The sequence below is a fragment of the Gorilla gorilla genome, chromosome 2, assembly GCF_029281585.2.
Source record: "Gorilla gorilla gorilla isolate KB3781 chromosome 2, NHGRI_mGorGor1-v2.1_pri, whole genome shotgun sequence".
NCBI lineage: Eukaryota > Metazoa > Chordata > Mammalia > Primates > Hominidae > Gorilla > Gorilla gorilla.
The window spans coordinates 124158348-124401336 of NC_086017.1; the positions used below are offsets into that span (position 1 = coordinate 124158348).

At 38.4% G+C, this 242989-nt stretch overlaps 2 protein-coding genes and 2 pseudogenes across 18 annotated transcripts; 1 reads left to right on the forward strand and 3 right to left on the reverse strand.

Annotated features, from left to right (window-relative positions):
- Positions 1–3438: 3438 nt before the first annotated feature.
- CFAP44 (cilia and flagella associated protein 44) lies at positions 3439–157053 on the reverse strand. Of its 5 annotated transcripts, none has more exons than XM_031009240.3 (36): positions 156975–157053; positions 153702–153903; positions 145809–145913; positions 139436–139588; positions 138373–138526; positions 132283–132445; positions 128802–128904; positions 121377–121593; positions 119197–119311; positions 116116–116280; positions 113850–114005; positions 113506–113553; positions 112813–112912; positions 112175–112269; positions 108794–109003; positions 108026–108136; positions 93194–93355; positions 91611–91847; positions 85754–85899; positions 78387–78657; positions 75824–75879; positions 75492–75654; positions 71080–71210; positions 56931–57127; positions 54181–54355; positions 45842–46019; positions 42605–43105; positions 40011–40214; positions 38841–39036; positions 20397–20507; positions 18440–18570; positions 17275–17391; positions 16155–16356; positions 8984–9144; positions 6946–7080; positions 3439–4004 (listed from the first exon to the last, which is right to left on the reverse strand). In XM_031009240.3, the coding sequence occupies exons 2-36, from the start codon at positions 153826–153828 to the stop codon at positions 3813–3815; spliced, it is 5688 nt and encodes a 1895-aa protein (XP_030865100.3). In that variant the 5' UTR covers positions 153829–153903; positions 156975–157053; the 3' UTR covers positions 3439–3812. The 5 variants fall into 5 exon arrangements, with proteins under 5 accessions (XP_030865100.3, XP_055237599.2, XP_055237595.2 ...); XM_055381624.2 differs by lacking the exon at positions 156975–157053 and adding an exon at positions 152033–152167 and having other exon boundaries at positions 153702–153786; XM_055381620.2 differs by lacking the exon at positions 156975–157053 and adding an exon at positions 152019–152167 and having other exon boundaries at positions 153702–153786.
- LOC134758120 (geranylgeranyl transferase type-2 subunit beta-like) lies at positions 72140–73655 on the forward strand (annotated as a pseudogene).
- Positions 74329–75464, reverse strand: LOC101123819 (PHD finger-like domain-containing protein 5A; annotated as a pseudogene).
- Positions 156870–227505, reverse strand: SPICE1 (spindle and centriole associated protein 1). 13 transcript variants are annotated; one of them, XM_055381638.2, is made up of 19 exons: positions 227136–227251; positions 218609–218707; positions 215276–215323; positions 211237–211380; positions 206146–206239; positions 205304–205410; positions 201050–201168; positions 181503–181642; positions 181166–181303; positions 180543–180808; positions 178039–178170; positions 173009–173156; positions 169353–169574; positions 165687–166171; positions 162575–162755; positions 161730–161771; positions 160304–160406; positions 158855–158942; positions 156870–157627 (listed from the first exon to the last, which is right to left on the reverse strand). In XM_055381638.2, the coding sequence occupies exons 2-19, from the start codon at positions 218705–218707 to the stop codon at positions 157574–157576; spliced, it is 2610 nt and encodes an 869-aa protein (XP_055237613.1). In that variant the 5' UTR covers positions 227136–227251; the 3' UTR covers positions 156870–157573. The 13 variants fall into 13 exon arrangements, with proteins under 13 accessions (XP_055237613.1, XP_055237611.1, XP_055237609.1 ...); XM_055381636.2 differs by having other exon boundaries at positions 226953–227242; XM_055381634.2 differs by having other exon boundaries at positions 215276–215344; positions 227136–227234.
- Between the last annotated feature and the right edge of the window lie 15484 nt (positions 227506–242989).

Here is a 242989-nt window from a genome sequence, read left to right on the forward strand (position 1 = left end):
AAATAGAACTAATCTTTTTTATATAGGTGTGTGTTGAAGACCAAATATTTTCTCCAAAATACTATTTAGCTAAGTGCTGTGCCACACATGGACATATGGTGCGTGATAAATTCACTTCCCTTCTTTCCAAAGATACACCAACATTGCCAGAGTAGTTGACTCACTAGTTTAAAATCAACATTTACTTACTGTTGTCCAACCAAAGGATCAACCATAGATTCTTTTTTAATTGAAATTTTAAAATCTTTGTATGTGGAAGTGGAATTAGATGGAGACTGATGCTTGCAATGAAAGCCTTACTACGCTTTGTGTTTTGGGGCTGGAGCGGGTAGGGGGAGCCTGTATTTTCTAGATTTCCGTAAAATTGAGTTACAGATGAAATGCCACTTGAGACAATCTCGTTAAGTGGGGGCCAGACCCTGGCTTTTAAACATGAAGAATTTGATAAACAGGGTCCTAGGGAAGAGTCACTCTGACTGTTTAGGGCAAGTGCATCCTCTGCTGGCCAAAAGAAGTATAGCACCTGCTATTCCTGACTTAGGCATCCTTTTTCCATCAAGCTCAACGTCAGAGAGAACTTCATGTGGAAATGCAGCATGGTTTTCAGGAAAGCGGTATTTAAAAAATATTGTTTAAAAAGAAGGACTGTAAGGAACAGGTAAATGATAGGAAATGAGAAGCAGAGCAGGGAAGAGAAGAGAAAAAATAAGATACTGTGATTTCAGACAACCTGGCATCACGGCCCAGAGCTCACTTCTGGGGTGGGTAGGGCTCACACTCTCAGTCATTGCTTTGCTATCCAGAGGCCCCCCAATCTGAGCTGTAACTCACCTTCTAGCCCCACTGGTTTTTACATTTTTTCCTTTGTTTTTTCTCCTTGATGATCTAAGGTAGCTGTCAAAATGAATTTTGGTGAACTTTTCTGAAGTGATAGGTGAAACATCTGCTTTCTGCACAGCACTGGAATCATAGCACTCAATGGATTTAGCTCTAAAGAGAAATTTAGCGCATGGCTCACAGACCTCCCTAAGCGGGGGAGCCCGCTGTGGTGGGACGGGCTGGCTGGCAGGCATGAGCAACTCCTTTACTCTGAAGTTGTGACAGAGGGGCTAGACTCTGTGGTTTCTTTTTCTTCCAATGCTGAGATTGATCATCGGTGATACTATGGATGACAGTTCAGAATAGCCAAGTTATATGAACAATTGACCCACAAGTAACTCAGTGTAGGCTGATTTTTGGCCTCACCCTCAGAGGTGAGGCTGCTCCTCTGGGAGCACAGCTGGAGGCAGGGAAGTGTGCCAGGAGCAGGACAGCTTCCCAGCCACCCTGCCCATGCCACACCCTGCTGGTCTACTTGTGTTTGAAGCTTAACTTCCCAAAGACTCAGATGCTCTAACTTAACTACAGATTAAAGACTAAGCCTGGAATCAAGTTGAAATGAACCTAAAGCTATCAACATATTTTGTCCAATTCAAAATAAAGTAATTGAGTGTTAACTGTCTTGTCAATTCCCAAACATGCGGAATGAAGCCCTGAATATTGTAGAATTAACTAGTGATTTAGTCCAGCTCAGTTTGGGAATAATTATCCCGATTAGCTTTCCTCTCAGTTGAAATACACGGGGAGTCCTGATGTGGCTCTTCTGTAGACTCTAGGTCCATTCTTGCTGCAATCAGAATCAGAATCTCAAAATGGGAAGGAACCCATTCTACCAATCCTTCATTTGTCAGATAATAATAAATGAGGCCCAGGAAGATAACGTAACTTCTCCTGATTCTCTACAATTACCAAGGGGATGGTATCGCCTCAAGACCTTTCTCAGAGACCAGCCACTCTCTCCAGACAGCTGCTTCTTGTGGCTGCCAGCTCCCATGAAGGCCCCGGTAACCCCCACCTGGCATTCACACCCTGTTCAGTCCCCTCCCACATCACACAGGGTCAGCCTGTGACCCATATGACAATAGTGACGCTATGTCACTTCTGAGCTTGGGCTGTAAAAGACTGTGGCTCTTGTGTACATCATTTTCTCTTGCTCTCTCCCTCACTCTTGGATCACTTGCTCTGGGAGAAGTCATATCCCAAGCGGCCCTATGGAGAGGCCCACATGGCAAGGAACTGAAGCCCTGCCTAATGGCCAAGGGAGTGAATTTGCTAATAGCCCCTCCAGCTCCAGCCAAGCTTCAGATGGCTGCAGCCCCAGCTCCTAGTGTGACTGCAACTCCACGAAAGACCCTGAGCCAGAACACCCGGCCAAGCTGTCCCCAGATTCCTGGACCTCAGAAACCCTCTCACTCCTGGGTGAGATCATAAGTTTGTTGTTTCAAGCTAAGTTTGGGGGTAATTTTTTACCGCAATAAACAAGACACTCAGGGCTATGACTAGCATATTTTTAAAAATACTTGAAAGGCACACATGGCTTAGGATATACAACACAGAAAGTGATTTTTTAAAAAAAAGCGGGTGCTCTCAGTAGAGAAGTGACTACATCAGAAATTAATGGTGACAAGTGCAAACAATAAGGTATTCTGACCTCTTAAATAGGAATATGAAGGAATCTTAGGAAGACAATAGGCCAAGTGGCCACCTCTAAGAATATTCTGATGTACAAAGAAAGCAAGACCTGTCTATAATTTTGGGGGGCACATTAGCAGGCTAATCACAGGTGAGGAAGACTTGGCATTGCTGAGTTCCCTTCTATATTTATGCAATGTTCCTTTCTTCACCCGCCCTTCTCAGTGACCAACTTATCCTGGAACAGCCTCAATGAGTAGCTCATTAATACAGAGCTCTTAATCTAAAGAGCTATGCTCCGTTACTAACAGGATTCCAAATGTCAGTGAGATTATCCTGCAATGGTTATAGCCATGAACTTCAATGAGGACTTACCCCCAAACCAAAAGGATACTCTTAAATTAGTTTAAAATGTTATGCGTAATCAAAGGTGATTGTTAAAGATGATCTCTAGTAAATCTATTTCATTATCTCCTCATCTATATCAAAACCAGCAAATGGCCCAAGTAAAACCTGAAAGAAAATGGCAGGGGACATGAGAAACTATGGGGAAAACTTAGAATTCTGATGGAGTTGCAGAAATCTTTAAAGAAAAGCCTCTTTATTGACTGTTCTATTAAGCATGCCCCTCTGCTCCACTCAGAACTGAGGAGTCTACAAAAACTGTGGGCAATCCAAGAAGGCTGGTTATTTTCCTGCTTTCTGCCAACCCAAAGCAAACTGCTCTGCCATGTCTGTTTGTATTTCCTGAATCCTGAGCCCTCAAAACACTGCTTTATGAAGTCAACAATGCCAAAACTGAAATTTGCATTTCTATTCTAAGATATAGTTGGCAAAATGTCCTTTTCTCCTGCATCCTCTCAGAGAACACTTAATAACATCTAAGTTTATTTTCTAAGGATCAAGAAAACAAAGTTTTCTCATGAATTGCTGAATGATAGTTTTTCTTGCCAAGGGCTAAAAATTCAGGATACCCCCAAATCAAATTTTCCTAAAACAAAATATATTACAGATGATTTGCTGCAATCATGAAACACAGCCTTCCGAGACTTCATATTCAATCTAGTAGGTTCGAAACATCTAAAATGATTCCGTTTCATAACAGAGGTTGGGTGCTGCAGTCAGTTCTAAGATAACCAAATTGTAGAGAGATTCTTAAAGTGACTTAACGTGACTGGATCTGGTTTTAGACTTTCAGGCGAGTTCAGTTTACAGTAATAAGATTGTTGGAGGTGATGAGGAGACAGAACTTCCAGTGAGTTATGTCAGAAAGCTTGTATGGGTTTGAGAAAATAGTAGACTCAAAGGTCTGCGGGCTGTATCTCTTTCTCTCGTGGAGACTGAATGGGTGGGAGGATAAGACCGCCTTTCCTACGCAAAAGAGCAATCTCCTCCTTTAAGGCCGAAATCCTTTCCGCCTGGAGTTGGATCAATTCAGTGACCTCCTCTCTTGCCACAACATCTGCTTCCCGAGGGCCCTGGAAGGCATTGCCCTGTTGAAAGAAAACAGCTCCCTGTTGAAGCATCATTTGGCATGTGAAAAACTCCATGCCCTTATACTGTGTATCTGTGATGAGTGCTGGCCTGACAGTCACCCTAAACAGCCACAGCTCCTTAATCTCGGGAGCCTTCAATTCCTCTGCTAAAATCCCACCATTAGAAATGTGTGCCTTTGGGCTAATAAACAACTCTTTAAGTGCAAATCCTCTTTGGATGAGTACACTTTAAGCTAGCTATCAGTCATTCATTACCTAAAGAGCTCATCACTGGAATAATAAAAGACAGAGTATGTCTTTCTTTTTCTGGACAGCCCATATTTTGGTTCCCAGAATGAAATCTTCTGTTTCCTCATCTGAGTTATGTCCCTGTCCAGCTGACTCCTACTCATGTTTCACACATCACTTTCAGGGAGGCCTTCTTTGCCCCATGGACTAGGTTAGGATTTCCTGCTTTCTGTTTTATTGAAACATCCATTATACATATACATCACTATAATTTACAGAATATTACATGGTTCATTCTGAACCATGTAATATTTATGATATTTGACCATTTTTTAAATCTAAAACAATGGCAATTTAATATAGCATGACCAAAGTGCTTGTTTGATACCTATCTTTCCTGCGAGATCCTGTCTTTTAGAAACAGGGCTCCATATGACTAAGTCTCATCACTCTGCCAATACCTGCCCTAGTGCTTTCTACATAAGTAGATGCTCAATAACATTTGAATGCATGAATACATCTGTGAAAGGAAAGACATAATACTTGCGTGGTGCCCACTTTATGCAAGGTGCTTTGCATATGCTCTCTCATCTAATCCCCAAAATGACTCTGAACTGGGTGGTATCATTCCAGTTTTACAGATAAGGACATTGAGACTCAGGGAGTCATTAACTAGCCAAGTCAAGCTGGAAGCAGAGTTAGAAACAGGTTGCCTGATGCTAAAAGTCCATACTTTTTCCATTACTCCTATGTACTATAGCAGACCTTCATAGTAAGTAAGGGTTACCCAACACCCTCTGCCTCTTCTCCCTTGCTCACTTTTATTTTAGAGGCCATGAAAGCTAAACACTTAACCTTACCCATTTTCTCTTCCAGCTAGAGAGAGCTAAGTGGATATAATCTGAAACTTTTGCTCCTTAATAAAAGGGACAGAAGAGGCTGGTGCATGGATGTGAAACATGGGAGCTGAAGCAGCTGTCATGTGACTTTGAAGGAAACTTTAGGAAAATCACAGAGATATGGGCTCTGGCATCATGGTCCTACAAAACCAAAGCGTGTAGTCATCTCCCTCTAGACTTCTTGTCAAGTGAGAAAAATGGCTCCTGTTTGTTTAAGGTACTCTCAATAGGGCTTTTGGTTGCTTGTAGCTAAAAGCATGCCTCATACACCAACTCATGCCCAGTCATTCCGGTGGGTTACTTTGAAGTCACCTCACTTTCCCCTTCTCCTCACCAGACTCAATCAAATTTTGGTTATTCTTACTTTGAGATGGCTTTTGATATTTGACACATTTTTGTTGTCACCAACTATATCCCAATTCCTGCCTACATCATTGTAAGAAGCAATGGAGTCAGCGTTGGAGGCAGACAGACCTGAATTTCCAAACTAACTTCACCATGCATTAGCTCTAAGAGCTTCAGCAAGTTACTCAGCTCCTCTGAGCTTTAGAAAGTACTGTTTTGAGGATTAAATGAGATATCCTATGTGAAGAGGCCATACATGGAAAGATATACTGTGTAAAGAGACAGATACTAGTAACTTCCTCTCCCATTCAGCTGATCTCCTGCCTCTAAGCTGTTTCCTCTCCAATGTATCTGGACTGATCAAAGCACATCGACTCAACAAATGTTGACTGACTACTCAGTCTGTGAAGATTTGGGTTAGGTATTAACCTTCTCAAACACTGCCTTGATCCTTCACTCAAAAGTTCTTCAGTGGAAAAAGACCCCTCAATATTCAAATTCTAGTCTTCCTTTCACATCTAATCTTCAATTATAAGCCTTCCCAATCCTCCTAATTCACTTTTCATGGAATAAACAGCATTGTTTCTTACTTTGGGACTTTTGTTTAGACCAGTGATTCTTAAACTCTAGCGTGCTTCAGAATCCCCGGGAAGGCTGGTTAATGCAGACTGCTGGGCCGCTCCCCTCAGGCTTCTGAAGCAGTACAATGGGTTGGGGCCTTAGCACCTGCATTTTAAACAAGTTCCCAGGTGATGCTGATGCTCTTCTTCAGAGGACCAAACTGTTAGAACACTTAGCTTAGACCATTTCCAGGGTACTGAAAGAAAATATAAAGCAAAGAAGACCAAGAGAAACAACTGGCCTTTTTGCAGGTAATATTGTTAAGTATATAACATAGAGTTTAGAATGTGCTATACATGTGTTGGCTTTGTAGAGGGCAAGACTTGGATTGGGTAAATATTAATTAGGTATTATCCACCACATACAATGTATTAAGTACAATGTTAGGCTGGCTAAATATTATGTAATAGCAAGTTGAAACCCACACAAAGTGACAAGCATTTTAATAAGAAAACAGGGTAGATTTCACCACTCAAGATGCCCACTTCAAGTCAAATGAAATATGCAGATATTGGAAATACATGTTTGACACCAAACCCAGGGCGTATAATGGTGTCGTTATTCATACCTAAGTAACCTTACACCTCTCCAGGACCAAGGCAATTCTACTGATTAGTACTTACATGAGTTCATGGCACCCAAGAGGTGTTCAATAAAGCTAGTCCCTCAGGCCCACTGTAATGTGGCTAACACCAACTCGGTGTCCTCAGGGACGCAGATGGTCTGGAAGTGGTCCAAGATCAAGCAAGGTTTGTTTAAATGCGAGTACTTAACATTCTTGTGAATAGCTACCTTTGACAGAGCTTCCTCAATTCTGAAAAAGGGTCTGAAGATAAAGAACATACCTGCTGATTCTGTAGCGTATTCAACCGAGAATCAAGTTTCTTCTTTTCAATACACAAATCATTCATCTGATAAAGCTTTCTGGTGTGTTCTTTTGTCTTCATCATCAGTTCCCATCGCATTTGAGCAATCTTCTCCTACCAGGGTGGGAAGATGCAAAATAGATGTAGTGAATACGAGAAGAAATAAAGAAAAATGAGTGTCCAGATTTGGTCAAAATCATCAGGCAAATGGAGCAATGTGCCCATATGAAAATATAATCAGAGGCCAATATGAAAATGCAACACAAAGTGCATTGGGTCTGGTTTGATTAAAGATAAGAATATAAGTATGCTCAAGAATAGGAGTAGGTAGAAATAAGATAGATGTGGACATCATTGTATTATTGAGGAATGAAATTACTATGCATACTGATTGCTGGTACTCATTACTTAAAAGGAAGGGTGATAATTTAAGCAGCTAACTTTTCTATATTGCTTTTTCCCCATCTTTCCCCAGTCTTGGCCCAGGATCCTTAAGGTAGCTGGCTTGAATGGCCACACATCTGTATAATGGCTTTCTTTTGTTTTCTTATTGCTCCATCGGTTGCTCACTGCAACCTCTAACTTCTGGGCTCAAGTGATCCTCTGCCTAAGCCTCTCAAGTAGCTGGGACTACTGGTGTGCAACACCACACCCAGCTAATTTTTTATTTTTTGTAGAGACAGGGTCTCACTACATTGCCCAGGCTTCCAACAAATTATTTTAGATTGCATATATTATCGCCAACATTCCCTTAATAGGGACCAGTCCCACTGACATGAACACTATTTGCTTCTTTAAAGTACAGTGGTACATCTTGGATTAGAAAAGTTGAGATGGAGCCATTGGACAACACAGCACTAGGAAGCTCTCCTCCTACCCCATCTGCTAATGAGATAAGACAGGAAACTGGAGAAGTCATCATGATTTTGTGGACTTATAAAATCTTTGTGAAAGCTCCTATCTCTGAATCAGGCTGGAACCAGGCCAAGGCTCATCTCATGGCTCAGGGAACAATATGTAGGCATTAACATCCTCTAAGACTGTATCAGCCAAACAGTCTATGCCTTGTTACAAAATTTATTACTTAGAGGTGTTTCATAATTTCCAAATTGGCACAGCATGCAAAAACCATACAGTAATACAATTCAAGCCTGAGAGGATAGCCACTCCATTTCTAAAACTGTCAGAGCATTTATACTTTTTTTAAAAAATGTAGGTTCAGGTGTACATGTACAAGTTTGTCACTTGGATATACTGTGTAATAGTGAGGTTTGGGTTTCTAGCGGACCCATCACCAGATAGCAAACGTTGTACCTAGTAGGTAATTTTTCAACCCTCACCCCCACCATCCTCCCCGCTGCTGGAGTCCCCAGTGTTTATTATTTTCATCTTTATGTCCACATGTACCCATTGTTTAGCTCCCACTTATAAGTGAGAACATGCAGTATTTGATTTTCTGAGTTATTTCATATAGGATAATGGCCTCCAGCTCCATTCGTGTTGCTGCAAAGGACATGATATCATTTTTTATGGCTGCGTAGTAATCCATGGTATTCTATATACATATATATACATACACACATACACAGCACATTTTCTTTGCCCGACTGGTGTGAGATGATATTTCATTTTCTCATTGTGGTTTTAATTTGCATTTCTCCAATGATTAGTGATGCTGAGCATTTTTAAATATAATTTTTGGCTGCAGAGCATTTATACATTAATGTAGGCCTCAAAATGAGATCTCTCCATAATCTTTCATCCATTTTACATAATATTTATATGCACCCTGGACCCCAAAACCTAGTGCTGGTGCTCTCACTCCAAGATAAACAAGTCCCTCTAACTAAGTGAACAGTAAGGAAGCCGAGACAGGCCTAAGATCCTGGGGCAGCCAAAGGGGGCTCGCAGACCAGCTCCAGCTACACAGATGCTTCATGGGTACCACTTCCTGCTCCCTGGGATTTCTTGCCTCCAGCCAGATTCAACCAAAGATCACCCACTTTCTCTTCCTTACCTCCCACATCTTCATCTCTCTCGCATTTGCTAGCTCCTTTCGAAGTTTTCTGATCTTCAGTTCTTCAAGTGTTGTATTAACAGAAAGCGTTTGAAGGGCTTCTAGATTTACCACACGGCCAAACTTGCTGATCATGAGCTGCCGGACTGTTTCCTCCATTTCTAAAAGAAGACAGTCACTGGCTCAGGTTGTTCAATGGCTCCCATTGTTATAAATGAACACCAGGAACAATAACATTCTAAGGAACTGCTTTTGCAAGATGATGAAAGATTTTATGCCATCAGTGATTTTTTCTTCTGTGATTTTTTCTGCTGCTTTCCTCATTTAAAAATGCCCATTCGGTATCGTCTTTTCACCTTCTGAATCCTGTGTAAAACTGACTCAATGTTCCCAACTGGATTACGGATGATCTGCCCCTCCTCAGACTGTTAACAGGCACCAACTAGATTATGAGCTTGTCAATTTTTTCAAATATGGCACTTTACAGCATCTAGTATTAAGAATAGAGCAGGCACTTCAGAGAAGTCTCCATCTTACTCCAGGTAAATAATGACAATGGAGGCCCTGCATGGTCAGCCTGCCTACCCTGCTTTCTCTTCCCCCTGCTTTCTCATGCCTCTCCTCCTTACCACCCTACTCTAGACACACTGGCCACCTCTGTGCTTCTCAAACATGCCAGGCTCACCCCAGCCTCATTTCCTCCGATCTGAACTGCTCTTCCCCAGAGATCCACATGGCTTGCTCCTCCCAGCCCATTTTCTAAAAGCAAGCTGATACTGGAGCTGTGACTAAGAGCAGGCTCTTATCCTCTAGCCAGGGATAACTACATATTATCAGATGTGTTGCCTTTCCATGGAGGCTTTCCCTGCCTCCCACGGACCTCAGCACTCTTTTTCTCAATCCATTTTTAATTTTTCTTCTTAGCAACTAACATGTAAGATCTAGCATGCAATATATTTTACTTTTGTTTTTGTCTTTCCCCAGTGTGAGAACACTAGAACACCTCTCCAAGAAAACATAATCTTGTAACAGGACTTTCTCAATGACCAGACTGTCCCCTAAGAGAAGTTTGAAGGCCTTAATATGCAGCAAGATGATTCAATTCTTTTATAGTGCAGAAATTTGTATTTGGGCATAATTGTTACAATTTACATTTGAATTAGAATAGTACAATTGGCATGGCTGCCATTATGCACAATCCAGGAGGGGCTATTCACTTTCTATTCTATGTAAGTAATGCCCCACGGACATGTATAATGTGGTGGCCATCTAATCAGTGACGCAAATGAAACGATGAATAGATGATGTGCACATGTGTGCTGGCCTGTGGCTGCCTGCCTGGCCTCTCTCAGTAAGAGCTTTGATTTCCCCTCAGCTAGCCCCACCCCCATACAAGGGGTTGCCCTCTTGCATGGCAGCCTCATATACCAGAACATGTACTCTGATCCTTGCCAGCTCCATTGTGGAGCCAGCCCAGTGTCCTTCTCCTATGCTGAAGAGGCCAGCAGCTAATGCTCACGAGGGACATAAAGTCTTCTGGAACACTCACTACCCACCTTCCCCATGGCTGTGAGCTGTGCTCTCCCTAGAATGGAGAGAACTTATTCCTTCTCACCCTCATGTTCTAGGCTCTCCTCTTCTTCCCCATTGGATCTAGAGATGGAGAAAGGCAACAAGCTAACTGCAGTGTTATTCACCACTTCTAAGCCATACGGTCCAGCCATATATCCCAATTCTGGGCACATATCCAAAAGAAATGGAAGCAGAGACATAAAGAGATATTTGTACACTCATGTTCATCACAGTACTATTCACAATAACCAAAAAATGGGAAGCAATCCAGCTGCCCATTGACAAATAAATGTGTAAACAGAATGTGGCATGTACATATAATGGAATATTATTTGCCTTAAAAAGGAAGAAAATTCTGACACATGCTACAACACGAATAAACCTGAAAGACATTATCCTAAATAGAATAAGCCAGTCACAAAAAGACAAATACTGTATTATTCTCCTCATTATGAAGTACTTCAAGTAGTCAAGTTCACAGAGACAGAAAGTAGAGTGGCAGTTTCCTGGAGCGGAGGGAAAGGAAAATGGGAGTTACTGTTTAGTGGATATGGAGTTTGGGAAGATGAAAAGTGTTCTGGAGATGGATGGTGGTGACGGTTGCACAATCATCTGAATGTACTTAGTGCCATTGAACTGTCCACTTACAAATGGTTAAAATCATAAATGTTATGCTATGTACATTTTACTGCAATTAAAAAAATAAACTTAGAAATTATTAACCCTAAAATAAAAGATTAATAAATTAAAATCACACAGTTATTGTTCATCAAAAGCCACCATAAAACAGTCAACAAAGTAAAAAGATAACTCACAGAATGAGAGAAAATATTTGCAAATTATTCATCTGACAAGGGGTTAATAACCAGAATATATAAGGAGCCTGAACAACTCTATAGAAAAATATCTACTAATCCAATTTTTAAATGGGCAAAAGATCTGAAGAGACAGTTCTTAAAAGAAGACATACAAATGGCAAACAGGTACATGAAAAGGTGCTCAACATTGCTGATCATCAGAAAAGTGCAAATAAAAGCTACAATGAGATATCATCTCACCCCTGTTAAAATGGCTTTTATCCAAAAGACAGACAGTAACAAATGCTGATGAGGATGTAGAGAAAACGAAACCCTCATTCACTGTTGGTGGGAATGTAAATTAGTGCAACCACTTGGAGAGCAGTTTGGAGATTCCCCAAAACCTAAAAACAGAGCTATCATATGATCCAGCAATCCCACTGCTAGATAAATACCCAAAAGAAAGGAAATCAGTATATTGAAGAGATACCTACACTCCCATATTTATTGCAGCACTATTCATAATAGCCAAGATTTGGAAGCAACTTACTGTGCCTCAACAGACAATGGATAAAGAAAATGTGGTACATGTAGACAATGGAGTACTATTCAACCATTAAAAAATAAGATCCAGCTAGGCACAGTGACTCACACCTGTAATCCTAGGGCTTTCTGAGGCTGAGACAGGCGATTGCTTGAGCCCAGGAGTTTGAGACCATCCTGGGCAACATAGCAAGATCCCACCTCTACAAAAACATGCAAAAAAATTACCCAGGCATGGTGGTGTATGCCTGTAGTCCCAGTTACCCAGGAGGCTAAGGCAGAAGGATCACCTGAGCCTGAGAGGTCAAGGCTGCAGTAAGCCATGATTGCGCTACTGCACTCCAGCCTGGAAGACAGAGTGAGACCCTGTCTCAAAGAGAGAGAGATCTTGTCATTTGCAAGAACATGTATGGAACTGAAGTCATTACATTAAGTGAAATAAGCCAGGCACATAAAGACAAACTTTGCATGCTCTCCCTTATTCATGAGAGCTAAAAATTAAAACAACTGAACTCATGGAGATAGAGAGTAGAATGACAGTTACTAGAGTCTGGGAAGGATAGTGGAGGTGGGGGATGTGGGAATGGTTAATGGGTACAAAAACAGTTAGATAGAATAAATAAAATCTGGTATTTGATAGCCCAGCAGGGATACTATGGTGAATAATAACTTAATTGTACATTTTAAAATAACTAAAAGAGTATCATCGGATTGTTTGTAACATAAAAGATAAATGCTTGAGGTGAGGATATCCCATTTACCCTGATATGATTATTAGACATTGTATCTCTGTATAAGAATATCCCATATATCTTATAAATATATATATATATACCTACTATGTACCCACAAAAGATAAAAATTGAAAACACATTTTTAATTATCTTTAAAAAGCCTCCATAAACGTGAAAACAAAAAACCAAAGGAAGATATTTGGAAAACCCATAACCAACAAAGGATTAGTATCAAAAAAAAAATTCATACATATCAATTTTTTTAAAGGCAAACAAATCAAGAGAAAAATGAACAAAATACATGAACAGACATTTTATAGAATAGGAAACATTAAAGGCCCAAAGACATATAAAATGTGCTTAACCTTATTAGTGGTTAGGAAAATGAAATTAAGACCATGAATTACCACTTTATACTTCCCAGTTTGGCAAAAATTCAAAGTCTAATAAGATTATGTATTTTCAATGATGTATGTAGCTCAAAGGGGACTCTTAAGTACCGCTGATTGGAGTGTAAATTGATATAATCATTTTGGAAGATAACATTTTTTAAAAAGTTAAACACTTATATGCCCTACGACCCAGCTGTTCTACTTTTAGGTATGAAACCCTTATATTTTTAGAAACTCTTGTAAACATATACCATGTACAAGAATTTTCATAGCAGAATTATCAAAGCAAAAGAACATAAAGCAATTTAAATGTCCACTGTCAACAGAAGAATGAATCATTTTAGTAGAATCATATGATATATTTTACAATAAAGACAAACAACAGCTATATGCTATATTACATCTACTCTTATGAATATAAATGAGAGTATGTTTCAAAAGGCTACATATGATGTAATATTTCTACAAAGTTCTAAAGCAATATATTATTTAGAAATACATGTAAATATGTTATAACTTTTTTTTAATGAAAGGGAATGCTAAACATAAAATTGGGAATGGTGGTTATCTCTGAATATGGGGAGACAGAGAATGGGATGGAAAGAATGCACACAGATAGATGTTACAGTGTTGGTAATAATATTGTTAATAAGTTGGGTGGGTGGGTTCATTCTGTTGTAATACTCCACTGCTTATATGTATGTTCCACATATCAAATATTACTAAAGTATTTTAAAAGATAATTATCTTTATACCATACATCTTATACTATATACCTCAATTTTAAGTGGGTTAAAAACCCAAATGTGAAGGGCACCACTAATTAGGAAACTACTGAAAATGATCTTTTTAAATGGACAAAAATTGTATATATTATCATATACAACATGCTGTTTTGAAATACACACACATTATGGAATGGCTAGATTGATAGATTGAGCTAATTAACTTAAGCATTGCCTCACATACTTTCTTTTTCATGTTGTGAGAACACTTAAAATTTACTCTTAGCAATTTTCAAGAATATAACACATTGTTATTAACTATAGTCATCATAGTATACAATAGATCTCTTAAAATTGTTCTTTGGATCTCACTGAAATTTTTTATCCTATGACCAACATCTCCCCAAACTGTACCCCAGCCCACAACCACAGACCCTGGTAACCATCACTCTATTCTGTTTCTATGAGTTTAACATTTTTATACTCTGCACATAAGTGATGTCATGTGGTATTTTCTTTCTGTGCCTCTTATTTCACTTAACATATTGTCCTCCAAGTTTATCCATGTTGTTGCACATAATAGGGTTTCCTTCTTTTTTAAGGCTGAATAGTATTTCATTGTGTACATATACCACATTTTCTTTAGCCACTCATCTGTTTATGGACACTTAGGTTGATTCCGTGTCTTGGCAATTGTGAATAATACTGCAGTGAACATAGGACTGCAGATGTCTCTTCTGCATACTGATTACTAATTTCATTTCCTTCGGATATATGCCCAGTAGTGGAATGGTTGGACCAAAAAATATCTTTATGACCTCAAAATAGGAAAGGATTTCTTAAGCAAGACACACACACATACACATAGTGCACAAACCATAAATAAGTAGATTGATTAAAAAAATTACTATATTAAGATTTAAAACATCTGTATCCAAAAGATACACTAGACAAAGTAAAAAAAAAAAAAAAAAAAAAAAAAAGATAGCCAGGCACTGTGGCTCTCGCCTGTAATCCCAGCACTTTGGGAGGCCAAGGCAGGCAGATCACCTGGGAGTTTGAGACCAGCCTGGCCACCATGGAGAAACCCCATCTCTACTAAAAAATACAAAAATGAGCCGGGCGTGGTGGCAGGCACCTGTAATCCTAGCTACTCGGGAGGCTGAGGCAGGAGAATTGCTTGAGCCCAGGAGGCAGAGGTTGCAGTGAGCCAAGATCACGCCACCACGATAGAGGTGAGACTCCAGCCTGGGCGATAGGGTGAGACTCCATCTCAAAAAAAAAAAAAAAAGAAAAAGAAAAGAAAAAAGACAAGTTACAAACTAGAAAAGATTTGCAGTGCATTCAATGGACAAAAAGGATATATTAAGAACTCCCTAAAATCAATTTAAAAGCAAAAAATAGAAATCAAAAATGGACAAAGGATAGGACAGGCAAGTTACAGAAAAGAAAATAAATAAATGGCAAATATATGTATGTAAAGATATTTAACTTCACCAGCAATCAAAAAATGTGAATAAAAACCACAATGAAATGTAATTTAACATCTCACAGGCTGGCAAAAATATTAAAATCTGATAATATCAAGTGTTGATGACAATACGGAGCCTGGGCAATTCTCACACATTGCCAGGGGAGGAGAAATTTGTTCAACCACTTTGGGGGCAACCCGGCAATATCCAGGAAAGCTGAAAATGTACATATCCCTCTGTAACCCGGAGACCCAGTACTAGGATTCACCTTCTCACACGTGTGCACAGGGAGATGTGTACAAGAAGGTTTCCTGTAACATTGTCTATAATAATGAAAAATAAGAAATATCCTAAATATCCATCAATAGGAGGCTAAATAAAATATTTAATATTCATAAATGGAATATTGTAGCAGTAAAGTGAATAAACTATCTGTAGTTTATGGATAACTTAAAAATTGGTTTAATAAAGTGAACCACAAAATGATATAAATATCGTCACAGTTAAAAATATGCAAGGTAGGTCTCCATATTGTGTGTGGACACATCCATATGTATGTGTGCATACCTGGTGGTGAACCCCGAGGAAGGAGCCACAGAATTGCATTAGAAAGAGATGGGGCTTCGATTGTATCTCAACGTTTTCTTTCTTAACCTGGGTAGTCTTGCACTTGGGTTATTATTGTATTATTCTATATTTTAATCATACACAAAGAGAAGATGATTCCATGACAAAATATTTCTCCCTTTAAAACAGGAAAGTGAACTTTTCATGGCATCAGGAGAAACGGTGAGTAGGAAGACGTTGTGTTCTTGTTTCCCTTCTCAGTGGTTCTGAGTCTGCAATTACTGTTTTCACAGTTGGAGACAGTCACCTGGATAATTCCCTTTCTTACCAATAAACCTTACTAGCAAGGCTGTGGGCTTAGATACTCACTGTGTATGGTTTTTGTCATTTCTCTCTTTTCTCGGATGAGCTGTTTACGTCTCTCTCTCCATTCTTTGTTAAGTTTTTGCTGCTTGGAATTTTCCTCCTGGAGCTCACGGATTCGTTCTTGCAGCCGTCTCAAGGCATGGTTAGAGAAGACCAAAGTACCAGAAAGATCGCTAGGTATTTCTCCAAATACCACATACTCTATCTACAAGCATAAAACAAATCAAAAGAAAATAGACAAAAACACAGATTTTGTATGGCAACAGAAAGCATAAGAGGTGCACTTCCTTCTCTGCCCCTTGTTTAGCTCCTTGCCTTTGGGCTTCTACATCTTCCTTACTGAGTAACAGTAGCCAGGCAAACACAGAAAGATGCTGTCAGACAGAAAGCCACATCACATCTCTGTGGGGATAGCAAATCCTCCCACACATATCATGCCTATTATCTACTGCATAATGATGTGACAAACATTTCAGGGCTGGCATACTAGGCAAACCACTCCATTTAGCTCATCCAGTTTGGGTCAGGTTACACAAAACATATATAAGGCTGATCTTGTTGTTGTTGTTTTCCTAAAATACAGCTTTTTCTCTTAACCTGACAAAGGAGAATACAATAAGGCTTTTCTCTTAATGATATGTATTCCTGCAATTTAATATAAGTTGCAATTCAAATAGAAATGAACAAGAAAAGTAAAAAAGAGAAAATATTTTCCTTTTGTCTTGACCTCCCTCACCAATGAGTAGAGACTAAGCAAAGGTCATTTTAGCATGATTAGTCCATGTATAGATAAAGATGGTGTGAAAAGTGGCATGGGTATAAGAGCCAAGATTTCACCCTCTGAGCCACTGCATTCTTAAATCATAGGCTCCTCAGTTCTCTAGACTTGAAATGACTGATTTCCAAAGTGCTAATGGGCCATAGGGAAATATCCATGTTTTGATGTTACTCTTTTATAACAATCTGACAGTGGATAAGACAAGTGTAGGTGTCATTCTACAGGTGGAATTCTCAACAAAGAACCACGATTCTCCCCATTAGTGAACTATGAATCTTTCTCTGAAAAGCTTGGGTGTGATGACTCTTCTCGGACAGGATGGAGCAGCCTCCCCAGATGCATCACCTGGTGGAGCTTGAGCGGAATCACAACTAGCAGTTCATTCAGCCGCTGCTGCTTCTCTCGCTGATAAGCCTCCAGGGCCTCCTCTGCTGCATTCAGATTAGTTGCCACAATTTTCACCTGTAGAAAGCCCCGTGTCGTGAAATGGTGACAAGACTCAATAAACATACATCTAAAGATGGTGAATGAAGGCATCTTGGGAGGAAGTAAAGCATGAGCAGAATCTGCTTTGTTGGGCTGTGATTAAGTGCAGGATCCCAGTTTGCAACTCAGGAATGCATATTATTTTCTTTCTGCCAAGTTATGATCCACGTTACTCTTCAATCATTTCTATGACTCCAGAGTTATAAAGTTTTGTGAATAAGAGCCCAGAAGACATGTACTCATCTCCCTTTTATTTTCTGCATGAAAAGCAGCCCGTCAGCATGGAATGTCTTTGACAGAATGGTGGGAGTCTTTTTTGGTTATGACTTCAACAAATTAAAGAAAGTTTCAGTGCTTTAAAGCAATGAAACTGCTAACTATAGTATTTCTAAAGCACATTCTCCATGTCCTAGAAAACCTGAAAGTTTTCCAAATCATTTCCTATTTGCAAGAGGAGAAATAATACATCAAAAATATTTCTCAACATGAATGAAGTTAAGTGATGTTGCTCTAGACAAGAGTACCTAAGAGGGAAAGTGAGCAGATTAAGGCAGAAATTGGTGGTCTCCAACATGGGATGCATGCACCCCAGATGATCAACAAAATCATCTATTGGGGTATAAATTGAAAATGTCAGAGTTTCTATTTCTATTCATTTTTATCTCATTCTATTTAATTTCTGTTTTTGTGGATGTTTCCTATTGTACAAAATATATAATAGTTCATAAATACAATTTATAAATACATATACATTTATTGTATGGGGAGGGGCTCCATTTTCATTTTTTTTACTTATAAAGTCATCAGAAAAGTCTAGAGACCAATGACTGACATAAAGTAAGTCCAATGATCAAAAAAGCAATGTCCCCCACCACAATTTAGGGAGAAAAAAACCTGCCCTTAAAATTTGAAATGTTTCTTTTCTGAGAAGTCCTAATATTGTCATTGCTATAAAAAGGCAATATTATAGCTAGGAGGATGTGTAGCATTTTGAGAGGATAAATAAGTAGACAGATCACCATACCTTTTTTGACAATGTATCATATTCCTTTTTGAGGTTATCAACAATTTTCTTTTCTTCAACTAAAGCCTCCTCAATGTCCAGCCTTTTCTCTCGAAGTTGAAGGGCCAGCTCAAAAAGAGCCACATCACAATCTGCCAAGAGAATTAAAATAAAAACCAGCCTCATTTGTTATGGAATGTGGTAGTACTAAAATTGTGAACTTTGGAGATTCAGAATCAATAATGTCTATTTATGGATCCACTCTAGCCAGCTTTTAAGACACTTATGGCTTAATTGTTCCAGGTTGAAATTATTAGTATTACTAATAACCATAAAATAATAATAGTATTGATGTTGTGAGCAGTACTCTGAAGCAGGCTTTGTGCTAAGCCCTTTATGTATGTTATCTCACTCAAGGCTCATAGACCCTGCAAGGCAGAAACTATTATTCCCATATATAGGTGAATACCTTAAGTCTCAGAGAGGTGACATAACCGGTACATAACAGAATGGGATTCAAGTGCATTATCTCTCTATTATTTCCACAATATCACACTAAGAGCCACCTTTATCCACCAAGTAATAGAGAATGTAGAAATGGAATACTAAAATAGAATTCAGGAAGCTTAGATCTAGCCCTAGTGCTATCACCATACTAACTGTGAGTCATTCTTCAAGCCATTTAATTATCCTGCTAAAAAATAATGAGTTGGCATTAGGTTTGTGTGCTCTATTTCACTCATAAATATTATGATTTTTAAAGACCATTGTATTCAAAAGTAAAACAAGATAAAAACTTTATCTGAAATTAAACTTTTAAAATTTAATTAAAACTTTATTTGAAATGTCTAGAAAAACAAATTACAGATCCCAAAACTTGTTTTTTCTCTACTGAACCGTTCATCTATTGAGACTGTAAGAAATTGGTCTGGCTGCTCCAGACTGGTTTCACCAGTGAAAACAGTGAATGTAAATTGTCAAGCATTTCCAGGAAACTAGTCAAAATGCCCTTACAAAACAGATTTGCAACACAAAAATTTGAATAGGTTTGTCAAAAAGGGAGATTCCTGTAAAATATATATGTAAATTACAGTCTGGCATTTCTCTATAAAATTAAACTTGCTACATAACTTATAACTCTGAATCAACTCTCAATTGTCTGCATATTATTTGTCACTCATAAATGGCTGCCTAAGAGAACAGATAATAAAGCACCCAGAGAGCCCCCAAAAGTATTCATTAACGTTTTCCCTGACCATACTATTGGAAATAGCAATGTTCCTCTCCATCCCCACTCCTGCACTCCCTTCATTTCTTTTCCCATAGTATGTACCACCTTCTAAGATTCTGTTTAATTGACTTCTTATATTTATTGTCTTTCTCCACTAGACTATAAGCTCCATGAGGATGGAGGAGTTTGTTTTATACTTTGATGTATCCTTAGCATCAGATAAGTGCCTGGCACAGAGTAGAAGTTGAATATTATTGAATAAAGAAATAAATATCCTAGCTAGGCGCGATGGCTCACGCCTGTAATCCCAGCACTTTGGGAGGCTGAGGCAGGTGGATCACGAGGTCAGGAAATCGAGACCATCCTGGCTAACACGGTGAAACCCTGAAACCCCGTCTCTACTACAAAAAATACAAAAAATTAGGCAGGCGTGATGGCCTGCGCCTGTAGTCCCAACTACTCGGGAGGCTGATGTAGGAGAATAGCTTGAACCCGGGAGGTGGAGATTGCAGTGAGCCGAGATCGCACCACTGTACTCCACCCTGGGTGACAGAGCTAAACTCTGTCTCAAAAAAATAAATAAATATCCTTATACTTAAAAAAAGGTATTCATTAGACTCTATAACATACATTTTGAACTATCCTTTTTTTGAATTATCAGAGAACAGAGAAACCAAAAAGGGTCTTCCCAGTATTGCCAATCAATATTCACACTTCACAGAGAACACGTGGTTTTATCTAACTTACTTGTTGGGCAAATAGAATCATCAAAAACCTCATCTTCTGATTCAGACTCATCTTCATCACTCTCCAAGCTAGATTCTTCTTCACTTGATTCCTCACTCTCCTCATCTTCATCTATGGAAAGAGGAGGGCATTGTTAACAAAGAAGCTTCTATATTAAACTAAATACTAGATTTTTAAAGTAAACTATTTTTCAATGAGTCAGTCACTAGCAAAATAACTCAACATAAGAGTTTAAAATGGTTAAGGACACAAAGAACACAAACCCAAATGCCTGCAGAGGGTTGTGCAGTTACTATCAATGCAAGTCAGAGGCTGAGACCAAGTTTCCAAGCTGCAGATGTTGTAGTCCACCTAAAACACAGTTAGTGAAACAGACCCACAATTCCTAACTCATAAGATGCTCTAAAATCAGACAAAAAATTTTTTTTTCTTTTTTTTTTTCTTTTTTCTTTTGAGACAGGATCTGGCTTTGTTGCCCAGGCTGTAGTGCAGTGATGCAATCTTGGCTCACTGCAACCTTCACCTCCTGGGCTCAAACAATCCTCCCACCTCAGCCTTCTGAGTAGCTGGAATTACAGGCACACACCATTATGCCCAGCTAATTTTTGGTTTTTGTTTGTTTGTTTGTTTTGTAGAGACAGGGTTTCGCCATGTTGCCCAGGCCGATCTTGAACTCCTGGGCTCAAGGGATCTGCACAACTGGGCCCCACAAAGTGCTGGGATTACAGGCTTGAGCCACTGTGCCTGGCCCTGAAAAGATTTTCATAAGTTATCTGAAATAAAGTAATGACATTTATAGTCTTTATTTAACTTGGTATGAATATTCATGTTTTGCTGCAGAAGTACTAAGATGTTTGATTTTGGGATTCTGTACCAGAACTTGCTAGTGGTATCATGTTGACAAAGACTCTCTCCTTCGACCCCACTTGAGTCAGGCTTCTCTGAGTCCTTTTTCTGACTAGTTCCTGACCTTGAGCTGTGTCCTTAACCTATTTAGTCCAATTCTAGCAAGAATCCTGCAAGTTAATTTAGAAAAAATTTCCCACTTCTCCCAATGGAGAGAACTTGATATCTGATCAAATTCCTCATCACTCCACCTGTATTATCTTATTACCTGGCTTGCCCTCAGCAAAAGTCCTGTTAAAACAGTCTAGTGAAGAATTACCCTACTTCTTAGTAATTTTCTGTCCACTGACGCCCACTCTGTTCCTTGGCTATAAATCTCCACTTGTCCTTGTTGTATTCAGAGTTCAGCCCCATCTCTCTTCCCTGCTACAAAACCCCATTATAGTAGCCCCCCTGAATAAAGTCTGCCTTATTGTTTTTAATAAACATCAGGAATGATTTATTTATAATATCATATATAATATCTTCAGAAATATTTCTGAACACAAAAATACATCTGTCCCTAAGGGTTTTGGATAAGGGGTTGTAGACCTTTCCACTCCAACCTGCCCCACTTTCTTTCAAAACACCCTGAGGTCATCTATGAACTACAGATCACCAATTTACAATTTATAAATACAACTAAACATTATATGCAAAACAAACATAAGAAGACTCTGAAAAAATGGAGAGAAGAAAGTAGAGCAACTATGCACCTTAGAACCTGAGGAACAACACTGTGGTGAGTTCCTTGGATATTCTTTTAGCCTCATCTACCTCAGACTTGGAGAAGAATAAGTTGGCAGCCTAGAAACACCAACAGATCTATAGACACAGAAAGCCTCAACAAAAGCTTGCTCTCTCTAGCCAAAGGACCAGGGAAGGGGCAGCCTAGCAGGAGAGAAAACTTTTAGACAGTAACTATTCTATTCCAACCAAACACCACAGAAAAACTCTGGTACAATCCCCAACTAAATCAGCAAAGGTTAAGTGGAGAGGCTAGACATCCACCCTCACAGGGCTGTAATGAGGTGTCCCAACACTCCCACTGGATGGTGTTAGAGAAGGGCAAGCAGGGAGCCAGTACATTTATTCATGCTGGCTGGTAACCAGCCTCGCCCCCACCCTCACCACCAAGATGCCTGTGGAGGCCATGTGATAGCCTGGACTTCCACTCCCAAGGTCAGTAATAAGGTACTCTCCCCTCTCCCCTCAGGGGTGGTATCAGAAGAACATTAATAGAGAATCAGGACTTTCATCATTATCCATAAGTACTCGCCATCCCCACGATGTTGATCACAGAAACTACATGTGGAGCTGGAACTCACACCCATACATAGCAGTATCAAAGAGGCCCCCTATCCCTTGGGTGACAATGAAGTCTGAATGGGGAATATAGACTTCTACCTCCACCAACAGTAAGGAGACTCCCATCCCTTTCCTTGTCAGATTAGTGTTTGAGAAATTCGAGTAAAACAGAAAATTTAAATAAGATACAAAGTCTCATAATATAACATGAAAGTTTTTAGGATTCAATTAAAAGTCACTCATACCACAAACCAGGAAGATATCTGATATGGTTTGGATCTGTGTTCCCACCAAATCTCATGTTGAACTGTAATCCCCAGTGTTGGAGGAGAGGCCTGTTGGGAGGTGATTGGATCATCAGGGAGGAATCCCCCGAATAGTTTAGCACCATCCCCTCAGTGCTGTTCTCATGATAGTGAGTGAGGGAGTCATCATGAGAGCTGGTTGTTTTAAAAGTGTGGTGTGTAGTGCCTTCTCTCTCACTCTCTTGGTCCTGCACCTGCATTATAAGATGCCTGCTCCTGTTTTGGCTTCTGCTGTGAGTTAAAGCTCCCTAAGGCCTCCCCAGAAGCAGGTGCTGCCATGCCTCCTTTATAGCCTGTGGAACCATGAGCCAATTAAACCTCTTTTCTTATAACTTACCCAAAATCAGGTATTTCTTTATAGCAATGCAAGAATGGACTAATGCAATCTCCAACTGAGTGAAAAAAGAAAACCAATAGCTGTCAACACTAAGATGACAGAGATATTAGAATTATCTGATAAAGTATTTAAAACAGCCTTGATAAAAATGCTTCCATTAGCAAAATTTGAACATATTTGAAGGAAATGAAAAAATGCAAAGCCTCAGCAAATAAATAGAAATTATAAAGAACTAAGTGAAAATTTAAGAACTGAAAAATACAATAACCAAGTGATATGGTTTGGCTCTGTGTCCCTACTGAAATCTCATCTTGAATTGTACTCCAATAATGCCCACATGTTGTGGGAGGGACCTGGTGGGAAATAATTTGAATCATGGGGGCAGTTTCCCCCATACTGTTCTCATGGTAGTGAATAAGTCTCATGAGCTCTAATGGTTTTATCAGGGGTTTCTGCTTTTGCATCTTTCTCATTTTATCTTGCCGCCACCATGTAAGAAGTGCCTTTCACCTCCTGCCATGATTCTGAGGCATCCCCAGCCATGTGGAAGTGTAAGTCCAATTAAACCTCTTTTTCTTCCCAGTCTTGGTTATGTCTTTATCAGCAGTGTGAAAATGGACTAATACAGTAAATTGGAACCAGTAGAGTGGGGCGCTGTTGAACAGATATCCAAAAATATGGAAGCGACTTTGGAACTGGGTAACAGGCAGAGGTTGGAACAGTTTGGAGGGCTCAGAAGAAGACAGGAAAATGTAAGAGAGTTTGGGACTTCCTAAAGACTTGTTGAATGACTTTGACCAAAAGTCTGATAGTGATATGGACAATAAGGTCCAGGCTGAGGTGGTCTCAGATGGAGATGAGAAGCTTGTTGGGAACTGGAGCAAAGGAGACTTTTGTTAGTTTTAGCAAAGAGACTGGGGGCATTTTGCCCCTGCCCTAGAGATTTGTGGAGCTTTGAACTTGAGAGAGATGATTTAAGGTGTCTGGCGGGAGAAATTTCTAAGCAACAAAACATTCAAGAAGTGGCTTGGATACTGTTAAAGGCATTCAGTTTTGTGTGTGTCTGTGTGTGTGTGTGTGTGTTTTTTTTTTTGAGACCAAGTCATGCTCTGTCGCCCAGGCTGCAGTGCAGTGGCACCATCCCCACTCACTGCAAGCTCCGCCTCCCGGGTTCACACCATTCTCCTGCCTCAGCCTCCCGAGTAGCTGGGACTACAGGTGCCCACCACCATGCCTGGCTAATTTTTTTTTTTTGTATTTTTAGGAGAGATGGGGTTTCACCGTGTTAGCCAGGATGGTCTCCATCACCTGACCTCATGATCCGCCCACCTCAGCCTCCCAAAGTGCTGGGATTACAGGCATGAGCCATCCCGCCCAGCCTAAAGGAATTCAGTTTTAAAAGGGAAACAGAGCATAAAAGTTTGGAAAATTTGCAGCATGACAATGTGATAGAAAAGAAAAACGCATTTTCTGAGGAGAAATTCAAGCTGGCTGCAGAAATTTGCATAAGTAAATTGAGGAATGTTAATTCCCCATTGTCGTAGGGAATGTTAATCCCCATGACAATGGGGAATATATCTCCAGGGCATGTCGGAGGCCTTCACACAGCCCCTCCCATCACAGGCCTGGAGGCCTAGAAGAAAATGGTTTCTTGGGGAGGGCCCAGGGTCCCGGTGCTGTGCGCAGCCTAGGGACTTGGTGCCCTGAATCCCAGTCACTCCAGCCATGGCTGAAAGGGAACAACATAGAGGTGGGGCCATGGCTTCAGAGGGTGCAAGCCTCATGCCTTGGCAGTTTCCACACAGTGTTGAACCTGTGAGTGCACAGAAGTCAAGAATTCAGGTTTGGGAACCTCCGCCTAGATTTCAGAGGATGTATGGAAATGCCTGGATACCCAGGCAGAAGTTTGCTGCAGGGGTGGGGCACTCATGGAGAACCTCTGGGGCAGTGTGGATGGGAAATGTGGGGTCAGAGCCCCCACACAGAGTCCCTACTGGGGAACTGCCTAGTGGAACTGTGAGAAGAGGACCACTGTCCTCCAGACCCCAGAATGGTAGATCCACCAACAGCTTGCACCGTGCACCTGGAAAAGCCACAGATGCTCAATGCCAGCCCGTGAAAGCAGCTGGGAGGGAGACTGTATCCTGCAAAGCCACAGGGGTAGAGCTGCCCAAGACCATGGGAACCCACCTCTTGGATGTGAGACCTGGAGTCAAAGGAGATCATTTTGGAGCTTTAAAATGTGACTGCCCTGCTGGATTTCAGACTTGCATGGGCCCTGTAATCTCTTTGTTTTGGTCAATTTATCCCATTTGCAATGGCTTTACTTACCCAATACCTGTAGCCCCATATTATGTAGGAAGTAACTAGCTTGCTTTTGATTTTACAGGCTCATAGACAGAAGAGACTTGCCTTGCCTCAGATGAGACTTAGGACTGTGGACTTTTGGGTTAATGCTGAAATGAGTTAAGACTTTGAGGGACTGTTGGGAAGGCACGACTGGTTTTGAAATGTAAGGACATGAGATTTGGAGGGGCAAGGGGGCGGAATGATATGGTTTGGCTCTGTGTCCCCACTGAAATCTCATCTTGAATTGTACTCCCGTAATTCCCACATGTTGTGGGAGGGACCTGGTGGGAAATAATTTGAATCATGGGGGCGGTTTCCCCCATACTGTTCTCATGGCAGTGAATATGTCTCACAAAATCTAATGGTTTCATCAGGGGTTTCCACTTTTGCATCTTTCTCATTTTCTCTTGCCACCACCATGTAAGAAGTGCCTTTTGCCTCCCACCATGATTCTGAGGCATCCCCAGCCATGTGGAAGTGTAAGTCCAATTAAACCTCTTTTTCTTCCCAGTCTTGAGTATGTCTTTATCAGCAGTGTGAGAACAGACTAATACACCAAGATAAAAACTCAATGAATGAACTCAACAGCAGAATAGAAAGGAGACAGAAGAGAATCAATAAATGTAAAGACTGAACAATAGACATCATCCAATTTGAAAAACAGAAAGAAAAGAGCAAAAACAAAACAAAATAAAACCCCAGAGCCTCAGGGACCTTTTGGATTATAATGAAAGATCTAATATTTATGCCATCAGAGTACCAGAAGGAGTGAAGAAAGAGAATGAGGATGAAAACTTCCCTAATTTGCCAAAAGACAGGCTAAGGAATTTGAATTCCAGACAGGAGACACCCACATAAATTTACGCCAAAACTCATCACAATCAAACTTCTGAAAACTAAAGACAAAGAAAAAGTCTTGAAAGCATCAACAGAAAAGTGACACATTAACTATAGGGGATACACAACTTGTATAGCAATGGATTTCTCATTAGAAACCATGGAAGCCAAAAGGAAATGACACGGTGATTTTTCAAGTGCTGAAAGAAAAGTAGTGTCAACCTAGGATTCTATACCAAGTGAAAATGTCTTTCAAAAAGGGAAAAATTAAGACATTATCTGATTTTTTTAAAAAATAAGAACATTTGTCACCAGCATGCCTATCCTAAAATAATGGATAAAGAAAATTCTCTAAACAGAAAGCAAACAATAAAAGAAGGAAAACTTGGAACATCAGAAAAGAAGAACATGATAAGCAAAAATATGGGTAAATACAACAGGCTTTTCTCCTCTCTTCGAGTGTTTAAATTATGTTTGATGACTGAAGCAAAAATATAACATTACTTAATGTGGTTCTAGATGTATGGAGAGGAAATATTTATACAAGTATATTATAAATGGGGAGGGTAAAGGGATGTAATGGTAAGTAAGGTTTTTGTACTTCACTTAAACTGGTAAAATGATGTAAAATGATGGCAAAATGATGACATTGCTAGACTGGGATAAATGATGACATTGGTAGACTGGGATAAATTATGTATATATAATGAAATATAAAGAGCAACAACTTAAACAGTTATATGAAGAGATGCATTCAAAAACACCATAAAAAATTAAAATAGAATCCCCAAAAACATTCAAGTAACCCACAGGAAAGCAGGAAAAATTTTATAAAAGAAAACAGAGAACATAAACAGAAAATAAAAATTAAATAACAGACAAGCTCTAAAATACCAACAATTGTATTAAATGTAAATGGTTTAAATACACCAAAGAAAAGACAGAGATTGCCAGGGTGAATGAAAAACATTATCCAATCATATGCTGACTACCAGAAATTTACTCCAAATCTAATGACAAGCAAATTCAAAGTAAATAGATGGAAAAAGAAATATTATACAAATTTTAATCAAAGCAAAGCAGGAGCAGCTATATTAATGTCAGACAAATAGACTTTAGAGCAAAGAAAATTACCAGAAACAGAAAGAAACCTTACATAATGACAAAAATGTCAATTTACCAAGACGACATGACACTCCTAAATTTGTATGCATAAAACAACAGAGCTGTAAAATATTTGAAGCAAAAACTGATAGAAATAAAAGAAGAAATGAAACAATCCACAATTGTATTTAGATACCTTAACACCCCTCTCTCAACATTTGATAGAACAACTACATAGAAAAGCAGCAAGAATGTAAGAGACCTCAACAGCATCAACAACCAACAGGATTTAAATGACAGTAATTAAAACACTCCACCCAAAACAGCAGAATATACAGACAGTTTCTGACTTAAAACATTTTGACTTATAATTTTTCAGCTTTATGATGGTGTGAAAGCAATATGCATTTGGTAGAAACCAGACTTCAAGTACTCATACAGCCATTCTGTTTCATTTTCAGTACTATGTTCAATAAATTATATGAGATATTCAATAGCTGATTATAAAATAGGTTTTGTTTTAGATGATCTTGCCCAACTCCAGGCTAACACAGGTGTTCTGAGCATTCTGAAGCCAAGCTAAGCTAAGCTACTATGTTTGGTAGGTTAGGTGTATTAAATGCATGTTTGACTTGTGATATTTTCAATTTAAGATAGGTTTATCAGGACATACCCCATGGTAAATCAAGGAGCATCTATATATTCTTTGCAAGTGCCCAGAGAACAAATACCAAGATAGATCATATGCCAGACCATAAAACAAACCTCAACAATTACAAAAGAATTGAAATAATACAGAATATGTTCTCCGACCATATGTGCTTTGCTTCCGACCACAATGAAATCAAAGTAGAAATCAATAACAGAAAGATAACAGAAAAATTCCAAAACACTTTAAACTAAACAACACGTTTCTATACAATTCATGGGATACAGACCAGGTCTCAATAAAAATTTTAAAAACTACATTGACCAGAGTGAAAATAAAAAATCCAACTTAAAATTTGTGAGATGCAGCCAAAGCAGAGTTAAGAGGGAATTTATAGCACTAAATTAGAAAAGAAGAAAAATATCATCAATAATCTAAGCTCCCACAACAAAACCTAAACATGGAAGTATAAAATAAACCAAAAGCAAGCAGGAAAAAATGTAATCATAAAGATAAGAGCAGAAATCAATGAAATTAAAAGGAGAAAAACAATAAAGAAAATCCCTTATAACACAAGCTGGTTTGTTCTTGAAAAGATCAGTTGAATCGACAAACCTCTAGCCAGACTGAAAAAAAAAGACACAAGTTACCAATATGAAGAATACAGCTGGCTGTAGTGGCTCACGCCTGTAATCCTAGCACTTTGAGAGACCGAGGTGGGTGGATCACTTGAGGTCAGGACTTTGAGACCATCCTGGCCAACATTGTGAAACCCCATCTCTACTAAAAATACAAAAATTAGCTGGGTGTGGTGGTGGGTGTCTGTAATCCTGGCTACTCAGGAGGCTGAGGCAAAAGAATTGCTTGAATCTGGGAGGCGGAGGTTGCAGTGAGCCAAGATCACGCCACTGCACTCCAGCCTGGGCAACAGAGTGAGACTCCATCTCAAAAAAAAAAAAAAAAAAAAAGCAACAGGATGACAAACAGAAAAGATGGCCAACTAGAAACAGCCAGGAAGTGCCACTCCCACTGAGAGAGCCTAAATTATGGAGTAAACCACCATAATTTAAAAATGTCTCCAGAGAGAAAATGCCAAGAGTGAATTGAGAGGCAACAGCGAAGGTGAGGCTGAAGAGGAAAGAAGCTGGGAACCCTGAACGGGGTAACCAAACACCAAGGCTCTCCCCAAACAGCTACTGGGAAAGGGATGAGTAAGGGAACTGAGGGATGGCTCACTCTTACCACAGACCTCTGGAATCCTGGCTATAGGGGACCCCATGACTCCCATGGATGTGTGACCTGGCAGGGGGATCTCCCCAGGGAGCAAGCAGAGACTGGCCTTCAGATGACATGGATCCCGAGTGCCTTTGTGCATTGGGCAGCTCTGACAGACAGCGGCCATAGACACTCATCCCCCAGAGTTCCTCATCCCTCTCTGGGAGGCATGGGCTCCAGCTGACCTCCAAGCCAGGAGAGAGCAGGGCCGGCTTCCCTGTGGGACTGGGGCACATCTTCTCTGCAAGCCCTCCTGCCTGCCAGTCACTGCCGGGGCCCATGCCTCACCGCCCTGCAGGAGCAGGTACACAACATAGCCTTTGCAGCCCAGCCTGAGTGCATTGCTGCACCTGAGTAGTTTCCTGGCAACCGTGGAGCAAATCGGATCCCCCAGTGCAGCTGGAACCTGACCCTGACCCTGAATCTCAAGATATCCCAGTGTCTCCAGGGCCGTGGTGCACAGCTCAAGAGCATGGAGCCAAGATCTATGGCCAGCACTTGAGCTGGGGAGGAGCCCTCACTCTCAGAGAGTATTGAGAGGGGTGAGATGCATGAGTTCCTGGGCTGGGGTGAGAATGGGGCTTTCTTCCTTTGCAGGGCCAGTCCAGAAAGGATGTTGCATATCTCCCTGCTGCAGTCTTTGTGCAAGGGGGCCCCATGGCCTGGAACACCCAACAACAACAAAAACACAGGCACAGTGCCAGTGATTGGAGGGGGCTCCCCCAAGGCCCAGGAGTGGACCTGGTGAGTGGCCATCTCTCCCACTCCCTCACCCCTACTTCAGAGCATACCTGCAAACACAAGGAAATACTAAAGAGCTGTGCAGCTGGGTATTAATGCAGCTACTGGCCACTACTGGTTTTTTTTTTAACAGTCTAAAATGACTGAAATGACAAACATAAAATTCAGAATCTGGATGGCAAGGAAGCTCATCAAGATTCAGGAGATAGTTGAAACCCAATCCAAGAAATTCAGTAAAATGATCCAAGAGCCGAAAGATGAAATAAGAAAGAAGAAAACCAAATTTTTAAAGTTTTTAAACATTTTCAGAAAAAAGAAAACCGAACTTCTAGAGCTAAAAAACTCACTACAAGAATTTCATAATATGATTGGAATATTAACAGCAGAATAGACTAAGATGAGGAAAGAATCTCAGTTCAAGGAATGCTTCTTTGATTCAACTCAGACAAAAGTAAAGAAAAAAATTAAATGAACCAAATCTCTGAAACATATGAGATTCTACAAAGAGAACAAATCTATGACTCATTGGTACTCCTGAGAAAGAAGGAGAATAAGCAACTTGGAAAATATATTTGAGAATGTAGTCCACAAAAATTTCCCTAATCTTATTAGAGAGTTTGAAATACAAACTCAAGAAATACAAAGAGCCCCAGCTAGATACGATACAAGATGACCACCCCAAGGCACACAGTCATCAGATTCACCAAGGACAATGCAAAAGAAAAAAATCTTAAAGGCAGCTAAAGAGAAGGGTCAAGTCACATACAGAGAGAACTCCATCAGGCTAGCAGCAGACCTCTGAGCAGAAATCTTACAAGCAAGAAGAGACTGGGGGCCTATTTTCAGTGTCCTTATAAAGAAAATAAATTCGAACCAAGAATTTCACATCCTGCCATACTGTTTCATAAGTGAAGGAGAAATAAAATCCTTCTCAGGCAAGCAAATGCTGAGGGAATAAGTTTCAACTAGACCAGTCTTACAAGAGGTCCTTAAGGGAGTGTTAAACATGGACTCAAAAAAAAAAAACAAAAAAAAAACAAAAAAAAAATACCCTTTAGCACACAGCTGACAGGCACTATAAAGCAACTACAAAATCAAGTCTACATAACAACCAGCTAACATCATGATGACAGGATCAAAAATCACATGTATCAATACTAACCTTGAATGTAAATGGGCTAAACACCCCACTTCAGAGTTAGAGTGCCAAACTGGATAAAAAGACAAGAACCAACCATCTGTTGTCTTCAAGAGGCCCATCTCAGATATAATTATACCCATTGGCTCAAAGTGAAAGGATGGAGAAAGATCTACCATGTAAATGGAAAACAAAAAAAGAGCAGGAGTTGCTATTCTTATATCAGATAAAACAGACTTTAAACCAATAAAAATTAAGAAGGATAATGAAGAGCATCACATAATGATAAAGAGTGCAATCCAACAGGAAGACTTAACTATCCGAAATATATATGCACCCAACATTGGAGCATCCAGATTCATAAAACAAGTCCTTCCTGGCCTACAAAAAGACTTAGACAACCACACAATAATAGTGTGAGACCTCAACATCCCACTGACAGCATTAGACAGCTCATCAAGGCAGAAAACTAACAAAAAAACTCTGGACTTAAACTCAACACTTGACCAATTGGACCTAATACGCATCTACAGAACACTCAATCCAACAACTTAGAATATACATTCTTCTCATCTGCACACAGAATGTAGTCTAAGATTGACCACATGCTTGGTCATAAAGCAAGAAGAAAAGAAATAACTATAATTAGAAAAGAACTTAATGAAGTTGAGATATAAAAATCCATACAAAAGATTCATGAAACCAAGAGGTTTTTTTTCAAAAAAATAAACAAGATTGCTATATCACTAGTTAGATTAACAAAGAAAAGAAAATGAGAAGATCCAAATAAGTACAATTAGAAATGACAAAGATGGCATTACAACTCATCCCACAGAAATACAAAAGATAATCAGAGACTAATTATGAACACTTCTGAGACTATTATGAACACTTCTATGCACACAAACCAGAAAATCTAGAGGAAATGGATAAATTCCTGGAAATACATAATCTCCCAAGATTGAATAAGGAAGAGATTAAAACAGTGAATAGAACAATATTGAATTCTGAAATTGAATCAGTCATAAAAAATAGATAACAATGAAAAAAAGCCCTGCATCAGATGAATTCACAGCTGAATTCTACCAGACATACAAAGAAGAATTGGTACCAATTCTACTGAAACTATTCCAGAAAATTGAGGAGGTATATTAGTCTCTCTCTCTCTCTCTCTCTCAATATATATAGATCTATATTTGTTCTGGCAACTGCAAAGCAAATCAGATCCCCCAGTGCAGCTGGAACCTGACCCTGACCCTGAATCTCAAGATATCCCAGTGTCTCCAGGACCGTGGTGCACAGCTCAAGAACATGGAGCAGATATATATATGATATATATATGATATATATCTCATATATCATATGATATATATGATATATATCTCATATATCATATGATATATATGATATATATCTCATATATCATATGATATATATGATATATATCTCATATATCATATGATATATATGATATATATCTCATATATCATATGATATATATGATATATATCTCATATATCATATGATATATATGATATATATATGATATATATGATATATATATGATATATATCTAGATATAGAGTACTTAATGAAGTTATATATGTATATATAATGAAGTTATATATACATATATATAATGAAGTTATATATATCTAGATGTATATTATTAAGTATTAAGGAGTTTATTAAGTATTAAGTCACATGATCACAAGGTCCTAAAATAGACTGTCTGCAAGCTGAGGAGCAAGAAAAGCCAGTCCAAGTCCCAAAACTGAAGAACTTGAAGTTCAATGTTCGAGGGCAGGAAGGGTCTAGCATGGGAGAAAGATGTAGGCTGGGAGGCTAGGCCAGTCTAGTTTTTTCACATTTTTCTGCCAGCTTTATATTCTAGCCACACTGTCAGATAATTAGAGGTGCCCACCCAGATTAAGGATGGGTCTACCTTTCCCAGCCCACTGACTCAAAAGTTAATCTCCTTTGGCAGCACCCTCACAGACACACCCAGGATCAATACTTTGCATCCTTCAATCCAATCCTGTTGACACTCACCATCACAGGAGGGATTCCTCCCTAAAACATTCTATGAAACCAGCATCAGCCTAATATCAAAATTTTTTGGCAGAGATATGATGAAGAAAGAAAACTTCAGGCTAATATCTCTGATGAGCATAGACGCAAAAATATTCAAAACATACTAGCAAACCAAATCCAGCAGCACATCAAAAAGTTAATTCACCATGATCAAACAGGCTTTATTCCTGGGATGCAAGATTGGTTCAACATACGTAAATCAGTAAATGTGATTCACCACATAAACAGAATTAAAAGCAAAAACCATGTGATCATCGTAATAGACGCAGAAAAAGTTTTCAAGAAAATCCAACATATCTTCATAATAAAAATCCTTGACAGACTAGGCATCGAGGAAACATACCTCAAAATAATAAGAGCGCTATGTCAAATCCATATAGCCAACATCATACTGAATGGGCAAAAGCTGGAACCATTCTTCTTGAGAAGTGGAACAAGGCAAGAATGCCCACTCTCACCATTCTATTCAACAAAGTACTGTAAGTCTTAGCCAGAGCAATCTGGCAACAAACAGAAATAAAAGGCATCTAAATAGGAAAAGAAGTCAAAATAACTATCTTTGCTGGTGATATGATTCTATACTTAGAAGACCCCAAAGATTGCCAAGAGGCTACTACAACTGGTAAATATTTTTAGCAAGGTTTTGGAATACAAAATCAATATACAAAAATCAGTAGCATTTCTATACATCAATAATGTACAGTCTGAAAATCAAATCAAGAATATAATCCCACTTACAATGGTGACAATAAAAATGAAATACCTAGGAACATAGCTAATCAAAGAGGTGAAAGATCTCTACAAGGAGAATTACAAAACACCGCTGAGAGAAATCAGAGATGACAAAAATAAATGGAAAAACATCCCATGCTCATAGATTAGAAGAATCAATATCATTAAAACGGCATATCCTCCAAAGCAATATACAGATTCAATGCTACTCCTATCAAATTACCAGCATCAGTTTTCACACAACTAGAAAAAACTAAAAACTATTCTAAAATTCATATGGAACCAAAAAGGAGCCCAAATAGCCAATGCAATCCTAAAGATAATCCACAAAGCTGGAGGCATCACACTACCTAACTTCAGCTATAAAGCTGTAGTAACCAAAACAGCACAGTACTGGTACAAAAACAGACAGACACATAGACCAAAAGATCAGAACAGAAAACTCAGAAATAAGGTTGTGCACCTACAACCATCTTATCTTCAACAAGGTTGACAAAAACATGCAATGGGGAAAGAAGTTCCTATTTGATAAATGGTGTTGGGATAACTGGCCAGCCATAGACAACCTACAGAATGGAAGAAAATATTCACAAGCTATGCATCCAACAAAAAACTAATATCCAGAATCTATAGCAAAAAACAAATAACTCTATTAAACAATGGGCAAAGGACATGAACATACACTTCTCAAAAGATGACCTACAAGCAGGCAACAAACATGAAAAAAATACTCATCATCACTAATCATCAGAGAAGTGCAAATCAAAACCACAATGAGATACCATCTCACACCAGTCAGAATAACTATTATTAAAAAGTCAAAAAAGAGGCTGGTGAGGCTATGGAGAAATGAGAGCACTTATACACCATTAGTGGGAATGTAAATTAGTTCAGCCACTGTGGAAAGCAGTTTGGAGATTTCTCAAAGAACTTAAAAATGAGCCACCATTTGACCCAGCAATCCTATTACTGGGTATATACACAAAGGAAAATAGATCATTATACCAAAAAGACATAAGCACTCATGTTCATTGCCATGTGTATTAGTCCATTCTCACACTGCTAATAAAAACATATGCAAGACTGGGTAATTTATAAATGAAAGAGGTTTAATTGACTCACAGCTCAGCATGGCTGGGGACGCCTCAGGAAACTTAAAATCACAGTAGAAAGGGAAGCAAACATGTCCTCCTCCACATGGCAGCAGGAAGGAGAAGTGCAGAGTGAAGTTGGCGGCGGGGAAGCCCCTTATAAAGCCATCAGATCTCATGAGAACTCACTCATCATGAGAATAGCAGCATGAGGGTAACCACTCCCATGATTCAATTACCTCCAACCAGATCCCTCCCATACATGTGGGGATTATGGGGACCAAAATTCAAGATGAGATTTCGGTAGGGACACAGCCAAACCATAACACTGTGCTATACACAACAGCAAAGACATGGAATCAACCTAGGTGCCTATCAGTGGTGGGTTGGACAAAGAAAATCAACATATACACCATTGAATATTACACAGCCATAAAAAAAGAATGAAATCATGACCTTTGCAGCAACATGGATGGAGCTGGAGGTGATAATCCTAAGCGAATTCACACAGGAACAGAAAACCAAATACTACATATTTTCATTTATAAATGAGAGCTAAAAACATTGAGCACACATGGACATAAACACGGGAACAACAGACACTGCAGACTATTAGAGTGGTGAGGGAAGGAGGGGGGCATTGGCTGAAAAACTACCTATTTGGTACTATGCTCACTACCTGGGTGCAATATACCAATGTAACAATCCTGCACATATACCGCCTGTATCTAAAATAAAAGCTGAATTTTTTTTTAGAAAAAAAGAATGCAACAGGTGATATTACTACAGACCCTGTAGACACTAAAAAGATAAGGATATTCATGTATTAATTTGGCATCTTAGATGAAATATACCAATTCCTCAAAAAACCACAAACTACCATGACTCACCCAATATGAAACAGATAATTTGGGCTGGGTGCAGTGGCTCATGCCTGTAATCCCAGCACTTTGGGAGGCCGAGGCCGGTGGAACACAAGGTCAGGAGATCAAGACCATCCTGGCCCACATGGTGAAATCCCGTCTCTACTAAAAACACAAAAAAATTAGCTGGGCATGGTGGCACGTGCCTGTAGTCCCAGCTACTTGGGAGGCTGAGGCAGGAGAATCGCTTGAACCTAGGAGGTGGAGGTTGCAGTGAGCACAGATCGCGCCACTGCACTCCAGCCTGGTGACAGAGCAAGACTCCATCTCAAAAAAAAAAAAATAAAAGAGAGAGAGAAATAGATCATTTGAACAACCCTATAACTATTAAGAAAGTTGAATTTGTAATTTAAAAACTCCCCCAAAAGAAATGTTCAAATCCAAAAGCTTTCACTGGTGAATTCTACTAAGTGTTTAAAGAATAATTACCACCAATTCCAAGCAAGATCTTCCAGAAAATCAAATGGAAAAGAAAATTTTCTGATTCATATTAAGAAAAGCTAGTTTTTATTACCCTGATACTAAAACCAGACAAAGACAGTATAAAAAATGAAAACTACAGAAAAATGATCTTCATGAATATAGACAAAAAATTTCTTAATGAAATATTAGCAAATAGAATTAATCAATATATAAAAAGAATTTTGCACTATGCCAAGGAAGGTTTATTTCAGAAATGCAATTCTGATTTAACAATCCATAATTAGCCAATGTAATCTACCATATTAATAGGCTAAAAAGAAAATTACATGATCATGAATCAACGTAGACAGGCATCTGACAAATTTTCACCCCCATTCATGAAAAAAATTCATGAAAAAGAGGAACAGAGGTGAACTTCCTTAACTTAATAGAGTATCTATAAAACACCTACAGGTAATATTATACTTAATATTGAAAATAAAGCAAGAATGTCAGCTTTCAGCACTCACATAGTACTGGATGTTCTAGCCATGCAATAAGGCGAGAAAATGAAATAGGCATCCTGATCAGAAATAAATAAATAAAACTGCCTATATTTGCAGACGAAATTATTAGGTGAAATTATTTTCCCATTATTAATAGCAAAACCCACAATTACTTTTGCACCAACCTAATCATCTACATAGAAATTCCCAAGGAATCTATCAAAACCTCTTAGAACTAATAAGTAAGGTTACGGGATATCAGCTAAACATGTAAAAATCTATTAGTAGCAATGAACATGAGGACACTGAGATTAAAAAATACAGTATCATTTAAAATCACTAAAAAAGGGGCCGGGCACAGTGGCTCATGCCTGTAATCCCAGCACTTTGGGAGGCTGAAGTGGGCAGATCACAAGGTCAAGAGATTGAGATCATCCTGGCTAACACAGTGAAACCCTGTCTCTACTAAAAATAGAAAAATTAGCCAGGCGTGGTGGTGGGAGCCTGTAATCCCAGCTACTTGGGAGGCTGAGTCAGGAGAGTGGTGTGAACCCAAGGGCGGAGCTTGCAGTGAGCCGAGATCACGCCACTGCACTCCAGCCTGGGTGACAGAGCCAGACTCCATCTCAAAAAAAAAAAAATCACTAAAAAAGGAAATAGGTGTAAATCTAACAAAACATGAACATGAATTATATACTGAATACTAGTATACAATTTTGATCAAAGAAACCGAGGTTCTAAATAAACAGAGATATATTGTGCCTTTTTTATTTTTTATTTTTTTTGGAGACAGGGTCTCGCTCTGTCGCCCAGACTGGAGTGCAGTGGCATGATCTCAGCTCACTGCCAGCTCTGCCTCCTGGGTTCACGCCATTCTCCTGTCTCAGCCTCCCGAGTAGCTCGGACTAGGGCATATTGTGCTTTCCAATGGAAAACTCAATGTAGTAAAGATACCAGTTGTTTCCAAGTTAATATACAGTTTTAACACAATTACTATCAAATTTCCAACAAGATTTTTTGTAGATATAAAGAAGATTTTTCTAAAATACGGAAATATCAAGGAACTAGAATAGCTACAACAATTTTACAAAAGAAGAATAAAGTAGGAGGAGTTAGTCTACCTGATTTAAGGGCTCAATATGTAGCTACAATAATCAAGACTGTAGCATTGGTGAAAAGATTGACACATAGATCAATGTAACAGAACCTAGAAATACATCCACACAAAGATGCCCAAATGATCTTGACAAAGATCAAAGCAATTCAGTCGAAGAGAGACAACCTTTTCAACAAATGATACTACAGTAAATGAAAAGGCAAGCTACACACTAGGAAAAAATATTTGCAAACCACATATCTGACACAGGACTAGTATACAGAATATATAAAGAACTCTCCAAACTCAACAGTAAAAAAAGCAAATGATCCTATTCAAACATGGGCAAAAGGAGACATTTCACCAAATGAGATATACATATGGCAAATAAACACATAAAAAGATGTGCTTATTAACTTAAACTACACTATGCTCACTCATACCAGATACACATAAACATGTGCACACATGTGCAAACAAACATGCACACAGATTAACTCGAGGTGTTGGAAGACCCTAAGGTTTATGTCTTCTCCTCTTTAGCCCCCACAGTGTCTCTACATTGTCTATGTTATAGTGAAAAAAATAAGGTATCTAATAGGTCCCTTAGTTACCTCTCTATTTCATGTTAATGAGAGAAAATAAGATCATATGCAAGAAAGAAATACAAACCAGCATCTCCTTCAACTTCTTTTTTCTTTACCCGTTTAATCTTCTTCTTTAGGACCTTCATGAGGAAGTTTGCAAATTTATTGTTTTCTCCAATGGCTGCTTGAAAACCAGCATAGAGTGCCTTTTCTTGCTCCTGGAGTTTGGTGATTTCATTCTTTTTCTCTTCCATCTCTTTAAGAGTTTCATTTATTTTCCACTAAATGAATAAAAACAAGGAAAATGATAAATATTTCTGATAAACCAAGTTCAGAGAGCAATGTACTTTACAATACAAGGTCACAGTTTACAAATGTATTTTTTAAAACTTCTTAAAAGAAGTTTACATTTCTGATGTTTGCAGAGCCATCCATTTATTGGTTAAAATTTTATAATTCCTTTGTAAAAATCAGTCATGTTTAGAATTAGAAAATCAGCTTTTTAGTGCTAAGCATCCCCCCAAAATCTAAATTAAACTGAAACTTTTCCTTGAAATTCCTTAAATTGAATATGTGGATGTCAGCTAATATTTTTGCATGTGTAGTCTCAAAAACCAATGAATTTTTTGTATTGATATATAACTAAAACAAAGAGACATATAATTTCTAGTGAAGCTAATATACCTAAAAATGAATGTTACTATTTAGCATATACTATCTGTTTAATAGAATCTTTCTTATTTTAAAACAAAGCTAGTATAATTTATTTTCTGAAATTTAGTATACAAATATAACAAATAAAGGAACCTCATTTCTTATGATATTCAATCATATATTACACTGAAGCTGTCATACTTAAGAAACTCACCAGCTTCTTTTTCAGTTGTTTTCATAAGGATAACATATAATCAAAACTCAATTTTATATCATAGCTTACTTTTTTGTTTTTTAGGGAACCCAACTCACCAGGCTGGTGTAGAGTGGCACAATCAAAGGCTAACTTGTGAAAATTTTATTCTCCTACCTTACAGAATATCAGACCAAATTTACTAAAAAATCTGAATCATTTCTCTTTGACCATGAATACTAAAGATGGAGACTAGGTAGGAATAACAGGAAAAAGGAGGAGGGGGAAAGAAGACAAGAAAGAGATAAGGGCTAGAACAAGTGGGAGATTTGAGTTAAGAAGAAAAAGAAATCAAGTTTCTCCATAACTAAGGGACCAGCCAGCTAGGATTCTTCAGCCCACTCATACTTGCATGTACTGTTCCTCTTTGTCTAAGGAATTAACACGTTCTTGAAGTATGTTCTCCTGTTTTTCAAAATTCTTCAGGAGAAGTATTTCTTGAAATAAGGTGACATGGTGCAGGTCAGATAATTTCATCTGAGTATCTAGTTTCAGTTTCTGATGTCTAAGGAGACGGAGTTCTGCATCGAAAGTGACAACCAGTTCTTTGATCTGAGATGGAAAAAATATTTGAGGATACGTTAGAAGACTAGATAAACGCATTTTTAAACTATCTAACAGTACTAATTTGTATGAAGTCATTTTTTATTATGCCCTTATGGATGGAGAATTGTGTGTGTGTGTATAGTAACAAAAATAAATTCATTAATGGCATTAAGTTTACATAAATTAATTTATTAAGTGGTAGGAATTGTGTAACTAGAAGTCCTTCCACCTATTTCTTCACCATTAACTAAGCCATCAATCAAGAATGCCCTTCTTGCTTTACTGTGTAGCTTATGAGCTCTCTGAGTGGGTAGTGTTTCTATCTGTTTCCTCTTTATTCTCCATAGTATCTCTACAATCCCTTTTATATAGTAAGCACAAATAAATACGTTTCCCAACTTCTTATGTTGAAAATTTTCAAAACCACAGAATGGTAAATATTTTTAAATAGATAAAATTATCATGGAGCCACAAAAAACCTGTTCAATCTCTTCCTAAGATTGAAGAAATTAAGGTCAAAGGTACTTTTCCTGATAAGAGCCGAAGTATCCCAAGTCCTGGTCCAGACTTTAATCCATTATGGTCCTACTAATTTTAAGTCCTCAGTTTTGTTCTGATTTTGGTACAGCTTTCCCTCCCCCCCACCCCCCCCCCAGTATCACAAAGGAGACGAAGAGGTCAAGAGAGAGCCCCAAGGGCTGATTCTCCTGAGGAAACTGGAACAATAGGAAGAGACAAACCATTCTATGTTTTTAATTAGTTTGTACATGATAGGTGGCCTCAACTGTCAAAAGCCTATAGTAAGTGAGGACCCAGACTGGGGCTGAGGAGAGAAAGAGATCTGTGGGTTTGGAGCAGTGAAGCTACCAGAGAAATTTAGAGAGCTAAAAAAAAAAAAAAAAAAAAAAAAAGAGAGAGAAGAAAAAATTAAACTTTTAAGTAACCATCGCTATAGACTATATGTTTGGGCTCCCCTTTAAAGCTTGTTTAACAAACTTGAATTATTCCTGCATTTATTTGGAGGTAGGTCTATATTTTCTTCAACGCAATACTATTCTTAAACTGGACCACATAGGTCTCCAAGTCTGTAAGGATTACACTTGTTTTATTCTCTCCAATCCCAATAGCCTATAAGCTTTGTGAAGATAGAGAACACGTCTTTCTTAAGAATTGCTGTATCCCTAATCCTATCTATCAGTGTCCCTGCATATAGAACATCCAATAAATATTTGTTAAATTAATAAATTAGTTACAATTAAATCAATCCAAACCTTTGACTGAATATCTATTATATGTTTGACATTGTCCTAGACTATGTGGAGGAATCAGAAGAAGTATATGTGGCCCTTTGCTCAAGAATTGTGTAATTTAATTTTCAAGACAATACTAATACCCATGAAACAGCAAGGAAAATTAGTGTAAAACATGAGATGCTTATTACAGGTGCAACTGGAGTTTAGAAACAAGGACAGCATAAGTAATGTGGGTGGAAAATGCTGGAGAGGGTTTGGAACTGAGCCATGCTTTGAATGATGACTTAACTCTGGAAGGAAGTCATTACTGGTGGAAGGAAGTCATTACTGGTAGAAGGAAACAGCAAAGGAAAAAGCACAGATGCAAAACTCAGAATGGTGTGGGAGGAAAAGGTGGAGTGGAGAGAGGCAAGAACAGTGAGAAAACAGGGCTGGACAAAGAAGAGATAATGGTGAAGAATAAGGCTGGGAAGCTATTGAGGGCATCACCACAGGGTGAAGCTGGAAAGACACACTGAGGAAAGGGAATCTACATGGCTGACAGCAGAGAGTTATCTATCCAAGAAAGGTTCTTCTTTCATATTCAAAGAACATCCTGCCCAACAGGCCCTAGTCTGGTCCTGAATTTCCTAGAAATAAAAATAGTCGCCATTCCAGCTCCAGAACAATCTCAAACCCAGTAATCACCATAAACACTTCTACTAATGGAACAAACCACATATTAGAGAAAAAGGATGGTGTGAAAAGCAGAGGGTGCCCTGTTTCTCTGGAAAATTCTTAACTATGTTCCATCCATTATCTATGTTCCATCCATCATCTAAAAGCTGCTCCTCCACTTCCCCTTTACAATGACTTCAGTTAGATGCCAAGTAACTGAAACATGGGCTTCCCCTTCATTCTTTGTCAGCTTTCCAAAACAAAACAAAAAAAAGTTTAAAAGCTCTGTAGTTCTGGGAAGAGCACAATGATTTCCAGAAGGCCAAGGATGGGGAGGAAGCCAAGCCATCACTGAGTGGTGAGCTGGTCAGGGTTTGGGAAAGGTTCATGCAGAGAAATTTTAAATAAATAAACAAAAAACCCGACCCAATTTTTTCCCTTCTCTTCTCTCTTTCAGCTTTAACTAGGAACAGGTTCACCCCTTACCCTGTTGACCAAATACTGTTGCATGTACACGTGTTTAATCTCGTCTCTCTTCATAATTTCCAGCTCCACATCCGTTGGCTCTGCTTTTTCAAATTCCAAACACTTTGGTATATCTAGGCTGAATGTTGATGCCTTTGATGATCTAGATATTGAATCACCGGTTGTCAAATCCCCATCCTTTCCAGAAGAGAGCTTGAGGAATCCTCCAACTGGGCCTCCAGACCCTGTCTGTTCCACTCTGGGGGACTTTTCATCGTTACTTTTCATTTGCTGTTGCTTAAAATTTAGGAGAGTTTCTTCATCATACTGAAATCTCTTTTCTGGAACTTCTTCTGGGTGTATCTGAGGAATTTTGGGAATGGGTATGTGCTTGGATATGTGAAGAGTCGACTGAATGTTCTTCAGTTCTTGTACCAGGCACTGTATTTCCTCAACAACAGCCACTTTAAGGTCTCTAAGAGAGAGAATGCACTTGTTCATGTGCCTTTTATTTCCATGGACCTGAAAAAAAGAAGAGGAAGGAAACAACAGTACAACCCTCTGACAAATAACTGTATGGAATATGATCTGCTCTTTTCCGTTGCTGAAAGGCCTAGCAAATATTCAAGATAAAAATTCATCTGATCATACCTTTTTACCACCAAGTTTCCCTTTTCTTTAATATTTAGGATTTTTTCCATTTAGGCCCTCCAAGATGGAAGGACAGTCTACATATGACCTCTGGTATCTCTTGGCTTCCCACGATTTGTTCCCTCCAGCTGGCTTGTGTGGCTGAGTTCCCCTGTCCTCCTTTATCACTCCATGGAAGTCCTTCCAGGAGCCTTGTTCAAGCTGGATACTCTCTCCAGGGAGAAAGGGGAAGGCAATTAATTCATTTTCCTCCTGGAACTTTGAATCCCTTTGACTTAGACTCACTTAGGGCTTCCCACCTAGGCCCAAACTACAGGTTAGCCTATTTTCATTCTGTATTTTGGCCACATGATTATTGTTAGTCCTTGTGTAGGCAAGGCCATGATTCTGAATTTCAGTAGCATGTCACACCAAGAGACTGCAGGATCCTTCCTTCATTCCTTCTCCATTTATCAAAGCCAAGCTGTGCCTCTGCTTCCAGGCACAGGGGCTATACAATCTCATTGCTCTTTCATTACCAGCTGTCTCCCTGGTCTGTGTTTTCTAAATGCCATTCCGAGAGCCTGAGAGCACATGCAACCCTACTGTACTTCCTGTGTGCAGTTAGGCTACTAGATTGTCCAAAGGCCATTAAGAATTACTTTGCATAAACATACAGTTTTTTAAAGATCAAAAGTCACTCCCTCAAGCAGTCTTACAAAAGCTACATATATATTTACTATCTGCAACACAGAAAACTGTATCAAGATAGAGGAAATGTTCTGCAACTTGAAAATAAACCTTTAAATCACTAAGGTTTAAGCTCAAAAGCCAGCAGTTGGGTGAATGGACAACCACCTGTGAAGTGTCTGAAGGACTGCAGATTAGGCCACCAAGAACAAACCCATATCACCGATGGCTGTAAGGCCTACCTCTTTAAGGAGACTCCACACATCAACTCTTTCTTTCTAGTTTTTCAAATACCACACAAACCTAAATACTGGCTGAGAAAAAAGATGAATAATACACTATTTTAAAAATATTTAATACTTTTCAATGATTTTCAATTTGACCATGACAATAAAGACCATTTATGGATTTTGACCATTAAATTAACCCTATGAGGTATACCAGACATGTCTTATTGTTAATTGGTATTAATACTCTTTTTACAGATGAAATAAAAGGCTTAGGGAGATTTATATGACTTAGCAAAGTTCACATGGCTATTAAGTGGCAGAGATGGAAACAGAACTCCAGTCTTCTGACTTGTAGAAAAAGGTGTTCTATGTGATTTTATTTTAATAAAGCAAATTTCAGTGTAATGCAATTAAGTTGAAGATATCATACATGCCCATCTCCTCTAGCTGGAGTATGAAATTTCAGATTGGATAAATTGTGGTCATAAGAACATTTCTCTACAATGATGTATGTAACATGATGAATAAATAAAAATTACCTTAGAAGAACAACTAGGAAAACAATCCAAATGGTCATTACTAAAATGTCCAAATTGTCCATTTTGATGAGAAACACACAGTTATGAGTTATGAAAATGGATTTGTGAATATGAATTGCCAAGCCAGGACCCTTGTGCTGCTGGGATGCATCTCTTTGGTGAAACAGAAAAAGACACCCCTTCTTCAGGACATTTCATTTTCATTTGTCAGAAAATTATAAAATATTCAAAAATACTATTAATATAACTGTGATGTGATTGGCACCCTCTCCAAAGTGATGCCTTGAAATGTGCAACCTCCACAACCACATTAGGTTACGATGTATCGAGTTCTCCTAAAAGTAGTAGCTCAGATGACCTTTAAGCCTTTAAGTATAAAAAGTCACTTGTCAGTTCAAATGGTGATTAAGGAATTAATATAGCAGGAAGAGGAACTTTCATAAGAAAAGTGGGAATCAGAATGATCAGGATGATTGAAAGTGGTTTGGAGGAATGCGGAGAAAATAACAAAGAAATATATTAGTTTGTGAGCATTGAGTTGCCTAGAAAAGTTTGGAAGTCCTACAAAAAAAGGTTAAACAATGGCCTTTTAAATCTAAGTCTTTGGTGGTTCACGGCAACGACAAACTACATCCAATGAGGATTTGTTTGAATTTCAGAGGTTCAAAGTCCACAAAATATAAGCTTACCCATGAAACTGGTACTAAAACATGGTATTTTAAGGAAAGCTCAAAGACAGAAGGAGTCTTCTGAGAAATGCTAACTCAACAAAGATGTATTAATACTTCTAATAAGGCCACAGCAAAAAAAGAGATAGAGACATTCATCAGAGAGTCAAACTCCGACCTAGATTACCAGATATCCTTGATGACCCTGCCATACCTGTCAGGCAATACCCATCTATAACCCCCAGATACACTGTAACTATTTGCAGCTGGTTCTTCCATATTAGCTGACTAACCATGGACAAATCTCTTGTCCTCTCTGGGCCTCAGTTTCCTTACTTGTAAAAAGAGGACATTCTAGATAATCATGGAAGTCTTTTCCAGTTCTAAATTTCTATGGTTATATATTCTTATTGACCAGATAGGGAAATGAGTGGTTTTAGCAGAATTTAATTAAGAACCCAGGGTGCCTTCTCCATTGTCATAAAATCTGTAGATAAGTACCAAAGAATCTAGGTGTCCTAGTTCCTCTTCCTTCTTGGCAGCATTTATTCTCATGTGCTCAGGTATCTTGTAGTCTGGGGCTGTCTTCAGATTGAAATCTCCCATATACACCTGGGCTTCTTTGATGGCTTGAAGATCTTTGGGATCTTCATAGTCATCACCAGGTTTACTCTTGTATCTATTAGAAAAACAGACAACCCACACACACACAAATATGACAATAAACTCTAATTTGCCTACTTTAATATAGGCATATATTCAAATTTAATCATGAAACAAAACTATAATTTCAAATCTGTGATGCCACTTTTGTCACAGAGCCCAAGCATTTTTTAAAAGTCAATTACTATTTTTAAAGTATCCCAAGCAAAATAATATACAATTATATAAATAGGAACCAATCACTAGATTGTACTGAAATAATCTGAATTACTGGTAGGCTTTGGTTCACTTCTAAGTAATTCATATTAACATTGTTATTTATTCTCTTGATATAAATTAAGCCTTGGAAATTAGGTGGGTTTTTTAATGACTAAAAAGTCAATTAAACTTTTTTTTTTTTTTTTTTGAAATGGAGTCTCACTGTGTTGCCTGGCTGGAGTGAATTGTGTGATCTTGGCTCACTGCAACCTCCATCTCCCAGGTTCAAGCGATTCTCCTGCCTCAGCCTCCCAAGCAGCTGGGACTACAGGCATTCGCCACCACACCCAGCTAATTTTTGTACTTTTAGTAGAGACGGGGTTTCATCATGTTGGCCAGGGTGGTCTCCATCTCCTGACCTCATGATCCGCCCACCTCAGCCTCCCAATGTGCTGGGATTATAGGTGTGAGCCATCATGCCCAGAAAATTAAACTTTGTAATTGCATAAGTGCTTGCTGTAAAATTTTCAGAAAAGGTATCTAGTTTAAGATGATAGCATGAGCATACATATTTGCCTCTCCCTCTGTCCCCAGATTCCCTGAAAATGACAGTATAGAAGTACAAAACATTGTAAATTATCAGAAAAGCTAAGAATGGAATAGAAAGCCATGAGCAAACCAGTGACACTGATCCATTTCTGGAAGACAAAAAGAAGATGAAATTACATTAATGAATAAACCAGACCAAACTATAGCCCAGAATACCCACAAGATAAGGCCACAAAAAGGATTGAATATTATCTTCTTGGTGAAGTCCCTAGAATGCTCCAAGCACAAAGAGGACAGGTATAGAGAGTGGAATGGAATGCTAGATATATTTAGCAAAATTAATTAAAGGATTGAAAAAAAATGCTTAAACCAGTTGGGCCCTCCCAAACTTTCCCACCTACACACATACGAAACAGTGGCAATCTTTATATCCAGACTAAAATTGAAGAATTACTCTCTACAGAAACTGAAGTCTTGCTTTGGAAGCACTCGGGTATCTAAAGGTATGGGCTATCATAGTACCTTGGTACTAATAAAAGGCCCTTCACTGGGAGATCACAACATTCCTGTCTAATTTTTTAAAGTAAAGTCTACTAGCCAACATGAGCGTGTACACATAGCTCTCACAGGAAACCCATACCATCTATTGTATTAACTGATAATCATTTATTTGTGTAAAACTGCACTAAAATGAAGGATTACTATTTTTAAAGAAAAGGAAAGGAGAAAGGGAGAAAGGAAAGGAAAGAAAGAAAAAAGAAGGAAAGAAAAAGGAAGGGAAGGGAAGAGAAGAGCTACTTCTGCCTCTGGCCATGTGAGAGTAACAGGGCCCATTATTATCCTCATAATATAAACAACCAGAAAACTGAACAAAAAATATGTGAAACAACTATGTTCAGACACTGAAAATAAGCAGCATAAAACTGTAATTCTTGAGAAAAGTAAAAAGACATGATCCTTATTATCTCCTGGCTGCCGCAGAGAGGAAATTACCAGCCTGTGGAGTAGGATCAGGATCCCAAATACAGCCCAGTGAACTCACTGACTGAAGAGACAGAGATTAGAGTACAGGGAGGCCAAATTTGGTGCTAAGAATTTGTGGAAAAGAATATCAGAGGTACACAAAGAAATGCTTCTGGAAATCTACATAGCGCCTTAACATTTTGGCTGAGTATTAATCTGTACATGTGTAATGTGAACCACCATGAAGCTGGGCAAAGAACAATTCCTAGGAAAAGTACAATTACTGGGAAACTGTAGAACAAATAATTCTCATAGTTTACACATAGCTGGGAATCACTCATGTTCCTACCAACTGGAGAGACCTTGTTGAGTACAGAGGACATTCAAGAATAATCATAAAAAATCATGCTTCAAAGAGAGAAAGGCATAGAAGATATGAAAAACATTATCAATCATCTTGTCCTAATTGACATTTATAGAACACTACACCAAGCAATGCAAGAAAGCATACTCTTTTCAAGCACATATTGAACTTTTACATACATAGACTGTATATGCGTGGCCATAACACAGTTCTCCATAAATCTTTAATAACTTAAATTATACAGACTATTTTCTATTACCACAAACAACTAAATTAGAAATTTAATAGGAAGATATATTTTAAACCCCAAATCTTTGGAAACTAAACTACAGGTCAAGGAAGAAATCACAAGGGATATTAGAAATACTTCGGACTAAGTGATAATAAATGTCTACCATATGAAAATGTGTAATGCAGCTAACTCAATGCTTAGGAGGAAATTTATAGTTTAAATGTTTATATTACAAAAGAAGAAGGGCATAGAATCAAAGCTTATACACAAATTTACACATTAAGAAGCAAGAAACTAAAAGCTAATTAAACCTAAGTTAACTAGAAGGGAAGAAATTATAAAAATAATAGTAAATCAATGACAGAGAAAGCAGACCAAACAATATTTTAAAATCTATGACCAAAAGCTAGTTCTTTGAAAAGATCTATAACATGGGTAAATCACTAGCTGGAATGATCAAGAAAAAGAGAGAATATGAAAATTAACAATATAAATAAAACAGAGGGCATCAAAACAGATACTACAGAAATTAAAATAAATATAAGGGAGTAATATAAACTACCTTATGCCAATAAAATTGACAACTTAGATGAAATGCACAAATTTCTTCAAAGACACAAATTAGAAAAACTAACTCAAGAAGAAATAGAACATCTGGATAGCACTATACAACAAAAATTTTAAATTTGTATTTAACACTATCCCTCAAAGAATACTTACAGATGAATTCGACAAATTCCTTAGTAAAGCAGAAGAAAGAAAACAGAAATCCAAAAAATAGAACAAACAGAAAACAAAATATAGAATAGCAGATGTAAGCCCTAAATATAAATAAGTACATTAAACATAAATGGTCTAAATATACCATTGAATGACAGAAATGGGCAGCATGGGTTTAAAAACATGACCCAATTTTATGTTGCCTAGTGAAGTTAGTAAAGACACTAACTTCAAATATAAAAGTATAGGTAGATTGAGGTAAAGGATGGAAACAATTATATTATTTAACCACTGAATGCTTCCTAAGATAAGGAACAAAGTGTGGATGCTAGTTCTTCCCACTGTATTTCAATATAGTACTGGAAGTTCTAGCCAGTGCAATAAGAAAAGGAAATAAGATGCAAACAGATTAGAAATAAAACTGTTCCTGTTTACAAATGACATGGTTGTCTACACATAAAATACCAAGAAACCTACCAAAAAAACTCTTACAACTGAGACAGTTCAGAAAGGTCACAGGATACTAGATAAACAAACAAAAATCAATTATATTTCTATGCTAGCAGTGAATGTGAACACATAGACACCAATATTAAAAACACAATACTGTTTAAAATTGCTCAAAAAAGAAATGCATATGTGCAAATCTAACAAAACAAGTATAGAACTTTTTATGCTGAAAACAGCAAAACACTGATGAAAGAAATCAAAGATCTAAATAAATGGAAAGTCATACCATGTCCACGGATTAGAATACTCAACACAATAAAGATACAAATTCTCCCCAAAGTAATACACTGCTTTAACATAATTCTTATTGAAATTATGGCAAGATTTTGTATACATATAGACAAGATTTTTCTGAAATTTATATGGAAAGACAAAGTAATTATAATGTCTAAAATAATTTTGAAAAATAAAATGAGAGGAATCACTCTACTGGATTTCAAGATCTATTATATAAATATATGAATCAAGACAATGTAGTGTTGGTAAGAGGATAGATATGTAGATCAACAGACTTGAAAGTAAACCCAGAAATAGACCCACACAAATATGTCCAAATGATTTCTGACAAAGGTGCAAAAGGAATTCAAAGGAGGAAATGTCTTTTCAACAAAAATGCTAGAGTAATTGGACATCCGTAAGAAAAAAACAAACAAATCTCAACCTAAGTCTGATAACTTATTTAAAAATTAGCTTAAATATAAAATGAAAAACTATAAAATGTTTAAACAAAAATAGGATAAAATATTTAGGACCTAGGGCAAGGCAGAGTTCTTAGACTTGACACCAAAATCAAGATTTATATAAGGAAAATTGATAAGTTGGACATCAACTAAATTAAAAACTGTTGCTCTGTGACAAAACTCTCTAATAAGGGAGGCCAAGTGCAGTGGTTCACACCTGTATTCCCAGCACTTTGGGAGGCCAGGGCAGGTAGATCACTTGAAGTCAGGGGTTCCAAACCAGCCTGGCCAACATGATGAAACCCTGTCTCTACTAAAAAAAAATGCGAAAGTGGTGGCACATGTTTGTAATCCCAGCTACTTGGGAGGCTGAGGTGGGAGGATCATTTGAACCCAGGAGGCGGAGTTTGCAGTGAGCTGAGATTGCACCACTGCATGCCAGCCTGGACAACACACGAGACAATGTCTCAAAAAAAAAAAGAACAAACTCTGTTAAGGGAATGAAAAGACAAGCTACAGACTAACAGAAAATATTTGTAAACTATATATCCAACTAGCATATAGTATATATCCAGGACTAGTACCTAGAATATATAAAGAAGTCTAAAATCTCAACAGTAAAAGAGCAAACAATCCTATTCAAATGTGAGAAAAAGACACGAAGAGTCATGTCACTAAAAATATATAGATGGCAAATAAACCAATGAAAATATGTGCTTGTCACGTGAAACTACCTCATACCAGATTTTTTTTTTTTAATCCCCAAATCTCTCTGCTGCTTGCAGAGCAGACTGCTTCTCAGTGTCTGTCAGGGTCTGATTGAAAAGTAACATAACATCTCTCCAGGAACGTTCAAACATTTGGGTGAAATTCTGGAAAGTCTCACAGGGTCATCTGAAAAGTTGCCAAGATTTCTCTTCATTTGCTTTAAGTCCTGTAGGGAGAAGGGGACCTTGGCCTTACTGGGCCCAAATTCACTGGGCATCTGTTGGAGGGGCAAGAGTGAGACTGGGGCTTGTTTAGGGTGAGGATTTCTAAGAGGGGCAAGTGAGGGGCTGAAGCTGGATAAGGAGGTCAAGGTGGATCCGGAGGAGCAAGGCTGGAGGGAGCTGACTCCTCTGCTGGGGATGCCTCTGAGACTCATATCTTTAATTCCCTGGGTTTACCCCTTGCAACCTGAGATGGCCAACAGGAGGGCTGAATCAATCAATCCTACACTGTTGGCAAAAGTCTGGATTGCCTTGCAAGCTATACGAAGCCTGCACATATGGGGCTTCAGACCATCTGTCCTCACATCCACAGAAAAATTCCAACTGCTGAATGGTATCAAAATGAATGGTTCCTTCCTGAGGCCAAGCCATCCTTCCTGTAAATCATAATTTGGCCAAACCCTTGTGCAGAGGGCTATGAGAGGTTTTTCCTCCAGATTCTGAGGGTCAAACAGTCCCAGTGGTTCAGGATACACTCCAGAGCAGTATAAGCTGGGGGTGGTGAAGAGAACTGGTTGCCCATTCTGAAAGACAGGGAATAGAGGCAGCCCTCATTCCTTTCCTTCTTTCAGTGAAAACTCAGAGTGTGATGGAGACAGAAAGCTAGCATCCTCCTTTCACTTTCCACCCCTTATCCCTGAGCTGGCCATAGGTACCACTGCAGTATGTACCCATGAAGTAGGGGAAACCTGGAGAATAGGAATTAACCACCCTCACCTATGCCTCCGTTTCTCCCTGCTGTCGGAAAACTGAGTACTCTGGGCCTGTTTATGCCATGAAGCATGGTCTCCTTCCATGGGGTGAGAGGTTTACTCGGCAGGAATTGGTCCTGCTTTACATTGTGCCTGTTGTCTGGCTTTGGATCCCTCAGACTGGGATTTTCTTTCTAGGGCCTCAACCTGAAGCTTGGAATCGAGGTTGGGACTGAAAAAGTATTTTAGAGGCTGTTTGTATCTATTTAGAGTGTCTCAAATGTGCCCTGCCAAATTTGCAGTTCTCAGCCAGCAGGGGCCATTCCTGTTAACTTTCTTATCAGAAACAGAGCTAGGGGGAGCCCTCTCACTTAGAAAAGGAAAAAAAGAAAAACAGTTTAGGGGGCAAAAAGAGGAGAGAGTCTGGGGGAAGAACCCCTTGCTTAGTGCAACTGAGCCTTTCTAATCCTTGTATCTGTCCCTCAGTTCAGACTAGATTGAATTCCTTGGCCAGGGGAGGAGAGGGTCAATTGGCATGGTGGGCGAGAAGCACATGTCCATTGGCCCTGTGGGGTTGCGGCTACCATCATGGCTTTCTCCCGCCCTGCTCGTGACTGTTGGGCTCGACCCTTGCCTGCTGCGGGCATGCCCAGGTGCCCAAGCTGGGAGGAAAAAGGGTAAGGAGAGGTGCCCTGAGCCATGCATGCCTGCAGCTGTCAAAGTGGAGGCATACATGGCATCTCTAGGAACAGTTGGTCTGATTTTCACCTTCGGAGGCTGAGCCTAATGCTCATTTTGCTTAGTAACATTTCCACAGCCTGTAACAAAACTCAGAACATTATAAAAAAAAGAGATAAGAACCATTTCAAAGACAGAAAAGAGACAAAGTCTGGGGGTTTCGACCTCCCAGTTAGGGTGGAGTTTTTAAAACTCAGTGAAGAGAAACAGAGCCTCTTACCCACAGGAAAGAGAAAGGTGGCAGGGTTTTGAAAGAGAGGCAGACCCAAAAGTTTGGCATTCACTCACACTCACCTTCCGCAATCCCAGACGAGTCCCCAGTTTAAATGGGAAAGGTTCCCTTGTCCCCCTCGCAGGGTGTGCGATGGGGGTGTGGCTCGCTTCTTCAGTACCCCATTGCTCAAACCCCCAGGGGAGCATACAGACGGGCAGGCTGTGGGGCTCCGACCCCATGGCAGTGTCTAGGGGTGAATGTTTACAGCTGAAGCCCCCAATGGGCGTGTCTTACAGGATGCTCTCTTAGCTTGCTGTCTATAGGCAGCCTGTGTTAACCAGCTCAATTAGACCCCCTTCCTTATCACAAGGACAGAGGGATTTCTGTATCCCGGGGTTTCTTGCCTTGGTGTACTGGAAGAATCGGATCACATGTGGGCTTGGAGAATGAGTACAAATTTTTATAGAGTGGAAGTAGCTCTCCACCAATGGGAGAACCAGAAGGGAGATGGTTTTTCCCTGGAGTTGGGCCACTCAGCAGCCCCAGCCCGACTGTCCCGCCAAACTCTGCCTCGTCCCACTGGTCAATGGCCTGCCGGCATGCTGGCATCTGTTGATGCCTGTCAGCGTGCTCTTGATGACCAGTTACTTGTGTCTTCTTCTGCCAATGTGTCCCTCATGATGTCCAGCCACTTCTGTGTCTGCCTGCTATGGTCTCAGGTTTTAATAGGCCCAGGATAAGGGCATGGCAAGCCAGGGTGGTCTTGGGAAATGCAACACTTGGGCAGGAAATGCCTGTCCTCACCTAGGTCCGTGGGGATGGAGCCCTAGCCCGGGACCACGCCTTTCGCTACCCAGCACTTCCCTTCCTCCCTTCCATATCATTTAAAGGGACCACTCCTTTCCCTTCCCAGCACTCCCATATCAATACTGGATTTTTTTTTTAAAAGAAAGCAATTAACTTCAGATGGTTAAAGATAAAGGTACGAGCCAAAACTATAAGATGTTAGAAGAACATACAGGAGAATACGTTTATAATTTTGAGATAGAAAAGCATTTCTTAATTCTTAAAAATCATTCTGACTATACAGTATTATTAGCAAAATGGAATTCCTGGACCGGAAACTCTAAGGATTACAGAAGTTCTACCAAAGTATCACCACCCTAAAAGATCCAGCTGACCTGTTTATAATATCTCCTTCTTTGTTTTTATTGTTTTCACTTTTGATTTTAAATGATAACAATGTCAATAAATATAAAGATTTTTAAGATATATTATTTTGGGGCTCACATATTAAAAAGATAAGAGTTTAGGTAAAAAAAACTCACAGTTCCTCCCATTCTTTTTTTCGCTGTTGAATCTTTAGTTGTGCCCTTTCAGCTTTTATTATAAGTTTTCTCGTTTTCTCAATTTGATTTTCCACGATGATTTCACTTAGGGTTTTAGGCCGAAATTTCTTCCCTTTTTCTATTATTGATTCTTCTTGTATGGTAACACTCCCACCTACATAGAGAATCAACATTTTTCAGCCTTTTTGAGACATAAAAACAAAACTCTCAGATATTGTTTTTAACCTGCTGCATTAGAAAAAACACAGAGAATATATTGAATTTGTAAATCAAAGTATTTATTGAGCACTAGTTGTGGTGGCTCTTGCCTGTAATCCCAGCACTTTGGGAGGCTGAAGCGGGTGGATCACTTGAGGTCAAGAGTTTGAGACCAGCCTGGGCAACGTGGTGAAACCCCATCTCTACTAAAAATACAAAAATTAGCCAGCCGTGGTGGTGCATTCCTGTAATCTCAGCTACTTGGGAGGCTGAGGCAGGAGAATTGCTTGAAACCAGGAGGCAGACGTTGCAGTAAGCTGAAATCTTGCCACTGCACTCCAGCCTGGGGAACAAAGTGAGACTCTGTCTCAAACAAAACAAAACAAAACAAAAACAAAAATGTATTTATTGACCAACTACTATGAATTCAACCCCATAATAAGTACTGTGGAATGTCAAAATAAAAAGATCTAAGCCACATTTTTTGCTTTTAAAAACCTTATTAAAAAGTTGGCAAGATAAGATATATATTAAACAATTAGAGAACATGATAAATGATGGTGGACCACTAACATGTTGGGAAAGAGTGTTTGTGAGATGATGGTGGGGAAAAGGAGAAAAATCGAGTAAGTCCAATTCGATACATACAATTTGAGGTGGCACATACCAACTGAAGTGCTCTGAAGCCAACTAAAAAACTCATCAGAAACACAATCAAATAAATAATTGAAAAATTATTGGCTTTATGGCCAGGCTTGGTGGCTCACTCCTATAAACTTATCACTTTGTAAGGCCAAGGTAGGCAGATTGCCTGAGCTCAGGAGTTCAAGACCAGCCTGGGCATGGTGAAACCCCCATCTCTACTAAAAATACATAAAAAAAAAAAAAATTAGCCGGGTGTAATCCCAGTTACTCAGGAGGCTGAAGTACCAGAATTGCTTGAACCTGAGAGGTGGAGGTTGCAGTGAGCCTAGATTGGACCACTTCACTCCAACCTGGGGAACAGAGAGAGACTCTGTATCAAAAATAAATAAATAAATAAAAAATAAAATAAAATGGCTGTATCAACTAACAAGTTTCTTTTCTTTCTTTTTTTTTTTTTTGAGACAGAGTCTCACTTTGTCACCTAGGCAATGATGCAATGTTGGCTCACTGCAACCTCCACCTCTGGGGTTCAAGTGATTCTCCCGCCACAGCCTCCTGGGTAGCTGGGACTACAGGAATGTGCCACCGTGCTTAGCTAATTATTGTATTTTTTAGTAGAGATGGGGTTTCACCATGTTGGCCAGGCTGGCCTCGGACTCCTGACCTCAAGTGATCCACCTGCCTTGGCCTCCCAAAGTACTGGGATTACAAGTGTGAGCCACCACACCTGGTCTACTAACAAGTTCCTGTTGGGGAATTACTCTATTCGTGTTCAAGCTTTAGAGACATGAAAAATTAAATAATATGAGATATTTATATAGTTATAAATAACCATTTCATCATATTTCATATTTCAAATTTCAAATATATAGCGGTATAGAGAAAGAAGAGTTTATGTGGCCTGGGTGGTCATGGGAAGGCCTTATAAACAAAAGTGTAATTTAAGCTACATCCCCAAGAATTGGTAGAATTCAGACAGGAGAGAAGTGAAGAGGTCACTCTGGCAGGAGCCTGGGTGTGGAAGTGTTAGACATAATCAGGGAGCAGCAGGCAGGACAAAAGACTAAACAGGCAAGCTGGACAGTATGAGAAAGTACTACTGGAAACGTAGAACAGGGATAGATTGTGGAAGGATTAAGTATCAGGACAGTGGTTTCAGAATTTATCCTAGAAGCAAAAAGGAGACATTAAAGAGTTCCCAATGAAGAAGATAAACCAATATTAATGTTCGTATTATATCACTGTCAGTAGCCTAGATCTAGCTAGGCTGCAGCAGCACCTTTTATTTATTATTGAATGGCTCTCCAAGCCATTTCCAGAATTCTTGTTCTTTTACTAATCTGCAGTCACCTTGTGGGCAGCCAGAAGAAACAGGTTGCAGGGATTAGAGGTACTATTTTCATACCTCTATTCTCTGATCATTCTATTTAAAGCATATGTTCTTGGAAAATAGTCTGAAATGCAGTGTTTTAGCCCTACACTTTGGAATAGGGCCCAGGAATCTAAAATGAACCACTGCCTAGAACCTAGCATCTGGGGAAATCCTAGATTTAAGAATAGCTAGATGTGGCAAGTAAGAAAACAGCAGCATCCAGTCCTCTCACCCACTCTCAGTCACATGACCAGGGTAGGTTTTCTTACAAACTACATTAAAGAGGAAAGTGGACATGGAGCATTTCTTGGGAAAATGTGGCCTCTCATTCTCAGCTATACCATACACTTTTGTCTCTCTTGATTATTTACTCCAAAGAAAACCATCATGAAAGGAAGAGGGACAAGAGATTGAGCTCAAGCCACTAAAGAAGGTTCAATGGTTCTGTCCACAGACAATTCACTTTTGAAGTCTTAGTAAATAAGAATTTAAAAGCCTTCTTGTCATAGGCTACCTGCATCTCTCTGGCTGTCCTTTCTTCCAGGTCCCTCTTTTTCAAACCTGTCCAATTTGCTTGGTTTTCTCTCTGATTGACTAGCTCGTTTGAATTTGGAGTACTTAGAGGGCTGCACCAGCCTGTAAGAGGATATCTTGTGGTCACTCAGTATGGCATGAACCACAATAGTATCACTTTCCAGTGGATCTCGAAATCTGAAAAAATAAAACAAGTATTTGCAGTAGTCACCATTTTGATCATTCTGCATAATTACTAAGTAATAAAATAAAACTACAATACACTATTCTTATTATATCATTATATTGTGCTAGACTCAAATTTTAACATATATATACCAACCAGGATGTCATGAAAGTTGGATTGGACTTGATTAAAGAGCAAATATAGTCTTTCTAATGAAAATACTAAACAACTCATTATTAATCACTATAATACCAGTGTTTACATAATATGTGGAAAAATGAAAATTTTGCAGGTAAACTGCAGTTTAATGGTAAATAGATCATATCAAATTCTGAGGAAATAGAATCCATCTCCCTACATATTATATATAATAGACTATATATTATATATTATGTATATATATCTATACATATACATATATAATAGATTATTATATAAAATGTATAATAGATATTATAATAGATATATAGTTTGTGTATGTGTTTTGATGCATAGATATATAAATAAATATAAACATGTAAATTATATAAACAAATATGTTAATATCTGTGTGTGAGTGAAGGTCTCTAAATCAAAAAGTGGAAAAATAATTTTTAACTCTCATTCCCCAGAGACTAAAGAATGTTCATTCTTCACCTCACAAAATGTTTTAAAAATACATTTTGTTTTCTTAAATTACATGGTATGTGTGGTGTGTATATATGTGTGTGTTTCCATACATGTGGCAATGCGATTTATTTCCACATAGTAACTATAAAAAGAGCAGACCTTGAGCAGTTGAATAAAAGTGCAAACCTCTTCATTTCTACTCTTTGCCCCTCAATTTTCCATGTTTAATGACATTTCATGAAAGTCCCAATCTATCAGATTCCCCTATTTGCCTCTGTAAAAAACATTAAGCTCAGGAAATCATACTAATCTCTAGTTCATCTTTCTCTCATAGCCCACAGAGTCTTATTTTTAAAAGCTCTTCATCTATCAACTAGAAAAATTAATTAACAATTTTTTTTCATCAATTACCTTGTTATTTGGGGGCATTGGTTCATAATTATCACACACACACAAACAAGCACTTCTTAGAATTTAATTTATTTTTGTATAGATTGATTATTCCTAGCTTGTTTGCCTTTCTTACTATTTTTCTAACTTAATTTTTTAAACTCTATGTCTGCTTTTAAAATGATTTACTATTTCTTTTTAATTTTCCCTTTTCTTTCATACATACTATCTTTCTCATCTCTTTAAGACTTATTTCCTTTATGTATTTGCCCACTGAAACTTTTAAATTTTAGCCTTTCCATGAGACCCAGATTAACATTGAGAAGTGAACCCAGCTGGACTTCCTGGGTTGAGTGGGGACTTGGAGAACTTTTCTGTCTAGCTAGAGGATTGTAAACACACCAATCAGTGCTCCGTGTCTAGCTAAAGGATTGTAAATGCACCAATCAACACTCTGTAAAAACGCACCAATCAGCGCTCTGTGTCTAGCTAAAGGATTGTAAGTGCACCAATCAGCACTCTGTAAAAAAGCACCAATCAGCGCTCTGTATCTAGCTAAAGGATTGTAAGCGCACCAATCAGCACTCTGTAAAAATGCACCAATCAGCGCTCTGTATCTAGCTAAAGGATTGTAAGTGTACCAATCAGCACTCTGTAAAAACGCACCAATCAGCACTCTGGGTCTAGCTACAGGATTGTAAATGCACCAATCAACACTCTGTAAAAACACACCAATCAGCACTCTGTGTCTAGCTAAAGGATTGTAAATGCACCAATCCACACTCTGTAAAATGGACCAATCAGCACTCTGTAAAATGGACCAATCAGCAGGAAATGGGCAGTGACAAATAAGGGAATAAAAGCTGGCCACCCCAGCCAGCAGCGGCAAACCACTCGGGTCCCCTTCCATGCTGTGGAAGCTTTGTTTTTTTGCTCTTCACAATAAATCTTGCTGCTGCTCACTCTTTGGGTCCACACCACCTTTAAGAGCTGTAACACTCACCACGAAGGCCCGTGGCTTCATTCTTGAAGTCAGCGAGACCAAGAACCCACTGGAAGGAACCAACTCTGGACACATCTTGGCGACCCAGATGCGACATCGCCATGCAGTGAGTACCATCAGACCCCTTTAGCTTTCTCTTCTGTCCTATTTTTCCTTAGGATTTGGGGGCTAAATACTGGACACCTGTCAGCCAGTTAAAAGTGACTAGCATGGCCGCCGGACTAAAGACATGGGTGTCAGGCTTTCTGGGAAAGGGCTCTCTAACAACCCCCGACTCTTTGGAGTTGGGAGCGTTGGTTTGCCTGGAAACAGCTTCCGCTTTTCCTGTACTTTTGGGCTGAGCCGACAGTCAACAGAGAGGAAAGTCATTCAGTTCTGGGGTTCTGACAAAAAGTTGGTTGACCCTGTAGCCATGAGTGGAACTCTCAAAGTCACGTCGCCCAAGCAAGGCTCACCTGTCTATCCTATCTATCCTGACACTTGCCTCCTGGGTCCTAATGCCTGTCAGACAAACTTCCTCCCGCCTCTCTTCTCTGAGGCTAGTCCCGCTTCTAAAAACCACCCCGTCTCTGGTGCTTTTCTAGTTTCTCCTATAAGAATGATTTCTAGTATAAACTTCAGGACTCTGTTCCCTTCTTTAGGCACCTGGGCTCACCAATCAGAAAGATATAATTTTTGCCCAAAGCCCCATTGGGTGGGGAGACCAACTATCCTTTTAGGATCCTTCCTCAGACAAGCGGGCCTAACAAAAGCTATTCCTGAAGCTAGGATGTGGGGAGCTTCAGAAATGATATCCTTCCTATTCAAGTGAGGACAAAAGGCGTCACTCTTCCAACCCCAGAGATCCCTTCCCTCCCTCAGGGTATGGTCCTCTACTTCATTTTGGGGGCATAACATCTTTATAGGACAGGGGTAAAGTCCCAATACTAACAGGAGAATGCCTAGGACTCTAACAGGTTTTTGAGAATGCGTCAGTAAGGGCCACTAAATCCGATTTTTCTTGGTCCTCATTGTGGTCTAAGAGGACAGGCAAGAGTGCAGGTTTTCAAGAATGCATTGGTAAGGGCCACTAAATCCAACCTTCCTCTGTCCTCCTTGTGGTCTAAGAGGAAAACTAGTGTTTTTGCTGCTGCATTGGTGAGCACAACTATTCCAATCAGCAGGGTCCAGGGACCATTGCAGGTTCTTGGGCAAGAGGGGTTTCTGCTGCTGCATTGGTGAGTGCAACTATTCTGATCAGCAGGGTCCAGGGACCATTGCAGGTTCTTGGGTGGGGGGGAAGTAAACAAATCAAAACCACGGGCGGTTTTTCCTTTCACATGGGAAACACTCAGGCATCAACAGGCTCACCCTTGAAATGCATCCTAAGCAACTGGGACCAATTTGACCCACAAACCCTGAAAAAGAGGTGGCTCATTTTTTTCTGCACTACAGCCTGGCCCCAATATTCTCTCTCTGATGGGGATAAATGGCCACCTGAGGGAAGTATAAATTACAATACTATCCTGCAGCTTGACCTTTTCTGTAAGAGGGAAGGCAAATAGAGTGAAATACCTTATCTCCAAGCTTTCTTTTCATTGAAGGAGAATACACAACTATGCAAAGCTTGCAATTTACATCCCACAGGAGGATCTCTCAGCTTACCTCCATAGCCTAGCCTCCCTATAGCCCCCCTTCCTATTAATGATAAGCCTCCTCTAATCTCCCCCACCCAGAAGGAAATAAGCAAAGAAATCTCCAAGGGACCACAAAAACTCCCAGGCTATTGGTTATGTCCCCTTCAAGCTGTAGGGGGAGGGGAATTTGGCCCAACCCAGGTACATGTCCCCTTCTTCCTCTCTGATTTAAAGCAGATCAAGGCAGACCTGGGGAAGTTTTCAGATGATCCCGATAGGTACACAGATGTCCTACAGGGTCTAGGACAAACCTTTGACCTCACTTGGGGAGATGTCATGCTATTGTTAGATCAAACCCTGGCCTTTAATGAAAATAATGCAGCTTTAGCTACAACCTGAGAGTTTGGAGATACCTGGTATCTTAGTCAAGTAAATGATAGAATGACAGCCGAAGAAAGGGACAAATTCCCTGCCAGTCAGCAAGCCGTCCCCAGTATGGATCGCCACTGGGACCTCGACTCAGATCATGGGGACTGGAGTTGCAAATATCTGTTGATCTGTGTTCTAGAAGGACTAAGGACAATTAAGAAAAAGCCCATGAATTATTCAATGATGTCCACCATAACTCAGGGAAAGGAAGAAAATCCTTCTGCCTTCCTCAAGCTGCTATGGGAGGCCTTAAGAAAATATACTCCCCTGTCAGCTGACTCCCTCGAGGGTCAATTTATCCTAAAAGATAAGTTTATTCCCAGTCAGCCACAGGTATCAGGAGAAAGCTCCAAAAGCTAGCCCTGGGCCCTGAACAAAATCTGGAGGCATTATTAAACCTGGCAACCTCGGTGTTCTATAATAGGTACCAAGAGGAACATGCCGAAAAGGAAAAGCGAGATCAGAGAAAGGCCACAGGCTTAGTCATGGCCCTCAGACAAACCTCGGCAGTTAGAGAGGACAGAAAATGGAGCAGGCCAATCATCTGGTAGGGCTTGTTATCTGTGTGGTTTGCAAGGACACTTTTAAAAAGATTGTCCAATGAGAAACAAGCTGCTCCCTTGCCCATGTCCACTATCCCGAGGCAATTACTGGAAGGTGCACTGCCGCAGAGGACAAAGGTTCTCTGGGCCAGAAGCCCCTAAAGAGATGATCCAACAACAGTACTGAGGGTTCCCGGGGCAAGTGCCAGCTCATGTCATCACCCTCACTGAGCCCCAGGTATGTTTAACCATTGAGGACCAGGAAATTGACTTCCTCCTGGACACTGGCCAGCTTTCTCAGTGTTAATCTCCTGTCTCAGACAGCTATCCTCAAGGTCTGTTACCATCCGAGGAATCCTGGGACAGCCTGTAGCCAGGTATTTCTCCCACCTCCTCAGTTGTAATTGGGAGACTTTGCTACAGATAGTAAGTATGCTTATCTAATCCTACATGCCCATTCTGCAATATGGGAAGAAAGGGAGTTCCTAACCTCTGGAGGCACCCCCATTAAATATCACAAGGAAACCATGGAGTAATTGCACACAGTGCAAAAACCCAACGAGGTGGCAGTCTTACACTGCCGAAGCCATGAAAAGGGGAAGGAGAGGGGAGAACAGCAGCATAAGCGGCTGGCAGAGGCAGAGAAAGACCAGCAGAGAGGAAAGAGAGAGAGAGAGAGGAAGAGACAGAGAGACAAAGACAGAGAGAAAGAGAAAGACAGGAAGTCAAAAAGAAAGAGAAGGAAAGAGCGAGAGGAAGAGACAGACAAAGAAGGAGTCAGAGAGGAAGAAAGAAAGAGACAGAAAGTCAGAGAGAGAGAAAGAGACAGAGAGACAAAGAGAGAGTCAGAGAGAGAGAGAGACAGAAAGTCAAAGAGAGAGAGGAAGAGACAGACAAAGAGGGAGTCAGAAAGAGAAAGAGACAAAGAAGCCGAAGAGAAAGAAAGAGAGATGGAAGTAGTAAAGAAAAGAGTGTACCCTATTCCTTTAAAAGCCAGCGTAAATTTAAAACCTATAATTGATAATTGACAGTCTTCTCCATGACCCTATAACACTCCAATACCACCTTGTTGTCAGTGTAAACAAGGGTGTAGCCCAAAAGCACTGAGACCACTGACAACCCGTAACCTTCCTATCAGAGATCCTTGGCCCAGTGGCCCACAGATGGCCCAGGTGCATTCAATCTGTGGCGGTGGCTGCTTTGCTAGCAGAAGAAAGTGGGAAAATAACTTTTAGAGGTAACCTCATTGTGAGCGCACCTCACCAGGTCAGAAATATCCTAAGTCAAAAAAAGAGGAAAGGCAAAGGGGTAGCTTACTGGCTCAAATCTTGAAGCGTGGGGCTGGTTCTGTTGGAAAAAGATGATTTGACCCAGTAGATTTACTAACAGGGGATCTAGGTCTTGATTGGTTGCCATACAGGGGTCTGACCAGACCTAGGAGGAACTCCCTTCAGGACAGGACGATAGATGGTTCCTCCTGGGCGATTGAGGGAAAAAGACTCAATGGGTATTCAGTAAGTTATAAGGAAACTCTTGTAGAGGCAGAGTTAGGAAAATTGCCTAATAATGGGTCCACTCAAATGTGTGAGCTGTCTGCACTCAGCCAAACATTAAAGTACTTACAGAATCAGGAAGGAGCCATCTATACAAATTCTAAGTTAATATGGACTGAACGAGATCTTATTAATAGCAAAGAATAATTGAAATCCCAAACTTACAAGGTTTTCAACAAAAGTAAAGTTTGCTAAAAGTTAACAGTGTAACATGTATTATTCTAACCTCTAATCTTGAGGAAATCAGACCCTATCAGTACCCCTCAAAGCTTAAGTCCGTCAGCACAGAGCCATACAACTAATACCCCTAATTATAGGGTTAGGAATGGCTACTGCTACAGGAACTGGAATAGCCAGTTTATCTACTTCATTATCCTACTACCACACACTCTCAAAGGATTTCTCAGTTTGCAAGAAATAATGAAATCTATCCTTACTCTACAATCCCAAATAGACTCTTTGGCAGCAGTGACTCTCCAAAACCGCCAAGGCCTGGATCTCCTCACTGCTGAGAAAGGAGGACTCTGAACCTTCTTAGGGGAAGAGTGTTGTTTTTACACTAACCAGTCAGGGATAGTACGAGATGCCACCCGGCATTTACAGGAAAAGGCTTCTGAAATCAGACAACGCCTTTCAAACTCTCATACCAACCTCTGGAGTTGGGCGACATGGCTTCTCCCCTTTCTAGGTCCCGTGACAGCCATCTTCCTATTACTCACCTTCGGGCCCTGTGTTTTTAACCTCCTTGTCAAATGTGTTTCCTCCAGAATCGATACCATCAAGCTACAGATGGTCTTACAAATAGAACCTAATGAGTTCAACTAACAACTTCTACCAAGGACTCCTAGATTGACCCACTGGCCCTTCGGCTGACCTAGAGAGTTACCCTCTGGAGGACACTACAACTGCAGGGCCCCTTCTTCACCCCTACCCAGCAGGAAGTAGCTAGAGCAGTCATTGCCCAATTCCCAACAGCAGTTGGGGTGTCCTGTTTAGAGGGGGGATTGAGAGGTGAAGCCAGCTGGACTTCCTGGGTCGAGTGGGGACTTGGAGAACTTTTCTATCTAGCTAGAGGATTGTAAATGCACCAATCAGCGCTCTGTGTCTAGCTAAAGGATTATAAATGCACCAATCAGCACTCTGTAAAAATGCACCAATCAGCGCTCTGTGTCTAGCTAAAGGATTGTAAATGCACAATCAGCACTCTGTAAAATGGACCAATCAGCGCTCTGTAAAATGGACCAATCAGCAGCATGTGGGCAGGGACAAATAAGGGAATAAAAGCTGGCCACCCCAGCCAGCAGCAACAACCCGCTCAGGTCCCCTTCCACGCTGTGGGAGCTTTGTTCTTTCGCTCTTCACAATAAATCTTGCTGCTGCTCACTCTCTGGGTCTGCACCACCTTTAAGAGCTGTAAACACTCGCTGCAAAAGTCCGCGGCTTCATTCTTGAAGTCAGCAAGACCAAGAACCCACTGGAAGGAACCAACTCCAGACACAACATGAAGGAAAATATAGCTGGTTTTGATCACATAAAAATTAAAAATTCTGCACAGTTAGAAAAATATGAACAAAGTTTAAGGCAAATGGCAGAGCAGGAGAAACCATTTACAATATGTAGAATAAAAGGCAAATATCTGTAATATAGATAAAGAGGCTAAAATTAAAAATAATGTGGGAAATAAACAGAACCCAAAGAAAAATGAACAAGAAATCTAAACAGAGAATTCTCAGAAGAATACATGTAAATGAACCACAGGCATATGAAAGGAAATGCTGAACCCCACCAATAATAAAAAGGATGCAGATAGTTCAACCAAGAGTTATTATATTTTGCCCATTAGATTGGTAAAGATGAAAACATTGGTAATACCCAGCGTTATTTGGTACAACTTTATCCTCTCCCCACATTCCAGTCAGATAGCTAGCTAGGTTCTTGTTATCTCCTTCCATATGTTCCCTGAAAACATGATGCTATGGTGGATGGAGGGTCCCCAGATCAGGGACGGAAAGCAGGAGTTAAGGAAAAGAGGATTTGATAACAAGGACGGTAGGGAGGCAGAGGTGAACCCTGACTCAAAGGAGGATGGGCAAGTGGGTCCCAGAGCTGTGGGCACTTGATCCCTGCATCTGGAAGTATCTGGGGAGATGGTAAGGCCTTAAGAGTGATGTCTGTATGTGTGTTTGATCTATGGCACAGGTGGCTCCTGGTCTCACAAAACGTTGCCTGCTCCAGCAGAGCACAAAAACCACAGAATGAAAGGACTAAAAGAATCAGGCATTCTGGGAAAATGAGACAATGAGCTTCGGCTGTACTAAGACTGACTTTCCTATCTTCTTGATAGAATAGAAGCCCAGAGTCAAAGTCAGATTTAAGTTAGTTTAAATAAAATAAAGAACAGCCATGTACTTACATACCTAAGTTTGTGAGTTAGGATTCATATATATGTATGAATACACACACACACACACACACACACACACACACACACAACTTATATATACTGTGAATACTTATTAAAGCCAAACATAGGCTGCTATGTTGAGAGTTCTTCCTGAGAGGAACTTCTTCACCACTTTCATCTTTTAGCAGGTAGCAATCTGGTTATAATTCAGGGATTCAAATATTGAAATATTATCTAGGAATTCAACTATTCAGGGATTTAATACCTGGTAAGAAGTGCTATAATTTTCAGAGTGAAGTACCAGAGAGGAGACAGCTACACGATAGAGACAGAGGGAGAGAGAGAACCAGAGTCAGAGAGAGAGAACCAGAGTCAGAGAGAGAGAGCTCTGAAGATCTGCAGAGGGCTCCCTTCCACTCTGCAGTTAAGCACTAATCAGCACTGCATAAGAAGGAGTCTACCTGAGGCTGGGAAAAGAAACACCTGAAAGGAACAGGCAGAATAATCCACAGATCTCACACAGTTGAAATAGCTTGTGTTCCCATAAACCTGATAATACATGGGACATAGGATATTCTGCTCAGAAGAGTGTTGTCTTAGTAGCTGGAAAAAAATTAGCCCTAGACTAAAGGCTGCCCTGATCTCACCTAACAAAGATTAAAGGCAAGCCTCAAAAAAAAAAAAAAAAAAATCTTTTTCCATGTAACTTAACTGAATTCCAGAACAAAGCTCAAGAATAGTTAAAAGTATACAGAGATTAAGATGGCAGATAGCAGGCAGGATTAGCTTGCAGATGGGGACAGAGCATCATGTGGAGACTCACATCATGAACTTTTGCTCCAAGAACTATCACAGGAACATACCCAGGAAAGCTGAGAGAATCCACAGACCCTTTGAAGGAAGTGGATCACCCATGCAGGTTCCCTGAGATGCCAAAAAACTGAATCTGCCTGTTTTCTCAATGGGGAGGCTCCTGGTCTGGGGCAGTTCTCAGCCCTGCTCAGCAGCTGCCTGGAAATAGACTTAGTGCTGTTGGGAGGGTATGGTAGGAGTGAGACCAGCCTTTAGGACTGTGGGTTGCATGGGAGCAGGGTCAGGCCTATGACTACCAGCTTTCCCCAACTTCCCTGTATGACTCAGCAGAGGCAGCCATAATCCCCCTGGGAATATAACTCTATTGAACTGGGATCGACACCTCCATCCCCCACAGCAGCCACAGCAAGTCCCGCCCAAGGAGAGGGTGAGCTCAGACACACCTATCCCTACCCCCACCTGGTGGTCTTTCTCTACCTACCCTGGTAGCTGAAGACAAAGGTCATAATCTCTTGGGAGCTCTATACGGCCCTGCCTACCGCCTGAGAAACCTGAATACTTAACTAGGTGTCTCTAGGGCAAGTTTGCATCCTCCCTACAGGACCACAGCTGATGGGCTCTTGAAAGCACCACCTCCTGGCTGGAGGCCAACCAACACAAAACGAGCACACTAAACAAAAACACAACCAAGGACCCTCACAGAGTCCACTTCACTCCCCTGCTACCTCCACTGGAGCAGGTTCTGGTATCCATGGCTTCAAGACCTGAAGACGGATCACATCACAAGACTCTTTGCAGACATTCCCCAGTACCAACCCGGAGCCCAGTAGCTCTGCTGGGACCCAGGGGAAAGGGTGGGGGATGGTGAAGGATTAAAGACTACACATTGGGTACAGTGTACACTGCTCAGGTGATGGGTGCACCAAAATCTCAGAAATCACCACTAAAGAACTTTTCATGTAACCAAACACTACCTGTTCCCCCAAAAACCTATTGAAATTGAAAAAAAAAATTTAAGCCAGGCATGGTGGCTCACGCTTGTAATCCCAGCACTTTGGGAGGCCTAGGCGGGTGGATCACGAGGTCAAGAGTTCAATACCAACCTGGCCAAGATGGTGAAACCCTGTCTCTACTAAAAATACAAAAAAATTCGCCGGGCATGGTGGCAGGCGCCTGCAATCCCAGCTATTCAGGAGGCTGAGGCAGAGAATTGCTTGAACCCAAGAGGCAGAGGTTGCAGGGAGCCGTGATCACGCCACTACACTCCAGCCTGGGCGACAGAGTGAGACTCCATCCATGGAATACTATGCAGCCATAAAAAAGGATGAGTTCATGTCCTTTGCAGGAACATGGATGAAGCTGGAAACCATCATTCTCGGCAAACTATCACAAGGACAGAAAACCAAACACCACATGTTCTCACTCACATTAGGAGAAATACCTAATGTAAATGATGAGTTGATGGGTGCAGCAAACAAACATGGCACATGTATACCTATGTATCAAACCTGCAGGTTTGATTTAAAGTATTAAATTTAAAGTATTAAAGTATTAAATTTATAGAATTTAAAGTATTAAAAAAAAGTTACAAAAAAATTTAAGTATACAGAAATATCTAGCACCTACAATGTAAAATTTACAATCAAAATTTACCAGGCAGACAGGCAAAAAGCATAAAAATGTAACCCAAAAAAGCATTTTAAAAAGCATAAAAATGTAACCCAAAATGAAGAGAAATATATCAGTCAATAGAAACATGCACAGAAATGATGCAGATAATATAACTAGCAGACAAGGACATTAAAGCAATTATTATAATGTATTCTTCATTTATATATAATTATGTAGAATTACATATTATATATAAAATGTATATAATTATTATAATATATTCTACATTTTCAAGAAGGTGGAGGAAAGCGTACGTTAAAGTGAGGAAAATCCTTAGCTACCACACTAGGAAGTCAATAAAAATGACTAATAATAAATACATATAAATATATTATTTAGATATATGGCTGTAACCACTGTAAAAATATTAAAACTGCTTCTTTTTAAGATATATCATGTTTATGTAAGATAATATTTATTATTTAATTATTATTTAAATGTCTATTATTCCTAAATAGGAATTTATTTCTTAATGTCTATTATTTCTATAGATTCCATGTAATTCCAATACAAATTTTAGCAGGCTTTTTGTAAAAATTGACAAGTTGATTCTATGCAAAGAACCTAACCAATCTTGGAGATGAAGAACAAAGCTGGAGGATTTACAATATTAGATGTCAAGATTTAATGAAGACAGAATGATACTGGCACCTGGATAGACAGATAGGCCAATGAGATAGAATAAAGAGTTCAGAAACAGACCCACACATGTACAGTTACCTGACTTATGACAAAAGCATCACTACAATCTAGTAAGGAACAGATGGTCTTTTCAACAAAAAATACTAGGTCAATCGGATATCAATATAAAAACGAATGACATGATCTCACACCACCCATAAAAATTATTCAAGATGTAAAAACAATAGAGCTTCTAGAAGAAAACAGAATTATTTTATGAATTGGGAGTAGGCAAAAGTTCTTTAAGTATAACACAAAAGCATTAATCTTTAAAAAAAGACTAATAAGTTGAACTTCAGTAAAAGAAAAAACTTCTATTCAACAAACAACTCTATTAAGAGACTAAAGCCACATACTACAGCAAGATATTTTATATGTGTAAACACACACACACATACACACACATATACACATACATACATGTCATATACAGTCACTCATATATATAAATAACCAAAAATAACTCATGTATTACATGAGTAAAAATAACTCATGTATATAAATAACCAAAGCTCATATCCAGAAGATATACATAATTCCTGCAACCCAGTTTTAAAAATGGACAAAAGACTGGAACAAACACCTAACAACAGAAAATATACAAATGATTGGTAAATATATGAAAAGGGACTGAAAATCACTCATCAGGGAGATGCCAATTTAAACCATACTGAGATGCTACTACAGAATAGCTGGAATTTAAAGGGCTGACAATCCCAAGCACGAGTATTATGGATTTGTGTCCCCCCAAAAAGCTATGTTGAGGCCCTAACCCCCAGCACCTCAGAGTGTGACCTTATTTGAAAATAGGGTCTTGATAGAGGTAATCGAGTTAAAATGAGATAATGACAGCAGACCTTAATGAAACATGACTGGTGTTCTTATAAAAAGGGAAAATTTGGACACAGAGATGGATATACACGGGGAAACCTATATGAAGAGACACAGGGAGAACACTGAGTGAAAGCAGAGGATTTGGAGAGATGGATTCATCAGCCAAGAAAACCAAAGGTTGCTGGCAAACCACTAGAAGCTTGGAGACAGGTATGGAACAGATTCTCCCCACCAAGTCCTCAGAAAGAACCAACTTGCCTGACACTTTGATTTTGGACTTCTAGCCTCCAGAACTGCGAGACAGTAAATAGCCAGTTTTAAGCCAATCAGTTTGTAGTACTTTTTTACAGTAGCCCTAAGACACTAACACAGTGGGGATCAATTGGGATTCTCATACATTGATGGTAAGTGTGTAAACTGAAGAGTGTAAATTTTCAAACCGTTTTGAAAAACTGACAGGATCTAACAAAACTAAACATGCATATAACCTATGGCCCAGCAGTTCCACAACTGAGTATATAACCAACAGAAATAAGCACTTATATCCATCAAAAAACATACACAATGTTCATAGTAGCATTATTTATGGTAGCCAAAAATAGAAACAACTCAAATATCTATTAACAGTAGAAGGGATAAACTGTGGTATAATCATTTTAAAGAAAGATTAAAAAGCAATGGAAAAGAATGAACTACTGATACATGTAACAACACTGATAATCTTAGACATCATATGAGTTTTAAAAAAAGGCCAGATGCAAAAGAATCCATACTGTAACACTCTATTTATATGGAATTCACAAACAAAACTAATATATGGCAATAAAGATTCAACTTTGAAGAGTATTTCCTGAAGTGAGGGGGACATGGGGAAACTTTGTGGAGTGCTATAAATGTTCTCTATCTTAATCTGAGTAGTAGATATATTTATACATCTGTAAAAAATTTTCAAGATGTTAAGATTTACGTATTTTATGTAAATTATATCTCAGTAAATGGCAAAAAAAAACATTCCCCTGGAAGTCAAATTGGTGCATGAGAGGGATAAAACCAGAGCCACCTCTGGTTGTCTTTTGTTTAAAATCCTTTGGTTCCATTTGATTTTTTATTTCTTAATACATACATGTTCATTAATTAATTTGACATAAAATAAATAATTCATCAAAACAAAGTAAATATGTATTATATAATTTTTAAAATCTAAGTGTTAAACAAATTTCCCACACTTAAACTAGAAAGGAGTGCACAGAAAGCTCAGGAAAATATCAGTAGCAGTGACAAGAGGATTCCTTGAGATTTCAAGTCAGTGGGTACTTCCAGAGCCCTCTTAACTGGCCACTTCACTGACACTACTATAAACTATGTTATTCACACATGTGCTCTCAAACATCTTAGCTTGTAGAGAATATGGATCCTACCGATTCTTTAGCTTCATTAGGCCGAGTTCATGTTTCTCTTTTTCCCAAGCTAATTCCTTTTCCACTTGTTGAATTTTGAAAGCTGTTTTTCTGTGCATCTCAGCACGGATTTGGGAATCTACATCAAAATCCTGCAGATAAGAAGATCTGTTCATCAAAATGGGTACTGTATCAACTCTGTTTCATATATTTCAGTTTTGTCCCCAGTTTCATGCTGCATCATAACTCTTCCCCAAATATCATAAACTCTGTCCATTACAAAAGAAAAACAGCTTATTTTAACTTTACTTCCACGATATAAGGAGAAATGTTCTTCGCAATTAACAATAATACAAATAAAGCTACACAGTTTAAGATTTTTTCCCACAATAAAAATAATGAATGCTATCAATATTTGGAGAGTATACAGTTTTAAAGACGCTATCTCAAAGAAACTACTGTTACATAAAAATTGGACACGAGGTAGATGCTTATGGCAACTGATCATTATCTGAACATCCCCTCTGGTGTGACCCCACCCAGGAAAGATAGCAGTATCTGGTGTCTTCTTGACATCACCAAGTTTTTGTTGAATCTCCTTCACAAAGGGCTCCACTTTCTCCCATAAGGATACTTAGAGGTCTCATGTTTCTTACCCTCATCCCTGGAAAAATATCAGAGCCAATATTTGTGATAAATTGTGAGTAGTAATTATTCTTTTCAGAGGTGTTTGTGTGTCATTTAAGTAATGATGTGTACAAAGTGCTTAGTCACAGCACTTGCCTCAGTTGTTTTTTATCTTAAATTTTATTACCCATGCTCTGGAAGTTTCAACATTTTTCTTAGAAAAATAGCATAAAGGTCTTTTAACTATTTTGACCTGGTTTTTTTAACCAACATGATTAAATCATGATTTCACCAAAGCATTTTTTATATGAAATTGGCAAAGTGCTTCTAGAATTACAGGACTGGGTAACCCATGAATATATTAAGAATTATGGGTTTTTACTTGATCAGATGGTTAATTAACTCCATTTAGGAAGAGGTACAAAATGAAAAAAAGCTAACCACTAGCAGGTACATGGGGCTTTGCAATAAGTCACAAAAGAAAAAAAGGTAGAATACAAAATTGGCTTAAACAATTTTGTGATTGCCCCCATAGCTACAACTAAATTAAATCATTTAAAAAAATTTTGTAGATCAACCGGGTACTGTCTTTTCAACAGATCTGATAAATTATAGAAATAGAAGCACAGACAATCAAATTATACATGCATCTACCCATTGTATTTTGGCTAAGTACAATAAGAGTTGATAACCAGATTCAAACCTATACTTATGTCTTATCTTGTTACCAAAAAAAAAAAAAGTGTGGTAGGTAAATCCAATAGTAAACTTTGTATTACGTAAAGAGGTTCATCTGCTTCCAAACCAAGCAGTGTGTCAAGTTCTAGAGTAGTTTATTTGCTGCAAACATACTGACTGGCCAGATAAAAAGAAGCTTAAAGATGATTTTGGCTCTTCACTCTTAGACATGGCCATGTTATTATCAAGTGAGATACACCAGACACCTTATTATTGTAGAAACATGTAGATTGTATCACATCCTATGGCTCAAAGAAAGATGATTATGAATACTATATGTCTGAGTATTTGAGAATGAGTGGTGTCTATTGGGGTCTGACAGTATTGGATCTCATGGGACAACTTCACTGCATGAATAGTGAAGAAATTCTGACATTTACTAAGTCTTGCCAACATGAGTTTGGTAGAATAAGTGCTAATATCAGACATGATCCTCATCTTTTATACACTGTTAGTGCTGTCCAGATTCTTACTCTGTATGATAGTATTAATGTTATCGATGTAAAAAAGTTGTGGAATATGTTCCAAGTCTATGGAAAGAAGATGGTTCTCTTGCTGGAGACTTTTGGGGTCCCACTGAGCAGCTGCTCTAACTGGAGCTAATGGTCTTCTGGAAGTTCCAGTGTGCACTGTGGTAGTTTTATCAGCATACAGAATTACTGGACCAGAGGGGGCCAGCCTGAAAGATAAGGGACGAACACAGTGCAGGGCAGAGAGACCAACTGTTTCATAGGATGGGAAAAATCTACTTTTATAAAGTAGGGGGAAATTGATACAAGATTCTCTTTTTGTGCGGTGGAAACTGGCTCTCCTGGGGAAGCTTGATGCTACTAATGTAAAAAAAAAAAAAAGGCAGTTGAATTTGTTTTATCTGTGTATGAATTTTGATGGTGGATTTGGTTGCAGACCAGGTTCTGAATTCCATGCTGGGCACATTTATTGTTGCACAGGATTCCTGGCTATTACCAAGTCAGTCGCATCAAGTAAATTATGATTTACTTGGTTAGTGGTTTTGTGAATGAGTTACCCTTGGGTGGATTTAATGGAAGGCCAGGGAAGTTAGCAGGTGTATGCTATTCATGGTGGGTGTTGGCTTTCCTAAAGATCACTGGAAGCCTTCACTGGATTGACAGAGATAAACCGCGTATGTAATTTCATCTGTCAGTCCTACTTTTGGCATGCCTGAAGAAGTGCTTCAGAGGGTGAAAATTCAGCCTGAGCTAGTAAGCTAGATTCATTGAGGCAAAAGCTGCGTAGTATAGTATAATTTTGCCAACTCAACATGTCTGTATTTGAAATGCTTACGAAATCAAAAAATGACTACTATTATTTTGTGTATTGTGTTAAAGTAATTTTATAATTTATAAGAAATTATATAATTATACATATTGTAGAATAAAGACCTGTTTTGTTTTTTTTTGTTTTTTTTTTTTTTTGGAGACGGAGTCTCACTCTGTCCCCCAGGCTGGAGTGCAGTGATGTGATCTCGGCTCACTGCACACTCCACCTCCCAGGTTTCACGCCATTCTCCTGCCTCAGCCTCCTGAGTAGCTCGGACTACAGGCACCCACCACCACACCTGGCTAATTTTTTTTGTATTTTTTAGTGGAGACAGGGTTTCACCATGTTAGCCAGGATGCTCTCGAACTCCTGACCTCATGATCCGCCCGCCTTGGCCTCCCAAAGTGCTGGGATTACAGGCATGAGCCACCGCACCCAGCCTAAAGACCTGTATTTTATTTTCTGCTTTATATTTTGAAGACCTGCTATTCTGACCACAATTTTTTTTACCAGAAAACAAACACCAATTTTATTAATATAATAGCAACAGAAAGGGTTTCTAATTTCTCAGAAGGCATGAAACCAGCACAAGTGTTATAAGATTAAATGCCTACATTTCTTGTTCTGATAGCTTCCCACCACACACCGAAGGTTCCTCAAGGATAACTGCCACCAGAGCTGCTGCAAGAATATGTTTTTCACTAGGCATAGCTTCACAGTCAAATCCTCAAGCAGAAGACTAAAATATTATTTCTTTTTAGAAGATCTTGGTTGAGGGAGAACATATCAATATGGAGAACAGGGCTTTGCTTCTCAAATTCAAGAAAAACCATTAGCTAATCTATCAATTTTTCTCTGATACAGTGTACCGGAGTGCTCTGTGAAGAATCCTTTTCCATCCCTTCCATGTGTCTGGGTGAAGGGACAGGAGGGGGTGGCAAGGTGACAGTACACTAGAAGGCACTACTGGTGATGCTCTGGGCTCCACTCCCTTTCTGCTGGTAGTAGTAGGCATCTTTTCTGGCAGCTGCAGCAGCTTGATGTGGAGGGGAGGAAGGGGCCACCACCAATCACCTCTTCTTGAAGCCGTATTTTTTGCATTCATAGAAAAGGTCTGTCTTAGAGTTACCCAAACAGACAATCTTTGGGCAGCCATCCCTATCCTTCTCCTGGATGGTGCACTTCCTTACAATAATAGGCATCAGAAACCCCAGGGCCTCCACAGATCACACAGCACCTCTGGTAAGATCCATACTTAACGCTCATCACATATGTGCATCAGAGTGCAGGGATGCACATAGGAATCACAAATCACACACTTGCCATCACATTTTTCACACAGTCTTCCGATAGCAATACCAGTCTGCTTGCAGCAAAAGATCAAATCGGGATGACGTTTAGCCATAGTTCCCAACGAAGCCAGCCACCGGACGCTTCAGGCCAATTTTTGTTTATACTTCAGTGTATCTGTTATTCATGTCTCTATAAAAGAAAACTTAAAAGAACTCTTGGGTTCTACTTTATTTCTTCCCCATGTATTCCTTTCATGTGTTCTATAACAACAGTTGATGTAAAACAATTTGTGTCAACAAGAATCTTAACTGATTAAAAGGGATAAACCCCACATACAAATTAAAAGATGCCCAAAATAAATGGCTATTGAAATTTTGAAAGAAACAAACAAAAAAGAAAGATGATTTTAAGTGTTTCTACTTGTTGGGAAAATAGTCATCTCTATCCAGAAATAACATATGTTAAAATAAAAATCAAGTTTATATCAGGCTTACTGTTCGTTTAAACTGCATATGCTTTGGTAATTTTTCATTCATTTCTAATAGTTTACAAAATTCACTCCTCAAAGCTTTGATTTGTTCTCTCTTCCGTGCCTTTATTTCTCCCACTTCTTTCACTAACTTGTCATGTTCTCTTTTTCTCCTAGCATTCTCGATACTGAAAACAGAAATTTAAAACAATAACAGGTTGTGATACAGAAACAGCAGAGAAAGAGAAAATTAGTATTCAATAATTTGAAAATTCATTAAGCTTGGTCAACTTCTGCACTGTTGATTTGTTTTGCAAAATCTCAGGCCTAGTCAGTATTTATCAAAAATTCCCATACCTGTAGGCTTTGGGATCTTCAATGTCTTCTGGAATTGGCTCTGTTTCAATTCCAAACTATAAGAAGGGAAGTAAAAGGTTAGCCCTTTAAAATTGCATAGCATTTTCCTTAAAATATCTAGGAAGAAGTAAATTAAAAACTCAAATTGGTTCGGTTTTTTTTTCTGCCAATTTCTAATAATTATAGGTCTGAAAATCAGTTTCACAAAAATCCAAGGAAAAAAATGCAGTTTACTAAACTTACTTGTTTCTGCTTTATTTGAAGGAGTACATAGGAAAAGTCTTAACCTAATCATATGTTTGCAAAATGTTAATATCCCCATAATTTCCCCTCAAAATGTAAATTACTAATGTTCATATGCTATTAACACAGAATTCACAAAAGTCTAGATCATTTATTTCAAAATGCTGTTTTTCAGTATATACCTTTATCACATGAATCATTTGTCCAACTACCTCAGTGTGTCCTAGAAATATTTCAATATATATATTTTTACATTTTAAGTAAGCATTTTATATCACCTTCTCAAAGGAAGACATAAAGTGGAAAATGCAAAGAACAATATAATCCCTCTCCTTGAAAGAGAAAGATATGAAATCAGAAATACAAGTCTCCCTTCAGAAAGGAAATCAGTTTACATTTGGGGCAACTAAAAAGTAAATCACTTAAAAGTACTCTGTTTATCCAGGTACTGTGCTATAAAATGTCTTAGTCTGTGATATTAAGGAAGGAGAATTATAACCCAGTGAACAAAATAGTCTTAGTTTGCTAACTAGTCTGTTCATAAATAAAACTAAACTTTATTCCCTATTCTCTTTCACAGAAGATAGGTCTCTGTTTTGCTGTCATTTGTTGTAAGTAAATAAAGATTCTCTTTTGATAAAGTTGTTTTATTAGTCTTTATATGTATGAAATGTAAATCTACATATTTTTATGGAAGTCAAGGTTTATGACTTTAATAAAAGCAAAGTCATAAAACATGATCAATATAAAAGACAGTAATGGCTAATAAATTGTACTGACTATTAATCACTTAGGACAAAAATTTACTGAATTTTATTTATTTTTTATTCTTTTATTGGCCAGAGCTAAGTACCTTGGTTTTCTAATATCAGTGTAACTTCTAGGATTTGATGCTGATACTGGGGCAATTGTCTCCTGGTCACAGTTGTTTCCAATAAGGTTGAGTTAAACAAAGTTCCAAAAATATGCCAATCAGTTCCAAAATATACGCCAATGGGTCTCAATCCTAGCTGCACAGTAGAATCACATGAAGGATAGTGTATACAATACTGAAGACTGGGCATCACCTTCAGAGATTCTAATTTAATTGTTCTTGGGTGGGCTCTGGCATCTGTACTTCTAGGGCTCCCTAGCTGATTCTAAAGTACAGTAAGGTAAGAACCTCAGACCAGTGCTGAGCTTAGTTGTTTTCTGTTTTTTTTTAAAAAAAAAATCTTTCTCATTTTTCTTTCTTAAAAGCTATGTCTGCTTCAGTGATTTCAGAAATATTGATTGCGGCCATAAATTTAAATGTGGAATAAATATTTTTCTATCCAATATGGGTTTCTGCAGAAGGGATATTGACTGCAGCCGTATATAAAAGGACATGATTATTGAAATGTGGAATAAATATTTTTCTATCCAATATGGGTTTCTATAGAGAGGGTTGGCACCAGGCAGAAAGGCATTTTCTTCTTGTTCATATACTTTCCCTCCTGTAATTCCTTTTTCTGAGCTGGACCCTCTCTAACCAGCAGCCCATACTCCAAATTTTGCTATTAGAAGAAATGAAAATTGACCTACTCATATCTTCCCTACATTCTTTATGTGTACTTTGAAGTAGGCTACCTGCTAAATGGGAAGCCAATACGTTCAAAGGAATTTTAGCTATAATCTTTCTAATACAACTCCTTTCTCCTTAGGAGCAATTCTAATGGTTATTAACTACTGACTTTTTCCAAATAAATTGCTTTGATAATATGAAATTCAAGTTCTATGACAGGAAAAAAGGACATAATTTGGGGATCTGAACCCTCAAACTTCATCATAAAGCCAAAAATCTAGTTCTGCTTTTAAAAAAATACTTTATACTGAATCTTTGATCATGACCCACATTGTCACATTCTAATACTAAAAACAACTACATTTTTGCAACCCCTATCAAAACCACACTTTATGGCATATGTCCTATATCAGCCCTTACAATGACTGAATGAATAAATGAAAAGCAAAAGAAAATCTGAAAAAATTGCATGCAAACTTTGAAAAAAAACTTTGATTAAGAAAGTTTTTTTAATATACAAACTTTTAACTACATAGAAAAACTGACACATTCTTTTTTAATCTGGGGAATTCCAATCTTTAATAATAAGGGGAATGTAATACCTTTAATATTTGATATATAAGCACCAGAAAGTCAAATTATAATAGTAGCAGGAAGATTAGACTATAAGGTGAATGTGTCTAAATAACTTTTGATTTATAATGAATATGAACAATTTTAATATCACTATTTTTAAATACAGTTTGTTATTAATTAACTGGTTAATTAATTACATACCCTGGGAGATGGAACTTTGGCCTTCACGTCTTTCCTTAGCATAAATTCAGAAAAAATGTTGAAAACAAAGATATTGCCATCTGCTCCAGCAGTCACCAAGAAACGATCATCAAAGCTACTAGCAATACTTTTAATACATCCATAATTATTGTCATGCATATTGAAGTGCCAGTAGTCCACCAAACTGGTCAATGAAGGATCATTTTGATTTAGGACATAGACTCGAATTGCTCCATTTTTCATTCCACAAAACATCATAACTTTGTTAATGCTACGAAACAAAAAATGTAAATTGTTCTTCCCATTAATCTGAAAATAATGCTTAATTTCAACTTAATTGACAAATGGCTAAATTAATAACAAAGTTGTTATGGACTGAATTGTACACCCCTAAAATTCCTATATTGAAGCCCTAACCCCTAATACTTCGGAATGTAACTGCATTGCGATAGGGCTTTTAAAGAGGTAATTAAGTTAAAATTAGAACATTAGGGTAGGTTCTAATCCAGTCTGCCTGGTGTACTCATAAGAAGAAGATATCAAAGGGGGTCACTTCCAGGATGGCCAAATAGGAACAGCTCCAGTCTGCAGCTCCCAGCAAGATCAACTCAGAAGATGGGTGATTTCTGCATTTCCAACTGAGGTATCTGATTCATCTCATTGGGACTGGTTGGACAGTGGGTGCAGCCGATGGAGGGCAAGCCAAAGCAAGGCAGGGTATTGCCTCACCTGGGAAGCGCAAGGGGTCAGGAGATTTTCCCTTCCTAGCCAAGGGAAACTGTGACAGACTGTACCTGGAAAAACGGTACACTTCTGCCCAAATACTGCGCTTTTCAAAAGTCTTAGCAACCGGCAGACCAGGAGATTCCCTCCCATGCCTGGCTCAGCGGGTCCCACGCCCATGGAGCTTTGCTCACTGCTAGCACAGCAGTCTGAGATCAACCTGTGAGGCTGCAGCCCGGCGGGTGGAGGGGTGTCTGCCATTACTGAGGCTTGACTAAGTAAACAAAGCAGTTGGGAAGCTCTAACTGGGCGGAGCCCACCTCAGCTCAGCAAGGCCTACTGCCTCTATAGACTCCACCTCTGTGGGCAGGGCATAGCTGAACAAAAGGCAGCAGACAACTTCTGCAGACTTAAACGTTCTTGTCTGACAGCTCTGAAGAGAGCAGTGGTTCTCCCAGCACAGCGTTCAAGCTCTGAAAATGGACAGACTGCCTCCTCAAGTGGGTCCCTGACCCCCATGTAGCCTGAGAGACACCTCCTAGTAGGGGCCAACAGACACCTCATACAGGCGGGTGCCCCTCTGGGATGAAGCTTCTAGAGGAAGGATCAGGCAGCAATACTTGCTGTTCTGCAATATTTGCCATTTTGCAGCCTCCATTGGTGATACCCAGGCAAACAGGGCCTGGAGTGGACCTCCAGCAAACTCCAACAGACCTGCAGCTGAAGGCCCTGACTGCTAGAAGGAAAACTAACAAACAGAAAGGAATAGCATCAACATCAACAAAAAGGACATCCACACCAAAACACCATCTGTAGGTCACCAACATCAAAGACCAAAGGCAGATAAAACCACAAAGATGGGGATAAACCAGAGCAGAAAAGCTGAAAATTCCAAAAACCAGAGCACCTCTTCTTCTCCAAAGGATCACAGCTCCTCACCAGCAATGGAACAAAGCTGGACAGAGAATGATTTTGATGAGTTAGTTGACAGAAGTAGGCTTCAGAAGGTTGGTAATAACAAACTTCTCCGAGCTAAAGGAGCATGTTCTAACCCATTGCAAAGAAGCTAAAAACCTTGAAAAAAAGGTTAGATGAATGGCTAACTAGAATAAACAGTGTAGAGAAGACCTTAAATGACCTCCTGGAGCTGAAAACCACAGGACGAGAACTTCGTGATGCATGCACAAGCTTCAATAGCTGATTCAATCAAGTGGAAGAAAGGGTATCAGTGATTGAAGATCAAATTAATGAAATAAAGCAAGAAGACAAGATTAGAGAAAAAAGAGTAAAAAGAAATGAACAAAGTCTCCAAGAAATATGGGACTATGTGAAAAGACCAAATCTACATTTGATTGCTGTACCTGAAAGTGATGGGGAAAATGGAACCAAGTTAGAAAACACTCTTCAGGATATCATCCAGGAGAACTTCCCCAACCTAGCAAGGCAGGCCAACATTCAAGTTCAGGAAATACAGAGAACACCACAAAGATTCTCCTTGAAAAGAGCAACCCCAAGACACATAATTGTCAGATTCACCAAGGTTGCAATGAAGGAAAAAATTGTAAGAGCAGCCAGAGAGAAAGGTCGGGTTACCCACAAAGGGAAGACCATCAGACTAACAGCAGATCTCTCGGCAGAAACCCTACAAGCCAGAAGAGAGTATGGGCCAATATCCAATATTCTTAAAGAAAAGAATTTTCAACACAGAATTTCATATCCAGCCAAACTAAGCTTCATCAGTGAAGGAGAAATAAAATCCTTTACAGACAAGCAAATGCTGAGAGATTTTGTCACCACCAGGCCTGCCCTAAAAGAGCTCCTGAAGGAATCACTAAACATGGAAAGGAACAACCAGTACCAGCCACTGCAAAAACATGCCAAATTGTAAAGACCATCAAGGCTAGGAAGAAACTGCATCAATTAACAGGCAAAATAACCAGCTAACATCATAATGACAGGATCAAATTCACACTTAACAATATTAACCTTAAATGTAAATGGGCTAAATGCTCCAATTAAAAGACACAAACTGGCAAATTGGATAAAAAGTCATGACCCATCAGTGTGCTGTATTCAGGAGACCCATCTCACTTACAGAGATACACATAGGCTCAAAATAAAGGGATGGAGGAAGATCTACCAAGCAAATGGAAAGCAAAAAAAGCAGAGGTTGCAATCCTAGTCTCTGATAAAACAGACTTTAACCCAACAAAGATCAAAAGAGACAAAGGCCATTACATAATGGTAAAGGGATCAATTCAACAAGAAGAGCTAACTATCCTAAATATATATGCACTCAATACAGGAGAACCCAGATTCATAAAGCAAGTCCTTAGAAACCTACAAAGAGACTTAGACTCCCAAAGAATAATAATGGGAGACTTTAATACCCCGCTGTCATTATTAGATCAACGAGACAGAAGGTTAACAACGATATCCAGGATTTCAACTCAGCTCTGCACCAAGCAGATCTAATAGACATCTACAGAACTCTCCATCTCAAATCAACAGAATATACATTCTTCTCAGGACCACATCATATTTATCCTAAAACTGACCACATAATTGGAAGTAAAACACTCCTCAGCAAATGTAAAACAATAGAAATCACAACAGTCTCTCAGACCACAGTGCAATCAAACTAGAACTCAGGTTAATAAACTCACTCAAAACTGCACAACTATGTGGAAACTGAACAACCTGCTCCTGAGTGACTACTGGGTAAATAACGAAATGAAGGCAGAAATAAAGATGTTCTTTGAAACCAAGGAGAACAAGGACACAACGTACCAGAATCTCTGGGACACATTTAAAGCAGTGTGTAGAGGGAAATTTATAGCACTAAATGCCCACAAGAGAAAGCAGGAAAGACTTAAAATCAACACCCTAACACTGGAATTAAAAGAACTAGAGAAGCAAGAGCAAACAAATTCAAAAGCTAGCAGAAGGCAAGAAATAACTAAGATCAGAGCAGAACTGAAGGAGATAGAGACAAAAAAACCCTTCAAAAAATCAATGAATCCAGGAGCTGGTTTTCTGAAACAATCAAGAGAATTGATAGAGAGAGCACTGGCAAGACTAATAAAGAAGAAAAGAGAGGAATCAAATAGATGCAATAAAAAATGATATAGGGGATATCACCACTGATCCCACAGAAATACAAACTACCATCAGAGAATACTATAAACACCTCTATGCAAATAAACTAGAAAATCTAGAATAAGTGGATAAATTTCTGGACACATACACCCTCCCAAGACTAAACCAGGAAGAAGTTGAATCTCTGAATAGACCAATAACAGGTTCTGAAATTGAGGCAATAATTAATACCCTACCAACCAAAAAAAGTCCAGAACCAGACAGATTCACAGCCGAATTCTACCAGAGGTACAAAGAGGAGCCAGTACCACTCCTTCTGAAACTATTCCAATCAATAGAAAAAGAGGAAATCCTCCCTAACTCATTTTATGAGGGCAGCATCATCCTGAAACCAAAGCATGGCAGAGACACAACAAAAAAAGAGAATTTTAGACCAATATCCTTGATGAACATAGACGCAAAAATCTTCAATAAAATACTGGCAAACCAAATCCAGCAGCACATCAAAAAACTTATCCACCACAATCAAGTGGGCTTCACCCCTGGGATGCAAGGCTGGTTCAACATACACAAATCAATAAACGTAATCCATCACATAAACAGAACCAACGACAAAAATCACATGATTATCTCAATAGACGCAGAAAAGGCCTTCGACAAAATTCAACAGCCCTTCATGCTAAAAACTCTCAATAAACTAGGTATTGAAGGAATGTACCTCAAAATAATAAGAGCTATTTATGACAAACTCACAGCCAATATCGTACAGAATGGGCAAAGTGGAAGCATTTCCTTTTGAAAACTGGCACAAGACAAGGATGTGCTCTCTCACCACGCCTATTCAACATAGTGTTGGAAGTCCTGGCCAGGGCAAACAGGCAAGAGAAAGAAATAAAGGATATTCAATTAGGAAAAGAGGAAGTCAAATTGTCCCTGTTTGCAGATGACATGATTGTATATTTAGAAAACCCCATTGTCTCAGCCCTGAATCTCCTTAAGCTGATAAACAACTTCGGCAAAGTCTCAGGATACAAAATCAATGTACAAAAATCACAAGCATTCCTATACAGCAGTAACAGACAAAGAGAAAGCCAAATCATGAGTGAACTCCCATTCACAATTGGTACTAAGAGAATAAAATACCTAGGAATCCAACTTACAAGGGATGTGAAGGACCTCTTCAAGGAGAACTACAAACCACTGCTCAATGAAATAAAAGAGGACACAAACAAATGAAAGAACATTCCATGTTCATGGATAGGAAGAATCAATATCATGAACATGGCCATATTGTCCAAGGTAATTCATAGATTCAATGCCATCCGCATCAAGCTACCAATGACTTTCTTCATAGAATTGGAAAAAACTACTTTAAACTTCATACAGAACCAAAAAAGAGCCTGCATAGCCAAGACAATCCTAAGCAAAAGAACAAAGCTGGAGGCATCACATTACCTGACCTCAAACTATACTACAAGGCTATAGTAACCAAAACAGCATGGCACTGGTACCAAAACAGATATACAGACCAATGGAACAGAACAGAAGCCTCAGAAATACCACCACACATCTACAAACATCTGATCTTTGACAAACCTGACAAAAACAAGAAATGGGGAAAGGATTCCCTATTTAATAAATGGTGCTGGGAAAACTGGCTAGCCATATGTAGAAAGCTGAAACTGGATCCCTTCCTTACACCTTATACAAAAAGTAACTCAAGATAGATTAAAGACTTAAATGTAAGACCTAAAGCCATAAAAACTCTAGAAGAAAACCTAGGCGATACCATTCAGGACATAGGCATGGACAAAGACTTCATGTCTAAAACACCAAAAGCAATGGCAAAAGCAAAAATAGACAAATGGGATCTAATTAAACTAAAGTGCTTCTGCACAGCAAAAGAAACTATCATCAGAGTGAACAGGCAACCTACAGAATGGGAGAAAATTTTTGCAATCTACCCATCTGACAAAGGGCTAATATCCAGAATCTACAAAGAACTTAAACAAATTTACAGGAAAAAAACAAATAATCCCATCAAAAAGTGGGCAAAGGATATGAACAGACACTTCTCAATAGAAGACATTTACGCAGCCAACAGACACAATGAAAAAATGCTCATCACCACTGATCATCAGAGAAATACAAATCAAAACCACAGTGAGATACCATCTCATACCAGTTAGAACGGCACTCATTAAAAAGTCAGGAAACAACAGATGCTGGAGAGGATGTGGAGAAATAGGAATGCTTTTACACTGCTGGTGGGAGTGTAAATTAGTTCAACCATTGTGGAAGACAGTGTGGCGATTCCCCAAGGATCTACAACTAGAAATACCATTTGAGCCAGTGATCCCATTATTGGGTATATACCCAAAGGATTATAAATCATGCTACTGTAAGGACACATGCATACGTATGTTTATTGCAGCACCATTCACAATAGCAAAGACTTGGAACCAACCCAAATGTCCATCAATGATAGACTGGATTAAGAAAATGTGGCACATATACACCATGGAATACTATGCAGCCATAAAAAAGGATGATTTCATGTCCTTTGCAGGGACATGGATGAAGCTGGAAACCATCATTCTCAGCAAACTATCACAAGGACAGAAAACCAAGCACCACATATTCTCACTCATAGGTGGGAATTGAACAATGAGAACACATGGACACAGGGCAGGGAACATCACACACCAGGGCCTGTTGGGGAGTGGGGGGCAGAGGGAGGGATAGCATTAGGAGAAATACCTAATTTAAATGATGAGTTGATAGGTGCAGCAAGCCAACATGGCATATGTATACCTACGTAACAAATGTGCACGTTGTGCACATGTACCCTAGAACTTAAAGTATAATAATAAAAAAAAAGAAGAGATTAGGATACAGACAGAAACATAAGGGATGACATGCACCCAGAGAAAAGATCATGCAAGAAGGCAAATATCTATAAGTTAAGGAGACAGGCCTCAGGAGAAACCAACCTGCTGACACCTTGATCTTGGAACTCCAGCCTCCAGAACTGTGAGAAAAAAAATTCTGCTGTTTAAGCCACCTAGTCTGTGGTGTTTTATTGTGGCAGCCCTAGCAAACTAATACAACAGAATAGAGAAAAAAGGCCAATTTGAAATTTGAAGCTATTATATTGGGTCGTCAGAAGAATAACTGGCATATTTGCCTAGTTCTCAATTATTAAAGGGCTAATGATTCATTTGTGATTTCTCCAGAATAACTGTAACCCTGAACCTTCATTTCTGACTATGTAAGTAGCATCCTCCTAGGTAGCAGAATGTAAATCCATACAATTCAATTGTGCGATAAACAAAAATACTGACAGAATATTTGGTGGGGGTATTTAAATATAATTTCAGTATTAGCTTTGATTTTATTTATTCATTTGATTTATTTAACCAAATATTTTTTGAGTACCCCTTCATTTGGATGGATCTTTAAAAATTGACAATATCCATGATGGACAAAAGCATAGACACTTAACGGGATATGGTTTTTTTAAAGCTTTTTGAAATACTGCTCACTTGAAAGTGATAGTTTGGATGGGATTGTCCTCTGTATCCGCAAGATAACGGACATCAATAGGTTCATCTTTTTGTTCTTTGAAATCACTGCTTTCATCACAAGGGGGGAACTCACAGTGATATAGAAAACCAGAATCATAGCCACCCTAGAAAAGAGATAAGTAACATAGAAGGTGGTACTTGAATATAACACACATAAATGCATGAGAATTTTTTGATTATTTCAAATTTGAAAACATAAAATAGATGTTTTCAAACATCTACATAATTTCTATGATTATAGATTTATTATTTCTATAAAGCATCTCCTTTATCCATTTATACACAACTATATAATTATAATAAAAACCTCATGATGATTTGTTTTCATTTAAAAGCCAATTTTATTTCATTTATTTCATTTTATTTCTTCAAGCATTATTCTGAATAAGCAGGAACAAATATTAGGGTTTTGCAGTTCCTCGTTTTTACAGCTAGTTTTCAGTTTAAGGTAACTGTAAACACTGTTAATTTTCCAGAAAGGGCTATTTCAGAAAAATTTATCCATGTAGTGAGAAGATGAATGATCAACTGGAAGAGCTATATTGATCCAACTCTAATTTCCTTATTACTGAGATTCCTTATTATAGGAAATAAATTAAGGGTCAGAACAACTTTATGAACAATAAAAGAATAAATAAGAAAGAGAAGGTAACATCATGATCACCTCTGAAAATCAAATTACGAAGTTTTCACTTTTGACAACGGCAGACTAGATTGTTTCAGCCAAACTCTCCCACTGAGAACAACCAGAACAAATTTTGTAAATGTGTTTGAAGGCATTGGCAAGCTACCAAAATAGCAAGATCCAAAAAAGAGGGAAAGCCAAAAGTGAGCCTGGCATTTGGCACTGCTTTACTCCCTGGAGCAACTGTCAAGTTCTTTTTTTTATTTATTTTTTATTTTTTTTATTATTATACTTTAAGTTCTAGGGTACATGTGCACACGTGCAGGTTTGTTACATATATGTGGCAGCTGAGAGGCTAAGAAGCTGGACAAAGCTATCTGCAGTCTCATAGACTAATGGAGAAAGAAATAATCATTTCCAGGGTTCAAGCAGGGTCTCAAAGAGGTATTTGAACACCCACCTCATTCATAGCAGCATTATTCACAATAGCCAAAAGGTGGGAACAATCCAAGTGTCTATTTTTGTGTGTTTGTTTTGAGATGGGGTCTTACTCTGTCACCCAGGCTGGAATGTAGTGGTGCCATCTCGGCTCACTGCAACTTCCACCTCCCAAGTTCAAGCAATTCTCCTGCCTCGGCCTCCCGGGTAGCTAGGATTCCAGGTGTGAGCCACTCCACCCACCTAATTTTTTCTATTTTTAGTAGAGATGCAGTTTTGCCATGTTGGCCAGGCTGGTCTGGAACTCCTGGCCTCAAGTGATCCACCCGCCTTGACCTCCTAAAGTGCTAGGATTACAGGCGTGAGCCACCATGCCTGGCCCCAAATGTCTATTTATGACTGAGTATATAAGCAAAATACGGTACATACTTAAAGTGGAGTATTATTTGGCCTTGAAAGGAAATTCTGACATATGCTGCATCACGGATGAAACTTGGGGAAATTATCCCAAGTGAAACAAGCCAGCCATAAAGAGACAGATACTATATAATTTCACTTATTTGAGATACTTAGAGTAGTCAAAATCATAAGAAAGAAAATAGAGTGATGGTTGCCAGGGGCTGAGAGAAGGGAAGAATCAGGAGTTATCATTTGATGGGTATGGGAGTTTCAGTGCTACAGGATGAGGAGGACGGTAGAACAGATGTTGGTGATGACGTCACAACATTGTGAATACGTTTACTACTACTGAGCTGTACACTTAAAAATGGTTAAGATGGTCAATTTTATGTTATGTGTCTTTTACTTCAATTAAAAGCAATTGGAAAAACAAACTTTAAAATAAAAGTTACGAAGCTAGAACAGAGATCAGAAAAAATAGGCTAAAGCATGGAGAAAGACAAAAAGGATGGAAAATCTTCTTGAATGATATAAGATACATATGGAACATGAGAAGGATGTAATACACATAAAGTTGGGGTCCCAGAACAAGAGAGTGAAAAGATAGGCCAGAAGCAACACTGTGGTAGATAATGGCTGAGAATTTTCTAAAACTGAAGAGATATGTTGAAATTTAGAGTGCTACGAACTGCAAACAAAATAAAAATGAAGAAACTACACCTTTTAACCACGGGTGTTGGCACACACCTGTAATCCCAGCTACTCAGGAAGCTAAGGCAGGAGAATCACTTGAACCTGGGAAGTAGAGGCTGTAGTGAGCTGAGACGGCACCATTGCACTCCAGCCTGGGCAACAGAGTGAGTGAGACTCTGTCTCAAAAATAAAAATAAATAAATAAATAAAATCACCTCTAAAAGAATAGTAAAAGAATGTATAACTAATAATCTAGTAGAGGAAGAAAACTGTGGAAAAAATTACCTAATCACTCAATAGAAGGTAAAAAAAAAAGGGAAAGAAAATAAATTTAGAATGAGTGTGACAAATAGAAATAATTAGTAAGATAGTAGATTTAAACTAAAATATATCAGTAATTACATTAAATATAAATGAACATAGTACTTTTTCAAAAGACAAATATAATCCTATAGGATTCTTTTAAGCCTAACCATATACTGTTTACAAGAGACCTACTTTCGATATAAGGGTATCAAATAGTAAAGGAAAGAGAAGAATCCTTAATAACATCGAGGTTTTGGCATAGCAACTAAGTGGATGATTGTCTCATTTACTGAGATGGAGATGGAGCAGGTTTGTATGGGACATGTATGGTTTAAAAGTAATGTCTTGGACAGGTTAATTTTGAGGTGCCAAGGAGCATTGTCAAGTTGGATATACAAGTCTAAGTGGAGGGGAGAGGTCAGGACTAGAAATAAATGTTTGAGATTCACTGGAAGATAAGTGATATTTAAAGCCATGAGACTGTGTAGTTACCTTAGCAAGAAAGAGGGGGCCCAAGGCCACACTCTGGAGTATTTCAAACTTCAAAGCTTGTTCTGCACATGAGAAGCCAGCAAAAGAGGCTGAAATGGAATGGTCAGAAGAGTGTAATGTCTTAGAAGCCAAGAGAAGAAAGCATTTGAGAAGTATGAGGGGTCAACTCTGTTAAATGTTCCGAAAAGTCAAATGGACAGAGAATTGACCTCTGAGCTTGTCATCATTAGTGAAGTGATGGAGATATCCCAACTGGAATGGGTTGAAGATCAAATAGGAGGTGAATAAGTTAAGCCAATGATTACAGATGATTCTTTCAATAACTTTTTATGTAACAGAGCAAGGGGGGAAAAGGAAAGAGAGGTTAAGGAAATAAAACTAAGATTAGTACTAGAGCATGTTTGTATGCTCATGATAATAACTGAATAGAAAAGACAGAAACTGATGATACAGGAGACCAAGTGGTTTATCTCAGGAGCAAAATTTTTGAGAAAATGAGAAGGGATGGGATCAAGGCGCCATTGGGAACAGTGTCCTTGGAGAGTTGCAGGAGACTGTTCTCCAATTATAACAATAGGCAAAGCAGACAAAAGGAATATAGATCCCTATAGGGTGTTACATCTAATTGAGACAAGAAATTCCATCTGCTTTTATTTTTTTCTGTGAAATGTGAGATGAGGTTATCATTGAAGAGTAAGAGAAGGTACAAAATGCTTGAGGGGAGAAGAAAGACTTAATGTAATAATTTGGAAAGTGAATATGGCTGGGCAGTAGAATTGGCCTGCAGTGTGAGTATTGATTTGAGAACTGCAGTCATTACTTCAAAATGAAACTGGTTTTTCTTCACCATTTGTTTGGCTGCAGACACAGAGTTGTCCAATTGTTGACTCAAGCTTTGCTACCTCTGTTAACTATGTTTTAACTTTGTTCACCAGTGTAGCTTAATGGTTAAGGGCATGAACTCTGGAGCCAGATTGCTTGAGTCCAGATCCTAGTTTCACTTCTCATTAGTTATATGGCCTCGGATAAAATGCCTAACATTTCCATGCCTTGGTTTCTTCATATATAAAATGCAAAAAAAAAACAGCACTTATTTTATAGTTGGTTAAGTAAATTACTTAGAAAAATACCTGATACAGAATAAGTAAGTTGTCATATTCAGCAAATGAAAATAAAGGACATCTATTAAATTTAAATTTCAGACAAACAAAAAAATATATATATTTTTTGAGACAGAGTCTTGCTCTGTCACAAGGCTGGAGTGTAGTGGCACAATCTCGGCTCACTGCAACCTTCACCTCCTGGGTTCAAGAGATTCCCCTGCCTTTGCCTCCCGAGTAGCTGGGATTACAGGCACCTGCTACCATGCCCGGCTAATGTTTTGTATTTTAGTAGACACAGGGTTTCACCGTGTTGGCGAGAATGGTCTTGATCTTCTGACCTCGTGATCCACCCACCTCGGCCTCCCAAAGTGCTGAGATTACAGGTGTGAGCCACTGCACCCAGCCAAAAATAATTTTTAGTGTAAGTATGTACTATGTAATTTTACTTGGAAACCCTAAGAGTAAGCACTAAATATGCGTGGAGTTTTCTGTTTGTGTTTTGTTGTTGTTGTTTGAGATGGGATCTCACTATATTACACAGGCTGGTCTCGAACTCTTGGGCTCAAGCAATCTTCCCAATCTTCCCAATTATGTTTGTTAAATAATGAGTAATTTTTGCATCTATATTTCCAGGACACTAGAAATTTATTGCATTGTATTACATTAATTGTTTCTGTACCTCTTTCCCTCAAATGAAGACTTCCTGAAGGGAGGAACCATGTTTTCTTTATCCCTTTATCCTTTGAACTCCATACAATAGTAGCCATTTACAATTGTTTTATAAAACACAGAAGACAGGCAGAAAGGGTAGAGGAACTAATAAATGACGCCCTATGATGTCTCCAATGCTATTTTCCATCCTTCTTTCTGCTTGCCTCCTTAGTAATACAAAAGTTACATTTCTAGGAAAAGTTGAGGAGGGAAAAAGTCAACACTCATCACTCCTTACAGCAATAGTCCTTGGCTAGTCAGTGTCCTGGCCTGGCTAAAGACCTAGGACCAGGGATGAATTAGTAATGATCTTCCACACACACTTTTATGAAATTATTTTTGGTGGAGGGAACTGAAAATTGTGACAAAATTATAATGAAGGAAATCTTGCTTTGCAGTAGATCAATAGAATATTTCAAGCAAATAGTAAAAAATGTATAATTGGAGGATATACTCCTACAGCCTTGTGATAGCGCCTGGTACTTTCTTCCTAATATCCATTTTTCCCTTCTTCCTTATGAGCCAAGTTCTGGTTTTGTTCAGGGTGGCAATTAGACCATCTAAAAGCACTCACCTTCCTAGACTTGCATATGACCCCACAGCATAGTTGTAGATAATGAGAAGTAAGAAAAGTCTACTGGATAGTACTGCCATGAAAGCTATTCTTTTCAAAATTAAAAAACAACAGTCTTGGTTGGAAAAACCCCTAGCCTTTTGCCTTTCTACGCTTGATCCTTCTCCTCTTTGACCTGCCTGGAACATGTATGATTGACAAGCAGATAATAGATAATCTATAATCTATAGATTTATCTGTACAATTATCTGCACAAGAAGACATATAAAAGAGATGTTAAGATTATTTAAAAACAACTATATCCCACATTCATTCATCAAAACTCACGACTTCAATAGTATTTAATAAATGAAATCTAAAAAAAATAAATAGATAAATGAAATCATAACATAAGAGTAAGAAAGAATGAAGTTACAATAACTATAAACTATATTGAAATATGATTGAGGTAAAAATTATTACATTGTTACTTACCAAAGAAACCCAGAACTTCCCTGGCTCTGAGTAAAATCCACAGAGGATGGGAGAGGGGGTTGACGGAATAAATATTTCAGGTAATGGCTCTTCTTCCTCCTCCTCCTCCTCTTCCTCCTCCTGAAATTCTTTTTCTCCATCTTCTCCCATCTCTGCTGCTAGCTTGTTCCTCCTTTCTTCCCTTATTTTCTCCTTCAACTCCCTTTGTCTCTCCCTCTTTTCAATTTCTATTAATCTCTTTTAAAATAAACATTAAGTAGGTATAAAAACAATTATGACTCATTCGTTCATTTACACCATTAGGGATGACAATGAAAATAGAAAGAAGATACACAGCTCTGTAACAAATAATATTTAAAAATACTCACCAATGCGAGAATATATTTTTATCATTAAAACTTTTAAATCATTAGAATGACTCATTTTTTTTTACCCCCATCAATCTTGGTTTTATAGAAATTATTTGGTCATTTTTTTCCTAATAGAGAAGCTAAATATAACTTCTCTTAGAGCCTATCACTGTTAACCCAGGAATTAGGTAGACTGAAATAGTCCACAAGGAAAGTTGCTTCCAACTTCAGTAATACTGTGAGTTTGGCCTTCATCATCTATCAATTGTCCTTTGCAAAAGCCCTCTGACACTGGTATTTCCGCCTCCCATCTTTTACCACTTCATTCTGTTCACCCCTCAGAATAATCTTCCTAACTTATTTTTTTTAATTTTATTTATTATTATTATACTTTAAGTTTTAGGGTACATGTGCACAATGTGCAGGTTAGTTACATATGTATACATGTGCCATGCTGGTGCACTGCACCCACTAACTCGTCATCTAGCATTAGGTATATCTCCCAAACTTATATGATATCATCACATCAATCCCCTCCTCACAAACTCACAGTGGATCCCAGTGGTCTAAAATGAAATGTCTTGGCTGGCACTTAAGGAGCTCCATGCATTGGTCACAGACTCTTGCAACATCCTTCAACAAATTGCCTCCCTATATTTTATTGATGTATTCCTCATTTCTTGAAAACACTCACAACTCTGCGTTCTCTTGGGATGTTCTTCCAGCCTTTATTGCCATCATCCTATTTTCACCTCTCAAAATTCCCCCTATTTTTTTTTTCTTGAGACAGGGTCTCACTCTGTCACCTGAGCTGGAGTGCATTGGTGCAATCACAGCTCACTGCAGCGATAAACTCCCGGGCTCAAGCGATCCTCCCACCTCAGCCTCCCAAAGTGCTGGGATGACAGGCATGAGCCAATGTGCCTGGCCCCTCCCATTCTTTAGGTACTAAATGTCACTTCCATGCAGTCATCTTTGACCTCCTCCCATCCCTCTATCAGGATCTTCTCTCTTTTCCTCTGCAGACCCCTAAAATTTCCTTCTTTGCATTTTGATTTCAGTATCTATTTACTACTGCCTTCTAATAGCTGCTTTCCTACCAGATTATAAACTCCTTAAGTTCAGGGCCTATGTTTTATTCTTTTGTGTATTCTGTCAGCACTTAACATAGGATATTTTATATTCTAAGGAAAGGAAATTATTATAAGATAATGTTTCAGGAATATTCCATACCAGAATCTTAGATTTGACACTTGAAAAATGGAAACATTTTATGCACATGTCTTTGATTTCATAGGAGACTACATCATGATCATCCTCTTCTTGCTTTATGGTTGGAAGTGGAGCTTCAAGAATATAGCTATTTTCACAGATAATTAGTAAAGTACTTTCAGGCTAAAAAAGAAAAATTGAACATATTTACATTTAGGCAAATTTTTAAAAGCATAGTTTAAAGAGATTATAAATAAAAATATAATTACTATGTATATTAGCCATGTTTAAAACACACTTAATTCCTCACTGCAGTTATTGGTAAAAAGTCAAGTTTATTAATAATTATTATATTGTCATAGTACTAATTATTGTTATATCATTATTGATTAAAAATTAATAATTATTAAAATTAGATTTACATTTGGTTCCTTTATAGATGCTATAACATATGTGATTCATATATGTTTTCTGATTTTCTGATGAATATATGTGGTTGTGAAATCTGTTAGCCGAAAGGACCAGATATTAAAATTAGGACTGCCAAGGAAAGTCTGCGTGTGTGGATGGCGTAGTCAGTCCCATCCTACTTTAATGGCTCATCCTCTATCTGCCTCAGTTTAACAAACGTGGATATTCCCAAGGTTTTTTGTCCTCTTCCCTCTTCTCTCCCTCCATAAGCATTTTCTGGGAAATCTTACAACCTTCATTACCACTTACATGCAATTAAATTTCAAATTAATCTCTCCAGCCCAGACCTGTCTCTTGACTTCAAAACCATGCATTTAATCATGAATGGGAAATCTCCATCTTGATATTTACAGATACATTATTTGAAATGTTTATTCATTTGGTTATTTCATTCTACAATTATTTGTTGTGTACCTACTATGTACTCAGCATTTTCTTAAGTGGTAGGGATAAATTTATAATAAGAAAAACATATAATATCTGCCATTATGTAGCTTACCTCCAATGGAAGCTTGTCATTTAGCAAATCAGGTAAATAAATGTAAATTATAATTGCAGAAGTCCTGCAGAGGTGTCATAAGAACAAGTAGGTTGTATAAAGCTTTCAGAGAAGGTGGTATCTGAGCTTCAAGGTAAAAAATGTATAAATTATAATTATACAATGAGTTAAGGGAGGGTTTGAGGGAGCAAGCCCTCAAGGGAAACACCATGTGCAAAAGTCCTGTGGAACATTTGCTTTTATAAGAAAATTGTGGCTTGGATGGCATCACCTAGGGCAAAAGAGCAGAATGAGAGGAGAGACTGGGAGAGCCTTAGGGAAACTTAATACTCAATGACTGAGTGAAGGAGACTAAGAAAGAATGACAAGATGTGGGAGAGGGAACCAGCAAAGCATAGTATCACAAAAGTGAAAGCGAGACGGTATTTCAAAAAGTAAGGAAAGATTGACAGGATCAAATGATGCTAAGAGGTCAAGAAAGATAAGAACTAAATGTTAAATGGATATTATTGGTGCTTTTAGAAGAGCTGATTTGGTGGAATGATGAGACTAGAAGTCAGGTAAGAGCACATAAAGGAGAGAGTGATATATAAGGAAATGGAATCTGAGAATAGTCAATCCTTCTGAGAAAGTTGGCTGATTAGAGAAATATGGTAGTAGCTAGAGGAGAATATAAGATCAAGGAAGTTATATTTTGTAAGTGGGAGAGACAAGAACATATTTAAATACAGAAGGAAACAATCCAATAAACAGGTATGATTAAATTTCTATGACAGAAAAGAGAAATAATGTAAAATATTGAAAAAAAACTGGGAGAAAGTAGAAACAAAAGGGCAAGAGGCAGAATTGGCCTTAAGTAGGAAGGGAGACAGCTTCTCTATTGCAAAAGAGGGACGAGGAGCAGGTGAATACAGAGGTAAATGGGATTTTCCATTTGGTAGTGGGAAATGAAAAAGTTCCTGCCTGAGGGCTCCTGGTTTTTCTATGATGTAAGTGATGCTGAGAGTGAATTGGGAGCAAAAGGCTTGAAGCTTTGTGGAGAAGAAAAGTTCTAAAATGGTCACCATGTGTGAAAGAGGGAGTTGATAAGAGCAATGTCATAGGATTGCTGAACAATTTCATGGATTATGTCCAGGCCATTTTAATCACTAAATTATAGAGGAGCTAATCTTCATTGACATATAACTATCTCCAGCAGCCTTTGGCTGATTACTATAGGCAAATATAAATTAGTTGGGGAAATTCAGAGATGGACTTTTGCTAGATGGGTATGAAGACAGAGGGATAAAGGAAATCAGGGCATTGGAAGAATGTTATTGATCCTTGTTTGTCTTAGTCAGTTCAGGCTTCTATAATAGAATACCATAAACTAAGTAGCTTAAATGACAGAAATTCATTTCTCATAGTTCTAGGAGCTGGGAAGTCCAAGATCAAGGGACTGGCAGATCCAGTATCTGATAAGGGCATTTTTCCTGCTGCATCGATGGTGGTCTTCTTGTATGCTCACAGGACAGAGAGAAGAAACTCTGGTCTCTTCATCCCCTAATAAGGAAACTAATCCCATTCACAAGGGCTCCACCCTCATGACCTAATTACCTCAAAGGCCCCACCTCCAAATACTATCACATGGGGAATTTAGGCTTCAACATATGAATTGGAGTGTCAGGAGGAGCATAAACATTCAGTCCATAGTATTACTGAAATAAAGAATTAGAAATTTTAAGCTGGATATGGAAGGAAATGAAGAAAAGAGTGAACTAGTAAGTTAGGAAAAGCAAATGGTGAATGAAATACAGGTCTCTGTGTCGTGAAAGAACTACTTGGAGATAAGAGTGGCAAATAAATTGTCTCAAAAAGACAAAGGGTGAACTCAGAGTAAAGGCTAGTTTAATAGTTGACCTTTTTTTAAAAATTATACTTTAAGTTCTAGGATACATGTGCAGAACGTGCAGGTTTGTTACATAGGTATACACGTGCCATGGTGGTTTGCTGCACCCATCAACCCGTCATCTACATTAGGTATTTCTCCTAATGCTATCCCTCCCCTAGCCCCCAACCCCCTGCCAGGCCCCAGTGTGTGATGTTCCCCTCCCTGTGTCCATGTGTTCTCATTGTTCAGCTTCCACTTATGAGTGAGAACATGTGGTGTTTGGTTTTCTGTTCCTGTGTTAGTTTGCTGAGAATGATGATTTCCAAATAGTTGACTTTTTTTTTTTTTCTTCTGAGACAGAGTCTTGCTCTGTCACCCAGGCTGGAGTGCAATGGCATGATCTCAGCTCACTGCAAGCTCTGACTCATGGGTTTACACCACTCTCCTGCCTCAGCCTCCCAAGTAGGTGGGACTGCAGGTGCCCGCCACCATGCCTGGGTAATTTTTTTGTATTTTTAGTAGAGACAGAGTTTCACCGTGTTAGCCAGGATGGTCTCGATCCCCTGACCTTGTGATCCACCCACCTTGACCTCCCAAAGTGCTGGGATTACAGGTGTGAGCCACCATAACTGGCCCCAAATAGTTGACTTTTAAGCTTGAGCTCTTATAGTTGTTATGTGCTGAATTGTGTCCCTTCAGAAAAAAATTCATATATTGAAGTCCTAACCCTCAATACTTCAGAATGTGACTGATAGATCTTTGGGGATAGATCTTTAAAAGAGATAAGTTAAAACAGGGTTGTTAGGGTGGGCCCTTAATCCAATATGATTGATGTCTTTATAAGAAAAGGGGATTAAGACACAGACAACACAAACATAGAGATGACCATGTGAGAACACAGCAAGAAACAGCTGTCTGCAAGCCAAGCAGCGGTCTCATAAGAAACTAAATCTACCAACACCTTGATTTGGGGCTTCTAGCCTCCAGAATCGTAAGGAAAGAAATTATGTTGTTTAAGCCATCCACTTTGTTGTATTTTGTTATGGTAGGTCTAGCAAACAAAAACACAGTAATAAGTATCCAGTGGGTAGCTGTGAAAGTGTGTGGGCAAACTATAAAAATCATGGAAGATGAGGGAGTCAAGAAGTTCAGAGTCTGATGCTGTTTGATCGATTATCCACATGGTTAATATCTAATATGGTTTGGCTGTGTCCCCACCCAAGTTTCATCTTGAATTGTAGCCCCCACAATTCCCACGTGTCATGGGAGGGACCTGGTGGAAGGTAATTGGATCATTGGGGCAGGTCTTTCCTGTGCTGTTTTCATGACAGTGAATAAGTCTCACAAGATCTGACAGATTTATAAAGAGGAATTCCCCTGCACAAGTCTTCTTCTTGCCTGCCGCCATGTAAGACATCCCTTAGCTCTTCCTTTGTCTTCTACCATGATTGTGAGGCCTCCCCAGCCATGAGGAACTGTGAGTCCATTAAACCTCTTTTTATTTATAAATTACCCAGTCTTGGGTATGTCTTTATCAGTAGTGTGAAAACAGACTAATACAAGATCATTCAGAATACTTGTTTGCACTTTTACTAGAGAGAAAGACAACCATATTCTTAAAATTCAAATAAAGAAACAGGATCAACCAGGTAGTCAGAAGATGATAGCAATGTAGAAAGAAAAGATGTTATAGGGGAATGACAAGAGCCTCAAAGAAAGAGAGTTTATATTTTATGATTTTCTTTCTTTTTTAAAAAACTTCATTGTATGTGGTAAAAACAACATTTGATTTATCCCAGAGAAAGTTCCATATCACTTGAGAAGAATGTGTATTCTACTGCTGTCGGTGGACTGCTCTGAACACATCTGTTAGGGCTATTTGGCCTATGGTGTTATACAGGTCTTCTGGAGTTTTGTTTGTTTGTTTGTTTTGAGCTGGAGTCTTACTCTCACCTAGGCTGGAGGGTGGTGGTGTGACCTCAGCTCACTGAAACCTCCGCCTCCCGGGTTCAAGCGATTCTCCCACCTCAGCCTCCCCAGTAGCTGGGACTATAGTCATGCCACCACAAAGCTAATTTTTGTATTTTTTTTTGGTAGAGACAGGGTTTCACCATGTTGACCAGGCTTGTCTCAAACTCCTGACCTCAGGTGATCTGCCTGCCTCAGCCTCCCAGAGTGCTGAGATTATAGGCATGAGGCACTGCGCCCTGCCTCTGTTTCTTTATTGATCTTCGATCTATATGTTTTATCCATTATTAGAAGTGGGATACTGAAATCTGCTATCATTGTATTACTGTCTATTTCTCCCTTCATCTTTCTCAATGTTTGCTTTATATATTTAGGTACTCTGAGGTGGGATGTATATATATTCATAATTGTTATATCTTTCTGGTGGACTTATCTTTTATTATTGTAAGATGTTATTCTTTGTATCTTATGATAGTTTTTTATGTAAAGTCTATTTTGTCTGATATAAATAGAGCAATCCCTGCTCATGTTTGGTTACCATTTGCATGGAATGTCTTTTTTCATCTCTTCACTTTCAACCAAGTTGGGTCTTATTTTTTTTATTCATTCAGCTTCTCTATGTCTTTAGATTGTGGAGTTTAATCCATATACATTTAAAATAATTATTGATAGGGAAGGATTTACTATTGTTGTCTTGTTCATTATTTCCTATTAGTCTGTAGGTCTTTTGTCTGTCTTTTGTCTATTGCTGTCTTCTTTTGTGTTTTGTCATTTAAGGCAAAGAAGATCAAGTTCAAAAGCATATTACATGAAACAGTGAAGAACAAAGAAGATACAGAGGAAGAGATGCCTAGGTTGTACAATCAATAAGTCTTCCTGAACTACTGAAGGGCAAGGTGGTTAGAGGCGGGGACAAGACTAGAATAGGGAGGAGGCAGAGCAAGATGGCTGATTAGAAGCCTCCACCAATTGACCTCCCCACAGGAACACCAAATTTAATAACTATCTACACACACACAAAAACACCTTGCTAAGAATCAAAAATCAGGTGAGTGATGACAATACTTGGTTTTAACTTTATATCACTGAAAGAGGCACTGCAGAGGGTAGGAAAGACAGTCTTGAATTGCTGACACCACTCTGGTGGCTGTGTGGCATGAAGAGATAATCTGGGTACTTGGGGGAAGGACAGAGCAATAACTGTGAGACTGCATCAGAACACAGTGCTGCCTGTCACAATAGAAAGCAGCTTTGGGCAGAACTCAGCCAGTGCCCACAGACAGAGTATTTAGACCAGCCCGAGTCAGAGGGGAATGGTTCAGCCCAGTAGTCAGAACCTGAGTTCTGGTAAGCCTCACCACCACAGCCTAAAGTGCTCTGTGATCCTAAATAAACTTGAAAGGCAGTCTAGGCCATAAGGACTGCAATTCCTAGACAAGTCCTGGTGCTGTACTGGGCTCAGAGCCAGTGGATTTTGGAGGGCATGCAATATAGTGAGACACCAGCCTGGGTGGCCAAGAGAGTGTCTGTGCCACCTCTTGCCCAACCCCAGGCAGCACAGCTCGCAGCTCTGGGAGATAATTCTCCCATCTGCTTAAGGAGAGGAGGGGGAAAAATAAAGAGGACTTGGTCTTGCAACTTGGATACCAGCTAAGTCACAGTAGTTAGGGCACCAGGAACAGTTGTGAGGCCCCTATTCCAGGCCCTAGGTCCCAGATGATATCTCCAGACACACCCTGGGACAGCAGGGAACCCATCCCCTTGAAGAGAAGGACTCAATTCTGGCAGGATTCATCACCTGCTGACTAAAGAGCGCTTGGGCCCCGAATAATCAACAGTGATGGCCAGGTAGTACACACTGTGGGCCTTGGATGAGACTCTGGGACAAGCTGGTTTTAGGTATGACCCAGCACATTCCCAACTGTGGTGGCTATGAGGAAGGACTCCTTCTGCTTGAGAAGTAAGGAGAGGGAAGAGTCAAGGGTATTTTGTCTTGCAGTTTAGGTACCAGCTTGGGCACAGTGGAATAGAGCACTAAGTGGGCACCTGGGGCTCCCAATTTCAAGCCTTAGCTCTTGGACACCATTTCTGGTCCTGGGCCAGAGGAAAGCCCACTGTCCTGAAGGGAAAGACTCAGGACTGCCAGCATTCACCACAAGCTGACTGAAGAGCCCTTGGGCCTTGAGTGAGAATCAGCAATAGCCAGGGAGTACTTGCCACAGGTCTGGGGTAGTGGCAGCCTTGGGAAGAGACTTCTCTGCTTGTGGAAAAGGGAGGGAAGAATGGGAAGGACTGCATTTCATGGTTGGAGTGCCAGTTCAGCCACAGTAGAATAGAACACCAGGCAAATTCCTAAGGTTTCTGACTCCAGGCCTTGACTCCCAGACAGCATCCCTGGACCCGCCTGACGATCTCACCACCCTGAAGGGAATACAAGCCTGGCTGGCTTCACCACCTGCTGGTTGTAGAGACCTAGGGACTTGAGCAAACATAGGCAGTAGCCAGGGAGTGGTTACCACAGGCCTTGGGCAAGACCCAGTGCTATTCTGGCTTCAGGACTGACCCAGCACAGTCCCAGTTGTGGGGACTTGCTTATTAGTTTGTTTATAAAATCAGTGTTAAGTTGTCATCAGTTAAAATAACAGGTTATAAGATATTATTTGCAATCCTGATAGTAACTTCAATAAAAAAAACATACAATGGATACACAAGAAATTTAAAACATACCACCAGAGAAAATCACCGTCACTAAAACGTAGATAAGAAGGAAGGAGAGAAGAAAGAGAAGACCACAAATCAACCAGAAAACAAATAACAAAATGGCAAAAGTAAGTCCTTACTTATCAACAATAGCATTGAAAGTAAATGGACTAAACTCTCTAAACAAAAGAAATGAGATGGCTGAATGGATTTAAAAAACAAGACTCAGTGATCTGTTGCCTACAAGAAACACACCTCATCTATAAAGACACATATAGACTGAAAGTAAAGGAACAGAAAGATGTTCCATGCAAACAGAAATCAAAATAGAGTAGAAATAATTACACTTACATCAGAAAAAAATAGATTTTAAGACATAGAAGGTCATTATATAATGATAAAGGGGTCAATTCAGTAAAAGGATATAACAATTGTAAATATATATGCATCCAATGCTGGAGAACTCAGATATATAAGCCAAATATTATTAGAGCTAAAGAAAGAGATCAACCCCAATACAACAATAGCTGGAGACTCTAACACCCAACTGTCAACACTGGACAGATCATCCAGGCAGAAAATGAATAAGGAAACATTGGACTTAATCTGCACTATAGACCAAATTGACCTAATAGATATTTATAGAACTTTTTATCCAATGGCTGCAGAATACACATTATTCTCCTCAGCATATGGATAATTCTTAAGAACAGACCATATGTTAGTCCATAAAACAAGTCTTAAAACATTCCAAAAATTGAAATTATATCAAGTATCTTCTCTGACCACAATGGAATAAAATTAGAAATCAATAAAAAGGAATTTTGGAAACTACATGAACTCACAGGAATTAAACAATATGTTCCTGAATGACCAGTGGGTCAATGAAGAAATTAAGAAGAAAATTTAAAAATGTCTTGAAACAAATGACAGTGGAAACACAACATACCAAAACCTATGATATACGGTGAAAGCAGTACTAAGAGAAAAGTTTATAGCTATAAGTAACTACATCAAAAAAGATAGAAAAACCTCAAATAACTAATGACATATCTTAAAGAACTAAAAAAGCAAGTGCAAACCAAACCCAAAATTAGTAGAAGAAAATAAATGAAAAAGATCAGAACAAAATTAAATGAAATTGAAAGAAAACAAAAGATCAACAAATTAAAAAGTTGTTTTTTTCAAAAGATAAATTGACAAACCTTTAGCCAGACTAACAAAAAAAGAGAGAGAAGCCTAAAATATATGAAATCAAAGATGAAAAAGGAGACATTACAACTGATACCACAGAAATTCAAGGGATCAGTAGAGGCTACTATGAGCAACTTTATGCAAGTAAATTTTAAAACCTTGAAGAAATAGTAAAATTCCTAGACACATACAACCTACCAAGACTGAACCATGAAGAAATTCAAAACGTGAACAGACCAATTATGAGTAATGAGATCAAAGCCATAATAAAAAAATTCTCCTAGCAAAGAAAAGCCTGGGACCCAATGGCTTCACTGTTGAACTCTACCAAACATTTAAGAATACCAATCGTGCTCAAACTATTATGAAAACTGAGGAGGCAGGAATACTTCCAAACTCATTCAACAAGGCCAGTACTACCCTAATACCAAAGCCAGACAAAGGCACATCATAAAAAGAAAACTATAGGCCACTATCACAGATGAATATTGATGCAAAACCTCAACAAAATACTAGCAAACTGAATTCAACAACACATTAAAAAGATCATTCATCATGGCCAAGTGGGAATTATCCCAGGGATGCAAGGATGGTTCAACATATGCAAATCAATCAATGTGGTACATCATATCAACAGAATGAAGGACAAAATTCACACCATCATTTCAATTGATGCTGAAAATGCACTTGATAAAATTCAACATCCCATCATGATAAAAATTCTCAAAAGACTGGGTAGAGAAGGAATATACCTCAACACAATAAAACCCACATATGACAGACCTATAGCTAGTATCATACTGAATGAAGAAATACAGAAAGCCTTTCCTCTAAGATCTGAAACACAACAAAGATGCCCACTGTTACTGCTGTTATTCAACATAGTACTGGAAGTTCTAGATAGAGCAATCAGATAAGAAAGAAATAAAGGGCATCCAAACTAGAAAGAAAGAAGTCAAATTATCCTTGTTTGCAGATTATATGATCTTATATTTGGTAAAATCTAAAGACGCCACCAAAAAACTATTAGAACTGGTAAACAAATTCGGTAAAGTTGCAGGATACAAAATCAACACACAAAAATCAATAGCATTTCTATACACCAACAGCAAACAATCTGAAAAAGAAATCAAAAAAGTAATCACACTTATAATAGTTACAAATAAAATAAAATATATAGAGATTAACTTAACCAAAGAAGTGAAAGATTTCTACAATGACAACTATAAAATATGGATGAAAGAAATTGAAGAGGACACAAAAAAGGAAAGATATTCCGTATTCATAGATTGGAAGAATCAATACTGGTAAAATGTCCATAGTATCTAAAGCAATCTACAAATTCAACGCAATCCCTATCAAAATAGCAATCACATTCTTCATATACATAGAAAAAAAATCCTAAAATTTATACAGAATCACAAAAGACTCAGAATAGACAAAGCTATGCTGAGCAGAAAGAACAAAGCTGGCGAAATCACATTAGCTGACTTCAAGTTATACTACAGAGATACAGGAACCAAAACAGCATGGTACTGACATAAAAACAGAAACACAGACTAATAGAACAGAATACAGAATGCAGAAACAAATCCATACATCTACGATGAGCTCATTTTTGACAAAGATGCCAAGAACATACATTGCACAAAGAGCAGTCTCTTTAATAAACAGTTCTGGAAAAACTGGATATCCATATGCAGAAGAATAAAATGACCCCTATCTCTTGCTATATACAAAAATCAAATCAAAATGGATTAAAGACTTAAACGTAAGACCTCAAAACTATGAAACAATTAAAAGAAAACATTGGGGAAACTCTCCAGGACATTAGACTGGGCAAAGATTTCTTGAATAACACCCCACAAGCACAGGCAACCAAAGCGAAAATGGACAAATGGAATCACATCAACTTAAAAACCTTCTGCGCAGCAAAGGAAGCCATCAATAAAGTGAAGAGAATTTCTTTTAATTCTCTTCATAAAGTGAATTAAATTCTCTAAAGTGAAGAATATTTCTCTCACAGAATGAGAGAAAATATTTGCAAATCATCCATCTGACAAGGAATTAATAACCAGAATATATAAGGAGCCCAAACAACTCTATGGGGGAAAAAAATCTACTAATCCAATTTTAAAATTGGGAAAAGTTCTGAAGAGATATTTCTGAAAAGAAGGCATGAGAATGGCAAACAGGTATATGAAAAGGTGCTCAACATCACTAATCATCAGAGAAATGCGAATAAAAATTATGATATATCATCTCATTCCTGTTAAAATGGCTTTTTTCCAAAAGACAGGCAATGACAAATGCTGGCAAGAATGTGGAGTAAATTATACTGTTGGTAGGAATGTAAATTAGTACAACCACTATGGAGAACAGTTTGGGGTTCCTCAAAAAAACTAAAAATGGAGCTAACATATGATCCAGCAATCCCACTGCTAGGTATACACCCAAAAGAAAGGAAATCAGTATATTGAAGGAAATCAGTACATCTGTACTCCCATGTTTATTGCATCACTATTCACAATAGTCAAGATTTGAAAGCAATCTAAGTATCCCTCAAGAGATGAATGGATAAAGAAAATGTAGTACATATACACAATGCGTACTCTTCAGCCATAAAAAAGAATGAAATCCTATGATTTGCAACAACCTGGATGGAACTGGAGGTTATTAAGTTAAGCGAAAAAAGCCAGGTACAGAAAGACAAACATCACATGGTCTCCCTTACTTGTGAGCTAACAATTAAAACAACTGAACTCATAGAGATGGCGAGTAGAATGATGGTTACTAGCGGCTTAGAAGGGTGGTGGGTGTGGCGGAGGGTGGGGTGCAAATTGGGGATGGTATATGAGTAAGAAAAAATACATAGAATGAATAAGATATAGTATTTATTAGCACAACAGGGAGATTATAGTCAATAATAATTTATTGCACATGTCAAAATAACTAAAAGAGTATGAGTGGATTGTTTGTAACACAAAGGATAAATGCTTGAGGTGATGGATATCCCATTTACCCTCATATGATTATTATGCATTATATGCCTTATCAAAATGTCTCATGTACCCCATAAATACATATATCTACCATGTATCCACAAAAATTACAAATAATAATAATAAAGACCAGAATAACTCTCAAGATTCTGGCTTTAGTGACAGGGAAAATGAAGTCCAAGAATAATACGGGAGGAAGAACATGTCTTAGAGAAACTATAATGAACTCCACTTAGATACCTCAAAATTGTCTTCACAAAAATAAAAGATCACCAAGTTCTATCAATTCTCTCTTCTAAATATCTCTTGTCTGCACAGTCTTTCATGCTCTAGTCACATCACAGCTGCCCAATAGATCCACCTGCCCCTGACCTGGCTCCCTTGTATCTCCTCCACACTGCTGCCAAAGTGAACATGGTAGTAGCCATGGCAGACAGAATGGCTCTGTGTGTACATGGGATGCACCCTTACCAGAACCACCCAAAGCCATCAGGCAGAAGCTTAATACGTTACGCTCAGATATGAGATCTGATATTTCAGCTGGTAAGGGCTAAGACCTATTGCAATTTGGACAATTAAAGTCTGTAGCAGGTCAGTTACATACAGTAATTTACTTTTTACTTTAGTAATTTGCAAATGACATTAGAAATACAAGTGCTAGCAAGCAGCACTGCCCAAAATGACTTTTAAATTATGCTGAGTGTTTTGGTCTTGTACGTTACAGGATGTTTGTCCCCTCCAAATCTCATGTTGAAATTTGATCTCTAATGTTAGACATGGGGCCTAATGGGAGGTGTTTGGGTCTTGCGGGTGGACGCCTCATGAATAGATTGATGATTTCCCTAGGTGGGGAAGGGGGTGGGTTCTTGTTCTATTCATTCCCAGGAGAGCTGGTTATTAAAAAAAGCCTGGCACTTCCCCACTCCCTCTTTTGTTTGTTTGTTTGTGATAGGGTCTCACTCTTGACACCCAAGCTGGATGGAGCGCAGTGACACGATCTTGGCACACTGCAGCCTCAAGCGATCCTCCCACCTCAACCTCCCGAGTAGCTGGGACTAGAGGCATGCACCACCATACCTGGCTAATTTTTGTATTTTTTGTAGAGACAGGGTTTCACTATGTTGCCCAAGCTTGTCTCAACTGCTGCACTCAAGTGATCTACTTGCCTTGGCCTTCCAAAGTGCTGGGATTACAGGCGTGAGCCACCGCGCCTGATCTCCCCACTCTCCCTCTTGCTTCCTCTCTCACCACATGATCTCTATACAGGCTAACTCCTTTTCACCTTCTGACATGACTACAAGCCCGTGAGGCCCTCACCAGAAGAAGATGCTGGCACCATGCTTCTCGTATAGCCTGCAAAGCCATGAGCCAAATTGCCCAGCCTCAAGTATTCCTTTATAGCCACACAAATAAACTAAAAATTACTTTTAATTTTTTTAAAGTTATTTTGAAATAAGTATAGATTTACAGGAAGTTGAAAAGATAGTACAGAGAGGTATCACATACCCTTCACTCAGTTTCTACCACTGGTTACATGTTATGCAACTATACAAAACCACCCAGGACATTGACATTAGTATAGAATGTGTGTACAGCTCTGCAGCATTTTTTCATATGTATAGATTTATGTAAGCATCATGACAATTAAGACACAAAACTATACCATCACCACAAAGGTCTCCTTCAAGCTACTTCTTTAATGTCACACCTACTCCCCTCCCACTCACCACCCCAACCCCTGCCAAATGTTGGTTGATCTTTTTAACTTTGTATCTAGGGAAGTGAATGAAGGATGCACATAATATTATATGTTGTGATATAAACATTCATGCTTTCTCACAGAGCTTCCTTTGCAGCTATCACTCCCCTCACCTGAACCATCTGTACTTATCTCTTATTCATTTGGTCATATCCTACCAATTTCTCAAAATCAAGGTACAATAATACAAAATAATAACTTAATTTTAACTTCTTCCTTTCTTGATAGTTGCCTGCTCTAAATTCACAACACACATTCTCTATACCAGGGGTGTCCAATCTTTTTGCTTCCCTGGGCCACACTGCAAAAAGAAGAATTGTCTTGGCCCACACATAAAATACACTAACACTAACAACAGCTGACGAGCTAAAAAAAAAAATTTGCAAAATATCTCATAAAGTTTTAAGAAAGTTTACGAATTTGTGTTGCACCTCATTCAAAGCCCACATGCATGCAGCCCACAGGCTATGGGATGGACAAGCTTGGTCTACACCATTGATATTTTAGTCACCAATTCCTTTGTGAAACCTTATTATTCAATGATAAGGTATATTTAACTTTTTAAATGTATAGTTTTTTCTCCTTGAGAGACTACTTTGTACTGCTTATTTAATCCACCACAGTGCCTAGAAAAGATAGAAACAATGAGTATTTGTTGACTAACTTCAAAAAGCATTTTGTAGATAATACTAATATATTTTATGGTCCTTTTATTTAGAAAAGCTTAAAGTGGATTACCAACGTTACTCCAATAATCCTGATGGCACTTCTATGCAATTCATCAGTATTATCATCTCAGCACCTGGCACAGCACTTGGTTTAGACAGTCAATCAATATTTAGATGACTGAATTCTCATATGCTCACATTTAGTAAAACTGGAGACATTAAAAGAGATTAGTAATCAATACCGAATTACCAATTGCTAAGAAGAAATAAAAGGATAGAAGAGAAAATAGATGTGGATTGAGGGCAGAGGAGAAGTAAAGAGATAAAGATGAGGAAAAGTACATTCAGACCTTAGAATTCAGCTTCTGATTGTTAGAGAGACTGACTGATCCAGGTGAAAGCATTTCGACATGCCGTGCCTGTGGCCAAAAGTCCCGTTGGAACAAAGCCTGATATAATCCTGGTTTTTGAGAGAAGATCATGGTCAACTAATAAGCCCATGGAAGAGAAAGGAGGCAGTGAGGAGAGAGCAAGGCTCCTGAGTGATGCTCTACGGGCCAACCCCAGCAGCAGCCACCTGAGCTTTCTGTTGCTGCATCCCTGACCCTCACTGCAGGAACCAGGAGTGGGCTAAAAATTCCACCTGCTATTCTCTATCTACAAGATAGTTTCACTATGTAGTAATTGAGATTCAAACAGGAAGACAAATAATAATGACTTACATGAGACATGGGAGACCACATTAACTGACACACAGGTCCAGGAGTATTAATATAACCAATTGGCTTATAATCCCTTTCCACTTCAAAGAAGAAAACAGTTTGATCTTTACTCTAAGGAAAAAAAGACATACCGACGAAATATATATTACTATGAAATCTAGTCTATAGATCACAAAAAAGCATTTAATAACATAACGCTATCTCTATCCACAATGGTCATATATCCCAGATTATTCTAGGAGAATTCTTATTTCTAAAACTTGCTCAATTTTCCACATTAGAACATTTGGAAAACCATGTGTTTCAGTATGTGGTTCTGAAAATATGATCACCATACTTTCAGAAATTCACACAAAAAAATTATACCATGCATATGCTCACCTATTAGTGCATAAAGAATTTACACAGTTATTCTCTTCATTTATGGCAATTCTATATAAGAACATAACTATGCTGAATAAAATACTGATTATAAATAATACAACTAGCATGGTCCCCAGTTGAAATTTTCAATTCACCTAAAATAAGCATTAGAATTCAATTTGTAAGAATATTTTTAAGTGTTATTCACATGCTCCAGCTCTCTTCTGATTAAAAAGAGGGTTATTCACAGACTACGCTGAAAGAATATGACTACAAAGAAAGCAAAATGTGAATATATTGATAGAAAATGAATTTCAGTAAATAAGACATGATGAAGTAGGAGGACTTATAAGGCAATTTAACTATAAAATTTCAACAAGAAAAGAAAGGAAATGTACTGCTTACCCCTGTGGCTAGAATTTCCCCATCACGTTCATAAGCTAAAGCAGTGACACAAGCAGTATGGGGTTTGAAAACCTGTTTCAACTGAATATCAGCATCCAAAATTTTCTTCCGTCCCGCAAAAATCGTGAGCCCTTTTGGATCATAAAGTTCAAGAATTCGAACAACTCCATCTTCAAATCCTACAATAATTTGTGCTCCAGTGAAGTTTACCTTGGAGAAAATTAAAGATAAGGGACCTGAAACTAGTTAAATTGAGAAAGCTGTACTATATAACAGATATTTTACTTAGACTCAGGTAATTTAATATTGGCTGCCCATTGGCAATTCTTTATACCACTTTCTGGTAACCTCTATCCATTCCAGCATAGTTCCTTGTAACCAATGACCACAGGAAGGATAAACAACGTTAATTCAAACATTGAATGAACAAACAGCAGAGTGTCTGCCTACCACATGCTAAGCACCTATCATCAGCAACACAGTGGTGAATATAAACCGACTCAGTGCTTGGTTTCACAGAGTTTTGGTCTAGTGAAAGGTGCAGACGTTAATCACATAAATGAGTGTGAAATTATGAACTGAAATAAGTGCTAAAAGAAAGAAATGTATTCTCTGAGAGCATATAACAAAGAAGGCTGACCTCGACTTATGGCTTCCCTAAGCAAGAGATGGTGGAGCTGATAACAAAAGGATGCTCAGGAATTAGCTAGGTACAGGAAGGTGGCACAAGCACTCCTAAGAGAGAATTTAACTTGTGCAGAAGTCCTGTGGCAGGAAATAACAGAACTCAAGAAAAAGTTATAGTCTGACTAGAGTAAGAGAACAATGTTTCCCCAGGAGGCTGGAGAGGAAGAGAGGCAGGCAGCAGATCATAAAATGGCTTCCATGTCACAATAAGAAAAGGCTTCATCCCAGAGCAGTGGAAAGCCATCAAAGTGTTTTTAGTTGGGTTCCAGGGGGAAGTGGTAGTGACATGGTCAGATTTGCTCTTTTTAAAATGACATCCTAGCTGCAGTATGGAAAATAGATATGAGGTGGTTTGGATAGGATGCTGGGAGAACTTTTGAAAGATCTTTTAAGATGGCTTCTACACTTCAGGGGAACTATTGGTTTGAGGTAATGTAGTGAAGATGAGGGATATGAACATATTTTAGGAAGATGTGTAATGGCCCTACTTGGTATTACTGGATATGGGGAATGAAGCAGAGGGAGGAGTCAAGGATGACTGATAATGGCACTAACTGTGACAGAAAACACTGGAAGGGAGCCAGGTGTGTGTGTGGTTTGTAGTTGCTATTGTTGATTTAGAGAGAGGGATGATTGGGGATGTGCAGAAGATCATGGACTTAGTTTTGGAAACATGGAGTTCGAGGTCCCCTTGAGATTTTAAAATAAAGATATCATAGTCTGCAGCTTAGAGGAAAAGTCTCAGCTAGACATGTAAACCTACCAATGTTGGAATGTACCAAATCTACTGTCTTGGAAGAGCCTGGGCATCCTGTAGAGCTCAGTGACCATCAGTTACGAGAATTTAGGGAATAAAAAAGCTGTACATCATTCAACTTCAGTTGAATGTTGTTTATCCAATAAAAATTTACTAAGTGTCTAAATGTACCAGTAACTGTAGAGGCACTGGAGATGCAAAGAAGAATAAGGCATGGTTGTCCATGAAAAACAGTCTAGTGGGAAGACAATAAAGCACATAATCTTAGTATGCTCTGATAAATGCTGTAAGAGATATACACACAAGCACTAAGGGGAAGAAAATCACAGAGGAAGGAGGCCCTAACTCTACTTGAAGGTAGATTCATGGAGGGTTATGCAGAGATGATGTCTGACCTGAGCTGAGTCATAAAAACTGATGTGTAGCCTTCCAGAAAGGTAAGGGGGTATGGAGAAGGGACATTTTAATTGTAGCTTAAAATCCATATGATCATTACTCGAATATAAGCCTAAAAAAGGAAACATGCTGTGAACATTACACGATCATCTGAATAAACAATTCAATTACCTGGATTGTAGTTTTAAGACTTCAGTTAAGAGTGTAACTAGATTAGGATAGTGAGTGAGCTAGGTCTGCCAAGCCAAATGCTCTGTCATTTCTACTTACTCTAGCCTCATCATGAAGATGGCTCTCTTCCCTGGACTAAGTACTCTTTCTGATCTTGATCCCATCATGAAATTCCCCCTAATTCCAGTTATATCCAAATTTACTTTTAGCCTGGAATATTTTCTCTTTAATTTCAACCCAAAATAGTAAAGATTAAATATTTCCCCAAATACTTCCATGGCATTTTAAAAATATGGCTGCAAATCTTTGATGGGCCTCCCATGGACAGATGGGGTTTAAGTTCCCTCCTCTTGATTCTGTATGGGGCTTGTGACTGTGTGACTGCTTCACCCAATCAAGTATGGTAGAAGTGATATTTTGACTTCTGGGGAATGGGCCATAAAAGGCCATCAGCTTCTGCCTTTACAGTTGGAACACTAGATCTTGGAGCCCTGAGCTACCATGTAAAAAGTGTGTGACTGTCCTGAGGCTGCCATGTTCTGATGAAACCTAAGCCACATGGAGAGGGTATTAGGTATAAACACTCCAGTTGGCAGTCCCAGCTTAGCCTAGCCTTCAAGTCATCCAACCCAGGTGACAGCCTTGTGATCAAGAAGCCTTTGTATTATTCCAGGCCCAGCCATTCATGTCTTCCCGGCTGAGTTCCCAGACACTCTGAAGCAGAGACAATCCATCTCTGCTGTCACCCGAATCCCAACACAAAGACTACATGAGCAAAATAAAATGATTATTTTATGCCACTACATTTTGAGATAGTTTATTATACAGCAATTGATAAATGGAACAACTCCCTATCTCAGCCTAATTTTTTTCTATAGTTCTTACAATTATCTAACATAACATGTACTTAACTTACTTATTTTGACTACTATCTGCCTCTGCCTCCCTCCCACTAAAGCATAAGGTCCATGAGGGGCAAGTATTTTTTGTCGTTTTATTCACTGCTATATTCCCAGAATCTAAAACAAGGCCTGGCACATTGTCGGCACTCTGTAAATATTAATAGAATGAATGAAATCAGAGTCAGATGGATCGAGGCTAGATACACAAAGTTCTGTTGGGAAATTGCTTTGCAACATGAAACTGTTACAAATCTACAGGTGGCAAAAAATTTCACTAAAAACAAGACCAAACCCATAACAACAATCATGGTAAAGATTTCTATTACATTCTGACTAAAATAAACTAACTTAAAACTTTTATTATTCCTTAAAATTTTGAGTCAGCAAATATCTATATTTCCAGGAAATAGCATTGATATACCATATTTACCAATGGATTCTGGTAGTTCATTATAACAACAAACTTACCATTCGGGGTACCCAAACAAGGGCAGTACCTCCTTGTTTGAATTTCATCTGGGCCAAAGGAGTTTTGCTAGCAAAATCATAGATTCGAACAGAGCCTATAGAAAGACAGTTTTAAAAGAAAAAAAATTATATACATAATTTTTTAAGTCTTGGCTCACTTTTTACATGTTGAATATTATAACAAGAAATTTCTTAACTAAATCAGTCAATAACTTTCTTTTGTAAAAAAATTCATGTACAACCTCAAACAGGTAATTCATAAACATGAATAATAAAGAAGAAAACAGATGATTGACTGCTGGGTCAATTTCACCTTGCATAGTCCATATAGATTTGCCATAAGTTAAGAAGGAAGAAAGGAGACGGAAAGAATAGAAAAAACACAAATGTGGACAATATCAAAATGAGCAGCATTTTCATGAGCAATTTACAGATTTTGTCCTTCTTTTAATCTCTCACAATAACCATGGCTGCTGTGTTTTGTGGCGTCTCCTCTCCACAGTTCAACTCGCTTGCATTCAAGAGGCTCCCCTTTTGGGAAAATCCCCAAATGCTCTTAAGTCAAACACATACAAAAATTTTATTGCAAATAAAACAAAACAAGGCCAGGCATATTTTTATTAAGAGTTCCTACTTACAGTCCAAGGCAGTTGTGGCCATGAGATAAGTGAGAGGAGAAACAGCCACGGCTTCAATAGCTCCAGAATGGAAGGAGAAGAGGCATTCTGGGTCCTGGGTCTGAGAATAGATAGACAGCTTACTAGATCTCAAAGACAGAGTAACAAAGAATTAAGATCAAGTTTAAAAAAATGCAAAGATAAAAATATAACACATGTGATTTTATTTGGATAGAAATAAGAAAAAGCCTAAAAAGTTAGAAAGAACACTGGTTCAGAATTAGGAGAACCAGAGAGAGTCCTGGGCTTTGTCCTTAATGGCTGTGTGATTTTGCGCAAGTCACCTCAAATGCCAGTTTCCATTTCTTCATCTGTAAAATGAGATGGTAACAGCTGCTTGCCTACTAAATAGGGTAGTGATGAGGACCACATGAGATAAAATACATGAAAATTCCATACATTTATAAAAACTATAAAGTACTATATAATGTTAGGTATTGACACTGCCACTTTTCTGGTAAATTGTGTTATGAGATAGATTCTTTTTTATGTAAAATCATAACGAGAGAGAATTCTCAAGAGTAGCACATATTAGGCAAGTTTTTTATGAGGACCATGACGAAATGTGGAGAAAGATAAAGAATACTTTAAAGACAAATAACAAGAGTTTTTACTATGAAAGTTAGAGGAAAATAAGAATAATAGGCAACTTACAATATTTGAAAAACTAAGGTCAAGCTTCCATATGGCTCCATTGGCATCCTAAAAAAATTAAATAGTATTTTGTTTTATCATTTTAAACTTTCATCAAATTTTTTAAATGTTCTTTCTATGATTTATTAAAGTAAGGACAAGCAATAATATCAAAAGCTCACATATATTTTAAAGTATAATTGAAATTTAATAAGAACAACTTCTATATTTTAGACTAAAGCCACACAATAAGCAATCTCATAACACTTACAGTCAAATGGACTTGTAGCCAAATCAATTATACTACTACTTTAATTTTTGGTCCATGTAATGTTAAAGAGCCAAGAGACAAGAATGCAACACACCTGAGCCAACCAAAAGTTATTTCCAGTTTCATTCATTTTTATCATAGAGAAGAGATTCACATTCTTGTCTACTTGAAGTTCATTAATAGGCTCAATCTCCAACAATCCAGTCTCATCTATTACATCAGCAGTGTCTATTGTCTCAAAATCCCATATCTTGTAAAATGAAAAGAAAATACTTTAATCGATCAGTAGTTTCTGAACATTTATTTTCTAAGCCAGAAAAACCCTGATTTTTTTTTCAAAAGTCATTTCTTTTTCTTTCATGAAAAGTAACAATGAACAGGTGTGATAAGAACACCAGCCAAAACCTGACCCCTGAAATTTTACTCTGAACTGAGGTATGATAAGCTATTATAGTTTCCTTTATATTTATAAAGATTAGTGAGAAAGTACAGCCTTGCATAAGAATTCTAATTTATCCAAAACAAATTTTATTTCAAGGTTTCTATTAGGTCTCTTTTTACATAAAGTGGCCATAGGAGTATATGGTTCAGTTGTTCAGCAAGACATTATAATGAACCCTGTTTTCTACATACCAGCAGGCCCCTGGAAGGGGGAAATATACCTTCTTGCTTAATGACTCAAGCACTATCTCATTAGAAGCAAAGAATATAGATGTAGATAAAGTCTCCATTAGAAAATGTTTCTCTTCCTGAATATTAATATTTCACACTTTACTATCTCATTGGGAAAATCTGGCATTTCCCCAAGTGCATACCACCAAACGTGTCTCAGTAAGTGAGACAGTAAATGTTACTATCCGACAATGAGACAGTGAAGTGTAGATTGTTGTTCATTGGGAGAGGAGTCCAGAATACTACAGGAAGAGTGAGGGAGCACAGTTTTACCTCATGGTGGCAGGGAGGCTCAGCAGGACCTCCCCTGTGAGGGGCCAAAGCTCATTCTGGACAGTTCTGGCAACATACCCTGCCATGTGATCCTAGACTGAATAACTGAGACTTTGAGAAAGGAACTCTGGGAAGACTGTCCCATAGATTAGCCTGGTTGGGGGAAGAGGGAAATATCTGAGGGTCAGGGTTAGGGTTAAGGATCAAACTAGGATCAGACTAACCCCTGGGAGTTGGGCTAGGTTTTTTCTAAAGGGTAAGAGGTAAAGATTTACTATGTGAAGGACTGAAAAGACAAGGACAGACTCTGAAAAGAGAAGCAAGCTTAGGAAATACTGGTGTCCATGAAGGGATCCTCTGTGAAATATTTAACTTCTTTTCTCCTGAGGTTTTCTCCCACTTGGTATTTAGACATTTTGGGGTAATGTATATCTTGGAAAGATAGCAAATATATCATATGACAAAATAAAGGACACAAAAGATTCTCAGAGAAATGTGTGAAATCTAACAAGATTAAATTTAATATTATAAATGTAAAAACATACACTGGGGCTCAAAAAACCAGTGGTAAGAGGACCTACTGTGGGAGATATGGGTTAAACAATATTAAACACACTAAGCTCAATTGGTGGCAACAGAGTGACCAGACTTTTAAAAAAGAAAAAAAAAGAATCTTACTTTTGATAACATTTCTTAAAGAATGTCAATAGAACACTGCCACTTTCTTATGAAAGGCCCCACTGAAAATATCTACCAAGAGGACTGCAAGGCAAATCACAAGGCTACAGGTTGACCAGCCACAGCACGATACTCATTAACAGAAAGTGCTACACAGAGTGGGTGGAAGAAGTGTGACAACAGCAATCAAGGGGACTTAGATGCTGGAGCAATGTTCCAGCTTAGCCCAGGCTTTGGGCAAGAGAGTGTCCCCAAGAGAAAGCAAGTGAGTTCCCTAGCATAAGGAGCAAGAAGAATGTAGCATCCATAGGCAAACTCCATCAGTTCACCTCTGGGTGTATTTCTAAGTGGTAACCTCAGTAAAAAATAACTAACAAATGTTCAGCACCTTTGTTCCTACAAAATGGCCCATTCATATGGAGCCTTTTGGAAGGATATGTGGGTCTACTGTTCATCTTGTGCTAACATGAGTTTTCATCTTCTGAAGCTGTTATTTCAACAGAATCAAAATAACAAGAGGCCCTCTCAAAAAGTTTCAGTGGTAAAATGCAGTAAATTAATTTTGACAAGAATGCAAATATTTACCACAAGAGAAGCATTATTTCAAGTGAGTTGGCCTTGGGAGTAAATGACTACTGATCTCCTTCACAAAATAACCTTTATGAGAAATAAAACCCTTTGGGTGTGCTACAAGTCTTAAACGTGGGTGCTACCATCCAAGTATCAAGAAAACTTACCCTAACATATCCATCTGACCCAACAGTGATAACTTCACCCTCATACAGCATTATCTGGTTAATGGGACCATTGTGACATGACTTGCTTGTCCCTCGACAGAGCTCCACTTTGATCAGACCACCTTCCCAAAGCAGCATGTTGCCCCATTCTGACCCTGAGAGCACCTGGCAGGTATGTGGAAAAAAGAAATGTGCATTAAAAACAGGTAAGTGTACATATTTATGCCTCAAATAGTAGGTGAAAATTATTTTTTAAGGTTATCTTTATTGATTATAAAATTTTTAAATGGAAAAATTAAAAAATACAGAAATGAAGACCTACTACCCCAGACACAACTACCAATAACATTTTGATGTATTTCCTTCCAGCAATATGATCAGTTTTACATCTTTTTGATTAGGCTGTATGTTGTTGGTAATTGTTCATGTATGTATACAATAGACTTCTTGGTACATCTCTTAGGACAAAAGACAGGAGTGGAATTAGATGAGAGTCTACTTTTTAAATGTAATACTATCAAATTTTAGATGTTAGATAACTTGTAAGGCCAGTACTGAATTAAGTAGATTATAGCATAATAGTATCCAATTTCAAACAAGGATAATCATCTAAAACTTTTCTCAAATTAGTCTGTTTAATCTGGCATTTTCCCAAGTGCATGCCACCAAACATTAGTTGTTAAGATATTTAACGAGTGTCACAAATAAAGTAATATTTATTGCGTACTGACTCTGTACCAAGCACTGGTTCAGTACTTTATATATGTTAAGTTATTTAATGCAAAAAACCATATGAACTAGGTACATTTATCAGGGATACCATGTACATTTGTGCGTGTTGGGTACCTCATTCTCCTAGAACAAACAGCTTTTTCTGACTCCCGCAAAGGAACCATATGGGCCAATGATAGCCCTGACTATTATTATCCCCATTTTACAGAGGAGAACACTGAAGCACAAAACAGTTAAGTAACTTGCCCAAAACTACCCAGTCAGCATTCTAACCCAAGCAAGGTGGCTCAAAACCTCCTATTCTGATTGCACAGCCTCAGAAGGCTGTTGCTAGGATAAACAAAGTCAAACAACTTTATTTTCTCTAGGACCCCTGGGAACTTTTAATAGAGAAGTATTTGCTGGGAATCACCAGGAGGAATTTTTAGATACAAAGGAATTTGACTTAAAAAGTCTTATTTTTATGGAGCCTCTGTACAGACTGATGTTCCATAAAAATGCACTTTGGGAAACTCCATTCTAATTTTTACCTGCATGCTCTAGAGGTCTACATTTCCATTTCCCCCTTATCTAGAGAAACTGATGATTTTATTCAGTCTTTTATCTCTTGGGTCTACCTATTTTTTAACAACCCTACCGACTTTACTGATTCTGTTCTTAAGCCTCAGCCATTTATGGTAGAGTCTTTAGACTTATTTTCTTCTGTCCAGTGATGAAAGCCAGCAGTGATAACAAAAACCTACAAGGCATTCCTTTCTGAAATGTGACTCATATCTAGCTTCCCTTTTCCATTTGTTCTGAGAAGTCTAGGCCCTTGATCATCTCTTTTTAGATGACAGCAACAGCTTCTGTTCTAGCTCATTTCCTTGACTCCAGATTTCCCTTCTAATCAACCTGGCATTTTATGGCCAAATTTGTTTATTACTTCTTTCATTTGCAAGTCTACTCTTCCCATGTAGAGCAGTTCTGCCTACCTATTAAACTCCTTGTACACTAGGACCGAGTCATACTTCTCAACTGAAATTCTCCACTTTTCGCCAACATAAATGGTTTATTCCAATCTGCCCTCTAAAAATTTGATATTTATTTCTAATGCTAAACATTTCCTTCAGTTGCTCTATCATTTAAAATGGCTTATTTCTTCCCTATATCTATACAAATTCTACCAACCCTTTAAAAAATATATCTCATACCAGGTTTTTAACAAGGATTCTGTTGATCTTTATCTTAGCTTAATTCTTACAGTATTGAGAATTTGAAGCTGGGATGATTTAAGATCATCTCATGGATTTAGACATATAGTTTTGCCAGCATCCAAGGCTTTTTACTTCCTCCTATATACCATGCTTTTGAATTGAGAATATTCAGTCAGGTAGATGACTAGACCACTTGGTTCCTTAGAGTAATATTTGTGTGCTGGCATTTACTTACAACTGAGATTATCACAAATAATAATGTATAACTCATTCTAATAGGAAGCTATGTAAAATATTGATAGAGAACTAATCCTAATTAACTATTGTTTCAGGCAATATGCCTATAAATTTTATAAGAGAAAGAAAGGAAAGAAACTAACAATATTAAAGAATAAATTAACAGATTACAGTTGCAGTGTTGCAGATGCCTCTATAAAGTGGTTTGCTCTTTCTGAGTAATAATCTGACAATAAAAATAAATGCCACATGGTTGTATATAACCTTTGACCCAATAATTCTTCTTGGATCATGATAGCAAGACAAAATGGGGAAAAGTAAGTAACATAAATACTGCAACTCTGTGACATAATTGAAAGTAACAAATATTTGGGAGGCCGAGGTGGGTGGATCACGAGGTCAGGAGATCAAGACCATCCTGGCTAACACGGTGAAACCCCGTCTCTACTAAAAATACAAAAAATTAGCCAGGCATGGTGGCAGGCGCCTGTAGTCCCAGCTACTCGGGAGGCTGAGGCAGGAGAATGGCGTGAACCCGGGAGGCAGAGCTTGCAGTGAGCAGAGATCGCGCCACTGCACTCCAGCCTGGGCAACAGAGCGAGACCCTGTCTCAAAAAAAAAAAAAAAGTAACAAATATGTCATTATGTTAATATATGAAAATGCTCACATACTTTATATGTGTGTACCATATTTAGTAAAAAGAAAATAGAAAATGGTAGGTAAGTATGGATTATGACAATTTCAGGGAAATATTTTAATTACAATTGATAACTGAAGAAGTAAAATTAAATGTTCATTACATTTACAATGATAATATGTTATTGGCAGAGCTTGTTAGAATTTTCATATATGTGTGCTTTCATATATGTACTTGAAAACACAATTTTAATATTGTAGAATAGTAGCTGTACTCACCTTCCCATCTGGGAGCTCCATGTAGCCTTCTATATCAGTAGTGATTGTTTTGCCAAATCGACCTAGTGATCCCTGCAGCTTGAGACCTGTGAATGTAAAAGCCATTTCCCAGAACCTACAAACAAGAAAGAGACTGAATGTACCTCAAAGATATTTTATTGATTTTTATTTTAATATGACCCAAACATTTACATATTTCATAGTTGCATATACTATTTCATTCATTCATTCATTTATCTGATTAAGATTTATTAAGTATCTACTACCTGTCCGGCAAGGTTGTAGGCAATGTGAATTCTGCAATGATCAAAACAGGCGAAAAATAAAATTTCCTGCTTTCATGCATCTTATATTTTAGGGCTGTGCTACCTAATGCAGTACCCTCCAGCTATGTGTGACTATTTAAATTTAGATTTAAAGTAATTAACATTAAATAAAATCAACATTTTAGTGTTTCAGTCACACTAGCCAATTTCAAGTGCTCAGTAACTACATGTGGCTGGCAGCTATTGTATTAGACAGCATAGAACATTCCCAGTCTGTCAGAAAGTTCTATTAGACAGTAATGTTTTAGAAGACATAAAAGTTTTCCAAAGAATTCTAATTTACTAGCTGTGTGACTTTGAGCACTTTTCTAGATCACCCTGTGCCTTCATTTTCTCAGGTATAAAATGAGAAAATTAGTAACATCTACCTCATAGAATTGTTGAAAAATCCTTAGAACAGTGCCTATCATATCAAAGCAATCAATAAATGTTATTACTAACATTTTCTTATTAATAGTCTAAACAAATGGACAGGATGATGAAGACCATGTAGAAAAAGAAGACCTATCCAAGTAGATATAAAATAGATAATGGAGAGTATCAACAAGCTAATGATACAAAGCTAAAAGCCTAGATAGCCAACATCCTCTCCAAAGGAATGGTAGGTCCCCTGATGATATGCTTCCATATACTCTGGGTTCCTTCATAGCACTTCACACATGAAATTAACTGTTCAATGTCTGCCTTTTCCCCAAAGATATGGGGCATAGAAAATACAGATTTTACTAAATAATCAGAAAATATAAGAAATTGGAAAATTTTCGCATATAGCTAGCAGAAGGTTATTTGACAATTCCCCAAAGATTACAATTAAAAATCTGCTCAATTAGTCTATATTTCTAATAAATGAATAACAAAAAGACCAGATTTAAATTGAGACAAGAGGAAGTCAGGATGGATAAAAATGTCTTTCTCTTAAAGAGACACTGATAATCAAGTTATGGGAAGCTCTGGGGTGGTAGAAGATTGTTACACAAATGCATGAGACAAAGTGGAAGAAAGAGAGAGAAAGACAAGATCATTCCATTCCGGAAATAGACGAGGGTATGATATAATGAAAAGAGCATGGAGTTTGGAGCAAGACCTAAGATCAAGAGTAGGTTCTGCCACTGTTTCGTATTGAGTGTTCCTTGTCAGGAATGATAGTGTGATAATTCTTGTTTTACAGATGAAGACTGAGTTGCTACAAAAAAGAAATTCAGTAGTGGATGTGAAAGCTCAGTATGAATTTGGAAATACCATCCCAATGTTAGTTATTAAGACACTACATAAACTCTTTTAGGAGGTGGAGCCTATGAGAAGGCAGCAGGCTATATTTAAAAATCCTTATTTGGCTGGGCACAGTGGCTTACACCTGCAATCCCAGCACTTTGGGAGGCTGAGGCGGGTGGATCACATGAGGTCGGGAGTTCGAGACCAGCCTGACCAACATGGAGAAACCCAACTCTACTAAAAATACAAAATTAGCCAAGCGTTGTGGTGGGCGCCTGTAGTCCCAGCTACTCAGGAGGCTGAGGCAGGAGAATCGCTTGAACCCAGGAGGCAGAGGTTGCAGTGAGCTGAGATCATGCCATTGCACTCCAGCCTGGGCAACAAAAGCGAAACTCCATTTCAAAAAAAAAAAAAAAAAAAAAGCCCTTATTTTATCTATGCTGTTTGCAGAAATAAAATCCCACATATCTAATTAGAAAAGGTGCATTACTAGTTAGCTTTTAAAATAACATATTTTTAAATAATTCTAATGTTAACCAAAACAGCAAAAAAAAAAAAAAAAAAATGTCTCCAGCTCTTAGATCCTCTTAGAAAAATACTCCTGTGATATCTACTGGCACCTCTATTGGTTACCCAACCTACTTGATGTGGCCTGATCCCGATGTAGTAAGCTGCTCTTCATTATCAGGATTGAAAGTAACCTTAAAAACTTCCTGAGAAAAAGCTTTTGTCCTTAGTATGGGTTGTTCTTCTTTCCAGTTCCAGATAGTCAGTGTGTAGTCAGGGTTGCTACCAACAGAGGCCAGCAAGTTACCGCTGTAGTTAAAGTCCACATAAGCATATCCCTTCTCAGTCCCATCTGGAAGGATAAATGGAAGCCTAATAAATAAGGACACATTTATTTCATTTTCAAAAACATATTGTAAAAAAAAGAGAGGGAGTCAGCCCATGGTGATGTAAGAATGCCAAGAATACCCTAAAGGAACAATTCCAAAAACATTCACCATCTTTGGCTTTAGAATGAATTATGTGATATGAAAGGGGAGGGTAAAGAAGTCTTAATCACATATTGCATGAGAAAAACACTTTGAGAACATATTCCATTTTATGACTTGGGGAGAAACACAAACGCATATTAGATAGCAGTGTCAGAAACATTAAAACCAGAGTGACTCCATCTGGAATAGGAGCTGGGTAAAATGAGGCTGAGACCTACTGGGCTGCATTCCCAGGAGGTTGGGCTTTCTAACTCACAAGATGAGATAGGTGGTTGGCACAAGATACAGGTCAAAAGACCCAACTGATAAAACAGGATGTGGTAAATATGCTGGCCAAAACCCACCAGAATCAAGATGGTGATGAAAGCGACCTCTGGTCGTCCTCACTACTCATTATATGCTAATTATAATGCATTAGTATGTTAAGGATACTCCCACCAGCACCATGACAGTTTATAAATACCATGGCCACATCAGTAAGTTACCTTATATGGCCGAAAAAGGGAGGAACCCTAAGTTCCAGGAATTGCCCACCCCTTTCCTGTTCGGAAACCTCATGAATAATCAACTCCTTGTTTAGCATATAATCAAGAATAACTATGAGTATTCTCAGCCAAGCAGCCCAAGCCACTGCTCTGCCTATGGAGTAGCCATTCTTTTATTCCTTTACTTTCTTAATAAACTTGTTTTCTTTTTTTTTATTACACTTTAAGTTCTAGGGTACATGTGCACAATGTGCAGGTTTGTTACATATGTATACATGTGTCATGTTGGTGTGCTTCACCCATTAACTCATCATTTACATTAGGTATATCTCCTAATGCTATCCCTCCCCCCTCTCCCCACGCCACGACAGGCCCCGGTGTGTGATGTTCCCCTTCCTGTGTCCAAGTGTTCTCATTGTTCAATTCCCACCTATGAGTGAGAACATGCAGTGTTTGGTTTTTTGTCCTTGCAATAGTTTGCTCAGAATGATGGTTTCCAGCTTCACCCATGTCCCTGCAAAGGACACGAACTCATCGTTTTTTATGGCTGCATAGTATTCCATGGTGTATATGTGCCACATTTTCTTAATCCAGTCTATCATTGATGGACATTTGGGTTGGTTCCAGGTCTTTGCTATTGTGAATAGTGCCACAATGAACATACATGTGCATGTGTCTTTATAGTAGCATGATTTATAATCCTTTGGGTATATACCCAGTAATGGGATGGCTGGGTCAAATGGTATTTCTAGTTGTAGATCCTTGAGGAATCACCACACTGTCTTCCACAATGGTTGAGCTAATTTACACTCCCACCAGCAGTGTAAAAGCATTCCTATTTCTCCACATCCTCTCCAGCATCTGTTGTTTCCTGACTTTTTAATGATCACCATTCTAACTGGTGTGAGATGGTATCTCATTGTGGTTTTGATTTGCATTTCTCTGATGGCCAGTGATGATGAGCATTTTTTCATTGTGTCTGTTGGCTACATAAATGTCTTCTTTTGAGAAGTGTCTGTTCATATCCTTCACCCACTTTTTGATGGGGTTGTTTTTTTCTTGTACATTTGTTTGAGTTCTTTGGAGATTCTGGATATTAGCCCTTTGTCAGATGAGAAGATGGCCAAAATTTTCTCCCATTCTGTAAGCTTCCTGTTCACTCTGATGGTAGTTTCTTTTGCTGTGCAGAAGCTCTTTAGTTTAATTAGATCCCATTTGTCAATTTTGGCTTTTGTTGCCATTGCTTTTGGTGTTTTAGACATGAAGTCCTTGCCCATGCCTATTTCCTGAATGGTGTTGCCTAGGTTCTCTTCTAGGGTTTTTATGGTTTTAGGTCTAACAATTAAGTCTTTAATCCATCTTGAATTAATTTTTGTATAAGGTGTAAGGAAGGGATCCAGTTTCAGCTTTCTACATATGGCTAGCCAGTTTTCCCAGCACCATTTATTAAATAGGGAATCATTTCCCCATTTCTTGTTTTTGTCAGGTTTGTCAAAGATCAGATGGTTGTAGATGTGTGGTATTATTTCTGAGGGCTCTGTTCTGTTCCATTTGTCTATATATCTGTTTTAGTACCAGTACCATGCTGTTTTGGTTACTGTAGCCTTGTAGTATAGTTTGAAGTCAGGTAGCATGATGCCTCCAGCTTTGTTCTTTTGGCTTAGGATTGTCTTGGCAATGTGGGCTTTTTGGTTCCATATGAACTTTAAGGTAGTTTTTTCCAATTCTATGAAGAAAGTCATTGGTAGCTTGATGGGGATGGCATTGAATCTATAAATTACCTTGGGCAGTATGGCCATGTTCATGATATTGATTCTTCCTATCCATGAGCATGGAATGTTCTTCCATTTGTTTGTGTCCTCTTTTAATTCATTGAGCAGTAGTTGGTAGTTCTCCTTGAAGAGGTCCTTCACATCCCTTGTAAGTTGGATTCCTAGGTATTTTATTCTCTTTGAAGCAATTGTGAATGGGAGTTCACTCATGATTTGGCTCTCTGTTTGTCTGTTATTGGTGTATAAGAATGCTTGTGATTTTTGCACACTGATTTTGTATCCTGAGACTTTGCTGAAGTTGCTTATCAGCTTAAGCTATTCATGACAAACCCACAGCCAACATCATATTGAATGGGCAAAAACTGGAAGCATTCCCTTTGAAAACTGGCACAAGACAGGGATGCCCTCTCTCACCACTCCTATTCAACATAGTGTTGGAAGTTCTGGCCGGGCAATCAGGCAAGAGAAACAAATAAAAGGAATTCCATTAGGAAAAGAGGAACTCAAATTGTCCCTGTTTGCAGATGACATGGTTGTATATTAGAAAACCCCATCGTCTCAGCTTAATAAACTTGTTTTCATTTTACTCTATGGATTCACCTCAAATTCTTTCTTGCACAAGGTCTAAGAACCCTCTCTTGGGGTCTGGATCGGGACCCCTTTTCCATGACAATTCCATTAAATATATCTCTTTTATTTCTTCTAAAAAAAAAAGATACATGTGCAGAATGTGCAAGTTTGTTACATAGGTATATGTGTGCCATGGTGGTTTGCTGCACCTATTGACCTGTCCTCTAAGTTCCTTCCCCTCACCCCCAACCCCCAACAGGCCCTGGTGTGTGTTGTTCCCCTCTGTGTCCATGTGTTCTCAACCTTCAACTCCCATTTATGAGTGAGAACACACAGCATTTGGTTTTCTGTTCCTGTGTTAGTTTGCTGAGGATGATGGCTTCCAGCTTCATCCATGTCCCTGCAGAGGACATGATCTCATTCCTTTTTATGGCTGCATAGTATTCCATGATGTATATGTACCACATTTTCTTCATCCAGTCTATCATTGATGGGCACTTGGGTTGGTTCCACATCTTTGGTATTGTAAATAGTGTTGTAATAAACATACGTGTGCATGTCTCTTTAGAGCAGAATGATTTATATTCCTTTGGGTATATAACCAGTAATGGTATTGCTGGGTCAAATGGCATTTCTGGTTCTAGATCCTTGAGGAATCGCCATACTGTCTTCAACAGTGGTTGAATTAATTTACATTCCCACCAAAAGTGTAAAAGCATTCCTATTTCTCCAGAGCCTCGCCAGCATCTATTGTTTCCTGACTTTTTAATAATTGCCATTCTGACTGGCATGAGATGGTATCTCATTGTAGTTTTGATTTGCATTTCTCTGATGATCAGTGATGTTGAGCTTTTTTTCATATGCTTGTTGGCTGCATAAATGTATTCTTTTGAGAAGTATCTGTTCATATCCTTTGCCCACTTTTTGATGGAATTTTTTTTTCTTGTAAACATGTTTAAGTTCCTTGTAAATTCTGGATATTAGACCTTTGTCAGATGGGTAGATTGCAAAAATTTTCTCCCTCTCTGTAGGTTGCCTGTTCACTCTAATGATAGTTTATTTTGCTGTGCAGAAGCTCTTTAGTTTAATTAACTCTCTTTTGTCAATTTTGGCTTTTGTTGCAATTGCTTTTGGCTTTTTTGTCATGAAGTCTTTGCCCATGTCTATGTCCTGAATGGTATTGCCTAGGTTTTCTTCTAGGGTTTTTATGGTTTTGGGTTTTACATTTAAGTCTTTAATCCATCTTGAGTTAATTTTTGTATAAGGTGTAAGGAAGAGGTCCAGTCTCAGTTTCCTGCATTTGACTAGCCACTTTTCCCAGCACCATTTACTGAATAGGAAATCCTTTCCCCATTGCTTGTTTTTGTCAGGTTTGCCAAAGATCAGATGTGTGGTGTTATTTCTGAGGTCTCTGTTCTGCTCCATTGGTCTATATGTCTGTTTTGGTACCAGTACCATGCTGTTTTGTTTACTGTAGGCTTGTAGTATAGTTTGAAGTCAGGTAGTGTGATGCCTCCAGCTTTGTTCTTTTTGCTTAGGACTGTCTTGACTGTATGGGGTCTTCTTTGATTCCACATGAAACTTAAAATCACTTTTTCTAATTCTGTGAAGAATGCTAATGGTAGTTTGATGGGAATAGCATTGAATCTATAAATTACTTTGGGCAGTATGGCCATTTTCACGACATTGATTCTTTCTATCCATGAGCATGAATGTTTTTCCATTTGTTTGTGTGCTCTCTTACTTCCTTGAGCAGTGGTTTGTAGTTCTCCTTGAAGAGGTCTTTCACATCCCTTGTTAGCTGTATTCCTAGGTATTTTATTCTCTTTGTAGTGATTGTGAATGGAAGTTCATTCATGATTTGGCTCTCTGCTTGCCTATTGTTGATGTATAGGAATGCTTGTGATTTTTGCACATTGATTTTGTATCCTGAGACTTTGCTGAAGTTGCTTATCAGCTTAAGGAGATTTTGGGCTGAGATGATGGGGTTTTCTAAATATAAAGTCATGTCATCTGCAAACAGTGACAACTTGACTTCCTCTCTTCCTATTTGAATACGCTTTATTTCTTTCTCTTGCCTGATTGCCCTGGCCAGAACTTCCAATACTATGTTGAATAGGAGTGGTGAGAGAGGGCATCCTTGTCTTGTACCAGTTTCCAAAGAGAATGCTTCCAACTTTTGCCCACTCAATATGATATTGGCTGTGGGTTTGTCATAAATAGCACTTATTATTTTAAGATATATTCCATCAATACCTAGTTTATTGAGAGTTTTTGAAATGAAGGGATGTTAAATTTTGTTGAAGGCCTTTTCTGCATCTATTGAGATCATCATGTGGTTTTTGTCTTTGGTTCTGTTTATGTGATGGATTACGTTTATTGATCTGTGTATGTTGAACCAGCCTTGCATACCAGGGATGAAGGCGGCGTGATCATGGTGGATACGTTTTTCGATGTGCTGCTGGATTTGGTTTGCCAGTATTTTATTGAAGATTTTTGCATCGATATTCATCAGGGATATTGGCCTGAGGTTTTCTTTTTTTTGTTATGTCTCTTCCCGGTTTTGGTATCAGGATGATGCTGGCTTTGTAAAATGAGTTAGGAAGGAGTCTCTCCTTTTCAAATGTCTGGAATAGTTTCAGAAGGAATGGTACCAGCTCCTCTTTGTATTTCTAGTAGAATTCTGCTGTGAATCTATCTGGTCCTGGAGTTTTTTTTTGGTTGGTAGTCTATTAATCACTGCCTCAATTTCAGAGCATGTTATTGGTCTATTCAGGGATTCAACTTCCTTCTGGTTTAGCCTTGGTAGGGTGTATGCATCCAGGAATTTATCCATTTCTTCTAGATTTTCCAGTTTATTTGCATAGAGGTATCTATGGTATTCTCTGATGGTAGTCTGTATTTCTGTGGGTTCAGTGGTGATTTCCCCTTTATTACTTTTTATTGCATCTATTTGATTCTTCTCTCCCTTCTTCCTTATTAGTCTAGCTAGTGGTGTACCTATGTTGTTAATTTTTTCAAAAAAACAGCTCCTGGATTCATTGATTTTTTTGGAGGGTTTTTCTGTCTCTATCTCCTTCTGTTCTTCTCTGATCTTAGTTATTTCTTGTCTTCTGCTACCTTTTGGATTCATTTGCTCTTGCCTCTCTAGTTCATTTAATTGTGATGTTAGGGTGTCAATCTGAGATCTGTCTGGCTTTTTGATGTGGGTATTTAGTGCTATAAAATTCCCTCTTAACACTGCTTTAGCTGTGTCCTAGAGATTCTGGTATATCCTCTCTTTGTTCTCATTGGTTTCAAAGAACTTCTTGATTTCTGCCTTAATTTCATTACTTACACAGGAGTCATTCAGGAGCAGGTTGTTCAATTTCCATGAAATTGTGTGGTTTTTAGTGAGTTTCTTAATCCTGAGTTCTAATTTGATTGCACTGTGGTCTGAGAGACTGTTTGTTATGATTTCAATTCTTATGCATTTGCTGAGGAGTGTTTTACTTCCAATTATGTGGTCGATTTTAGAATAAGTATCATGTGGCACTGAGAAGAATGTATATTCTGTAGATTTGGAGTAGAGAGCTCTGTAGAGGTCTATCAGGTCCACTTGGTCCAGAGCTGAGTTCAAGTCCTGAATATCCTTGTTAATTTTCTGTCTCATTGATTTAATATTGACAGTGGGGTGTTAAATTCTCCCACTATTATTGTGTGGGAGTCTAAGTCTCTTAGTAGGTCTCTAAGAACTTGTTTTATGAATCGGGGTGCTCTGTATTGGGTGTATACATATTCAGAATAGTTAGCTCTTCTTGAATTGTTCCTGTTACCATTATGTAATGCCCTTGTCTTTTTTGATTTGTGTTAGTTTAAAATCTGCTTTGTCAGAGACTAAGATTGCAACCCTTGGTGTTTTTTTGTTTTTTTTTTCCTTTCCATTTACTTGGTAAATTTTCCTCCATTCCTTTGTTTTGAGCCTGTGTGTGTCTTTGCAGGCAAGATGGGTCTCCAGAATTACAGCACACCAATGGGTCTTGACTCCTTATCCAATTTGCCAGTCTGTGTCTTTTAATTGGGGCATTTAGCCCATTTACATTTAAGGTTAGTATTGTTGCGTGTGAATTTGAATAAATCTCTTTTCTATCTTCCACTAGTTCTGTTTCTCTGGAGAACCTTGACTTATGAAATAATGTCACACCTTCTTCAGAATGTTGTTATCCTTGAACATGAAATATTTAAATGTGCTTCTGGACTCACCTCGAAGGATTCTGTATGGTCTCAGAGAAGGATATTCATAGATGATAATATCTGGAAAACTCCCTTTTTCAGCTACTGTGAAATAAGTTTTATGTGGATGAACCTACAAAAGATAAAATTTCACCAAAATATTAAAAGAAAGATTTTTGTATAAATAGTCTGATTAATGCAGTATTTAGCATCCATTATTTCATAATTTATTAGGCTTTACTCTAATAGAAAACTCAAAAATGGGCATCAGATAAATATTTAATGATGGATACAATTGAAACTGAAAACTAGAAGAATACACATTTTAAATTTTACTTTAAGACAGCCATTTCTAACTCTACAATTTCTTTAATTGCCATTGGAAGAGCTAGAACAATGGTTCTCTATCTTCGATGTGCATCAGAATCCACTAAAGAACTTATTAAAATACAGAAACACCCAGAGTTTCTGACTTAATCGGTCAGGCTGGGACTCAAGAATTTGCATTTACATGTCTAATAAGGTAATTTCTAACTACGTGATTTACATTCTAACAAGGTGATTTACATTTCTAACAAGGTGATGTTGATGCAGCTAGTTTGGAGACCTTGCTTTGAGAATCACTGAGATGCATTGTCTACCCTACATATAAATCAACCTAAATTTTGTATAGAAAAATTCATGGAATGTATGGGATTCTTGTTTCCAGACCAGGTTACATCCCAATTTTTAAAATTTCACTGTGGAAAAAGTTACAAACGAATGTAAACTTGCCAGAAGTAAGAAAGATATAATATTTCCAAACCAGACACAGAGGAAAATACAGTAAGTATGCCCTGGATAAACTATTTGTGTCAGTATTTTCAAAGATAGCCATATAAGTTGGATAAAATAGTATGGTCATTTCTGTTATTTTTGTCTATTGGTAAGCCAAATGTGTAGGAAGGGTAAATGGCCAGCCAAAAAATGAAAATAAAAATAAGCTGTTATAAGGATAAGCTATTTAAAACACATATTATGCTTATAAAATTCTGTTTTCAGATATTATTTCACATCTCCTGATTATATATAAGACAAAAAGCCTGGTTCTCAGATATAGATTGCTAATCCTGGTACCCAAGATAACATTATTTCCTTTAAATTTTATACCAACCTTGTGAGCTTGGATACCACTATTATCTCCATCTTATTGATGAGTAAACTGAGGCACAGAGTTCAAGGAACTTGCCTGCAGTCACACAGTCTACAATGTGTTAAGTGTAAGAGATAGGATTCAAGCCAAGTATCAGAGTCAAGAAGCAAACGGGCCTAAGAAATAGTAGATCTCAAGGAGGTGGGGGACATGGATTAAGACCATATCTATCTAGATTCCCATTTGTAAAGAAATATGGTGTAGAACATATGGTCAAAGAAATCTGGATGAAGATTCATGCAAATCCTTTACCCTTCTAGGTCTTGTCTACAGTAAATTAAAAAGTTTCTGCCTCATATTAGAAACTGCTGTGGGGTTGAGTTTGGGAGTTTTATTTATTTAATTATTTATTGAGACACAATTTATTTATTTATTTATTTATTGAGACACAATTTATTGAGACTCTCTCACTCTGTCACTCTGTCACCCAGGCTGGAGTGCAGTGGCATGATCTCTGCTGTCTGCAACCTCTGCCTCCCAGGCTCAAGCAATTCTCGTGCCTCAGCCTCCCAAGTAGCTGGGATTATAGGTGTGCACCACCACACCTGCTAATTTTTGTATTTTTAGTAGGTACGGGGTTTTACCATGTTGGCCAGGCTTGTCTTGAACTCCTGGCCTCAAGTGATCCACCCACCTCAGCCTCCCAAAGTGCCGTGATTACAGGCAGGAGCCACCGTGCCAAGCCAGGAGTTTTATTTTTGGTGAAGACCTGGAATTGGTAAATCATTTACTTTACTCTCAACATAGAGGTTCACGCTATCTTTTCCAGGTAGGGTGCCCAGACACTTTTCTCATTGGTTTCTCATAGCCTTGCTAAAGTATTTCTGAACCATAACTGGATAACTGTCTCAGAAAAGATGAGGTAACATGGACAGTGGAGGCAAGGCCTCTGTCACTACCCAGGCTTCAACAGCTCCATCACACATGAAGAAAAGGCCTTGTGGACATAAAACTGCTCAACATCCAGGTGGATGAGGGTTAGGATTAGCTTTTGTTTTTTTTGTTTTTTGGTTTTTTTTTTTTGAGACAGAGTCTTGCCCTGTCGCCCAGGCTGAAGTGCAACGGCATGATCTCAGTTCACTGCAACCTCCACTTCCCAGGTTCAAGTGGTTCTCTGCCTCAGGCTCCTGAGTAGCCGGGATTACAGGCGCGTGCCACCATGCCTGGCTAATTTTTTGTATCTTTAGTAGAGACAGGGTTTCACCATGTTGGCCAGGCTGGTCTTGATCTCCTGACCTCGTGATCCACCCGCCTCAGCCTCCCAAAGTGCTGGGATTACAGGCATGAGCCACCGTGCTTGGCCAGGATTAGCATGCTTGACCACACTACACCTCTGACTACTGTCCTCAAACCAAATTATTTTATAACAAAATATTAAAATAGAAATTTTAAAACTATTACTGCCATAAAGTAATAGATAAATATGTGATAATTAAATGTTTCTTGGTCACCTGCAGATGGTGTGGACCTCAGGGCTCCTGAAACCTCATAGGCTCCGACTGACTTCCCTCCACAAAATCCACGACCCTTACGTTGGGCCCACGGCTATCTGCACAGTTATTGCCACATTATCATGTACTTGTGTGTCTAGTTTTTTTGTTTTTCTTTTTACAAATATAGGTCTTGTCTCTTTAGATGGATTTTAAACTCTGAATTCATACAGGTCATGAGTTCTTCTTCATTTAAATTCCCCATTATATGTTCTGTGTAGTGTTGGATGCACAGTATTACATAATAAATTATTGCTGAACTTATTACTTAGTCTTATAACAAACTCTCCGAGGACATGGACTTTTATCATGTATACATACTATATATACATAGATGATCAAGAAAGAAACAAACATGATAGTATCTTTCACTCCATATATCTCAACATATCCTGTTTCCATAGTCAATCTATGTCTACATCCTATGTGTGTGTCTCACATTTTCCTCACCTTCTCCATTCCCATGGCCATGTGCCTGCTTCAGTCTTCAGATTAAGATTCTTTAAAATCTCCTCACTCATCTCCACTTCTAATCTAAATATGAAAAACTTGCATGACTATGGGGAAGTCACCTAACCTCTCTAAGCCCATTTCCTTATCTGCAAAAAGACATAATAATATTATAATAGTGCACAGAGATAGTGACAGTGAATGAGTGTCTGTAATAACTGAATTGAAAATGCCTTGGAATAAAGACAGCTGTGCATCTCATGTGAACCCACAATACTGTGCATGGTGTTGGCATCTAACAACCATGTTGGCTGGTCCACAGAACAAGCAAAAAGATAGGGTTTTGGGGGGGTTTTTTTCTAATTTATTGAAGGCATACCCCAATGACGCCAATTCCTTCACCACTGCTACTTCGCAGGTAGATCTGTTCCTTGGTTTTCAAATTCAGAAAGATCAGTTGGTTCCCAGCTATGTATACGGCGATACTGTCGTCCAGAAGTTGTAGGTTGGCTCGCTTTCTACAGTCATAACCAAAAGAATGTCTGAGGGAAAGTTGCTAAGGAAAAGAAGTGAAAAACAATACCATCCTAGGGATTGGAAAGGTGATGAAATAAATTTTTAAATCTATACTCTTAGATGAAGATGTGAGGTTGAAGTAGTTGAATTTTACCCTGAAACTCATGATTTTTCTACATATTACTAACAATTTTGTTTTTAAATTAGGTGAGAAAAAAAAGGCCTGGGCAGGAAAACAATAAGCAAATAAATAAATAAATCAGGTGACTATCCCCATACTCTGATTTGGTTACTATTTTAATTTTCCTGGGGAAATCCTGAGAGCCCATTAATTGTTTTTGCAAAAATAAATAAGGTTAAACCTATTTGGGTACCACAGGCAGCAAAATTGTCACCTAAATAATTTTATTTTCCTCTCTCCCACTAAAACTAAATCATACTGTACAACATGGGAGAAAGTCTGTATCTTCATCACCTTTGTATTCACAATGCCTGTTAAGTTTGTTGACTAACCACAGTAAAAATATTACGTAGGCCTTTTCCTTGATGTTGAAAGACAAGACGCTTAAAATTCTAACATGTTTGTAAAATTTTAACACACCATTTGATAACATGATTATAATAAATTCACATAAATATAACTAAAATTTAATTCATATCAACAAATTATGAAAATTGATTTATAGCATATAAATATATATGTAATTAATAGACTAACATTTCTTTTCTGAGCTTATTACTATATGTATTGGTGTGTAGGTAAGTAGTGTGTGTGTATATGTATGTGTTTGTGTGTATGTATGCTATAGAGTAAAATTGTACTAATTCAAAATAGAGTGGGACCTAACTCAACTAAAGAGTTTCTGTACTGCAAAATAAACCATCAACAGATTAAACAGACAACCTACAGAATGGGAGAAAATATTCCCAAACTATGCATGTGACAAAGGGCTAATATCCAAAATCTATAAGGAACTTAAAGAAATCAACAAGAAAAAAATAACCCCACTAAAAAGCAGGCAGAGGACTTCAACAGACACTTTTCAAAAGAAGACATGCAAGTGACCAACAAACATGAAAAACGCTCCACATCACTAATCATCAGTGAGATGCAAATCAAAACCACAATGAGATACCATCTCACACCAGTCAGAATGGCTATCATTAAAAAGTCAAAAAATGAGAGATGTTGGTGAGGCTGCAGACAAAAGCGAATGCTTATATACTATCAGTGAGAATGTAAATCAGTTCAGCCACTGTGGAAAGCAGTTTGAAGATTTCTGAAAGAACTAAAAATAGAACTACCATTCAACCTAGTAATCCAATTACTGGGGATATACCCAAAGGAAAATCATTGTACCAAAAAGACACATGCACTCATATATTTATCGCAGCACTATTTATAACAGCAAAGACATGGAATCAACCTAGATACCCATCAGTGGTGCACTGGATAAGGAAAATGTGGCATATATACACCATGAAATACTATACAGCCGTGAAAAGAATGAAATCATGTCCTTTGCATCAGCATGGATGCAGCAGGAGGCCATTATCCTAAGCAAATTAATGCAGAAACAGAAAACCAAATATTGCATGTTCTCACTTATAAGTGGGAGCTAAATCTTGGGTACACACAGACACAAAGACAGGAATGACAGACACTAGGGATTCCAAAGGGAGGGAGGGAGGGAGGGGGCAAGGCTGAAAAACTTCCTATTGGGTACTATGTTCACTATGTGGGTGATGAGATCAACAGAAGCCCTAACCTCGGTATCACACAATATATCCTTAAAACAAACCTGCATGTGTACCCTCTGAATCTAAAATAAATATATTTTTTAAAAAAAGAGGTATAAAAATCTAAGTTATATAAAACATCTTTTAAATGTATATTGTTAGTATGTTTAAGTCAAAATTAATATGCCCAAAATATAAATATAATAAGCAAGTTAAATGAGATCAATCTATGAAAAAAACTAGAGCTGACAAAAGAAGCATATCCTAGTGTAGCTTAAGCAGATAGATTCTTTGTTCACAATAATTTGTTGCTGAACATCAGAGCTGAAGGATCATTGGAGGAATTTGTATTTCTTGAGCCCTTGTTTAAAAACAAATTCTGATTTTAGAGCATTCCACTTATTCATAAGTAAATAATAATTTTCAGAGAAAGAAATTATGGAAAGTTTTAACAAGAAGAAAATGTAGAATGTAAAAAGAGAAGATTTACATTAATGCAATTTAAATTGTGAAATATAAACAAATTATAACCAACCACAAGCAGCCTATCTCATTACCAAATGGTTAAACTGAAAGAGAGAGATAAAGCGTTTCAGGGTACTGGATCTGTTCAAGAAAAAGAAATTTTATAAATTTAATAAAGACATAAATGCCTAAAATTAAATCTTGTATAGAAATGTGAATGAATACGTGATCCAAAGATGTAAATGAAGCTATTCAAGCCTCCTGGACGAAGTTTTGCCCACCATTTTTTTTCTTTCCTTCAAACCACTGCTCTCACATCCCCTTCTTCCCTTCCTTTCTTTCCCTCTTCCCAGGTGGCAATATGATACCTCAGAAGGCTAAAAGCATGTTAGTAGCTATGAGAATAGAAATTGGTTACCATCTCTTCACTACTTTAGAGGAAAATTAGGAATTGGAGAAATTATCATTTATCTAATATTATTATCTTTAATTTTAGCAGGAAAACTCCCTTTTACACGCTGCTGCCCTGATAAAAGGCTCTTTCAAACCCAGAATGGATCAGATTGTAACTTCTCAAATTCTCCCCCTCTAAATTACAACTTACTGAGGGCAAAGACTGCTTCTCTCCATCTCTATTTCCCAGAATGCCTAACACACTGTCTTCAGCCTATTGGCTATTCAGGAAATGTTTGTTGAACTAATGAATTCATTAATTTGTGCATAACTGGAATCTGATCCTTCCTTTTTTTTTTTTTTTTTGTGAGATGGGGTCTCACTTTGTCACCCAGCCTGGAGTGCAGTGGCATGAACATGGCTCCCTGCAGCCTCAACTTCCCAGGCTCAAGAGATTCTCCCACCTCAGCCCCCCAAGTAGCTGAGACTACAGGTGTGCACCACCACACCTGGCTAATTTTTGTATTTCTTGTAAAGACAGCATTTTGCCATGTTGCCCAGGCTGGTCTCGCACTCCTGAGCTCAAGTGATCTGGCTGCCTCCTGAGCTCAAGTGATCTGCCTGCCAAGCCTCCCAAGGTGCTAGGAGTACAGGCCTGAGCTGCTGCGCCTGGCCTGATCCTTTCCTTTTAATCCCAGAGGACAGTGGCAGACCCTTAGTAGAGTTCTGAAAATCTTAAAATGTGTTCTGATGTACCTTCAGCTCCCTTTCTCTTATCTCACCCTCTCTTCTGGCTTGCCTCTTCTTAAATTCCTGTCAAAGACCTAGAGCTTTCAATGTTTTTTCATGGCCATCTAGAAACTTCACTTTAAAATTGTTTAAACACTGTTAAGTTCTGTATAATCTCTTTTAAAATTATACCATGGTTTAAGTAATACTTTATAAATGGCACATTTCTTGCTATTAAAAGAAAACTTTAGCCAAATTAAATTTAACAGAGTTTAATTGAGCAAAGAACCATTCAAGAATTCGGCAGCCTTCTGAGCCAGAGTAGGCCCAGAGACTCCAGCACAGCCAAGTGCAGGAAGATTTATGAACTGAAAAAGGAAAGTGACATACAGAAAACAAAAGTGAGGTACAGAAATAGCCGAATTGGTTACAGCTTGGCATCTGCCTTATTTTAACACAGTTTGAACAGTTGGCCACCTTTGACCAAAACTCAGTAACTGGCTCAAGAGTAGGCTAGAGTCTAACTCCCTTTAGGTTATAGTTCACCATGTACAGAGAAACCTGGAGGCTGAACTTAAAGTATGTAAGGAGGCAGCTTTAGGCTAAACTTGATTTAACATTGCTAAAATTTAGAAGACATAAATTTAAAAACTGAAGTAGAGGGCCAGGCGCGGTGGCTCACACCTGTAATCCCAGCATTTTGGGAGGCCAAGGCAGGCAGATCACGAGGTCAGGAGTTCGAGACCAGCCTGGCCATTATGGTGAAACCCAATCTCTACTAAAAATACAAAAATTAGCTGGATGTGGTGGTGCACGCCTATAGTCCCAGCTACTCGGGAGGCTGAGGCAGGAGAATTGCTTGAACCCGGCAGGCGGAGGTTGCAGTGAGCAGAGATCGTGCCATTGCACTCCAGCCTGGACGACAGAGCGAGACTCCATCTCAAAACAACACAAAACAAAACAAAAAAGCAAAAACTGAAGTAGAATCAATATAATATATTAATAATCATTAAAGGGTTAATTAAAAGAGTACTTAGGGAATACCTGATGGCTGACTTGTTCTTCCTAGAATTCCTCACAAGATATAGAGATTATATATGTCCATCTGCAGAGAGGAGAACTAAATCTAATGGGGGCCATCCCAGCAAGGCAGAATTTTATTCAAGGCCCAAAAAGCTCTCTAGTGAGCCATCCAAAAGTGGGGTAAGCTACTTTGTGATTTTCCTGGTGTTGAAAATGTTTAAGAAAAGGCTATAGTTTATACAGCCACCCATCCAGCATGAATAGAGATAATTCATATATTGGAATAAAAGTTGAGGTTCTTCTGACTCTGATGTTTAGAATTTAGGCATATTTGTCTAATGCAGACCCTCCCATCCTGGAGCAGTGAGAAGGCAGTGCGCTGCCAAACCAACTCGGAGTTTCTTCAGAGTACATATGCCCAAGCCCCTCTCCACACAGAACTAGCACAGTAGGTCCCGGAAGACATCAGAGCATTGTGTACTTTAGGAAAAACTTCCAGGGGACTCTAATATACCACCCCATCCCATTCGGGAAAAAAAGGCTAAAAGAAAGCAAACAGCATAACTTTTGTCAGAAACTTGTCCAAAGATAAGGAAAAAAAAAAGCCATGAAGAGAGAAAATTCCAGGTTACAAGATAAATCAGCATGAATTTAGTTACACCTGGGATTTAACAACATGTTCTATTTTTATGTTTTTATGTAAAAAGCAAAACTGAGTCAGGGAGTACACCACCCTATCTCTGTAAGTATTCCTTACGTAAGAGGCCAGTTGGTGGTTTAGGCCACGTGGTGATAAGTACTAACTATCCGAAAGGGAAGCACAGTACATTGCCAGCTAAGGACCTCAATGAAAACTGTTTTCTAACTACCCGCATTGCAAACCTAACATCATAATGTGATGACGAACACAAAATCCCCTTGTCAATCATCCTGTTTCTACATATCTTAAAAGACTCTTATCCTCCAGACCAATTAAAACTTTATATTTTGTGCCCTGTTTCCTAAGAATTGTCTTCTCTGATAGCTCATCTGATATATAACGTGAAAGTACTAATGCCTTACAATGGACAGACACATAAGTGTTTCAAGAACGGAAATTGATTATGTAACTTGACAGGCACTGACAAAAGTAAATGGGAAGAAGAAGCCTTCTGATTTCCTTCACTCAGGTCTCATGAACTGCAGCCTTTCCACCTGTGCAAAGGACAGCCAGAAAAATATTTCTCTGTATGGTTATTTGGCATCAAACAAAAGCTTAGTTTAAACTAAGATCATGCATTTCTATCAAATCTCTAAGAATTCAAGCTTCTTAGAATTACCTAATATGGGTTGGCACACTTTTTTTTATAAAGGGAAGGTAGTAAATAGTTTTTGCCTTGCGAGCCAGATAGTCTCTGTCACAACTACTTATCCCTGTCCTTGTTGTGTGATGGCAGCCATAATAAACAAAATGTAAGCAAATGGATGTGGCTGTGTTGCAATAAAACTTGATTTACAAAAACAGGTGGGAAGGCACATTTGGGCTCCCTGGGCTATAGTTTGCTGACCTCTGACCTAAGAAATGAAAATCCCAAAATTATACATATTTAGCCAGGGTGGATACACAAGTGTGAGAAGATCCAGTGGTATGTTTGAATCCAGAGTCACAAAAGGCATCGAAGCAAGCTCCATATAATCATAGAAGAAGCTCTCTGATATTTTCTTCTTAACTTCCTCCTCTGCTTCTTCCACAGCTGGGGCAGGGGTTTGCTGAGGTACTAAAAAAATAAAATAATTTAAGAAGAGTGATATGGTTTGGCTGTGTCCCCACCCAAATCTCAACTTGAATTGTAGTTCCCATAATCTCCACATGTCATGGGAGAGACCTGGTAGGAGGTAATTGAATCACAGGGGCTGTTACCTCCATGCTGTTCTCATGATGGTGTATGAGTTCTCACAAGATCTGATGTTGTATAAGGGACATTTCCCTCCTTCGCTCTGCACTTCTCCTTCCTGCCATTATGTGAAGAAGGACATGTTTGCTTCCCTTTCTGCCATAATTGTAAGTTTCCTGAGGCCTCCCCAGCCATGCAGAACTGTGAGTCAAGTAAACCTCTTTCCTTTATAAATCACCCAGTCTCAGGTATGTCTTTATTAGCAGCATGACAACGGACTAATACAAAGAGTGTCTGGTGAATCCAAAATTGTATTTCCCAGAGACAGGAGGAATGTACACAGCCTGCAATACTCTAGCAGTAAGTACTACTACTGGCTGGAAGATAGGAAGCAGTCATCAGTGAGCATGGAAGGAAGAGCCATCATGCCCACGTGCATCAGGAGTAAATGCTGAGTTCTGGTCGGTCATGGCGCAACAGTCTCCAAGGGGAACTCCCAATTACTTCCAAGGGAAAGTTGAACTCCCACTAATCTGTAGTGGAGCAGTTTTTATACCTTCTTAAAACCCAGAAGAATGAGTATCAGAGTACTCTATGTGATCCTCAGAAATAAAAACCACAAGTCTAGGGCTGCTAAAGTACCCTACCAAAATATGTACTTGTCCTTTTATCATTCCCACACATATGTACATCCTGCACATTTTTCTTTCTACGGATTTATAACTCTTCCATTTGTCTGGGCTTTGTCTCTAAAACAGTGACAATTACTGACAGAAAACTAATAATACCTACCTGTAGTGCTTTGCAAATCATCATACTGAAATGAACTCAAACTTCCTTCCAAACGTTCCTCATCTGAGTCTTCTTCTAAATATGATCCTTCCCCTTCGGTAAATGTTTCATCTGTGTAATCTTCTAAAAATGTGTTATCTTCTTGAACAGGAGCTATTAAAATTTGTTTTAATAACTTCTAAATTTTGATTAAACATTTTCTTATTTCTAAAGTAGCTAAAACTTCCAATTTGCTTGTGCTATAGATGTAACAAACCTAATACATACTCAAAAATTTCTAGAAGAATCATTTTATTTGGTCAGTCTTGTAACTTTACAAAATAAGAAAGCCTTTTCTGTTTGTTAATCTCCATTTTCACTTCATTTTCAGTCTATTTCCTATCATTAAATACTTACAAGAAGAAAAAGATAAAAAGAAAGAGGTTAGTATGCTGCTATCATAATTTCAACTAAATTCAATTTTACTAACTTTTATAGGGAACCTGTTATGTTAAAGACAAACAAGCATTATTGTCTTTCTTTCTCTGAGTATGCTGATTTCTCTTGGAAGTGATATCCCAGGAATAAGTTGGAATATTGGCTTTAGGACAAGCTGGGAATGAGAACTGGTATAGGAGTAAAATGGCCCCAGGTATAAGCCAACATTCAGATCAAGTGCAAACATGAGGATGGTTAAAATATACAATGCCAAGCAGGATGGGTATACTTTCATATAGGGCTAGGTGAACTTTCAGAAGAATAAGGAAGAAATGGCAAATGTACTACTAGGTACCAGAGCTACATAGTAGATCTGAGATGAGGCTAAAAGATTAGGAACAAAGCCCAAGACTAACACGAGTAAGATAGAAAAGCTGGGCCAAGCCAATTAGTTGCAGAACAGGGCAGAGTTCCTTAGGATGCGTGTATTTGGATGGCAAGAAAGTAATCCTGGGTGCCTAAATCGGCCAAACAGATTCCCCAAGAGGGGGCCCTGGAGAACTACTCTCTAATAATACCTTAGCTCTTTCTTGTGACTGTAGCAACCAAAAACTATTTCCTCATTTCAAGATTAGGGCACTACAAGTGTAACACTCCTAACTGCTGGGTTCCCCAGGAAAGGAGTTAGAACTGGTAGATAAGGTGATCACAGATTAACGAATTGAGAGTGAATACAGATGAAGGAGAAGAGGTAATAAAAAATAATGGGTATTCTGAGCCTGGAGAAGGGTTGTGCTACTGACGGAAAACTAGAGTTAGGGGAAGAAAACTAATTTGGCAGGAAGTAGGCACATTAAATCAAGCTGGCAAATCAACACACTTAGGCAACTTTGTGAAGGCTGGATATTTCTCTAATTTTTATAATCCTAAAATAGACAGGTGGAAGACTTAACGGTTTGAAGAATAAATCAGTATTTGCCTTTCTATTCTTGGAAATAATCTAAAATCAACATTGAGAATAAATGCCAAAAACACAAAGTCCATTTTTTTGTATAACTAGAAGCAGTTAAAACCTGAAATCACAAATGGATGGCAGGGCTGCTGGCAAAGGGCTGGCAAAATTAGTGGAGACTGAACAAGGATGGGTGCAGGAGGAAGCAAAGGAAGGCGACCAAGGAGAAAGGAATGCCATAACTGTAGATATCAAAAATAACCTGCTGGGATTTTTGGTGTATGACCCACAATTTTATATACAAGTTTCTTCCATTTTTTTTGTTTGTTTCCTCCAGCCAATGGATGTAGGAAGCTTTGGGACCTCTCTTCTCCAGCTATCTGAGAGATACTGCTTCCCGCAAACAGTTTGCCTCTGTGATTCTTATTTACCTCTACCTTTTCCATGAGATTGAGAACACTATAAGAAAGCCTACAAATGCTATGGTTGCACATACAGAAAAATCCGTTAAGAGCTACTTTATAAAAAATTTATAAGAACTAAATTATAATTTATTATAATTTTAAAAAGAGTTCAGCATGGTTACTGCATACAACAACAATATACAAATATTAATAGTAGGCATGTATACTTTGGCTCTTATGAAGTAACTAGTACTAAGCTGCTTTCTTACTATGATTGTGGAATTACTTAGTTTTTCTTTAATTCTGTCTATTTTTGCTTTGTGTATTGTGATGCTGTTACTAGGTGAATATACATTTATGATTATTATGTTTTCTTAATTGATCCTTTTATCTTTACGAATAAATTGATCCTTTTACCCTTATGTCACTGGTAGTACTCTTTGCCTTGAAGTCTATTTTATCTGGTATTAATATAGACACTCCAGCCGTGTTATGCTTATTGTTTGCATGATGTATCTTTTTCTATCCATTTACTTTCAACCTATTTGTATCATTATGCTTAACACGTGTTTTCTATGAGCATCATATAGTTGGTTCTTGTTTTTATTAGCCATGCTGATAATCTCTGCCTTTTTATATTAATGTTCAGTTAACTAATAATTAATGTAATTATCGATATGGTTAGATTTTAATAACATATGCTTGTGAAATTAACAAATAATATTTGATAAGTTATTTTCTGTTTTTCTCCTCCTACCTGTCCTTTTTCCCTCTTTTTCTCTTTCCATGTTTTCTTTTAGATTATTTACTCTTTAGAATTCTATTTAAATTTCTGTTGGCTTTTTAGCAATTCTGTGTTTTATTAGTGGTTGCTTCAGAGATTACAATATATAACAACTTTCCACAGTCTACTTAGAGTTACCATTTATTATAGTAACACGTATCTTTCAGCAATTGATAGAACAACTAGTCAAAAACTTAGTAAAGACATAGATGATCTGAACATCACTATCAATCATCCTGACCTGACATTTATAAAACACTTACACCTATCAATACAGGATGCACATTCAAACATACATGGGTCATTTACCAAGACAGATCACTTGCTGGGACATAAGACCAGTTTTAATACATTTAAATGGATTGAAATCATATAGAATAGATATGTTCTCTGAAAACAACAGAGGTAAGTTAGAAACCAATAATGATAAGATACCTTGAAAAAAAGTCCAATATTTGGAAATTAAATTACACAATAAAAATAATGCATGGGTCAAAGGGAAATCAACAAAGTAATTGGAAAAGTTTTCAAATTAAAATTTATTAAAATACAACATATTAAAATTGAGATATAGCTAAAGCAGTCCTTGGAAGGAAATTTATAGCTTTCAATACATATGTAAGAAAAGAACAAAAGTCAAAAAAAATCAATGACCTAAAGTTCCACCTCAAGAAGCTGGAAAAATAAATGAAAAAAAAACAAAAGCAAAAACAAAGTAAATTAGCAAAGCCCAAATCTTAGTCTTTGAAAAGATCAACAACATTGATAAGCTCCTAGCTACACCAATGAAGAAATAAAAGAGAAACAACATAAATCTGCAACATCAAGAATGAAAACAGATCCTACAAAGTTATGTCAACAAATTTGACAATTGAGAAGAGAAGTGGGCAAACTGCATGAAAGATACGAACTTGCAAAACTTAGTAAAGAAGAAATAGAGAGCCCTCTATTTAAAAAATTGAATTCATGGTTAAAATTTTCCCACTCATCAAGAAAATTCCAGGCCCAGACAGCTTTACTGGTAAATTCTACCAAGCATTTAAGGAAGAAATAATACCAATTCTACACAAAATATTTTTGAAAATAGAAAAGAACAAAATACCTCCCAAAATTATTAAATAAGGTCTGCAATAATTTAGTCCTTTGATAAGCATCAGAAATCAATGCCTTAGTAACTAACAGTCCTTCACCATCATGAGAAATGATGGATGGTTTAGCTGGTACACTCGACCTAAATTTCTTAATAGAACTCAGAGATAGCAGAAACCTCTTGTTAAGTATGGGAAAAAGTCTACTCCAACTTCTCTGCTTGGGTGGAATACAAGGACTTTTATTCATTCTACATGAGAATCCCAGAGTAAAAACTTGCTGGATGTGCTAACAAGCCTGAGAGCAAAGCAAGGTTTCCAGGGGTGGGGGGAATGCAGCTATCAGGTATGAGGCTGAGCCAGGAGGAAGAGACCTCTTCACGCAGCAACAAGGTACAGGATGTTCAGAATGCCAGAAAATTATTTCACATTATCATTTGGGAGTCTAAGACGTATGATATGTGAACTAATTAATGAGCTGAGCACTGGGCCAGGTCACACTTGAAAAGGTCTGCCCCTAAGAGCATCTGACATAAGGAAGGCAGGTCCTGAAGGCAATGCTAGACAAAGGGTCATTATCATTAAATCCATCAAGGGAAAGTTGAGCGTAGCATCCAGGAAAACACTGCCGAGGACTGGAAACCAACACACAGACAATCCTGTGTCAGAAATGTAGGGAGTACAGAAACATGAAAAAGGAAAAACAAGGGGGGAACAAACTAAAGTTTCTGAAGTAAGCGATATAATGATACTTTTTGGAAAGAACTCTAGTGGTGGTGTGGAGGGAGATCTGGACAGGAAGACTGAGGTAGAAATCCATGTTGCAAGAGTCTAAACCAGAGAAGACAAATGCCTAAAATAAAATATAATGTGGAGAAACTGTGGATTTACAAGACATGTCTGCGATAGATTAAAAGAATTTAATGCAAATTTTGCATGTGTATTGATTTTCCCAGGACCTGATCTTCTCTAGGTGAACAGTCAAAATTAAATTTCTCAAATCATATTTAGGATTAGAACCTTAAATAGTCAAGATTCCACTAAGATACCTAACATCGTGATAGTCAGTCAGAAAGAGCCAGCCATCTTTCAAAAATCCTAGTTATAAAATTCCTCCTTTTTTCTTCCATTGCAGTCTATGAAGTCCTTCCACATGTTATGCAATTTAATTCCCAAGTGACTCATAATTGTTTTAATGGGTGAGAAAATTGAGGCTCAGAAAGATGTGGTAATGTTTCCAAGATCAAGCAACTCTAAATGGTAGATCCAGGACTCAAAACCAAAGTCCAGGTCTCTTTCCACTACATTGTATCAGAAAAGTCCATATAAGACTTAGTAGCTCTCACAGGAGAACTCTAGACCAGACGTGTGGATAGGTTATTATCAACTTGTGTGCCAGGAGCTGTGATAAATAAGTAAAACACAGACAGCTCTTAAGGAACTTAGAGCTTTGTAAGGGAGTTGAACAAGTAAACCATTTCTGTTCTATAAACCCAGATATGCACTATCCAAAAATTATTTTGCCCATTTTTTTGACTTTTAGAAAATTATTTTTAGTTTTGTTGAAGTACATGCCCATAACTTAAAAAGTCAAGTAATGCTAAAAGACTTGTCTTTTAAAATACTCAACTTTTCCCTGCTTAACAGCCTTCTCTATCTCTCCAGAAGAATCACTTTTAGCTTTTAATCTTTTTTCTTCTGATATTTACCTCCATATATCTAAACAATATGGATATACTGCTCTCTCTAGCTACTTTTAGACAGTGTTTATTATGGGAAGATAAAGAATGTTAAATCTCTATCACCACTTGCTATCTCTCCGCCCTTGCAATATAATCAAAGCACAAAAAAACTATAGTGAAGTCCATGCTTACTGTTTTTAGTATACTGCCTTAATAACACTCATTCCTGAGTTAAGAATGTATTATTTTATTTCCTTCTTGAACAACTCGCTTTTCTAAAACTAATACCTCATTTATTTTCACTTTTTAACTTTCTGGAATCTCCTGATAAATCTTCCCACATCTTGTCATAGTTCTATAAATTCCACTCAGTTCAATTTTCTACATGCATCTATCAGATAATCTATTATTTAACATTTTTAACTTTCTTGGAGGTGAAAATTCTCCTTTCCTTGCTTCAGTATAATTGTTCTCTGCATGGCTGCCCAGGTGTCATCCTAGGCATTACCTTTGCCTTATTTCTATTTTGAATCTCCTATTTCCTGGACCATATGTAGTCCTTTTTCTTTGCTAACTCCATCATTTTTATGGAGCCCACCTTCCTACAGCTTTCTGGGAACAGGGAGTATAAGATCTATTTTGGCCCAGCATGGTGGCTCACGCCTGTAATCCCAGCACTTTGGGAGGCAGAGGCAGGTGGATCACCTGAGGTCAGGAGTTCGAGACCAGACTGACCAATATGATGAAACCCCATCTCTACTAAAAATACAAAAATTGGCTGGGTGTGGTAGCAGGCGCCTGTAATCCCAGCTACTCAGGAGGCTGAGGTAGGAGAATCACTTGAACCCAGAAGACGGAGGTTATAGTAAGCCAAGATCGTACCATTGCACTATAGCCTGGGCAACAAGAGCAAAACTCCATCTCAAAAAAAAAAAAAAGATCTATTTTATAACATCCTGCTCTTTCCATTCTACTATAAAAATTAATTATTTAAATGTTTGCCTAAGTTTAATACTTTTAAAAGTATAGATATTATCTTTACTTACATCTTGATTCTGATTTAGAAGACCTCAGAGACTTCTTCCCATCACTCTTTGATGTAACTGATTTCTCCTCATCAGTATCCTGATCATCTGGTTCCTTCATTTCCTCTGTAAGTACAAAATGGGGATGAGATATGGATAAAGCTGTAAAATTGAAACTAACAGATTTCCCCCTAACAAATTTCATAAGCACCAAACACCATGTGTGTCAATAATCCTTGTTTGCACAGGATCCAGGATGACCCACCAGCAGGAGGGTGCAACTACCACCAGAGACCTCTGACCTCTGCAAGACAGCTAATTATAATCACAGATTCTCTTTCTCTAGGTAAATTGTCATTGTGGTGCACTTTGGTTTTCCAGAGGTCCACTACCAAAGTTCATCTTTTCCCCAAATGCTTCACGATTAAAATTAACCTTCTGCCATCCTACCTTTGGTCCATCCCTCCCTCTTTCTCTATTTTCAAATTCCCTTGGAGTTACTAATCAATTTCAGTTTTTAAAATATTTTTTGAGCACACCTGCAGTGTATCAAGTCTTATGTTGGGTACTAAATTACAAACCTGGAGAAGAGAAATATGGTCCCTAACTTTATGGAGCTTGTTTATAAAGATAGATATTAAACAAGCAATTAAAAATAATGAGTGCTACAAAAAGGAAAATGGTACTGTGGGCATGTATAGCAAGAAGCCTAAAACATGATGGGGGGTTAGAGAAGAGGTGTTTGAGACATGGATGATGGTCAGGAGTTGGCCAGGCAAAGAATGTGAAAGATACGTTAGGCACATCAAAGAGGGCTGCATCTTTAAAGGGCTGCAAGCAGTCTATTGGCCAGAGTGGGAGAGTAAAATGGATATTGAAGAGAAGGTGGGTACCATATCATAAAGTTGTCTCTAAGCTTTGCTAAGAAGTTTATACCTTATTTCCTTGACAACTGAAAACCATTAAAGGGTTTTAAAGAGGGGAGCGACACAACAGGTTTTCTCTGCCCTCTGTCTATATTGCAGCTTTTCATATATTTGAAAACACCTTCCTTCTAAGTCTTCACTTCTCTATACTAAACACCCTGTGTTTCCTCAACATTCTTCTACGATATGCCTGGCAAGCAGAATGGAACACTAGTTCTATTTGGATCAGATTTATAGTTAGATTAGGGTTTGAATCCCAGTACTGACATATAACTAGCTAACTAAACTTTATATGAATTCCCCAACTGTAATGGGAATGAAGAAAAAACTTTTTACAAGCCTGCTATGACGGTTACTTAAACTGCCACACTGTTATATCTTCCTGGTATCTGAAGATAGACTGGTATGCCTAAAGCAGATATGGTACACTACACGATCAAAGGACAAAGGAGAGTGTATTATGATGACTGTCTCCCTTCAAGTGGGCACTAGGGTTCATTCCATGTTTTCCTGCAGTGACATCATAATGATGCCTTCTTTTGATATGGGGGATAACAGTACATTGTCTAAACATTTGTATTATAAACTATGATCAAGAAAGATATAGACCGAGCTCAGTGGCTCATGCCTGTAATCCTGGCAGTTAGACAGGCTGAGGCAGGGGGACTGCTTGAGACCAGGAGTTCAAGACCAACATGAGAAACATAGTAAGACCCCGTCTGTATTAGTTTGTTCTCACACTGCTAACAAAGGCATACCTGAGAATGGGTAACTTATAAAGGAAAGGGGTTTAATTGACTTACAGTTCGGCATGGCTAGGGAGGCCTCAGGACACTTACAATCATAGCAGAAGGGGAAGCAAACACCTCTTTTCTTCACATGGTGGCAGCAAGGAGAAGTGCAGAGCGAAGGGGAAGAAAACCCCTTATAAAACCATCAGATTTTGCGAGAACTCACTTACTATCACAAGAACAGGATGAGGTAACTGCTCCCATGATTCAGTTACCTCCCACCGGGTCCCTCCCATGACACATGGGGATTATGGGAACTATAATTACGATGGGATTTGGGTGGGGACACAGCCAAACTGTCTCTAAAAAAAATTTAAAATGGCCAGGCATAGTGAGGTAGGCCTGTAGTCCCAGCTACTCAGGAGGCTGAGGCAGGAGGATCACTTGAGCCCAGGAGTTTGAGGCTGCAGTGAGCTAGGATAGCACCACTGCACTCCAGCCTGAGTGACAGACCAAGACTCTGCTTCTAAAATTAAAAAAAAAAGAAGATATGGTCTAACATGATACTCATGTTATTAAATTTTGTATTTTGTACTTTGGAGGCATTCTTCTGGGTTACAAAAATAATGTTTTACTTTTTAAAAAGTGTATGTACGTGTGTGTGTGTGTGTGTGTGTGTTTTCCTTTCCTTTCTTTTTTAGTTGTGAATCTTCCTTCCTCTCTCTCTCCATCCTTTCTTCCTTTTCTCCTTCCCTTCCTTCCTCTTTCCTTCCACCTAATTGTAGAATATATACCTTTTGGGGTTTATGGAGGGGGTGGGGTTAGGAATCAAACAACAAAAACCTGTAAGTAGCAAAATCTTTTAAAATTCACATTCTGTCATCCTTTTAGTTATCCACATCTCAACATCCACCCCAGCACTGTCAGAAAAGCAGTCTAGTGTGTTGGCCAGGGCTGAGAATATTTTCTATTCCTTCCAGTTTGGGATACACAGACTTGCTTTCTATGTTACTCTACAGTGAGTAACTGGTTTTTTTTTTTAAATAAAGAATTATGCAGCCAATTCAGTTATTACAGAGGTTGGTTATAAATGACCACATACTGTGGGTAAAATTGTTTAGATACACACACACCTAAATATTATTTTCTCCCTTGCCTTCATAATTTAGGTCAATTTAATTCTTAAAACTATTGAGCATATTATTATGCTAGGCATTGCAGAGGATACAAAGGTGAGCAATATACAGTCCCTCACCTCAATGTATAATTCAAGATGAAGAAATCAACAATTCTCTTTCAAAATAGTTTCAGAATAAACTTATCTTCTAAATCACTGATTCAGATCCATCAGAGTTTGACCAAAACAAGGATGGTCTGACAGTCGTGACTGAAGTGACTATGATTGATCGATAATGATTTCTTTGATAAAAATCAACATTTAAAGTATTGGAAAGTACTCCTTAAGTTTCCAAGATGCAGGTCCCAAATAAGTGAAGGCAAGGCAGTTCCTGGGTTTTCCAACAAAATCAAACTGATATTCTACTGCTGCTAATCAATTGATAACTAAATGAAAATTTTTCGTCTGTGAGTTTCAATAGCACTTTCTTCTGCAAGTAGGTACTGTTTAGTTTTCCATTGCTGCCATATAAATTACCAGACATTTAGCAGCTTAAATAACATCCACTTATTATTTCATGGTTTTGTGAGTCAAAAGTCCAGGTCAAGTGTGACTCAGCTAGCTCTCTGCTTAGAGTTTCAGGAGGTTGCTAAGGTGTTGGCAGTGCTGTCTTCACTTTCAGAGGCTCTGAGGAAGAATCTACTTCTGGGCTCATTCAAGCTGCTGGCAGAATTCAGCCCCATGTGGCTATGGAACAGTGGTCCCTGCTTTCTTGCTGGCTGTTGCCCAAGAGTCCTTCTAAGTTCCAGAGGCCACTCGCATTCCTTGACTTATGGTGCCCTTTAAAGCCAGGAATAATGGGTCAAGTTCCACCTAGTGATTTGAATCTCATGATTTTCTTCCCTGCTATCATAAGCCTCATGACTTCATGAGATCACTTTCTACTTTTCAGTCTTTTTTCTGAATAAATTTATTTTTAACATACTATAACTGAACGTTAACTGGATATAGATTCTAATAAAAAGAGCCCATAAATTATTCACAAGATAATCATAAGGTAGGTAAAAAACAATTATGGGAACTAAAGCACTCTGAAAACAAGAGTTGAACCACAACAAAAGGTAAGTTGGTGTCAAGACAAAAGCACCACACTTTATTCTGTGCTATCTTAAACAATATATTCCCCAAATGGCTAATACTACCATGTAATAAACTTTCACATTACAAACTCAGTTAATGTCAGGTTGTGTACAATGTGGAAGAAAATACTGGAAACCAAGGAATTTGCCCGGTGTTCTGATGTAGCAATACCGGACAATAAATACTATTCCTAGCTTTCCTGGGTCATAAAAGGTAACTGAAGAACCTGTAAAAAGCAGTGGAGCAGGTCAGGTGGGAGAGACTCCTGTTCTCCTGGAGATTATCAGTATAACTGGTAAGGTAGAATAAGGTATTTTTGGTTTTTTGGGGTTTTGTTTGTTTGTTTTGTTTTAATAACAAAGGGATTGGAAAGCTACATTGTAACCTATGGAGACTTTGGAGCCACAGAGACTTGGGTTCACATCCCTGCTTGCCCAAGAAACAAGTTCCTTAACCTCTTGATCCTTTAATATGTAAAATGAGGGTGATAGGGTTATTTGGTAGAGTTGTTGTAAATATTAAATGAGATCTTTTATATACAGAGTTCTCAACTTTGACTGCACTTTGCAATCACTTGGAAAACTTAAAAACGTACTGTTAACAGGGTCTCACTCCCCAGATAATTCTTTCACACAATCAGGCATAAGAACTGGTTAGGAATCATGAGTTTATATAAAACACCTACTAGGCACTCAGAAATGGCAGTTGTTTTTACTATACTCCTAGATACTCTCTTTGACACATGTAGGGTTCAATAAATAAAATCATGGAATCTTCAGAGTTGAAAGAGGACTTTAGTTTAACTTCCTACCCCATGCAGGTCACACATCTCAACATCCACCCCAGCACTGTCAGAAAAGCAGTCTAGTGTGTTGGCCAGGGATGAGAATACTGGCTACAGTCAGTCTGACTAGGTTTAAATCTTGGCTCATCCTCTTCCTGGTTGTGAGGTGTTAACCAAGTATTTAATGGCTGTGTGCCTCAGTATTTCCATCTTTAAAATGCAGCACCTACTGGATGAGGTTGTTCTGAGTCAACACAGGAAAGCTCCAAGAATGATACATGGCAGTCAATATGTAAAATGGTTGCAGGAATGAATTTATTGATATATTCCTGAATAGATGAAAGAACAAGATTGTCAGTCAGCTTCAATTTAAATATTTCGGGTAAGAGGGTGAGCACATTCTGTTCATGCTCAGCTCTAGTTCTTAGTATATTTTATATTAAGCTGAAATCTGCCTCCCTGCAACTTGGATCCATTTGACCCTTATTTTTTCTTCCGAGAACACACAGAACAAGTTTTTCTGTGTACTTCAACCATTCAAATAATTGTAGTTGGCTCTCATTTCTCTCCAGATCTTCTCTTTTCCCAGAGAAAGTATCCCAATTATTTCAATTATTCCTCAATGACATGTTTCCAACTTTTCTTTACCACCCTGATAGCTCAAGAAGTTAATTCCCAATGCATCATATATACCTCCTAATTTTATATGTTCTTCGTAGGATCTGGACACTTTCCAGAAGAGAGGAACTACCAATTCACCTATCGGGGACATTCATTGTATTCCTTTAAGGCAGTCGAAGTTTGGGTTCTAGACCATGTTCTATATTCTGTCAGTAAACTAGCTAGGTTTGGGAGTCTATTTGCAGGACTAGCATAAATTTCGTTTCATTAGATCCAGGCTTATTCGTCCAGCCTACGGCCAATTCTTTCAACTAACTCATTAGATAGACTGTGCAGTTTTGAGTTGTGAAAACTGTCAGAATTAGAATGGAGTCACCAGTGTTAAGAAAGAACCCTGACAAATAGAGCTGGGGAAGGCTATGAAGAATGGGTTCTCACGCTTGTATGCTGGATAACTATCCCAAAAGACTGCAAAGACCACAGCCTTGCACAAAAGCCATCACAACCTTACACATAAAAAAAAAATACTTCTACAAGGACATCTGCCCAACAATTGCCTGTCCAGCCTCAGACTAGCATCACACTTATTGTTGATCTTTGTAGCCAAGGATAATTATCTCAAAATAATTATGTAGTCTTTTTCATTTTTCCTTTAAAACCCTTGTTTTCCTTTACCTCCCTGAATACACATATAGTTTACCATGGCACGCATATTCCATTGCAATGCCTTATTCCCGAATAAACATCATCTTCTTTTAGAAAGCCACTCTCTGTATGTTATTTAGGTTGACAGGGTCAACTCTAAGGAAGTATAAAGAAAAAGGGAAAATAATAGTACACATTGATGCAGAGGAGTGTGTTGCTAGAAGGTTGGCTGGACGCCAGACAGAGTGCTCTCTAAGGTGACATTACTCTGATTCATTCACCGGAGTCCAGGTTCTGGTCCTCATGATCACAAGCTCACTCAATCCCAGCAGTGTGCCAGAGGTGGTTATTTAAGATTCACAGTGACTGATGTATAAAATAGACTCTCGGTTTTTACTTTGCAATGTGAAATACAGCTGTGGAGAAAAAAAGTAATAGCTTGTCTTTTTAAATGTTTACTATGTGTCAAGTACAGTTCTAAGAAATTCTACACATATTATCGTACAATTCTCAAAATGACCCTATGAGGTAGGTACCATTATTATTTTATTTATGTATTTATTTATTGAGATGGAGTCTGGCTCTGTCACCCAGGCTGGAGTGCAGTGGTGCGATCTCAGCTCACCGCAAACTCCACCTCCCGGGTTCAAGCGATTCTCGTGCCTCAGCCTCCCGAGTAGCTGGGATTACAGGCGCACACCACCTCGCCCGGCTAATTTTTGTATTTTTAGTAGACGGGTTTCCCCATGTTGGCCAGACTTGTCTCGAACTCCTGACCTCAGGTGATCTACCCACCTCCGCCTCCCAAAGTGCTGGGATTACAGGCGTCAGCCACCGCGCACAGCCTATTATTATTATTTTTGAGACAAAGTCTTGCTATCCATTATTATTATTGTCATTATTTTACAGATGAGAAAGCAGGGTATTTACTCTGAATCCGTTCCTCTCACCCAATTCATGTAAATGATTTCCAAGTCCTGTTACTAAGTGTCCAGTGATTAAGCCTTTTGAATTCCTCCCCTCCCTTCATTCCTACTGTCCCTGCTGTCCCTCTGTAGTTCCAGTCCTCATTGTGTCTCACCTCTACCATTACTGTACCGTCATACTTTGTCTTCCCTTCTGTAATCCATTTTCTATACTATCGCTTGTATTTCTAAAACACAGCTTTTAATGTGTCACTCTTGCTTAAAACCTCTAATGGCTCATCACTGCCATCAAATAAGAGCTCAGATTCCTCGGTCTGGTATAAAGGTCCCTTGTCAGAGGGTCTGTAGCTTATTGCAGCCCAGCTACAGTCACCCTCTCTCTCTCCCTAGCCTCCTTAGCCCCTTCTCCTCTCAAAGATTTTCATCAGTACGCACCCTTAGCAACTCACGATTGATTGGACACACTGAGCAGCACACATGTATGCGACTGTCTTTACCTATTATCCGACAAATATTTATGTGCACCTACTATGTGTCATGCATGTGCTAAGCACTTTACTTGTATTATCCTGTTTAATAATAATAAGAACTCCATGAGGTCACATTATCACCTTTCTTTCTGGAGATGAGGAAGCCGAAGTGCAGAGGGCCCAGCGTGCCAAGCGTCGCACACAGCTGAGCGCAGGGCAGGTGCCTCACTGGAGCGGGGAGCCCCAGCACCTTCCCAGCCGACTCGCTGCTGCTCTGACTCGGCCGGGTCTAAGCCGTGCTCCTGCTGCCTGGCTGGCTTCCGCCCAGTCAGACTGACAGGGTCTCGCAGGCAGGAACCGTGCACACAGTGTCTAGCTCCGAGCCTGAGAATACTCGAGGCTTCAAAAGTTTGCTGAGCTACCGCAGGGAGGACGAAGGCTATAACACTGGTCCAGCCTGAGAGAAGCCCAGGTGGGGTTCACTGCCCTCTGAGCCACAAACAGATTTAAGGGGGAGGGTGTGGAAACTGCCGGCTGCTGAGGTCCAAACTCACCGAAGGTACTGACCGCCGCGGCTCCTCTCTTCACAGCGTCTGCCGGAGGCCTCCGTTTACTCCGGTTACCGAGACAACGCCACCCCTCTTCCAGGGAGGCGGAACCAGGGCGGGCCGTGGGGCGCATGCGCGGCCGGCATCCAGCTGTCCGGGAACCCGGTACCTATCCGCCCTTTGGTCGGGCCTTCTCCGCCTCATGACACTGGTTCAAAGCCAAACAGAAAAGCCCGACGAGTTTATTATCCCCTAAAGGACGTCATGTAGATAATTAAATGATATGAATACCGTCGAAGATACCTGCCCGATATTCCAAAATGGCCCAACGGAGCCCTGATCGCGGCGTTCCTATGTTGAGGTTTTAACTTCGATTTTAAGAGGGGTCCTGGGAGATAGTAGGCAGCTTGCCGGCAACATCAACAACAAAGATACATCGTGGGATTTTTGTTATTTTTAAAACTATATTATCTCTGTTGGCTTTTAAGAGTAAATCAGGTTTTATGTTGTGGGTTTATTGGTCGCAGCGCTCTGGGCACAAAAGTATAGGCCTGCCTTGACAGATTTCTAGGTTTAGCAATTTGTTCAACCTCTCTGTAGTACTGTGGTCATATTGTTGTTTAAAGTACCTAGCCTAACGTTATTAGTTACCAAATACTTGTTTTAAAATGGTCATTCCAATATGTGACAAAGGACTTTGTATACAGAATGTATAAAGAACTCTTATAAAAAAAAACCACCCAATTTCTTAAATGGGAAAAGGATTTGAATACTTCACCAAATCAGATATATGTATGGCCAATAAGCACATGGAAAGATGCTTAAAAGTAGTCATAAGGGAAATAGAAACCACAATACACATAACTCCACATCCACGTGAAGGGGTAAAACTTCAAAGATTGCTAACACCAAATGCAGAAGGATATGGAGCAACTGGAACTCGCATACACTGCTGTTGGGAATGTAAAATGGCATAACCACCTTGGAAAACTATTTGAGAGGTTTCTTCAAAAGTTAAACATACACAAAGTCATTCCACAACCAAGATAGTCTAGAGACTTGGGCAAAGTGGTTGCCTAGGACTTAGTGAGATGCACTGGAAAGAGACACAAGGAATCTTAGAAATGATAGAAATGCTGTGTCTTCATTGTGGTGGTAATTTCATGGGTATATACAACTGCCAAAAGCCAATAAACTGTTCTCTTTAAATGGATGTCGTTTATTGTATATAAATTATTTGTCAATAAAATTGGCAAGAAAAAATTGCTATAATACAATTTGTGTTTATTAGTTCCCACAATGTTACACAAATACCATGCATTTATTTGCAATACTGAAATGTCCTCTTTAATCAAGATTTTCCAGGGCTTAAAAAAATGATTATCCTTGCTATTACTTATTAAATGGTATATCTAGGTGCCAGAAAAGATAGAAAACATAGGGTAAACTTATTTTTAAATAGCATGTTATTTATATTTTCAAATCATATGCCCAGCATGTTTTCTTTCAATCTCTAGACATCTTTTCAGGTGAAATACCTCTAAATTTCAAGCACTGTGTGCAATTGTTAATCTGAGAAAGATACAATAAATCACTATACAATGTCTTAAAAATTGGAAACATGGGGGAAATAGTGTATTTATTTATTTATACACAAAAAAAAAATTGGCAGTGATCATTACTGAGTGTTGTGAGCCAAGCTCTGATCTCAGCCCATTTACATACACTTGCCTCACTTAATCCTCACAAGCCTCTAGGGAAGACATTATGTCTGACTTTCAAATGGGAAAGATGAGATTAATTTGTCCAAAGTACACAGCTCAAGTGGCAGAAATGGCATTTGAGGCAAGATTTCTGGTTTCAGTACTTGCATCCTTAGCTACTGTACTGTATTAGTTCCCGTAAATTAGGAGAAATCCAGTAACTGCAAGAAAGAGCTTCAAGTCTTGACTTTACCTCTTACAAGCACTCTGTCATTAGACAACTTTCTCCACCTCTAGGGCTCAGTATCCTCATCTGTAAAGGTGCTGGTAGAGGAGGAAGCATTTACATACCTCTAATTGATAGGTCTACTATGAGATTCAAATGAGATAATGGTGATACCGCAGCTTATAGTATGGTGTCTGCCACAGTAATGGCTCAATAAGGAACAGCTATTCTTATTATTATGCTGCTTCCATACTACACACACTGTAAAACAGGTTTACTCTCCATCAAGAGGCAGCACAGCATAGGCTTTGGAGAAAGACTGCCTATGTTCCCATTCTAGTGCCACCACTCCCTAGTTGTGTGACCTTGAGAAAATACCTCCTTGTACCTCAGTTTCCTCATCTGCAAAATGAGGATAATAGTACCTATCCCATAAGGTGTCATGAAGCACATAAAGTGGCTACAATAGTGCCTAGTATGTAGTTAACAGTTAATTAGTTCTGCTAACCAAAATAATTTTGTTTACAGCATAAGAATGATTATATCATAACTGTGGATGTTGTTATCAATCCAGTATCTCTGCCAACCTGTAATTTGGAAAACTGTAAATTTCAGGTTGAGTAAGTTATTAGCAGCTTTCTGGGGCATACTGGAGAAGTCATAGGTTATCAAAATATATGAGTCTAAACACAAGTAATCTCAGTTTGAATTGTTCACTCAGGTTGAGAATTCCTATCATAGAGCCAGGGAGCAGAGATCATTCAAAAAACAAGTTTAAAATAGAAATCAACATCTCAGAACCAAAAGGGTACCCTGAAAAATCTATCCTGAGCCGGGTGCAGTGGCTCACACCTGTAATCCCGGCACTTTGGGAAACCAAGGCAGGTGGATCATTTGAGGTCAGGAGTTCGAGATCAGCCTGGCCAATATGGTGAAACCCCGTCTCTACTGAAAATACACAAATTAGCTGGGCGTGGTGGCATGTACCTATAATCCTAGCTACTCAGGAGGCTGAGGTAAGAGGACTGCTTGAACCCGGGAGACTGAGGTTGCAGTGAACCAGATTATACAACTGCACTCCAGCCTGGGCAATAAAGCAAGACTCTGTCTAAAAAAAAAAAAAAGAGAAATCTACCCTGAAAGATCTGCTTAAATTCAGGGCTGGGAAAATTAATAGCAACTTTTTCTATTTAATTGTTTGAAACATTAAATATACCATTAAATCGATGTTACCACATTTAGGCATTTGAGCTCTAGAATCATATTTATTTGATTTGCATTACCATTATTGATGACATTTTCACATTTAAAAACTACATAAGATTTTATAATAAATGCAACCACTCTTACCTGCTTAAGCAAATATAAACAAACACTCCCAGGCCTATTTTTTTTAAGGCTGTATATTTCACTTGATGGAAAAAGTGATGAACAGCAATGACTTCCCAAGAAAAAAGAAAGAAAAGTGGGTGTTACATATTCCTGAAAGCCAGACTCTAATCACACAGAGGAATTTTATTGTAAGTTACATGCAAAGCACTAATTTTATTGTAAGTTACATGCAAAGAACTAATTAGTTCTTCAGGAAAATAAATAAATAAATGGATCAACTAAGATACACTAAACCTCAAAAAACCCTGAATAAAGATAAAGGTAAAAATGTATTAATCAAAAAAAACCCTTAAAATACTTAAGAAAGTATTAAAATACAAAACTTTAACTTCTCTACAGTCAAAGTTTCATTCACAGGGAGCTGTAGATCAGTTGGTTGTTGAAAACTTATTTGAGAAAGTCAAAAAATAATTGCTTTATTTCTCTGTTTCATTAGTACTAATTCACAGGATCTTTGTAGGTTTTATCTAAAAGAAGGATATAAAAACTTAAAAGTCAGAGTAGGGAAAGGGGAGTAATAAATTATTAAGAACAAACTCAGTGAGACTTGACTTCACTTATGATACATGGGTAGAAAGAGCAAACCAGCCTTCTTCATTCTGTTTCTCAATCTGTTGAACAAAGACACAGAAAAAATTTAGATGGTAATCAGAAACATGAAACTACTCAAGATTTACAGATCATTTAGACCAAGTGCATAAAACAAAGTCATCCTGTGCCATTGAATGGTACTGGAAATTAAATTGTTATTGGCAATGTTTATTCTCTAACAGAGATACTACCAAATAACTGATTACTTGGTCAACAGATCCTCTTACTGATTTAGGAGTCATAATTTTTTTAAGTCCAGTGTTTTATAGCTATCATAGGCATAAATTTTTAAAATGACAAAAAGGCAGTTATTTGGTCTTAGTAAATTAAATGTTACTAAATTCCAGGAACTAAGAATAATTTATATAAAATAGCTTACTTTAAAGCTTTTGTAGAATATAAGAAGTAGCAAAGAACAAATCTCCTAGAACTGGACAATTCGGGTATCTATCATTCCCCTATCATTTAATATCTTTCCCCTATCATTTAATTTGGGCTATAAGCACCCACTCTTTGATCTAATTACTGAACTCAGTAATAAGAAATGCAAAGATTTTCCTAATGTCAGACACTTGTTGGCTCAAGTCTACAAAATTATTTTTTACAATTTTAAAGATATCCTCACAATTTACCATAACCACTCAAAGGAACTATATTTTACTGTACTAGCACCACAGAAAAAATGCCTTCTGCAAAAATTTTGAATATACTGTGAAATGCTTAGCTTCTATACATACCTATGGCACATCAAAATACATGAAGAACACATTAAGACATTTATTTTTCCCTGGTACCATAACCTATCTAACCAATGGCACAGTCAGATATGGCACACAGGGATAAAATGAGAGGAAAAGTGACCGGACCCAGTGCTCTGGCTGTTCCAGACCCCACCCAAGCACAAGGACTGGGGGAACCAATAGCTCAGTAGATCTACAACCCATTCAAGGCACACCTGTGTGTCCTGCCGTAATATATGGGAAGCTCTACCTGAAACCAGTAATTTCCAGTCTTTAAGGACTGTTGAATATCCTATTGAATTTTACCCTATTCCTTAGTTACCCTAGAAAACAGAAGAAGCATATGGCTTGTTTTTCCTAAAAAGGTAAATTAGTATTTCTTTTCTTTTAAGAATATCGTATCAGCTTTAGGATAACAGGAATGATAATTTAGAATGGAAATCACTAAATCAGCCACCTTCTACCCTCACCCCTATATGCATTTCACAATTACATTTTAACGTGTACCTTTGCTCTTGGATTAAGAGGTGTGAATCTCCCACTTCCTGAGGTGGCATTTAGTGGAGAACAAGAATTACCAGTAGCCCCGGAAGATCTATTCATGAAAAATAAAACAGAGTAAGAGAGTGAGCTATCATTATTAACCTTAAAAGATTATGCAAACAACTGACAATTCTCAATACTGGCAAGAGCTTGAAAACATATGGCTAACTTAGGTCCAACGAGGTAAATTATTTGTAACTTATTTTCACCAACCTGTAAGTCTTTATTTGTTCATTAATAGTGATATGGTTTGGCTGTGTCCCCACCAAAATCTCAACTTGAATTGTATCTCCCAGAATTCCCCCATGTTGTGGGAGGGACTCATGGGGAGGTAACTGAATCATGGGGGCCAGTCTTTCCCATGCTATTCTCGTGATAGTAAATAAGTCTCATGAGACCTGATGGGTTTATCAGGGGTTTCTGCTTTTGCTTCTTCCTCATTTTCTCTTGCTGCCACCATGTTAGAAGTGTCCTTCGCCTCCCACCATGATTTTAAAGCCTCTCCAGCCATGTGAAACTGTAAGTCCAATTCAACCTCTTTTTCTTCCCAATCTCGGTTATGTTTTTATCAGCAACATGAAAATGGACTAATACAAATACAATTTAATTTTTAGAGCTGTTTTAGGTTTATGGAAAGATGAGTGGAAAGTACAGAGTTCCCATATGCCCCTTACCCCCCACCTCCAACACACACACAGTTTCCCCTATTATTAAGATCTTGCATTAGTGTGACAAATCTATTACAACGGATGATCTAATGTTGATATAATTGACTGAAGTTCATAGCTTACATCAGGGTTCACTCTCCGTGTTACACATTCTGTGGGTTTTCACAAATGTATAATGACATGTATCTGCCATTACAATATTATATGGATAAGTTTTCAATAATAAAGGGAAAAAGAACGTGCAGGGATGGGGAAAAAGGTCCAGGTAGTAGAAGAGTAACACGACCTGGAACAGCACAGTACAATAGTAAGGATGCAGAGTAGAGACAGAAAGGCCAGGTATGTCCTTAGTGTCACTATTTACCAATCATATGACCCATCTAGACAAATCACCCAATTAACTCGGAGAGCTTCAGTTTCATTTACTGTGAAGGAGGAAAATACTATTGCTCAATTCAGCTGTCCTGTCATACATCATCTCCTAATTTTGTAACCCATAAGTACTCTACATATGTGTTATCTCACTTTTGTTTTCAGTAGCAAACCCATGCCTTTCTACTTAAAGTTTATTCCTCACTCCATTTCCCCTCAAAATTCTCTTTTCCAATTATTTTACTCTCTTTGCATGAGTCTGTCTCAACCTAAGTCAGATACTGTACACTTCCTTTTTTCACAAAGAGAATAAAATACATACCAAATTCTTTTTGCTTTTTTTTTTAAAGTAAATATTCACACTGCAACTTACCTTCTTGTATTTATCCCGCTGACGGGAGAGACAGTACTACATTTTGAGCTTTCTGGGGTTTCTGCTCCTGGAAGAGATACCTCAATTGTCCTCTTTGCTCCTTCTAAAATATAAAAATAAATATTAGTTTCATTACCTTTCAATGAAATAAAAATTTCACTCAATTTCTATCTTACTGCAAACTGCACATTAAAAATTTGGTGGTTCTTTCCGTCTGTTTTAATCCTAGCCCAAGATACACTTGAAAGACTTTTTTTTTTTTTTTTACTGAACTGTGGGATAAGAAACTTTAGTTACTAGTGTTAATTCAGCAGCATGCCAGTTCATAGAGAGCCAGAATCTTCAGACAAGTGGCATCATGTCAGTTCTGGAGGTGAAAAACAGGAATTAAGAACTAGCCCTAAAGAGCTTGAGATCTTTGTCCAAAAGAGCTTACCTAAAGTTTTCCCAAAAAAAAAAGGAAAAAGAAAAGTTCTGAAGTCATTCAGTAAAACTTTAAATCTTTTAAATCGATTACATTATGACTATTACTGAAGACATTAAAGTAGGAGAGGAAAGTTGGCTGAAGAGCTCCATATGGCCAATAGCAAGTATAACTATGAATATTTTCCATATTTCAGAAGTAGGTAATCAATCAGCATATTTACTAAGTATTTACTAATGAAAGACTTAATGTTCATCACAGGCAGTTTCACAGAGGCTCCTGCCTTTGTGTGACTTCCTGGCTTTACAAGGTAATAAAACCCTATTTAATTTTACAAAATATTCCTCAGTTACCCTAGAAAACAAAAGAGGTTTTCATGGCATATGGTTTATTTTTATTTTAATCATTATAGTCCACAGAGGCTTTTTTTTTAAACAAATATAAGAATTTTACTTATAAAAAGAATACTTTAGAGATAAATCACTGGACAGGAAAGAACGCAGTTGCAAATCCACAACTTGCTTTGTAACTTGATAAATCACATAACCTCTTTGTGCCTCAGTTTACTTATTCATCAAATAGGTATAATATTAGCCCTGTCTCCTCTTAAAGTATGTTGAGGACTAAATTACATAACATAAATAAAAGCATATTTTAACCATACACAAATACTGAAATGGAAGATGTATATTTAAACACAAAATTATTCTTAAGGCTGATCTGCTTTATTTTTCTTCCTTGCACTTAGCACTAACTGATATTATCCCAAATATTGATTTGTTTGTTGCCTGCTCCCCTACTCAAATGCTAGAGTATTCAAGCCCACACATGGCAGGCACATAGTACATGTTCGCACATAGCACATGTTCATACATAGTTAATTGATTTATTTATTCTAATCAGAAGTTGTCTCTAGGCTTCATAACTATGAAGAACAGTAGACAAAACTGTCATTTGAGGAAGCCTAGAATAAACAGAGAGAGCCCTGGGGAAATGCATTACCTTCTTTTTCCAGCAATTTCCAAAAGAGTCTGCTTTCTGGGTCTGTATTTCAAAAAGGAAATAATTTCTGAAGGGAAAAGTCTTATTGGAAGGTATCTTAAAGGTAACCTACTTCAACCAGAAATAAGACATATGAGTCCCCTTCAAACACCAATGTCTGAATATCTCAGAGAACACATCAATTACTGGTACATGGAGCTTTTTCTATTCCTGACAATTAGAGCCTTCTCTTTTACTCGGCCAAAATCAATCTCTCAGTACTCTTCATGTAGCTCTGTCCCTTGAGGGCCTTAATAATGCAATTTCTGATAAAAAGCAACTTGATACATACTTCGTTTCATCAGTATCTTTTTGAATGTGAATACTATGACAATTTTTTCAGTTACTATTTTATTATTCAGAATCCCCTCTAGCTTTTCACATTCCTAAATGTAACAAAAAATTTAATTGAGTGAAAATGTTTTAAGTGTTTTACAGAATAATAACTTGTAATTCGTTGCTGATGAAATTCTAAATGAACGTTCAGATATTTCATGCTTAGTTGCAGCATATGACCTAAGTGAACCGTACACTATAATGAATCCCATTTAGATGTACGATAATTTAGGAACTCAGACACCAAAGATTAACTATAGGCATCATAGGATAGAAATAATCAGGAGATCTGCCTTCTAATTCCATTTCTGTCACTTATCCTGTGAGTTAGGGCTATTTCTTTCTGTGCAAAATTGAAGGCACCAAAATATATGCTCTGATACTTCTTTTGGCTTAATATAAACTTGCAAAATCAAGAAAACTGAAAACCTACATATTTCTAGTTTTTAAATCATGAATTTGTGACCAACCAGTCCATGCTCTGAGAGGTAATTGAACAGGTGACATTGGTGGAGAAAGATTCAAACCAACAAGTTTCTGCTGCTCTATCAACTGCAGTAGTTTTCCACGAGCCTCCATACTTTGTCGATTCAATTCTGCAATCCGTTCCTCCATACTACCTGGTGTTAGAGACTGTGCTACTGGAAAAGTCTTTGGGAGAAAAAAAAAAAAAGCACAAATTGAATACTGAATACTGAAAAATCTCTCCCACGATTTTTTTTTTTTTTTTTAGGCGGAGTCTCACTCTGTCGCCCAGGCTGGAGTGCAGTGGCTCTATCTCGGCTCACTGCAACCTCTGCCTCCCGGGTTCACGCCATTCTCCTGCCTCAGTCTCCCGAGTAGCTGGGACTACAGGCACCTGCCACCATGCCCAGCTAATTTTTTGTGTTTTTAGCAGAGACGGGGTTTCACCGTGTTAGCCAGGATGGTCTCCATCTCCTGACCTCGTGATCCACCCGCCTCAATCTCACACAATTTTGACTTACTAATGCCAGCAAGTTAGTATTCATAGCCCTTATTATATATAAATGTGAATAGTGAGCACACAATAGAATTTACAGTCCCTTTAAGCATATATTCTGGGAAAAGCTTTTCTGCATCTCTTAGTATCTGCAGAGCTGCACAAAAGATCACATGAGCAAAGAGACTGCTCCAAGTGAGCTGGTCTCTAAGTAAATGCCACACATCTTTGAAGACAGATCTGCAGTTTGACAGATTACAAAAGAGGATCTGCTATCTTGGAAACAGAAGTTTCTATAATTACAGTCTTCAAATATGCACCATTTGGCAAAGATTCTGGGAATCTTGTCACTCCTTCTAACCATATGTCAGCCTCCCCAAGCCACTTTTGGCCTAAGGTATCTGATTCAAGAATAGTTGGTGATTGGAAAGAAATATGAGAGGTAGGGTAAAAAATAGCCACCCAAAAAATATAGCATAAATTTAATTTGAAAATTCCCCCCCAAATGTGCTTATGTCATTCCTAATTATTTCATTATTCCTAATTATGTCATTATTTCAGTCTTAGTTATTTCATTTCTCTTTGGGAAAAAACAATCCCTAATAAAAATCACTGATTTTTAGCTTATGTCTATTAGTAATAAATAAATAGGAAAATCAGTATGAATTAAAGATCATTTTTATTTCCAATTAAAACAAAAGAGGGTAGTGAAGACAGAAATATTAGATAGTACCTTCCAGCTTGATCTACATACTAATTAGAAAAGGAGGCAAGCAAAACATTAGACTCTGCTGTCTTTTTTAAACCAAGAGTTGCCTGTTATGAATAATCTTCAAAACTACAAATATATAAATGCCTCCCAGTGACTCAAAATTGAGGCAGTTGATATTTACTTATAGACACCACTACCAATGGCTGGCTGCTCCCTACTAGCAATATTCCTTTCTGGCTCCTCTTCTGCCAGTTCCTTCTGTCTACTTCTATGATTCAATACCCATATTGTCCTTATTCCCCATGACCCAGTGCTGACAGAGATGGCCCTTACCTTATGACTCACCTCACCCTAACCTTCCTCACCAAAGCCCTCCAACCCACTGTTGTTAAAGCCCTTATGAACACAGCCACCTCACGAGCTTCTAATCCCCAGTGACAGTGCCCAGCTCCTATCAGAAACCTGACAGGAGCTGCCTTGGCTCTAGAAGGGGTAAAAGAAAGTGTCTACCATCACTGGAACCAGCATTTGGAGCTCTTTTATAACCGCCCCCCAGCTGGAATTTAGACTTCCTATCTCCCCCAGAAACAATGAAATGAAGGTTTAAGTTACCAGGTTAGCCCACAAAGTTTATTTAACTTACAAAACTCCTGCACTATAAAATGCAGACCTTTGCTACTCAAAGCGTGGTCCTCAGACTAGCAGCACTGGCATCATTTGGGAACTTATTAGAAATGCACAGGTCCTACCCTAGACCTACTCAATCAGAAACCACATTTCAGCAAGATCCCCAGATGATTAATATTTATATTAAAGTCTGGCTTTAATAATCCTTTAAAACATTATTTCTGGCCAGATGCAGTGGCTCATGCCTGTAATTCCAGCACTTTGGGAGGCCGAGGCAAACAGATCATTTGTGGTCAGGAGTTCGAGACCAGCCTGGCCAACATGGCGAAACCCCGCCTCTACAAAAAATACAAAAATTCACCAGGTGTGGTAGTACGCACCTGTAATCCCAGCTACTCAGGAGGCTGAGGCAGCAGAATCGCTTGAACCCAGGAGGCGGCGGTTGCAGGGAGCCAAGATTGCGTCACTGCGCTCCAGCCTGAGCAACAGAGTGAGACTCCATCTCAAAAAAACAAAACAGGCTGGGCGCAGTGGCTCATGCCTGTAATTCCAGCACTTTGGGAGGCTGAGGCGGGCAGATCACAAGGTCAGGAATTCAAGACTAGCCTCACCAACATGGTGAAACCCCTCTCTACTAAAAATACAAAAATTAGCCAGGTGTGGTGGTGCATGCCTGTAATCCCAGCTACTTAGGAGGCTGAGGCAGGAGAATCGCTTGAACCCGGGAGGCAGAGGTTGCAGTGAGCCGAGATCACGCCACTGCACTCCAGCTTGGGCAACAGAGCAAGACTCCGTCTCAGAAAAAACAAAACAAACAACACACAAAACAAAACAAAAAACCCACCTCATTTCTATAGGAAAATCCATTCTATGTCCTCAAAAATTAACTACTCATGAGTTGAGGACCAATACTCTTTTATGAGCCATTTTAAAAATAAAAATATTTTCAATTAACATGTGGCTGTGTAGCAAACATTCAAGTAATATTAATTCTATATTTTATAACTAAAACTTCATTCCTAACTTAATCTTAGCTTTCCTACGCATTTTATCTTTGTCCTATTTTCATTTATATAATTTTCCTTTTATGCTGTCTTGTATTGTATGTACAACAGACTGATAAATAACTTGGATCTATTGTATTGAGGACATGCCAAACATAAGCCATCTAGCCTCAAAGCTTTCTAGGATCACTTCTGAAAAGAAGTTTCTTAAGTTGCCCAAGCTAAAGTTCCTATTTAAATTCCTATATGTCCCTAATCAATCCTTAAATGGTACTCACAGAAGTCATGTCACTTGCACTTTCTTGTTTGTTCAACTCCCGGGGTCCATCCCCTTGTTCTCCTCTGGGCTCAATAATATTATTCATATGTGCCTTGATAGCTGAATTCTGCAATGTCAAATCAGCAATTCGTGTCATTATGTCCTTTCTTTGTATTAATGACTCATTTGTTCTCAGTTGCTGCCCATCTCCCAGTACTGGGAGCTCTTCTGAGAATGTGGGGCTTCTTGACTGTTGAGTGTTGGAATGGGAATTGCAGAGGGGCTGTGAGAGGTTAACAAAAGGAGCCTGAGTTTTGTTCTCCAAATCTTCTCCCATATGAGAGACTCTCCATCTCTGAGTGAAGAGACGATTCTCTTCACTTGAATTCTGAATGTCTGTATCAATAGGCAAGGTCTTCTCTTCCCAATTTTGTTCCTTCTCAATTATTTCCACAGTTGGAGGAAGTCGTGGAGCAGGACGAGTTTGAACAGTCCTTCTCAATACTATAGATAAGAATTTAAAAATAACAAATACGTATTATTTTCCCATAGATTGGCACTATACTCATCTCATTAGCCCACCATGGTAGTTAGAAAAGTATTTCAGTAGAAGAGTTTGGCTTCTGAATGCTTAAACTATTTTCAGCAGAGAACACACCAGCAATGCCGCCCCTCGTAATCAAGTACAGAGACTTTTTACATTCCTTAAAGCATTTGTTAGTACCCTTGTGAAAAACCATCTGTCAAGTTCACATTTTAACACATATATTAACTCACATCTGGGAATCTTGGGGAATGAGGAAGTGGGTATAAGTACCCAATTTAAACAGCAGATAACCAGGAAAGGCCTCTCTGAGGAAGTAAAATTTTTAAATGATTACATATGTAATAGAAACTGAGCAAAGGACACTACAGGCAGAAAATGACTGCCTTTAGGGGTATGTACTGTGAAAGCTGTCAGAATCAAAATGGAGTCATTTGGCTGGGAGCGGTGGCTCACTCCTATAATACCAGCACTTTGCAAGGCCAAGGTCGGCAGATCACCTCAGGTCAGGAGTTCGAGATCAGCCTGGCCAACATAGTGAAACTCAGTCTATACTAATAATACATATTTTAAAAACTAGCCAGCCGTGATGGTGCACGGCTGTAATCCCAGCTACTCAGGAGGCTGAGGCAGGAGAATAGCTTGAACCCAGGAGGCAGAGGTTGCAGTGAGCTGAGATTGCACCACTGCACTCCAGCCTGGGTGACAAGAGCGAAACTCCATCTCAAAGGAAAAAAAAAATTCAGACATTTGTGTCAGAGGGCAAGTGACTTTATCAGAGTCACTTTATCAGACACAAGTGACTGATAAGTGGAGCCTTAAAAAGCCAGGAAGGAAGGGTTCTCATGCATGTATGACTGATAACAAGAACTGTTCAAGACTTCAAAAGCCAGAACCTTGCACAAAGGCCACCACAATCTTACACAAAAAATAATTCTGCGAGGACATTTGCCCAACAACTGCCTATCCAACCTTAGACTGATGCCACCCTTGTTATTGATCCTTGTAGCCAAGGATAGTTATCTCAAAACAACTTAAATAATCCTCCTCATTTCCCCTTTAAAAACTCTTGTCTTCCTTTACTTCCCTGAATATGCCCACCATATTCCCATTGCAATTCTCAATCTCAAATAAATATCAGTTTCTTTTAGAGAGCCTTTCTCTGGGTTAAATTGACAGTACTTTTTAAAAAACCATATACAAATATGAATTCGAATGAACACTTTAAAATAAAGGATGAATGGGAGATCAGAAAATGAAATGAAACTGCACACCAGTACACACAGACACACACACCCACTACTCGTTCAAGAAGCATGGCAGTAAAGAAAAGCAGAAATAAATCAATAGCTAGAGGAAAATATTTATGATGGGAAATTCTACAGCAATATTGTCCAATATGGCAGCCTCTAGCTATATGTGGCTATTCAAATTTAAGTTAATTAAAATCAAATAAAATTTAAAATTCAGTTTCTCAGTCACATAAGCCACATATCAGGTGCTCACTAGCCCCATGCAGCCAGTGGCCACCATTCTGGATGGAGCAGACACAGAACATTTTCATCAACCCAGAAAATTCTATTAGACAAAGCTATCCTAAAAGAGAACTGAATGCTGATGAAGGGCCCTATGTATCACCCATTTTCATCTGCATATTCTGTTTAACTGAATAATTCTTTATATGTGAGTATTCCAAACAATGCTTGAAAAATATAATAAAACATCACCAATTCAAATACATATTCACAAGCAGCTGTCTGCACATTATAAAATAAACGGGCAGTTATTTTAAATACAAACTTGCTGAAGATATTAACAAAATGTTGTCTATAGCAATCCCTGACAAATTTGCTTTAACAAGCATTTAGTACGGTTGTGATCAGAGTAAACATGTTTATTGTAACTGAAGCCCTCTGAAGAGGAAATACTGAATCATACAATGATAGAGCTGGAGGGAACATTAAAGATAAAGAAATATCTTCTCATTTCATAGAAGGAAAAGCTTAGGTCTAGAAAAGGTAAACTATCTGAGCCTCATGCCTCACAGGTAGTCAACAATAAACGGGCCAAGATACCAGCATGTCTGACTCTCAGCCTGGCACTGTCACCACTGCACCATACTGATCTGACAAATGCTACATCTGCATTATAAATACCAAAACAGAATTTTTAATAGCAAGGATTTGCCATTTTCTTTAACCCCTGGGCTTCTTCGTGTCCTTTATTGGAAACATACATCAAAGTGCAGAAAATTGCACAAAATTTGTATGTCCCAATAATAATAAACAGTTATTTTTCTGTTTCCCTATGTAAAAATAAAAAAAAAAAACTTGTCAAAGAAATAAAAATTCAGGCTAATCAGACCTGAATAATATTTTTCAAAAAACTTTGGAAGAGAGTTTAAGATGGCGGTTCTTTTTTTGACTAAAGACCTCTTTAAAAATGAAATAAAAACAATAGCTCCAGAAAAAATGTACATGGGGACAAATAAATTTAATCTTCCCAACAATGAGGTAGTCCATGGAACTTCTGAAGACCATTCATGAACCCTGAGTTAAGAATCTTTGAGCTAAGAATAATACATTCTTAACATGTTTATTCAAAACTCTACCTGTGAGCTGCAAGAGTAACTCTAAAGCTATTTTTAATTGTCCATTAACTTTTATTATAAAATTCCCTCAACTAACTGAGCTGAAAACTTTTGATGAGAAAGAGGTGAATATAATGACCAGATGTCACTTACAAGACCCTTAAAGTCACAGTTTTCACCTTTCCTTAGTCTAACTTTCATTACTCTTTGGAGTATAATCTCCTGCTTCTAACTCTTTGAAATGCTCCTGGACCATAGGGACAAAAGGGATTCCCCTTACTCCGCATCTTAATGCTAAGGACTCTGATCTTTTGATCTGAGTTTAATACTTACAATGTTTAATAAAATAGATATACAATAAAATTAATTAAATGTCACACATGACCACAGGTATGATACACATAGCATGAAAATTCTTCCTTCAGCTTAAAGGCTATGTGTGGTAATCAGTGTCTTTTTCAATTCTGTTTTTCATGTAATGGTGAAAGTAATACATTGCACAAATGAAACATTAAAAAACGACTTTCATGTAACTTTAGAAGAAGACTTACCGTCCTGAAGAGGAGAGAATTTTAAGTTGCTCTTCTGCCTGGGCGGTGTTAACAACACAGCTGGCTCAAAAATATGTGCTGGAAAATTCTTGGCCAGATTCATGTTATCTGGAGGGTCTGGCACCTGAGACAGTTTAACAGGCAACTCTTCCTGTGGGAATTCAGCCACTTCCTCTCTGAACATCAATGGCACTGAGACATTGGCATTTACAACTGGACGCTCTGAAGAAGATGAGAGGATATTAGTACAATAGGAACAAAAAGAAACTATGAGCACATTTCAGGTATTTATTCTTAAATGCATCTCAGTAGAGTGCAAAATCCACATGAATCAACATAGCTCTTGGAGCCTTCACTTTCTAGGCTGTATCCTCCTCTGCCAATCATTCATGGGCAGGCTCCTGGGGGGCTAGTACTGAGAAGTTACTATTTTTGAGAAAATCACTAAGGCCTCAAAGCCATGAAAAGCGAGCCAGTTAGGGACTCCTAAAAAATCCTATGTGGCATTCCAGAGTTTGTCTTTTACATTTTTCCTTTTTTTCACACAGAGTCTCACTCTGTCACCCAGGCTGAAGTGCAGTGGAGCGATTTTGGCTCACTGAAGCCTCGACCTCCCAGGCTCCAGTGATCTTCCCACCTCAGCCTCCCGAGTAGCTGGGACTATAGGCATGCACCATCACATCCAGCTAATTTTTTGTATTCGTTGTAAAGACGGGGTTCACCATGCTGCCTAGGCTGGTAGAATTTTTCATTATTTGTTATGGATAGCTTTTTAATGGTCATAACAAGTAACAAAATGGCTAAAATGGGTCATATTAATGCACTGACCTCCATATATAAGGCTCATTACAAAACAAGGAACTTCACACGTCATGCATTATCACAACATAGTCACATTCCATATTATTTTAAAAGAGTTACAAGAGCTGAGACTCAGGAAAATATTACATAAATCTTTGGTCTCACCAACATAAATCTTTCTGACTTTTTCCACAGGCAATAACAATAATTAACAATAATTCTGGCTCCCTCTCCCGTCTCCCTCTCCCGTCTGCCTCTCCCCTCTCCCTCTGATGCGGAGCCGAGGCTGGACTGTACTGCCGCCATCTCGACTCACTGCAACCTCCCTGCCTGATTCTCCTGCCTCAGCCTGCCAAGTGCCTGGGATTGCAGGCGCGCGCCGCCACGCCTGACTGGTTTTCGTATTTTTTGGTGGAGACGGGGTTTCGCCGTGTTGGCCGGGCTGGTCTCCAGCTCCTGACCGCGAGTGATCTGCCAGCCTCGGCCTCCCGAGGTGCCGGGATAGCAGACGGAGTCTCGCTCACTCAGTGCTCAATGTTGCCCAGGCTGGAGTGCAGTGGCGTGATCTCGGCTCGCTACAACCTCCACCTCCCAGCCGCCTGCCTTGGCCTCCCAAAGTGCTGAGATTGCAGCCTCTGCCTGGCCGCCACCCTGTCTAGGAAGTGAGGAGCTTCTCTGCCTGGCCGCCCATCGTCCGGGATGTGAGGAGCCCCTCTGCCCGGCTGCCCAGTCTGGGAAGTGAGGAGCACCTCTTCCCAGCCATCATCCCGTCTAGGAAGTGAGGAGCATCTCTGCCCGGCCGCCCATCGTCTGGGATGTGGGGAGTGCCTCTGCCCCGCCGCCCCGTCTGAGATGTGAAGAGCGCCTCTGCCCGGCCGCGACCCCGTCTGGGAACTGAGGAGTGTCTCTGCCCCGCCGCCACCCCGTCTGGGAGGTGAGGAGCGTCTCTTACCGGCCGACTCGTCTGAGAAGTGAGGAGCCCCTCCGCCCGGCAGCCGCCCCGTTCGGGAGGTGGGGGGCAGCCCCCGCCTGGCCAGCCGCCCCATCCTGGAGGTAGGGGGCAGCCCCCGCCCAGCCGCCGCCCCGTCTGGGAGGTGGGGGGGGTGCCTCTGCCCGGCCGCCCCGTCTGGGAAGTGAGGAGCCCCTCTGCCCGGCCGCCACCCTGTCTGCTAGGTGTACCCAACAGCTCATTGAGAACGGGCCATGATGACGATGGCAGTTTTGTCAAATAGAAAAGGGGGAAATGTTGGGAAAAGAGAGATCAGATTGTTACTGTGTCTGTGTAGAAAGAAGTAGACATAGGAGACTCCATTTTGTTCTGTACTAAGAAAAATTCTTCTGCCTTGGGATGCTGTTAATCTATAACCTTACCCCCAACCCCCTGCTCTCTGAAACATGTGCTGTGTCCACTAAGGGTTAAATGGATTAAGGGCGGTGCAAGATGTGCTTTGTTAAACAGATGCTTGAAAGCAGCATACTCGTTAAGAGTCATCACCACTCCCTAATCGCAAGTACCCAGGGACACAAACACTGCGGAAGGAGGCAGGGCCCTCTGCCTAGGAAAACCAGAGAGGTTTGTTCACATGTTTATCTGCTGACGTTCCCTCCACTATTGTCCTACGACCCTGCCAAATCCCCCTCTCCGAGAAACACCCAAGAATGATCAATAAATACTAAAAAAATTTAAAAAAACAAAACAAAACAAAAAACAATAATTCTACAATACATTTACTCCCAGCCCTTCTTACCTATAGGATAATTAAAAGCTTTCTCAGTAGTGAAGCTTAATTCAGATAACAGTAAAACACTAACATATTCCTTGACTGAGATATTAATAGCAAGACTTGCCAGGTGCGGTGGCTCACGCCTGTAATCCCAACACTTTGGGAGGCCGAGGCAGGCGGATCATGAAGTCAGGAGTTCGAGACCAGGCTGGCCAACATGGTGAAACCCCGTCTCTACTAAAAACACAAAAATCAGCCAGCTGTGGTGGCAGGCGCCTATAATCCCAGCTACTCAGTAGGCTGAGGCAGGAGAATCGCTTGAAACTGGAAGGCGGAGGTTGCAGTAAGCCGACAGGGCGCCACTACACTCCAGCCTGGGTGACAGAGCGAAACTCCATCTCAAAAAGAAAAAAAAAAAAAAAATAGCAAGACTCCACCAGAAGACAGAGATCTGCCCTAGCCAATGAGTCTACCTCATGCAAGTTAAATTTTGGTCAGCCACTTCTTAGAATCCATCCTAAGAAAATGGTTTTAAATACATAAAACACTTTTCTTACAGATACTCATCAAAGTCTTACTTAAAAGTAAAAAACATGAAAAAAACAAAATGTCCAATTCAGCCTATAGCATATGATGGCACATGAGACGAAGAATTTCAAAATAACAACACTATCACACATGAACAAAATTATGAATTTCTAAAACTCAGTATTTTTCTCTTTCCAAAACCATCTCTTCTGAATCTAGAGCACTGGGATTAAAAGTGCTAGCACTCTCTTTGGTCTAGGTGTCCAGTTCTGCTACTTTCTACCTGTATGACTTTGCTAAGTTACCAACCCTCTCTCAGCCTGTTTCCTCTAAGGATAACACCAATGGGGATAACAATAACACCTACCTCATCAGACTATTATGACACGAATTGAAATTATGCATGTAAGACTTAACAAGTATCTGGCATAGAGCAAGCATCGAATATTAGCTGGAAAAGTAGTGGCAACTGTAGTAGTGACAATACTGTAGATGCATAAACAGTCAATAAGTCTATATAAGTTTAGAGATTTAAGGTTTGGTTTGTCATCTAAGGCCATTAAGTAGTCTAATGACAGTCTGAGAGAGTAAGACCACACTCACCTGGACTGTCCATAACTCTTCTACCTGTGGCTCCGCTTTCTGATGCCTGAATTTCTTGTCTGTTATTTATCACAGGACAGTTCTTAATAGCATGTGTGAGTGATATCAGTTGCTCATCTGTTGTGACCATGTACTGCTGAAGTCTTGCCTGGGGAGGAAAACATATGAAATAATATTATTAGCATATCAAACATCAAACCACCACCTAGAAAGCAAACCACACAAAGGATACGTGTGTTTAATATCATATCAATACATATCAAAGGATATGTATGTATAATATCATCATTTTAAATACTTCAGGAATTTGAGACTTCAAATTAAAGCAATGCTATTTATAATTATAAATATTCTAATAGTTCCATGATAGGGAAATGGTTAAGTAAATCATGAAACAGTAATTAATAAATACCCTGCTACAACAATAAGAATTAACCTTTCTACAGGGCTTTCCATTTACAAAACCTCTTCATATAGATGTTTCAACTAACTCTTAAACTACCCCCAAGAGACACAGATACATGAGGTGGAGGAAACAATGAATATTACCCAGGCATTTAAACTGGTAAACATGAACAGCACAAAATTCTGTATGTAATTAATATAAATATTAATTACAACTTGATTTTTACATATGTGCATGAGAGAGATAACACTATATTTTATATATGTATATAGATATTCTCATCTTTGTCTATATGTGTGTGTGTATATATATATTTTTTAATATTACATAAGGTTTTTTTTTTCTATATTTAAAAGATCACCCACAAAATACCATACCCATAGATTTACTTTCTGGCACAGAGCTGAATGTGTTCAGTGTTTAGAATTCCATTCTTACATGTAAAAGTCAAACAGATTGCCCAGAAGGTTAGATGAATTTGTTTTGTTCTTAATCTTCTCTACAAGGATGATACAAGTAGGTCATCTAAAAACATCAGGTTTGATCACTACCACATAATGCTCATCTAAGTTATGTATTGGTGTTACACAAATGCTCCTAGAAGTAGAGAAGATTGCAGGTAGAAGGAAGAAAAGGAGAGTTCTGTAAATTGCTGACACTCTGTAATAATGACAAAGTAAGAAAACCCAAAGATGGCAGCTAGTAACAAACTTCTATCTAAGCATATATATATCTCTCATGTATGCTTAGAGAGATAGACATTTGATAAAAGTCAGGTGCAGCCAGACATCAGAAATATTATTAATAGTACTGCTGAATGAAGTATAGTAAACATTTTTATACCACCAGCCCAAATTTTTTCCCAAATTTCACACTCATATATCCAGTGGCCTACTCAACACCTCCATCTAGAACTCAAATAGACTTCTCAAACTTAAGATACGTAAAGCCAAATTCCTCCTCAAGCCTTCTTTACCTCATAAATGGCAACTTCATCATTTTAATTATTCAGTCCAAAACTTTGGAATTACCCTTGACTCTTTTCCAATATCCTCTACTTCACTCCACATCCAATAAACTAGCAGACTGCATTGGTCAGCCTTCAAAATATATTCATAACTTGATCACTTTTCACACCCTCTCCCACTTCCACCCTAGACCAAGCTGCCATGTCTCACCTGAACTATTCCAATAACTCCTCATGTAATATTCTGCTTTTTGGCCACCTACTCTAGTCCCATACTGTTCCCAAACTGTTTGCTGAGGCACCTCAGGGCACTAAAGTGAACTTACAGGGGCACCGGGGAAAATTTAAATCTTCAAGGGAAATAGTGATGCCTGCCATCTATCAGACACTGGTGAACTATTAGCTCAGGACAGTTCACAGTTTCAATGTCAGATTCCATTACATTCCTTTTGAGGATGTCAAATCTTCTCATGGCTGGGTTTTCAGCAGTTGCTAGGTTAAAAAAACAAGTTCTGGAGGAAAATCAGTGTGGAACAGGAAATAAGAATGATTGTGTCCCACATGATTCCAAGCTTTGAGAAGTGGTACAGTGCTCAAAAGGTACATATCACCCATTAGTAAATAATTGTAGTTATTTAAGAGAAAGTATTACTTTTTCTCAAACAGCCCCTCAGTTGTTAGGACATAGTTGTTTGGACTCAACAACTTAGTAAGTAGAACTGTTTTTGGCCTAGTAGAACTGTTTTGTTATAAGACACTAAGGGCACGCGACCCAAGAAAGGGCACCAATCTCTGATCTAGTTTCAACACAGCCCAGAGTGATCCTCTTAAACCCAAGACAAATCACGTCTCTTCTCTTTAGTGGTTTCCCATCTCACTCAGCATAAAAGCCCATATCTTTAACCATCATGCAAGGCGCTATGTAATTGGGCTTACCTGATCTTGTCTCCTGCCTCTCTCTCTTCCTCTTCCTCATACTCTACTCTTGCCACACTGATCTCCTTGATGACTCTAAGCTCACCAGTCACAATCCCACCGCAAGACCTTCGCACTTGCTTTTCCTCTGCCCAGACTGCTCTTCTCTCAGCTACCCACATGCTCACTCCTCGCCTCTTCCAGGTCTTGGCTCAAATGTCACTTCCTCAGACAGGCATGGCCCATCTCATTTGTAACTGCATCCCACCCCATCCTATGCATTTCCTGTGCCTTTATGTGCTTTATTTTTCTTCAAAGTACATATCACCATCTAACTTACTATACTTCAACTTTTTGTTTTTAGGATTTATTTAGAATGTAAGCTCCATGCGGGCAAAGTTTTCTATATTTTGTTCACTATTCTATTTCCTGTACCTAGAACAGTACCAGGCCCACAGCAGGTATTCAACAAAGATTTGTTAAGTAAATTAGTACATTTTAAAACTGCACATCTTCCCAGGAGAATTAAAAACATATGTTCTGCAAAAATATGTATATGAATGTTCATAGCAGCATTATTCATAACAGACAAAACGTAAAAATAACCCAAATGTTCATTAACTAATGAAACGAGAAATAAAATATGGTACATCCATACAATGGAATATTATTGGGCAATACAAAGGAATGAAGTACTGATACATGCTAAACATAAATTAACCTTAAACATTATACTAAGTGAAAGAAAAGCACATATTACATTATTCCATTTCTATGTAATATCTATATTAGGCAAGTTCACAAACACAAAAAGTAGATTAGTGACTGCCAGGAGCTGGCAAGAAGAGAGAATGAAGAGTGACTTCTAAAGGGTACAGGATGGCCTGGCGCGGTGGCTCATGCCTGTAATCCCAACACTTTGGGAGGCCAAGTCAGGCAGATCACGAGGTCAGGAGATCGAGACCATCCTGGCTAACACGGTGAAACCCCGTCTCTGCTAAAAATACAAAAAATTAGCCAGGCGTGGTGGCAGGTGCCTGTAGTCCCAGCTACTCAGGAGGCTAAGACAGGAGAATGGCATGAACACAGGAGGCAGAGCTTGCAGTGAGCTGAGATCATGCCACTGCACTCCAGCCTGGGGGACAGAGTGGGACTCCATTTCAAAAAAAAAAGAAAAAGGGTACAGGATTTCTCTCTGGAGTGAGGAAAATGTTCTGGATTTAGATAACAGTGCTGACATACAACTTCAAACATACTAAAAACACTGATTTGTACATTTTAAAAGGGTGGAGGACTTAATGGTATGTGAACTATATTATCAAATTTGTGTGTGGTTTCGGTTTTTTGTTGTTGTTTTTTTTTTTTAGAGACAGGGTCTCACTCTGTCACCTAGGGTGGAGTGTAATGGCAAAATCATAGCTCACTGCAGCCTCAAACTCCTAGGCTCAAGTGATCCTCCTGCCTCAGCCTCCTAAGCAGCTAGGACTACAGGCATATGCTACCATGCCCAGCTGATATTTTTATTTTTTGTAGAGACAGGTCTCACTCTGTTACCCAGGCTGATCTCAAACTCCTGGCCTCAAGTGATCTTCCCACCTTGGCACCCAAAATGTTGGGATTAAAGGTGTAAGCCACTGCGCCTGGCCCTATATTATCAATTTTAAAAAATTATACATCTACATCTAATGTCCATTAACACAAACATAATTTATCTTCTAACTATTACTTGTCTAGTCTCTTCTGGCTGATAAATAAAAGTAATAATAACCATCATATGAGAACAAAAAAGATGAATAAAATAGACTGTGTACACTCAAGAAGCATACAGTCTCAGTAACAAGTACACATATAAGTATAAAACAATTTGATAAATGCAATAATACCAATATCCAGACAGTATCAGAAGTGCACAAAGAAGCAAGGTGCAGTGGCTCATGCCTGTAATCCCAGCACTTTCAAGGGCCAAGGCAGGCGAATAGCTTGAGCCCTGGAGTTCGAGACCAGCCTGGGCAACATGGTGAAACCCCATCTCTATAAAACATAAAAAGTTAGCTGGGTATGGTGGTGCGCACCTGTAGTCCCAGCGACTTGGGAAGCTAAGGTGGGAGGATCACTTGAGCCCAGGAGGTCCAGGCTGCAATGAACTCATGCCACTGCACTCCATCCTGGGTGAGAGAGTGAGACACCATCTCAAAAAAACAAAAAGTTCACAAAGGAAGAATGCTCAATGCAGCATGGAAGCAATAGGTTTTCCAGAAGAGAACGGTGTAAGTCTTTTAAAAAAGAAAAGGAGCAATTAGTCAAGCAGCAAAGAGGACTTTATGTAACAAATATGAAGATACTGTGAACAACTGTAAATGGCATCTGATGTAATTGCAAAAGGACTCCTCAAAGGCTATCTTCTGTTGTTTTGAAATTAAAAGTGGCTATCATAACACTCATTTCACATTTTGGATTAACTACTGTAACACTTGTAGTTATAATTTAAATGTAGACTCTGTCTTCCCACTAAATAGTAAGTCTCTTGAAGACAGGAAGACAGTCCATATACTACTTCCAAGCTTCTACTATAGTACTTCCATGTAATAAATGTTCAATAATACCTGCCACTGATGATAAAAATGACTGATAAGTAATCACATCAATACAGTTAAACCAAAAGCAACTCTAAGAGAATCCAGTACATGTTTAAAGATGTTTTATACCACTGAACACATAAAAATTGGGATCTCATCTGAGTACCTGTGTAGCAGCGTTTTCTTCTCTAAGACGAAGAATTTCAGCTGTCAGAGCATCAATGAGCTCTCGATGATCACCTAATACTTGTTCCAGTTGTTGCCTTGTCTCTACTTCTTTACGTAGCTGGATCTCACTCTACAAAAAAATATCAAATAAACTTCCACCAATAGCATCCATCACATGTTGAAAACTAAAAGTTTGCACTCAAAGCTGGCAAAGAAGATATTTACAAAGAAGCATATATTATGTGACAGTAATGATGAAGAGTTTTATTAAAAGTTTTATTATATTTAATTAAAGAAAATGTGCTTCTTTATCCTCTTCCCTTCTTTAAATAGAATAAAATGAACTAAACGCTATATAAAATTAAGTAACTACATTTTTTGTAAAAAGAAAGTAGAGGGATATACATATACATATTATTTGAATATACACTGACCATCTCTAGAAAGATACACTGGTATCTGGAATGATAGCTGGCTATAAATAAGCAAACACACTAGCTGGAAGTTAGTCATGAGAGTTAGTACAATCTGCTGTTATCTTTGAATTTCATAATATGTGACTATATCGCCAATTCAAAAATTAAGCTTGTTAAAATATAATTTAAAATAAAATGACTACAACTTTAAATGGTTTAACTTTGTAAAACAAGTGATTAGCTTAAAAGTACACGCTTCTGGTCGGGCATGGTGGCTCACGCCTGTAATCCCAGCACTTTGGGAGGCCAAGGCAGGCAGATTACAAGGTCAAGAGATCGAGACCATCCTGGCCAACATGGTGAATGAAACCCCGTCTCTACTAAAAATACAAAAATTAACTGGGCGTGGTGGCGCACGCCTGTAGTCCCAGATACTCAAGAGGCTGAGGCAGGAGAATCTCTTGAACCCAGGAGGCAGAGGTTGCAGTGAGCCAAGATCACGCCACTGCACTCCAGCCTAGCAACATAGTGAGACTCTGTCTCAAAAAAAAAAAAAAAAAAAAAAGTACATGCTTCTAAGCCTGCAATACTCTCCAAGAGCCAAAAGTATACTCCTGAAGATTCCTGAGTTAAGAGTGAAAGAATGTTAAGGTTTTAATAGGTCTGACAATACAATGAATCTATCATTAAAAAGTTAATTTTAGGGTCAGGTGCAGAGGCTCACGCCTGTAATACCAACACCTTGGGAAGCCAAGGTGGGCAGATCGCTTTGAACTCAGGATTTCGAGACCAGCCTGGGCAACATAGTGAGACTCTGTCTCTACAAAAAAAATACAAAAATTAGCTGGGTGTGGTGGCATGCGCCTGTGGTCCCAGCTACTTGGGAGGCTGAGGCTGGAAAACCACTTAAACCCAGGAGGTGGAGGTTGCAGTGAGCCGAGATCATGCCACTACTGCACCCTAGCCTGGGCAACAGAATGAGACCCTGTCTCAAAAAAAAAAAAAAAAAAAGCAATTCAAGTTTAGGAAGACGGCTCTAGAGAAACTAAAACATCTGTATTAAGGTGGTAAATCTATCTTATTAAATAATAAAGTTTCCTTAAACATTTTTCTCATATTTGTATAACAGGCTTAAGTACATAACAGTTTAAATAGATTTTCAAAGATGAAACACATAGCTAACTCTAATTCTGTGGCATTCTGTGGATGATTATTTGAAATCAAATTAAACAAACAATTATTTTTTTATTTTTTTTTGAGACAGTGTCTTGCTCTGCCGCCCAGGCTGGAGTGCAGTGGCGCGATCTCGGCTCACTGCAACCTCCACCTCCCTGGTGAAAGTAATTCTCCTGCCTCAGCCTCCCCAGAAGCTGGGATTACAGGCGCCCACCACCATGCCCAACTAATTTTTGTATTTTTAGTAGAGACAGGGTTTTACCACGTTGAGCCCAGGCTGGTCTTAAACTCCTGACCTCAGGCAATCTGCCCGCCTCGGCCTTCCAAAGGGCTGGGATTATAGGTTATAGGCGTGAGCCACCGCACCCAGCCAGACAAAGAATTCTTGCTTATTTTATAAATTATTTTTACAACAATAAAACATCTCCCACTTAGACATTGAAGCCATATGTGAGTTACCAGACATACAGGGAACATGAAGAATTCTCCCACATATCAAGTCTACCGATTATAGGCAATGCCACTCTCCAAACTGAATGTGGGAGTAGGAAGCAGAGAATAGCAATAGAATGCAGACACAGTTAACAGTTCTATTTAATCTACAACTGTCAAACAGTAATATTTAATATTAGCACAAGATATAATTATATTAATGGCAGATTTACCCTACTAATTATAATTTGCTAAAGCTCTTATTAAAATTAAAATCACTTATCTGAGCATGTATCAACTAACGGCAGAAAAGATTTAAAGGATAAGCCTTTACTGCAGATAATCTAAAACTGAGGTATTTTAAACAAAGCTATTCAAATTTGACTGTACTTTATTTGGAGGTTGCAATAAATGGAAAGGAAAAAAAACTCATGCATTTCTGCCTGAAGAGAAGACTCTACTAACCTAATGTTCTTACCTCTTTAAGGTACCGAACCAGGCGACAGAGGGAGCTCACCAGCGACAAAGTGAAGCCTGTAAGACCCTGACTGCTCTGCAGACCCTTGACCTCGCGACCTGTCCACCGCTCATATTCTTCCATTTCATGTTCCACTTCATGTATCATGTGTTTGAGGACATCCAGGTTGGAATTAGTCCTATTTGGTAAGTCTGCAGAGGTTGTGCTACCTGATAACATGTTTTTCTTCGGCTTGGAAAGAGCATGCAAATTCGGTTTTCTTTTCACTGATAATGAGAGAAGTCATTCTATTTTAAGACCAGGAAAAATTATGACTAGAAAACTACTAGAAAAATCTTTTGACTATTGTTCACAATTTATAAAAGGCTTTTATAGACGATATCACCATTTCTCTCATAAAAATTAAACAGTTTAAACCAGATTTACACTAGCTATAATGAATGCACTAGAACCACTGTTCCAGAGTTACATGTGGTAGGAGACATTTCTTAGCTACCATTCAATAAACTTTCAGTTGGAACCATGTGGATGAGATTAAGGGAGAAAAACATTGACTAAGAGATTAAGACAGCTGTATCAAGTTACATGTTTAATATTCATCTTTGTAAATTAAGGGACTGAACCTTTATTTAACAGCTGTTTTTGCTTCCTTGAGTTCAGCACGTGTCCCACAACATAGCTTGAGTCTAGAGTCTCAGTAGATTCTTCAGGCTGAAGCCTGGTTTGGAGTCTCTTGACAGCATAGGTAGCATTCAGAGCAGCTAAAAGGAAGAACATTTCCAAAAGTATCTCAAGTGAACAAACTTCTTAAGAAAGTATTTCAATTGACAGATCCATCAGTATTTTAGTCAATTAGGCAAAGGCAGTCAAAACTCAAATAACATTCATTTAAAAATTACTGCATTCAAGAATGAACCTAATAAAGCAGGCACCTAGAAATAATGCAAAAGGGAAACAAACCTCTTTGCTCCCCTGATGAAAGAGCAGATGATGGTGTTCCTGGAGGAGTTATTTGTGACTGGGTTGCTATTTTCTGCTGAATGTCAGTCCACAACTTACTAATTAACTCAGAATTCTCTTCTGTTAGTTGTTGGAGAAACCTATAAATTACAGGACAATAAGCTACATGAGAATTATAATATAAATTAATATAATATAAATATAAATTAAATGATAGCAGGCATTTAATTTATATTTATATTATCTATATTATTATAATTTATATTTATATAATTATAAATTTAATTTTTATATATAAATATGCATATAAATTTAATTATAATTTATAATTAAATTATATAATTATATATAATTATATAATAATTACACATAATTATAAAATATATTCTATATTACATGTAATTTAATTTATAATTTAATTATATAAATCAAATTATATTTATAATTATACAAATTAAATTACATTTATATTTAATTTATATGTATATATTAATTTATATAAAAATAGGTGCTATCATTTAAACTGTTCAAATAGTTACGTTTGATTTGAAGGAGCTTTTAGTAATTCATAGTCAAAGAAAAAACACTATTCACTATAACTGATAAGACAGGTAGATAGCAAAAATGCCTATCACCTTAGTGTTAGAAAGAATCATTCCATCTGCCTCCCAGTTTCCTACCTACCTTGGTCCCTAACATAGGTATGTTTGCCCTTTCTGCAGTTTTGTGGTATGGCTCCATCCTCCTCTCTCTTTCTCTAGAGTAAAGTAATTAAGCATATATGGCTCAGCCCCTTTTGGTTTCTCTGTCCTACAAAAGAGCCTGTCCACAGAGCAGCCAGTCTCTGCTCATCAATGAAGTAAATTGACCACAGCATACTCTGTCCCTGTGTGTCAGGGAGGGGCTAGATAGAGTGAGAAGAGGCGCTGCAGTTTAGGGGTTAGTAATTACAAGCACATTGGTTACAGAGCTAAGTGTTATGCTATAAACACTTTTATCACTGATAAGGTTGATATTTTAATTTTCAACTGTCTGATTCATTTGTCTATTTCTCAAAGTGCTAAAGTTACAGCCTACCTTCTTCTGGAGGCTTAGTATAAAAGCAAGAACAAAGAGATAAATGGTGGGAAAAAAATTTAAGCAAAAGGAACCAGGACTTGATGTTTTGAGAAGTTTTCAGCCTGTCCAAATTGCAAAAGATTAGTAAAGTCGCTGTTAGGAAAGCATACTCTGGAGAGAAGGGCAAGAGTGTGGCTGAATAACCTTTTGCTAGTTCTGAAGAGATAAAGCATGTGATTCATGGATCCTCCAAATGATGTCAGAAGAAGCTAACAATAAAGATGGGATTTTCCAGGAAAGATCTGTCTATGGAGTAGATGACCATGACATACACAAGACACAAGATCTTTTGAGAATGTTATACCAACAGAAATACTGCTAGCTTGAATGGAAAGACACAAAGACAGGATGAAATGAAGGAAGAGTGCTAGACTCAAAAAATTCTACAGACTACCTTTCTCAGCCTCTGGTAACCATCATTCTACTCTCTATCTTCCTAAGTTCAACTGTTTTAATTTTTAGCTCCCAGAAGTAAGTGAGAACATGTGGCCAGAGCTGCAGATCCATAGGTTCAGAGGCCAAAGCCAGAGCCACAGGCACAGAGGGCAAAGCCAGAGCCACAGGCACAGAGGGCAGAGCCATGGATCCAGAAGGGTAAAGACTCAAGTCACAGAGCATTAAGTCCTAATAGTATTTCCTCTAACGAATTTCAAAGTTGCTTGGAACTGCTGATCCCTTTCTTCCTTGATTTTCCCTCGTAAAATGGAAATGTCTATAACTTTCATCCTATGTCTGTCCCATCATGGTATTTTGAAAGCAGACAACTTGTCTTCTAGTTTCATAGGACCACAAATGGAGAATTTTGCACCAGGATGGATTCTATCCAGTCCTCCCATAACTGATTTAGATGATGAGATTTGGGACTTTTGAGCTAATGAGATTTAGATGAGATTTTGAACTTGAAATGAAGCTGAAAATTGAAGGATACTGGGATGGATCTTTGGGGCCCACTGGAAGGACCATGGTAGGCTAAATAATAATGCCTGAAGATATTCCATGTCCTAAACCCTGGAGCCTGTCACTATTACCTTATATGGCAAAAAAGGGGTGGGGGAAGCCTCTTCAGATACAATTTAGAATCTTGAGATGGGGAGATTATCTTGGGTAGGCCCTAAATGCAATCACATATTTTTTTTTAAAAATTTTTCTTATTTCATGTATATTCTTATAAGAAACAGACAGAGGAAGATCTTTGACACCCACACAGAGGAGATGATGTGAAGACAAGAGGCAGAGATTGGTGTGCTGCAGCCACAATTTCAGAAGCTAGAAGAAGCAAGGAGCAAATTCTCTTCCAGAGCAGCTTCTCCTCTGGAGGGAGTGTGGCCCTACTGATATCTTGACGTTGGCCTAGTGAAACTGATTTTGGATTTCTGGCCCCCAGAACTGGGAAGAAATCAAGTTCTGTTGATTTAAGCCACCAAACTTGTGGGATATTTAATATACTTAATTGCAGCTATAAGACAAAAACAAAAATGGGATACCCATGGAAGCATAGTATGTAAATACTTCATGTTCTGTCAAAGCAAAATATATAACTAAAAATGGGAAGGATGGAGAGAAAATAATGGAAAGAATAGGAATATAGAAAACCTCACTTATTAAAACCAAAAAAAAATTTTGTTTTTTCGGGAAGGGCAGCCTAGGTGGCCGAATAGGAACAGCTCCGGTCTACAGCTCCCAGCGTGAGTGACGCAGAAGATGGGTGATTTCTGCATTTCCATCTGAGGTACCGGGTTCATCTCACTAGGGAGTGCCAGACGGTGGGCGCAGGACAGTGGGTGCAGCGCACCGTGCGCGAGCTGAAGCAGGGCGAGGCATTGCCTCACTCGGGAAGTGCAAGGGGTCAGGGAGTTCCCTTTCCTAGTCAAAGAAAGGGGTGATAGACGGCACCTGGAAAATCGGGTCACGCCCACCCTAATACTGCGCTTTTCCGATGGGCTTAAAAAACGGTGCACCAGGACATTATATCCGGCACCTGGCTCGGAGGGTCTTACGCCCACAGAGTCTCGCTGATTGCTAGCACAGCAGTCTGAGATCAAACTGCAAGGCGGCAGCGAGGCTGGGGGAGGGGCACCCGCCATTGCCCAGGCTTGCTTAGGTAAACAAAGCAGCCGGGAAGTTCCAACTGGGTGGAGCCCACCACAGCTCAAGGAGGCCTGCCTGCCTCTGTAGGCTCCACCTCTGGGGGCAGGGCACAGACAAACAAAAAGACAGCAGTAACCTCTACAGACTTAAATGTCCCCATCTGACAGCTTTGAAGAGAGCAGTGGTTCTCCCAGCATGCAGCTGGAGATCTGAGAACGGGCAGACTGCCTCCTCAAGTGGGTCCCTGACCCCTGACCCCCGAGCAGCCTAACTAGGAGGCAACCCCCAGTAGGGGCAGACTGACACCTCACACGGCCGGGTACTCCTCTGAGACAAAAATTCCAGAGGAACGATCAGACAGCAGCATTCGCGGTTCACGAAAATCCACGGTTCTGCAGCCACCGCTGCTGATACCCAGGCAAACAGTGTCTGGAGTGGACCTCTAGCAAACTCCAACAGACCTGCAGCTGAGGGTCCTGTCTGTTAGAAGGAAAACTAACAAACAGAAAGGACATCCACACCAAAAACCCATCTCTACATCACCATAAGCAAAGACCAAAAGTAGATAAAACCACAAAGATGGGGAAGAAACAGAGCAGAAAAACTGGAAACTCTAAAAAGCAGAGCACCTCTCCTCCTCCAAAGGAACGCAGTTCCTCACCACCAACGGAACAAAGCTGGACGGGGAATGACTTTGACGAGTTGAGAGAAGAAGGCTTCAGACTATCAAACTACTCTGAGCTACAGGACTAAATTCAAACCAAAGGCAAAGAAGTTAAAAACTTTGAAAAAAATTTAGACGAATGCATAACTAGAATAACCAATACAGAGAAGTGCTTAAAGGAGCTGATGGAGCTGAAAGCTAAGGCTCGAGAACTACATGAAGAATGCAGAAGCCTCAGGAGCTAATGCGATCGACTGCAAGAAAGGGTATCAGTGATGGAAGATGAAATGAATGAAATGAAGCGAGAAGGGAAGTTTACAGAAAAAAGAATAAAAAGAAACGAACAAAGTCTCCAAGAAATATGGGACTATGTGAAAAGACCAAATCTACGTCTGATTGGTGTACCTGAAAGTGACGGGGAGAATGGAACCAAGTTGGAAAACACTCTGCAGGATATTATCCAGGAGAACTTCCCCAATCTAGCAAGGCAGGCCAACATTCAGATTCAGGTAATACAGAGAACACCACAAAAATACTCCTCAAGAAGAGCAACACCAAGACACATAATTGTCAGATTCACCAAAGTAGAAATGAAAGAAAAAATGTTAAGGGCAGCCAGAGAGAAAGGTCACGTTAACAACAAAGGGAAGACCATCAGACTAACAGCAGATCTCTCGGCAGAAACTCTACAAGCCAGAAGAGAGTGGGGGCCAATATTCAACATTCTTAAAGAAAAGAATTTTCAACCCAGAATTTCATATCCAGCCAAACTAAGCTTCATAAGTGAAGGAGAAATAAAATCCTTTACAGACAAGCAAATGCTGAGAGATTTTGTCACCACCAGGCCTGCCCTAAAAGAGCTCCTGAAGGAAGCACTAAACATGGAAAGGAACAACCAGTACCAGCCACTGCAAAATCATGCCAAATTGTAAAGACCATCGAGGCTAGGAAGAAACTGCATCAACTAACGAGCAAAATAATCAGCTAACATCATAATGACAGGATCAAATTCACACTTAACAATATTAACTTTAAATGTAAATGGACTAAATGCTCCAATTAAAAGACACAGACTGGCAAATTGGATAAAGAGTCAAGACCCATCAGTGTGCTGTAATCAGGAAACCCATCTCACGTGCAGAGACACACATAGGCTCAAAATAAAAGGACGGAGGAAAATCTACCAAGCAAATGGAAAACAAAAAAAGGCAGGGGTTGCAAACCTAGTCTCTGATAAAACAGACTTTAAACCAACAAAGATCAAAAGAGACAAAGAAGGCCATTACATAATGGTAAAGGGATCAATTCAACAAGAAGAGCTAACTATCCTAAATATATATGCACCCAATACAGGAGCACCCAGATTCATAAAGCAAGTCCTGAGTGACCTACAAAGAGACTTAGACCCCCACACAATAATAATGGGAGACTTTAACACCCCACTGTCCACATTAGACAGATCAATGAGACAGAAAGTCAACAAGGATACCCAGGAATTGAACTCAGCTCTGCACCAAGCAGACTTAATAGACATCTACAGAACTCTCCACCCCAAATCAACAGAGTATACATTTTTTTCAGCACCACACCACACCTATTCCAAAATTGACCACATACTGGGAAGTAAAGCTCTTCTCAGCAAATGTAAAAGAACAGAAATTATAACAAACTGTCTCTCAGACCACAGTGCAATCAAACTAGAACTCAGCATTATGAAACTCACTCAAAACCGCTCAACTATATGGAAACTGAACAACCTGCTCCTGAATGACTACTGGGTACATAATGAAATGCAGGCAGAAATAAAGATGTTCTTTGAAACCAATGAGAACAAAGACACAACATACCAGAATCTCTGGGACACACTCAAAGCAGTGTGTAGAGGGAAATTTATAGCACTAAATGCCCACAAGAGAAAGCAGGAAAGATCCAAAATTGACACCCTAACATCACAATTAAAAGAACTAGAAAAGCAAGCACAAACACATTCAAAAGCTAGCAGAAGGCAAGAAATAACTAAAATCAGAGCAGAACTGAAGGAAATAGAGACACAAAAAACCCTTCAAAAAATCAATGAATCCAGGAGCTGGTTTTTTGAAAGGATCAACAAAATTGATAGACTGCTAGCAAGATTAATAAAGAAGAAAAGAGAAGAATCAAATAGATGCAATAAAAATGATAAAGGGGATATCACCACCAATCCCACAGAAATACAAACTACCATCAGAGAATACTACAAACACCTCTACACAAATAAACTAGAAAATCTAGAAGAAATGGATAAATTCCTCGACAAATACATCCTCCCAAGACTAAACCAGGAAGAAGTCGAATCTCTGAATAGACCAATAACAGGCTCTGAAATTGTGGCAATAATCAATAGCTTACCAACCAAAAAGAGTCCAGGACCAGATGGATTCACAGCCGAATTCTACCAGAGGTACAAGGAGGAACTGGTACCATTCCTTCTGAAACTATTCCAATCAATAGAAAAAGAGGGAATCCTCCCTAACTCATTTTATGAGGCCAGCATCATCCTGATACCAAAGCCCGGCAGAGACACAACGAAAAAAGAGAATTTTCGACCAATATCCTTGATGAACATTGATGCAAAAATCCTCAATGAAATACTGGCAAACCGAATCCAGCAGCACATCAAAAAGCTTATCCACCATGATCAAGTGGGCTTCATCCCTGGGATGCAAGGCTGGTTCAATATACGCAAATTAATAAATGTAATCCAGCATATAAACAGAACCAAAGACAAAAACCACATGATTATCTCAATAGATGCAGAAAAGGCCTTTGACAAAATTCAACAACCCTTCATGCTAAAAACTCTCAAATAAATTAGGTATCGATGGGATGTATCTCAAAATAATAAGAGCTGTTTATGACAAACCCACAGCCAATATCGTATTGAATGGGCAAAAACTGGAAGCATTCCCTTTGAAAACTGGCACAAGACAGGGATGCCCTCTCTCACCACTCCTATTCAACACAGTGTTGGAAGTTCTGGCCAGGGCAATTAGGCAGGAGAAGGAAATAAAGGGTATTCAATTAGGAAAAGAGGAAGTCAAATTGTCCCTGTTTGCAGATGACATGATTGTATATCTAGAAAACCCCGTCGTCTCAGACCAAAATCTCCTTAAGCTGATAAGCAACTTCAGCAAAGTCTCAGGATACAAAATCAATGTACAAAAATCACAAGCATTCTTATACACCAATAACAGACAAACAGAGAGCCAAATCATGAGTGAACTCCCATTCACAATTGCTTCAAAGAGAATAAAATACCTACGAATCCAACTTACAAGGGACGTGAAGGACCTCTTCAAGGAGAACTACAAACCACTGCTCAATGAAATAAAAGAGGATACAAACAAATGGAAGAACATTCCATGCTCATGGGTAGGAAGAATCAATATCATGAAAATGGCCCTACTGCCCAAGGTAATTTATAGATTCAATGCCATCCCCATCAAGCTACCAATGAATTTCTTCACAGAATTGGAAAAAACTACTTTAAAGTTCATATGGAACCAAAAAAGAGCCCGCATCGCCAAGTCAATCTGAGCCCAAAGAACAACACTGGAGGCATCATGCTACCTGACTTCAAACTATACTACAAGGCTACAGTAACCAAAACAGCATGGTACTGGTACCAAAACAGAGATATAGATCAATGGAACAGAACAGAGCCCTCAGAAATAACGCCGCATACCTACAACTATCTGATCTTTGACAAACTTGAGAAAAACAAGCAATGGGGAAAGGATTCCCTATTTAATAAATGGTGCTGGGAAAACTGGCTAGCCATATGTAGAAAGCTGAAACTGGATCCCTTCCTTACACCTTATACAAAAATTAATTCAAGATGGATTAAAGACTTAAATGTTAGACCTAAAACCATAAAAACCCTAGAAGAAAACCTAGGCATTACCATTCAGGACATAGGCATGGGCAAGGACTTCATGTCTAAAACACCAAAAGCAATGGCAACAAAGCCAAAATTGACAAATGGGATTTAATTAAACTAAAGAGCTTCTGCACAGCAAAAGAAACTACCATCAGAGTGAACAGGCAACCTACAAAATGGGAGAAAATTTTTGCAACCTACTCATCTGACAAAGGGCTAATATCCAGAATCTACAAAGAAATCAAATTTACAAGAAAAAAACAACCCCATCAAAAAGTGGGTGAAGGACATGAACAGACACTTCTCAAAAGAAGACATTTATGCAGCCAAAAAACACATGAAAAAATGCTCACCATCACTGGCCATCAGAGAAATGCAAATCAAAACCACAATGAGATACCATCTCACACCAGTTAGAATGGCAATCATTAAAAAGTCAGGAAACAACAGGTGCTGGAGAGGATGTGGAGAAGTAGGAACACTTTTACACTGTTGGTGGGACTGTAAACTAGTTCAACCATTGTGGAAGTCAGTGTGGCGATTCCTCAGGGATCTAGAACTAGAAATACCATTTGACCCAGCCATCCCATTACTGGATATATACCCAAAGGACTATAAATCATGCTGCTATAAAGACACATGCATACGTATGTTTATTGCGGCACTATTCACAATAGCAAAGACTTGGAACCAACCCAAATGTCCAACAAGGATAGACTGGATTAAGAAAATGTGGCACATATACACCATGGAATACTATGCAGCCTTAAAAAATGGTAAGTTCATGTCCTTTGTAGGGACATGGATGAAATTGGAAATCATCATTCTCAGTAAACTATCGCAAGGACAAAAAACCAAACACCGCACGTTCTCACTCATAGGTGGGAACTGAACAATGAGAACACTTGGACACAGGAAGGGGAACATCACACTCTGGGGACTGTTGTGGGATGGGGGGAGGGGGGAGGGATAGCATTAGGAGATATACCTAATGCTAAATGATGAGTTAATGGGTACAGCACACCAGCATGGCACATGTGTATATACTTAACTAACCTGCACATTGTGCACATGTACCCTAAAACTTAAAGTATAATAATAATAAAATAAAATAAAAAGAATCTGCAGAAAAAAAAGCATTAAAAAAAAAATTTAACTGACATACCTGACAATGACATGTAAAAAAAGAAAACAAGATTAAAGCCTCTATAAAAGGTATATATACAAAGGTAACCACCAGAACAAAATTACAAACTTCCTAAATACCAAAAGAAATTTTTTAAAAGAACAGAGAAGAAACATCACATAGAAAATGAAATTATAGTACAATAGACAGTACTATAAAATATGTGATGAAGTTAACATCAAACATATCAGTAAGTGTTATAAGCTTACTTTCAATTAAAAGAAGAATATTTTCAAATTGTCTAACAAGGCAAGACTGAACTCTGCATTGTATACAAGAGACATACTTAATACAAAATAATTCCAGAAGGCTAAATATATTAAACATCTAAAATACAGAAAGCTAAATGTAAAAAGCCAAGATAAGCCAGGAAATTGGAAACAAGAAAAAAGTAGAGGTTTCATTCCTGATATTAGATGAAGTAGAAATGAAGTCAACAGGTATTAAATGTGACAAAGCATACTTTATAATGCTAAAAGTTATAAATCACAATGAAGATATAACACTTACGTTCCAAAAAACATGGACCAAAAAACACAATAATCACTTTTATAAGAAAGGAAGTATTTAACTCTGAACAATTAAATATACTTCAACATAAAATGTGAAGAGAAATAGAAACATACTAGTAGTAGGAGACTTTAATACACCATTCTCAGAAGAAAAGAGTGGCAAAAACAAGTAAGGATACAAAAGTATTCAACAATATAATCAGTGAGGTAGATCTATGGATATACCTTTAGAACTTTATACCTTGTTAGAGTATATACCTTCTTCTCAGGCACACACATGGAACATTTGTAAAAATTTGATCATATATTAGGTCACAAAGAAAACATCATTAAGTTCCACAGGTAGAAATATTACAAATCACACTCTGAGTGTAACGTAATAAAACTAGAAAAACGAAGAGGCTCTGGAAATTTTTTTTAAATCTTCTATTAGACAATTTTTTTTAAAATTATTATTATACTTTAAGTTTTAGCGTACATGTGCACAATGTGCAAGTTAGTTACATATGTATACATGTGCCATGTTGGTGCGCTGCACCCATTAACTTGTCATTTAGCATTAGGTATATCTCCTAATGCTATCCCTCCCCCCACCCCCCACCCCACAACAGTTGCCAGTGTGTGATGTTCCCCTTCCTGTGTCCATGTGTTCTCATTGTTCAATTCCCATCTATGAGTGAGAACATGTGGTGTTTGGTTTTTTGTCCTTGCGATAGTTTACTGAGAATGATGATTTCCAATTTCATCCATGTCCCTACAAAGGACATGAACTCATCATTTTTTATGGCTGCATAGTATTCCATGGTGTATATGTGCCACATTTTCTTAATCCAGGCTATCACTGTTGGACATTTGGGTCGGTTCCAAGTCTTTGCCATTGTGAATAGTGCCGCAATAAACATACGTATGCATGTGTCTTTATAGCAGCATGATTTATAGTCCTTTGGGTATATACCCAGCAATGGGATGGCTGGGTCAAATGGTATTTCTAGTTCTAGATCACTGAGGAATCGCCACACTGACTTCCACAATGGTTGAACTAGTTTACAGTCCCACCAACAGTGTAAAAGTGTTCCTATTTCTCCACATCCTCTCCAGCACCTGTTGTTTCCTGACTTTTTAGACAATTCTTAAGTAAACATGAAAATATAAACTGAAATTACCTCATTCCTAAAGTAACAAAACACTACATACCAGAATGTATGGTACACATTTATAGTAGTGATCAGAGTAGAATTCAGAGCCCTAAACATGTTTATGAATTAAAAATAAAAGAATGAAAATGAATGTATTAAATTCTCAACTAGGGTTACTAGAAAAAGTAAACAAAAAAAAACACACAACGAAGGAAATAAAGACAAAAGCAAAACTGATGAGGAAGAAATCAGAAAACTAGACCTCTAACTAATAAATTAAAAATGTTAGTTCTTCGAAAATTCATAAAATAGGCAAACCACTAAATAACCTAATTTTAAAAAAGAGAACCAAAATAAATGATTGAGGAGAACAAGTAAGCACTGAAACAAAAATTTTTAAGAAGTATAGAGATTATTGGCACATCTCTATAGAAATACACTGATTAACCTAGATGAAATGGAAAATTTCCTAAGAAAATATAACTTATAAAAATTGGCTTGAGAAGAAATAGAAGCTTAAATAAACAAGCAAAGTTACTACGGCACTTCCCCACAGAAAAAAAAAAGCACCATGTGCAAATAGTTTCAAAGGAGGAAAGCTATCAGCCTCAAAAAACAGATAGTCTCAGTGCTATATAAATTGTTCCAGGACTTAAAAAATTAGAAAAATCTTCCAGATGGTTCTGATGAAATCAAGTATCGCATTGTTACCTCAATCTGATAAAGGCTGCAGACACAAAAAAACTACAGAGAATATCATTTATGAATTTTAACACAAGAATACTAAATAAAATATTAACAAACAACCTCCAATACTCCATTAATGAAAATAACACATTGTGGCCAAATAGAATTTACTGCAGAAATGCAAGGATAGCACAATATTAGGAAACTCATAACATAATGTACCATATTAAGAGACATAAGCAGAAAACTCATATGATTATCTCTATAGATATTGAAAAAGTCTGATAAAATTAACACTTATTACTGATTAAAATAAAACAATCAAGAAAACAAGAATTGATTGGCATTTCCTTAGCATTGTTTAAAAAAAAATGTATCTGGGTATGGTGTTTGCATGCCTGTAGTCCCAGCTACTAGAGGCTGAGGGAGGCTGAGGTGAGAGGCTGAGGTGAGAGGATTACCTGAGCTGTGATCACACCACTGCACTCTGGCCAGGGTGACAGAGTGAGATCCTGTCTCAAAAACGACTAAAAATAACAATGATTTAAAAAATTTAAAGAAAGAAAGAAAGAAAAAAGACCTCAGTACTAAAGCCAATACCTTACTTAAGAGGAAACAATAGAAGCATTTTCATACAATCGGAAACAAGGCAAGGATCCCCACTATCTCCATTATTATTGAACACTGTCCTATAACTAATAAAATATACAAAAGAAACCAATTAGAGGTGAAAGACTTAGATAACAAGGAAAACAATGTCTATTTGCAGATGAGATGACAATCAACCTAGAAACCCCTAGAAAATCAGTGCTAAAACTAATTCAACCAAGATTCAATAAAGTAGCAGAATATCAAGGCAACACATGGAAATCAGTAACTTTCATAAAAACAAAGAATAACTAGTTAGGAGGTATAATGGAAGACAAAATTCCATTTAAAAGAATAACAAAAGCCCCAAAATACTTAGGAATAAACTCAATAAAAAATAAGCAAACTCTATATGAGAGAAATGTTAAGACACTGTTGAAAAACAGAAAAGTAGACTTTTTTTTCTAGTATTTTTTTTATTATTATTATACTTTAAGTTCTGGGGTATATGTGCAGAACGTGCAGTTTTGTTACATAGGTATACACGTCCCATAGTGGTTTGCTGCACCCATCAACCTGTCACCTACATTAGGTATTTCTCCTAACACTATCCCTCCCCTAGCCCCCCCCACCCTCCAACAGGCCCCAGTGTGTGATGTTCTCCTCCCTGTGTCCATGTGTTCTCATTGTTCACCTCCCACTTATGAGTGAGAACACACAGTGTTTGGTTTTCTGTTCTTATGTTAGTTTGCTGAGAATTATGGTTTCCAGCTTTATCCATGTCCCTGCAAAGGACATGAACTCATCTTTTTTATGGCTGCATAGTATTCCATGGTATATATGTGAGACATTTTCTTTATCCAGTCTACCATTGATGGGCACATGGGTTGGTTCCAAGTCTCTGTTATTGTGAATAGTGATGCAATAAACATATGTGTCCATGTGTCTGTATAGAATGATTTATAATCCTTTGGGTATATACCCAGTAATGGGATTGCTGGGTCAAATGGTATTTCTAGTTCTAGATCCTTGAGGAATCACCACACTGTCTTCCACAATGGTTGAACTAATTTACACTCCCAACAGTGTAAAAGCATTCCTATTGCTCCACATCCTTTCTAGCATCTGTTATTTCCTGACTTTTTAATGATCGCCATTCTAACTGGCGTGAGATGGTATCTCATTGTGGTTTTGATTTGCATTCTCTGATGACCACTGATGATGAGCTTTTTTTCGTATGTTTTTTGGCCGCATAAATGTCTTATTTGAGAAGTGTCTGTTCATATCCTCCACCTACTTTTTGATGGGGTTGTTTTTTTCTTGTAAATTTGTTTAAGTTCTTTGTAGATTCTGGATACTAGCCCTTTGTCAAATAGATAGATTGCAAAAATTTTCTCCCATTCTGTAGATTACCTGTTCACTATGATCACAGTTTCTTTTACTGTGCAGGAGCTCTTTAGTTTAATTAGATCCTCTTTGTCAATTTTGGCTTTTGTTGCCATTGCTTTTGGAGTTTTAGACCTGAAGCCTTTGTGTATGCCTATGTCCTGAATGGTACTGCCTAGGTTTTCTTCTAGGATTTTTTATGGTTTTAGGTCTTACATTTAACTCTTTAATCCATCTTGAGTTAATTTTTGTATAAGGTGTAAGGAAGAAGCCTAGTTTCAGTTTTCTGCATATGGCTAGCCAGTTTTCCCAACATCATTTATTAAATAAGGAATCCTTTCCCTATTGTTTGTCTTGGGTTTGTCAAAGGTCAGATGGTTGTAGATGTGTGGTGTATTTCTGAGGGCTCTGTTCTGTTCCATTGGTCTACATATCTGTTTTGGTACCAGTACCATGCTGTTTTGGTTACTGCAGCCTTGTAGTATAGTTTGAATTCAGGTAGTGTGATGACTCCAGCTTTGTTCTTTTTGCTTAGGATTGTCTTGGCTATGCAGGCTCTTTTTTGGCTCCATATGAAGTTTAAAGTAGTTTTTTCTAATTCTGTGAAGAAAGCCAATGGTAGCTTGATGGGGATAGCACTGAATCTATAAATTACTTTTGGCAGTATGGCCATTTTCATGATATTGAGTCTTCCTATCCATGAGCATGGAATGATTTTCCATTTGTTTGTGTCGTCTCTTATTTCCTTGAGCAGTGGTTTGTAGTTCTCCTTGAAGAGGTCCTTCACATCCCTTGTAAGTTGAATTCCTAGGTATTTTATTCTCTTAGTAGCAATTGTGAATGGGAGTTCACTCATGATTTGGCTCTCTGTTTGTCTGTTATTGGTGTATAAGAATGCTTGTGATTTTTGCACATTGATTTTGTATCCTGAGACTTTGCTGAAGTTGCTTATCAGCTTAAGGAGATTTTGGGCTGAGACGATGGTGTTTTCTAAATATACAATCATGTCATCTGCAAACAGAGACAGTTTGACTTCCTCTTTTCCTACCTGAATGCCCTTTATTTCTGTCTCTTGCCTGATTGTCATGGCCAGAACTTCCAATACTATGTTGAATAGGAGTGGTGAGAGAAGGCATCCTTGCCTTTTGCCTTGCCCATCCAGTATTCTATTGGCTGTGGGTTGGTCACAAATAGCTCTTATTATTTTGAGATATGTTCCACCGATACCTAGTTTATTGAATTTTTAACATGAAGGGGTGTTGAATTTTGTCAAAGGCCTTTTCTGCATCTATTAGGTTAATCATGTGATTTTTGTCTTTGGTTCTGTTTATGTGATGGATTACATTTATTGATTTGCATATGCTGAACCAGCCTTGCATCCCAGGGATGAAGCCAACTTGATTGTGGTGGATAAGCTTTTTGATGTGCTGCTGGATTCCATTTGCCAGTATTTTATTGAGGATTTTTGCATCGATGTTCATCAGGGATATTGGCCTGAAATTTTCTTTTTTTGTTGTGTCTCTGCCAGGATTTGGTATCAGGATGATGCTGGCCTCATAAAATGAGTTAGGGAGGATTCCCTCTTTTTCTATTGTTGGGAATAGTTTCAGAAGGAGTGGTACCAGCTTCTCTTTGTACCTCTGGTAGAATTCGGCTGTGAATCCACCTGGTCCTGGACTTTTTTTGGTTGGTAGGCTATTAATTACTGCCTCAATTTCAGAACTTGTTATCGGTCTATTCAGGGATTCGACTTCTGGTTTAGACTTGGGAGGGTGTATGTGTCCAGGAATTTATCCATTTCTTCTAGATTTTATCTATTTCTAGTTTATTTGCATAGAGGTGTTTATAGTATTCTGATGGTAGTTTGTATTTCTGTGGGATCAGTGGTGATATCCCCTTTATCATTTTTTATTGTGTCTATTTGATTCTTCTTTTTTTCTTTATTAGTCTGGCTACCAGTCTATTTTGTTGATCTTTTCAAAAAACCAGCTCCTGGATTCATTGATTTTTTGAAGGGTTTTTCATGTCTCTATCTCCTTCAGTTCTGCTTTGATCTTAGTTATTTCTTGTCTTCTGCTAACTTTTGAATTTGTTTGCTCTTGTTTCTCTAGTTCTTTTAATTGTGATGTTAGGTGTCAATTTTAGATCTTTCCTGCTTTCACTTGTGGGCATTTAGTGCTATAAATTTCCCTCTACACACTGCTTTAAATGTGTCCCAGAGATTCTGGTATGTTGTGTCTTTGTTCTCTCTGGTTTCAAGGAACATCTTTATTTCTGCCTTCATTTAGTTATGTACCCAGTAGTCATTCAGGAGCAGGTTGTTCAGTTTCCACGTAGTTGTGCGGTTTTGAGTGAGTTTCTTAATCCTGATTTCTAATTTGATTGCACTGTGGTCTGAGAGACTGTTTGTTATGATTTCCATTCTTTTGCATTTGCTGAGGAGTGTTTTACTTCCAATTATGTGGTCAATTTCAGAAAAAGTACAATGAGGTACTGAGAAGAATGTATATTCTGTTGATTTGGGGTGGAGAGTTCTGTAGATGTCTATTAAGTCTGCTTGGTCCAGAGCTGAGTTCAAGTCCTGAATATCCTTTTTAATTTTCTGTCTCATTGATCTGTCTAATACTGACCATAAAGTGCTAAAGTCTCCCCTACCCAAGGGAATCCAGGAGGGACTGAGCCTGAGGAACCTTGCACTCTGACGCAGATACTGTGCTTTTCCCACGGTCTTCGCAACCCGCAGGCCAAGAGATTCCCTCCAGTGCCTACCCCAGCAGGGTCCTGGGTTTCAAGCACAAAACTAGGGGGCCGTTTGGGCAGACACCAAACTAGCTGCAGGAGTTTGTTTTTTTTTTTTTTCCATACCACAGTGGCGCCTAGAACGCCAGAGAGACAGAACTGTTCACTCCCCTGGAAAGGGGGCTGAAGCCAGGCAGCCAAGTGGTCTGGCTCAGCGGGTCCCACCCCACCGAGCCCAGCAAACTAAGATCCACTGACTTGAAATTCTTGCTGCCAGCACAGCGGCAATCTGAGATCAACCTGGGACGCTCGAGCTTGGTGGGGGAAGGGGCATCTGCCATTGCTGAGGCTTGAGTAGGTGGTTTTACACTCACAGTGTAAACAAAGCCACCAGGAAGTTCAAACTGGGTGGAGCCTACCGAAGCTCAGCAAAGCTGCTGCGGCCAGACTGCCAGATTTCTCCTCAATGGGCAGAACATGTCTGAAAAAAAGGCAGCAGCCCCAGTCAGGGACTTATAAATAAAACCCCCATCTCCCTGGGACAGAGCACCTGGGAGAAGGGGCGGCTGTGGGCACAGCTTCATCAGACTTAAACATCTATGCCTGACGGCTCTGAAGAAAGCAGCGGACCTTTTAACAAATGGAAAAATATACTGTGTTCTTGAATAGCAAAATTCAACATCATAAAGATGCCAGTTCTCTCTAGTTAATTTAATAATAAAACATGGAATACTATGCAGCCATAAAAAGGAATTAAATCATGTCCTTTGCAGGGACATGGATGGAGCTGGATGCCATTATCCTCAGCAAACCAACGCAGAAAACAAAACACCACATGTCCCGCTTTTAAGTGGGAGCTGAACAATGTAGTCTCTAATAAAAATACAAAATTAGCCAGGCCTGGTGGCGCATGCCTGTAATCCAGTTTCCTGGGAGGCTGAAGCAGGAGAATCACTTGAACCTGGGATGTGGAGGTTGCAGTGAGCCAAGATGGCGACACTGCACTCCAGCCTGGGCAACAGAATGAGACTCCATCTCAAAAAATGAAAAATAAAATAAAATACTGAAAATAACCTAAATGACCATATATATATATATGAGAATGGTCAAATAAACTACAGTACATTCACACAATTTAGTACTATGCAACTGTTTCATTTTATTATAAAAATGAAGAAAAAAATACCTGTGTAAACTTATGAACAGCTATGGGGAGATTTCCAGGATATATCATTAAGTGGTAAAAGCAAATATAGATGGATATGTTAATTACCCCAATCTGATCACTATACATTATATGTATCAAAACATCTATGTACCTCATGAACATGCACATTTGTTGTCAATTAAAGTAAAATAAAAGCAAATATAGTACGTTACCTTTTATATAAGAAGAGAAAATAAGGAGTATGTTATCTTTTATATAAGAGAAAATAAGGAGATATATATATATATATATCTGCTTACATTTATAAAAAGAAACACAGAAAGAATAAATTTAAAAACTAAGGAAACTGATCACCTACAAGGGTAAGTGTAGACAGGAACTAGTTAGAAGGGATAGGGGATGGTGACACTACCCTGAAAACAGCTTTTTGTATAATTTTGTCAAAAAGAGAGGTAAAAACCTAAAATTGAATACAAATAGAAGCAAATGAACCTAATTATATTTCAAATGAATACAATAACCTTTTAGAAATCTGCAAACAATCTTGAACTCTACTTAGCAGGTTTATTTTTGTAGTAGTATGGGTGCAGCAATTCCAAAACTATTTTCTGTGTATTGCAGGATTGAATATGAATAAATATACTTGTGTAATGTTTGGAGACATGCTGCTGAGTGTTAAAGAAGAGTGATACAAATATGGAATAAGAGGACCAAGATAAAACCAATAGTGTTAAATTGGACTTGGAGGTATCACTGTAAATTCATGATTTATAGCTAAATAGACAGAAAACTAGATACTAATATAGATATGTTCATATACATATGACTATAGGTATATATATATGTATGTGTGCATATATATGTATCTGTTGGTCTAAAAACAATGACTGCCAAGTGCAATAAACGCATCTAATACTTGGAGCTTGGTTTTTAAATACCCTTCTTTAATAAAATGAGCTAAGGATTCTTGAAGAAATGGTTGATTCCAGGGAAGAGAAAGTATAATAAGAGCTATGTTGTGCCAGAAATTAAACATTAAAGAAGATACGTTAAAAGGACACAGGAATTACTTGAAGAAGCTCCCAAATATGTGACAAATAAACATCAAAATAAATAAAAGATAAAACAGTATAATCCATTGAAGGAACATGGCAGACATCGCTGTAACCAAACGATGAAAGTTAACAGCACCAATAATTAAACCAAGGTGTCACTGCCTCTTGATATGACACATTGAGGACTTAACATCACTTTAGGGATATTCCTGCCCAAAATGCATAAGTAAGCTGAGTCTATTAATGAAGAACTTATAAGACAAAGTCAAACTAGAGGGAATTCTGTAAAATAACTGCCCTGTACTTCTTCAAAACTATAAAAATGTCATAAAAGGCAAAGAAACACTAAGATTAGATTTTAGAAGATTCCAGGTTTTTTTTTAAAATGAAAAGACATGAAAACTAAATATAATAAGTGATTACGATTAGTTCTTCAATCATCCAAAAAACAAAATAAACATTATTGTGACAACTGGAGAAATCTAAATAAGGTCCATGGATTAGATAATAGTGTTAAATCAATGTAATTTCCTGATTGTGATCATTGTACTGTGATTTTATCTGAATGAATGCTCTTTTTCTTGGGAACCACACACCGAAGTATTTAGGGATAAAGGAACATGAAGCATGCAACTTACTTCCTAATAGTTCTTTAAAAATGTATGTTAGTCAACTGCAAAAATATGGAACCAACCTAAGTGCCCAACGACCAATGAGTGGATAAAGAAAATGTGGTATAGACACACCATGGAATACTACTCAGCCACTCACACACACAAAAAATAATAATAATAATGTATTTTGCAACAACTTGGATGGAGCTGGAGACCACTATTCTAAGTGAAGTAACTGAGGAATGGAAAACCAAATACCACATGTTCTTACTTGCTAAGGAGCTAAGCTATGGATATGCAAAGGCATACAGAGTGATATAACAGACTTTGGAGACTCAGAAGGGGGAGGGCGGGAGGTAGGTGCGGAATAAAAAACTACATATTGGGTACAATGTATATTACTCAGGCGACGGGTGCACATGTGCATGCATGCATGTGTGTGCATACTCAGAAAGGAGATAAAATGATAAAAGAAATGTGGAAAACATTAATAATTGATGAATCTGAGTAAAGAGTATACAAGAGCTTTTTATATTATCCCTGCAAATTATTTGGAAATACCAAAATAAACAAATTTTTAAATAAAAATAAACTCCCATTTAATAAAAAATGATGCAATAGGCAAACATTGAAATGGCCATGGAAAAAAGCTAAGAGTTGTAAATATTTATGCCATATACACATACCTGTCTGTATTCGTGTTAGACTGAGAGTTTAGAGAGTTATCCAACTCATTCTCATTCTCACTTTCTCCTGACTGGCTATTAACAGTTCCTTCTTCTTCACCATCTACATCATTAAGAGCCTGTCTCAACACAACAATAAAAATAGCACAAGTGGATTATATATATACTTAGACTTTCTTTTCTTTTTTTCTGTCATAACAGAAGAGAGTTCCCTCCTCCTAAGCCCTCCACATGTTGTAGAACACAAATCTTCTCACATCCTTCCACTCCTATCAATTATCCTATCTCTCTACCACATTTTCAACATGTCTCTGTAGTAGCTTCAGTTCACCAACATTTAAATGTGAGCAAGCCTCTCCCATCTTAACCTGACCCTATACTTACCTTAAGCTATATATATCTTCTTTCTTCTACCACCAAACTTCTTGAAAGAGTTGTTCCACCCTCCTCACTCACCACCTATGCCCTGCAACTTTGCTTCTGCCCTATTGCTCTACTCAAATTGCTCTCTACAAGGTCAACCTCAACACACTTATTCCTAACTCAAATGGATATTTCTGTCTTTGCCTTCCCTTACTTTTCTGACCACTCATTTCTTTCCTTTAAAATCCACTTGGCCAGGTGTGGTGGCTCATGCCTAAAACTCTAGCACTTTGGGAGGCCAAGGCAAGTGGACCACTTGAGCCCAGGTGTTGAAGACCAGCCTGAACAACATGGCGAAACCATGTCTCTACAAAAAAATTTAAAAATTAGCCAGGTGAGGTAGCCCACACCTGTAGTCTCAGCTAGTCAGGAGGCTGAGGAGGGAGAATAACCTGAGCCCAGGAAGGTCGAGGCTGCAGTGAGTTGTGATCGTGCCACTGCATTCCAGCCTGGGCAACAGAGCGAGACCCTGTCTCAAAAAAAAAAAAAAAAACCTACTTGATACACTTCTTTTAACTCCCATAATACTGTATTTTCTTAGATTTTCTCCTACTCTTCTGGCCATTCCTTCCCAATCTCCTTTACTGATCTTATTTTTCTACCCTTTCCTTGTATCTGATGATGTGACTCAAGTTACATCACACCTACTAAGTAAGCACTCAATAAATTTTAGCTATTATTATCCAGTCTTATCTTGTTTGGTACAAACGTTACTCACAGGAAGTGCAATACACTTAAGTAAAAGCAAATCTAGCAACCACAACTAGCATTCATTGATATTTAAACTTTTAAAATATTTACCAAAAGGCCTATATCAACCTTTTCTCCCCTCATCTGATCCACTTTCTGAATGTTTTTATCTAATTCCAAAGCTGTAATTACAAATGAAATGCTATTAATTTCCAAACCTCTATCTTCACACCCAGATCTGTCCTAAGCCCTAGACATTCATATTCAACTGCCTATAAGATATCTCTATTCTGGCCAGACACAGTGGCTCATTTCTGTAATCCTAGCATTTTAAGAGGCCAAGGCAGGAGGATCATGTGAGCCCAGGAGTTTGAGACCAGCTTGGGCAACGTGGCAAAACCCCGTCTCCACCAAAAACACAAAAATTAGGCAGGCTTGGTGGCGTGCACCTGTGGTCTCAGCTACTAAAGAGGCTGAGGCAGGAGGATTGCTTGAGCCCAGGAGGTAGAGGCTGCAGTGAGTCATGATTGTGCCACTGCATTCTAGCCTGGGTGACACAGCAAGACCCCATCTCAAAAAAGAAAAAAAAAAAAATCCCTACTCAATAGGTCCAAGCTGAACAGCTTTCTAAGCCCTCCTACCATTCTTCCAGAAACTTTGTTCCTGCCAATATTACCTAAGACCATGAACAGTGTCACCATCTACTCAAATGCTCAAGCCAGCAAATGAAGAGTTACCCTTCTTTCTCACTTGTCCTGTCCTATCGGCCACCCAACCCTGCCAACTCTACCTCATTTTAACCACTCTCAAGTCTATCCCTATTCTCCTCTATTTCCTTCCCTATTGGCACGGCTTTGGGTCAGGCCCTCACCACTTCTAAGATGCCCACCTAAGTCTTCTAACCAGACCCTCTCTCCAGTCTTGTCCCTCCCCAATCCATCTTCCACACTATACTGGATCTCATCATGACTCCACTCTTTAAAATCCTTCAGTAACTCTACTTTTACTTTCCAGTCCTTAGTCCTTCAGGACCTAGGTCCTACTTGTCTCTCTAACCTCAACTCCTGCTATTTCCCTAATCCAATGACAGAGACATGCCTTAATCATCTATGTATCTTAGCATCTAGTGCATGATTTGAAATATTACACGATGAATAAGTGAGTAGGTTTAGTCTCACTAATTCCTATATGGATGAAGAAACTAGGACCCAGAGAACTTAACTAATGCAGTTACAATTCCATTTTTTCTTGGTGACTCAAGATTATCTATAGCAGGCCGGGCGTGGTGGTTCATGCCTGTAATCCCAGCACTTTGGGAGGCCGAGGCGGGCGGATCACAAGGTCAGGAGATCGAGACCATCCTGGCTAACACGGTGAAACCCCGTCTCTACTAAAAAATACAAAAAAAAAATTAGCCGGGCATGGTGGCAGGCGCCTGTAGTCCCAGCTACTCGGGAGGCTGAGGCAGGAGAATGGCGTGAACCCAGGAGGCAGAGCTTGCAGTGAGCCAAGATTGCGCCACTGCACTCCAGCCTGGGCGACAGAGCGAGACTCCGTCTCAGAAAAAAAAAAAAAAAAAAAAGATTATCTATAGTAACACTAATTTCCTTTCTGATGTATAGCAGTCCTTTGCTTATCTATTCAGGTATCCTCTCTCTCCTCCTTCACCGCCATTTTTCTCTGCTACCTCTGCTTTGAGAGGTTCACATCACTGTTTTTCATCTGCTATCAGCTGTAAATTGAGAAAGAACTTAAACCAGGTAGGTAAATTAGTTGTATCAGTAACATTAATTTGAAATTCTACTGCTGTATTAATGGTAATAGGCTCAGGTGTGCGAATGGACTCTTCAACAGAATAAAATCTGACTGCTTTATTCCATGTTGCTGGGATACATCGTGTACTTGTTTACAGGCTCCAATTAACTGAAAAAGTACTTAAAGTATGACTGAAATAAATAGGGCACACTTCACTTATGATTTATTTAAATAAAAGTAAAATCTTCAGTTGAACATACTACAGCAATAAGATATTCTAGGGTGATTAAATTTCCAGCTATCTGAAAGCTAACTTCTCACTAAGTGCCAAAACATAAATGGTTTTTGCCGGAAATATGGTAAAAGGTTTTTGGCTATTTAAAATAGGTGTAACATTTTACTTAATTGCCTTGGAAGTATGAAACAATATAATTAATATATCTTTTATGATTCTGGACCTTGCAACTCCCTAGGAATATCCCTCTAATTGATGATTCTCTTCTTTTTTCATAGAAACTATAACTTAGGAAATTTCATTAAACAGGTACTGAGTCCTAGTCATGCATAAGTTGTTTTATTTTAGTATTAAATTATTCACGGGCTTTAAAAAAAGTTTACTATCTCAAAATTCTAAACATTTTCATTAATTAAGAATTCCCATTAGGTTAGAATACAGCGAATTAATGTTTTACTACTGTAATACAATTCTCCCATATAACTAGTTGATACATTGCAAGTTTCTTGTGAAGCTATTTTTTAAATATCCTAATACATTAAAAGAGACTAACATTTACAAAGTACTATGTTCCTGGTATTATACCAGGGATTTTACATAACTTTTCTCACCTGATCCATGCAACAACGATATCAGGTACATTCTAGTCCTATTTAACAAAAAACGAAGAAGCAAAACACATTCTGAGCCCACCCAGATATTTTAAGAAATCAGCTCAAGAACAAACAGCTAGTAAGTAGATCCACCTGACTCCAAGTGGAAAGACTCCCTGCTGTCTCCATAATGATCGATGGTGGCAGTCTTGTTGAGCCACATGGCCTAGATTCGAATCCCATCTCTGATGCAAACTATGTGATCTTGGCCAAGTCACCTAATTTTTCTCAGCTTCAATTTCTTCATCTGCCAAATGGGGATAAAGCAGTATATACACCTACTAGGTAAGCACTCAGTAAATTTTAGCTATTATTATCCAGTCTTGTTTGATACAAACATTACTCATAGAAAGTGCAATACACTTAAGTAAGAGCAAATCTAGCAACCACAACTAGCACTTGCTGATATTTAAACTTTTAAAATATTTACCACAAGGCCTATATCAACTTAAACTTCCTTTCAGCATGAGTGTTATAGCTGTGAGTAGAACACATTACCTGAGGTTCTATGACAGACTCATTAAAGATAGATTGGGTGATAGGGTCTTGATTTACCACAATGGGACCCTGAGAGGAATCAGGAGCCACTGTTACATTTGGAAACCCTGCAAAAGGAAAAGAAGTTGTGATGATTTGTTTCATTTAATTAACTTGACTTCACAAGCTCTATACTGCCATTGGTTTGCATCATCATATGAAAATCTTAAACAGTAGCTCACATTAATGTAGTGCTTACTATATGCCAGGCACTGTTCTAAACGTACTTACATATATTAACTCATTTTACTCTCATAAAACCCTATAAGTACTATTACTATTTTACAGATCATAAACTGAAACTCACAGACATTAAGTAACTAGCCCAGAGTAACACTAATAGATTGCCAAGCCGGAATTCAAACCTTACATGAAAAACTAATGATGTTTCTAGAAGATTAAGATAAACAATGAACTACACACACATTAAAATAAATAATGCGTGTATCTGACAAGAGGCAAAGTTCCTTTTAGAGAGAGACTGAAGTTGCTTTAGGTTTCAAATTAAGCTTTATTCAAGTCACATTTTAAAATTACAAAATCCTGTACTTTAGACCATATTTTAGTAGATTAAAACAATTTACTTTTCCTTAGCTGAATTATTTGTAATACAAGTAGTTAATATTCTTAGTGGAAAGGAAACAGATTATAATGACTCTAACCCTAACAACCCTTGTAAATCCACCCTACAATACTTGTAATATAAATAATATGATGCCTAAGAAAGGACTTTAAATTCTTCCAAATAGTCAACTGTGGGCTACAGTTAATAAAAAAGAGAAGCTTTTGTTTGAATTGAATACCTGTGCGCCTACGAGGAAACAGCTCTTTTGCTGCAGCTATTAGATGATCAGATTTCTCCAACACATCTTGCATCTGGTATTGATCAGAAAGAATCTAGACATGTGTTAATGACAAATATTATTATTCAGATAAACATATATTTACTTTTCAAATCGCAAAGGAAAAGACATAAAAAGGCCTGGAGCATGAAAATAACCATAGGCTACCTTCCTAAAAACCTTCAGTAGCAATATCCTTAAGAACCAGTAGATGGGGCTAAGACAATAATTAGTGGCTTTCCAATACCTGACTGCAATCCAAAGTAAGAAATATTCACAATTGTGACCCACGACATTTACATACACATATACAAAATAAAAGTTTTAATTAAATAAAAAGTTAATTAAAATAAAATTTTTAATTAACCTTGCTCCATGAGAACCACTGATATTTTCTTGTTAATTTCTATTCTATTTTTTAAATGTTGGCAGCAACTCACTTCACAATTCATTAACAAATTATAATCCATAGTTTGAAAAACACAGATGAAAGATATGAATCTTTGAGCCATAAACTTAGAGGTGTTTCAACCACTAGAGTGAATTCAGAATCCACTAATGTAATCCACTAATGTGTCAAGTCATGACCTACAACTTTAAAAACATGACATATGAGTTTTAGGATTAAACAAAAAATGTGAGGCCTCTGTGTTTAAAAACAAATCAGCTTTTTACCCTGGAGAGGTAGGAACACAAAAAGTAACATTACAGTAGTGCCTCTGATTATGCACTTTCAACTTAGGAACTTTCATAATTATAAGTAAGGCCACAGGCTAGAGTAAAAGCCAGATAATTCTCTCGGCACCACCACCAGATGGCATTCTCAAGTTAAAAAGTACCTGGAAACTGCTCAGTTTCCAACACTTGACTCAAATTGATAAAATATCTGGTAACAAATACTCTTACCAGAATTTCTCTGTACTACAAAATCAAATACATGCACAATGTGACCTCAGTTATTGTTTTAGGACACAGAAAGAAAAATAGCAAGAGTCACATTCTTAATTTTTCCCCTTCTTCCCCGGCTATAGCCAAGCAGGTTGGCTGACTCAGTGAGAAGAAAGCCCTGAATTTATTCCTTCTACAAAGAGTAAGCTTTGGAATGGTATCAGGTCAAGAGCACATCAGACCCAGAAGACTGAGAGTCCAGTCCCAGTCAACAACCCTTCCCCAGCCCTACAGGGGTGGTAGACGGATATGGAAACACTGAAAACCTATATACCACTCTAGAGATGTTTCAGAATTTTGCTATAACTTAAATTATATTATCCCACAAACCAAATTTCTATTCTTACTTAGCCGTCTTGCAAGTACAAGGAATTATGAGCTTAGGAAAGAATGTGAATGAATGAATATAATCTTTCACTATACCAGAAAAATTACACAAAGCTTATTTCCTAATAATAATTTTAAGAGTTTACTATTTTTTAAAAGCATTGACCTATCAAATAAAGAGATGGAATTGACACATGAAGATTATAATCTTATAACCATATTGAGACCTGATATTGATTATAATGAGGTCTCATGTAAAAACCATTATCTGTCACCTTCTGCTAGTCCAAGCTTGTCCAACCTGTGGCTCAGTCAGGATGGCTTTGAATGTGGCCTAACACAAATTTGTAAACTTTCTTAAAACACTATGAGATTTTTTTTTTACAATTTTTTTTTTTTAGCTCATCAGCTATCATTAATGTTAGTTTATTTTATGTGTGGCCCAAGACAATTCTTCTTCTTCCAATGTGCCCCAGGAAGCCAAAAGACTGGAAACCCCTGTTTAGTCCCTGCCCTTGGGAAAAATGGTTTGAGTGATCAAAGATCAGTGTATTGGCTTTTACTTCTTCTTTCTAGATTTATAACTCCTCTCATAAAGCCCATCCATTTGACAGGTAAACTGATCTCTACAAGTCTAACTCTATCTATTACTCCTCAAATGAGTTTGCAGAGCACAAACTTAAACCTGTAAGTGGTGGTACACATGTTGGATTTTCAAAGGATCCCAGTCTTTGCAAAAAAAAAGACATTATCAGAAACTCGTCATCTTAGCCCTTTTGTACCATGGTAAAAGACATCAGGTAGAATTGGGAAATTACAAAGAGGCTTTAGGAGTTATTACATTTTGGGGATTTATAAGATCTTTTTGAAAGCCTCCCTCTCCATGAGTGAGAGGGAACCCTAATTTGCTTGATTCCCATGGCATGGGTGCATCTTACAGCAAATGAAATCTAAGATTATGCTGGCCAAAGAGCTTTCTCTTAAATTATGTTAATCTGGGAGTCCAGCTTCAGGTGGATGGGTCCTGTTAGCTTTAATACATAATGATGAAGCTTATGTGAATATGTCTAAGGAGGCTTCTTCCTTTGGTCCACTGCATCCCTTAAACAGAGACGTTGCAAATTTACCAACATTGAAATAAAAGATGCACATATCCATTGACTAAGCAATTCTACTTTTAAGAATTTATCCTGAAAATATACTTACATGTGTACCCAAAAACATTTTCAAGGATATTTATTACATTATTGATAGTAGCAAGGTAGAAAACAATCTGTGGGTAACTGACAGTACTACTTAAGTATCCAGCAATGTTCTTTTGGTTTCTCCTTTAACAGCAGAACTCCTGCATTTTAGCCAATTACATAGCTAGATTTCCCAACCATCTTTGTAAGTGGGAATGGCCATGTGATGACTTTCTGGCCAACAGGATATATGCCAGAACTTCTGGGTGACATGTAATAGGAGTAGCATGCACTGTTCTTCCTGTTTCCTGCTGGCTGGCATATAGCTGAATGAAGCTGCTATGGCCATTTTGTATTCAGAGACAGAAGCTGTGTAATAAAGGACTGCAGAGTTCCCTACCAGCTACCACTTTCCTCTCAACTGTTTCATAAACAGAAACAAATTTGTTTGTTTAAAGCAAAACATATAGGACAGTATTTTTTTATTTCCAGAAGCTTAAACTATACTCTAATACACAACCTAAGTGTTCACCAATAAAGCACAGGATAAATAAATTGTGGTACATCTATATGCTAATGGCCATCAAAAAGAAAAGGTAGATGTCTAAGCACTGACAGGAAATTATCCCAAGATATGCTGGTAGAGAGAAAATACCTGAATCCTGATGAGAGCTGAGGTGCTCAACCCCTGCAGCACATTCAAATTACATACGAACTGTCTAAAAAACACCTACATGGGGCCACATCCTAGGTCAACTAAATCTGAATCTCTGGGTATAGAGTCCAGATATAGTTATATATATATATATATATATATAGAGAGAGAGAGAGAGAGAGAGAGAGAGAGAGAGAGAGAAAGAGAGTTTTTTTTTTTTTTTTTTTGAGACAGAGTCTCACTCTGTTGCCCAGGCTGGAGTGCAGTGGCACGATCTCAGCTCACTGCAACCCGGATTCAAGCGATTCTCCTGCCTCAGCCTCCTGAGTAGCTGGGACTACAGGCACCTGCCACTGTACCCAGCTAATCTTTAGGGTTTTTTTTTTTTTTTGGTTTTGCTGTTGTTGTTTTTGAGACAGGCTGGAGTGCAATGGCCCAATCTCGGCTCACTGCAACCTCTGCCTCCCAGGTTCAAGCCATTCTCCCACCTCAGCCTCCCAAGTAGCTGGGATTACAGGCACCTGCCATCATGCCCAGCTAATTTCTGTATTTTTGTAGAGATGGGGTTTCACCATGTTGGCCAGGCTGGTCTTGAACTCCTGACCTCAGGTGATCTGCCCGCCTTGGCCTCCCAAAATGCTGGGATTACAGGCATGTACTGCCACACCCAGCTGTTATATATTTTTTTAATGAAGCTTCTTGACCCTGACTGATTCTAATGTGCAGTGAGAGTTGAGAACCACTATACTAGTGCCTGAGGCAGCAGATCTACAAAAAGAAGGCAAAGAAATGTCACTCATCGTCTCTCACCACCCTTCTTTAAACACCTACTTCTACCACATCTATAACTTGTATGAGAAATTCAGGACATGAGCAGGAACCACTAGAGAAAGGAAAATAAGCCCAGAGTCTGATGCAATCCAAGCAGGCTGCCTTTTTTCGTGGTGAGATCTGTGTTTTTAGGCCTTTCACTGAGAATTACCCCATAACATTTAAATGTATGTGACTTGTCCAAGATCACCAAAAGATACTTATCTGTAAAGAAGCATTCTCTCAATCAAGCCACTGTTCTTTTCTCAAGCTCATGTAAACATTTATTTGGGAGATATTATTCTTCCTGATGATGTCTAAGACTGAGACTTTATTTCAATAAGAAGCCTAACAAATTCCTCAAAAGAAAATGTATGATTCAAAGCTGCCGTGAAAGGTCAGACAGCTAAGTGCTGTACATAAGCTTCAATCTGAACAAGGAGCAACACTACAGACAAAGCACATTCCTTCACAATAACTTCAGCTCAAATTTAAAAAGGTTATTTGCTGTAGTTTCCTCTTATTTCCCATATTGTTTATCCCTACATATCTGATTACTTATCTGAACACCCCACGTCTGGCAAAAGGTTAAGCCAAAGACAAGTTGCTTATTACTCAGTTGGACAAGCATACAATATCATTATTTTTTTTCAAAGTAACCTAACAGCACTGCTGTTAAACTAAGAAAAATAATTATAGCAGCTTATATATAAAAAGAGGAATAAGAAAAGATTGTGCTAATCACTTTACTGAGAAAAATAATTATAGCAGCTTATACACAAAAAGAGGAATAAGCAAAGATTGTGCTATTCACTTTGTAAGTATTATATCACTGAAATCTCATAGCAATACAAGCAAATAATAATTTTAAATATGAGAAAATTCAGGCTGAAAAGTTAAATAATTTACTTAGGGTCACACAGCTGGTAAGTAGTAGAACAGGAATTCAAACCACCAAACCAGACTCCAGTCACCACTCTGTTGCTTTTTTTGAAGTCCACATATAGATTACTGAATAAGAATGCAGTGATTACTAGAGTCTCTCCAATGTAAATCAAATTGAAGAAAAAGAAAGAACCCTATTTATCTCCTTTTTTTCTTTCTAACTCTAATGCAGTTTAGCATTACCTCCTTCATGATAGACAATCTTCTTTTCTCAAGATTTAAAGTTTCTGGTTTCTGCTTCCTCCATTTTCTCTTCAAAGCTTTTTCTTGGAGTTCCCAGTGTACTAATGCTCTATTCTTTGATTTGTGTATTTCATGACGGCGTACCTATATAGAAGAGAAAAGTACATAAAGGAACGTTTCAGACACAAAGAAGTTGCCTATTCAGATGGTGAGATCACCTACTCTAGTTCATCACTTTTTAAACTTTTTCTGGTCCAATATGTGCATGTTTATATATATTCATAGCCAAAATTTTCAGTCCCCTAAATTTTCAAAAATGATCTTAAAGAAAGAAGTATATAGAACTGGTAAACCTACGTAAAAGATGTACAGAAAGAAATAATAATTTCTACTACTTTTCTGCAAGACTATCCAGCAAACTAGTGTTTTTCAAACCACAGGTTGGGACTCACTTAATGGATGATAAAATCAATTCATGGGTCAAAACCAGCATTTTTTTTTTAACATACAAATACACACACACACTAACTGAGCACAGTGTAAAAGGTACAAAATCCACCGAGTCATCTTTGGCAAAGACACACTCATTTCATGATCATCACATTACTACCAAGAAATAATAATGTAATGTGTTTATAGCCCTTCAATGGCCTCATGTGGGAGTGGGTCACTGAAAATACAGAAGTCAGGGAAATAGAGTTCCTGAAGTACAAGAAGAGATACGCGCCACAGATCTCAAGTGTTAGAGGGTTCACTAAGGTGGGTTCACTAAGGTTCACTAAGGTGGCTAAGAAATAAAATTAGATATTTGATTTTACAAGTACTCTAGTATTCAGAACTATGAACATGAACATATATGATAAAATGTACTGCTGAGTTTTCACCATGTAAATAAAAAATCAATCCATTAAAGAGACAATAACAAGTATTACACAAGGATTCTGACTCACAAAAAACAAATGAAGATGACATTTTTTAGACAATTGAGGAGATTTGAATATGGGCTAGGTATTAGGTGTTACAAATAATTATATTTACTTTTGTTGGATGTAATAATGGCACTGTGGTTATGTTGAAAAAAAAGGCTTACATTTTTTAAAAATGCAAACTGAATATGTAAGCACAAAATGATGTGTTCTCTGGAATTTGCTTTAAAATATTTCAGTGAAAAAAGAAAAGGGTAAGATAAATGAAGCAACTGTGGCAAATTTTTAATAACTATCCTATCTGGGTGAACAGTACATAGTAGTTATTTCTATTTTTATCTCCATTTTCCCTTGAGTTTGAAATTTTTCATTTAAAAAATATTAACTCAGTTGGGCATAATTATTATTCTCAGTAAATAGTTAATGAGCACTTACTAGGATTAAGACTCCCGGGTACACAAAGATGCATAAGATATGGTCTGTATCTCTCAAAAGCATTAACAATCTGCCCATTGAGATTGGGCACATCCATATAAAGACAAATGATATACATTAGATGTCATATACTCAATGCCTAAGTTAGGTAGTAATAGTTCAGAGGAGATAACTGTTGGTCAGTTTCAAAAACAGGACTTCAAACTTACTATAAAACGATAGTAATCAAGACAATGTGGTACTGGCATAAGGATTGACATATAAATCAGTGAAATAGAATTGAGAGTGCTGAATAAACATTTATATTTATGGACAAGTGATTTTTCAACAAGAGTTCCAAGATCATTCAATGGGGAAAGAATAGTCTTTCCAATAAATGCTGTTTGGACAATGATTATCCTTTAGCAAAAAATAAAGTTGGGCCCCCCTCCCACCACACACCATACAGAAAAATTAACTTAAAATAAACCATAGTTCTACATATAAGAACTACAACTATAAAACTCTTAGAAGAAAACATAGGAGTATGTCTTTGTGAACCTTGGGTTAGGTAACAGTTTCTTAGGTATGATACTAAAAACTCAAGTGACAAAATAAAAAACAGGTAAATTTGACTTCATCAAAATTAAAAACTTCCCTGCTTAAAGGACACCATCAAGAAACTGAAAAAACAACTAAGAAAATGGGAGAAAATACTTGCAAATTATATCTGATAAGGAACTCAAATCCAGAATACATACATAATTTTTATAACTCAACAATAAAAGCACAAATAATCCAATTTTTAAATGACTAAGGTATTTGAATAGACATTTCTCCAAAGAATATAGTAGAAATGGCCGAAAAGTACATAAAAGGATGCTTAACATCATTTATCAATTAGGGAAATGCAAATTGAAACCACGATGAGACAGCACTTTACACCTACTAAGAGAACTAAAATGAAAAAGGTCACAGTAACAACGTGAGGAAACTGGAAGCCTCATACATGCTGGCAGGGATGTAAATGGTGCAGTCACTTCATAAAACAGTTTGACAATTATTTAGAAAGTTAAATATGGAGAAATTATATGACTCAGCAATTTTACTCCTAGATGTATACATATAAAAGAACTGATAATATATGTTCACACAAAAACTTGTACATGAATGTTCACAGCAGCATTATACCTAACAATGCAAAAGCAGAAACAATGCAATGTCCACCAACTGAACAACAGATAAATAAAATGGTAGATCCATACAATGGAATATTATTTGGCAATTATAAGGAATAAAGAACTACTATGGGGCCGGGCGCGGTGGCTCACGCCTGTAATCCCAGCACTTTGGGAGGCCGAGGTGGGCAGATCACGAGGTCAGGAGATCGAGACCATCCTGGCTAACATGGTGAAACCCCGTCTCTACTAAAAATACAAAAAAAAAATTAGCCGGGCGCTCTGGCAGGTGCCTGTAGTCCCAGCTACTCGGGAGGCTGAGGCAGGAGAATGGCGTGAACCCGGGAGGCGGAGCTTGCAGTGAGCCGAGATCGCGCCACTGCACTCCAGCCTGGGCGACGGAGCGAGACTCCGCCTCAAAAAAAAAAAAACTACTATGAGCTGGGCGTGGTGGCTCATGCCTATAATACCAGCACTTTGGGAGGCTGAGGTGGGCAGATTCCTTGAGCCCAGGAGTTCGAGACCAGCCTGGGCAAGACGGCAAAACCCTGTGTCTACAAAAAATACAAAACTTAGCCAGGCGTGGTGGCATGCACCTCTAGTCCCAAGTACTCAAGATGCTGAGGTGGAGATGGCTTGATCACAGGAGGTGGAGGCTGCAGTGGGCAGAGACATACATGCTACAACAGGGATGAACCTTGAAAATATTATGCTAAGACAAAGAAGCTAGACACAAAAGGCCACGTGTTGTATTCCACATATATCAAACGACCAGAATAGGCACATACATAAAAGCACAAAGTACATTGGTCATTGCCACAAACTGGGAAGAACTGGGCACAAGGAGTGACTGTTAATGGGTAGAGGGTTTCATTTTGGGGTAATGAAAACATTCCAAAATTAGATAGTGACAATGGTTGCACAACTCTGAATATACCAAAAATCACCAAACTGCACACTTTAAACAGGTAAATTTCATGGTATGTGAACTATATCTCAATAAATCTTAAAAAAAAAAAAAAAAAAACCTAAGTGGAAACATAAAAAAAAAAGTAGGATTTGAACTAGGATAAGGAAGTAAGGTAAGATTTGAACGGGTAGAGAAGAAGGTACAGAAACTGTTCCAAGTAAGGAATGGGGGCTCAGACATGGAAATACACAGAAATTATTACATTGACTAGAACAATATGTTTGTATAGGGAAGTAATAAATAATGCTGAAGATATCTGTAGATTTTTTTAAAAGGCAGATAGATAGATATATATCGGGCAGTACTAGACTGAAGAGATTTCAACTATAAACCCAACATATTTAATGAAACTCTAATACATACTAATTGATATTCCTAGCTAAAATCAGGAAGTTCAGAAGATAGGTGTTTTGATTTTATATAGACATAAACAAGATTAAACATAACTGAACAACTTCCAGGAAGTGCCTATAGTTTCTATTCTAAAGGTTACAAGTCAAATACCAAATAAAACACTGAATAAATGACTTAAGTTTTGATATTAAACTCACCAGATCTTCAGGAGTTGCCCGATGAACTGTTAGATCAGTCACGGTATTCTGTAAAAAAAGGTGGCCTTTCTTTAAAAAAAAAAAAAAAAAGTTTTCTTATAAAATATACACATTTATTGGATTTTAATGGCTAAAATGGTTTCAAAATCCTAGGACCAAAAATTCTTTCTTTCTAGGAACCAGTATTCTCAATTTAGATATGAACACATATTAGTTTTAGGTGTCCTATTTATAGAAAATAACAGACTAATTTTAGATGTCTTACAGAAAATAAGTACTGTATTCACCAGGCAGTCATACACTATAGTAAAACAATGAAAATACTCAAAATGAATATATGATATATGAATTAATGGTAGTATATATTCAAAATGAGTAAGTTTAACTAAAGTTTTAGTTTTCACACTGTAGTCTATGGAATCCCAGGATTCCACAACGCAACGCTAAAGGTTCCTAAAAGAAAGTGAGATCACTGGCTGGGTACAGTGGCTCATGCCTGTAATCCCAGCACTTTGGGAGGCTGAGGTGGGTGGACCACCTGAGCTCAGGAGTTCGAGAACAGCCAGGCCAACATGGCAAAACTCCGTCTCTAGTAAAAATACAAAAATCAGCCAGACCTGGTGGCGGGCACCTGTAATTCCAGCTACTGAGGAGGCTGAGGCAGGAGAATCACTTGAACCTAGGAGGTGGAGTCTGCAGTGAGCCAAGATTGTGCCACTGCACTCCAGCCTCAGCGACAAAGCGAGTTTCTGTCTTAAAAAAAAAAAAAAAAAGAAAGTGTGATCACTATAGAGAGGTTCAATTTGTGTCTGCAAACATCTTAAGCATAGGTGCTACTACAATGGAAGATGAAATTTGAGGGCAATGCATAATTTCATAAAATGTGAAAACAGTCACTTAAATTAAAAGGCACTAAACTAACATGGCAGGGATACCACCCTGCACAACTCCATAAGTTACCATTAATATCGGAGTCCGTGTAAATAGCACCCCTTGAAATTGTGTGGTACACAGGCTGCACAGCTCTAAGTAGCAACCCTGTAACTTGGCCCTTTCCAAAGCAACTTCAGCCATTTTGCTACACAGATTTGGTAAGGCAGGAAATAAAACAAGTTAGTTTTACTTCTAAGTGACGAGGAATACAAACAGTCAAAAATGGCTTCTGATCAAAGACTAAACTTTTTGGCCATGATTTATATTTGGCTCAAGGCTTTTATGTATGAAAACTGTTATTACTTTTACAATGATTTAGAAAGGTACAAGAGCCAGGCATGGTGGTGTGCGCTTGTAGTCTCAGCTATGCAGGAGGTTCAGGAGGCCGAGGCAGGAAGATCCCATCATGAGACCAGGAGTCTGAGGCCAGCGTGGGCAACATAGCGAGACCTTGTCTCAAAAAAAAAAAAAAAAAAAAAAAGGGAAAAGGAAAAGAAAGGTACAAGGTACAACTACAGGATCATGAGAATTGTTTTTAATAGGCATTTAAAAACTCAGGCATACAAGTAAGTGATAGGCTTGAAATTTGTTCTCATGGAAGAAAATAATAATTCCATCAATACTAAAACCATTGCTTAAAACCATTTTCTTTTGACATTGCATTTAAATCTAATCTACAAGCCATTTCAGAAAATGTTTCATTATTTTTATCAAGACAGTAATAATCAGTTTGATCTCTTCTCCATCATTTACCATTTACTCCAAATGACTTACGACTATTTTCCAAGTTCAGTCTACCTTCAAAAAACAAAAGATTTTTCCAGCACTGCAGATAATAAAAAGTAAATGAGGAAGGTTCTTAATGCAATTTCAAATGATAGATTTCAATTAAGTTTTAAGCAACAGTGGCATATTGGAATAAATGCAGTCATCCCACGGTATCCAGGACACCCACATATACCAAAATCCACACATACTCAAATCCCACCTAATTGGCTCTCCATATCTGGGTTTTACATCCTGAAAATACTGTATTTTCAATCCACCTTTCGTTGTAGAGGTGGAACCCCAGGATACAGCCAACTGTATTTATTGAAAAAAAATTCATGGGTAAATGAACCCGTGCAGCTCAAACTCATGTTGTTCAAAGGTCAACTGTACTAAACTTCTCAAAGTAACCACTCTGAAGGGGAAAATATGTTATCACATATTTTTTTTCCGATTTATTAGTTTACTTACCTTAGAGTCACATCCTTGTTATTAAAATTTTATAGCCAATCAGACAGCAACAAAACAATCTAAACACAGAGAAGTCCCGCTGCCCCACTTCAAAGGCTGTCAGTTTGCCCAGGATATCTGGCTAACATGGTAGATTGCAAACAAGAAGATTCCAAGTCCAAAAGAATCCCTGAGATCCAAACTAATCCCTAACTAGTTACTCTTCACAATGGAAAGTAAAGACACCTAAAGTCTCATGGTCCAAACCAAAGTATCAGGTCACAAAAGAGAAATCTAGCTGGGTGCGATGGCTCGCCTATAATCCCAGCACTTTGGGAAGCGAAGGCGCAAGGATTGCTTGAGGCTAGGAGTTTAAGACCAACCTGGGCAACACAGCAAGGACCTGTCTCTACAAAAAATATTTTTTTTAAGTTAGCCAGGGGTGGTGGTGCATGCCTCTGGTCCTAGCTACTCAGGAGGCTAAGGCAAGAGGATTGCTGGAGTCCAGGAGTTTAAGGCTGCAGTGAGCTGTGATGGCATCACATCACTCCAGCCTGGGTGACAGGACATGACCCTGTCTCTTAAAAAAAAGATATAAATCCCCTTGGTAACACCAGGCAATATTCAGGTTAGGAGCCAGAGATCACACGTTACAGGTACTTGAGCCTTGTCTTATACAACAAGAGAACATTTGTTCTGAAACCGATCAACCTCTGGAAGTGAGCAATTCATGGGATAAGAGAGCAAAGGTCACCTATTTTTTTCAGCCAAAACTGGCACTCACATGGTTATGATATCACTGGTTGCTCTGAGCAAACCTAAAAAAGGTACCAAAAAATTCACAGACTTCAGTGACACCAGTGAGCTAGAGTTGCCTTTATGCAGTGAGTTCTCAGAGTCAAAGTGAAAAGACTTTTTTTTAAATATGCTCCCCATCCCCTTAAGATTCCAATTCTTCAGAGGATATAGAGGTTACAGCCTGGATGTGTGTATTCTAAAAACCTCCCCCAAAGGATTCTGCTTTTCCCTCCAAGACCTAGAATATCACATGCCCAGAAACCTATTCCACCCTATTATGTGATAAGCCCCATTCAGAACACCATCTTGCATGACTAGGGCCGTATCACTGTGTCCATTTCTCCAGAGTAATGTTACATTATTTACTATCCCACCTATACTCACATCCCATTCTTGTTTCACTGAAGTTTTCTTCTTCTTTACTTTCGGTATCTTTCTTACACCAACTCGGGGACCACAGCGGTTCACTCTGACAAATGACATCTAGGAATAATAATCACATCAAATTTTTAAAATACAAGAAAAAACAATAAGCATCACCAGAGTGGGGGAAGACACCTGAAAAAAAAAAACAAATTTTAAAATGCCAGAAGAAAAATTTAAGCATGATGAAAGGAACAGCCTATCAAAATACTTAGTTCTTTCATTTTACAACTAATAAATGTTGGTACTGATAATTATAATAAAAGAGGTCTCAAGTCAATAACTTATATATTTGATTAAAAAAGAACTCTAGGAATGCAGAAATTATGGCCTAAAGCAGAGAACTAAGACATTCGTCATAAGCTTTGTCATCAGTTACACAAATTTACAATTAGTAGAAAATAGCCCAGTCACAAGCTAACAATATGAATGTAAGGTGAAGGGAAGAAAGGGCAAAAGAGAGTTGGAGTTCTTTTTTAAGCACTCTAACACTCAAAATCACTACCAGGTACATATGGGCTTACTTGAAAATAAAAGTAGCTAAACTTTAGAGAACAAATGAGATATGATATCACTTCTAATATATCTGTCACATAATGCTAAATGGTGCTAATTATTGATTTTTTTCTATTGCTGATAAACAGATTAATAATTATTGATTTAAACTAGAATTTTTAAATTGCCAACATTAGCTGGCCACTGTTTAAACAGCAATGCTAAGCACACTAGACTACACATTACACCAAATTAGAAAAAGACCCATAGTCCCCGAACACCAGGATTTTACAATACATATATATGACTTTTAAAAAGCAATACATATACATGACTACTATTGCAGACACTTTTAACCTACCTAAATAATTACAGGACTTTCCAGCTGACCCCCTTACTCCCAATTAGTCTAAAACAAGGACTCTGGTATTTTCCTTAAGTACTTTTTTTTAAAAAAAATCATTGTCTACTATAATAAAAATGTCTAAATACAAGTATTTCTTAAGAGTTTGCCCTCAATCTTCCTTGCACTCTGTACTCTCTCAACAAGAACATTCACTCCTTAAACATGGTATCTAATTTCAGCATTTACAATTTCAGCCAAAGAAAACAAGTCACATACAAGTTAGAAAATAACATTTAAGTTTTATGATGGTAATGATGATGATAGCCACGGTGGTAATGATGGCATCAGCTAACACATACTGTGTGCTTACTATAAGCCAGATGTTATTCTAAGCTCTTTAAACATTATTTTCTTGAATCCTCACAATAACCCCATGAGGTACTTACTATTTATTCCTCATTTTACAAACGAGAAAACTGAGAGACAAAAGTTAACCAACCATGAAGGTCACACAATTAGTAAGTAGCAGAGCCATAAGCACCATTTAAAAAGATACAGAATATAATAGAACAAAGAGTCTAAAACAAGCCCTTACATTTATGGTCAGTTTTTCAACACGGGTGCCAAGACAATTCAATGGGGAAAGAATAGTCTTTTCAACAGATGGTGCTGGGACAACTGGATACGCATATGAAAAAGAATGAAGCTGGACTCCTACCTCACACCATATTCAAAAATTAAATTGAATCATGGATTTAAATATAAGAGCTAAAACTACAAAACTCTTAGAAGAAAACATAAGAGTAAATCTTCGTGAGCCGTGGGTTAAGCAATGGTTTCTTAGAAATGACACAAAAAGCACAAGCAACCAAAGAAAAAAATAAATTGGACGTAATCAAAATTAAGAATTGTTGTGCTTCGAAGGCACAATCAAGAAAATGAAGACAACCAATAGAATGGGAGAAAGTATCTGCAAATCCTCTATCTGATAAAGGACTTGAATCCAGACTATATAAAGAAATTTTACAACTCAACAATTTAAAAAATCCGATTTAAAAATGGGCATAGGACTTGAATAGACATTCCTCCAAGGAAGATACTATAGACAGCTAATAAACACATGAAAAGATGTTCAACATAATTAGTCATTAGGGAAATGCCAATCAAGATACCACCTCACACCGACTAGGATGGCTATAATCAAAAAGACGGACAACAACAAGCACTGACAAAAATATGGAAAAACTAGAATCCTCACATATTGCTCATGGAATGTAAAATGGTGTGGGCACTTTGGAAACAGCTGGCAATTCCTCAAGAAGCTAAACACAGAGTAACCACATGACCCAGCAATTCAACTCGCATATTTACATCCAAGAGAACTAAAAACATACGTCCACATAAAAATTTGTACATAAAAGGTCACAGCAGCATTTTGAACAGACAAAAAGTAGAGACATCCCAAATGTCCACCAACTGATGAATGTATTAATAAAATGTGGTATATCTACACAATGGACTATTACTTGGCAATAATAAGCAATGGTGTACTGATACATGCTACAACATGAATGAATCCTGAAAGGGTTCTAAACACAGAAGGCCCCCTATTGTTTGGTATCATTGGTATGATGTGTCCAGAATAAGTAAATCCACAGAGACATAGATTAGTGATTGCCAGCATCTAGAGGGAGCATAGAATGGAGAGTGACTGCTAATGGGTATAGTGTTTCTTTGGGGAGTGAAGAAAATGTTCTGAAATTAGATAGTAATGTTAGTTGCGCAATTATGTGAATTGACTAAAAACCTCTGAACTGTATACTTTAAAGGGTGAATTATAGCTCAATAAAGCTGTTATTTTAAAAGATAGGAAAACAATAGTTATTCAAAGACATGAATCTAATGTATTTTAACCACTTAGATCTTTAACCACTTAGATCTCCGATTTACTCTGCAAAAACAAGAGTCATAAAATGTCAGTATACCTATATGATGAATTATGTATCCATTAAAATTAAAAATGTTTAATGACAGGAAAATACATAAGAAGTATAAAAAGTAGAATACAGAACTGTATGTATAGTATATTCTCAATGATGTTAGAATATAGGCGTTATTAATAAAGCATTTATCTCTGCTAAGAGCTTCACATTTGATCCCACAACCCTGTGAAGCCTGTTCTGTCTTGAGAGACAATATAGTATAAAGGCTAAGAATACAGTCTGGAATCACTGTCTGGGTTCACATCCCAGCTTTTTCACTAACTATAAAACAGAACTAATTAAATATATAAGTGCTTAGAACCCCTGCTGATATGGTTTGGCTGCATCCCCACCCAAATCTCATCTCGAATTGTAATCCCCATAATCCCCATGTGTCATGAGAGGGACCCAGTGGGAAGTGATTGGATCATGGGGAGCAGTTTCCCTCTTGCTGTTTTCATGATAGTGAGTTCTCATGAGATCTGATGGGTTTATAAGTGTCTGGCATTTCCCCTGTTTGCACTCACTTTCTCTCCTGCCACCTTGTGAAGAAGGTACCTGCTTCTGTTTGGCCTTCTGCCATAATTGTAAGTTTCCTGAGGCCTGCAAAACTGTGAGTCAATTAAGCCTCTTTTCTTTATAAATTACCCAGTCTTGAGTATTTCTTTATAGCAGCATGAGAATGAACTAATACACCTGCCTAGCATACAAAATTGTATTTAAATGTTGAGGATAATGATGTCAGTGACAACAATTAACCCTTTTCCCAAATAAGAAAAATGAGACTGGAAGAATCAATACAGTGAAAATAGCCATACTGCCATTTTTAAGTAATTTATAGATTCAATACTATGCCTATTAAACTACCATTAACATCTTCACAGAATTAGAAAAAACTATTTTAAAATTCATATGGAACCAAAAAAGAGCCCATATAGCCAAGACAATCCTAAACAAAAAGAACAAAGTTGGAGGCATCATGCTACCCTACTTCAAACTATACTACAAGGCTACAGTAACCAAAACAGCATGGTACTGCTACAAAAGCAGACATATAGACCAACAGAACAGAATGGAGAACTCAAAAATAAGACTGCACATCTACAACCATCTGATCATCAACAAACCTGACAAAAACAAGCAATAGGGAAAAGATTCCCTACTTAATAGTGTTGGGAGAACTGGTGAGCCATATGCAGAAAATTGAAACTGGACCCCTTCCTTACACCATAGACAAAAATCAACTCAGGATAATTAAAGGCTTAAATGTAAAACCCAAAACTATAAAAACCCTAGAAGAAAATCTAAGCAATACCATTCAGCACATACACACAGGCAAAGATTTCATGATGAAAATGTTAAAAGCAATTGTAACGAAAGCAAAACTTAACAAACGGAATCTAATTAAACTAAAGAGCTTCTGCACAGCTAAAGAAATTATCATCAGAGCAAACAGACAACCTACAGAATGAGAAAAAAATTTTGCAATCTCTCCATCTGACAAAGGGCTAATATCCAGAGTCTACAAGGAACTTAAACAAATTGACAAGAAAAAAACAAACAACCCCATTAATAAGTGGGCAAAGGACATGAACACAAACTTCTCAAAAGAAGACATTTATGCAGCCAACAAACATATGAAAAAAAGTCAACATCACTGATCGTTAGAGAAATGCAAATCAAAACTACAATGAGATACCATCTCATGCCAGTCAGAATGGTGATTATTAAAAAGTCAAGAAACAACACATGCTGGCAAGACTGTGGAGAAATAGGAACAATTTTACACTGTTGGTGAAAATGCAAATTAGTTCAACCATTGTGGAAGACAGTGTGGCAATTCCTCAAAGACCTAGAACCAGAAATACCATTTGACCCAGCAATCAGATTTCTGCATATATACCCAAAGGAAAATAAATCATTCAATTATAAAGATACACGCACATATATGTTCACTGCAGCACTATTCACAATAGCAAAGAGATGGAATCAACCCAAATGCCCATCATTGATAGACTGAATAAAGAAATGTGGTACATATAAACCATGGAATACTATACAGCCATAAAAAGGAATGAGATCATGTCCTTTGCAGGGGCATGGATGGAACTGGAAGCCATTATACTTGGCAAACGAATGCAGGAACAGAAAACCAAACACCACATGTACTCACAATGAGAACACATGGACACAGGGAGGGGAGCAACACACACTGGGGCCTGTCGGATGGCAGGGGGATGCAGGGAGGCAGAGCATCAGGAAAAATAGCTAATGCACGCTAGATTTAATACCTAGGTGATGGGTTGATAGATGCAGCAAACCACTATGGCACACGTTTACCTATGAAACAAACCTGCACATACTGCACGTGTACCCTAGAACTTGAAACAAAATTTAAAAATATTAAGAATACTAAAATTCAAAAAAAATGAAAAATGAGGCTTAGAGAAAGTATATAGCTCAAAGTTATACAAATAATAACAGGCAGAGCCAAGAGCTGACACTCAAGACCAGGTCTGACTGACTGTAAAGCACATGCTGGAAAACTTTGCCAGAATTGGGTTACCTCTGTTTGCTTTTATATTTCCCAAATTTTCTATAATGGACCTATGTTACTCTTAAAAATGGGGGGAAAAGTATTTCAAGTTACATTTAGAATATTTTACTTATTCAGAAGCTAAAACTCCAGATGAGAATGCATACTGGCCAACAACTTGATTACAGCTTTGGAAGACCCTAAGCAAAGAATCTAACTAAGCCATGTCCAAACTCACAACCCACAGAAATTGTGAAATGATAAATAGTAATTGTTTTAGGCCACTAAATCTGTGGTAATTTACTACCTGTGTACAGTAGGATAACACAGGTATAGTTAAGCTGCTATCCCATCTTTGCCCTTCTCTTGCCATCCAACTTCATGAAAAGGTACACTTTAGCACCTGTATTTACTAATCCTTAGTTCTACCTCCAAGTTTTATTAATTACAAAAACTCTGACCCCACCTTTGCACTAAAAAGCTTTCTTTCTTTTTTTTTTTTTTTTGAGACGGAGTCTTGCTCTGTTACCAGGCTGGAGTGCAGTGGCACGACCTCAGCTCACTGCAACCTCCACCTCCCGGATTCAAGTGATTCTCCTCCCTCAGCCTCCTGAATAGCTGGGATTACAGGCGCGTGCCACCATGCCCGGCTAACTTTTGTATTTTTAGTAGAAACGGGGTTTCACCATGTTGGTCAGGCTGGTCTCGAACTCCTGATCTCATGATCTACCTGCCTTGGCCTCCCAAAGTGCTGGGATTACAGGTGTGAGCCACCACACCTGGCCTCTTCTATTCTTTTCTCCTTTTCTTCACAGGTTCTATTGTCCTCCTCCACATAAACAATTTAATCAAGGATTTCCACCCAGTTCTATCTCAGTTCTCATTCTTCTTGTCTTTCCATTAGATACCCTCTCCTTTCATTCAATAATTATTTGGGGGAGTGCAGCACACACCAGGCACTTGCTAGGCATTAGAGATACAAGTAAACAAGTAAACTAAGTAAACTAAATAAACTAAGATATTAGTAAACAAGTCTAATATGGTGCCAGCTCTCATGGAGCTGCTTTCTTGATCACAAAGGGGCAGTTCACATCCTCCCTCAGTGACCTCACCAACTCCCTTGAGCAAAGCTATGAATGTATGGACAAACAAACACACTGTGAAAATGAGTCCCAAATCAATGATTCACACCTTTCCTCAAAACTTCAAACACAGTGGCTCGCATCTGTAATCCCAGCAACTCGGGAGGCTGAGGCTGGAGGATCGCTTGAGGCAGGAAGCTCAAGACCAGCCTGTGCAACATAGCAAGACCCTGTCTCTAAAAAAAAAAATGTTTTTTAATTAGCCAGGAGTGGCAGTGAGTGCCTATAGTTTCAGCTACTCAGGAGGCTGAGGTGGGAGGACTGCTTGAGCCCAGGAATTGGAAGCTGCAGTGAGCTACGATGGCGCCCCTGCACTCCAGCCTAGGTGACAAAGTGAGGCTCTGTCTCTTAAAATAAACAAAAACAAAACAAAAACACCAAATGCTCATTTCTAACTACCTACTACATACATCTCCCAAATATCACAAATACAGTATATCAAAATACAGCTCATCATCATACCCCAAATCTCTACTTGCTGATATATAACTGGTTGACTCGATAAATATGTTCAATTAAGCTGAATTTACAGAATTACAATCCTAGTTGCTCCAATTTAAAACCTCAGCATCACCTCTGTTCCTTATCTCTTAGTGAATCAGATAACAGAATCTATTAACTTTTTCCCTAAAAATCTCTCTTGCCCGCTCTTCTCCATCTCTACTAAAAATATTTTTGTTCAGGCTCTCATTATTCTAATTAGTCTCCCCTTCACTCTTCACTCACTGACTTCATCATCCATCTATTAATGTAACTAATATTTTGAAGCACCACCTAAAAGCGAGGCACCAGATATAACAAGAAAGTAGAATAGCCTATGCCCTTGCAGAGTTAAGAGTTTCTAAGAGGACCGCAATTAAACAAGTATTTACAACAAAAGGGCAGCATGGGAAGTAAATTCTGTGTGCCATGAAAGTACCTAACTAACTCTATGCAGTAAGTAAAAGCTTCTCCTCTCTGTAATACCCCCAAAAATGTTTGCACTGAGAGCTAAAATACGAATAAAAGTTAGAAGCAGGGGAAAGAATATTCCAGGCAAGGGAAAATGCATTTACGAAGAGTTTGAGAAGTTCAGTTCAATTAACAAAGATCTGAGAGGGTGAGAGGTTAAAGGAAGAAAGGCAGACAGCAGATTGTAGTCTTGTGAGCCACAGCAATCTGAACACCTAAGACCATAGGAAACCACTTAAGAATTTTAAACGGGATAGTTATGACTGGACTTAGTAAATCCACTCTGGTGTGGAAAACTGATCAAAGAGAAACAAGAACTCTTTCCAAACACTGTTGAATCAATCCTACCTAAATACATGGATAGAGAATAGATCTGAACCCTTTACCTACTTCCTCTAGATTCGGATGGCTCCCCACTGTCAAAAGCAATCCAACTCAGCTTGGCATTCAGACCCTCTCCCCCATATGGCCCGGCTGACTTTTCTTTCCAGTGTTCTCTCACATCTCCCGCAAATCCTAAAACCAAGCTCTCGCCTCACACACAGTTGCAACCATTCTTTTCCCTCTGCTTGGAACACTCATTAGGCTCACTCTCTTCTCTACTGGGTTAACTTCCACGGACTCCTCAAAACTCACAGGCGGAGCCTTCTGAGAAGCCCCTCTCTGACATCCATCGATTTAAATGACGCTCCCGGTCCCAAAGCACCCTGGATAGTTTGCCTCTCTCCTGCTACACGGTGAACTCCCCCAACGCTACAATCGAGTACCCCCAATTACCAGCTCTGTGCAAAAGCTCCCGAAAGCGGTGCGCACGCGCATACTCGAGGTGATCTGGCGCCACGCACAAATATACCCAGACACGCAAAACACAGAGCCGCGGCTGCGCTTCCTGAAGTAAGGATTCCCCAACCGGGCGCCTGGATCCCAGGCAACAGACAGATGCCACCACCGTTCTCCCCACCCTTTTGGTAGCCCTGGTCCCTAAGGCTCGTTGGGACTGCGAGCTGCAAGCCTCAGATCCATCATCTCAACCTGCCTTGCAGTCGGTCTCGACTGCCGCCGCCACCGCAGCTAAAACTTCAGGCGCCGGAACCGCGGAGCGCGCCACAGGTTAACCCAGCCAGCGGCTTCCGGGCTGTTACCGGGGTTACCAGAGCTCCGCCCCACGCCCTTGCGTATATCCGGCGAGCCCAGTGCGCAGGAGCCTCCCAAAGCCTAGCTCGGGTCCTGAGTCTAAGAGACAGGTTCCTCTGCAAGGTTCAGGGCAAATTATTAAAGAATCGGTATATAGCAGGCCGGGCGCGGTGGCTGACGCCTGTAATCCCAGCACTTTGGGAGGCCGAGGCAGGTGGATCACGAGGTCAGGAGATCGAGACCATCCTGGCTAACACGGTGAAACCCCGTCTCTACTAAAAATACAAAAAATTAGCCGGGCCAGGTGGCGGGCGCCTGTAGTCCCAGCTACTCGGGAGGCTGAGGCAGGAGAATGGCGTGAACCTGGGAGGTGGAGGTTGCAGTGAGCCGAGATGGCGCCACTGCAGTCCGGCCTGGGCGAAAGAGCGAGACTCCGTCTCAAAAAAAAAAAAAAAAAAAAGAATAGGCATATAGCATTAGCCGGTGCCTCGAGAATTCTCCAAAAGAAAGATGTTGCTCTCCTCACCAGACTTCACATATCACTTAATTTGCTTTCATCTCTATTCATTTGTTTACAAATCTTTAGTAGTGGAATCCCAGCACTTTTGGAGACAGAAGCAGAAGGATTGCTTAAGCCCAGGAGTTTGAGACAAGCATGGGCAAGATGGCGAAACCCCGTCTCTACGAAAAATTAAAAAATTAGCTGGGCGTGGGAACACGCCTGTAGTTCCAGCTACTCAGGAAGCCGAGGTGCGAGGATCACTTGAGCCAAGGAGGGCAAAGCTGTAGTGAGCCACAGTCATACCACTTCACTCCAGCCTGGACGACAAGGCAAGACCTTGTCTCAAAAAAAAAAAAAAAAAGTTGTTTATTACAACCTACAAATGTGCAGGAGAGCTAGGTTCTATGGGGGCTAAAAACAGGCAAGGTGGGAAACTTACAGCATATTAACAGACAGTTATCAATGACAAAAACATTAAAATTATGACGAGTGCTAAGAAGGAAGCACTCTAGCCAAATACTTAGCTTATTATTATAGTAATATTTGAATTACTCAGGAAAGCTGAGACATGAATAGGCCAGTGGGGAAGGGAAAAGCATTCCTGCAGAGGGAGCTGCATGTGCAAAGATGTGGAAAATGCAAGGGACAGGAAGAGGTCCAGTGTGTCTGAAGTTTAGAGAACAGTGGGAACTTGCTGTGAAGGGGAGGCTGCCCTGATAGGCTGGATCCACGACAGTCAGAGCTGCGTGGACCACGTTAAGAACTTTAGAAAGCACTTGATTCAAAAACAGAGTTTATTTGCTCTGGTAAGACAATTTCCTCTAGCCCCTCGCTTTCTGCTGTTACAATACACCCATGTGTGGTCTGCAAATACATGCCCAAAACCTTCTAGAGGAAAGGTACTGCCTTTAATAGTTTTCACTCTGATTGAGGAAGTTTGATGTAGATATATTTAATAATCAACAATCATCCACTTGCTTGCATCCTCAACTCCCTGCCCCTCTCTAAATTGCTGTAATCACTTGGCAAAATGACCATATTAGCCATCTCTACTTTACACTTACTAAGTGCTTGCACCCATGCAGCTGAATCTGAAAAAAAACACCCAACCATGCTGACTTTAAATTCATGATTACTGATGTTAAGTAGGACCTTAAAGATGCTTGAACATCTCATTACAGGTCCCTGTTCATTGATTTTCCTACATATTAGTTTTATACCTTCATTCATACCCAATGTCTCGTCTCCTATCCTCATTCTCACACAATGACCTTGCTTCCTACTGCATTGATTACACTGAATTATTCAAAAGAGAACTTCCCTAAGATCCCATCATTATTTTAATCCTTCTGTCACTATCTTTACCCACAGACCTGCCTTCAGAAGCTCAGCACAAGAAATATGAAGAAAGCTAATCAAAATACTTCATAATCAAATTGCTCAGAACGAGTGATAAAAGAATCTTAAAAGCATCCAAGGAAAAAAATACATATCGTATACAGAATAACAAAACTAAGGATTACATCAGTTTCTCATTAGAATCAAAACAAGCAAGAAGACAGAATAACAGTTCAAACATATTCAAAGAAAAAAAGCTATCAACCTAGAATCCTTATACTATTCCTCTTTTTTTTTTTTTTTTTGAGACAAAGTCTCACTCTGTCACCCAGGCTGGAGTGCAGTGGCACGATCTCGGCTCACTGCAACTTCCACCTCCCAGGTTCAAGCAATTCTCCTGCCTTAGCCTCCGGAGTAACTGGGACTACAGGAACACACCACCATACTCAGCTAATTTTTGTATTTTTAATAGAGATGGGGTTTCTCCATGTTGGTCAGGCTAGTCTCGAATTCCTGACCTCAGGTGATCTGCCCGCCTTGGCCTCCCAAAGTGCTGGGATTACAGGTGTGAGTCACCGCGCCTGACCCTTATACTATTCCTGATACCACTTAAAGGTAGACTATGATAAAATAAAGATGTATACTATAAACCCTAAAGCCGCCACTAAATAATAAAAGTTATTGTTAAAAGCTTACAAAAGTCATGTAAAGGATAGTGAAACAAATACTTGATTAAAAGTATAAAACAAGAAAAAACAAAGAAAAGAGAGAAGTAGGAAAGAAATTGCAAGATGATAGACTCTTAAATCATATTAAATGTAAATTGTCTAAACACACTGAATAAAAGGCAGAGGTTGTCAGATTGTCAGAGATTGTTTAAAATCTTGAATTTTTTAAATTGCTGCTTATAAGAAGAGAAACATTAAATATAAAGACACAAATAAGTTTAAAATACAAGGATGGAAAAAGATATATCATGCTAACACTAGTGAAAATAAAGTGGAGTGACTTTATCAATATTAGACAAAGTAGAGTTCAGAGCAGAGAATATAACCAGAGATAAAGAAGATCATTTAATAATAATAAAAGAACCATTTAATCAAAAGGACATAACAATCCTAAACATTTTTGCATCTAATAATAGGACTTAAAAATATATGAAGCAGAAACTGATAGTACTGCAATGCGAAATTGAAAGATCCACAATAGTCAAATATTTCAATGCCCCTTTCTGAATAATTTATAATGCAAATAAGCAGAAAATCAACAAGGTTATAAGAGACTTGAGCAACACTACCAACCATCTTGACCTGACTGACATTTATTAAACACTCCAATAATTGGCAGAATACACATGGTTCTTAAGCATATACAGAAAGTTTAGAAGATGGACAATAATCTGGACCATAAACAAATGTTAACAAATTCAAAATGATTGAAGTCATGCAAGATACATTCTCTGACCACAATGTAATTAAATTAGAAATCAATAACAGAATGATTCTTGGAAAATCGCTCAAAATTTGGGGAATAAAATACACTTCTAAACAAGCCATTGCTATGGTCTGAATGTGTCCCCACAAACTTTCTATGTGACAATTTGCCAATGTGATAGTATTAAAAGGTGGGGCTTTCAGGAAGGAGGTGATTAGATCATGAAGGCTCTGCTCATCATGAATGGGATTCGTGCCCTTAAAAGAGTCTTTTAGGAAGCCTGTTTGGCCCTTTTGCCCGTTTTGCCCTTCTGCTATGTGAAGACACAGGATTCACCCCTTCCACCATATGAGGACACAGAAACCAGACACTAAATTTGTTAGTGCCTTGATCTTGGATTCCCCAGGCTCCAGAACCATGAGAAACAAATTTCTGTTGTTTATAAGTTACCCATTTGAAGGTATTTCATTATGGTAACCCAAATGGACTAAAACAGAAGTTGGTACTGAGAAATGGGGTGCTGCTGTAACGATTACCTAAAAATGTGGAAACAGCTTTGGAACTGGATAATGGAGAAAGGCTGGACTATAAAGGGATGCGATAGTGTGGGCTCAGAAGGAGAGGAGAGCTGTAAAAAAAAAAAGCCTCTGTCTTAAGTGGTCATGATCAAAGTGTTGGCAGTGAACGAAATTCTGATGAGGTCTCAGGTGGAAATAAGGAATAAAATATTGGAAACTGGACAATATGCAAACCTGGTTTTTAAGTGGTAAGAACTTGGTTAAATTGTGTTTGTGTCCTAATGTTTTGTGAAAGAAGGAATCCAATATCCAGTCTTAATAGAAACCTCTCAGATAACTAGAAATAGCGAGGAACTTCCTCGACCTGATTAAGTGTATCTACAAAAGACCTACATCTAACACGATGCATAATGGTGAAAGACTGGATCAGAAAAAGACAAGGATGTCTAGTCTCACCACATCTATTCAACATTGTACTGGAGTTTCTAGTTAGTGCCATCAGACAGGAAAAATAAATAAAAAGCATTCAGATTGCACAGGAAAAATATCTTTATTCCCAGTGGAGTGAATGTCTATGTAAAAAAATTCAATACAATCTGTAAAAAGAGGCCAGGCGTGGTGGCTCACACCTGTAATCCCAGCACTTTCGGAGGTTGAGGCATGAGGACTGCTTGAGGCCAGGAGTTCGAGACCAGACTGAGCAACATAGCAAGACCTTGTCTCAAAAAAAAAAAAAAAAGAATATGTGAAAAGAAAAATGCCATTAGAATTAATAAGTGAATTTAGCACAGTTGCAGGATACAAGATCAACATACAAATATTGAGTGTAGGCCGGGCGCAGTGGCTTATGCCTGTAATCCCAGCACTTTGGTAGGCTGAGGCAGGCAAATCACTTGAGGTCAAGAGTTCGAGACCAGCCTGGCCAACATGGTGAAACCCCATCTCTACTAAAAATACAAAAATAAATCAGGCGTGGTGGTGCATTCCTGTAGTTCCAGCTACTCGGGAGGCTGAGGCAGGAGAATTGTTTGAATCTGGGAGGTGGAGGTTACAGTGAGCCAAGATCGTGCCACTGCACTTCAGCCTGGGCGACAGAGCGAGACCCTTTCTCAAAAAAAAAAAAGTATATATTGAGTGTAATTCCATATATTAACAATGAACTATTAGAAATAGAAAATCTTAAATGCATTTTATGACATCAAAAAATTAAATATTTAGATATAAATCTAACAAAAGATATGAAAGCCCTGTACATTAAAAACTGCAAAGTATTGCTGAAAGATATTTTAAAAGACCTAAACATGTAGAGGCATACCTCATTCGTGGGTTGGAAGACTCCATATTGTTAGATGTCACTTACTTCAAACTGATCTCATATATTCAAGTAATCCCAATCAAAACCCCAAAAAGTTTTTTGTAGAAATTGATAAGTTGATTCTGAAATTCATATGAAAATGCAAAGGACCTAGAATAGACAAACAACTCTGAAAAAGAGCAAAATTATGTTACTACAACTACCTAATTTCAACACTTATTATAAAGCTACGGTAATCAAAATAGCATAATATTAATAGAAAAATACACAAATATATCAGTGAAACAGGATAGAGTCCAGAAATAAACTCATGCATGTATGGACAACTGATTCTCCTCAAAGGTGCAGGCATAATACAGTGGAGAAAGGGAAGACCATTTGATAAATATTTCTGAAATAATTGTATATAAATATGCAAAATAATGGATCTATATCCTACACCATATGTAAAAAATTAACTAAAAACATGCCATTGACCTAAACGTAAAATCTAAAACCATAAACTCCTAGAAGAAAACATTGGAGAAAATCTGTGGGTTAGGTAAAGATTTTAGACATGATGCCAAAAGCACAATCCATAAAATAATAAATCCATAAATTGGATTTAATAAAAATTTAAAACTTCTCTTTAAATCACCTTCTAAGTGATCAAAAAAGCCACAGACTGGGAGAAAATCTTTGCAAAGTATATATCTGGTTAAAATACATATCAGAAATCTGTTTTAAACTCTCAAAACTCAATAATAAGAAAACAAGCCAGTTTTTTAAAACTGGGCAAAAGATTTGGGCAGGCACCTCACTAAGGAAGATATGCTGGTATCAAATAAGCATCTGAAAATATGCTCAACATCATTAGTCATTAGAGAAATACAACTTAACACCGCGGTGAGATACCACTACACTCCTATTGGTGTGTCTAAAAATTAAAAGACTGACCATACCAAGTGTCATTGAGGATGAGGAGGACTTGGAGCTCTCATACATTGCTGGTGGGAATGTAAAATGGTTCACAACTTGGGAAAATAATTTGGCAGTTTCTTATGCAGTTAAAACACACTACCATATGATCCAGTCATTCCACTTCTGGATCTTTACTACAGAGAAAAAAAAAAACATAGGTTCTTACAAAGTCTTATGCACGAATGTCTATAGCAGGTTTATTTGTAATAGCAAAACACTGGGGTAAGAAAACAAATATCCATCAACAGATGAATGAAAAAAATTAGAATAGATTATTGTATATCCATACAATAGAACACTACGCAGAAACCAAAACTAATAAACTGTTGATACACACAACAACATGAATGAATCTCAAAATAACTATGCTGAGTGAAAGAAGCCACATTTTCAAAGAGTACATACTGTGTGATTACATTTACATAAAACTCCAGAAAATGAAAACTAATGTAGACTGAAGGCATGTGAGCAGTTCCTTAAGAATGGAAAGGGAACAGGGAGGGGCAGGAAAGATAGACTTAAAAGAGTGAGAAAACTTTGGAGGGTGATGGATATTTATTTTGTTGACTGTGGTGATGGTTCCACAGCTGTATGTGTGTATATAACATAGGTGACTTGCATGTGACTTTGTGGGGGGATGTGTGTGTCAAAACTCATTAAATGGTATGCTTTAAATATATAAAATTGGATGTCAGTTATACCTCTAGAAAGCTATTTATTTGGCTTTTTCTTGTTGCTCCAAATATGATCCAAATATGCTCCCCAAAGAATAAGATGTCCTGCTACTAGGTAATCCACATCCAGATTCCCCATACCCTTAATCAGAGCATTCCTGAAAGTTGCCCTTTATTTCACTATAAACCTTTCCCACTCTCTTTCCTGTCTTTGAGTCTCTGCCAAATGCTAAATCCCTTACTATGTATATCAGACTCTGAATAAATGGCCTTTGTTTATTCTCATTTGAGTGATCTTCATTTATTTCCTCTGTGTGTGTGTATGTGTGTGTGTGTGTGTGTGTAGTTTTACTATATTGTTGGGTTTTCTTTAATATTGGGAAAACCCATCTTGAGTACAACTATAATTTAAGATGCCTAAACTGGGATATAAGTCATATGAATCTCTGGTTGGCTCTGGGGGGAAAAAAAAGTAGAGAAACTGGCAGTCATGACCAAATCCTGACCATTCTGGGCTAACTGCTGCAGAGGTTTGTCCAACTGTTCTTTGATTGTCCTTTGAATATTCAGTCTCTCAGCCCTTTCTCTTTTTTTTTTTTTTAATGGAGTTTCACTGTGTTGCCAAGGCTGGAGTGCAATGGCATGATCTCTGCTTACTGAAACCTCTGCCCCCTGGGTTCAAGTTATTCTTCTGCCTCCCAAGGAGCTGGGACTACAGGCATACACCACTATGCCCATCTGATTTTTGTATTTTTAGTAGAGACAGGGTTTCACCATCTTGGCCAGGCTGGTCTTGAACACCTGACCTCAGGTGATCCGCCCGCCTCGGCCTCCCAAAGTGCTGGGATTACAGGTGTGAGCCACCGCACCCAGCCTCAGCCCTTTCTTTTGGTCATTCTCTCACTTCCAAGAGCTTGACCAATTCAGAGAAGGCTAAATATCCATCCATATCTTTACCACTTGGGGATTCTCCAATTATCTCTATAGTCAACCATATTGCAAGATCTTCTTGACCTTTTTGTTGTGTCATGATCATGACCACGTGATGAAAGAGCAGCTGCACAGAAACATATAGAACTTCAGACAGAATGCAAAGAACCTACATCATAATGACTATTGACATAAACAACAATAGTTAACAGTCCCTGTAAGATGCTTCAGAAACAGGAACCCCAGCTGCCTAACCCAGGCCAAGAGAGTAATTCCTGAAGGCCATGAGGATCAATCTTACAGAGCCAATAAGCTCTTTTGTTCAGATGTTGTTTAGCCTGTCTTACCTTGTCTGTTTCACATGGCAAGAAGTATATATAACAATGGCACAGACACAACCATGACTAGCAAACAAGAAATCAAGAACAATGAAATTGTCCATCACTGCTCATGCCAATGAATTGGCATCGGTCTCTATTTCCTCCAGGGCTGAGGTGATATCACTAATAACTTCTGCCGGAGTTAATAATAAGTTTCTTACAGTCTCTTTCTATTTGTATGATTCGCAACATTGAGAAAACAGCTCTGATTGTTCATATAAACAGTGAGTCAGTAATTCCTTCAGGTAGAGTACTTGAATAATCAAGGTGGCCTCCTTTTGGAGTTTGCATCTGAGTCAAAATTTTCATCCTTGGTGGTTTATAGAATTAGAGTCTCTGTATACAGACAAGTCTTGGAATACCATTATTAAAGTGCATGAAGTGTTAGTCTGAGGTAAAGAGGACCATCTGTCCTGGGTGCAAAGGAAGTAATAGCGTTAGAGACACATGGAAATGCAAGAAAAAGATGTGCATGACATGAAGTCAGAACCAAGGCCTTTACATTTGCTGGGTTACATATTTGGATATCTATTAGTCTTTTTCAGGTGACAGGTATTTGGCTCATCAACCTTCAAAAGTTGTTGAATTCAAATTTAGAATTACCTGGGATCTGACAAACAGATTTTAATACTTCATTATTTTTCTGGGAGAAAAGAAACTAGCAAGGTTATGGGTTAATTTTTCCAGTAGGTGCAAGTGAAACTGCCATAGGCTATAAGTCCCTGTGGTCTAATTTGATGAGACTGGAATTACCCACACGTTTTTATCTTGGGGGTCCAATGATGGATGACATATCCAACAGTCAGTAAGATTGATGGCAGTGGCTACTGTTTCACATAATCTGAGAACTGTGTTAGAATAAGTATATTCTGACCTGTCAGCAAAGAGGGTACCAAAAGAAAAAAGGGATCGTTATGGTAGAAAATAACCAGTGGTTCATAGTTAATGAGAAGAATGATTATCAATAAGCAGGTCAAAAACAAAAGAGGAATTAGACAGGGGTCTTTGTCCAATGTGTTAGGTAGAAGCTGTCCATTAAGAGGACATCTGCTTGTTTAAAAGGTCTTGGGTCAAATGTCTATTGCCAAAGATAGGCTGCTTTTGAGGATCTCTGAGAATTCTCAGCATGAGGTATCCTATGGACTAGTCTTCCAAAAGTGTGGAATTCTGGCTTGTTCCTTTAGTGGTGAAACGTAAAGTTGAGGATTGGTCTGCTGGAGTTTCACTGCTGTATTTGTTGTTAACAGTACCTGATAAGGTTCCTTCCATTGAGGTTCAAGAGCAGTTTTTTATCCAATGTCTATTTCAATAGATGAAATTTCCTGATAGATGCTCCTGAAGAACCAATGTAAGAAGATGTTGTAGCAAGGTGGCCTTAACTTATTGGTGATAGGACTGGGTATAGTACATGAGTCCCTTGCAATATTTTCCCATATCTGGATGCAGCATGGAAGAATCTAGCATCAGGATGAAATTTCTAAATGCTTGGGTCTTCCTGGTAGCAGTTCATAATCAATATGACCCCAAAATAATGGATTATGTGGCCATAAGAGCTCAGGTGACTACCTTTAGCAGGGAAGTGCAAGGATTTATGAAAGTTTTGTTAATTTGAATTTAAGGATGCCATTGGTTCTTTCAACCTTTACAGAAGTTTGTGGGTGGTAAAGGCAGTTAGTTTTTGAGAAGGGGTAACACCTTATTAAGTTGTTTTATAATGGTTCCTATAAATTGTGTGCCTCAGTCAGTTGACATAAAAGTTTGTATACCCTAGTTGGAAACATAAAATCAAGCAGCTTTTTAGAGACTGAAAGGGCTGGAGATTTTCAGCAAGAAAATTATTCAACCCATTCTGAAAATAGACAAATCCCATCTGAAAGTGTTCAAAGGGTCTTTGAGGCTTTGGTTCTTGGCCATGCCTCACCTTTATAATTTTTCCAGGATTATGTTGTTCACAAGTAACACATGACCCCAAAACAATCTCAGCTGTCTTTTTAAAGTTTTCTCACCAATGTTGATTTAAGATAGTAATCAATTTGTCTTTAACATAATGAGTAGCTTCATGGAGAAATTCAGCTAATACTCTTTTGAAATCACTTGGGGCCACCAAATGGCCATCTTGAGTTCCAAGGATTATCAGAGGTATGATTCATCAACAAATAACATAAGGTCAGGAATTTTTTTTTTTTTTGAGATGGAGTTTCACTCTTGTTGCCCAGGCTGGAGGGCAAGGTCCCAGTCTCGGCTCACTGCAACCTCCACCTCCTGGGTTCAAGCAATTCTCCTGCTTCAGCCTCCTGAGTAGCTGAGATTACAGGCACCTGCCACCACGCCTGGCTAATTTTTTTGTTGTTGTATTTTTAGTAGAGATGGGGTTTCAGCACATTGGCCAGTCTGGTCTCAAACTCCTGACCTCAGGTGATCTGCCCTCCTCAGCTTCCCAAAGTGCTGGAATTACAGGTGTGAGCCACTGCGCCCAGCCAAGGTCAGGATTTTCAATGAGAGTTACTAATACATCTGAGCAAAGTATTTAAAGTTCTCTAACTAAGGTAAGACATTCATGAGGTTCCCCTTCTTTTGGTAAGTTCAGGAGGATGGCAGGATGCAGCAGTGAATAGTAACGTGAGATGGAGAGTGCAGCTGGAACTCTTAGGAGGTTAATTGTGCCTCAATGGGTGGTAAAGTCTGTACTGCATGAGGAAACATCAGGTCAAGCAGGAAGCCTAGAACTAATTCAGCAGATTTGACCAGTTCTGTAGTGGTGGTAATATCCTAAGACAATCTTGGATTTGCAACTGGATTGAGGGCGAGGCTATAGTAAGTGATGGGTTTTCAATAATTCCTATGAAGTTGAATTAAAATACTGAGGTTTGTCCAGAACATTCATGCATAAATAGACAAAAGTTTTAGTTAGGGATGCCTACGGAAGGAGGCTGTTGAAGAGCTGTCTTCAGATTATAGGAGGCTTTTTCAATACTTGGGCTCTCAGAAGAGAGGGAATCTTACTGAGGACTTAGCCATTTCATAAAGAGGTGTCACAATCTCAGGAAAATTTGGCACCCATTAACAAGAATATCCCATTAGACCTAGAAATCAACTCAACTGTAGTTTTCTGGGGATCTAGGATAAGTCTGGATAATACTTAGTCTGTTAGGAGAGAATGTTCTCCTCCTGCCCTTAATGAACTATGTTTTGGCAAAACTCTGTGTTTTAAAACTTTATGTCCCTTTTCTGCTAAGGCTGAGAGCAAGTGAGTGGAATCTTTTTACCAGCTTCTCTAAACAAGTAGGAGATCATCTACATATTATATCAGAACTGGATCACCAGAGAAATTTGGATCTTTTAGTTCTTAATTAAGGGCATAGGAAAAATAGGAATGGGTTTCAGTAAACCCCTGGCACCTAACTGTTTATGTATGTAGTATGGTCCTCTCAGATGAAGACAAAGGTATTGACTGTTCTGGTGTAATTAAACAGTGAAAAGGCAGAGCAATTATCCACTACACTGAAGCAAGTGGTTTGGGGAGGAAATGATGACAAGATAGTATTTGGGTTGGGCACCAAGGAAAAGTAAAGATAACAATTTTATTTGTGTCTCTGAGTTCTTGAACAAGTCAATATCCCTGTCCATTTGGTTTCTTTACTGGCAGGGCAGGAATATTACAAGGGGTAGTGCAGGTTATAAAAAGGCCTTTGAATATAATGCCTTCAGTTATAAGTTTGAGGCTTCCTTTGCTCCTGGATTTAAGAGATATTGGGAAAGTTTGGGTAGCAATTTGGAAGGATGTATCTGAATTTTAATAGATTCTGCTCCAATTACTTTTTCTATGTCAGTGGAAATTTTAGCCCACAGAGCGTCAGGTACAGCCTCAAGATCTTCATCTGAGGTATACAACAAGAACAGTGGAGAAGGCAAAGGTATATATAAACCAGATACAACTTCATTGTAAATAGAATCCTCTGAAACCTCAAGAAATCTTTCCTCTGGTATGCATTTAATATTACAATTCCATAGGCAAAGCATAGCTCTACCTATTAAACTTGTAGCAATGGTATCACAAAGCAGGAGAGAATATTTTTCAGGCAAGGGTCCAAGGTTATGGTTAAGTGAGAGAGATAGGAGAAAAAAATGTGTGGGTTACTTGAAACACCTACCACTTGTGTGCTATGTTCGGTCCAAGGAAGAAGTTGAGCAAAGATGGCAGGTTTAATGTAGAAAGACTAGTGTTGTCAGAAGGTGTTTTCTAGGCCGGACGCGGTGGCTCATGCCTGTAATCCCAGCACTTTGGGAGGCTGAGGCGGGTGGATCACTTGAGTCCAGGAGTTTGAGACCAGTCTGGCCAACATGGTGAAACCCTTTCTCTACTAAAACTACAAAAATTAGCCAGGCATGGTGATGCACACCTGTAATCCCAGCTACTCTGGAGGCGGAGGCACCAGAATCACTTGAACCCGGGAGGCAGAGGTTGCAGTGAGCCGAGATCATGCCACTACACTCCAGCCTGCCGGGAGACTCTATCTTAAAAACAAAAAACAAAAAATTTTTTAAAATGGTATTTTCTAGTAGTCTACCCCCAACTCCAACTACCTCATTTAGTTACATATCTTGTTTGTTTCTTTGTTCACATGATTGAATTAAGGTCCAATCAACTTTTTTTGGAAATGTTTCACATATGTGTTTTTTGAAACTTTGATCTACTTTACTGGTTTTTGTCTTTTGTTTTGGGATTTTTTGACTCTCAGGTTTATTGTAGAGAGAGAAATCCTACAGGTCTCTTTCTGCATCAGTTCAATCAGTCTTTGCTATCCAATATCTGATGTTTCAACCAACATATGCACAAATTGATATAGGTCAGGTACTCCTGGGTCATAGGCACCCAAAAAAATTCCAAATTATTCTACAACTATTTGCTCTTCTTTTTGGGTTTAGGGAAATCTTCAATGATAGCTTTTAATTCATCTTGGGTTCAAGGTTTAAATTCTACAGTTGCCTACATAGCTAGCTCGTGGAAGGGATGCATCCTTAGAAGCAAATGGCATTTTGAGTTTTAAGAGGACTGTTGGGGAAGAAGGTGGTCTGCATGAGAGGAAGGCAAGGAAGGAGATGCAGAAAAAGAAATATCAGAAAAATAAAGGAGAAGAAGGAAAACTGAACATAGAGTGATAACTGGAAACCAAGAGGGAGTAGAATTTACCAAGGAAATAATTCTACTTTGTTGTTGTTTAAGTCATCAGATTGCTCATTCGCTTTAACCAAAGAATCTTATAGTGAAGCAATTTTAGAACTGAGTTTCATTTGTAGACTTTTGCATACCAATTAGAAAATTATCCATTACATCTGATAAATCATTTTCTCTTTCTTTTCTAAGGTGCTTCTCAGATAATTGTTTAAGTCCAGTGTTTCCCAGCATGGCCATTGAAAGCCCAAATAATCTTTGGTGAAATTATGCCATTTAGAGAGGTGGGCACTAGAATTAGAATTAGAATAAGTATATATATATATAGGAAAAAGGAGTTTTTCCTGTAGGAGTGGAAAAATCTGACTTAAATGATCCCATAAGAGCTGGCAAAAGTTAAAAGTAAAGCTTGTGTACTTTGTATCTTGAGCCCCCAACCTTGAGGATGAGTTGCCTCTAAATGCACACCTGACAATGTGTCTCCCCAGGCAAGTATAACACCAGAGAGAATGCTCTTTTTGGACCAAAACCAAATTCTCAGAACAAAAATCTAGATGAGAGGATAATCTTATCTAGTTTTATTGGTAACCCACAGCAAAGTTTGTCCAAATGAATGCCAGTCAAATGAAAACCACATTGGTCTGGGAGGACAGCTCAAATTAAAGGCTTATAGGGCCTATGCCTGTGTTATACTCTATGACAACACTTCCAGATAGCACAATGCAAAACAGAAGCAGAAAAGAGAGAAAACAGAGATGAAAAGGAATAGCCTGACTCCACCAAAGATGCCAATCAAATGGGAAGTGATAACAAATCCTAGGTACCAAAGTGAGACTAAATAGCCAAAGAACTCAAAATCAAAGAGCAGAGTTCAGAACCAGTGCTGACCCAATGTGTCAATGCAGACTCAACTGTGTGCAGTGAGGCACAAGAAGCCTTGGTGGGTACTGCACCTGGCAGAGAACTGGGATCCATGGTGACATGCAGTGCAGACAGTATCTCTGTGGAAACTTCAAGAAAACTACAGAAACAAGTGAAGCTCACACAACTGAAAACAAACAGAGGCTAATTATTCAGAGCTTGCTCTAGCAAGGGAGTTGACCACCATCACTTCTGCTTGGTAGAGACTCAAAGGCAGGCAGGGGAGTGAGAAAACTTCATAGTTATAAAAGGGGAAGGTTTCAGGTATGCTCTGACTGGATCTTGCTGTTGGAAGCTGGAGGCAGGCTAAGTAGGAGCAGGGCATTTTGTGGTTTGGAAGCATATTTTACTTTCCCTGATTGATCCTAAGTTGGAAGCAGGGGCAAAAATTGGGGAAATTCACTCATTGACCAAGCCCTAATTCTTTTGGGCCATTTGCTGCAGCAGTTGTAGTTTGATTTCTTGGACTGGTTGCTGCTAAAGTGTTTTGGTTTCCTGAGCTGATTGCTGCAGAAACTGTGGGTCAGAGTTAGCTGTATTGCTATTTATGGTCTGGCCATTGCCCACTTGCATATTTAGTCTCTCACAGTAGAATCCTGACATTGTAGATATTAAAAAAAACTGCCTTTAAAATCAAAACAATTGAACTCATGGAGAAAGAGTGTAGAAGGTTGGTTACCAGAGGCTGGGAAGGGTAGTGGGAGAGTTGGGGGAGGAAGGTGGGGATGGTTAATGGATACCAAAAAATGGAATGAATAAGGTGTAGTATTTGATTGCACAACAGGCTATAGTCAATAATAATTTAATTGTAAATTTAAAAATCACTAAAAGAGTATAATTGGGTTGTTTGTAACATTATGGATAAATGCTTGAGGTGATGGATATCTCGTTTTCCATGATGTGATTATTATGCATTGCATGCCTGTATCAAAATATCTCATATACTCCATACATATATACACCTACTAAGTACTCACAAAAATTTAAAATAAAATTCCTTTTAAAAATAAAGAAAAAAACCACCTACCTAATGGACCACATTTTATTTTTTAGCAATTGAACTAGCAGTCACACCATAACAGTATTTGTTCATTCAACACTTTAAACTTTTTAATGTACTTTCAAATACATCATTCTCACTTTTATCCTTACAACAACCTTGTGATCCTGAGAGGTTAATTACTTGAGGTCACTGAATGACTTTTGGCTAGAATAAGGATTAGATAACATTACAGAGTGACTTGTAATATATAACTCAAATTGTTAGGTATAGATAATCCATACAAATGGCTTTAAAATAAATATTTTGGGTTTCATGCTATGATGAAGGATCTGTTCCATTTGCTTCCAATTTAGTTGCTTAAAGTTGGATAAAATCTTGAAGGAAGGGTCATAGCACCATTTAAATACCCACAAGTCTGTCATGTGGAAGAAGTATTAGGTTTATTCCTATGACTCCAGAGGGCAGAACTAGTACAAGTGAGTAGAAGAGAGGCAGATTTCAACTAAGAATATGAAATGTCTTTCTAATAATGAGACACTTGCCCCCAAAAGAAGGTGTTGACTTGTGAAAGAACCAGTTCCTCATCTCTTATAGTGTTTAAAAAGAAC

Coding starts and splice junctions, on each gene's coding strand:
- CFAP44 (XM_031009240.3), bottom strand. CDS start 153,828: ATGCGCCCCACGGCCCGCCCTGGTTCCGCCTCCCTGGAAGAGGGGTGG. Junction 43,106..45,841: donor TAGGACACCTAGATTCTTTG/GTACTTATCTAC, acceptor TCTTTTTTTCAG/GTCCATGGAAATAAAAGGCA. Junction 17,392..18,439: donor ATGATACATTGTCAAAAAAG/GTATGGTGATCT, acceptor GGCTTTCTACAG/GTGAAAATTGTGGCAACTAA.
- SPICE1 (XM_055381631.2), bottom strand. CDS start 226,918: ATGCGCGTGCGCACCGCTTTCGGGAGCTTTTGCACAGAGCTG. Junction 162,756..165,686: donor GTGCAAGTGACATGACTTCT/GTGAGTACCATT, acceptor TTTCTCCCAAAG/ACTTTTCCAGTAGCACAGTC. Junction 158,943..160,303: donor AGCGGGATAAATACAAGAAG/GTAAGTTGCAGT, acceptor TTTCATGAATAG/ATCTTCCGGGGCTACTGGTA.